The sequence below is a fragment of the Oryctolagus cuniculus genome, chromosome 8 (assembly GCF_051225735.1).
Source record: "Oryctolagus cuniculus isolate XC-2025 breed Fujian yellow rabbit chromosome 8, ASM5122573v1, whole genome shotgun sequence".
Lineage (NCBI taxonomy): Eukaryota > Metazoa > Chordata > Mammalia > Lagomorpha > Leporidae > Oryctolagus > Oryctolagus cuniculus.
In genome coordinates, this window is record NC_142874.1 from 107,960,549 (window position 1) to 108,248,906 (window position 288,358).

General features: G+C 43.2%; 4 protein-coding genes, 2 long non-coding RNA genes, 1 other non-coding gene and 1 pseudogene across 33 annotated transcripts; 4 read left to right on the plus strand and 4 right to left on the minus strand.

Annotated features, from left to right (window-relative positions):
- Positions 1-24,248: 24,248 nt before the first annotated feature.
- On the minus strand, positions 24,249-84,796 carry HELQ (helicase, POLQ like). 18 transcript variants are annotated; one of them, XR_011378352.2, is made up of 19 exons: positions 84,419-84,748; positions 82,448-83,144; positions 76,918-77,096; positions 76,215-76,415; positions 75,335-75,407; positions 70,688-70,785; positions 68,808-68,906; positions 66,125-66,270; positions 61,926-62,165; positions 58,451-58,592; positions 58,002-58,106; positions 49,604-49,826; positions 49,368-49,494; positions 47,157-47,314; positions 45,055-45,153; positions 41,214-41,387; positions 36,691-36,804; positions 35,818-35,952; positions 24,249-24,456 (listed from the first exon to the last, which is right to left on the minus strand). XR_011378352.2 is itself a non-coding variant. In XM_070047885.1 (19 exons), exons 3-19 carry the CDS (start codon positions 83,121-83,123, stop codon positions 24,349-24,351), a joined length of 2,970 nt encoding a protein of 989 aa, XP_069903986.1. In that variant the 5' UTR covers positions 83,124-83,144; positions 84,246-84,329; positions 84,419-84,476; the 3' UTR covers positions 24,249-24,348. The 18 variants fall into 18 exon arrangements, 13 of the variants coding, with proteins under 13 accessions (XP_069903986.1, XP_002717082.1, XP_017202914.1 ...); XM_070047885.1 differs by lacking the exon at positions 49,368-49,494 and adding an exon at positions 84,246-84,329 and having other exon boundaries at positions 84,419-84,476; XR_518667.5 differs by lacking the exon at positions 49,368-49,494 and having other exon boundaries at positions 41,214-41,323; positions 84,419-84,753.
- Positions 84,797-84,807: 11 nt separating this feature from the next.
- MRPS18C (mitochondrial ribosomal protein S18C) lies at positions 84,808-106,550 on the plus strand. 5 transcript variants are annotated; one of them, XM_089303119.1, is made up of 7 exons: positions 84,808-85,110; positions 86,154-86,209; positions 87,909-87,992; positions 88,999-89,056; positions 89,322-89,381; positions 89,443-89,514; positions 106,292-106,526. In XM_089303119.1, the coding sequence occupies exons 1-6, from the start codon at positions 84,840-84,842 to the stop codon at positions 89,502-89,504; spliced, it is 591 nt and encodes a 196-aa protein (XP_089159245.1). In that variant the 5' UTR covers positions 84,808-84,839; the 3' UTR covers positions 89,505-89,514; positions 106,292-106,526. The 5 variants fall into 5 exon arrangements, with proteins under 5 accessions (XP_089159245.1, XP_051675550.2, XP_089159244.1 ...); XM_089303118.1 differs by having other exon boundaries at positions 84,827-85,110; positions 89,465-89,514; positions 106,292-106,550; XM_089303117.1 differs by lacking the exon at positions 106,292-106,526 and adding an exon at positions 91,695-92,892 and having other exon boundaries at positions 84,827-85,110; positions 89,465-89,514.
- ABRAXAS1 (abraxas 1, BRCA1 A complex subunit) lies at positions 92,160-113,994 on the minus strand. 2 transcript variants are annotated; one of them, XM_089303116.1, is made up of 9 exons: positions 113,786-113,994; positions 111,185-111,275; positions 106,934-106,970; positions 101,700-101,766; positions 101,152-101,345; positions 98,416-98,535; positions 97,499-97,601; positions 93,208-93,322; positions 92,160-92,859 (listed from the first exon to the last, which is right to left on the minus strand). In XM_089303116.1, the coding sequence occupies exons 1-9, from the start codon at positions 113,870-113,872 to the stop codon at positions 92,426-92,428; spliced, it is 1,248 nt and encodes a 415-aa protein (XP_089159242.1). In that variant the 5' UTR covers positions 113,873-113,994; the 3' UTR covers positions 92,160-92,425. The 2 variants fall into 2 exon arrangements, with proteins under 2 accessions (XP_089159242.1, XP_002717084.1); XM_002717038.6 differs by having other exon boundaries at positions 97,499-97,583; positions 113,786-113,989.
- LOC127483176 (dynein light chain Tctex-type 3 pseudogene) lies at positions 103,435-104,040 on the minus strand (annotated as a pseudogene).
- On the plus strand, positions 113,437-221,520 carry GPAT3 (glycerol-3-phosphate acyltransferase 3). 4 transcript variants are annotated; one of them, XM_051819585.3, is made up of 13 exons: positions 113,437-113,611; positions 152,640-152,934; positions 162,107-162,173; positions 198,614-198,884; positions 203,443-203,517; positions 204,598-204,687; positions 205,703-205,796; positions 210,756-210,871; positions 212,288-212,343; positions 213,501-213,586; positions 214,469-214,597; positions 215,667-215,746; positions 220,322-221,520. In XM_051819585.3, the coding sequence occupies exons 1-13, from the start codon at positions 113,556-113,558 to the stop codon at positions 220,431-220,433; spliced, it is 1,527 nt and encodes a 508-aa protein (XP_051675545.1). In that variant the 5' UTR covers positions 113,437-113,555; the 3' UTR covers positions 220,434-221,520. The 4 variants fall into 4 exon arrangements, with proteins under 4 accessions (XP_051675545.1, XP_089159240.1, XP_002717017.4 ...); XM_089303114.1 differs by lacking the exon at positions 113,437-113,611 and adding an exon at positions 151,604-151,853; XM_002716971.6 differs by lacking the exon at positions 113,437-113,611 and adding an exon at positions 151,813-152,369.
- LOC127483346 (small nucleolar RNA SNORA27) lies at positions 156,694-156,822 on the plus strand. The gene has a single exon (XR_007909541.1). It is a non-coding gene; the product is annotated as a small nucleolar RNA SNORA27 (small nucleolar RNA).
- Positions 221,521-231,520: 10,000 nt separating the features above from the next.
- Positions 231,521-234,701, minus strand: LOC138843540 (uncharacterized). The gene is made up of 3 exons (XR_016212430.1): positions 234,565-234,701; positions 233,420-233,486; positions 231,521-231,657 (listed from the first exon to the last, which is right to left on the minus strand). It is a non-coding gene; the product is annotated as an uncharacterized LOC138843540 (long non-coding RNA).
- LOC138843539 (uncharacterized) lies at positions 234,456-238,706 on the plus strand. Of its 2 annotated transcripts, XR_016212428.1 has the most exons (4): positions 234,456-234,678; positions 235,203-235,263; positions 235,572-235,660; positions 238,573-238,706. It is a non-coding gene; the product is annotated as an uncharacterized LOC138843539 (long non-coding RNA). The 2 variants fall into 2 exon arrangements; XR_016212429.1 differs by lacking the exons at positions 234,456-234,678; positions 235,203-235,263 and adding an exon at positions 235,323-235,461.
- The last annotated feature ends 49,652 nt before the right edge of the window (positions 238,707-288,358 follow it).

Sequence of the window (288,358 nt, forward strand, 5' to 3'; positions counted from 1 at the left end):
GGTGTTATGTGATGCACAGAATATTTGGATTATTTGAATAATGTTAACTTTTAATCAATCTGCGCCTTAATAGTGGCTGGTTATCTGTAAATATCGAACAGATACAGACTGTATTTTTGTGTGGGTTTTTGTCCTTTTAGTGACTTTTTTAAAAAATGAGAGATGGAATTAACATTGAAAATGGGAATTTTTTCTAAACTAATCAATTGTTAAATGCAAAATAAATTTATATAACCCCTTTAAAAAAAAAAAAAAAAAGACATTTGTCTTCCAACTGCTAGTTCACTCTGCAAATGGCCAGGGCTGGAGCAGGCCGAAGCCTGGAGCCAGGAGCTTCATCCAAGTCTCCAATGTGAATGAGGAGTCCAAGCACTTGGGCCATCTTCCACTGCTTTCCCAGGCCATAGCAGAGAGCTGGATCAGAAGAGGAGCAGCCAGAACTCGAAGCAGTGCCCATATGTAGGCAGCCTTTGGACAAATCAAGGCCAATCTTGACTTATGAAATTCCTAGGATAAGAAAGTCACATACTCCCATCCTGAAGGAGGATGATAATCAAGAATGCTCTGTTAGGTACCTTTCTCTAAAGGGAGGAGAGAACTTCCACTTTGACTATGACCCTGTCTGAATAAGATCGAAGTCAGCAAACTCAAAAGGCTTCCATAGCCTTGGCAACTCATGACTAGAGCCTAGGGATTTTACTGACACCATAAAGAGTGTCAAATTGTTAAGTCAACAACAGGAGTCACTGTGTACTTACTCCTCATGTGAGATCTGTCCTTAATGTGTTGTCCAATGTGAAGTAATGCTATAACTAGTACTGAAAACAGTATTTTATACTTTGTGTTTATGTGTGGGTGCAAACTGATGAAATCTTTACTTAATATATACTAAATCGATCTTCTGTATATAAAGATAATTGAAAATTAATCTTGATGTGAATGGAATGGGAGAGGGAGTGGGAGATGGGAGGGGTGCGAGTGGGAGGGAAGTCATGGGGTGGGAGCCATTGTAATCCATAAACTGTACTTTGGAAATTTATATTTACTAAATAAAAGTTAAAAAAAAGAATGCTCTGTTAAAATTATCTGTGCTACCGGAGGAGGCCCCGATAAGTTGCTTATGTACATTGTTATCTTTTGTGCTTTCTTTGTGCTTCTTTGTTCTGCAGCTGGTTGTGTATAAATACCACCGAGACATTAGAATAATCGAGCCTTGATCAGCCTTGTTGTCTTGGCTCCATTCTCTGTGCCCTTGTCCCTCTTTTCATTCCCACTTCCTCCTTCAGGTTCCATTCCAGTGGTGCAGCAGGCCCGCACATAGCACTACAGGCGGAGGTTTAACCTATGCCCCAGTGCCAGCCCCAGCTTCATTTCCCTCATGTACTTATAAACCATGCTTATTCCTTTGCCTTCATTAATGTGGTCACCACGTATAATCTTCCTATTATCACTTATTTTTTCAAGTTTAGTTTGAGAGAGACTTCTACAAAGCCTTTTTTCTAATCTCTATCCTAAATGTTATCTCATTTTGTAATAATTCAGTTTATTAAATGCTTTGTATTAGACATTCTTCATAAGCTCTTTATGTCTGTTAACCCATTTCACCTTCACTTATTAAGCAAACACACGTAGTCTGGATCCATTGATTCAAAAGTTCGTATTAAGCATCTATAATGTGCAGATAGTGTGTGTGCCAAGTGTCAGGATGACTGACACAAAATCCTGGCCTCTCTGGAGCTCTGTTCTTAAAAAAAAAGAGAGGGAAATATATGGCAGAGGCCCATGAAGTAACCAGCCAAGCCCACTTAATTGTGTCGTTTTTGGTCTTTGTGATCTCAGCCAGATGAAGCATGGGAGATAACGCACAAGTAATGTGTGTGTTCCAGAAAACATGGCAATGCTGGAAAGGAAAGACAAAGTATTTTACAACAGGCATTCTTGAATGTTTGATGCATTTTTATTTTTATTTTCTATACATTATTGTATGTAACACATCTGTAGCTATATTATTATGACTTTCTTCTCAATCTTAATTATAAGATCTTTTTAAAAAAAGACTTATTTATTTATCTGAAAGTTGGAATTACAGAGAGAGAAGGAGAGGCAGAGAGAGGAGAGAGAGAGAGAGAGGTCTTTCATTTGCTGGTTCACTCCCCGATTGGCTGCAACAGCCAAAGCTGCACTGATCCAAAACCAGGAGCCAGGAGCTTCTTCCAGGTCTCCAATGTGGGTGCAGGGGCCCAAGGACTTGGGTCATCTTCTGCTTTCCCAGGCCATAGCAGAGATCTGGATAGGAAGTGGAGCAGTTGGGACTTGAACTGGTGTCCATATGAGTTGTTGGCACTGTAGGCAGAGGCTTTAACCTGCTACACCACAACACTGGCCCCAGAAGATCATTTTAAAAGAACAAATGCTGTTTGGGATGAGTTATGTTTAGCAAATACCAGATTGTGTTACCTTTGCACACACTTAGGCTTATTGCCAGCTATGTTTCCTTTATTTACTTAAAAATCATGCTTATTCCTTTGTTTTCATTGATACGGTCACCAGTTCTATCTTTCTTCATGTCATAATCAGTTTAAGGCAGGCTTCTAGGACGTCTTATCTAATGTTTAATTGTTACCTCATTTGGCAATAATTCAGTTTATTATTAAATACTTGGTATTAGACGTTTTTCTAAATTCTGTATCTGCTCACTCATTTAACCTTCCCTTGTATTAAGCAAACACACATAGTCTGCATCCATTCATTCAAAAACTGCACATTAAGCATCTATGAATGTGCAGAGTAGTGTGTGCCGAGTGCCAGGACGACTCGCACAAAGTGCAGGCCTGGCAGAGGCCCATGAAGTAACCAGTCAGGCCCATTTAACTGTGCCATTTTTTGGTCTTTGTGATCTCAGCCAGATGAAGCCTGGCTCTGACCCAGCTGTGTGCTTGCTGAGAGCAGAGGGCCAAGGCTTCTGTTCTTCACCCCTCAGTGCCGGCCCAAACAGTGCCAATATTGAGTGGAGGGTGCAGTCAGTGCAGCAACCCCATGCCCCAGAGAGGGGAGGTCACGTAACAGGTCCAGTGGCTGGACAAGAGCAGTCACAGGTGTGTTTTCCTAAGAAGAAAATGAATTATACTCACATGGAAGTGAGTGACGTAGAGCCTAAAGCCAGGGTTCCAGACAACGTCAGCTGTAGTGTACAGTGAACACTGGACAGATGAAAAGCTTCAAGTGAATTCTAGGACCGTTCCTGACCGCTAGCATCTGAAACATGGGTTAAGAATGAAAGCAGAAATAGAGCCTTAGGAGAAACAGAGATGAGCATTCTGGTCTTCTTTTGGGAAACATGATTGCAAATCTTTATGAGAGTGACTACGTCCTAGCTCTAAAGACAGATCATTGTGCCTCCACCCCTCCTCGACTTTGGGGGCTGATGTAATCCCATACAACTCTAGCTTTATAAAAAAAAAACAAAAGAGGAATGTTAGCAAAATGGCATAGTCTTATATGTGGCACCATCTTAGGCTCTGGCCCTTGTAACCACCTTGCACAGTAGGCCTTAGTCCTAAGTCCCATGGTCCAACCACCAGTGTCAGCTCCATCCCACACTAATGGGACTCCTACTTCTCTACCCAAACCCCAACAAAGGTGTAATAGGACCCATTTCCCAGACGTGTCCTCTTTTCCCTTCTTCACCCCTTCCCTCTGGTCTGTTGGGTTTGTCCATCAAGAAACCTTTCCCTTAAAAAAAAATGACTATTTCCAAAAACATTAAATATCCTTCTACTACAAGATGACAAGTAATAAAATAAATTCTCTTCTAAACTGGCCAGTAGCAACATTCTTACGTATTAAGTGATAACGCTTAAATGCCCATCATCTCTGTCTGTCTGGCAAGTAAAATGATCCTATCATCACTACTTTTGTGATAATTACAGTACTTCCTTGAAGAGTTGAGTCCAGAACTTACTGCTGTGGATGGCAGTACTCATCCATGTAGCAGGAGCTGCCCTCCACTCTATTGCCCGCAACTCCCTCTGGGGCAGCATTTCTACATCAGCTGGCCCTGCTTCCTTGCAAACAGCACAAACTGGCTACACAAAGGCCAACAAACCACTGTCATAAGGTTTCCCAGGACCCAGTCACGACTTTTTTTTTAACCCTTTAAAGATTAGGTAGCAATTAAAAATGTACATTTTAGAAGTCACTGATGAGCCCAGGTAGGGGCTTGATTGGTAAGGGTAGGCTGATAAAACTTTGGCCTATGGCTCAGGGGACTTGTTCCACTCTCCTTCTCTCCCATGGGTCTCCCCTTAGGAGGAAGACATTTAAACCAGAAGCTGAAGATTTGGGACTGGCTTCCACACATCGTTTAACTCAGAGAAGCCAAGATTCCTAGAGAGTGAACTCCAGTCAGGTCTGCACTCTGGCTCACTTCTGCTTACTACAGTTGGAGGAATGAAAACTTTACTGGAGCCCACTAAAGTCCAAAGTCCAGTCCAGAAGGGACTGAACCACACCTGACCCTCAGGGTGCTTGGGAACCCCTCTCCCAGTGCCAGCAAGCAGGAAAGTCAGCCTTCATGGCGATGCTTAAACAACATTGCCCAGGCTGGATGGTTTTCCCGCATCCAAACACCCATCAAGTGTCAACAGGAAGCATTTTTTTTCTCATGCATCAGATGGTTCTGTTCCCTGGGTCTCATGCTGCTGTTAGAGGGCCAGTGGCCAGCCAGGACTCTGAAGGCTGATCTCTAAAGCTTTCACATTTCCACTTCTGCAACATTCCAATGTTTGGCAAGTCTTACGGTTCAGGGAGTGCAGTTGTCCCCTCATCCTCCGGGGATTGGTTCCAGATCTCTGTCTGTGGGTACCAAATTCTGCAGACATCCATATCCCTTCCATAAAATGCTGTAGCATTGGCCTTTCATCTCCTCACATCCTCCATATAATTTAAGTCATCTCTAGATTACTGTATAGTATATAATACTATGAATTCTGTGTAAGTGCTTATTATACCGTAGGTTTAGTGAGTACCGACAAATAAAACAATTAATGTTCAGTACAGATGCAATTCTTGTTTTCAAATATCTTTAATTCTCTGTTGGTTGAACCTGGGAATGCAGGATATGCAGATACAGAGGCCAACTGTATACATCACTTATGGAGAGGTAGGGAAGGGCATGTGGATGTTTGATGAAAGTGATTTAATAGACCAGGGCTTGGCTAAGTTTCTGTAAATGGCCAGAAAATAAATAGTTCAGGCTCTGAAGCATGTGGGCTCCTGCGCCTGCTCAAGTCAGTCATCGCAGCCTGAGACAGACACAGCTAATATGTAAATGGAGGGACATGGCTGTGTTCCAGAACCAGAAACATTTGGCCTGGACTTGGCCCAAGAGGTGTATTTTGCCACCCTGTAATAGAGCACAGTTTGCTCTTGGTCCCAAGTATTCTAAAGCCTCCATGCTCAAAGTGTTTGATGTTATGATAATTCCAGCTCCCTTGTAAAACATCATCTTTGGCTGTTTCCATTCATGCTATTTCAAATGGGATGTTTCTCCCAATTTTATGTCCATTCCATAGTCTCTGAAGCACAACTGGCTGTTTCTTTAAGGCACTCTCTAGGAGAAATTTGAACTGAAAGCTAGGATACAAGGTTCTTTGGCTTATTATGCATGAAGAAAGTCTCGCAACAGTATAAAGCATCCATGCCTCTGTTCTTAATCACTTTTCCACTATATAACCATGCATGCTGAGCAAAAGTTTTTTTTTTTTTAAGATTAATTCTATTTATTTGAAAGACAGAGTTACACAGAGAGGTAGAGACAGAGAGAGAGAGGTCTCCCATTCGCTGGTTTACTCCCCAGATGGCCGCAATAGCTGGAGCTGCGCCGATCAGGAGCCAGGAGCCTTCTCCGGGTCTCCCACGTGGGTACAAGGGCTCAAAGTCTTGGGCCATCTTCTACTGCTTTCCCAGGCCATAGAAGAAAGCTGGACTGGAAGAGGAACAGCTGGGACTTGAACTGGTGCCCACATGGGATGTCAGCACTGCAGGCAGCGGCTTTACCTGCTATGCCACAGCACTGGCACCATGAGCAACGGTTTTTATTATAATACATTAAAGTTTCTTAAGTTTCTTAATGTCCTATATATTTTAAACTATATGTCCAAAACTCATTAGCATAACTATATATATCTCATAGTTTTTTTTTTTTACCTTTGTTTTCTATTTTTTAAATTAGCATGTACATTTTTTTTCTTAAATTTAGTACACATGAAAGATCCTACTAGGTTATCAAAACCTATTGCAATTCTTCCATTTCCCACCAGATGTCACTAATGCTGCAGTGTTCAAATGAAGATGAATTTCTTCAGCCTAAGACTCTAGTATTCCGCTTTTCTAATTGGAAGTTACATGGAGATTTCTCAGTCTTAAATATTAACACATCAGATCAAAAGCACTTAGCACCTCTTTTTTGCTAGGTGTGAATTATTTCTTTAACCTTATGCATTAGTGAAGAAGTAGAGTTGTGGGCTTCGTTAAGTATACCTGTTATGCTGTTGTTCAAAGTTCAGGTGATCTCTTCCTTCTGTCCCCAGCCAAGGAAGCTCACTCCATGACTCCCCAACAAGCACATGGAACAGAGTGTGTCCTTAGCCTTTGCCTCTCATCTTTTGTATCCTTTCATCAGTGGAATGTCCAGAGCAAAGCAGTTTCCCTTCATGGACTTTGCAAAACTTGACCGTGTCTCCTTGGGTGACTGTATTCACGCCTTCCTCAGAATCTCCGTCATCAGACAGCAGAACAGCAATCGGGGGAACTGGAAGATGGAGGATTCTCTGTATGTTTTCTAAAGAACTGTTCAGGTATGAATCTGCACAGCTGTGAAACAGTTTTCCAGCTACTCAGAAAAAGTGTTCATTAACCAGCCTCAGTTTAAAGAGTCTTTGAGGAATTAATTTTTGGTTTAGCTTTATTCATTTTTATTGAATTATAAAATTTATTTCAAGTCATTTTGTTCAATGTGACTATCATAAAAATTGATGTTGGAGTAATTTTAGAGTGGAAACTGTCCATTCTGTTTCAATTTTTATTATTTGCGTTTTCTAAAATCAGATCTTTAGAGATCTTTCCATTGAATGTGGTTATGTCTTTGAAACCAACAGTATTGTTATGATTTTAAAAATCCTATTTGGGCAAATTACTTAATCTCTATTAGAGTTGACACTTAAAAAAAAAAAAAGGAACTGACACTTCTATTCCGGTCTGGCAAAAAGCCTGTAGCCCAGCAATTAGACCATTTAAAAAAGTCTAAAGGGAAAACTGTCAGTGTTGACTCTTTGATAACCCAAGGTGCTTTATCTTATCATGTCGTCTATTATTTGATATGTGTTTATAGGAGAGAAACACAATAGCATTTAATTTATTTATACAAAGCCTATTTCATCTGTTTATCTACATCATTTTACTATGCAAGCTTGTTTGCACAAAGGGAATTATTTTAGGTAAAAATTTTTTAAAAATGTTTAAATTTATGTATCTGTTTGAAAGGCAGAGAGAGGGAGATGATATATGGATAGAAAGAGATCTCCCATCAGCTGATTTACTCTCCAAATGTCTGCAGCAGCCAGGGCTGGATCAGGCCAAAGGAGGAGCCAGGAACTCAGTGCAGGTTTCCACGTGGATAGCAGGGACCCAAGTACCTGAGCTAGCTTCTACTGTCTCCAGTAGCCTATTGAGCTGCGGCACCAGCCTCCTTCATGTTTTTTTAAAGATTTATTTTATTTCTTTGAAAGAAAGAGTTACAGAGAGAGGCAGAGGCAGAGAGAGATCCGCTGGTTCATTCCCCCAGATGGTGGCAACAACAGGAGTTTTGTCAATCTGAAGCCAGGAGCCTCCTCTGGGTCTCCCACGTGGGTGCAGGGGCCCAAGGACCTCGGCCATCCTCTACTGCTTTCCCAGGCCACAGCAGAGAGCTGGATTGGAAGAGGAGCAGCCAGGACTAGAACCGGCGCCCATATGGGGTGCCGGCACCACAGGCAAGGGCTTTAACCCACTGCACCACAGCGCCAGTGCCTCTCCTTCATGTTTCACTGAACACTGGGATCCTTCTGTTATTCCCTGGCAAGAGGACCTTCACTCACTGGCTGTCCCTTTATTGTAATATTTTAGATTCTTGGTTAAAGTTTATTTCTGGCTGGGAAAGATGAACTTGATCTGGCTGGCTGGGAATGAACAGTCCATAGCAGAGTGATGACAGTTACTGTTATCACAATAGTAAATGTGATCTATGAAGCTAACACAGGGCTGAGGGAGTAGGGTAGTGGTCACGACTCCATTCCTCATGTTCCGCAGAGAAGTCACCTCCACTTCCCTTTCCAGGAGAGGTCACACCTGGAGGAATCCGAGTCCAGGCCTGTTCTAGGCCAACCCTAGTCCTGCACTGAGGGGCTGACAGCACAGGACACTGGACACAGTGAAGACACAGGAAGGAATGACGTCTCCAGGGGCCACTGAGAAAGACGGTGACATTTGTGAGGCGTTTCCCAACGGCATCACCACCACCAATCACAGCAACACACATGGGAGCTCACACACACACATAAACGTGGATGCACAATTGTTGATGGGCAGTTTGTGCTCAGTGAATGCAGACTCACAGCTGTGCTCCCTGGCTCTAGTGCAATGGACTGGCCTTCCCTGGGGTGGGAGCCCAGCTCTGCTCTGGTCCTTGCTGGCTGCAGTACAGGCTTCATTAAATGCTGTGCCATGCTCTTTGGCTGACAGGAGCCATGTGCAATGAGATTGCACTGCTCACCTACTGCTGGAACCATCATTGTACTTCTGATCGCTTCAGGAGGAGAAGAGCAGGTTCTTTGTGACTACTGATCCCTTGGAGAGCTGATCAAAACAGAGATATGCATGAAGTTAGTTCTGAAGAACCTGAGGAAGCTCTATCCATTCCTATGAAAGACAGCCCAGGAAGCAGCTGCTGGTACAAGAACCCGGGCATCTGAGTAAGGGCCTCTTCCTGAGACTAAGCCACTTGTATGCAAGTGGGCTTGTCGGAATTGGGAATTCAAGTTCTGTGACTCTTGAATTTGTAAGGGGATTTAATTTGGGGGAACTTGAGAAATGGGAGGTCCATCATGTTGTTCCAAGGTGGAATATTTTTGTTGTTGTTATTGATGTAGTCAATTTCAGAGAGTCTGGTGAGCTATTTGGACAGCATACGTGGGCGTGATTAGTGTTAACAACTAGAATAGGGCAATGGTTTTCAGCTCAGCTTGCTGCATGGCGTCCTCGTCCTGTGTGACAGGGTTGCTAGAGTCTTGTGTGGGCTAAAAGCAAAATGCCCCTCAGCAGCCACAGAGGGACCCAGGCACCTGCAGGAGACACAGGGCTCAGGAAAGGGAGAAGACAGCAGTCCTGGGAGCGTGCAGACTGCCCTGTGGAAGGATCAGCATCCTGGCTCCCATGATTGCCAGTGGGGTTGAAGGGATATAATGTTTCTTCTGAACCTTCCTCCATGGTTTTCTGCATCTGCCTAGTCCCTGTCCTAACCCTCATGTGTATCTCTCTCTCTCTCTTTATAGATTTATTTATTAATTTGAAAGGCAGAGTTACAGAGAGGTAGAGAGAGAGAGAGATCTTCCATCTGCTGGTTCACTCCCCAGATGGCAGCAATGGTCAGAGTTGCATCGATCCATGGGTGCAGGGGCCAAGGACTTGGGCCATCTTCCACTGCTTTTCCAGGCCATAGTAGAGAGCTGTATTGGAAGTGGAGGAGCTGGGACTCAAACTGGTGCCCATATGGGATGCTGGCACTGCAGGCAGCAGCTTTACTGGCTATACCACAGCACCAGCCCCATCACGTGTATTTCTTAAAACTTTGAGTGTGTACTTTTGAAAACCTTGGGACAATGTGTTAAAATGTTTTAGTTGTTTTTCTGATTATGCTATGTAGGAGTGTGAGACTGTCACTGCAGGCTTCTCTCTCCTCCTTCCTTCTACTCCATCTCAAAAAACACAGAAACCTTGCTAAAATTTTTTGAGGCTTGAGCACAGTGCTGTCCACTCCTATTGTGGTCCATTCAGCATGCAGGGTTCATTCCCAGGATGGAGCAGAAAGATGAGGGCTGTCCAGCTATTCCACCTGTGACTCTATGGGCTCCTTAGTTCACTGAAGGAGAAGGAGCCACCCCATTTCTGTCCTAGCTCCAAGCCTCTAGGTCCTACTCAGCCTTACCTGAGAATTCTGGAACCTAAGTGATAATATATTCATTATAGCAAATCTCCTTCTGCTTCCCAGGCCTATTTTTCTAATTGATTTAAAGAGTGACAGCAGAGGGCTTAGGATAAAGTGGTATACACAAATTCTGGAGTCATGTGGTTACAAAACAAGTGGAAGCACTCAAGAAGAAAATGGTGGTTGGAGAAAACAAATGGGCTGTTACTAAAATTCCCTGGGCTCATAAACTGCTCAGGGCAGCTCATGAAAAAGGAGGCTTTTTAAGAAAAAGAGAGTTAGTTCAATACTCAGATGCTAAGATCACAGTTCTCACTTCACACAGAAGCTCCAGGGTTCTCTGGTCTCCATGCAGGTCAGTCTGTGTGTGCTGGGGCAGACCCTCCCCTGTCCACCAGTCTCTGATAGGCCAAGAGACAGCAGAGGGACTATGGGCTTTTGAATTGCTGGGTACATTCTGGATGTTTGAACTTGGGCAACTTATTCGGTGTTTCTGAATGTCCTGTCTAAAATGGGGACAACAGCCCTTAAAGGGTTGTGGTGAAGATGGAGATAATGCACATAATAAGCTAATCCTACAGCTGAGCCCTTCCTGACCCACACAGTGAGCTCAAGATGCCCATCAGCACTCCCTCAGTGGTCTAGACAGTGCTGCTTCGTGGTTCTGCTGGGAGATTCTCCTCTGGGACTCACTGGGCACCAGAAGAGTTGTAAAACTTTCCTTCTGGATCCAGGCCTTCCTCTCCACACCCTCCTCCTTTCATGGCTCTGAATGGTGGTATCTGGCTGCTCCTTGCTCCAGAGGACTCATCCTTTGGGATTCAGACTTCTTCATTCCTTCGCCTCATGGCTCTCCCCAGGTCCCAGTACAAGTCTCCAAGACCCTAGCCTTTAGCCCAAACCTCCCAGTTCCCCTGCAACCCCAGCCCCACTCACTCAGAAGGAGCCAGCTGGCAGATGTGAGGCACCTCTCAGGAGCCTTGGTATATGGTGATCATATGGGGGTATGGAGAGTGGGACGAAGTCCATCAAAAGACCTTATTTGCAATCTTTTATCCTGTCTGGCTTGCTCAGGATAAAACAAAGAGCCATCAGAAGGGTGGGATAGCTAAGCTACTTTACAAAGAACTGTGAGCTCAGTAGGAATCACAAGATTGGAAGCTTTCAAGGAGTGGGCAGATAGGCACTTTTGATCTCGCTGAAGACAACCCTTTGGGGGAAGCAAGCACTCTACACCCCAAATTTTCATTGGGATCACCCTGACTGCCTATTAATCCATCTGACTCCTCACATTCCCCCCCTCAAGAGGAATGGACCCTAACTTTGTTAGGGGAACTGGATGATAATTGCTCTGGCTGCTTCAGGCTGAAAAGGGGTGTCCTTGGGATTGACAGTCAAGACAGGGTTCCAGCAGGAGGTGGCTTCTCAGCAAGAGGTGGCTTCTCGAAGGGGACAGCAGTGACAGCTTGCAGAAACTGCTTCCATCTGAAGTTTCATGTGCATGGCCATCTAGAATTTTCCTGTTTCTTTTATTTATTTATTTAGTCATGTATTTGACAGAGTTACAGACAGTGTGAGAGACAGACAGAGAGAAAGGTCTTCCTTCCCTTGGTTCACTCCCCAAATGGCTGCAACAGCTGGCACTGCGCTGATCTGAAGCCAGGAGCCAGGTACTTCTTCCTGGTCTCCCATGCGGGTGCAGGGGCACAAGCACTTGGGCCATCCTCCACTGCTTTCCCAAGCCACAGCAGAGAGCTGGACTGGAAGAGGAGCAACCAGGACTAGAACCCAGTGCCCATACGGTATGCCAGCACCACAGGCGGGGGATCAACCTAGTGCACCATGGCGCCAGTCCCTAGAATTTTCCTGTTTCAAAATGAATCTAACAAGCAGTTTAAACTCACAGAGTCTAAAACAAAGGACATAGTCACTATTAGAGGACCTAAGAAAGGTGCTGTCTAAACCACAAGTTTTCTCATTTAGAGGCAAAGAGAAACTGACAGAAGGGGACCTAATAATAATCAAATGGGCTTTAAGGCCTGGCCAGGTATGAGGCCCAGGCCTATCTATCTCTTCACATGGGGTACTGGAAGAGACATCATAAGGGAGATTTTAGGGAAGGCACCCTATTGACTTCTATTACCTAACTGGCCTGGGAAGAGAGCTGGCTTGAAGAGAAGGTAGGTGGTGTTAGTAAAATGGCACAGTCTTAACTATGGCACGATTTATACCCTGACACCATCCTAGGCTCTAGCCCCTGCCGCCACTGCTGGAAGCCAGGTGGCCACATGGCCCAACCACCAGTGTCAGCTCCATCCCCATCCTAATGGGATTCGCTGCCCCTACTTCCCTGCCTGCCCTCAGTAGAGTTTTAAAAGGACCTGTTCTGAACATGTGGCTCTGTTTCTCTCCGTCTCCTGATCTCTCTTGGTCTCTTGATCTTTCTCTCTTGCTCGCTCTCTCACACTCTCCTCTCTCTTTTTCCGTCTTCACCCCTACCCTCCATTCTGTCAGGTTTCCCCCAATAAACCCTCTCCCTTACTCCAGTGTTTGCTGTGCTTTGTGGCAGCCTTACAGGTGGCATCTCTAAAAGGATATTTATAGTTCTGCCTGTGATGTTGCTGACCCTACTTGTCTCAAAATGTATTTAAAACTAATAATTGCTGTATCAGAAAGAAAGTCACACTCACATCTAAGATTCATCCAGTATTTCCATATCTAGACAATTTTCAAAGATGTTTGACATCTTTTCCTTGAATGGAAAGAGTAGGGCTGATCCAGGTTACATTTAGAGGACTTTTGGTACACAGATAAATTCTAAGACAATAAAGATTTTGGGTGTGGGTGTGGGTGTTTGGTTCAGTGGTTCAGATGCCAGAATCCCATATCAGAATCCCAGCTTGGCTCCTGATTTCAGCTTCCTGCTAATGTACACCTCAGGAGGCATCAGATGTTGGCTCAAGTACTTGGGTCCCTGATACCTATGTGGAGACCTGCACTGAGTTCCTGGCTCCTGTCTTTGGCCTGACCCAGCCCTTTCTGCTGCAGACACTTTAGGGAGTGAACCAGCTGATAGTAGAACTCTGCCTATCCACTTGTCACCCTCTCTCTGCCTTTCAAGCAGATAAAATAAATTAAGAAAAAAATTTTAAAGATATGACCAGAAGTAAGTCCCTTTGTGCAAATCTGCATAGCAAACTGTGCAGCTAAACACATTAAACAAACTTCATACATATAAATGAAATGCTATTGTGTTTCTCTCCTATAAAAAGGTATCAGCTGGTAGAGGGCAGAAATTGGCAATGTGGTTGTGGGGAGCAACCGGACTAGACTAAGTTACTCGAATTAGGACTTATTCTATGCATCTGCTCTCCCACAATATGGCGCTGGGAGAGAAGTAAACAGCTTCCGCACAGCTGCCTCCAGTTCAACCAATTAACTGTAGGACTTGCTCCTGATTGGAGAGCAGCGTACTCAGCCGAGTTGGGATTGGCGAAGGAGGACTATAAAGGAGGAGAGAGACGGCATGCACCAGGAACATCTATGGGGAACATCTAAGGGAACCCGTGCAGCCCCCGAGAGAGCCGGCCGGCGGTGTGCCGCTCCCCTGCGGAAGTGGGGAATGTGGCCAGGGGGAACTGCCCTTCCACGGAGGTGGAAGGGATAGTAGCCAACCCGGGAAGAACCAGCAGCAAACCCGGGGAGGGCCGAGCAGACGAAAGAACAGCGCAGGGTCCTGTGTCGTTCCTCCACGAAGAGGGGGAGCGACATAATGGTGCCGTGACTCGGATAGGAAACCTAGCTCGGATAGGAAACTTAGAACGGATAGCAAACTTAGGAGGGAAGAAACGGGAAGAACTGGGAAATTACCGGAGAGAGAGACTAGCAAACAGCCTAGGGAAAAGCCGGCCGAAAAGGGTGCCGGAAGAAGCTGTTGAAAGCCTAGGCATAGACTCGGATACGGACTACGGGGGGAAGCTGGGAGAAATCTTTAAGGTCGAAAGCGAAAGTGAAAGCTAGAACAAACAGACTCGGACGCGGACTGTGGGGAGAGGCCAGGAGAAATGAGGGAGGAATATCGTTGGAGGAAAGCTTGGGGAAACATACCGGGTAGAGAAAAATGTTAGGGAAATTGAAGCCGCGGGGGGCAGGCCAAGGCGGAGACGAAAGCCACTTTGGGGTTCTCAAGTTAGCCCGGGAATAGGGGGCGAAAAGTTGAAACCAGAAGCTGAGACGTAAGCCAGATTGGGATCCGTCTGATTAGCCCGGGGAGCAAAGGACGGGAAGCCAAATCGTGGGGCGGAGACGTACGCTGGGTTGAATTCGCCAGGCTAGCCCGGGGAACTTAGATTGAATCCTAGTGGCGGAGACGCAAGCTACGCTGTGTTACTCGCGGAAGCCGCCGCGTGCAGAGAGAGCACGGGGCGTGAATAGATAGGGAACGCTGGCGTAGGCCGTGGTTCAGACGCGAAAGGGTTAAGCGTGGAGACCGCGGAGCGCGCAAAGCCGAGCCGCGCAGAGCCGGGAGGCTGCGCAGATGAGAGAGGCGCGCGGGCTGAAGCGGCGCAGAGCCGGGAACCCGCCGGCGGGGCGAGGTGCCGGGAAGCTGCGGGGATAAGAGAAACAGAAGTTTGGAAGTGAAGTAAAAGAGAAATGGGAATGCTGGAAGATAGAAGTGAAATGGGAGAGGTAGGAATGCCCGGAGATAGAGAAATAGAGAAAAATAAGGCCTCCCCTCAACATGCCAATTAGAAGGCTTGGATTCGGTCTGCCCGATTAGTGAGGCGATGAGCACCTGGGCGGCTAGCCGCAGGTCACCGAAGACAGGCACGAATTAACATCAGTAAGGCTTCCCCACAATACAACAATATTAAGCTTGGATTCGGTCTGCCTGATTTAAGGCGGTAAGCGCCAGCAAAGCTCGACCAGAGTATGAGCTGCAGGTCACCGAAGATAGGCACGAACCAACACTAATAAGTCTCCCCCACAATAAGGCAATGAGAAGGCTTGGATTCGGTTTGCCTGATAGGACTTGTAAGAGCCTGTGGCAACTCTAGCAAGTAGAGCAGAGTGTGTACCGCGGGACACCGAAGACAGGCGCGTATCAACGCCAAAAATAAAAAGAAAGGGGGATCTGTGGGGAGCAACCGGACTAGACTAAGTTACTCGAATTAGGACTTATTCTATGCATCTGCTCTCCCACAATATGGCGCTGGGAGAGAAGTAAACAGCTTCCGCACAGCTGCCTCCAGTTCAACCAATTAACTGTAGGACTTGCTCCTGATTGGAGAGCAGCGTACTCAGCCGAGTTGGGATTGGCGAAGGAGGACTATAAAGGAGGAGAGAGACGGCATGCACCAGGAACATCTATGGGGAACATCTAAGGGAACCCGTGCAGCCCCCGAGAGAGCCGGCCGGCGGTGTGCCGCTCCCCTGCGGAAGTGGGGAATGTGGCCAGGGGGAACTGCCCTTCCACGGAGGTGGAAGGGATAGTAGCCAACCCGGGAAGAACCAGCAGCAAACCCGGGGAGGGCCGAGCAGACGAAAGAACAGCGCAGGGTCCTGTGTCGTTCCTCCACGAAGAGGGGGAGCGACAGTGGTAACATACAGCAACTTGGGTTATCAAAGGGTCAACTCAAACATTTTCCTCTCTAAGCTTTTTCTAATGATTTTATTTCTGGGCTATAAAGCTTTTCACTAGGTTGGAACATAACTGTCAACTCTAACAGAGATTAGCTAGCTCACCCAAGTAGGCTTTTTTTTTTTTTTTTTTTAAGATTTTATTTATTTGAGAGGTAGAGATACAGACAGACAGAGGAAGGGACAGACAGAAAGGTCTTCCATCCACTGATTCACTCCCAAAATGGCCAGAATGGCTGGAACTAAGCCAATCCAAAGCCAGGAGCCAGGAGGTTCTTTTGGATCTCCCATGCGGGTGCAGGGGCCCAAGCACTTAGGCCATCTTCCACTGCTTTCCCAGGCCATAGCAAAGACCTGGATCAGAAGAGGAGCAGCTGGGACACGAACTGGCGCCCATATGGGATGCTGGCATGGCAGGCAGAGGCTTATTTTACTACTCCACAGCACAGGCCCCAGAATAGGTCTTTTTAAATAAACATCCATGAATACTGTTGTCTTTGAAAGACACAACCATGTAGAATGGAAATATCTCTAAAGATCTTACTATAGAAAATCAAATAATAGAATTTGTAAGGGAGTGGACAGTTTCCATTCTATAGTAATTGCAACACAAATTTATTATATTCACATTGAATAAAATGAGTTTAAAGTTTTTTTTTTTTTTTTTGACAGGCAGAGTTAGACAGTGAGAGAGAGAGAGAGAGAGAGAGACAGAGAGAGACAGAGAGAAAGGTCTTCCTTTTTCCGTTGGTTCACCCCCCAAGTAACCGCTATGACCAGTGTGTTGTGGCTGGCGCGCTGCGCTGACCCGAAGCCAGGAGCCAGGTGCTTCCTCCTGGTCTCCCATGCAGGTACAGGGCCCAAGCACTTGGGCCATCCTCCACTGCCTTCCCGGGCCACAGCAGAGAGCTGGACTGGAAGAGGAGCAACAGGGACAGAATCCAGCACCCCAACAGGGACTAGAACCTGGAGTGCCGGCGCCGCAGGCGGAGGATTAGCTTATTGAGCCGTGACATGACTTTAAATATCAATTCAATTTATAATTCAATAAGAAATAAGAAATTATTACAAGATAAGCCAAAAATTAATTCCTCCAAGTCTCTCTAAACTGAGGTTGGTTAATGAACACTTTTTCTGAAATTACATTTTAAAAAAATAAAATTACATTTTACTACTATGCACAGATTCATACCTGATTTTTTTATCCTTTTTTTTTTTTTTTTTTTTTTTTGACAGGCAGAGTTAGACAGTGAGAGAGAGAGACAGAGAGAAAGGTCTTCCTTTGCCGTTGGTTCACCCTCCAGTGGCCGCTGCGGCTGGCGCGCTGCGGCCGGCGCACTACACTGATCCGAAGCCAGGAGCCAGGTGCTTCTCCTGGTCTCCCATGCGGGTGCAGGGCCCAAGCACTTGGGCCATCCTCCACTGCCTTCCTGGGCCACAGCAGAGAGCTGGCCTGGAAGAGGGGCAACCGGGACAGAATCCGGTGCCCCGATTGGGCTAGAACCTGGTGTGCTGGCGTGCAAGGCGGAGGATTAGCCTATTGAGCTGCGGCACCAGCCTTTGATTTTTTTTTTTTTTTTTTTGACAGGCAGAGTGGACAGTGAGAGAGAGAGAGAGAGAGAAAGGTCTTCCTTTGCCATTGGTTCACCCTCCAATGGCTGCCGCGGCTGGCGCGCTGCGGCCGGCGCACCACGCAGATCCGATGGCAGGAGCCAGGTACTTATCCTGGTCTCCCATGGGGTGCAGGGCCCAAGGACTCGGGCCATCCTCCACTGCACTCCCTGGCCACAGCAGAGAGCTGGGCTGGAAGAGGGGCAACCAGGACAGAATCCAGCACCCTGACTGGGACTAGAACCCTGTATACTGGCGCCGCTAGGCGGAGGATTAGCCTAGTGAGCCGCTGTGCCGGCCCTGATTTTTTTTTAAAGGTTTATTTATTTGAAACAGTTAGAGAGAGGCAGAGGCAGAGAGAGAGGTCTTCCATTTGCTGGTTCACTCCCTAAATGGCCACAACGGCCAGAGTTGGGCCAATCTGAAGCCAGGAACCAGAAGTTTGTTCCAGGTCTTCCACACAGGTACAGGGCCCAAGGACTTGGACTATCTTCTATTGCCTTCCTATGCAAGAGCAGAGAGCTGGATCAGAAGTGGAGCAGCTGGGACTTGAACTGGTGCCCATATGGGATCCTGGTGCATCAAGCAGCATTTTTACCTGCTATGTCACAGTGCTGGCCCCCTGATTTGTTCTTTAGAGAATATATAGAAAAGGTGAGGCCGGCACTGTGGTGTAGGGGGTAAAACTGCCACCTGCAGTGCCAGCATCCCATATGGGCGCAGGTTCAAGTCCTGGCTGCTCCACTTCTGATTCAGCTCTCTGGTATGGCCTGGGAAAGCAGTGGAAGATGACCCAAGTGCTTGGGCCCCTGCACCCGCGTGGAAGACCTGGAAGCGGCTCCTGGCTTTAGATAGGTGCAGCTCCAGTCATTGTGTCCAATTGGGGATTGAGCCAGTGTGGTGCAATGTGAAGGCCATGCCAAGGTGGCCACTGGCAATTGAGCATCAGTTACTCAGGAATGGTTTCAAAACCCACCTTGCAACGGAGCCTGCATGGCAACAGGCTATGATTTGTTAGGGCATAAACCACCCCTTGACAGATTGGCTGCCTCGGCTATATAAGCTGCTGTATACCAACTGAAATAAACGAGTCCGCGGGCTGCTTGCCCCTGGCCCGCTTTCACCCGGCTCCCAGTGTCTGTGTGGTGACTCTGCGCCTCTTGCCCGCACCGCGCTCCTCCTTGTGGGGAGCAGCCCGGACTGGACTGAGTTACTGGAATTAAGACTTATTCTATGCATCTGCTCTCCCACAATATGGCGCTGGGAGAGAAGTAAACAGCTTCCGCACAGCTGCCTCCAGTTCAACCAATAAACTGTAGGACTTGCTCCTGATTGGAGAGCAGCGTACTCGGCGTGTGGGCAGCCGAGTTGGGATTGGCGGAGGAGGACTATAAAGGAGGAGAGAGACGGCATGCACCAGGAACATCTATGGGGAACATCTAGCTGAAGGAACACCTGTGCAGCCCCCGAAGAGAGCCGGCCGGCGGTGTGCCGCTCCCCTGCGGAAGTGGGGAATGTGGCCAGGGGGAACTGCCCTTCCACGGAGGTGGAAGGGATAGTAGCCAACCCGGGAAGAACCAGCAACAAACCCGGGGAGGGCCGAGCAGACGAAAGAACAGCGCAGGGTCCTGTGTCGTTCCTCCACGAAGAGAGGGAGCGACACTCCTCTCAGAATGAATCCACAGCAACAAACCAGTGGATGGAAGACCTCTTTCTCTCTGCCTCTCCTTTTCTCTGCATAACTCCTTCAAATAAATAAATAAATAAATCTTAAAAAAAAAAAAAAAAAAGAGGTACTGGAGAGTCTTCCATCTTCAGATTCCTCCATGTATTGGTCTGTCATCTGAGGATGGAACATTTGAGGAAGATGTAAATATAATCATCCAGTGAGACAATGTCAAGTTTTGCAAAGCTCCTGAAGGGAAACCTTAGGCCCTCCACTGCTGAAACAATGTCTAATGCAAGAGGAAAAGGCGGAGAACATGCTCTACTCAGTGTGCTTGTTGAGGAGCCGTGGAGTGAGCGTCCTTGTCTGGGGACAGAAGGAAGAGACCATCTGAACTTGAAACAACAGCTTAACTGTTTTGCTTATGGACCCGCAGTTCAACTTCCTCACTAAAGCATGAGGTTAAAGTGAAGTAACTAACATAAAGGATCTGGAAAACGATAGATGCTAAGTGCTCCTGTTCTGATGTGCTAATATTTATGACCCAGAAATCCCTGTGTAACTTCTAATTAAATACACAGAATACTACAATCTTAAAATCTGAAGAGATCCACCTTGATTTGAACACTGCAGCATTAGTGACACCTGGTGGAAAATGGAGGAGTTACAATGGAGCATTACATAGCTATTCTGACCTTTCCAGTGTAGTACATTTAAGAAAACTTTGGGGCAGTGGCTTTACCTGCTACACCACAGCACCAGCCCCTCCATACCCTTCATCATTCTCTTACCCATTTCTTTCAAACTGGGCTATTTGAAATCCCCGGAACTTTCCTTGTTTTTTCCAAACCCCCCATTTCCTAAGTGCTTTGTTATTCCTAGTGCATGAAATTGTACCATATATTTCATGTATCAACTTCAAATGCTCAAATACTACCTCTTCTCTGAATGGACTGCAGGTTCATCTTCACCCCCACCCCACACAGAGTACCCACTATGCCTTATAACCGTTGTGGACCCCTCATATATACTCAAGTCATTTTTTCTGTTACTAATTTGTAATCTAGAGAGAACAGACCTTTTAAATCATCTTGTTTTTAAAATTTATTTATTTGAAAGGCAGAGTTACATAGAGGCAGAGGCAGAGAAAGAGGTCTTCTATCCATTGGTTCATTCCCCAGATGGCTGCATCAGCCGGAGTTGTGCTGATCTGAAGCCAGGAGCTTCTTCTGGGTCTCCCATGCGGGTACAGGGGCCCAAGGACTTGGACCATCTCTTACTGCTTTTCCAGGCTATAGCAGAGAGCTGGATTGGAAGTGGAGCATTCAGGATTCGATCCGGCGCCCATTTGGGATGCTGGCACTGCAGGCAATAGCTTTACCTACTATGCCACAGTGCTGGCCCCTTAAATCATCTTTGTTTGCCACACAACATCTACCACAGTTTGCTACATCAAGTAGAAACATCTGTGAAGAGTGAATCCTACCCTAAACAACAATTTGAAAATTTCAACTCAAATGTAGATGACCTTAGTATAAGAAAAAAACTGATAGCCAACAGGATTTGTGAGTACTGAACTGGTTTGGTTTAAATTCTATTTAGTTGTCTAAATGACTTCCATTGGAAGCTTGGCAAATAGATCCACAGTTTAAGTTTGTGTCTTAACATCTATTTATTTAAGTTTTACTTACTTACTTGGTTGAAAGAATGACAGAGCGAGAGAGGGAGAAACAGATCTATCTGCTGGTTCACTCCAAATGCCCACGGCAGCCACTTCCAGGCCAGGCCAAAGCCAGGAGCCACTGGGGTCTCCTACTTGGGTGGCAGGGACTCACGTACTTGAGCTAATGTCTGCTGCTTCCCAAACACATTAGTAGGGAGTTGGATCAGAAGTGGAGTAGTCAGCTGATATATAATGCAGACATCCTAAATGGTAGCTTATCCATCTGTGCCACAACTCCAGGCTCCAGTGTCTTAACATTTTAGACCGTTAGTATATTGCAATCAGTTACACACTACTTTCTGTGTGTCAGGCACTGGTGTAAGTGCTTTATGTGAGTAATTTAATAAAACAACCCTAGGAGACAGGAACTACTATCATTCCCATTTTATAGATGAATAAATGGAGACACAGAAAAGTTAAAGTAACTTGCCCAAGCCCACTTCTACTAGTTACTTGCAAAACAGAGATTCATACCCATATAGTCCCAGTTTAAAGGCCACGTACTTAGCTATTATATAATATTCTCAGCAGATTTGCCCATATTATTCCTCCCTAGATGTTCCCTTCACTTGGCCTTGATTTTTTTCCCCCTAGCATTCCATCCAATTACCCATGCCATTCTGACACACTATATCCAAGTCAGAGTCTGGCACCCTAATGACTCGGTGGAATCTTGGGGTTCACTGCTTGTGGTCCATTTGTTGCAGCTAAAGCAATTGTGAGAGAGCAGCTGGCTCCCCTGCTGGCACCTTTAGCCAGCCTGAGTTGTGCTCACAGTAGGCCATAGTCCAGTCTGCTTTTTTAACAGCTTAAAACCCGTTTTATTGATTTGTCCAAGTAAGGCAGGCTGATTTTTGCTAACAAGAGACCAATTTATCATCCCAGATTAATGTATTTTTTTAAGGATTTATTTATTAATTTGAAAGGCAGAGTCACGGAGAGGCAGAGGCAGAAAGAGGGAGAGAGAGGTCTTCCATCCACTAGTTCACGCCCCAGATGGCCACAATGGTGAGCTGCGCCAATCCGAAGCCAGGAGTTAGGAGCTTCCTTCAGGTCTGTCACACAGGTGCAGGGGCCCAAGAACTCGGGCCATCTTCTACTGCTTTCCCAGGCCATACCAGAGAGCTGGATTGGAAGTGGAGCTGTCAGAACTCGAACCTGTGCCCATATGGGCTTTAACCTGCTGCGCCACAGCGTCGGCCCCCAGATTAATGTATTAATTTAAGACTAGAGGTGGGAGGGGAGCAGAAGGGTACCTTAATAGGAACTAAAATGCCAGTATCCAGAATGATACACACATGCACACAAATACATATCTCCATCATTGTTTCTCTAGGTCAACCTGAGTCTGTATCAAGTGTAAGGATGGAAGATTAGCCGTAAGATATTAAAATGTAAAGAAATTGAAACAGTGTAAGACTAGAAAAGAACAGAAAAATAGGTCAGCAGGAACGGAGTACAGACCCAAAGACATTTAAGAACCTTAATAAACATGTTTTTTCAGTTCTGCGTAATAGAAACCCAAGTATATAGAGCTTAAACAAGAGAATATTTAGTGGCCACATTCTCAAAGCCTGAGCAGCAACCGAACTGCCATAGAGCAGCGAGAACTAGTGACTCTTCCCTCCCCCAGTATTTGCCGCCTCCTCTTTGGCAGGCAACTCAAGACTGACTTCCTGTTAGCTTCAAGATCAAAGCAAAATAGCACTCAGCTACCAACTGCAGTTAGAAACATCACTGAGAAGCGTTCTGATGGGTCCAGCCTGTGTCCATTTCTCACCCTTGGGGCCAGGGAATAAAATTGGTTGTGTTTTTTTCAGAAGACAGGAGAGGTGCTAGGCAGAGGAGAGGGTAGCTGGTACTGGCGATACTCAAGTCCCAGTGGAAAAGATGGATAACTCAGTGAATGCAATTGGAACAGATTCCATTTAGAAAAATACCAAGCTGAAGTTCTTTTTTTCTTTTTTTTTGACAGGCAGAGTGGATAGTGAGAGAGAGACAGAGAGAAAGGTCTTCCTTTTGCTGTTGGTTCACTTGCCAATGGCTGCCGCGGCTAGCGAGCTGCGGCCGGCGCACTGCGCTGATCCGAAGCCAGGAGCCAGGTGCTTCTCCTGGTCTCCCATGGGGTGCAGGGTCCAAGCACTTGGGCCATCCTCCACTGCCTTCCCGGGCCACAGCAGAGAGCGTGCCTGGAAGTGGGGCAACCGGACAGAATCCGGCGCCCCGACTGGGACTAGAACCCGGTGTGCCGGCGCCGCAGGCAGAGGATTAGCTTATTAAGCCACGGCGCTGGCCCCAAGCTGAATTTCTGCCAGCCTTCTTCCATTAAATTGAATTTTAGGTAAAGTCAAGGTTCAAATGTGGCATTTGTGATGCTGTCTGATTACATAAAGCATCAGAGAAGGAAGGTACCTGTAGCACCTTCATATCGGGCTTCAGAACGTTAAAATGTCCACAATTCCAATGTGGTATCAGGCTTTCCATTTTTCATTTTTGTCCAAGCTCTGAGCTCGCTTGCCCATCTCTAGGATGCCCAGCTTCAGCAAGGTCTTCCAGATGTCCAGCTTTGCTTTTTCCTTGTACTGTAAGCTTAAGCAAACACCACTCAAAGACTTTTCAGTCAAAGAACTCCCAATTTCTAATCCAATACAGTAAGCCTTTTCGGTTCTGGCCACAGTCTCAACAAATCTCTACACTGGTGTTTTTCAGGGAAAGGTGATGATAGCCACCCCCCTCCCCAAGGCTTGACGCTTCCATAGGTGAGAACATTCCTACACAAGTTCTCCACATAGCTTTGAATTCCATCCCAGTATAAGAAGTAGCACCCACCCTAGATACAAAAGCATTGTTATAGTTGGTTCTCTTTGACAGCTTCCAGTAACTTATTACATTGACAAAGACATATTTTTGGGGGCCACTGCTGTGGCGTAGCCAGTAAGGCTGCCTCCTGCAGTGCCAGCATCCCATGTGGGCGCTGGTTTGAGTCCCGGCTGCACCACATCTGATCCAGCTCTCTGCTATGGCCTGGGAAAGCAGCGGAAAATGGCCCAAGTTCTTGGGCCCCTGTACCCAAGTCGGAGACTGGAAGAAGCTCCTGGCTCCTGGCTTCAGATCAGCGCAGCTCCGGCTGTTTTGGCCAATTGGGGAGTAAATCAGCTCTCTTTCTGCCTCTGCCTCTCTGTAACTCTGCCTTTCAAATAAATAAATAAATCTATAAAAAAAATGTAGGCTGGAGTCACATTAAGAAAATTGGGTTTCATTCTGTAGTAGACACTATAGATTTCTGATCAGAGAGACAGTATGTAAGTATCAAAGATGAATTATTCCTGAAAAAGTTATTTCAATTATTCAAACACTAAGCACAGATATGATGTATAATTAAAATATATTTTTCTTTTATAAGTATAGAGAATCTTTAATAAAATATATGGAGAATAAATAATTCATTTTTGAAATCATCAGATAGCTTCATGCCTTTTCAATGGAGGCAGCCATGGTGCCAGGGAAATCAGGAGGCAACCTCAGTAACTCTTCTACTTCTTCCTGCAATGCCTCTGCTTTTTCTTGTAACAGCATCTACAATAAAAAATAATCAAGATATGAAGCCAAAATGTACATGGCTAAAGAACTGCCAACATTTTTACCACTGTCCATTAGAAAGTGAAATCCTTACACATTAGTAATCTAGACATTGAAACTAAAATAACAAGATGAAAAACAGCCACTGAAGAGCAACAATTATAGTAAATGCAGCTGATGCATTTAGTTAAAAACCATTTTAGCTGAGCACTGCACTTAGTCTACCAAAAAAAAAAAAAAAGAATGTTTTATTGAGGCCTCAGCCACTTGAAAATTAATTTTAATCTATAATATCTAAAACAATTTTGTAAAAAATTAGCTTCTGACAATGTTATACTTTACATATACATTTTATTATTCCTCAAAATTTAGCATGCTTTCAAATCCCATCAATATTTCTAAGAAAAGCATTACTCAAGCTCCCCAAGGTTAACAGGGTTAATTGCAAAAGCAACATAATGAGAAAAGGAAAGTATTTTTAAACATGGTACAGAAAACATGGGTAATAAATACTTGTTGAATAATGGTCTTCTCCCTTTCTACCAAAGATCAGAAATAAACTAACGGCATTTGTCGCAGCTGGTTTTGGTGTATAAAGTGGTAAAATATTTGCACTACTCTGCCACAAGATTTTAATAATAAACAGTTTAGTAAAATCACATGAAACAAAGTCAAAGTGGAAAATACTAAAACACTCCTCTCAATTTGATAAAGCATAGCATTACATAGCGCTACGTAGAAGTGATTAAAATGTAACTAGGTAAGCTTTCCAGTAGCTGAGGTAATGGTGACCACATAAAACAAATCTGCCAATACATCCTCTAAAAATGATGCAGATCAACAAGAAGTAAGTTTCCCCAAATCCATGGTCAGCATTACTAGAAAACAGAGAACATCATCTTCCTCAAATTATTCAAAGGTTTAAAACACCCACCAATCCACAGCAGAACTATTTCTTGAGCAGCCAATCCAAGCATTTGCAGAGCTCAACACTGAGTTGAGGAAAAACAAAAAACAAAAACTATAGGAACAAAATAAGGTGGAAGCAGGGGCTCTCAGATGAAATAAAACCACCTCTGGATAGAGAAAGGTACTCTAGGTGGCAGTCTTGGGAAAGCATTATTTTTGGGAAAAAGAATGGCTGAGAAGGAGAGGTACCCTCTGGAAGCTGAGCAGTGAGGGGAAAAGGACAAAATTTAGGATCCTATAGGACAAAAGGAAGTAAAAATTTCAAAGACACAACTCATCCTGAAACTACTGTCTCATTCTGAATCATCCATTAAAGACACCATACTTTGCTACTGTGACAGAACAGAATATTCCTGAAGTGGGATTCTCATAAACTATTCTAAATGCCAGTCTTGTCCAAGAAATGCAGAGCAGTTCCCACTCATACAAAGATACTATATGAAAAGGACAAAGAGATGAGAACCAGAGCTCTTTAGCTCATAAAAAATCCCTCTTTGGAAGTAACTCTGAAGTAGAAAACTGTAACACAACAATCTAAATTAAATATTCTCAAACAAAAATTTGGAAATATTGGCGACTGGGGAGGAGAGACCACACAATGAATAAGGAATTTAAAAACTAAGAACGGAAATGAACACAAAAATTGAGCTGAAGAAAGAAACAGAACAAAAAGACAAAAATTTCATGCTAGAAATAAAGTAATAACTATGACTAAATAACTAGGTTCCCAAAGAAGAATACATCTGAAGAAAAATGAAATTAAAAAGGTGACTTGATCAGCCCTTGCCTTGACTGTTGATGAACAACTTAATACGTTATCCCTCTTAGTATTTTTTTTTTGTTTGTTCTACTTAATACTTTTGGTTGAATACTGTAATCAATACACAGTTATTCTTAAGTGTTGAAACTTAACTGAAAAGTAATTGCTGTTAAATATAAGAGTGGGAATAAGAGAGGGAAGAGATGTACAATTCGGGATATGCTCAAGCTGACTTGCCCCAAACGGTAGAGTTAGAAACATACCAGGGGATTCCAATTCAATCCCATCAAGGTGGCATGTACCAATGCCATCTCACTAGTCCCAGTGTTCAATTTCAGTTCACAATTGATCATAATGATAGGACTAAGAGCCAAAGGGATCACATAAACAAGACAAGTGTCTTCAAATACTAACTGATAGAATAAAAAAGGGAGAGAATGATCCAACATGGGAAGCGAGATACACAGCAGACTCATAGAATGGCAGATGTCCTAAACAGCACTGTGGCCTCAGAATCAGCCCTTAAGGCATTCGGATCCGGCTGAAATGCCTATGAGAGTATTTCAGGCATGGAAAGCCAAGACACTCTGGCAAAAAAAACAAAAACAAAAACAAAAACAAAAAACAAACAACCACTAAATGAAAGATCTCTGCGAGTGAGATCCCAGTGGAAAGAACAGGTCATCAAAGAAGGAGGTACCTTTCTCTGAAGGGAGGAGAGAACTTCCAATTTGACTACGACCTTGTCTAAATATGATCAGAGTCGGTGAACTCAAAAGGCTTCCATAGCCTTGGCAACTCATGACAAGAGCCTAGGGTGATTGATTACTGATGCCATAAACAAGAGTGTCAATTTGTTAAGTCAACAACAGGAGTCACTGTGCACTTACTCCTCATGTAGGATCTCTGTCCTTAACGTGCTGTACATTGTGATTTAATGCTATAACTAGTACTCCAACAGTATTTTTCACTTTGTGTTTCTATGTGGGTGCAAACTGTTGAAATCTTTACTTAATATACGCTAAACTGATCTGTATATAAAGAGAATTGAAAATGAATCTTGATGTGAATGGAAGGGGAGAGGTAGCAGGAAAGGGGAGGGTTGAGGGTGGGAGGGAAGTTATGGGGGGGGGGAAGCCATTGTACTCCATAAGCTGTACTTTGGAAATTTATATTCATTAAATAAAAGTTAAAAAAAAAAGAAAAATGAAATTAAAAAATGTTTAAAAAAAAAAGGGTCAGCCAAAATCCCTTAAACTGGCTGATAAAAATAGCAGCTTAAGTGTTATAAAGACCAAATGGATAGGAATAAGGGGTAAAGTTACCATATAGTTAGGATCAAGTGATAAAGTGATCATATAAACAGGACTACATGTATGGAAACAATAATAGACAGAATTAAAAAAGCATGAAGGTTCCAACATAGGAAGCAATCCATACAGCAGACTCATAGAATGACACTTCAAGTCACACTCTGACCTCAGAACCAGCCCTTAAGGCACTCCAGTCTGGCTGGAAAGCCCATGGGGAGCATTTCAGGCATGGAAAGCCAAGACATTCCAGCAAAAAATGTCCTATATAAAGGACTCCTGTGGGTGAGACCCCAGTGGAAAGAAGGGGCCATCAAAGAAGGGTGTACTTTTCTCTGAAGGGAGGAGAGAACTTCTACTCTGCTTATGACCTTGTCAAGCCAGTGGATCCAAAAGGCTTCCACAGCCACGCAGATCATGTCAAGAGCCTTGGGTGATCACTGATGTCATACATAAGAGTGTTATTTGTTAAATAAACAATAAGAGGTCACAGTGCACTAACTTCCCATGCAGGATCTCTGTCCCTAAAGAGTTGTACCATGAAACTTAATAGTAAAACTTGTTCTCAAGAATCATTTCCTTTTAGTGTATTAAATGAAGGATATTACTATGTCTCATAGGTTATAATTATGTCTAAGACTTCACAAAAGATGTATCATCCTTGAGGTCTTTAAAGCCAATTAAATTTCTAAAAGGAAAGAACGGGGAGGAAGGAGGGAGGAAAAGAAAAATCACCTTCGAGAAGCAGTAACATAGAACAGCCCTGTAAAGACTGTTGAGGAACAGTTCTCTTAGTTGTTTTTTTTTTTTTTTTTTTTTTTTTTTTTTTTTTTTTAATTCCTCATTCTTTTTCTTTCTTGGCTAAAACAGGAGAGGGAGCAGGAAGGTGGGGAGCATGGGTGGGAGGGCAGGTATGGTGGGAAGAATTACTACGTTCATAATGTTGTATTTATGAGATACATACAAATTATAAAATAAAAAAAGGGGGCTGGTGCTGTAGCACAGTGGGTAAATGACCTGGCTGCTCCACTTCCGATCCAGCTCTCTGTTATGGCCTGGGAAAACAGTAGAAGATGGCCCAAGTCCTTGGGCCCCTGCACCCGTGTGGGAGACCCGTAAGAAGCTCCTGGCTTCTGGCTTTGGATCGGCACAGCTCCGGCCATTGTAGCCAATTAGGGATTGAACCATCAGATGGAAGACCTCTCTCTCTCTGCCTCTCCTCTTTCTGTGTAACTCTGACTTTCAAATAAATAAATATTTAAAAAACAATAAAAAGGAAAAAAAAGGTCAGAAAGATTGAAATAGATGGCCAAAGAAGATCCAACATAAATACAATTGGAGTTGTTAAAGAAGGAAATGAAATGGATTAGATCTCATAATTTAAAACTTCAACCCTGAAAAAACTCCAAGAAATAAAAAAGATGAGGCTGTATCCTAGTAAAACTATTTAAAGATATAAAAAATGGGTTAATACTTTACATATTAAAGAAAAAATTCACAGAGGAGGAGGAGAAATAAAATGGAATTTGAACAAAATCAGTGTTTCAGATGAACATCAATCTGAAACAGATTTTAAAAACTAACATTTCGGCCGGTGCCGCGGCTCACTAGGCTAATCCTCCGCCTTGCGGCGCCGGCACACCGGGTTCTAGTCCCAGTCGGGGCGCCGGATTCTGTCCTGGTTGCCCCTCTTCCAGGCCAGCTCTCTGCTGTGGCCAGGGAGTGCAGTGGAGGATGGCCCAAGTTTCTTGGGCCCTGCACCCCATGGGAGACCAGGAGAAGTACCTGGCTCCTGCCATCGGAAGACCTTTCTCTCTGTCTCTCTCTCTCACTGTCCACTCTGCCTGTCAAAAAATAAAAAAAAAAAATAAAAAAAAAATAAAAAAAACACTAACATTTCAACACACTATTTCAATTATAGATTGTTAGAATAAAGACAAAAAAAGATGTAAATAAATACTGAGCTCTAGTTAGTTTTTTTTTTTTTTTTTTTTTTTGAAGAATTACTTTATTTCTTTGAAAGAGTTACAGAGAGAAGTACAGCCAGAGAGAGAGGTCTTCCATTCTGCTGGTTCACTCCCCAAATGACCACAATGGCCAGAGCTGAGTTGAGTTGATCTGAAGCCAGGAGCTAGGAGCTTCTTCTGGATCTCCCACGTGGGTGCAGGAGCCCAAAGACTTGGGCCATCTTCTACCGCTTTCCAGGCCATAGCAGAGAGCTGGATCAGAAGAGGAGCAGCCAGGACTTGAACCGGCACCCATATGGGATGCCGGCGCTGCAGGCTGGGGCCTTAACCCCTGCGCTACAGCACCACCCCCGTTTTTTTTTTTTTTTTCTGTGGTAGTATAATTCAACAATTCTACAATTACTTTTAGGACTGAACAATATTAGATAAATTCATTAATGAAAATAGGAGCCAGATTTCTTACCAGTGGACAAAGGAACTAAAAATACAAAAAGGGAGAAGACTGTAACAAGTCCTGTAGTGTGGGATTCGTGTGGTAACTGAAGATGACTGGCACCTCTTTGAAACCTCCACTGAGATGGGATCTAACTCTCCGCCCACTGAATATGCGCTGGCCTTGGTGAGTCACTTTTTTTTTTTTTTTTTTTTTTCACGTCATCCATCAGTTTATTACCGAAATTCATTTCTACCCCGGTGATTCACTTGTAACAGGATGCAGTGGAAACGATGCTGCATGACTGGGCTCAGTCAAAAGGACACCTGTTGTATGGACACTCCTTAGATCTCAGTAACCATGCTTTAAGAAAGCCAAGCTACATGTAGATTATAAATAGATAAGCAAGAAACCACAATGTTTTAAAAGAAATTACATTAGATTGAATAGAGAAACAGAGATAGGTGTAAAACATAAGGAACCTTTGAACTTCTACAGACAGGAAGTAGGCTGAGAAATCTATCTAGTTCTAAACATGGACCACTGCTAATCAAAAAGAAACAATGACCCAGATGAGGGAACCCAAAGCCAGAAAGAATCATTTCCACTGGGAAGAACTGGGTCCTAATTAAGGAAGTGGCCACATTCACCTGGCTGCTTTTCAGAATTGCTGCAAGGTAGGTACCCTTTTCCCTCTTTTTGATCAGGAGTATACTGTCATTATTCTAGCTCTGGTTTCACCATTGTATGCAGTGTCTCTTTGGTTCACAGGCCTTCAGATTCCTTGTGAAATTATCTTTAAGGCAGATCACCCACACCTGGACTTGATACAGAAAACCTGACCTTGCAGTTGAATCTGATGTCACATGGAAAGTCTTTTTTTTTTTTTTTTTGACAGGCAGAGTGGACAGTGAGAGAGAGAGAGAGACAGAGAGAAAAGTCTTCCTTTGCCGTTGGTTCACCCTCCAATGGCCGCCGCGGCCTGCGCACTGCGGCCGGCGCACCGCGCTGATCCGACGGCAGGAGCCAGGAGCCGGGTGCTTTTCCTGGTCTCCCATGGGGTGCAGGGCCCAAGCACCTGGGCCATCCTCCACTGCACTCCCTGGCCACAGCAGAGAGCTGGCCTGGAAGAGGGGCAACCGGGACAGAATCCGGTGCCCCGACCGGGACTAGAACCCTGTGTGCCGGCACCGCTAGGCGGAGGATTAGCCTAGTGAGCCGCGGCGCCGGCCATGGAAAGTCTTTTAGGGTGACTATATTTTGAGTGTGGGAGAAATGTAAATAATCTGTGACCATAAGGCAAAATTAAAAAATGACCTCAAATTATTCAATAGCTCTTCCCATTTAGAGGTGAGGGTCTACTTTCCCTTCCTTTTAATCTGGGCCCTAATGACTTTGTAGTAACCAGTAGCATGCAGTAGAAGTGACACTGTATACCTCTGGGGTTAGAAGATTTCTGGAGTTTTCTACCTTGACTCTTGAAATGCTCACTTTCCCAGACACTCCCTCCAAAACCGAGTTTCCATGCCAGGCGAGGCACAAGCCACATGGAAAGGTCCTATGTGGTTGCTCCAGTTGAAAACTGTCGTTGGGAGTCAATACTCAACTGTCAGCCATGGATGGGAGTGAGCCACCCAGGCAAGCCATTGTATGACTATAGCCCCAGCCAACATCTGATTACTACTGCATGAGATCCTAACAGAGAAAACACTTAGCTGAACCCTTGCAGAAGTCCCAATTTACAAAAAATATGAACAAAACAAAATGGCCTTTGCCACTAAGTTTTGAAGTAAAACTTTGTTATGTAGCAATATGTACTAAGAAGAATTAGAATTGGAATGATCAGCTTAGGCTCATAGCCTTCAATAATTTACAAATAAACCTGGAAACATAAACAGACATATGGGGGCTCTGTCTGTCTAGAGAACCTAAAAGCAATGATAGCTTTCTGGCAATGGACATAGCTAGCACCTACAATTTGATTTCTAAATACCATTCTTCACTAAAAGAAATGATGGGTCTTTGGAAAATGGCTGATTCTGTGGCTAAGGGAAGGAAACAAGCTGATGGGCCCCTTTTGTTATGCTAGCATGCTAGTTACTAACCTTATTGCTTCTCAGCTCCAAATCCATCATTCCCTGTACTGCTGGAGATAGTAGAGCTATATCTTCTAACCATTTTCTCCTTTGCCAAGGATATAATACTAAGCTCTGTCAAAAAAGAACTCAGGAGGGTCTTGAGGAGGAAGGGTTTTCTCTACCTGTTTTTGGTGTGTGTCTTTTTCTTATTGTTCCTACAGTGCTTGGTTGCAGTGATGGACAGAGAGTGGCATTCATTCCAGTGAGTTTCAACAGGACCCCTGGGGACAGTTTCCTAGGGAGTTCCATGGGCATTTGAGAGGGCTTCCAAGCAAGTGCAACAGTACACTCCAGGCAGCTTCCTTGCAGCTTGGTCAGCACCTCAGGGGGATTTCCACTTGCCACAGCCACACCTGCTCCAATAAGTGTGAATACCATGGATTAGGTATGCTGTGTGGTGAGGGCAGACTCCTACATGGATTCCTTCTCATTTTCTTTAGAGTTCTGTTGACCCCTTAGAGGCCAACCCATGTTACCAGTTACTAATTCTTTCTTTTTTTCCCCAAGATTTATATATTTATTTATTTGAAAGGCAGAGTTAGAGAGAGAAAAGGAGAGTCAGAGAGAGATCTTCCACCTGCTGGTTCACTCCCCCAGTGGCTGCAATGGCCAGAGCTGGGCCAATCTGAAGCCAGGAGCCAGGAGCTTCTTTTGGGTCTCCCACATGAGTGCAGGGGTCCAAGTACTTGGGCCATCTTCTGCTGCTTTCTCAGGTGCATTAGCAGGGAGTTGGATCAGAAATGGAGCAGCTGGCACTTGAACTGGCACCCATGTACCATGCTGGCACTGCATGCGGCAGTTTAACCTGCTATCCCACAGAGCCGACCCCCATACTAATTCTATTAAACTTTCCTATTCAAGTTAATGCATGGCTTCTGACTTCTAATGACTGGACTTTGACAAATATAGCCACAAAATAAGAGAAGTTCAGCCAAGAATGATAAAAAAACGAGTCAAAAAAGACATGGGATACATCTTGCAGCAGCTCTCAGTAGCTAAATCTGAGGCCATTTAAGCACCAAAATAAGTAATGACAATAATGGATTATAAATTGTAAGTATGACCTCATAAGTCTGTCTATATATATAATTGAACAAATAAATGAGAGACAAGCTCTTCCTCATAAGAAAATGTCAACAAGTAAATGAAGAAGGAATAATGAGGCTAGAAAATCACCACTTCACAAACATCATGGAAATAATTGAGATAGGGGCTGGGTTTGTGGTATAGCAGGTAAAGCTACAGCCTGCAACACTGGCATCTCATATGGCCACTGGCTTCCCAGTTGCTCCACTTCCTATCCAGCTCCCTGCTAATGGCCTGGGAAAAGCAGCAGCAGATGACCCAAGTCCTTGGGGCCCTGCCACCCACACAGTAGAACTGGAAGAAGTTCGTGGCTCTGGGCTTTGGCCTGGCCCAGCACTGGCTGTTGCTGTCAACTGGAGAGTGCACCAGCAGATAGAAGATGTCTGTGGTGTCTCTCCCTCTCTGTAACTCTGACTTTCAAAATAAATAAACCCTTAAAAAAAGAAAGAAAGAATTGTTAGGCAAAAGTCACTGGTAAATAAAAAAATGTATATGGAAGTGTAATAAAGAACAGGATATGTGTGATAGTTTCAAGTATTCATTACTTACAGAGGGAAAAATAATAACTTCACAGTAAAGCAACTTGACAACACTTCCTTAACCAAATGATCAAAGTCATTATTAATGGGACAAAATGCCATCTTGTGCCTCTGGACATGATATACTAAGGACACATGTAATTTTTATGGCATTCCTGCCAAAAATTGCATAACTTCAATAAAATCCCAATGGGTTTCTTTATCTCCATTCTTGCTGTCTTATTTGTAATCTTTAGCCCATTGCTCTGCTCAAAATCCATTTTACTCTTTTAAGTTGGCTGGATAATGAATGAGATAGCAAGAGATGGAGCAGGTAACACAACCATGGTCCGTAACACAACCGCCCTGTACTGAGAAGGCTGGACAATAAGACAGAAGTGGGCTCCCTGGATATACCACTTATTCCCCACATCAACCAGAAACTGCTTAAGCTTGGGCTTATCTAATATTTGAAGCCACTTATTTTACTATGGTTATTATAGCTCTGTTTGTGACCTTAACAGTATAGGCTAACTCTATTGTCCTGGTTTCACCATGTACTGTTTCCTTAGGTAAGTTACTTAATTACTTTAAGTCTTACTTATGTATTTATTCAAGTATTTATTAAACACTTACTATAGGCTGAGTGCTAAGCTAGGTGCTCTACAAAAGTAATAACTGTAACTTCATCCCTACAAACTCCAAGAGCTCTTAATCTAAAGGGGCAGGTTCAGACTCGGTGGTTTCATCTGTAAACTGGGGATAACCCAAACACTGCCCACCTCATAGGGCTGTTGTAAAGATCAACTAAAGCAACGTGAGCACCATTCAAAAACGTAAGGTGGAAATTTATTTTTAAGCTATGTCTGTTCTACATATGACCAAAATGTAACAAGGAAGTTTAAAAGAAGCCAGGTATTTCAGATTTGGAACTGCAGATGAGATCAAGGAGGAAATAATCCCAAATTGCCATGTAAAGGCTTCCCCTACATGGAGCAAAAGGTCAGTGATAACCTGGATTGCACCCAGCAAAGGGTTACTACAACAGTGAGTGGCCGAAAGCCTCACTTTTTAACACACTGTGAAAGAAACAAAAGAAAAACCCTTGGGGGAATGAGAGCCATTTGCAGAAACAGGCCTCCCCAGTATCCACAGGGCATTGGGGCAGGACCCTCAAGGAGACCAAAACCCTCCATGCTCAAGTCTCTTATTTAAAATGGCACTGTATTTATTTATGACCTACACACATCCTTCCATATACTTTATATTTTATTTCTTTGAAAGGCAGAGGGAGGAAGGGAGAGCGGGAGCAAGGAAGGCAGGAAAAGAAATAAAGGCAACCACAGAAAGTGAACTCCTGTCCACTGGTTCACAGTACAGATGCCCATAACAGCCAAAAATGGGCTGCGCTGGGCTAGGCTGGAGTTGGGAACTCAATTTAGAACTCCCCAGAGAGGGGCAGGAACCCAATGCCTTGGGCCATCACTGCTGCCTCCCAGGGTCTGCATGAGTGGGAAGCTGGAGACAGGTATGGAACCTAGGGACTCCAATATGAGATGCAGGTATCTTAACCACCAGACTAAATGCCCATCCCATTCTCCTGAATATTTGTGATCCACAGTTGGTTGAATGCACAAATGTGGAGCCCGTGGATATGGAGTACTGACCGTAGGTGAAAAACTCCCATGTGGATGAAAGGGTATACTAGTTCTGATTCAATGGCAGACATTGTTAAGAGGGCGAAATTTAGCCTCATTATGTTAGGATGATTTTTGTAGCACCAAGAGCATCCAAACATAGAACGCCATTAATTTTTGAGTTTGTAAATTCCTTGCTGCTGAAGGTGTTCTGAAGTTGGAACAAGGGCGCTGAGGGGAAGAACTGCTGAGAAGGGGCTGTGGGGAGGCAGACAAAGCAGTGGCTTCCAGGGTTCTCTGTAGGTCAACAAACCCTCGTGGGTGTCTTTATTTTTTTAGGAGCCCTTGTTCTTCTTTTTAGGAAAAAAAAAAAAAAGAAACAGACATGCTCTTTTTAACCATAAATTCTGAGTATATACTTTGTCCATGAGAACAAATCTTCATGCAGTATTAAGTCTTTTTGTTCTGATACCTAGAGGCTAACAAGAGAATGCTACAAAACATTACAAGGGTTACAAAGTGATTTGCTCAGCTCCTTACCTTTGCTGAGGAAACAATCTGCTTGGCCTGGCGTCTTGATAAATGGTCAATTGTCCTTATTAGCACTTCCGGATCTGCATTAGCTAAGTGCGTTAGGCTTTTGTAACCTGCATTGTACAATTGTTTTGCTCGACCCTGGAAAGTATTAGAAAGAATTTATAATTAGGAAAACAAAATTAAGTGTTTTACTGAAGTGAAAAAATTTTGTGTGCAAAAAGACAGGAATAAAATAAGATAATAAAGTAAGAAGAGGTAACATATCAGAATCCTGTGGAATTTTAAAAGACGCATTTGGATGTTTCAATCTGGCTGCATGCAAAAGCAGAGTTGCAGACAGAGAGAGGGACAGAGTCAGAGGTCTTCCATCTGCTGGTTCACTCCCCAAATGGCTGCAATGGCTGGAGCTGGGCTAATCCAAAGCCAGGAGCCAGGAGCTTCATCTTGGTCTCCCACATGGGTTCAGGGGCCCAAGTTGCACTTGGACTATCTTCCACTGCTATCCCAGGCCATAAGCAGGGAGCTGGATCAAAGATGAGCAGCAGGGAGATGAACTGGCACTCATGTGGGATGCTGGCACCGTAGGTAGAGGCTTAGCCTGCTATGCCACAGTGCTGGCCCCAATGGTGACTATTTTTTTTTTTTTTTTTCATAACTAAGATTCTTCATTGAGTCTGTTTGCCAGTTTTCACAGTGGATTTTTGGGGAGGCCATGGCAGAAACTTATTTACAAAAAAAAAAAAAAAAAAAAAGACTCCATGACAATTGACACTAAAACTCTTGCTATCACTTGCCCTGCAATGAGACTTCACAAGAGTCACCTTGACTCTTCTGTGAGGTGAAAGAACCTAGAGTGGGACATGGGAAGACACTGACCTCCTGAACTCCGGTCACTTCCATGAGAGGAATCAGCTCGGCCTTTACACAGTACGTTAGCTTCTTGATAAGTTCCACCAACAGGGCTCGGTAAACCCAAAACTCCTCAAGTTCCTGCAGAATACAAGGAATATATACAATTTAAATTTTATAAGTTATTCCACAGTTGCAATTGTGTGGTAAGGGGCTCAGAGGAAAATTCCCTTATGTAAGTTCTGGAACATGGGTTAATTCAGAGATGAAGGAAGATGATTTCAAGCAAAATTGTTATGAGGAAACATTGTAGAGACCCTCAGGAATTTGATGAACTAGTTTTTAGGTGAGGAAAAGACTGAAAAATGAAAAATAAGTCAGCAAGAAGAGCTATAATCATTTAAGTCAAAGCAGAATGCATAATTTTTCTTTCTCAAGTGACTAAAAATAATTCCTATCTCTGGAATTTGTCCCAAAGATAAAATACTAAATATGGAAAGATTCAAAGGCAACATAATGTTCAATACAACATTATTTAAACCAATAAAAATGCCAGAAGCCATGAACTAATAACTTTCTTTTAAAAGATTTGTTTCTTTATTTGACACAGAGAGTGACTGGGCTAGGGGAGAATATGAATGATATTTCCCATCCTCTGGTCCATTCCCCAAATGGCCACAATGACCAAGGCTGGTTCAGGCCACAGCCAGAAGTCCAAAACTCCATCCAGGACTCCCACGTGGGTGGCAGAGGCCCATCTACTTGGGCCGTCACCTGCTGCTTTCCCAGGCACGTTATAGGGAGCTCGATTGGAAGCAGAGCAGCTGCAACTCGCACTGGTGCTCTGATACAGGATGCTGGAGTCACAGTGGGGATTTAACCTGCTGCCCCACAATGCTGGCCAGTGTGAGCCAAGAACTGTTAAAAACTGGATGGGTAGGCCGGCGCCATGGCTCACTAGGCTAATCCTCCGCCTGCGGCACCGGTACTCCGGGTTCTAGTCCCAATGGGGCACCGGTTCTGTCCTGGTTGCTCCTCTTCCAGGCAGCTCTCTGCTGTGGCCCGGGAAGGGCCTTGTGCAGTCCTTGGGCCCTACACCTGCATGGGAGACCAGGAAGAAGCACCTGGCTCCTGGCTTCAGATCGGCGCAGCACACTGGCTGTAGTGGCCATTTGAGGGGGTGAACCAACGCTAGGAAGACCTTTCTCTCTGTCTCTGTCTCACTGTCTAACTCTGCCTGTCAAAAAACAAACAAACAAACAAAACAAAAACAACAACAAAAAAACTGGGGGGTAAAAGGGAATTCACTATATTATTTGGTCTTTAAATAAGATTGGGAATTTCTTTTATATTAGTTTCTCTTTTTAACGTCCTATTCTAGCCTTTGAGTATTATTGTGAGAGTATGTGATCATGAATAGCATTAACTGGCCATTTTGTCACCACTAAGAAATTAGAGAGGGTTAGGATGGCATCCCACACTGGAGTGTCTGGGTTTAGATCCCATGTCCTGCTCTCGTTGCCAGCTTCCTGCTAAAGCAGATCCTGCAGCAGCAGACTACTCAAACTGTTGGCTCCCTACTACCCACACTGGAGGTCTGGATTGATTTCGTGGCTCTCTGCTTTGTCCTAGCCCAGCCCTGGCTGCTGGGGGCATTTTGAGAATGAACCAGTGAATGGGAGTGTGCTCCTCCCCTGCCCTCTCTCTCAAATCCATCCATCCATGCACACTTATTTTAAGACAGAAGAAAGAGGTCTGTAATAAAGATGACAGAGTAAAAGGAAGAAAGAAGACTTGGAGCAGAACTACTGAATTAACGAGCCTTGGAGCTGCCTTACTTCTAGCCTTCCTGTTACATAAGAGAACATTTTCCCTTATTACTTAAAATTTTTTTTTTTTTTAAATAGGTTGTGAAGTTCTTCCTCATGTTTTCTGGAAGAGATTGTGTTTATTTTTTTCTTTTCTTTTTAAGATTTATTTATTTATTTGAAAGGCAGAGCTTACAGAGAAGCAGGGGGAGGGGGGGAGAGAGAGGGAGAGAGGGAGAGAGAGATAGAGAGAGAGAAAGAGATCTTCCATCCACTGGATCACTCCCCAAATGGCCACAACAACTGGAGCTGTGCCGTTCCAAACTCAGGAGCCAGATGCTTCTTCTGGGTCTCCCACGCAGGTGCAAGTGCCCAAGCACTTAGGCCATCTTCTACTGCTTTCCCAGGCTATAGCAGAGAGCTTGGATTGGAAGTGGAGCAGCCAGGTCTCAAACCGGCACCCATATGAGATGCTGGTACTGCAGGCAGCAGATTTACCCGCTACAGCACAGTGCCAGCCACTTATTATTTAAACTTATATGGAGTTTTCTTTCACTTGTAGTTCAAAGCATTTAATCAATACAAATGGCATTCTATTTTATACCATTTATATAACCTTTTAAAAAGAAAAGAAAAACCACTTGTAAACATTAAAAGACATTAATGACAGCATAAGTTGATTAGATTTTTCTGAGGACCAGTCACTAAATTATGGTTTGTTTGAGATTCTACACATAGATTCTTTTACTTGAACAATTCCATTAGGCTCAAGTTCTCATAATCTTAAGTAAAACAAAAAGAAAGAATATCAAACAAAGTGTCTTTAAAGTATAAAGGACAAGAAACATAAAAAAATTAAGAAACTATATTTGAAAGGTTTCAGCATCTCCTTATAACCCATAACTTTGGCTTATTGCTTGGCTAACATATACTTAAATTATAAGCTAATGATTATTTATCTCTCTTCCTCCTTCCCTCCCTCCTTCTCTCTCTGTATTTCTGCTTTTCAAATAAATAAATATTGAAAAAAATCCAAAGTCAACTATTTTTGGACTATTTTTGGATTATTTACTCCCTTAATTAAGGCTTAAGATATGGGGCCAGCATTGTGGTACAGCGGGTAAAGCCACCACCTGCAGTGCTAGCATCCCTATGGGTGCTGGTTCGAGACACGACTGCTTCACTTCCAATCCACTCTCTGCTATGGCTATATATATATCTGTATGTATGTATGTATGTATATATATATATACATACAGACTACGGAGGTTCAGACATGAAAAGTTAAGTTCAGAAAACAGAATTCAGGTCTGCCGTTGTAAACTGGCAGATAAAACTGCTTCTTGTAATGCCGACATCCAATAGGGGCTCCGGTTCTTATCCTGGCTGCTCCAGTTCCAATGATCTCCCTTAATGGCCTGGGAAAAGCAGAAGATGATGACCCAAGTCTTTGGGCTCATGCCACCCACATGGGAGACTTAAGATAAAGCTCAAAGCTCCTGGCTTTGGCCTGGCCCAGCACTGGCTGCAGTGGTTACCTGGAGAGTGAAACAGTGGATGGAAGATATCTCTGTTTCTCCCTTTCTTTCTGTAACTCTTAAAAAAAAAAAAAAAAGGTTTATTTATTTATTTGAAGTCAGAGTTACACAGAGAGAGAAGGAGAGGCAATTGGACGCAACAGCCGGAGTTATGCTGATCTGGAGCCAGGAGCTTCCTCCAGGTCTTCCCATGTGGGTGTAGGGGCCCAAGGACTTTGGGCCATTTTCTACTGCTTTCCCAGGCCATGGCAGAAAGCTGGATCGTAAGTGGAGCAGCCAGGACTCGAACCAGCGCCCATATGGGATGCTGGCACTGCAGGCAGCAGCTTTACCCACTACCCCACAGTGCTGACCCTCTGTAACTCTTTCAAAACAAATCTTTAAAATAAACAAAAAAAAGAAAATAGAATTCATGGAAAAAGTTTTAAAAGATCTAAAATGGAAACAAATATGGAAATAATTATAATATCATTCAATAAAAAGAAACTTAAATTTGCAAATGTGGCTTACATTATAAATTCATCAAAAGTTATCTGGGTAGAAACGTCTGGTAAGCCTTATTGTGTTATTTAAGGAAATTTTGAAAGCTTCTTTTTATAAGTCTTGGACAAACAAATCCACCCATCACAAATACATATTGTAAAAATAGTTTTCTTCTTGAATTACTTTACAAAATAAGCATGTGATACAGACACCTTAAGTAACTAACTGCTTGACACTGGAGAAATTACTGAGGCAATCAAGAGAATACTTCTAAGTAGTCGCTAGGGGGCAGATGTGGCACAGCGGGTTAAGTCGTCACATGGTAGTTGCTGGATAAACTTGATGCCTTTGTCACTCAGGAGAAAGACATTCACACAGAACCTATGTCAGCCGAGAATGGTTATTTTTAACGGTTAATTCCAAAGTCTCCTAACTATTAATGGTGGCCCTGGGCACAGGGTTAGCCAGGCATTTTCTACTTGATCATTCTGTATTATAGCAGATTCAGTACTTTTTGCCTGTTTACCAGTGTATGCATATACTACTTTTGTAGGCAGATAAAAATAAAGGCATTTTTAAAATAAATTTTGAGTGCTTTGTCCTAAGAATAAATCAACAATGAGAAAGTACCAACATACAACTAACTGGTTTATGAGTTTGGTAACAAACAGCTAAAACAAGAAGATGCACAAAGCACAATGCATATATTTAATGGAATTACCTCACAGAAATGTAACACACAAGATGAGAATGAGGCAGCTCCGGAGAGAAGATTTTGTATGTATCCTCGAGGCATGTTAAATTTTTCAGACACACTCCAAACGTTGGTCTCTTTGAGCAGGGTATAAAGAACAAAAGACAAATACAGTCGGTTGACAATGTTCTTGTCCACCTTCTGGAAAGACAAATTTGTTTACATGTTGAATCTATTAAAAATGCATGTCATATTCAAACTGGACCAAAGGTAAGGTAAAGAAACTTCTGTTACAGGAAAGCAAGGATAGGATGACTCCATAGAAGCAAAACTAATGTCTAACACATGTATTTTAGATGAATTCAAAGTGAGTATCATTTTCCAATTATAAAAAAGAAAAAGAAAAAGACATGTAGAGGCAGCTGTTTGGCCTAGCAGTAAGATGCCCACATCCTGTACCTCAGTGTCTGATTCCCAGTTCCAACTCCTGATTTCAGCTACTTGCTAATGTGGACCCTCTGGGAAGCAGCAGAGATAGCGCAACCACCCAAGAGGGAGATTCTGACTGAGTTCTTGGCTCAGAGCTTTGGCCCAGCCCAGCCTGGGCTGCTGCAGGCATTTGGGGAGTGAACCGGTGGGTGAGAGCACTCTCTGAGTATCTCTGTTAAGAAAGAAAAGAACAGTAAAGGAAGGAAGGAAGAACATTTTTTTCCCAATTTAATTTCCTTCTACAGGGGCTGCAGTGGGTTGAAAGGTGATCCCCCCCACCCCCCAAAAAAAGATGTTTTCAAGTCCTGGTCCCAGGTACCTGTCATTGTGACCTTATTTGGGAACAGGATCTTTAGACATGTAACTAGTTGAGAATCTCTAAGTGAAATCATTCTGGATTTACAGCGGGCCCTAAATTCAATGACTGGTGTTTGTGTAAGAAGAGGTAAGGACACAGAGAGGAAGGTGACGTGAGGAGGAAGGCAGGGACTGGAGGGATGCATGTACAAGCTGAGGGAGGTGAAGGACTGCTGGCCAGCACCAGGGGCTAGAGGAGCACCGGGCATTTCCTTCTTCAGAGCCTCTCTCTCTCTCTCTCTTTTTTTTTTTTTTTAAATATTTATTTATTTGAAAGATAAGAGTTACAGAGAGGCAGAGGCAGAGAGAGAGAGGTCTTCCTTCTTTTTGGTTCACTCCCCAGATGGCTGCAACGGCAGGAGCTGGGCCAATCTGAAGTGAGGAGCCAGGAGCTTCTTCTGGGTTTCCCATGTGGGTGCAGGGGCCTAAGCACTTGGGCCATCTTCTACTGCTTTCCCAGGCCACAGCAGAGAGTGGGAATGGAAGTGGAGCAGCCAGGACTCGAACTAGCACCCATATGGGATGCCAATACTGCAGGCGGCAGTTTAACCTGCTACACCCCAGTGCCGGCCCCCAAGAGCCTCTTGAAGAATCAAGGTAGCTGCTATCTTGATTTCAGACTTCTTTTTCTTTTTTTATAGAAAGCCTTTATTTAATAAATATAAATTTCATAAGTACAACTTTTGGATTATAGCAGTTTCCCCCCCATACCCATCCTCCCACCCACAAACCATCCCACTTCCTACTCCCTCTCCCAACCCATTCTTCATTAAGATTCATTTTTAATTATCTTTATATACAGAAGATCAAATCTATACTAAGTAAAGATTTCAACAGTTTGCAACAGACACACAAAGTATAAAGCACTGCTGAAGACTAGTTTTACTGTTAATTCTCATAGCACACACATTAAGGACAGAGGTGCTACATGGGGAGCAAGTGCACAGTGACTCCCATTGTTGATTTAACAATTGACACTCTTATTTATGACTTCAGTAATCACCCAAGGCTCTTGTCATGAGCTGCCAAGGCTATGGAAGCCTCTTGAGTTCACAAACTCTGACCTTATTTAGACAAGGCCATTATCAAAGTGGAAGTTCTCTCCTCCCTTCAGAGAAAGGTACCTCCTTCTTTGATGGTCCCTTCTCTCCGCCGGGGTCTCACTCACAGAGATCTTTCATTTAGGTCATTTTTTGCCACAGTGTCTTCGCTTTCTATGCCTGAGACTCTCATGGGCTCTTCAGCCAGATCTGAGTGCCTTAAGGACTGATTCTGAGGCCAGAGTGCTGTTTAGGGCATTTGCCATTCTATGAGTCTGCTGTGTGGCCTGCTTCCCATGCTGGATTTTTCTCTCCTTTTTAATTCTATCAATTGTTATTAGCAGACACTGGTCTTATTTATGTGATCCCTTTGACACTTAATCCTATCTTTATGATCAGTTATGAACTTAAACTGATGACTTTAACTAGTAAGATGGCATGGGTACCTGCCAACTTAATGGGATTTGGAGTCCCATGGCAAGTTTTTAGCTTTACCCTTAGGGTTAAGTCTGAGGGAGCATGAAAATGTACTATTCTCATAAGATATTTCTTATGTATGTTTTTTGGTGAACAGTTCCAAATTAATATGATTTGGTTTCATTTTACAATTATCTTATTTTTTTTTTTTTAATTGCAGAACAACAGAGAGAGAAACAGACTGACAGAGGAGATCTTACATCTGCTGGTTCACTCCTCAAATGAACACAATGGCATAGGTTGGGCCAGGCTCAGACCAGAAGCCTGGGACTCCATCTAGGATTCTCACATGGTGACAGGGGCCCAATATGACCTGCTGTATTCCCAGGTAAATGAGCAGGGAGCTGGTTCAGAAACAGAGCAGCCAGGACTTGAACTGGCACTCCAATATAGAATGCCAGCATTGCAAGTGGTAGCTTAATCCACTGTGCCACAACATCAGCCCCTCATTTACATTTTAGAGCTTGATATAAAAGATTTGTTTTAAAATATATTTTTATTCAAAATTTTGAAAGCCTAAGTGACACAGCCTTTTTTTTTTTTTTAAAGGTTTTCCTTCCATTGGTCCATCCCCCTAAATGGCCACTACGGTCCAAGCTATGCTGATCCGAAGCCAGGAGCCAGGTGCCTCCTCCTGGTCTCCCACACAGATGCAGGGGCCCAAGCACTTGGGCCACCATCCACTGCCCTCCCATGCCACAGCAGAGAGCTGGACTGGAAGAGGAGCAGCCGGGACTAGAACCCAGCGCCCATATGGGATGCCAGCGCTGCAGGAGGAGGATCAACCAAGTGAGCCACAGCGCCAGCCCCAACACAGCCATTTTTGAAGTAAAAGATAATATCTAAAAAGTGTAGTAATGTGAATGCTTAGGTACTATATATTTTTAGTTTTATGATATAGCAATGCATGGGTCAGCTTTACCCTTCAATTCAAATGCAAGAAAATGTCATCTTCCAGTTCTCAAAATGAAATCAGTATTGCCTGTATATTATAAATTTAAAAGAAATAGTAGCCAAGATAATTATTTTCAATGAGTCCTGGATTGTCAAGGAAAATTAAAAATGACAAAAGTTATATAATAAAAGGGAAAATTAACTTGGAGAATCTGAAGGTTTGGTTACTAAAGAATTGTTTCCACTTCTTTCAAAGTTAGTGCATGCAATAGACATTTGCTTCATGCCCACTGAGTGAATGTTGAAACGCCAACATAAGCTATCACCCAAAAGAATATTAGTTTACCCACTTCTGCCTTCTGAAATGCTTTATATATGGTAAGTACTAGACTGGAAGATCTCTGAAGACAACAAACAACAACCAATACCCAACAACAAAAAATCATACACTTCTGTTGCTTAGAAGTATTTTAAATTGAAAAATATAAATGATATTGATTTAAAGAAAAAATTGTGGAAATGAGATGAAATCAATAAAGGAAATCATATAATGGTACTGAGTTTGTTGAATGAACTTAGTTCATTATTTAGGAATAAAAATGTTACAATACCTTTCTGATGGCTTGACCTGATGCCTTCTTCCCAATAAAGCTTTCAGAGACTCCAAGACGAGAAGCTACGCTTTGTTCTGCGGGACTGAGTTGGCTAAACTACATAGTAAATACATGGAAAAATCAAATTGTAACTTTTAAAAATCTGTTCTTTGAAAGAAATCTAGTATGATATCACCTTGTTATAATTGAGAGGGACATGAAAATGACATAAATGTGTTTATAATACTGCAAGTTTTGAAAAGGTATTATTACAATCTATATATTTTTTTTTTGACAGGCAGAGTTAGACAGTGAGAGAGACAGAGAGAAAGGTCTTCCTTCCATTGGTTCAACCCCCCAAATGGCTGCTATGGCCGGCATGCTGTGGCCGCCGCACCGCGCTGATCCAAAGCCAGGAGCCAGGTGCTTCCTCCTGGTCTCCCACGCGGGTGCAGGGCCCAAGCACTTGGGCCATCTTCCACTGCCTTCCCAGGCCACAGCAGAGAGCTGGACTGGAAGGAGAGCAACCGGGACAGAATCCGGTGCCCCAACCGGGACTAATTACTTAGAGATGGTCACTATGTGATTATGTTTAATACTGGAGGTGGCTGGGGGAAGGAAAAGTGGAAAAAACTTTGAAACTAGCCACATTATAAACTATTACTTAAGAACTTATTATAATGACTTCGTTGCAGGAAGTCAATTTCCTGTGATTAATGCTATATGCTGGGGTGAGTGTTTAGGTGAGTGCTTAAGATACCTATGTCTCATGTCAGAGTGCCTGGGACTGAGTCCAAGCTCTGGTTCTGGGTCCAGCTTACTGCTTATGCAGACCCTGGGATGCAGTGATGATGGCTCATGTCATTGAGTTCCTGCCATCCACATAGGAGACTTGGATTATGTTCCTAGGTCCTGGCATTGGTCTGGCCCAGCCCTGGCTATTGTGGACATTTAGGGAGTAAACCCATGGATGGGAGCACTCTCTGTATCTCTCTATCCTATCTTCTTTTTTCTGTCTCTATCTCTTTGACTCTCAAATTTTTTAAAGCTGTATACTATTTCTGCTTAATATATGTTCACACAGCTAGCCTGTTCACAGTACAATCATAATAGTTTGACATCTACCACGGGGTTTTGCAACACGTAGGGCCAGTTCCAACATGCTGCTGGTAATAAAATCAATATTCATTTGTAGGTATTAACATCATTGGGCTTGGCATATCATCATAGTTGGCTCTGATAGAGCTCTCATATAATTAAACTCTCAATCATCAGCAATGGCTTTCACTTTTTCCTAAACACTGTAGGCATTACAAAACACAGTGGTCACCAAATCATAACAGCAACCGTGTTTGGGAGAATGGGACTACAGGATCCTTTTTTTTTTTTTCCACCTTTATTTTTGTGATAATGAATATGCTTATATTTAACAGGGAAGTGATATTTAAACAAACCCAAAATACTGTTGCCAATGATTGGATAAAGAAAATGGGATACACACACACACACACACACACACGTGCACACGCACAGGAAAACTACTCAGCCATAAAAAAGGATGAAATCCTGTCTTTTGCAACAAAATGGATGCAACTGGTGATTATTAGGCTTAGTAAAATAAGCCAATCCAAAAAAGAGAAATGTGTTTTTTCTGATTTGTGGTAGTTAATATATACAGTTTAAAAAAAAGTAAGGTATTTGAGTGAAATTGACATCTTGAAATTGAATTATTGTTTATAGCCTTTGTTTATGCTCCTGAGGAAAAGTGGTCTACTTTCTACCTATTCAATTTTTTATTTAGTAGAGGATAAAGCTTATGATTATCAAGTAACTTGCAAGTATGCTATTCCAAAAATTTAGAAAAATAAAAAAGGAAGGAAGAGGGAGGGTGGGAGGGAAGGAGGGAGGAGGGTGGTAAGTATCATTATGTTCTTAAAACTATATATATGAAATACATGAAATTTGTAATCTTTATATAAATACATTTCTTTAAAAAACACTAAAAGACAAATGTCTGATTTCAAAAAAATTTCAACACAGAAAAAAGTGAATAATCATTTCACAAAAATCATACCATCACTAATAAACTAAGTAGCCTCAATCGAGAAGTCTGTTCTCACCTGCCTGAAGTATACCATCCAGTCTGGGTCATACTGGGGAACCAGGTCATAGGGAGTTGTTAGGTAGATGAGATGGAGAAAGCTTTCCAGCACAAGGCCTTCAAGACCTTTCTTCAAGTCTCTGTAGAGAATGTCACAATAAGCTAAATCTATAGTTCCTAAAAGAAAGACACAAAGATATCATCCATCATCATCTAATTACTAGAGGAGGAAAGAGATTATTTTAAGTAAAGTCTCATTTAGAAGTTACCCAAGGGGCTGGTGTTGTGGCACAGAGAGTTAAGCCACAGTCCAATATGTAGTATCCTATATGAGCACCAGTTCAAGTCCCAGCTGCTGCACTTCTGATCCAGCTCCCTGCTAACGGCCTGGGAAAGCAGTAGAAGGTGGCCCAAGTCCCTAGGGCCCTGCCATCCATGTGGAAGATTTGGATGATGTTCCTGGCACCTGGCTTTGACCTGGCCCAGACCTGGCTGTTGAATTCATACCAGGAGTAAACCAGAATATGGAAGCTCTCTCTCTCTGTTTGTCTCTCTCTCACTGTAATTCTGCCTCTCAAATAAAAAGATAAAGAAATCTTCTAAAAATAAAGATGATGCTGGTGTTGTGGTACAGTGGGTAAACCGCTGCCTGTGACAACAACAGCATCCCACACAGACACTTGTTCGTGTCTTGGCTGCTCCACTTCCAGTCCAGTTCCCTCTAGTGAGAAAACCTGCAGAAAATATCTCAAGTGTTTGAAACCTTGCCTCCCACATGGGAGACTCAGATGAAACTCCTGGATCCTGGCTTCAGCCTGGCTAAACCTTTGCTCTTGCAGTCACCTGGAGAGTGAAACAATGGATGGAAGATCTCTGTCTCTCCCTCTCTCTTGGTAATTTTGACTTTCAAATAAATAAATATTTAAAAAATAAAATAAAGAAGTTATCCAAATGCAGCAAGAAGTTTTCAAAATCTTCTATTATGCAATCTCCTATATAACTAGGAGACCATTCTGCTGTTATGAGGGCACTTTTCCATGAAAAAATTGGAATTGAAAGATAAATTTGTAATTTTTTGAACTCCATCTATAGTTTTTCCAACAATACACATTTCCACAAACTATTTGCAAACCCCTTATATGCATCAATATTTAATGAGGATTCACCTTCTGATCTAACTATGCTTTGGAAGCTAACCCAGAGAAACATTTCTATATGTATCTAAAAATATACAAATGGAGATGTTCATATAGCCTTGTTTATAACAGAAAAATCAGAAACAATGCAAATGGCCATCAATAGGGTAATTGTTAAATACATTATATTACATCCCTACCATTGGGGAGAAAAAGATTTTCATGATATTTTATAAATGAGAAAAACAAGTTGCAAAAACTATTGATACCATGGTCTCCTTAAAAAATAAACTATGTGCATATGTAACAACACACACACATAAACACACATTCATATGCATAAAGATATTTGGAAGGATATATATAAAAATTATATATTATACAAATTATATATAGATAGATAGATAGATAGATACACACACACATATATAAATTGTTAACCTTGGTAGCCCCTGAGAGGATGGAAATGGAACAAGAGTATGTGACTTCCCTTAACATGGTCCTGAGTTCTTAGGATTTTTTTTAGCAACAGATGTGTATTGTTTTTTATTGAGTAATGAAAATGTAACTGTCTGAGATATTATACTAAGCAAAAAGCTAACCTCCACAAATGACAGGAATGACTATTTTAAAAAACACCCTGTGTCTATGCATGTATTACGCATTGAAGTGAAATGCACAGAAAAGGTCTGAAAAGACAGACATCCAATTGCTATTCTTGGTATAACTTCAATATCTGTGTGGCTGCTGGGGAAGAGGCATGTAAACAAGGGATGGACATAGTTTTCTCTGTATACTTACGCAATATTATAATTATAATACAGAACACTTTTCAAGGTTTCAAAGTTGAATTGCTTTATCAGTTTGTAAGATTAAAGTTATTGATTTGAAATTACAAATCTAATTTAAAGAAAGTGAATAATTTAACTTCTACTATTTCTAATGCATTTCCTCAGCTTAATAATGAGATTTAGGTAAACATCCACCGCCCCTTTTTTTTGGTAAGGATTTTATTTATTTATTTGAGAAGTAGAGCTACAGACATTGCAAGGGAGAGACAGAGAGAAAGGTCTTCCATCTATTGGTTCACTCACCACATGGCCACAACAGCAGAAGCGGGGCCGATCCAAAGGCAGGAGCTTCTTCTGGGTCTCCTACATGGTCGCAGGGGCCCAAGCACTTGGGCCATCTCCTGCTGCTTTCCCAGGCCACAGCAGAGAGCTGGATCAGAAGAAGAGCAGCTGGGACTAGCACTGGCATCCATATGGGATGCCGGCACTGCAAGCAAAGCACTAACCTAATACACCACAGCGCCAGCCCCTAAACTCACCCTTAAAAGAAGCTCGTCCCAGTTTCGTAATGTGAAAATCACATCGGCACTCTTCATCAGAGTTATTAACAGTGTCTTTCTGTAGCAGTCCTTTCTCTGTCAGGTGTCTCAGTGACTCGACAGTTACTTCCCAGAGACTCTTTTCTTTCAATAAAATCTTTTGTTGAACACCAAAAAATGTACCATTCATAAAGTGATGAATGTCACCAAGATTTGTTGCAATCTGAAACAGTTAAGGAACTATTGGCGCACTTTCCTTAATTGAAGGCATCACTCTGCATATTAATCAAGATAACTCATTTCCAGAAGTTATTTAAACAAGAAATTAGTGTAAAATCTACATGGTTGTATACCTATATCAAGAGAATTCTATAGTAGCATTTTTAAAATTAAGAAAAGAAAAACCAATTTAAGGGAGGAGACAGTTGCCATACTCATGCTTTTCATGGGAACATGTACATACTTTTCAATCAAAAACCTCTGAGTTTTAAAATAATTTTTTTCTGACAGGCAGAGTTAGACAGTAAGAGAGAGAGACAGAGAGAAAGGTCTTCCTTCCGTTGGTTCACCCCCACAAATGGCCGCTACAGCTGGCATGCTGTGGCCAGCACGCTGCACCAATCCAAAGCCAGAAGCCAGGCACTTCCTCCTGGTCTCCCATGCGGGTGCAGGGCCCAAGTACCTGGGCCATCTTCCACTGCCTTCCCGGGCCACAGCAGAGAGCTGGACTGGAAGAGGAGCAACCGGGACAGAATCTGGCGCCCCAACCAGGACTAGAACCCAGGGTGCCAGTGCCACAGGCGGAGGATTACCCAAGTGAGCCGCAGTGCCAGCCTTTAAAATAATTTTTCACACTATCTCCAGAGCTGTGCTCTGTTCATTGCTCAACCAGTTTTCATGAATTCCCAGGAATCCTCTCTTTACCCCTTTCTACTCACTTGTGAAGGCATCTTTTTAGCTCCAAATATTGCAATGAAAATAAAAAAAGAACATGGAAAACACAACTGAAAGACTCCAAACAGGATCAGGCAATATTTTGCTTGAAATGTCATATAAAAATGAATAGCCATTTTCTATCTCTTTTTGTTTCTTTTTTTTCCTTCTCCTTTTCCTGTTCTTTCACTGCCTTGTCCTCTGCTCCCCTCCCTCCATTCATTATTTACAACTGACAGTGGCAATCATAAGTAGCACTCTCCATCTTGTGTTCAGATGTACAATTGATTCTGAATTATAAAATCTTTTATTAGCCAATTGCAATGAAGTCACGCTATACTAAAACATAGTCAATCAATAAATATATTTCTGTCATAATTCTAACGATGTTTCAATAGAAAGTATTTATTTCATATTAAGCCAGTATAAGGGCTAACAAAAAATATTTAGAGGTATAGATATTTGCAATTGCTTCTCCCTTTCAATAAAAATGATTCTCAATACAGCAATCAATTAAGCTAAACGTGTACTTTTAAGCTATCCAAGTACTCATTCTCAGTTAGCAGGTTATTAATGTACTCAGTTTCTATATTTTCCCTACCTGATTATAGTAGGGGCCAGATTTGGGGGAGAGGGCTTTATTTGATCTCTCTACCTAACATCATGTTATCTTCTGTATCTTCCTCATTGAAAAACTTCTGACACAGTCATTTAAATCCACCAGGCCAGCCTGTCTCTGGCCTCAGCAGCTTCTCAAAGTGGAGTTCTCCACTGATGTCCCAAACTGCAAGTGCATCCAAGCCCAACTTCAAAGTCACTTCCACTAATTCAAGTATTTGCTCACTGCTAACCACATGCCAAGCACTGCAGAAGGCACTGGGATTCAGAGATCAATGAAAGCAAAAATGGACTCTGCTTCCACAGGGCTTACATTCCAGGAAAGGAACATTAGCCATTAGTAACATATCAACAACAATCACTGACTGGCACTGCAAAGGGCAGGGAATGTGGTTCTACATAGCACCTAACAACAGGATGGACTCAGAGGCATAGGGGAAGCTTCCATGAGGAAGCAAATGGTTAAACTAAAACTGAAGGTTTAGTAAGGGTTAGCTAGACCAAGAGTGTGCTGAGAGTGAAGCTGGAGAGGAAAGATGGGGATGTTCCAGGTTTAAGGAGCACTGGGATATGGTGTCTGAGAAGTGAAAACAGTGTGGAGTAAGAGTGTAAGAGGGCTGGAGAAGGAGGAAGCTGGATAAAAAGGCACAGGCCTCCCCTCCCACAGCTAGCCATGAGAAGGAATTTGGGCTTAATCCTAGGAGCAATGGGAAACCACCGACAAAGTTTAAGTAGAAGAGAGTAATGTAGCCAGAGTCACATTTTGAGAACATCATTCTTTGTGAAGAATTATTCACAGGGCATGTGGGTAGGCAGGGCAAAGTGGCTGCAGAGACCATTAGGAGATTATGATCAAGTTCCAAGCAGGCCACACAACCCACTTCTCTTTCCCTCCACTCTTCATCTGTAAAATAGGAATTACATTCCTTAATTCAAAGGGGTACAAGGACAGATGAAAAAACATGCGGAACATGGATTGTGAAAAAGAAACAATAATTGGAGGTTCCCTGGATTGTCTGGCCCAACAACTGTCACATTCTCTTATTAATTCCAAAGTTTCCTTTCCTTCTGTCAAAGTGTGGATCCAGTGCTTCCAGGGAAGTTCACCTCTGCCCTCCTGCCCCTCACAGTGCCCAAGTCATGGATCTTGCCTTCTTCCCTCTCACCTGTGTCCCACCTGGCTGTGCCTACTCATAAGACTCGACATCTGCTCCCACTCCAAGGGTTGGAATAACTCTGGCTATTGATCCTGTCTAGAATGTCGGCCTCCTTCCACAACTCTAGTGCTGTTATGAACCCCACCCCACAATGCAGGAGGAGCCCTGGTGGCCTGACTTCCTCAGGACTGGAACCGGCAGCTTGAGTTCTGTCCCCTCTGGGCAGGCTTGGATGACAACTCCCTTCCTGTTCATCTCAACTGACTGCTGCCTGGACTTCTTGCTGCTGTGGAGCAGCAGGTTAATGCCGTGGCCTGAAGCGCCGGCATCCCATATGGGCGCTAGTTTGAGACCTGGCTGCTCCACTTCCAATCCAGCTTTCTGTTATGGCCTGGGAAAGCAGTAGAAGATGGCCCAAGTCCTGCACCCACGTGGGAGACCTGGAAGACGCTCCTGGCTCCTGGCTTCGGATCAGCACAGCTCCAGCCATTGTGGCCAATTGAGGAGTGAACCATTGGATGGAAGACCTCTCTCTCTGTCTCTGCCTCTTCTCTCTGTGTGTAACTCTTTCAAATAAATAAATAAAATCTTTAAAATAAAAAACAGAATTTGAATAAAACCATGCAGTTGAAACTGTTCTCCATGGCCAGACTGATAAAATCCTGCTTTTGTGGCCAAACTAGTTTCCCCTGTCTGCCAATTAACTCTGAGTGCTCTGGTCTCAAGTGAAGTCCCACTTCCTTCCTAATTCCATTGCCTTTCTGCTGGGTTCCTAACTTATGACATGTATATTTGTTAGATAAAAGTATTATGAATATATTCCCCCATCTGTGGATGGCTTTTTCTTCTTTTTTTTTTTTTTAAAGATTTATTTATTTGAGAGACAAAGTTACAGACAGTGAGAGGAAGAGACAGAGAGAAAGATTTTGCTTCCGTTGGTTCACTCTCCAAATGGCTGCAACGGCAGGAGCCGATCCGAAGCCAGGAGCCAGGAGCTTCTTCCTGGTCTCCCATGCGGGTGCAGGGGCCCAAGGATTTGGGCCATCTTCCACTGCCCTCCCGGGCCACAGCAGAGAGCTGCATTGGAGGAGGAGCAGCCGGGACTAGAACTGGCGCCCATATGGGATGCCGAGGCCACAGGCGGTGGATTAACCTACTGCGCCATGGCGCTGGCCCAAAGGAGGCTTTTTTTAAAAGATCTATTTATTTACTGATTTATTTAAAATGCATAATGAGAGGGAGAGGGAGAGGGAGAGGGAGGGGGAGAGAGAAGGGGAGGGAGAGAGAAAGAAATGGAGAGAGAAAAAGAGGGACAGGAGAGGGAGAGGAGAGAGAGGTTTTCATCTGCTGATTTACTTCCAAAATGGCCAGGACTGGGCCAGGTTGAAGCCAAGAGCCAAGAACTCCAATTGGGTCTCCCACATGGGTGGCAGGGGCCCAGGTACTTGAGCCATCATCTGATGCCTTCTTAGGCACATTAGCAGGAAGCGGGATCAGAAGCTGAACAGCTGAGACTAGAAGCAGTGCTCTGATATGGGATGCTGGCATTGCAAGTAGTACCTTAACTCACAATAACACAATGCCAACCTTTAAAGAGAAGTTTTAATTTTAATGAAGTCTATCTGATTTTTCCTTCATGGTTTAGGTTTTTAGTTTTCCTACTGAAAAAATTTTTGCCTAACCAAAAGTGAAAAAGAATTTCTCCTGGGGCAGGAATTTGGTGTAGCAGTTAATATGATGCTTTGGATGTGCAGATTCTTAGCCAGAGAGCTTGGGTTTGACTCTAGCTCCACTTCACATTTCAGCTTCTTACTAATGTACAACCAAGGAGTCAGCAAGTGATGGCTCAAGCACTTGAATCCCTGCCACCATGCGGGTGAACCAGATTGAGAGTCAGGCTTCTGGCTCTGGCTTGGCCCAGCCCCAGCTGTTGTAAGCATTTTCAGACTGATAATGGGTGGAAGATTCTGTCTGCCTTTCAAATTAATAAAAACAAATAGCTAATATTTTTTTTTAAAGTCTCCTATGTTTTGACTTAGAAATTTCATCTTGGGGGCTGGCACTGTGGCGTAAAGCCACTGCCTACAGTCCTGGCATCCTATATAGGCATTGGTTTGAGTCCCAGCTATTCTGTTTCTGATCCAGCTCTCTGGTAATGTGCCTGGGAAAGCAGCAGGAGACAGCCCAAGTGCTTGTGCCCCTGCACCCATGTGGGAGACCTGAAGAAGCTCCTGGCTCCTGGGTTTGCATCAGTGCAGTTCCAGCTGTTGCAACCATTTGGGGAGTTAACCAGTGGATGGAAGACATCTCTCTCTCTCTGCCTCTGCCTTTTCGTAAATCTGCCTTTCAAATAAAATAAATAAATATCTTTTTTAAAAAAAGGAAATTTTGTCTTGGATTCTTTAAAAAGTTTAGGTCTCTGATCCATTTTATTATTATTATTTTTTGTGCACTGTATGAATAGAGGTTAATTATTTTTATTCAGCGTATGGCTATCCAGTTGTTCCAGTACTATTTGTTGAAAAGATTATCCTTTCTCTATTGAAATACTTTGGCAACTTTATTGAAGATCGACTGACCACATACATGTGTGTCTATTTCTGGACTACGATCTATTGGTCTACACAGTTATCCTTGTACCAATGCCACATTGTCTAGATTACAGAAGCTTTACAGTAAATCTGAAAATCAAGGGGTATGAATCCTCTTTGTTATTCTTTTAGAAAATGTCTATACCTTTTGCTTTGTACTGATTTGCAGATTTATGTAGGAAGAAGTGACATCTTTCAAAACTGAATGTTCCAATTCATGAACATGGTATCTCTATCTATTTAGATGTTCTTTAATTTCTCTCAGCAGTGTTTTATTTCCTTTTTTTTTTTTTTTTTTTCCTGACAGATAGAGTTAGACAGTGAGAGAGAGACAGAAAGGTCTTCCTTCCACTGGTTCACCCCTCAAATGGCTGCTACGGCCGGTGCTGTGCTGATCCAAAGCCAGGAGCCAGGTGCTTCCTCCTGGTCTCCCACGCGGGTGCAGGCGCCCAAGAGGAGCAACTGGGACTAGAACCCGGTGCCCATATGGGATGCCGGTGCCGCAGGCAGAGGATTAACCTAGTGAGCCACAGTGCCAGGCCCTCTCAACAGTGTTTTATCATTTTTCAGTGTGTAGGTTTGACACATATTATGTTGAATTTATCCTTAAATATTTTCTGTATTTTTGTACATTGTCAATGGAATTATTCTTCCAATTGCTTGTAGTGAGCATATAAAAATATATGATTGAGATTTATATGTAGCCGTGTATCCTTTGACCCTGCTATCTACAATCTAGTAGTTTCAGAACATCTTTTTGAATTTTTCTTGAACCTTGCATCATCAGTTAGTAAGATAGCTTTACTTCCTGTTTTTTAATCTACATGCCTTCCTTTTTCTTCTTCCTTTATTGTACTGGTTATGGCCTGTGATAACATGTTGAATAGGCTGGTGAGAATGGATATCCTTTCTTTTCCTGATCTTAGGGGGAAAATATTTCGTCTTTCATCATTAATTATGATGGTACTTGTAAATTTTTAATAAATACCTTTTATCAGGTAAAAGAATTTCTGTTTGACTCCTTATTTGCTGAATTTTTATGACATATGGTTAAATTCTGTCAATATGGAGAACTGTGCTGACTGAATTTTGAATGGTCAACTGACTTTTCATTACAGGAATAAACCTTAATTGTTCATGGTACCTTGTTCTTATGTTGATGAATTATTAATTAAACAATTTTTTAAACCGACTTGAGAGGCAGAAGGGTAGGGGTGGGAGTGGAGAGAGAGTGCTCCCATCCATCATTTCACTCCCTAAATGTCCCCAGTAGCTGGGGCTGGGCCAGGGATAAAGCCAGGAGCCAGGAACTCAGTCCAGGTCTTCCATATGGATGGTATTGACTCAATCACTTGAGCCAATACAAGGGTATTTCATCTGTTATCCTAACTGCTAGGCCAAGTGCTTACCCTTGGATTACTAAAATTTTGGAAGCTTTTTTTTTTAATTAAAAATTATTTATTTTCACTTTATATGCAAGGCAGAGAGAGGCAGAGATCTTCCATCCACTGGTTTATTGCCAAATACCACAACAGCCAGGCTGGGCCAAGCTGGAGCAAGGAGGCTGGAACTCATTCTGAGTTTTTCATGTGTGTGGCAGGGACCCAAGTACTTGAGCCATCCTCTGCTGCCTCCCAAGGTGTGTACCAGCAGGAAGCCGGGTTGGAAGTGGAAGAGCAAGGACTTGAACCAATATGGGATAAAGGCATCCCAAGTGGCATCCTCCTTACCTGCTGTGCCAAACCTGTATCCCAATAGAGTTTTTATATCGATGTTCACCAATACCTTAGATTATTCAAGGATCTAGATACTCAAGTATCATCTCTATCTTTTAATGTCTCTAGGATGTTTACTGATGACCCTTTCATTCCTGATACTGGTAGTTTGTGTTCTCTCATTTTCTCTTGACCAATTCAATCACTGATCTTACTGATCTTATTAAAGTACCATCTTATGGACTCATTTTTTCTTTTGTTTGTTTACTTTTTATTTTATTGATTTTTGTTTTAATCTATATTTTAAGTTAGCATCCCTAATCTGAAGATTTAAAATATAAAATGCCCTAAAATCTGAAATTTTGAGCACTGGATTAAGGATGCTTATCCAGTAAAGTTTATACAAGTATTACAAAAAGAAACACACACACACACACACACACAAAATCATGGGCCAGCATGGTGGCATAGTAAGTTAAGCCTCTGCCTGTGACACTGGCATCCCATATGGGCACTGGTTCATGTTCTGGATGCTCCAATTCTAATCCAACTCCCTGCTAATGGCCTGAGAAAGCAGCGGAGGATGGCCCAAGTGCTTGGGTCCCTGCACCCTCGTAGGTAGGAGACCCGAAAGAAGCTCCTGGCTCCTGGCTTCGGACTGGCCCAGCTCCAGCTGTTGCAGCCATTTGGGGAGTGAACTAGCGGATAGAACACCTCTCTCTCTTTGTCTCTTCCTTCCTTTTTGTAACTCTGCCTATCAAGTAACAATTTAAAAAAGAAACTGAAATACTTTGGGTACCAAGCATTTCAGATAACTCATCCTGTATTTCCTTCCTTCTGCTTACTTTGAATTTAATTTATTATTTATTTATTTGAAGTTTCTTAAAGTAAAACTTACATCATTGAGTTAGGATCTCTCTTGTACACTAATAAGCACTTAAAGTTATAAATTTCCCTTTAAGCATTTCAGTAGGCCTGTCTTACTAGTTCTGATATACTGGTTTCTATCGCCCCCTCCCCATCCCTGCCACATAAAGTCTGTAGCAGTCTGCCAAATGTTTACAATATTCTAAAATGGTCACAGGACTACAAGTGTATCTTACTCCCAGTAGAGGCAGCGCGGAAAGTTGTACCATGTCAGGACCCACAGCTTAGCCTCTTCCTTGTGATGGATGCCAGTTATGATTTGCTGACTTTTCATATTTCTTACAGTTCAAAGGACTAACAATGCACACATAAATCAGATTCAGATCAATCATGTCACAAGTTGTTCTTTTCCACACTAAAAGTTAACTTTTTCTTTCTTATTTGATACTTTACATGGCTTTCCAATCAACATTATCTCAGGTAAGTATAGTTAAGACTAAAAAGTGTTATAAAATACCTTCAAGCCAATCAAAGACAGAAACAAAGACTGTATTCCCTTGGTGAATTCCTGAACAAGATGGCTGTAACAGTTTTCCGGTGGTCTGCTTATTAACTCAGATACCTACAAAAGTTAACAGTATACCTTGTATTATTATAAAAATAAATAGTGGTACATATAAAGATTTTACTTTACATCAATATTATCTGACCAAGGGGAGACAAAAAATAAAAAGGCAAAAGAATAAGAATTTAACAGGTATCCTCACAAAGAAAGAAGACAATTAGGGTAAATACTTGTTCATTGTCTGAAATATGTACAGATTGCTCTCATTCTTAATCATAAAGAGAAGGAAGGGTCACTTAAAGGAACACTGATAACTTTAAAAGATGATCTCATAAAAGGGCTAGACCAAAGATCAAAGAAAAAGAACACAAAACCCACCAACCAACCCAATTGCATATTACCTGTTGCTTGTCTTTTTCTTGCAAGATAAGGATACTCTCTCCAATAGTATCTATTCCAGCGCGGCCAGCTCTGCCAATCATCTGTTTATATTGATTTCTCTTTAAAAACTCCTTAGCAACATAGGGAGCTCTTAAAATAACTCTGTGGAATTGATGGAATTAATTCAGAGTGATACTTAATCGTTAGCAATAACACCTACTCTAAAATTCTTAATTTCATTATATCTATGTGCTATTAAATTTATGATATGCCAACTCAAAATGGCAGGTAACTACCATGTACCAAGAATCTATGATACACTAGGTTCTTTATGTACATTACTGTACCTCTTACAAAACTCTTAGCAATAACACAAGTATCTCTTTTAGTTTATTTATTTATATAAAAGTTCTTATGAGTTTCATCATCTTTTTAAAATATTTATTTATTTATTTGAAAGTCAGAGTTACACAGAGAGAGGAGAGGTGGGGGTGGGGGGTCTTCCATCCGCTGGTTCACTCCCCAATTGGCCACAACGGCCGGAGCTGAGCTGAGCTGAGGCCAGGAGCCAGGAGCTACTTCCAGGTCTCCCACAGGGGTGCAGGGGCCCAAGGACTTGGGCCATCTTCTACTGTTTTCCCAGGCCATAGCAGAGAGCTGGATTGGAAGTGGAGCAGCCGGGTCTCTGGCGCCCATATGGGATGTTGGCGCTCCAGGTCAGGGCATTAACCAGCTGTGCCACAGCACTGGCCTCTATTTATTTTTACAAAGGAGTTAACTGAAGCTCAAACAAGTTAAGTAGCTTACCCCAAACCACAAAATCAGTAATGGCAGGCACCAGGATTTGAACTCAAATCTGACTAGCTACAAAGTCTATCGGTTTACAGTAAGGGTCTCCAAAGGTTTTATTTTTGTACTCAAAAATGAAAAATCTGACCATGTATCAAGGTATGCATATTTATTTATGAATTTATATTATTTTGAACTATATAAAATTGCAAATTTCAACTCTTTTTGATCTACAAAAAGGATGATTTCAATCTTCCTCACATACATACAACTCTGTAGTCAGTTTTCCTATCCAAAGGCAAGAGAAACCCTCTGTCATCTACCTGTAGTAATCAACATACTCCTTTATTCATGAATCCCAAGTCAATCAAGATTACTAAACACTTGAAAAAAACTAACAAAATAAAAACAAGAACATATAGAATAAATGACTGACAGATAGTACAGGAAACCAAAGAGAACTTTTAAAAGTTTTAATTAGTATCTACAGAAAATTCCAGAGTGTTGCATCCATAATATGAAGGGAAGGTAGACTGTATCAAAGAAAAAGCAATAAGAGTTCTGAGAAATGAAAAAAAGTTAAAAACTCATTTAAAAATTAACTGGATAAATGAATAATGAATGAACATAGTAAACAGATACAGTTAAAATGGATTTTGTTATATGGAAGGAAAGTTGAAGAAATCACATAGTTCAAATAGAAAAGTATGAAAGATATATAGAAGAAACCTTAATATTAGAGGCCTCAACCATAACTGAAGCTATAATATAGAAAACAGAGACAATGGGAAGAAAGAAATAATTGATGAAATAACAGAAAAAATTACTGTAAGTTAAAGAAAGGCATAAAGTATTAAATGAAAGCATCCATCCATGGATAAAAAGTAGGTGAGTTGGGATTATGGAATTACACTTCCTGGGTTAAAACCTTATCTTTGAAACTCATTTGTTGGGTGTTGAGTAAGTTATTTAACCTTCCATGTCTCAGTTTTCCCTTCTGTAAAATGTGGGTAATAACACAAGAACTTCTTTATAAGGAACTCTGAGAACTGGAAAAATCTATGTATGTATAGCTACTTTTATATAGAGAGGAGGGAAAATGTAACAACCACAATCAGCATTACTACACACACGGCTGGCGCCGTGGTGCAGTAGGTTAATCCTCCACCTGTGGTGCTGGCATCCCATATAGGCACCAGTTCTAGTCTCGGCTGCCCCTCTCCAGTCCAGCTCTCTGCTATGGCCTGGGAAAGCAGTAGAAGATGGCCCAAGTCCTCGGGCCCCTGTACCCACGTGGGAGACCTGGAAGAAGCTCCTGGCTCCTGACTTCGGATTGGCGCAGTGCTGGCTGTTGTGGCCATTTGGGGAGTGAACCAATGGAAGGAAGACCTCTTTCTCGGTTTCTCCCTCTCACTGTCTTTAACTAACTCTCAAATAAAATAAATAAAATCTTAAAAAAAAAAAAAATGACAGATCAAGGCATCAGAACCAGTGAGGAAACAGAGATTATCCCACATCTAACAACTATGATCTCATTGAGATATCTACAACTTCATACCCAAAAGAAAATCCATATGTGAGGGGTCTTCAAAAGATCATAGAAAATGCATTTTCATTATGCATGTATTTCAAATTTTTTTTTTGCACCAAAATAAGCTTACTTTTTAATTTCATTCTCCCATGAACTTTTTGAAGTACCTTTGTATTTTTACCCTCATGGGGGATTTATAAAATTTAACCATTTAATAGAAAAACCCATAGTCACAAATTACAAACAGCAGAAATCAGTTGTTAAGGCCTATAACTTTTTTTTTTAAAGATTTATTTATTTATTTGAAAGTCAGAGTTACACAGAGAGGAGTAAGGGGGAGAGAGAGAGAGAGACAGAGAGAGAGAGAGAGAGAAAGAGAGAGAGACACAGAGAGGTCTTCCATCCAATGGTTCATTCCCCAATCTGCCGCCACAGCCGGAGCTGAGCTGATCTGAAGAAGCCAGGAGCCAGGAGCTTCTTCCAGGTTTCCCACGTGGGTGCAGGGGCCCAAGGACTTGGGCCATCTTCTACTGCTTTCCCAGGCCATAGCAGAGAGCTTGATCAGAAGTGGAGCAGCCAGGTCTTGAACTGGTGCCCATATGAGATGCTGGCACTTCAGGCAAGGGCGTTAAACCACTGTGCCACAGCACCAGCCCCTCCGCCCCCACCCCCCCCCTTTTTTTTTTAAAGATTGTAGGCCTATAACTTTGGTAACAAATGAAAAGGTAATGAAGATTTTCCCTAAAAAAAGATAATAGGGGCTGGCATTGTGACACAGTATGCTAAGCCTCTGCCTTCAGCACCGGCATCCCACATGGGCGTGGTTTGTGTTCTGCTGCTCCTCTTCCGATCCAGCTCTCTGCTTATGGCCTGGAAAGGCTGTGGAAGATGGCCCAAGTGCTTGGGCCTCTGCACCCATGTGTGACATCCAGGAGAAGCTCTTGGCTCCTGGCTTTGGAATGGCACAACTCTGGCCATTTTGGCCATGTGGGGAGTGAACCAGCAGATGGAAGATCGTTCTTTCTTTCTAACACCAAGAAATTTACTAATACTTTTCATTAAAGGAAATAAACCAAACAAAGTTTTCAGCAAATTCTGAAAAAAAGCTGATAAATTTTAATCCACTGCTGAGAGAGTAAAGTCTGAAGCCTGGCCTAGTGTTGTTTATCTCTTACCTTCGAGCTGGCAGGTTGACCCCTGCTGCTAGGGTAGATGTGCAGGTAAACAGACAGAGGACGCCTGAGGAATAGGCCTCCTCCAGAAGCCTCCGTTCCTCGCTGGTTAAACCACTGTGGTGGTAGGCCACTCCAAAAGGGATAGTGTGCTTTAAAACAGGACACAGTGTGCCACTGCTGATGCTCTTCAGGTTCTTAATCACCTCATCTTTTTCTTTCTCCCTGTGCTTCAGATATTCCCTAGGAAGAAGATCCATTGGAGATGTGAATCCCGGATCTGACAAAGTCCTGATTTTTCATCTTATTAGATCATGGAAACATTCTTCTTGGAAAAAAAAAAAAAAAGTACTACTTTAATTGATAAGGGTATACAAAATGTACTTAGAATTTTGATTCCAACTTCATTAACTATCAAGCAGTCTCTCATTCTTTTTGCAATTTACACAGAGCCCTGAGAAAACCTGATCAATGCTTAGAAAAAAACATAACTGTTCATATAAATATAATCCTCTGCATATTATTTCAGAAGGTTTGTAGACTTGTGAAGTTCATTCCTATTCTTCCTAAGAATCCATGCACCCTAGGTTTAGACCCTTGCTCTAGAGTCATTTGATTGTTTATTCTCTGCCACATAAAGTCTTACAGAAAATGGTCTGCTTTATTTTAAAGCATACATTTTCCTGTCTGAAAATGGTAACACATATTATTATATCATATTACATGCTAAAATGCTGTCTTATACTAGCACTATGGAAACCACAATAACACCTCACAATGTCTCCATCACTTAGCCGCTTCATGTCCGACTACTTTCAATTATCCTAAGAAAATGAGTTAATTACTGAGAATGCTTCAGTGATAATTTCATTAGGTTTTTATAATAGAAAATGTCACTATAAAGGCAGACCACCAATTACCAGATAAGGAATTCCTTCATTTTATCTCAAATCTCTGTATCTTTGTGCCATTCAATAAATTCAATTGTATTTTTTATTATTATTTATTTTTTTGACAGGCAGAGTGGACAGTGAGAGAGAGAGACAGAGAGAAAGGTCTTCCTTTGCCATTGGTTCACCCTCCAATGGCCGCTGCGGTCGGTGCACTGCGGCCAGTGCACCGCGCTGATCCAATGGCAGGAGCCAGGTGCTTATCCTGGTCTCCCATGGGGTGCAGGGCCCAAGTACTTGGGCCATCCTCCACTGCACTCCCTGGCCACAGCAGAGAGCTGGCCTGGAAGAGGGGCAACCGGGACAGAATCCAGCACCCCGACCCGGCCTAGAACCCGGTGTGCCGGCGCCACAAGGTGGAGGATTAGCCTAGTGAGCTGCGGCGCCGGCCAAATTCAATTGTATTTACTTTGTTAAAATTGTATTTATCATTTTTACTTGAGAGAGAGAGAGAGAAAGAGAGAGGAGCAGAGATCTTTCATCTGCTGTTCACTCCCCAAATGCCTGCAACAGCCAGGCTGGGGCTGGGCTGGGGCAGGCCAAAGCCAGAAGCAAGGGACTGAATCCAGGTTTCCCACATGGGCAGTGAGAACTTGAGCCATCACCTGCTTTCTCCCTGGATGCATATTAGCAGGAAGCTGGAATTGGAAGAGGAGTTTGGATTTGAACCAGGCACACCAATACACTAGGTAGGCATTCCAAGTGGTATAATGTGCCAAATGGCTACCCCTATTTTATTTTTTCAAATTTCATTTATTTATTTGACCAGCAGAGAGATAGATTTAAAGACAGAGACAAAGTCAGACAGAAAGAGCTTCCATCTGGCATCCCCCAAATGCCTACAAAGGCTGGGACTGGGTAGAGCTGAAGTCCAGAGCCAAAAATTCAATCAAGGTGTCCCACAGGGACCCAGCTACCTGGCCATCACCACTGCCTCTTAGATACTGCATTTGCAAAAAGCTAATGTCAGGAGCAGGGGCCAGGTTTCCTGCAACGCAGGCACCCATGCTGATATGGGATGCAGGCATCTTAACTGCTAGGCCAAATGCAGGACTGGGACAGGAGGTAAAGGATGACTAAATTAGAATCCCAGTTAACAGTCTGTGAAGAGTGATATAGTACTAGTTAAGGGGCCAAAAAGATGCCTGGAAACATGCTAAAATCTCACATGGGACAAACAGGTGCAGAAAACAAGAAACCATACTTAAAGTCACTTTATACTTATCTCTGAGTATGACAAAGCCAATACTAAACACATAAAATTCCAAATCAATACATTTCGTAATTAGGAGATTAAACTCAAATGTCCACATAACTTAAGTGTAAAGGTTACTAAGAAAACAAAAGTAGGGAGCAGTTTTGTGGTGCAGCAGGTGAAGCCACTGCTTGCAATGCCGGCATCCTACATGGGAAGGCCAGTTCGAGTCCCAGCTACTTCACTTCTGATACAACTTCCTGCTAACATACCTGAGAAGGCAGTGGAAGACAGCCTAAGTACTTGGGCCCCTGCCACCAACGTGGGAAACCCAGATGGAGTTCTAGATTCCTGGCTTCGACCTGGCCCAGACCCAGCAATTGTGTCCATTTGGGGAGTGAACCCATGGATGGCAGGTCTCTATCTGTCTCCCTGTGTGTCACTGTGCCTTGCAAAACAACCAGTATTTAATTAAAAAGTGATTACAGTGATTAGTCCTTGGACTATCTGAGCCAGTGGTTCTTGACCTTGGCTGTAACTTGGACTTGCCTTGGGAGGATTACAAAATGAGGTTTGAGTTTTACTCCCAGAAATTCTGATTTGATTAAGATGTAGGCTGGACACTGAGATTTCTAAAAGCCTCTGAGTTGATTCTGTGCAGTTAAGGTTTCAAATCACTGATTTAAGCCATTACATTAGCATTCTTACATGCGACTTGAGAATTTTCTTCTGGAGAGGCTGGCACAGTGGTGTAGCGGGTAAAGCCGCCGCCTACAGCACTAGCATCCCATATGGGATCCAGTTTAAGTCCTGGATGCTCCACTTCTGAGCCAGCTCTCTGCTATTGCCTGGGAAAGCAGTGGAAGACAGCCCAAGTGCCTGGGCCCTGCATTCACGTGGGAGACCCAGAAGAAGTACCTGGCTCCTAGTTTCAGATCAGCCCAGGTCTGGCTGTTGTGGCCATTTGGGGAGTGAACCAGAGAATGGAAGACTTCTCTCTCTGCTTCTGCCTCTCTGTAATTCTGCCTTTCAAATAAATAAATAAATTAATTAATTAAAAAAAAAGAATTTCCTTCTGGTCTTTGTCACATATGAATTTTCTTTTAGAAGATCTATTTATTTACTTGAAAGTCAGAGTTACACAGAGAGAGGAGAGGCAGAGAGAGAGAGAGGTCTTCCATCTGGTGGTTCACTCCCAGTTGGCCGCAACAGCCAGAGCTGCACCAATACAAAGCCAGGGCCAGGAGCTAGGAGCCTCTTCTGGGTCTCCCATGCGGTGCAGGGGCCCAAGGACTTGGGTCATCTTCCATTGCTTTTCCAGGCCATAGCCGAGAGCTGGATAAGAACTGGAGCAGCCATGACTCGAACCGGTGCCCATATGGGATGCCGGCACTGTAGGCGGTGGCCTTACCCACTACACATATGAATTTAAAGAATACTTTAAACTGATATAAAAAATTTTACATGTTTATAGGGTATTGTGATATTTCCATACATGCATATATTGTACAATGTTCAAGTCACAGTAAACACATATTTACCATTTTTTTAAGGTGAAAACACTCAAAATTCTTTCATCTAGTTTATACACACACACACACAGGGAAAGGGGTAGAGGTGGGCAACATGGAGAGAGAGAGAAAGAAAACGTCTCTTATCTACAGACAGCCTACAAAGCAACAAAGCCCCAGAACCCCAGAACCAACTAGAACTTAGTGCCTTCTGGTTAACCTTTCCCCATCTCCCCCTCCCTTCTTCTCACCCCAGATTCTGGTCACCACCATTCTACTCTCAACTTCTATGAGATAATTTCTTAAAATATTACATATGAATGAAATCATGCAGTAGTTTGTGTCTTTCAGTGCCCAGCTATTTCACCACGTGTGAATTTCATGGTTAAACATTCTTTTTTCAAGGTCAAGTGCTTTAGAATTCAATACAACCACTTAATATCAGATCTGTAATAAGTAATCAGTACTGTTTCAGTGAAAAGAATGCAAAACCTGAGGTTCAAGATAAAAGTTAAACAGGACAAAATTTTTAAAAGATTAACATACTTGCTTAAGAATTTGCATATCATTTCTGCTACGTTTTCACAATTCTTCTTAGTAGGACAAAAAACTAAGCAGGAATAACTGGGAATAACTTCTGTCACTAATGCTACCAAATGATCAGGATCCATCTTTTTCAGAGTATCAGAGTACTGCAAAACAGTAAGAAATAGGAACAAGGCAGTTAGTAACCACGAAAGCCTGCCAACTTTTTGCCAGTGTGATTAGAATCAAATCATCCATAATTCTGAACTATCATTTAATAAATCTGATCATTAAAAAAAGACAAAACTTACATTAAACATCAAAATGTTAAATCTCACTTTTCTCCTAGGTTATTAAGGTTTTGTTAGGTATATTTAGTTTAAAAAACAAATGAAAGAAAATTAAAGAAGTGAAAATAGTGTTATTAATAACATCACTACATGCCCATCTCCAGCAAAGCAGAACAAAAAAGCACGCCGAGAAAAACACAGATTGGGCCTTATAACGGTTAAAGGATTGCATAAATAAGATATACTTTCTACTATTACTGATAATTTTCAAAAACATAGGTTTAACCATGGTAAAGGACATTTCTCAGAAGTAAAAAATATTTAGCACTGAATTATGAAAATTTTTCCAACTCAAAGCAAGCACAAGGAAATCAAGATAAAAAAATAATTTTAAGGTCTGGCACTGTGGCATAGCAGGTTAAAGCCCTGGCATCCCATATGGACGCTGGTTTAGTCCCGGCTGCTCCTCTTCTGATCCAGCTCTCTGCTATGGCCTGAGAAAGCAGTGGAGGATGGCCCAAGTCCTTGGGCCTCTGCACCCACGTGGGAGACTGGGAAGAAGCTCCAAGCTCCTGGCTCCTGGCTTCGGATTGGTGTGGCTCCGGCCATTGCGGCCAGCTGGGAGTGAACCAATGGATGGAAGACCTCTCTCTCTGTCTCTACCTCTCTGTAACTCTTTCAAACAAATAAAATAAATCTTTAAAAAATTTTTTTAAATCTTCTTGCTTCCTTTAACTTTATTGAAAACAGATATAGGTTTAAGGTAACATATCTTTATAAAATTCTAGAATTACCACAAAATCAATTTTTCTCTCTTTTAAAAAATTATATATTATTATAGGCAAAGAGAGACAGATACAAAGAGATTTTCTATTTTGCTTGTTCACTCCCCAGAAACCCACAACAGCTGGGGCTGAGCCAGGTTGAAGCCAGGAACTGAGAACTCAATCCAGGTCTCCCAAGTGGTTGGCAGGGACCCAATTATTTGAGCCATCACCTGCTGCCTCCCAGGGTATGCATTAACAGGAAGCTAGAATCAGGAGTGAAGCTTTTTCTTTGAAACCAGGCACTCCAATTTGGAACGCGAATACTCAAGCAGCATCTTAACCATGAAACCGAATGCCTGCTCTCTTCTCGTTAAAAAACAAACAAACAAACAAACAAACAAAAACTTATATGAGAAGCAGAGAGAGACACACAGAGAGGGGGACACAGAAAGAGCTCCTAGCAACTGGTTCATTCCCCAAATAGCTGGGACTGGACTGGGCTAAAGCTGGGAACTAGAAACTCCATCCACTCATGTGGGCGGCAGGGACCCAACTACTCAAGTCATTATTACTGCTTCCCAGGGTCTATATTAGCATTAGCAGGAAGCTGGAGTCACAGCTGGGTATCAAACTGAGGTACCTCTGGTATGGGATATAGGTATCTTTTTTTTTTTCTTTAAGATTTAGTTATTTATTTGAAAGACAGAGTTACAGAAAGAAAGATCCTTCATCTGCTAATTCACTTCCCAAATGCCCACAGTGGCTAGGGCTGGGTCAAACTGAAGCCAGGATCCAGGAGCTTCATCTAGGTCTCCCATGTGGATGCAGGGTTCCAAACACGTGGGCCATTCTGTGCTACTTTCTCAGGAGCATTAACAGGGAGCTGGATTGGAAATGGAGCAGCCAGAACTCCAACTGGCACCCATGTGGGATGCCAGTGTTGTGGGATAACTTAACTTGCCCCAGGATGTGGGCATCTTAACCACTAGGCCAAAAGCCATGTCTCCCCTTTCTTTCATTTAGAATGTAAAACATTAACATTTCACATAGACATTAACAGTTTATACACCATGAACTACACGGCCCACAAATGTTACTGCTGAATGAACAAACATTGGATTGTTTCCAAATGTTCTCGGTTCACAGAGCATCAAGGCCAAAAGAAATACCTAAGTTTTTAAAATTGGTAGTTAGGTCCAAAAAAGTAAACAAATATGAACTTCCTCCCAGCTTATTAGTCATTTGAATAATAACATACATCAATTGAGTGAAAAAAATATTTTTATCTCATCCTTAAATAACACAGCAGCTCACTAACGGCATATGTGCACAAGCGGGTCCTGTCTTTCAACCTTTGGGATACGATTGGACCCAATCACCCTTTTCCATCCCAGAATGATTTTTCACAGGATATTTGATTATAGTGACTGCAAAAACTTCAATTTCACAATGATATGATGTCACAGAAAGGAATGTGAAATTGCAAACTCACTACCTTGAACTAAGTTGTTTTTATGATGTCCAACAGATGTCAAGCATTAGCTGTTTCTCTTAAATATTTGAACTATTCCGTGGTACACATGTGAATCTTCCATGGCCCTCCAGGACACCTTGGCACAAAGTCTGGGTTAAGATGATCAACATTACCTTATAATTCAGGACACGTGAAAAAGTCATGCCATTCTCAGCCTTGCTGTCAACCTCATATATTCTATCATTTAGTTTTAGATATTCTTTCAGTTCAACCTTGAATTAAAGGACATTTGCAATTAATATCACATAGGAATTGCTCTTTCTATAGTTTCAAAGACAATAAAATATACTGTAAAAAGTGACAGAAAAACAAAGATTTTACCTTATCTGACATGTAAAACATGCTTCAACTTAAAGGTTATTGATTTACTATTTTTCTTTGTTTTTTTCTCCTTTTTCCCTTCAAATCAAAATAGAGATTAATATCCTTAAAATTTACTCATACAATTTATATTTAATTAATTTGAAAGGCAGAGAGAAACAGAGATCTTCTATCCACTCATTTACTCCCCAAATGCCAGCAATAGCTGGAACTGGTCCAGGCCAAAGTCAGGAGCCTGGAGGTAAATCTGGGTCTCCCCAGTGGGTGGCAGAGACCCAAGTATTTGAGCCATCATTGTTGCCTCCCCAGGGTGCACATTAACAGGAAACTAGAGTTAGACACAGAGCCAGAACTCAAACTCAGGCACTCAAATTGGGCATATAGGTATCCCAAAAAGCATCTTAATTGGTTTGCCAAATGCCCACTCTCAATACTTTTGAATTGAGAAGTCACATATGCTAAAGGCAACCAAATACTTCTGAAAGAAAACTTGGTTATTCTCAAAAATTATTCTCCACAGTTAGTTTGTGTATATTATAAGCTACTTTCAAATAACTATATATTACTATGGTTTACTTTCTTCAAGCATTTTGTGACTGCTGTTACTGAACAGCTTATATTTAAACCCAATGCAGGTGTTTGGCCTGGTGGTTAAGATGCCAGTTAGGACACCTGCATCCCATATCAGAGCACCAGGTGTGATACCCAGCTCCAGTTCCTGATTCCAGCTTCCTGGAGATACTGGGAGGCAGTAATGATGGCTCAAGTGATGGGGATTCTACCACCCACATGGGAGACTCTAATTCAGTTCCTAGTTTCCATTTTGGGCTACCTGGACATTGCAGATGGGAGTGTGAATTTGCTCTCTCTGATTCTCAAATATTTTTAAAAATAAAGTTCAATCCACGTGAAGTCTAACTTCCTTAAAAATTATTACAACTATGAAAGCATATGAACTTGAAAATATTTTAACTTTTAAAATAAATTTTTAATATGCCAATAACTCAAAACATGTCTAAATTTTAGCCAAATGAAAAAATTTACTTTGGAGAATAAGAAATGCAAAAGTAGAATAGGTATGGAAAAATCCACTCAATCAATGTTCACTGAGGACTCAGAGCACTGTTCCTAGTGCTCTGACATATTAGTGATTCCAAGCAAGATTCCACAGTGTTGACATTCTCTATACACAAACTGTAATGTATGCCTCTTCATTACTCTATAGAATTTTTCAAAATACGCTTATTAATGTTTGTATAAATTTTTGCTTATTTGAAAGGCAAAATGAGAGAGAGAGAGGGACAGACACACACACACACACACACGGATCTTCCATCCACATGTTCACTCACCAAATGCCCACCACAGTTGGGACTGGGTCAGGCCAAAACTAAGAGCCAGGAAATCCATCCAAGTCTCCAAAGTGGATGGCAGGAACTTAAGTACCTGAGCTGTCACATGCTGCCTCCCAGGTGCATTAGCAGGAAGTTAGATCAGAAGCCCAAGTAGCCAGAATTCAATCCCAGGTACTCCAATATGGGGTGTGGGCATCCCAAGCAGCAGCTTAGCCCACTGTATCACAACACCCATACCTATTACTTTTACTTCTAACTAATGAATACACAACATGAACATACAACAAAATAATACAGTGCAAACCTTAGGTACATACTGGTCTAAATTGACTGGTATAATATTCTGCTTGAAGAAACTCTTGTAGGTCTTCAACATTGCTTAGTGTTGCACTCATACCAATAATTTGAGTTGTCTCTGAAAAAAAAAAAAAAGGCAATCCCAAAGTATTAAGGAAAATGTGTTAGGAAATCATAAAATAATTTTAGCAAACTTTTGTTGTCTGAATCCTTCCCAAGTGATTTTGGAAAAGGGAGCAGGGAAAAGAAGTAAATATGAAAAATACAAATATATTGCCAAAGTATTAGCCTGGCAATCAAAGAATGAGATCTTTCAGGTATCCTGAAAGTACCTAGTTACCTAGCTAGAATTTTACACAATCTCAAACTTGTAATACATAGGATATCTTACTTCTAAAAAGAAATGAGTATAAATAGGCTATGCTATCTACTTGGATCATCTTTATGAGGAGTTAGTGTTCCATTGGCATTGTGTAGGTGTAGAATACAGGGTGTAGGACACAGGGCTAAATGAGGAAGAGTCCTTTATTGAATCTTGCTATCAGGCTGTAAACTTCCTGGGCAGTACAAATGTCTACTTGTAGACTTAGCTATTGAGTCAAACACCAAAGAACCTTTCTTAGGATAACGTTTCTTCATTGCTGCTGCCTTGTCCTGGAATGCTCATTCAGAATGTTATCTGAAAGGATTCAAATATGGATCAAGTGTTATGCTGATTAGGATGTCTGGGTTCTATATTGAAGCATCTGGGCTCAACTTTTGGCTCAGGTTCCTGATTCCAGCTTCCAACTGATTCAGAACCTGAGTGGCAGCAGTATAAGTGTTCTTGCCAGCCATGTGAGATCTGGATTGAGCTTCTGGCTCCTGGCTTCAGTTCCCTGGCCACTGTGGGAATTTGGGGAGTAAATCAGCAGTTGGGAGCTCTCTCAAATATATGACACAAATAATAATAATGAAAAAAGGAAGGCTACAATGAATTTTTGGATTTATGCAGAAAACAAAGGGAAGTTGTCAAAGGATGGTAAATAGTAAAATAAACAAACTGGATTTGCATTTGGGAAAGATCATACTACCTGCCCTAGAGAAGATGGGTTTGGTGGAACAGAGAGTAATGGTCAAGACCAAAGGCAGATGGAAGAGCTTGGTGATCTCTGTGGCCATCTAGGTAAGAAAGGATGAAGTACCCAAGTAAAGACTTCGTAGTAAAGAAAGACAGGAGGAAGAGAATTTTAAATATATTTATGAAATAAACCAGACAGAATGTGGTTGCTGATGGATAGTACAAGCAAAATTCAATTCTGGTGTGGCTGGCTGGCTGGAGAGTAGTGGCTGGGAATTCAGACTGAAGAATGGGTTTAAAGAAAATTAGTTATGTGTAGATCAACCTCTAGTTAGGCTTGGCTGTATATAGGACATTCAAGTGTCAGTGTCCAGGTGGCAGATGGTATCACTCAGAAGAGAGCTTAGAGCTACAAATCAAGGTTGAGAAGTACAAATTGGGAGCCATCAGCACACATGATTACTTGTCCTAAGTATGGGTGAGAATTAGCTGGAACTGTAAGAAACAAGGGAAGAGCTTACAGTGAATCTCTGCTAACACAAATGTGCTAACACAAATTCAGAAGGGTTGCAGCAGAATAACAAGCAGCAGAAACTAAAAGAGATTCATTTTATTTAAATACCTGTTAAATGTAGTGTTAGAAAAGCAATAAGAATACAAGAGCAAACATATGTCCAATATGCAGGTATTATGGTAGACGCTTTACAAAAATTAACTCCTGGGAGCTGGCATTTTGGCATAGCAGGTTAAGCCATGCCTGTGATGCCTGCATGCCATTTGAGCACTGGTTTGAGACTGGCTACTCCACTTCCGTTACAGCTCCCTGCTAGTGGCCAGGGAAAAGCAGTGGAAGATAGCTCAAGTGCTTGGGCCCCTGTCATGCACATGGGAGACACCTGGAGGAAGTACTTGGCTCTTGGCTTCGGCCTGGCATAGCCCTGGCTGTTGTGGTAATTCAGTAAATGAACCAGGATAGTTCAGCAAATGGACCAGGGGATGGAAGATCTCTTTCTCTCTGTCTCTCTCTCTAATTCTGCCTTTCAAACAAATAAAACTAAGTCTTCAAAAAAAAAAAAAAAATTAACTTCTGCCTCCTTTGCAGCAATTCAGTGGGGAAGGTTCTATTTGTCACTCGTATATGATGAATGATGAATAAGGAAATAGAGGCACAGTTTACAACTTGCCTAAGATCATGTGTCCGATAAAGAGAAGCCCCAAGATTTGAATCTAGCTCTATAACTTTTCCTTAGTCATTACGATACACTGTCAATGCTAAGCTATGATCCCTCACACATAGTAGGAAAGCCAAGAGAATACTGTTCCAGCACCCAAAGAACAGAACAATGATAAGCCATCAAACATCAAAAAAAAAAAAAAAAGGACAAAGACAGGATGGACACGTAACCATCATTCTACTCTCTTCCTCTGCTTTTAGCTCCATTAGGGCTAAGCACTGTGGTACAGCTGGTTAAGTTATGACCTGCAACACTGGCATCCCAAATGTGAGTATCGGTTTGAATTCTAATTCAGCTCCCTGCTAGTGCTCCAGGCAGCAAATTCATGTCCTAAGCATTTGGGTCCCCACCGTCCATTGGGAAAGTTTCCAGGATGGAGTTCCTTGCTGCTGACCTCAGACTGGCCCAGCCTAGGTGTTGCAGGCATTTGGGGGAGTAAACCCAATGGGTGGAAGCTCTCTCTCTGTTTGCCATTGAAATAAATAACAAATCTTTAAAAAATTTTTTCATTACATTTATCATCACCTCTCTTATGTGTCTAATTATTTGTTCACTTTAACTAAAATATAGGCTTAATAAATAAAGACAGAGACTTTCACTCACTGTTGTATATCTAGCACTTAAAAGAGTGCCAGGCACACAGTAGGCTCAATAAATATTTTCTGAATGAATAGAACGTTATAATCTGCCTAAATACCATGGTACAGTCAAAATTTTAAAAATAATTCTTATTAAGATTGATCTTTATAGTTAATTTTTTAAAAAGATTTTTTATTTGAAAGACAGAGTTACAGAGAGTTACAGCCAGAGAGAGTGAGTTCTTCCATTACTGGTTCACTCCCCAAATGACTGCCAACGGCCACAGCTGAACTGATCTGTAGCCAGGAGCCAGAAGCCTCTTCTAGGTCTCTCACAGGGGCCCAAGGACTTAGGCCATCTTCTACTGCTTTCCCAGGCTATAGCAGAGAGCTGGATTAGAATAGTGGAGATCGCTTCTCGGCCTTTTGGCTAAGATCAAGTGTAGAATAGTGGAGAAGCCGGGACTCAAACTGGCACCCATATGGGATGTGGGGCCTTTAACCTGCTGTGCCAAAGCACAGGCCCCTAATAGCCAATTTTTATAAAAATAAGCCAAGGATTACAAGACCATATCAATCAATAATAGACATGACATTTAAAACAAATATTTCATGTATATTAAAAGACTATTTGATGTTGCAAAATTGCTCCTGAAGTGACTACTTAAATCCACTGCTTATTGGGAGGATGACTGTAATGATTAGAATAGTAATAAAGCAGCAGCAACAGCAGCAGCAAGCCCTTCCTGAATGCTGTGTGGTAAATGCATGGGTTAGAGGCCAGCATTGTGGCAGAGTGGGTGTAGCCGCTGCCTAAGACTTGGGTATCCCATATGGGTGCTGGTCTTAGTCCTGGCTGCTCCACCTCCGATCAAGCTCCCTGCCAATGTGCCTGGGAGAGCAGTGGAGGATGGTCCAAGTGCTTGGGGCCCTGCAGCCCTGTGAGAGACCTAGATGAAGTTCCTGGCTTTAGCCTGGCCCAGCCCAAGCAGTTGCAGCCATTTGGGGAGTGAACCAGCAGATGGAAGATCTCCCTCTCTCTGTGCCTTTCAAATGAATAAGCTAAATCTTAATTAAAAAAAAATATAAATAAATGCACTTGTTGACTCATAGTCCTCACAATAGTCCGATCAGGTTGGAATCACTGTTATCCCAGTTTTATGGAAACAGAGAAGGTGAGTGAGGTGACAAGGCACAAATAGCTACTAAATGGAGAATAACGAGTGAGGACTTCCTCAAATATTAATTTCATTTATTTTCATAATTCATTTATTCATTCTACTACTACTAAATACACTTATTGGCTTATCTTAGAAATTACAGAACTACAGCAGAGGGTGCTGGCACTGTGGTGCAGCGGGTTAAAGTCCCAGTCTGCAGTGCCAGCATCCCATATGGGCACCGGTTCAAGTCCCAACTGTTCCTCTTCAGATTCAGCTCTTTGCTATGGCCTGGGAAAGCAGTAGAAGCAGCAGAAGTCGGCCCAAGTTCTTGGGCCCCCGCACCCACCTGAGGGACCCAGAAGAAACTCCTGGCTCCTGACTTCTGATCGGCTCAGCTCCAGCCATTGTGGCCATTTGGGGAGTGAACCAGTGGATGGAAGACCTCTCTCTCTGCCTCTTTTTGTAATTCTTTCAAATAAATAAAAATAAATCTTAAAAAAAAAAAAAACCTAAGGCAAGAAGTTTCAGTATCTTGCTGTATATTACATAATCTATCTAGAGATAGAATTAAGTATTTTATAGATATCTTGCCTAGAAATCAACTAATGATCTCATTAAAAAAAGTACTTACTGCTAGTGTAGAGGATTTTTGCTAGGGTCATTTCCAGTATAGCCCCACGGCTTCCTTCACCAATCATGTGCAGCTTTGAGATTAAAAAAAAAAAGGCAGAGAAATAAATCTTCATATAATGCCTACCTACCTAAAACACACATATAAATTGAATGTTTGTAATGTTTCAACATTTTAAATATGTAACTATTAACATATACACATTATTCTATGGTATTTTCAGTTAATTAGTTTGGAGGGTGATGCCATGACACATCTGAGATTCATAAGTACTATTATAAAACTTTTTAGGGGTCAGTGCTGTGGCATAGTGGGTAAAGCCACCGCCTGCAGTGCCAGCATCTCATATGGGCACCGGTTCGAGTCCTGGCTGCTCCACTTCCGATCCAGCTCTCTGCTATGGCCTGGGAAAGCAGAAGATGGCCCAAGTCCTTGGGCCCCTGCACCCACATGGGAGACCCAGAAGAAGTTCCTGGCTCCTGGCTTCGGATTGGCACATCTCTGGCTGTTGTGGCCATTTGGGGAGAGAACCAGTGGGTGGAAGATCTCTCTCTCTCTCTCTGCTTCTCCTTCTCTCTCTGTGTAACTCTTTCAAATAAATAAACAAATCTTTAAAGAAAAAAAGTTACGCTCAGTATGGCATAAGAAATGACTTTAAAAAAAACTTTTTAAACACACACACTTTCACATTTCAAGAAACACTTGGCAGAAGACCAAATTTAGGACCATCAGGCATGGGATGCCTTCCCCTGTGTTATCTGTATATTAAAACAAAATACTTTTTTGTATAGAGGTACTAAGCAGTCCCACATCATAATCAGAAGTATACAGAATGCTTGCATAATAAAAATACTGATAAATACCAAAAGTAGTAACCAACCTCATCGACAACCACCAGACCCAGACTGCTAATCCTCCCTGTTTCAATCAGGGAGTTCACCAGGCTATGCCCCTTCTCGATAGTGGCAACATACAGTGATTTCTTTTCCCGTCTTTTTATTGGAGGAAATCTTCCTTTGCTTCCAGCATATTCTTCAACAAAGAAACCAAGTTCTATACCAAAGCTTGACAGGCCTGTTATCTAGAATATTAGTTAAAATAAAAATCACAGATGAATAAGGACTCTAATCATTAAGGCTCATACGGATTTACAAAAGAGCTCAAGTGGTGTTTAATACCAATCAATGGGGACAAGGTCACAGACTAGGAAAAGCTGTAAAACTAATGTGCAGATGCAACTTTTAAACTGCATAATAAATACAGAAGTGAGTTACAGCTGTCTCCTCTGATATCAAAAAGTGGAATAATAACTCACTTATTCTGAAAACTGGTTACTTTTTGCTTGAAAAATCAGGCTACACAGAAATGAAACATTTAATATGGACTTTAATCCACCAGTTTAAGAAAAATAAAACTTTCTAACATAGATAATTAGCATTTGAAGAGACTTTAGGTAAGTACTGTACATTCCTTTTGTGGATCCTAATTTTCCATCAAGAGGTACTTCTCAGTCAACAAATTATGTTTATAGATCTTAATGTTAAAATAATATTAACAAGTAACATTTGTTTTAAACAACGCACCTTTTCTTGGACAATTGCCACGTAAGGAAGGATCATTAAAACATCGTTCCGCCGGCAAAGCAGTTCTTGTAGCATTAAAATCTCAGCCACCAGGGTTTTCCCACCACTTGTTGGCAAGGAGTATATTAAATTTTTTCTCTCTTGCACAGAATTCAGTGTTAAGCAAGTATGCTGCCATTCTGTGGAATTTAAAAAAAAGGCATTATTTTCTTCTTCCACATGCTCAACCTCGAGTTTTCCAAGATCACATCCTTTCCCATGCAGCAGTCTTCTCGTAGGGTAAACATAATTATCACCTCTGCTGAATGTCAAGAGTCCCAAATGTGCACAAGCCTAGCCAGCAGGGCAGCCAAGCAGAGTAGTTACTCGGCAGCTACAGATTAGGTCTAAGAGTGCAGCAGAGCAGGAGCAGCCTGGTGGACAAAGGATATCACCTGGAATATCACAAGCAAAAGGACGAGGACCTCGAAGATCTCTCTGTTACGTTCTGCAAAGTTTCCCTTCCTCATTCCCCTAATTGCCCAGGGAGGCTAGGGGAATCCATCATTTTGCTACAGCAGGTTAAGTCCCTGCTTGCAATAAATCTCCCATATTCATCTCATTAGAGTGCAGGGTTGAGTTAGGCTACTTTGCTTCTAATCCAGCTTCCTGCCAATGCACCTGGGAAGGCACTAGAAGATGGCCCAAGTAGCTGGACCTCTGCTATCCATGTGGGAAACCCAGATGGAGTTCCTGGCTCCTGATTTCAGCCTGGCCCAGACATGGCTGCTATGACCAATTAGGGAGTGAACCAGTGAATAAGACTCCCCTTCTCTGTCTCTCCTTGTCACTCTGTATTTAAAATAAGTCAGAGAAAAGAAGGAGGAGAGGGAGAAAAATACCTATAAGGTTTTATACAAACCAGAACCTTCAAAGAGTTCTTATGGGGATATGAACTTTAAATAGCCCAATACCACTTCAACTAGTACGTCTTTTTAAACTATAAAAAGACCAGGATTATCTGGTGGCAAAGCTGGAGCTCCTACAACTTAGCAAGGTGGGATTCATGAAAACAGACCAGTCTCAGGACAAGGTGTGAAAACTAGTATGGCTATTCCGTGGGATACTTCAACAATGTGGATCGCTAAGAGTCTGCAGAATATGCACCGGTGTTTGTTTCTGGAAAAAGGGCAAAAGATATGACATTTCACAGCAGGAAGAAATCCAAATGTCAAAAAAAAAAAAAAAAGAAAGAAAGAAAGAAAAGAAAAGATGCTAAACTGTCATCTACTGGGTTGGCAAAAAAATTAACTACTAAAAACCAATCAAGGGCCATCGCAGCAGCACAGTGGGTTAATCCTCCACCTGCAGTGCCAGTTCTAGTCCCGGCTGTTCCTCTTCTGATCCAGCTCTCTGCTATGGCCTGAGAAAGCAGAGGATGGCTTGAGCACTTGGGCCCTTTAACACACATGGGAGAACTGGGAGGAAGCTCCTAGCAACTAGCTTCGCCTAGGCTCAGCTCCAGGCGTTGCGGCCATATGCGGAGTGAACCACTGAATGGAAGACCTTCCTCTGCCTCTCCCTCTGTGAATCTACCTCTCAAATAAATAAAAATAAAATCTTTAAAAAAAAGAAAAGCAAAGTCCGTACATGTAAAATCTAGAGCTGACTAGAGAGGGAAAAAAATTGGTATTCTTCCCCAGAACATAAACTACTACACTCTTCTTAGAAAGAAATCCAGCAGTATAAAAAAATAAAATTGTACCCTACCTTTGATCCAGCTAAAGTATTACTTCTAGGACTCTACACCTAGAGAAATATAAAGGATTATGTGCTGGATGTTTATCGCAGCATTATTAGCAGATAGCAGAGTGACATGGGGAATAGGGGTAAGGGTAGGATGAATTACCATACAATTACAGAATCTAATTTTCTGCAACTTACAAATGCTGGAGATAGACTGATCTATAGAAGTCTAATATATTAAGTAAAAAAAAAAAAAAAAACAAGCATCACAAATGTGTGTTGGATAGTATGAACCCTGTTATGTACAAATATTAGAAACTTTTTCCACAGATGAGAAAGTAAGGCTGAAAATGCCAAAGCTGTGACAGGGCCAGAAGTCACAAGGAGGCTGATGTCCCCAGCAGCTGAGAACATACCAGCATGTACCAGGCACAGTGTTAGCTACATAAGAAGATGAATTAGAGTCCTGGCTTCAGGTGTTCATTCTGGCTGGAAATGCAGATTAAACAAAGAACAATGTGAAAAAAGAAAAGCAGATAGGAAAAAGGTCACATCTACTTCAAGCGCAATAAACATCATTAGCAATTAAACCATGAACCTCACGACTCAGAATTTATTCAACTCTCACTTTTGATTCCTGTAGTCCCACTTCTTAAACCTGATTGTCTTTTCTGAGATAAGAACCTGTATTTGCATAGTTCATAAGATTCTACAAAGAGTTCCAGAAATACACTTAAAATGACAGGTTGATCTTCCAGCGTGGCAGTAACTGTTTTTTTTTTTTTTTTTTTTTTTTTGACAGGCAGAGTGGACAGTGAGAGAGTGAGAGGAGGAGGAAGGTCTTCCTTTGCCATTGGTTCACCCTCCAATGACTGCTGCAGCTGGCGCACCGCGCTGATCCGAAGCCAGGAGCCAGGTCTCCCATGGGGTGCAGGGCCCAAGGACTTGGGCCATCCTCCACTGCCTTCCCGGGCCATAGCAGAGAGCCGGCCTGGAAGAGGGGCAACCAGGACAGAATCCAGCGCCCCAACCGGGACTAGAACCCAGGGTGCCGGCGCCACAGGCAGAGGATTAGCCTATTGAGTCGTGGCGCCAGCCAGTAACTGTCTCTTGTTTGTCTAAGACACACACTTGGCTGTGGGTGTTTATAGCTAAGAAGCCTGTGTCCCCCTGAGTTTGACTCCAGCCCCTGGCTCCTGACTCCAACTTCCTGTTAATGCAGACTCTGGGAAGCAGCAGGAATGGCTCAGGTAACTGGGTCTGTTATCTACATGGGAGATTGAGGCTGAGTTCCTGGCTTCAGGGATGCAGCCTCACCCAGGTGTCGAGGGTCTCTGGGGAGTGAACCAGTGGGTAGGAGACCTCTCTCTTTCTGAGAGACATATTTGAAATACAAGGGTACTTCAGAGAGTTCATGAAAAATGGATTTAAAAGACAAATTTAGTTTGGTGCAAAAATTTTTGAAATCTATGCATTTTTTCCATAATATTCCACAAACTTTTGAAGTACTCTCCTATAAAAAAGGACCCAGGATTTTTGAAAAACATTATGATTGCTACTACTAATATCTCCTGGCACTTAAATCTTTCCAGTTTTAGTGTACATGCTGCCAAAGCAAGCACTGCATTTACATCTTAACTGTAGCTGTCTTTAAGGATGTTTGGTTTTTTTAAAAATTTTTTTAAAGATTTATTTACTTGAAAGTCAGAGTTACACAGAGAGATGAGAGGCAGAGACAGAGAAGGGTCTTCCACCCGTTGGTTCACTCCCCAATTGGCTGCAACAGCCGGAGCTGCGCCGATCCGAAGCCAGGAGCCAGGAGCTTCTTCTGGGTCTCCCCCATGGGTGCAGCGGCCCAAGGATTTGGGCCATGTTCTACTGCTTTCACAGGCCATAGAAGAGAGCCTGATTGGAAGAGGAGTAGCCGGGACTAGAACCAGCGCTCATATGGGATGCAAGCACTTCAGGCCAGGGTGTTACCCCCCTCCCCCGCCTTTTTTTTAAACTTAAAAGGCAGAGACAGAAACAATCCAGTGGTTGACTCCCTAAATGCCTACAACAGCAAGGGCTGAACCAGATTGAAGCCAGAAACCAGGAACTCAATCCAGATCTCCCATGTGGGTAGCAGGGACCCAAGTATTTGGGCCACTACTTGCTACTTCCCAGGGTGTATATTAGCAAGAAACTGGAAAGTGGAGCTGGGACTTGAAACCTGACACTGAGATACTGGATATGGGTGTCTCAAGTGGCAACTTAACTGCTGTGTCAAATATCCACCCCAAAGATATTTAATCAGTGGTATTACTGACTTCACTTAAGACATGAGTGTTCAAAGGAATTTCAACATCTTGGTAGAGAAGACTGAGCCAATCACAGAAACACTAGTTAAGAAAAGTGTGGAACTCCTAGACAATCAGAAAAAACCAAGAGTGGAGAGTCAAGATGTTAAGAAGGGGCCAGCGTTGTGGTGTAGCAGGTAAAGCCACAGCCTGCATTGCCAGCATCCCATATGGGAACTGGTTCAAGTCCCAGCTGCTCCACTTCCGATCTAGCTCTCTGCTTGTGGCCTGGGAAAGTAGAGGATGGCCCAAATGTTTGGGCCCCCGCACCTACATTGCAGACCTGGAAGAAGCTCCTGGCTCCTGATTGGCCCAGCTCTGGCCATTTGGGGACTGTACAAGTGAATGGAAGACCCTTCTATCTCTCCTTTTGTCTATAACTCATAAATCTTAAAAAAATAGAGACAGAGAAAGGAGTTTCAAGAAGGGTGTAGTCAATAGCATCAAGAAACCAACTTAGAAATCTGGCAGGGAAAGAACTAAAAAGTCTCATTTAGATGCCCTGGTCATTACTTCCTAAGAGCACAGAACCCAGAACTGGAGCACACTGGAGAATCATTTGAGGGGCTGCTGCCTGTAGTGCCAGCATCCCATATGAGCTCCGGTTCTAGTCCCGGCTGCTCCACTACTGTTCCAGCTCTCTGCTATGGCCTGGGAAGGCAGTGGAAGACGGCCCAAGTGCTTGGGCCCTTGCACCCACCTGGGAAGACCTGGAAGAAGCTCCTGGCAACTGGCTTTGTATTGGCACAGCTCCACCTGTTGCAGCCAACAGGGGAGAGAACCAGTGGATGGAAGACCTCTCTCTCTCTCCTCTGTGTAACTCTTTCAAATAAATAAATAAATCTTAAAAAAAAAAAAAAAAAGAAGAAGAAGAATCATTTGAGGAGGAGAAAGAGAGCCAGCAAGGATAACTGATTTGAGAATTAACTGTGGAGGCTGGGGGAGACAGGGAGAGGTTCAACACTAGCAGGACAGGGATGGATGGCTGAGAGACAACTGTTCTTCTGACTTGTTCTTTTTTTTTTTTTTTTTTTTTTAAGACTTATTTTATGTGCTTGAAAGAGTTACAGAGAGAGGTAGAGCTAGAGAGAGAGAAGTATTCCATCTACTGGTCACTCCCCAAATGGCCGCAAAGGCCAGAACTGAGCTGATCCAAAGCCAGGAGCCAGGAGCTTCTTTCCCCGTCTCCCACGTGGGTATGGAGGCTTAAGGACTTGGGCCATCTTCTACTGCTTTCCTAGGCCATTGCATAGTTGGATCGGAAGTGGAGCAGCCAGGTCTCAAACTGGTGTCCATATGGGATGCTGGTGCTGCAGGCCAGGGCTTTAACTGGCTCAGCCACAGTGCCGACCCCCTGACTTGTTTTCAAGCCAAGAAAAATGACCATGAAAGTCTTTGTTTCCATTGATTTGTGCTAATACTACGGTAATGATGGGAAATGTTTTTGTTCCAGCAAAAAATATTACCATATAATTTTTCAATTCCTTTGACTCGAACATAAAGGTCTCGAACTTTGCTGGGCAATGAATAGAAAGGACCAAGGTCATCTGACGATGACTCAATTGTTTTCTTGGCAACATTAATTTCTTCAGATAGGAGAGTCTCTTTCAGCTGCTTACTCCTGGAAAATACTGGTGTTTGGGCCTTGGCATTTCCAGTCATGGCACTTTTGAGATGATCCTTAACACTTTTTCTCCTATTTGTATCTGAACTCGTTCTGACTTTAGGAGAGAAGTCATTGTCTTGCTGGGGTTGCTCTATGTGATTAAGGGACAATTCTTCATCTCCAGTCTTGTGAGAGAATGAGTTCTGCTCCTTTTCTTCAATAGACGGATTACCCAAATCATTTGATGAGTTCTGCAAATTTTCAAAGTATAAAACCTGTGAGGAAGGCAGATCAGGTCCATGTTCAACAGGGACATCTTCAGGTCCACTCTGGTTCTTTGCGTGCTCATCAGTTTTTGATTCAGGAAACACAGTGGGAATGCTGAGTTTGTTTTCATCACTTTCTGAACAAAGACCTGCAGTGGCCAAGTCTGTAGCGTGTTTCCTATGTTCAGGAAGCTGCATATACTTTTGTTCCAGGTCATCAACTTGAGCTAAAAAGGAGTTCTCGGCAAAGCTGTCATAGTCACCAAACATGTCCTCTTCACTATCATAATGCTGCAAAGACAACAAAAATACTTATAGGCAAATCCAGTTACATTAAGCCATCTTCCATAGCTTTCCCAGGCACATTAGCAGGAAACTGGATGGGAAGTGGAACAGCTGGGACTTGAACCAGCACTCGGATATGGGATGCCAGCATTGCAGACGATGGCTTAAGCCAGTGTGCCACAGCGCCAGCCTCTGGAACAGATATTGCTGTCATTATTTTACAGATGAACAGTGGAGGCCCAATATATGATGATTAGATTAAGAATTAGAGGATTCTAATTCTTAAGCCTCTGCTGAATCTTTAAACCATAGCAAGACAAGTAGACATCTATTGGGATGACAGCGTAGAAGATTCTGATAGCCACAACACTCCTCCCCCATCCCCCAGACTCTAATCTCCCAGAGGCTGGCCTGTAGCAAAAAGAAAAAAAAAAAAAAAGAAAGAAAGAAAGAAAGAAAAAAGGAACCTCTGGCCTGTGAGATGTAAAAGCCCCCCCTAAAAATCTGATTTGGCCCTGCCAAGGCAACTGCAGGCAGGACTCTAAATTCAATAAATCTATATCAGGCTAATTTTTTAAATAGATAATTTTGTACGGCCCATCAGCGATGTTATAAATATCTAAATGGCCCTTGGCAGAGAAAAAAGCTCCCCCCCCCACCCCCAACCCCCCCTCCCGCTTACAGAAACTCGAGGAAGATCCTATTCCTAGGAATTTGGAATTGAGACTGATTCTGCACACTTGACTTGGAATGGTCCACCAAACAGAAGACATGTAAATATAGAGGCAACAATATAGTGAAGTGACGATGAAGAATACCGAATGTGGAATCAAAACTGTAATTTTTCACCTTCTCAAGGCTCGATTACTATTGTAAAAGCTGGATAAAGTGAGGCTATAATGACTCTTCCAGAAATACGTTAGTACAGCAGGAGCAGCAGTAATTTCGAAGTCTGATTTTACATCTTTGTCTTGTCACTTGCTGCGTGTACAGCTTGTATGGGGTCTGTTTCTTATCTATACAGAAATGAGAGTAACATGGCGGCATCTGTTTCAGTGCCAATTAACAGCGGTAACAGAGACGAAAGAAGCAAACGAAAGCTATTACCTAACTGGTCAACTGTCTGCACCTGGGAAGGAAACGGCCACCATCTCTCAGATTCGGGTTCCAAGTTCGTGGCGATTTGGTCTCCTAGTGAACATGCAAAACACGAGAACTCTGGGTTTCCATCACCGCCCCCAAAGCGGTTAATGGGGGAGTTTCAGAGTGGGTGCCCGTACCTCGATCGGTTGCACCCCCACGGTTTTCCGCCTCCGGCACTCGGCCACCATCTCTTCCTCCTCCTCCTCATCGTCCGACTTGAGCTCCGCCGCGGTAGGGGCGGCAAAAATGCTAGGACGGGTCCTTTTGCGGACAGACACCCGCCGGCGGATGCGGGAACCACCTTCATCCATGACAGGGACCGAACACCCTGCCACTTCGTCGTCCCTAAAGATTCAACCGCCAAACTCAATTGAAGAGTTTGAGGCAGAGGTAGCTACAGCGGGGAACTGCCCTCCTGCCTCCATCCAACGCTGATAAAACACCCCAAATTAACGCCCAGAGCCCTCAGGCCGGAAGCAGGGGCACAAGCGGAGGTGCCCATCCTCTCCTCATCCAATCAGAACGGTCGTCCCAAGCGACGCAGTGCGAGGCGAAAACATGCTGCGCATGCGCATTAGAGACCCCCCCTCCCCGCGCGCCACTGCCTTGTCCTCTGCGTTCTTCCGCGGAACCTTTGAATGGACTTCTCGGGCCGACCGGGGAAGAGCACCGGAAGGGACCTATCGGGACGCTTTGGAGAAAGGAAGGGAAGGGGAGGAACGGGGAGCTATGGCAGCTATGGTTGCAGTCTACAGTGGTCTGGTTAGGAAGACATTGACTCGTGTGGGAACGGCTGCCGTCTGCCTCACAGAACCCGGAACTCACGCCGGTAAAGTCTCCATCCCCTAGTCTCCGTTGTAGCTTTGCAGCCACCTTCTGGGCCCTGATGGCCGGCGGAGTCCACAGAAGGACGCTGGTTTTAAGGCTATTACGTTTCTCCAGGATGGGTGGGAATCTGTGATGGCTCATGGCTGGTATTTTATTAGCGTTGAAGGGGACGTGAGGTGTCCACTCCTTGAAAATGTTTAGTAAAAGGAAAGCAATGCAGTGATACTTAGTGGCAGGGACTTCCTTAAGCTCTCCAAATGGACTTGGTGAGGGAAGAGACATTTCCAGTCGTTTGACTGCAAATCCCAGATGTCTTAACTCCGAGATCAAAGTTATGCCTCAGGCCCTGGAATCTCTCATTGCAGCAGTTTTATGTTTTCTGTGCTTTTCTAGCAACAGTTACTCTGAGTAGTTTACTCATTTTTTAAAAGAATTTATTTGACAGACCTTAGAAAGGTCTTCCTTCCGCTGGTTCACCCCCCAAATGGCCTCTACGGCCAGAGCTACTCCGATCCAAAGCCAGGAGTCAGGCGCTTCCTCCTGGTCTCCCACAGGGGTGCAGGCGCCGAAGCACTTGGGCCATCCTCCACTGCCCTCCTGGGCCACAGCAGAGAGCTGGACTAGAACCTGGTGCCCATTTGGGATGCTGGTGCCACAGGCGGAGGATTAACCAAGTGAGCCAGGGCGCCGGCCCCTACTGTTTTGTGTGTGTTTTTTTTTTTTTTTTTTTTTTGGTATGACAATGCCTTTCTTTTCTGTCTGCCTTAAACTCTGTAACCATGGAGTGGAAAAACATGTTAGGAAGAGAGCAGGTGAGAGGTTTTGTGGGTGGGAAAATATGTGCCCTTTCCCCAAAGCCCTGGAACATACTCTTTTTATCATAGTCTGCCCCCACTCTAAATTAAAGATTGTGAACCAGTCTTGTGAGTATAATAAATGTAAAACATTATGTTTCTGGGTTCTTCTCGCCTCCTTGAAAACAAGCCTTTCTGTAGCTGTTCAGCTAACAATAAGAATTGGTTTGTTATTTCTGTTTAATTGCAGTGCTGTGGAGAAGAAGTTGTTCTCAATATAAACAATTAACCAGCAATGAGGACCTGGTAAGACTTATTAGTAAGTCTTTTGCAAATAATGACCTAATTCGCGTACTTTAGTTATTTGAATGAAATTCATCTGTAGTACAGTACAATTAAGATAATACCTAAGTTTGGAAATTAAAACTCATTGATTGTAGTCACTTACATGACTTTTGAAGTATGAGAATTCATAAATAGCAATAAGAAAAGCTTGTCTAAAAGCATATTTTTCATGCAAGATCTTAAAATGTAAGGATATGTGATTTGGGAACTTAATAGAGGAGTTTCAATAATTAGGATAACTATAATCAAACAAAGGAGTTGTAAAAGGTTAGCTGTAGGTTGTCTCTCATTTTGAATTCACATTTTTCCTACTTTTATCTCATTCATCATTTTGGACGTTGGCCGGGGGGAGACTGTCGTAATAAATGAGGGATCAAAATTAGTTTGACACCCAGGACACTATATGCAGTTTCCTCTAACCTGTAAGTATATTTTTATGGGCTTAAGTATTAGCATAAGGATTTGGGCTGCATATATTTCAAAGATAATTTGACAATAATCAGACCAAAGCACTTAACATGGTGATGAGGATTATGGTCAGTCATCATTATGTGAGCTCAACATGAATTGGATTCAAAATGTTGAATTGGAAAAAAACAAGAAGTCATTTAGTATGAACGTCCATCTTGGTCCTCTAATTCACACCATACTTCAAAAAATAAAGTAAATATACTCCTTTTGTAGGTCATAAATCCCAGTGAAAGGTTAAAGAAAGCTGTTGATTCTCTTCATGGAGGGCATGAAGTTCTGTTTATTTGGAATTTTGTATGCAATTATAAGGGATCATGGACTTCAAAGCTATTTGTAAATTAAGAACTTCTACTGGGGCGGGCATTTGGCAAAGTAGTGAAGACACCACTTGGGATGCTCACATCCCATCAAATGCCTGGGTCATGTCCCTGCTCTACTTCCAATCCTAGCTGCCTGCTAGTGCACATCTTGGGTAACACAGGTAGGTGAGAGCTCGAGTACGTAGGACCCTCGTACCCACTAGAGACCTGAATTGAGTTCCAGGTTTCAAGTTTCAGTCTGGCCTGGCCTGGCTGTAGCATGGATCTGGGAAGTGAACTAGCAAATGGAAGCTCGCTCTCTGCCTTTCATGATGAACCTTCATACTATAGACAACCATACTGATAGTAAGAGGTGGGCAGTATGACAAACATGAGGGACAGTAGTGAAGACAGAAGCACTGAAACTAACTTATTTAGCAGTCAGGTGCCATAAAATTGAAGTCAGCGCCTTGAATCTCAGAAAGCTATGGGACATTATCTGTTAAGAGAAAAATAGTGACAAAACATCTGATAAATATGGGGATGAATGAACTATACATATTATCCTAACAAAATTATCAGTTTCTCTTGACTTAAATTAAGAACATATAATAAATTACAATTTTTTAATCATTTACAATCTGGGCAAAAAAATCTTCAGACTTGGGATTTTTCTCCCACAAACCTTTTTATTCTACTTGCAGACTTGACTGTGTTGCAGAATCCTCCATGAGCTAATTCCTTCTCAGCCAAACTCAAAATAGTTTCAAAATACATGTAACAGTAAGAAAAGTATTATGCACCTGTGATTGAAATTATAGCAAGCCTAAGATTTAATTTTTTCAAATTCAAAATGAACTGTTTATCAGACTTTTCTTCCTTTATCCTAGCCTGTTCCAATGGAAAATCCTTATAAGGAGCCTCTTAAGAAATGTATCTTGTGTGGGAAACGTGTAGATTACAAGAATGTACAGGTGAGATCTGGTTTTACTTCTAATACTTGATTTTAGGATTTTGTTCCTTTATTAGTCCTGCTTCAAAGAAATCAAGTCAGGGGTAGGTATTTAGCAATTAAGATGTTTGTATCCCATAGCTTCCTGCTAATGTAGACCCTTGGGAGCAGCTATGACTTCTCAGTTGGGTTCCAGGCTCCCATCTTTAGCCCTAACCCCAGCCGTCGCAGGCATTTGTCAAGTGAACTGGCAGATGGGAGCTGTCTCAAATATAAGGTGTTTCATAGCAGTTTTTGTATAAAGGAAACTGTTAAATGACTTAATTCCAAATCTGATTATCACTATATATTAGGGATCTGTTTTATTCAATTAAGAGCATCTGACTCTTCCCTCACTTACTGTTGTTTCAGCTCAGTATTTTCACTGCTCCGAACATGGCAACAGTAGCTCACTATGGCAGTGATTCTCAATTGGTGATTACTTTCGGAAAAGGCTCCTCTGGTGAAGTTGCTCTCTACTTTACCATCAGTGTCACTGCCACAAATATGTTATCTCTTGTCTAGCACTCAGCAAATCACAGATGGCAAATTTGAGGGATTATGCAAAGTGCCAAGTGCACAGCACCTAGGTGCTAAAGTAGAATTTAAGACCTAAATTATAGCAAATGGCCTGATGTACCTCTTAAAGATCTCAATGTAGTGTTAATTTCAGACTTATGTGATCCTATGATAGAGAAATGTTTTAGTGACTTGTTAAAAGCAGCAGTTATTTTAAAAGGTATCTGTGGAAATCAAAAAAACAATTTAAGCAGTGACTAGTTTTTGGCACACTGTAGATACATGTTATCCAGTTATTTAGTTATTTGCAAAAATGGCTTGTTAATAGGATAGTTTATGTCATGTTTTATGAAATTTGTCTGGAATGTACTCTTAACATAACTTGAAGGTCACGGATAAGGGCTTTAAAACTTTACATTCAGGGTTGAGGAACAAATGTATTAATATAGATTTTTATGTCTCAAAAACAGCTTTTGTCCCAGTTTGTTTCTCCATTTACTGGATGCATTTATGGAAGGCACATAACAGGTATTTTAATTTTTTATCATAGCAACTTAATTGTAAAGCATTTTATCAACCTACTTGTATCACCAAAGAAAAATGACATATCTTTAAATCATGCCATCAATCGCTTTTAAACCAGAAACTACAAAGATTGGATTTGGAAACTTAGAAAGTCTCTTATAATGAAAAGGTTATTTTGTGTGTTTTGTGCTTAGAATTAACTACAGGTTGACAACATATGTAAAACTTGGGCATATAAATAAGAAACTTAAAAGACTTTATTTTATAGGTCTTTGTGGGAAGAAACAGAAAGAAATCACAAAAGCAATTAAGAGAGCTCAATTAATGGGTAAGAGCATCTGAACAACTGAATGGACTAAATTAAAATTTTTGCTCATTCTTTTGTAAAGAACTTGAATTATCTCTTTACAGGGTTTATGCCGGTTACATACAAGGATCCTGCCTATCTTAAAGACCCTAAAGTATGTAACATAAAGTATCGGGAGTAAGCTTTGTAAGGTTACCACCAATAAACTTTTTTTAGTAAGTGTTTGTATGATGCCAATATTGACTCAAACTAATCCTTGGATAGAAGAGTTTCAAGAGTGAGATCAGGAGTGAAGTTAATTCTCCACACTAGTCAATTTTCAGTGAACAGATGGCTTATTTAAAATGTTAAGTTCATTACACTGTACATACTTTGAATAAAACTGGTACAGTATGATTGTCACTTAAAAATATCTGGTCCCCAACAGATCATATAATAATGTACCAAATATTGGAATTGTAAATACATGGGAGGAATAGCTGTAGTAGAATTCTGTTAAGCCTAGATTCAGACTTAACAAATGGGAATGATTTTTGTGTAATGTTTGAATCCCATGTGACTCAGGGTGGCACTGACATTGCTGAGAATGACTTTTTAACTAAACATACCTGGTTCACACAGTGGATCTTCTTTTAGAGAAATACATTGGGATGAAGGACAGAACATTCCTGAATGAATCTTCAAACTGGTAGTGTCTTATATACTAAGATGGTTCATACGTAGCTATTATCAACTCACTCCAGTGATACAGATAAGATTCAGACAACCCTGGTTTGCCTGCTCCGGCCATGTGCAGTACCAAACCTATGTCACTAGCAAAAGCCAACTCCAGCAGTACAAATTTGTGATTTGCATAAATAACCACTGGTATTATGTGGCTTCATAAACAGCCCACCATGGTAATTAGTGCATGTTAACAGATGAAAGATAAAAATTTTTGTTACTAGTTGTAATTTTCTATATCAAATAATTGCTCTAGGAAGTAATGGATAAGCAAGGGTAAAAGTGTGTTCAGCATTTCATCCAGTGAATGAAACATACTTACGGCTTCATGTGATATATAAACATAAGAAAGTGTGTCAAAGACATATAGGTACACACACACACAGCTGCACATACAACAAAAACTCTTAGCTAACTTCTACTTAACCAACTCATTAAACTGGGGCACTGTGCATTCCCTAAAAATTTGAAGTCCATAACTCTCCTACTTGTTGCATTCTGCATCACCAAGGCTCAGCTGTTCAGCTCCCAGGACTATGCCAGTTTTTTATTGTATTTGATGAACCATGAATATAAAAAGCTATTGTTGCCATGAAAACTAAATAAATGCTTTGAAAAAACTTGATGATGGTAACTAGCTTTAAAAAAAAAAAAAGTTGCCAAATTAGATGTTGTCAGGACAAATTAGTAAGGCCATAGGGGTTCTCCCACCTAGTTATATTTTGTACTCTGGTTGCTTTGCAAGTTTCTGTAATTCCTCACTGAGAGTTATAAAAGTTAAGTAATAAGAATGATCTGCATAGGCAACTCCAGTCACTGGATTACATGCAGAAAACTTCCTAACCCTATACCAACTGGTTGGAAAATTAATGCACATTTCTACTTTGTTAGACTGAAAGCTTTGTGATGGATATTTGTATGTATGTATACACACATACAAATCATTTCTAAATCCTACTTTTAACTGGCCTTTTTAGTTACTTGACCACTGCTAATACCAGACACATTGGATTATCAGGTTTGTACTGTATTAAATTTGGAATCATTCAATTTTGGGTAAAGGACTGTATACCAGCAAGAAATTACTATATTTGCTGCATTATAGTTGTACCATAATTAGGGCCATCAGACTTAGCAAATGAAAATACAGCACATCCAATTACATTTGAAGTTCAGATAAACAATTTTTTAGTATAACCTCCAAATACTGCATGATGTCCATTTATTCTGACCATAATGTGTGTGTGTGTTTTTTTTTTTTTGACAGGCAGAGTTAGTGAGAGAGAGAGGGAGGCAGAGAAAGGTCTTCCTTTTCCGTTGGTTCATCCCCCAAATGGCTGCTATGGCCGGTGCGCTGCGGCCGGCGCACTGTGTGGATCCGAAGCCAGGAGCTAGGTGCTTTCTCCTGGTCTCCCATGTGGGTGCAGGGCCCAAGGACTTGGGCCATCAAAACTGCATTCTGGGGCCACAGCAGAGAGCTGGACTGGAAGAGGAGCAACCGGGACCAGAACCTGGGGTGCTGGCGCCACAGGAGGAGATTAGCCTAGTGAGCCATGGCGCTGGCTCCGTAATGTGCTGCTTTTTTTAATTCCTTTTTTATTTTTTTGACAGGTAGAGTGGACAGTGAGAGTGAGAGAGACAGGGATAAAGGTCTTCCTTTACCGTTGGTTCATCCTCCAATGGCCGCTGCGGCCGGTGCACCACACTGATCCCAAGCCAGGAGCCAGATGCTTCTCCTGGTCTTCCATGCGGCTGCAGGGCCCAAGCACTTGGGCCATCCTCCACTGCTCTCCCGGGCCACAGCAGAGAGCTGGACTGGAAGAGGGGCAACCGGAACAGAATCCAGCGCCCCGACCAGGACTAGAACCTGGGGTGCCAGTGCCGCAGGTGGAGGATTAGCCTATTGAGCCGCAGCGCCCGCCCGTAATGTGCTTTTGATCAACACTTAAGGAACAGGAATTATAATGGCCAAGATAAAAATAAATTTTCATATAAAGACGCTCCACACTGTGAAGATAGGCTAGTCTCTTCTAATTCCAATGAATACTGTACACATTTAAAAGAATACATCATCTATTTAAATAGTGAAAGTTTTTATTTCAAAATAAAAGCATCTGATGTTTAAAAAGTGCTTTATAAAATAAATGCAATAGAACTTCTCTAGGTATTACTGCACACCAGTGAACATAGTAAAAACAAACTACCTATGTATTTCTGCAAATGTCTGAATATAGTAGAAACAAACTTATCTGTATTACTGAAGGTAGCAGAATATAGTATAAATAGAAACACTTGGCTTGACCTTTCAATCAAATCGAAAATCTCATTTTGGACTCAATGGATCAAAATGTAGGTGATTGTGGATATGCAATAGAATCCTTCATTTTCTCAATCTCTTCATCTGTTTCTGGGCTGCTCATTGCAGATGCTTTAGCTTGGTTGCTACTATCAGCATCTGTTTTAAATAGTTTGTTTTCTCTCTCTAACAGCCGTAATTTCTTCAGTTGCCATCCATCATCTGCGTCTAAAGCTTTACGCTTACTCATTTGTGGTGTACTGACTGGACTAGTGTCAGGGATGTCAGTGCATTCTACCATTAAGGTCAAGTTGTCTACCATATTGAGATCGTGGTTGGTACTACAGCTACTTTTAGAAACATGTCTGCTTTTCAAAGAGATAACACATGAATGAAGAAATTCACAATCTGGAAAAAAGGTCCGTAAAGCTTGACAGAGAAAAATGTTCTCCTGAGGGTCTTTTGGGATATTCTTCTCTCCTAAATAAAACAAAATAAATGTTCAACATAATACTCATTCCTCAAAGCTTTTATAATTAGGTAATTGTTAAAATGATCTGAACAATCACATCAAATTATCTAAAGTGAGAATGTCATACATTATTCTAAATTCTAATTATATGCCACAGAAAGTTACTTTTTTAATATCAACAATACAGCAGAGCTATATAGTAGCATGTTCATTGTTCAGTGGGATGTAAGACTATTAATAAAATGACTACTTCTAATTCCAAGATGGACAAATTCATCACAGCCTATCTGGACTGTCCATAATTCAAACCATTGAGAAAAGTATAGACAGCAGTGATGTGTTAACTTTTTACTTACCTACTGCTTGAATCTGTGCCTGTTTCCTTTTTTTAATTTCTCGTTTTAATCTGTTTACATCCTCCAGTAGTTTCTCTACAGCTCGCTCACTCTCTTCTACTTTTTCGCATATACTCTGCAAAACAGTGATTTAAGGGTATAGATAAAATTCCAAGTTCTGTATAAACAGTACCTATACTCACAAATAATATACAATCCTTGGTGGCATATAATGTCAAATACTATTTGCCTTTTATATAAATTTTGTTATTTTCCAGAATGCTATTCAGATATATCAACTTATTTATACATAGCTAGCTATACTATACCAATATTAACTTGATAATGCACAGAAATAAACTGAAATATTTAATTCACCTATTTAATTGAAAGAGAGACCAGTATCCTCCGTCTACTGCTTCACTCCCCAAATGCCTGCAATAGCTGGGACTGATCCAGGCTGAAGCCAGGAGCCTGGAACTCCAATTGGGTCCTCTTATGGGTAGCAGGGACCCAGTTACTCAAACAATCACCTGCTTCCTCACAGGGCATGCATTAGCAGGGAGCTGGAATGAGAAGCAGAACCAGATAGCTTGCATAGTGGTTAGGTGCTAGCATCCCATATCAGGGTGCTAGTTCAAATCTTGGCTGCTCTGCTCCTGATCCAGCTTCCTTCTAATGTACCTGGGAAGACAGAGGTTGATGGCCCAACAAGAAGTTCCTGGCTCTTGGCTTTGTCCTGGCCCAGACTTGGTCATTACAGGCATTTGGGATGTGAACTAGAAGACAGAAGAGAGCTGACTCTCCTTTGAAATAAATAATTTAAAAAAGAGGAAAAAAAAGCAGACCTTAACCAAGGCACTCAAATAAGCGATGTAGGTGTCCCAGCTGGCATCTAAACCACACCAAATGTCTGTCCCTTTAACTCACTTTGAAACAAAAAGAAGCCCTAAGATGCATGGTTACTGTACTCATTTGACGTTAAAAAAGCTGACAAAATATGAAACAGATTGTATTTTACTGTTGTGAAAGTATTTTAAGATTTTAATTTCTACAAGAAAAACTACTTTTGAAAAGCAAACTACGGGCCGGTATTGTGCCGTAGCGGGTAAAGCCACCACCTGCAGTGCCGGCATCCCATATGGGTGCAGGTTCAAGTCCTGGCTGTTCCACTTCTGATCCAGCTCTCTGCTATGGCCTGGAAAGTAGTAGAGGATGGCCCAAGTCCTTGGGCCCCTGCACCCATGTGGGAGACCTGGAAGAAGCTCCTGGCTCCTGGCTTTGGATCGGCGCAGCTCCAGCCATTGTGGCCATTTGGGGAGTGAACCAGTGGATGGAAGACCTCTCTCTCTGCCTCTCCTTCTCTCACTATGTAACTCTGACTTGGGAAGGGAGGGAGAGAATAAAAGCTGTGGCCTGAAGTGCCAGCATCCCACGTGGGCGCCAGTTCAAGTCTCGGCTGCTCCACTTCCAATCTAGCTCTCTGGGAAAGCCGTATAAGATTGTCCAAGTCCTTGGGCCCCTGTACCCATGTGGGAGACCTGGAAGAAGCTCCTGGCTCCTGGCTCCTGGCTCCTGGCTTCGGATAGGCGCAGCTCCGGCAGTTACAGTCAATTGGGGAGTGAACCAGCAGATGGAAGACCTCTCCCTCCCTCCATCCCTGCCTCCCTCACTCCCTCCCTCTCTCTTGGCCTCTCCTTCTCTAACTCTGCCTTTCAAATAAATAAATTAAAAAAAAAAAAAGTATGAGTAATCCCATTTTGGGAATATCTTATTATAGTGAAAAAATTATTTAAGATGCTCCTTAGTATGAATATAGTATTAAGTTGGACATAACTAATTTCCAATTATTGGGTACTGGTTAAGTTGTTAGAGCCAGTTTTACTGGATACGTTTTAGAATGTCCAGTGGCTACTGAAATATGCAAGATACGGAACCAACCTGAGTTTCTGTCAATGGATGAACACTTTTTGGATAAAGAAAATACAATATATACACACAGGGGAATACTATTCAGTTTTAAAGACTGAAATCCTACCATCTGCAATACTATTGATAAAGCTGGAAGATATGTTAAGCAAAAAAAGAAAAGAAAAACAGAGAATGACATATTACCACTCATGTGAAATCTTTTTTTTTTTTAAATATTAATTTGAAAGTCTGAGCTACGGACAGAAAAGGAGGGGGAGATAGAAATAGATCCTCTATCTGCTGGTTCACTCCCCCAGATAGCCACACCAGCCAGGCCTAAGACAGGCTGAAGCCAAGAGTCAGGAGCTTCATCCAGGTCTCTCATGAGGATGGCAGAGGCCCAAGCACTTGGGCCATCTTCTACTGCATTTCCCAGGCCATTTGGAGGGAACTAGAATGGAAGTGGGGCAGCCAGGACACAAACCAGTGCCATATGAGATGATGGTGTTGCAGGAGGCTGCTTTACCTGCTAAGCCATAACATAGGCCCCACTCCTGAAATATTTTTTAAAAAATTGATCTCACAGAAATACAATGTAGAAAACTGGTTATCAGAGACTAAGGTGGTTTCAGGAGAGAGATGTTGATCAAAGGATATATAATTACAGAAAAAGAGGAATAAGTTCAGGAGATTATTGTACAGCATGGTAACTACAGTTAATGCCAATGTAATCTTCAAAAATGCAAGGAGTGGATATGAAGTGTTTCCACCACAAACAGGGTAACTACGTGAGGTAACAGATGTGTTAATCAGCCTCATTTAACCCTTCCTATATATATATATATATACACATATATTCATATATGAGACATATATATATATACACATCCCATCTTGTACACAATACATGCAATTTTTCTGTGGATTTCAGATTTTTAAAAAATGTTGCCATTAAAAATAAAGAATATGTGGCAACATGAAAAATGTTTAATGAAGGCCGGCGCCGCGGCTCAGGCTAATCCTCCACCTAGCGGTGCAGGTATACCGGGTTCTAGTCCCGGTCGGGGCGCCGGATTCTTTCCCAGTTGCCCCTCTTCCAGGCCAGCTCTCTGCTGTGGCCCGGGAAGGCAGTGGAGGATGGCCCAAGTGCTTGGGCCCTGCACCCCATGGGAGACCAGGAGAAGCACCTGGCTCCTGGCTTCAGATCAGCGCGGTGTGCCGGCCGCAGCGCGCCAGCCGTGGCGGCCATTGGAGGGTGAACCAACGACAAAAGGAAGACCTTTCTCTGTCTCTCTCACTATCCACTCTGCCTGTCAAAAAAAAAAATGTTTAATAAAAAAATCACAACAAATTTATGTTGTCATGACAGTCAACTATGTCAAAGTAGGTCTACAACTAGGGGAAAACTACAGACTAAGATGAAGTCAAAATAGTTATGTGAGAACAGTCAGATTTTGGGATCACCACCATGTGGCTCAGCAGCTTAATCCACTGCCGGCAACACCAGCATTCCCCAACACAGTGCTAGTTTAAATCTTGGCTGCGTTTTGGGGTCCCTGCCACCCATGTGAGAGACTGGGATGGAGTTCCTGGCTCTGGCTTTGGCCTGGCCCAGACCTGGCTGTTGAAGCCATCTGAGAAGTAAAACAGCAGATGGAAGATCTCTCTCCCTCCCCCTTCACTGTTGCTTTGCCTTTCAAATAATTAGTTCATTTTTTTTTTTAATGATGAGAATCTGGGTATTTCTATTTTCTAAAATTCCTGTATTGTTTGCATTTGAAAAAATACTGTGTAATACAGAAGTGTGTAAGATGTATTGACCTCCTCCCCGCCCCCCGCCGCTTAGCATACTCTATTAATGAGTACAGTAGCTGGCCCTGAGACTCCTCAGATTTCCGACTAGACGAAGTACAGTTGACTAACAGCCCCAATTTTGTCATGACCATGCTGCTTCTTTGGTCATGTTCCCTAGGCTGCTCCTAGCCAACGACCAAGCACAGTGTGTGGATCAGTGCAAGTCCATGCTCACAGTACAACTCTGGATCAACTTTGCTCAAGCAAAGATTCCCCATCAGCCTAGCTGAACTTTCTTAGAATGGCACTGCAGTCTCAGGCTCTTCCTAACTGTCCTATTCCAATCTCCACTCTCAGGCTAATATTGCAGTGTTAAAGCTCTTTGCCTGTTCTTACTCTCTCTTCTTTATCCTTCACAAGTCTCTTAAAGCTCTTGCATTTCAATCCCATCTTGGTGTCTACTCAGGATCTCAAATGACACAGTGAGGCACAATGTTCACTCTTTATTCTGTGAAAGGATTCTATTTCCCTGCCTATAAAAATATACATATAAAATCTAATGAAGATGTCAGGTTAGGAATCGGAGAAACATTTTATGTTAACTTACCTTTAGTTCATCTTGCAATGAAGCATACATTTCGTTTATCTTATGTACCTCCTTTAAAGATCCATCATCTTTAAAAAATTCAGATCTGTAAAGCATTAGGTTCCTTAGGTAAATATACAGAACTCATTTTAGTAACAAGGCAGAAAACATTATTTATAGTCAAAGAGCAATGGAAAATTCTTTTCACTGAATTTATAGACACCATAATTTTGTCTTCCTACTTGTATTTAGCAAAACCAACCAGAAAATCTACTTCATCTGTCTTGAGAGTAGCCAAACATTTTAACTTTCTGAATACCATTGCTAGGTCATGAAAAAGGGAAAAAAAAAAAGATTAAGTAAAAACAGATAAAAACTCAAGGGAAGGAAAAAAGGTTTGTTTTGGCAATGGGGATAGGAGTCAATGTGAAAAATATTTTACTGAATTTAACTCACCCCTGATTGAAAGAGGCACCAACATTTATGATACATTAGGAAAAAGTGTGGTTTATAAGCACTCCAATTTTAGAGGTAAACATGAAAATTTTATCTTAAAAATCAATGAAATATTGTATTCAATTCCTACACTGCTTAAGCACTGTGGGGACATAAAAAGAATTAAAACCCAAATCCTTATCCACATCAAGTTTATGCTTTATTAGATACCCTTATTTCTGACATTAGTTAATGGCTACAGAAAAGTTTACCTAACTAGCCTACAGTATAAGAGAATCTTGGTTACTACCTGATTTTTTTTCCTTTAATGCCCAGTCTAAATTTCATGCCTTTATTCTGAACTGCTACATTAGAAAATTCTAAGTTTAAGGCTAACTACTTTAAATTAGAGCAAATAGGCTAAAATTTGCAGATTTTTGGTATCAATTAGACATGTACTAGAAGCATGGAGAAGACACTGGAAAGCAGTTAAGGGATCTTACCTGTGTGTTTTTACTGCTCTGCCAAAACCAGTGGACATGCAGGAACCCGATACAGTTTTATAACCCAGTTGTTCAGACATGCCCAGATTGGCAACCACTAAAGGTACCCTATGAAAAAGTCTGACAAAATAAAGTTTTAAAATATAACTTAGATAAAGAAAAGATCAACTTATTACAGTGACTACTATTCCCCTACAAGAATAACCAAAAAACAAAACTAATGAAACCATCCCTCATTTATTACCTAAGACAGAATTTACTGACCTGAAGTAACTAGTGCAATGTGCTTAGTATAACTGTGCAAAAATATATTTTGGAGTTGGCACTATGGTACAGTGGGTTATAGCCATGGCCTGCCCATATGGGTGCCAGTTTGAGTCCTGGCTGCTCCATTACGATAAAGCTCCCTGCTAATGTGCCTGGGAAAGCAGCAAAGGATGGCCCAAGTCCTTGGGCCCCTGCACCCACATGGGAAACCCAGAAGAAGCTCCTGGCTCCTGGCTTTGGATCAGCTCAGTGGCCAATTGGGGAGTGAACTAGCAGATGGAAGACCTCTCCTTCTCTGTCTCTACCTGTCTGTAACTCTTTCAAATAAATAAAATCAATCTTTAAAAAATGTATATTAACTGAGTAAGTACTTGCAAAAATAAGGCATTTTACATTAAGCATCCATAATCTACAACCCAAAATCTGAAACTTTCTGAGTACCAACATGACTCCACAAACGGAAAACTTCACACGTGACCGCATGTGATGGGTTATGGTCAAAACACAAGTACACTAAAAATACTTTATAAAATTACCTTCAGGCTATGTGTGGAAGGTATATATGAAACAATGAATTTTGTGCTTAGACTTGGATCCTATCCTCAAGATGCTGCATTATATATACAGTCAAATATTTCCAAGTCCCCATCTGTAATTCAAAATGCTCCTGGTCCCAAGCATTTTGGAAAGGAATTCTCAACTTGTATTAATGTTGAGATTCATGCTATTATCCATGAACAGTGAAATATTAATTGGCACTCATACGTTTAACTCTTATATTCAATGAAAAATACAGTTTATATAATCTAAGGAGAATCTCATTTTGGTGGAACATCAAGAACCATCTTGATGATTTGCAGAGGTTACAGAAAAGCTGCTCAACTACCTAGGCTTAAGTTCTATATTATAGCCATATCAATCTGTATCTAATGTCCTAAACAGCACGCTGGCCTCAGAATCAGCCCTTAAGGCATTCGGATCCAGCTGAAAAGCCCATGAGAGTATTTCAGGCATGGAAAGCCAAGACACTCTGGCAAAAAACAAACAAACAAACAAACAAAAATGACCTAAATGAAAAATCTCTGTGAGTGAGATCCCAGTGGAAAGAACAGGTCATCAAAGAAGGAGGTACCTTTCTCTGAAGGGAGGAGGGAACTTCCACTTTGACTATGACCTTGTCTAAATAGGATCAGAGTCGGCGAACTCAAAAGGCCTCCATAGCCTTGGAAACTCATGACAAGAGCATAGGCTGATTACTGACGCCATAAACAAGAGTGTCAATTTGTTAAGTCAACAACAGGAGTCACTGTGCACTTACTCCTCATGTAGGATCTCTGTCCTAAATGTGCTGTACATTGTGATTTAATGCTATAACTAGTACTCAGACAGTATTTTTCACTTTGTGTTTCTGTATGGGTGCAAATTGTTGAAAGCTTTACTTAATATATGCTAAATTGATCTTCTGTATATAAAGATAATTGAAAATGAATCTTGATGTGAATGGAAGGGGAGAGGGAGAGGGGACGGTTGCAGGTGGGAGGGAAGTTATGAGGGGGAAAAGCCATTGTAATCTACAAGCTGTACTTTGGAAATTTATATTCATTAAATAAAAGTTAAAAAAAAAATCTGTATCTAAAACAAACATTTCCCCCTTAAAAAGCAAATAACAGCAAATCTTCAGTACCAGAATATATTTTCCAATTTATAATTTTATTTAAAGATTTATAGGGCCGGCACTGCAGCTCACTAGGCTAATCCTCTGCCTGCAGCGCTGGCACCCCGGGTTCTAGTCCCGGTTGGGGCACCGGTTCTGTCCAGGATGCTCCTTTTTCAGTCCAGCTCTCTGCTGTGGCTCGGGAAGGCAGTGGAGGATGGCCCAAGTGCTTGGGTCCTGCACCTGCATGGGACACCAGGAGGAAGCTCCTGGCTCCTGGCTTCGGATCGGTGTAGCACGCCGGCTGTGGTGGCCACTTGGGGGGTGAACCAATGGAAAAAGGAAGACCTTTCTCTCTGTCTCTCTCTCTCACTACCTAACTCTGCATGTCAAAAAAAAAAAAAAAAAAAGGATTTATTTATTTATTTGAATTTATTTGAAAGGCAGAGCAACAGAGATCTTTCAATCAGTGGTTCACTCCCCAAATAGCTCCAACAGCCAGGGCTAGACCAGGCCAAAGCCAGGAGCCTGGGTTCCCACTTGGGTGGCAGAGACCGGAGTTCTAGGGTCATCCTCCACCACCTTCTCAGGCACATTAGCTGGAAGTTGGATTGGAAGCAGAGCAGCCAGGACTCAATAGAGGATGCCAGTGTCACAAGTGATACCTTAACCAGCTGCATCATAACGTTGTAATAGGTCATAGAACCATTTATAATAGATGGCAAGATCTACTTTGGAAGCTTATTGTGATGATCTAATGCAATAGTGGATGGAGATACTTGGTAAGCTGCAAGAAGTACTATATAAATACTTACCCTTTTTGAGGTTTATATAGTGCATGTTCCAGGCGATGAGTAGAGCAGCTCTCTGTTATTATACTTGGTGTTATTAACAGAAAAACAAGTTCAGGATTTGAGAGATGCTCTTGTAAGTTTTTGTGAAGCACTCTCTCTCTAAATGTCATAACCTGATCTGAATGACGACGGAATTTGTACCAACCTACCACATTCTGAAAGAAAATACAGGAAAAAATATCAAATTTAAATAGTTATAACTATTATTATTTAACTTATAATTAAGCAATAAAACTGATTAAAACAGCTTTCTTAATATTAAGATAGGTTTTGGGACTGTATAAACAAAGAACACACAGTCATACACTTTACTTTTTCAAAGTACATAAACTTATAGTTCAGTTATTTTTATTTCATTTGTCTTCTCCCAATCTTAACATTGTCAAAATTTAAATTAAAAAATACCAATGCATTGATTCATTTAAAGTTCTATCAAAATACTATATGTTTTTAGAAGCCAAAAGTAACAGGTAGAATAGCAGCAAAGAGAAGGTAAACTAGAGAAATACCTTTTTGACACTTGGTAGTATTTTCTTTAGTGCTTGCTCATTTATTTCACCTGAAGAATTATAAAAGCTGTAAGAGCCAAAATTAAAGAGATTTCAAATAGACTATAAATATGAATGATTTTATTAGCATCTCTGTTTAAAGTACAGGAAGATAATCTTTATTATATTTTCACCAATAACAGAGCAGGTATCAAGTCCACAAAATATGATTTCAATATTTAAAAAAAAAATAGGTTTCAACAGCAATAATCAAAAACAAGCCTTAAGTGAACAGGTATTTTGGTCACTATTATAATTTTCAAGGGCACAAAAGCCAGCAACATTAAATAATATGAGGGTAATGACTGAGAATTTTTCATGAGCTTTTTTTAAAGAACACAGATCACTGCATTAAACCCTATCCTTATATTTTCTGATTCTTCACTGAACAATTATTGTTATTCAGCAAAATATCAAACTTGCACATCGTATTCCTAAAAGAATACTACCTTAATATTGTCAACACTAATCGTAAGCTTTCCTTCTTTCCCCCAAATTCAATGAATCATGGTTCCATTCTGTATATGTGTTTGTGTCAGTGATAATATACAAAATTGATTGTTTTCAAGGCTAAATAGCAGATTGACTTCACATTTGGTGGTCAGCTGTGTAGCCTAATTTTTCCTTTTATTTTAAGAAATTTAACTATATTCCATAAGCCTTGAGATATTAGATAACCTGCTAAAGATTGTATACTTATAATTTATACTTCATTCGGTCGAACCCTACATATGTATTTAGATTTACAGATGATTGCAATTAAAGCAATAAAGTTTACTACTTGTATATTTAAGACTACTAATAAGAACTTTAACTAATAGTTGAATATTTTATACACTTCAACTTGCTATAAGCAACTCTTAAAATTATTTCTGTAATTTTGTCATCAGTAAGTGCATTTAATTTTGCTTACTTCTACATGGATAACCAGATTCACTGTTTACCTCTCCTATAAAACAACTTTTATTTCCCCTAAACACAGGTGGTAGTTTTCCAACTTAATAGTTGCCAAAAGGAGTTAGCATTTGAACAGCACTTGATAATTGTAATGCCTATCAGAGAAACAGGCTCATAACAGGCATTCAGCGTATTTTTGTTTTGCATTGAATGAATGAATTACAAGGCAACTGTTGGAGTCATATACTGTTCATCATACCGGTAACTAATTTTGCTTAACTAGGAAATTTGAGTCATCATATTTAATTTATCCTTAATCTGATTTAATTTGAAATAATAAAAAAGTTGCTTTACCAATTCTCAGAAAAAGTAAGCAGGTTAATTATAGTTAGTACTGTAAAATTAGTTGATAGAAATAAAAGCAAAATTGCTTCTCACTAAATACATAAGTATGACTAAGGGGCAAGAAATAAAAAAGTAAGGGGTGTTAACAAATTGATATTATTTTCTCCACATTTATCTTTGTAGCTTTTTTGTTCATACATTTATCCCTGTTAAGTTCTCTAAATGAAAGAGAATTTCATTATCTGAATGGATTCTTCCATTTCCTTAGGTACATAGTGATGTTAGTGAAAAGCTGGTATAAATGTAAGATTAGATGTTTAAGTCATGCTATAGTTCTGCATTTAGTTTTTACTAACATTTAATTTTCCCTATCTAATTGACACTGCATGGAATACGATATAATCTGCCAACATACTATGAGATTGCTTGCTTATAATATTCAGTTTTTGTTGATAGCTGAAACTTATTGCATACTTGTCACCTAGCATATTTGTAAGTAAGTATTATGCATTTCAGAAAGGATACACTGATAAATTCTTAAGTTAATGGTTTTTTAGCCCAACATTGTTAGTCAGTTACAGGACAACTGCAATGGCAAAAACGTTGACAATGCAGTTCATGGTTCGATTCTCCCATCTTACAGTACAGGTTCCATCAGATGTACTATCCCAAAACCATGAACTGGCGGTATGAAAGCCATATGCACTCCTCTGGATCACTGCACCGGTCACAATGTATTTATAAGCTTTTACCAATTTAACCAAGTATGTTAAGAATTCTTCCACTATGCCTGCAGTCCATTGATTGATGTTGTTCTGATTACAGTCCTCACCTCCTAACACTCCATCTACACACTCTTTGACAATATTGTGGGCTTCATCAGCATTGAAGCCAACCTCGTCACAATGGCAGTGGTATTCCTCCATGGTGGTGCTGACTCTTCCAGGGGTCGGGGCCTTATTAGCATCTTAAACTTTTAATTTATTTAAGGCGGAATTACAGAAAGGGAGAGATGGAGAGAGAGATCTTCCATCCACTGATTCACTCCCCAAATGGCTATAACTGACAAGACTATTCCAGGCAAAGCCAGGAGCTCAGAGCTTCTTTCAGGTCTCCCATTTGGTGCAAGGACCCAAACACTTGGGCCATCTGCTGCTTTCCCAGGCACCTTAGCAGGCAACTGTATTGGAAGTGGAACAGCTGGGTCTTGAACCAGGATGCCTATGGGATGCCAGCGTTGCAGGGGGAGGCTTTACCCACTATGCCACAGCGCTGGCCCCTTTTAATTCTAATGTAACTACCCAACCACTGTTCACACCTAACTGCCTATCAGGTGAAGTCCTAAAATAAACAGTATAGGAAATTTTCATTTATTTATTTATTTATTTATTTATTTATTTTTTGACAGGCAGAGTGGACAGTGAGAGAGAGAGACAGAGAGAAAGGTCTTCCTTTTTTGCCGTTGGTTCACCCTCCAATGGCCGCCGCGGCTGGCGCGCTGCGGCCAGCGCACTGCGCTGATCCGATGGCAGGAGCCAGGATCCAGGTGCTTTTCCTGGTCTCCCATGGGGTGCAGGGCCCAAGCACCTGGGCCATCCTCCACTGCACTCCCTGGCCACAGCAGAGGGCTGGCCTGGAAGAGGGGCAACCGGGACAGAATCCGGCGCCCCGACCGGGACTAGAACCCGGTGTGCCGGTGCCGCAAGGTGGAGGATTAGCCTATTGAGCCACGGCGCCGGCAAGGAAATTTTCAAATTAACAGACTTAAAATTGAAGAAACATAAAGTCCATAAGCATTAAAAAGGAAAAGGAAAAGGAATGCAGAAATTACAAGAAATAGGGGCTGGTACTTGTGGTATAGTAGGTTAAACCTCAGCCTGCAGTGCTGGTATCCCATATGGGTGCCAGTTCCAGTCCTGGCTGCTCCACTTCTGATCTAGCTCCCTGCAGATGGCCTGGGAAAGCAATGCAAGGTGGCCTAAGTCCCTGGGCTCCTACACCCAAGTGGGAGACCTAGAAGAAGTTACTGGCTCCCAGTTTCAGTCTGGCCCAACTTCAGCCATTGTGGCTATTTGGGTATTGAACCAGTAGATGGAAGATCTCTCTTTCTCTCTAGCTCTCGCTCTCTCGGTAAATCTGCCTCTCAAATAAATAAGTTTGTATATCATTTTTTAAACCTAAAACAACAAACTATTCATTTAATGTGGGTATACTGGAAAATAAGATCATACAGTTGGTTCACAATTCATTCAGTTTATTTGTTAAAATATTCAGACATAATATGAGTAACAAAGCACAGTTTATTCATTTCTTATTCCAAAAGCCATGGGCTTTAGTAGGTGGTTGGTTTGAGGGAGGGGGCAGAGAAGTGAATACATTTTGGTTTAGTTCAGAGGTCTTTGTTCTGTTGTTGGAAAGTCCAAGATAATTTTAAAAGACTCAACTGTTTGACTCCAGCTTTCTTTCCCTTCATATAACAGAGGTTGCAAAAATTTTTTTCCTTTTAGCACTGAAATAAACTGTCTTCGATTTAGAAATGTTATGCAAAACACTATAAATAACAGTCATTATAGTTGGGCTTTTATTGGTAGTTCTATGCTGAACACTGAAAATATCTCGATACACAACTAAAAAGCATATCCTAATATGCAATTTGTTTCTTCTCTTTAACTTGTAAGACAAAAACAGTGTTCTACCAACCAAAGGTGGCTATGTTGGAACATAGCCTTCTATTTTACCTATTTATCAACTCTGTATATAAGAGTTTATTCCTGCATTTCTCTAGTAAGGTCCATTTCTGAGCTCCTCAAACTGGGGCATAGGGCAATAAACCAGGGTGTATAATAAACTACATGGTAACAGTGTGGGGAACACTGGTTTCATGTCTAGTTTCTAAGGAAAGGATGAGGGGCTGGCATTTTTATACAGAAACAGATTTAAGAATTCATGTTAAACTGCATAGTCTTTTTAAAAAGTGATTTAAAGTTCTAAATTTCAATAGGCTGTTTCCCAAGTACTTCTTGTAGACTCTTAGGGTAAGCAATGGTTGTATTTCAGTGAAAAGTTTGAGAAGCAATCTAACTGGTAAAGAGTTAGCAAATTTTCCTATAAAGAGTCTCATGGTAAATATTTTAAGCTTTGCAAGCACATCTGGCTTCTACTGCATATTCTTCCTCTTTTTTTATGAAACAACACTATAATTAAAAATTAGGGCCAGTATTATGATAAAGCAAGTGAAGCTACCACTTGCAACACTGGCATCCTAGATCAGAGTGCTGGTTTGAGTCCTGTCTGTTCTGTTTCCTATCTAGCTTCCTGCTAATGTGCCTGAGAAGGCAGCAGAAGATGGTCTCAGAGGTTTTGACCCTGTCACACATGAGGGAGACTGGGATGGAGTTCCTGGCTCCTGGCTTCAGCATGGCCCAGAACTGCTGTTATTTAGGGAATAAACCAGTGGATGGAAGATATCTCTGCCAACCCACCTCTCCCTCTCTACCTTTCAAATAAGTAAAAAACAATCTTAATTAAAAAAAAAAAAAGGCAAAAGCTATACTATGTTAAGGCCACATGCATTTGCTTTGTGAAAATTTAATTATTTGTGCACATCTCTATGTATGTTATACCTCAATGAGTAGTTTAAAAAAATGTACTAGAGTTAGCAATGACGTGATGGGTGAGAAGGAAAAACAATCGTCAAGGTAAACTGGCACCTGAGAGAGGCAGTGGAGTCTGGCCATAAGCAGGCAATGTAACACAAACAAAGAACTATAGACACACTTGATAATATCATGTGAGAGACTTTTCAGGTATTTAAAAATACTCCTTCCATTTTAATCAGAAACTGTATGTATAATTGGTAACTAGGACACTTAGTTTTAAAAACTATTTCACTTGTAGAGGTTAACTTTCACAGTGTATCATTTATTTTTTTTTCTAACTAATACTCTACTCACCCAAAAAGCTGATAGCATGGAATGTATTTCTGAATGTCTAGGAAAAAAAAAGGATTTTGAGTTATTACCAATGATTCCATAATTATTTGAAAAACATATATAAAGCATTTACTTAATTACAGAAAGGATTTTACCACTGATTTTCCATCTACTCACAACAAACCTGAGACATAGATGCTATCATTCTGTTTTCAGTGAAAGGTTATGCTCAAAATTTACCTGATAAAAACATGTTAAAGGTTTTTTTTTTCCCCCAAGTATTTGTTTCATAAAAACTTGGTCAGAGGTTGGCGCTGTGTCATAGCAGGTAAAGCCGCCACCTACAGTGCTGGAATCCCATATTGGATGCTCTACTTACAATCCAGCTCTCTGCTATAGCCTGGGAAAGCAGTAGAAGATGGCCCAAGTCCTTGGGTCCCTACCCCAAATGGGAGACCCCAAAGAAGCTCCTGGCTCCTGGCTTTGGTTCAGCCCAGCTCCGGCCATTGCAGCCATCTGAGGAGTGAACCAGCAGATAAAAGACCTCTCTCTCTCCCTCTGCCTCTCTGTAGCACTGCCTTTCAAATAAATAAATCTTTCTTAAAAAAAAAAAAAAGTTTGGTACTAATTATAGCCTAAAGAAAACGAACCCAGGCTGGCATTGTGGCATGGTGGGTTAAGACGTTGTCTGTGATGCTGGCATCCCACATGGGTGTTGGTTCGAGTCTTGGCTGCTCTACTTCCCATCCAGTTGTCTGTTAATAGCCTGGGAAAGGCAGTGGAAGATGGCCCAAGTGTCTGGACCCCGTGGGAGACTAGGATGAAGCTCCTGGCTTCCATCTTGCATGGCTGTAACAGCCGTCTGGGGAGTGGGCCAGGAGATGGAATGTCTCTCTCTCTCTCTCTTTCAAATAAATAAATAAATCTTTAAAAAGAAAGAAAGAAACCAAACCTCAATGTCTTTTTTTTTTTTTTTTTTTTTTTTTTTTTTTTGGACACGCAGAGTGGACAGTGAGAGAGAGAGAGACAGAGAGAAAGGTCTTCCTTTGCCGTTGGTTCACCCTCCAATGGCCACCGCGGCTGGCGAGCTGTGGCCGGCGCACTGCGCTGATCCGAAGCCAGGAGCCAGGTGCTTCTCCTGGTCTGGGTCCAAGCACTTGGGCCATCCTCCACTGCATTCCTGGGCCACAGCAGAGAGCTGGCCTGGAAGAGGGGCAACTGGGACAGAATCCGGCACCCCGACTGGGACTAGACCCAGTGTGCCGGCGCCACAAGGCAGAGGATTAGCCTATTGAGCCGCAGAACCGGCCCCAATGTCTTTCAAGAGGTGGAGTTTTATTCTCCAATCTTAACAGTATTTCAGCCAGGTAAGAAAAATGATCATTCTCAGTATATATTTTGCTAGCAAAGTTATCTGTCACTCTTAGATTTTAAATCCATGTCTGAAAAAAAGCAGTACACAGAAACACTTAATAATTGATCAACAGTGAAATATACTCTAGTGTACAGATAAGGAAAATATAAAAATGATGAAAATCTCATTAACCAAAGCAATGAATTTGTCAATCTTGGATTTTATTTGTTAGCTATCTGTGTTAAAGTAATATAACATTTTAAAATAATTTTACAAAATACCCTAACCTTAACTAGCATAATGTGGTTATTAATTAAATGCCTCAAAATATGTTAGCTGCTTTGGGCAGCATGTTAACTCCAATTAGGATAAAAAAAATGCATTAAACATTTGCTTTTAAAGCTCAAGTGTCTAAACAGAAAAGACGACAAAGATTGAATAATATCTAGTGTTGGTGTAAGTATAGGAATGCACATGCTTCTATTTGCAAATACCATGGAGGAGGCCAAAATACTTTAACTTCTCCAAAGGACAATCAGCTAGATTACCTCTAGGAATCTTTCAGATACATATAATCAAACATACAAAGATCCATGTTCTAAAATGTTCACTGTAACACAGTTTGCGTTACCAAAAAGAGTCATTCATGTTGGTTTAAAAAGTTATGGTGGGGGGCCGGCGCTGTGGCATAGTAGGCTAGGCCTCCACCTGTGGCAATGGCATCCCACATGGATGTCGCAGCTGCTCCTCTTCCGATCCAGCTCCCTGCAAATGCACCTGGGAAAGAAGTAGAAGTTGGTCCAAGTGCTTGGGCCCTTGCACCTACATGGAAAACTGAAGGAAGCTCCTAGCTCCTGGCTTCATATTGGCCCAAGTCCAGCCACTGTGGATATTTGGGGAGTGAACCAAAAGAAGACCTTTCTCTCTGTCTCTCCCTCTCTCTGCAACTCTATACCTCTCAAATAAAAAAATAAAATCTTAAAAACAAAAGTTATGGTGGATCCAGTATTATGGCTCAGGGATTAAGCTGCAGCTTGCCACATGAGTATCCTGTATCAGAGTGCCAATTCAAGTCCCAGCTTCTCCACTTCCAATCAAGCTTCCTAATAATGCGTCTGGGAAACCAGTGGAAGATGGCCCAAGTACTTGAGCTCCTGCTATTCTTGTGAGACCAGAATAGAGTTCCTGCTCCCAGCTTCAGCCTGGCCCAAACCTGGCTGTTGTGGGTATATGGGGAATGAATCAGCAGATGGAAGCTCTCTCCCTATCGCTCTGCCTTTCAAATAACTTTAAAATAAACTTTTTTTAAAATGGTTTTGAGTAGAAACGGTTTTATCTTTCTGGAAAGCAATTTGTTAATGCAAATCAAAACCTTAAAAATGTCCAGACCCTGTGACAATAGTAAAATTACATAGTAATATTATATCTAGGAATCTATAATAAAGAAAGCCAAAAGATGTATGCACAGGATATTTGCTTTAGTATAATTTACAGCAAAGAACCGGCCCCCCTCTTGGCTGCTTCAGCAGGAGGTTTCAGACTTAAATAAATCTTGGTTTTCTCTCAAAAAAAACCTGGAAGTAGCTGATTATAATTTAAATGACTATTTAAAGACTGTAAGAGCAGAATACACAGCAGTTACCAAAAATATTATATTGATGATACTGTAGGGAATTATTTACTTGAGAATATGATCAAGACATAACATGTCAGGATACTAAACTTTTTGTGGAGCACACTACCGGTTTGGTTTTAAAAAAGACATGTGCCTAAAATAAAATATATTAGGGGGCCAGTGCTGTAGCGATGAAGTGCCGGCATCTCATATGGGCACTGGTTTGCGTCCTGGCTGCTCCACTTCCGATCCAGCTCTCTGCTATGGCCTAGGAAAGGAGTGCAAGACGGCCCAAGTGCTTGGGATCCTGCACCCAAGTGGGAGACCTGGAAGAAGCTCCTGGCTCCTGGCTTTGGATTGGCACAGCTCCGGCCGTTGCAGTCATCTGGGGAGTAAACCAGATGAAAAGACCTCTCTCTGTCTCTGCCTCTCTGTAACTCTTTCAAATAAATAAATAAATCTTGAAAAAAAATATGCATATATATATACACACATAATAAGGTAGTCAGAAAATTCCCTGTTATTTTTTTTTAATTTGTAAAACTTTTATTTTTTTATTTATTTGAGAGGCAGAGAGGGACAGAGTAAGTGCTCCCATCTACTGGCTCACTCCCCAAAGGCCCAAAATAGACAGGGCTTTGCTGGCAATTCAATCCAGGCATTCCATGTGGGTGGAAGCAACCAAATTACTTAAACCAGTATGCCTGCTTGCCATCTGCATTACCAGGAAGCTGGAGTCAGAAGCTGTAGCCAGGAACTGAACACAAGTACTCCAATATGAGATACAGGTATCTTAATTGCTAAGACCAAACAACTGTCCCGCTAGGTATTTTAAAAACTCCCTCCATCCCCTCTTTTGTTTTGGAAGAACAGCTGCCACTGGCTGTAAGTGCTTCACAACTTACTTCTCAAAAGCTCACCATCTAGTCTTTCCCCCACTGAATTTCAGAAATCACAAAAGGTTTTTAGTAATCTAACCAGTGTTTTTTCAGTTCTCAACCCCAGATTTTTCTGTGGCAACTTAACATTTCTGTGTACACTACTTGTATTTTTCCTTGGTCTTCCTTTTGCTGGCCCATCTTCCTGCCACCTACACAGCAGGAATGGTTTGTTTTTTTGCTTTAGGCCAACTGATGATCACAATTTTAATTGGAAAAGAAGTACAGTATATTTAAATTCTGCTCTTAAAAAGCATGTGTATATATAAAGCACATTACATATTACATATATTTAAAACTAATTTAAATTGAACTCTTTTAGTACAGAGCATCAAAAATAGAAGACACAGAAGTAAATGACTCACCAATTGTATAAACAACCTCCACATCATCCATTTGGGAATCAGTAATGCTATTTTTGGCTTCACCTTTCACTTCCCCAATGAGAAAACCTTCCTATGAAGATAAGAATAGAAAGCATAAAAGTTATGGAATAAACCATCACTTCTCTGGCTTTTGGCTGAGATTAAGTGTAGAATATGGAATAAACCAACAGAATTACTGTTTAGTCACCAAGTGATATTTTCTGAATATTTTACAATGTATGAGAGCACTACAAGAAGTTCATGGAAAACATCTATGCAAAAATTTCAAAATTTCTTTTGCAGGACCTGTGTTGTGGCACAGTGGGTTAAGCACTGTGGCACTGGCATATCTTATGGGCACAGGTTCCTGTCCCAGCTGCTTCACCTCCAAACCAGCTCCCTGCTAATGCGCCTAGGAAAGCTGTAAAAAGTGACTCAAGTGCTTGGGCCACTGCCACCCACACGGGAAGCCCAGATGGAGTTCCTGGCTTCTGGCTTCAGCCTTGCAGAACCCTGGCCGTTGTGGCCTTTGGGAAGTGAACCGGCAGACTGAAGATCTCTGTCTCTCCCTCTGCCTTTCAGATAAATATATAAACCTTTAAATAGGTAGGTAGGTAGATAGATATAATAATGCAACAAAAGACACGTCTTAATTTTACACTTCAATGAACTTTTATAAGCCCCACTATATTCAAGTGTGTGTGTGTGTGTGTGTACACAAAGACCTGAGGTGCTTTCTGTTTACTTGGAGAACACAAATAGTTATAACAGACTGTGCATACTACCGTAGTTTTAGGCAGGGGAAGGAGACTGAAATGGCCTCAAATGATTGGAGAAGGCACCGTGGAGGTGACAAAAATGGATCTGACTTTAAAGTGCTGGGCAGTATTTGTTCAGGCAGCACTTGTAGTACTTGGCAGACCTTAAAGCCTAAGATACTCTTTAAAGCCATGAAATAAGCACATAATTGAGGAGCAAGTAGAGCAGCTGGCACTGGAACAGAAAGCCCCTCTCTTTGAAGGAGACAGACAGGACAGAGCCAATTACAGAACATCCAGGGTCTGGGCTGAACCATACCTGCTTCTGGAAGTCTGGACGTTTCTCAGCTATATGACACAATGATTGGTATTTCCAAATTTAAATTGGTGTAAAATATGAAACATTGGGCAAAGATGAAACAATGAAGAGTCGGGATTCAATTTCAGAATCTGCTTTTTTAACGTGCTGCTATGTGCTCCAAATCTTGTAAAAACCCAGGCCACAATAGAGGTTATTTCTTTGCATTCTAGAAAATTCAATGATTCCTGTAGGTAAGCTTAACAGTATGCTTGGCAATGAAGATTTTATCTGCTTTATAATTATTAACTAATGCCTTGCTGGAATCAAATGGGGAGGAAGAACCCAGAACTAGAGTCCAGTGTTGATTGTGATGCTTCCCAGGTCAGAAACTGGGGAAGGAAGCAGGGTATGTGCAAGTGCAGCCATTCAGAAAACAACCATTTTAAAGACTTCCACCAAAAGATCTGAGAAACCAACCCTAAGGTAAGGAACTTTCCAAAGGCTAATCCTTTAAGCTACAGAGGGTGTAAGGACTGGTTGTATTTACACTAAAGACTGACGGAAATAATTTCCACAACTACACACGTATTTTACACTACATCTGCCTTTCACTAGGTGCTAATTTGAAATTGTATACATAAAACATACTAAGGCCAACTTTTATTAGGATTGTTATTGTTATTATTAGCTCATTATTTTAAAGTGAAGGGCACAACATCTTGCATAAATGACTGTTCAAATGGTATTGTGCAGACTATCATACAGTGGGGAGGAAAGGGAACTTGAGGTGCGTGTAATTTCCTTCAAGTTTTACTAAGCACTTACTACGTGACGCTTCCGAAATTCAGTTTTACATAGTGTGTGTTTCCATTTCATGAAGTTTTAGAAAGCAGGCGCTGAATTTTTAAAAACTAGTCCACTTCTGATCGTCACCCAGAGATTCTGAACCTAGACCAGAACGTAAACACCTAACTTTTCAGGGATAAACTGAAAAGTAGCAAAGCAGGAACTAGCCGGGGCCTCACACTTTCAACAGCTCGGACAGCAACACGAACAGCATGAGAGAGGCGATACACCCAACTAAGCCCTTTCCTCCGCTAAGGACCGGCGAAGACGAGCGGCGGGGGCGGCGTGGAGCCCCCTCCCACGGTCCACCGGCGCGCACGGCGGAGGAGCCCGGCTGTGCGCACGCAGGCGCGGCCCTCAGGGCGGCGAGAGGTCGGCGGCCACCGCCCGCAGGCGCGGGACGACGCGCCGGGACTCTTGCTCCTTTCCCGCCCGAGTTGGACCAGAAAAAAAAAAGGGGGCGGTGATGAAGGAGCGGCTCGGGCGTGTGGAGCACTCGGGTCGGGGAACGGAAGCGAACAGGTCAGAAGGGGAACGCCAATGTCGGAGAAGACTTGGTGAGCGGGAGGCACCGCAAGGACCGCGACGGGAGGACGGCGGCGCGGCGGCGTCGGGGGAGCCGGCGGGCGGGGTAGGGCCGCGCGCGGGGCTCTCCCTCGGCGACGCCGACGCGAGCCTCCCGGCCACTCGGCTCACCGTGTCCGAGTCCGTGCTGAGGTGCTGGAAGGTCAGCGCTCCGAGCACAAAGCCCGAGAGCACCGCCTGCGTGCTCTCGCCCTCCATGCTGCCGCCTCCGCCGCGGCTCAGCACGGGAGCGCGGGCGCCTGACGCGCGCGGCCCGGATCCTGACGGCGACGCGACGCGCCAGCTGGGCGGGGCCAGCGAGAAGGCGGGACCTGCGTCGGCTCCCGGGCCGCGGACGCGGGGCGCGAGCGCCCCCTGTAGGGCAGCCCGCGCCAGGCGGCGGTGGGCGAGCTCGGGCCTCGCTGGACGCGCGGGGAGCTGCGGCTTACCGGACGCTGTGTGGGCGCCGCTGCGGAGGGCCACGGGCCTGGACGGGGGTTCGTGGCCGGTTGCTGCTGAGCGGCTCGTGGCGTCAGTGCAGAACTATCAGAATAAACGCTGTTGACATGGTCATTTACGAACAGTAGTTACCAGGATAAGAGCTGCTACTGACGCTGCACAACGGTTATGCCGCTTGCTGGTTTTCAGGGTAGACACTTTTAGGATATTGTTTCTTGCAGAAGTATCCTGTCATATCCAGGCCTGCCTGTGTGTGTGGGTGTGAGTGTGTGAGTGTGCAGTATGTTTGGGTTTCTTGTTTGCTTGCCTTTGGAAGATTAAGGATAATGTAATTTAAAGCGTACAAGAATTCCTAATGTGCTGATAGTTTAATGATAGGCATGATCGTGTTGTGCTGGGTCATTTCAGATATGATAAGATGGGCAGGAAAACCAGGACAGTGTATTTTCAACAAACGTGCACACACAGAGATAAATAAAGCAGTGTTTTCTATTTAACTGGACGTCTCATATGTAAGAACATGAATTGATTTAGTATTGCCCATTTCTGGTTTTGTTGTGCAGCAGCCATGTTTGGATGGTTGACACACTGAAAATACATGAATATATAAGTAATGATTATGTATTTGTTCCCTAAAGATTTGTCTCATTTCAGCAAATCACTGTTACCATAAAATAATGTCGCAAAATTAGTGTTTTATGGGTTTTAGTGATCTAAAGGATTAAAAAAATTAATTGTATTCCAAAGATGTGACATAAACCCTGATGTATATGATCAAATGATTTTTGGCAAAAGTGCCAAGACCATTTAATCAGTAAAGAACAGTCTTTGCAACAGTGGACAAAAGAATGAAGCTGGTCCCTTACCTTACATCATAAATATTAGGTCAAAATTTACCAATGGAAACTATTAAACCCTTAGAAAAAGGAGAAATTTTTTGTGACATTGGATTTGGCAAAGAATAATTAATTTATTGGATATGATACCAAAAGCACAAATAAAAAAGAAAAAGATAAATAACCCTTTGTTAAAATTTTAAACTTGTGTACGCTATCAACAGAATGAAAAGGCAACCCACAGATGGCAGAAAATATTTGCAAATCACATATCTAGTAAGGGATTAATGTGCAGATAATATGTAAAGAATCCTTCTGACTAAACAACAACAACAAAAAACAAACTACCCAATTAAAAATTGGACAAAAGACTTGAATAGGCATTTCTCCAAAGAAGATACACAGTATAGACAACATCATTTATAATTAGGGAAATGCGAACCAAAACCATGGTGAGATATCACTTTCAGGATCCAGCTTAACGTAACTCTGGCTATATTGGTCATGACCAACCACAGTCTTGTCTGCTAAGTGACACTCACAATCTGTAGGATTAATAACCATTTCCTGCTGGTCACTGATGCCTGGAATGTATCTTTTTAAAAAATTACGTGTTTAGGAGGTAGAGAAAACAGCGAGACCTTCCAACTGTTGGTTCACTTCTCAAATGGTCTGTAGCAGCTGGGGCTGAGCCAAGCTGAAGGCAGGAACTCAAAACTCAGTCTGGGTCTTCCACATGTGTAACGGGGACCCACATACTTGAGGTATCATGTGCTGCTTCCCAGGGTGAGTATTATCAGGAAGTTAGATAGGAAGTAGAGCCAGGACTCAAACCTAGGCATTCCAATATAGAAGCAGAGCTCACAAGTGATGGCTTAAACACTGCACCAAATTCCTGCTCCCTAGAATGTCCCTTAACTGAGAAAGTGACTCTGTTTATATTATCATGGAAACCTCTTCCTACTGCCTTGGATAATGGGATTCCTACATCTGGACGGATGTGAAAGGATGATAGCTACCATCACAGAAAGACATAGGAAATGTCTTGGAGCCAATGTTGTGGCATAGTGGGTAAAGCCGCTGCCTGCCATGGGTGCCAGTTTGTGTCCCAGCTGCTCCACTTCCAATTCATCTCCCTGCTAATGGTCTGGGAAAAGCCGCAGAAGATGGCCCAAATACTTGGGCCCCTGCCATCCTCTTGGGAGACCCGGATGAAGCTCTTGGCTCCCAGCTTTGGCCTGGCCCAGACCTGGCTGTTTCAGCCACTTGGGGAATGAACCAGCATATGGAAGACCTCTCTCTCTTGCTCTTTATCTCTGTAACTCTTTCAAATAAATAAATAAATTTAAAAAAATACATCTCATAGGTAAAATATACACATAAATGTAAAAGAGAAAAGAATTGTAGCAGTCAGCTTTTCATCACTATAATGAAATAGCTGAGGCAGGCTAATTTTATAAAGAAAAGCCTTATTTTGGTAACAGTTTTGGAAGCTGACAGTCCAAATTTCACTCACAGGCTTGTTTGAGGGACAGCAGGAACATGTGTGGGTTGAAGAATTCACATCTCAAGAACGAGCTGGAAGGAGACTCTGGCTTTTATGACAACTTGCTTCTGTAAGAACTCATCCCAGGAGACCATATTCCCTCCCAAGGACAGTGCTCCTAGTGACCCAGGGAACTCTCACTAGATCCCACCTCTTAAAGTTTCTATCGGTTCCTACAGAGGAACACTGAGGACCACGCAAACAACACATGAGTCCTTGGGAAACAGAACACATCCAACTTTGGTAAGAAAGACACTTTATCATTACAGGAAACTAACAAACCAGAGATAATAAGAGATGGAATGGATCAAACAAACCAGTCAGAAAACTTAACAAAATTGTAGGATTAAATTCTAACCTATCAATAATAACCTTGAATATAAATGGATTAAATACTCCAATCACAAGATATAGACTGGGAGGCCAATGTTGAGGTGAAGTGGGTTAAGCTGCTGGCTAGAATGCTGGCATCCCATCTCAGAGCAACGGTTTGAGTCCTGGCTGCTCTGCTTCAGATCCAGCTCCCTGTTAATGTTCCTGGGAAAGCAGTGGAAGATGGCCCAAGTACTTGGGTCCCTGCAACCCACATGAGAGACCCAGATGAAGTTCCAGACTCCTGGCTTTGGCCTGGCCCAGCCCCAGCCATTGCACCCATTTGGAGAGTCAACCAGCAAATGGAAAACCAATCTCTCTCACTCACTCACTCGCTCGGTCTCTATAGCTTTCAAATAAATAAAATAAATCTTTAAAAAAGAATACTAAAAATATATATAGACAAGCCAAATGGATTAAAAAGCACAACAAAAGGAGAAAACTACAGACTAATATCCCTGATGAATACAAATGCAAATATTTTCAACAAAATTCAGGAAACCAAATCCAACAGCAAATCAAAAAGATTTTTGGAGAAGGGGTGGTGTTTAGTCTAAAGATGAAGATGCTGGTTGAGACACTCATATCCCACATTGGAGTATCTTGGTTTCATATCCAGCTCCAACTCCTGACCCCAGATTTCTGCTAATGCAGACCTTGGGTGATGACTCAAGTCATTGGGTCCTGCCACTCATGTGGGAGACCTGAACCGTGTTCCTGGTTCCTGACTTTAGCTTGGCCCACTCTTGTCCACTGTTGGCATTTGAAGGGTGAATCAACAGATGGGAGCTCTCTGTCCGTCTACCTGTTTTTCTTTCTGCCTCTTTTTAGAAAATTTTGAGGGTCTGGCATTGTGGCACAGTGGGTTAAGCTGCATGGCATCCCATAAGAGCACCGGTTCAAGTCCCAGCTGTCCCACTTCTGATTCAGCTCCCTGCTAATGTGACTGGGAAAGCAGCAGAAGTAGTCCAAGAATTTTGGCCCCTGCCACCCACATGGAGATCCAGATGGAGTTTCAGGCTCTTGGCCTTGGCCTGGCCCATCCCCTGACATTGTGGCCATTTGGGAAGTGAACCAGCAGATGGAAGCGCTCTCTCTCGCTCGCTCTCTCTCTTTCTGTTTTGTCTTTTTCTGCAACTCTTCCTTTCAAATAAATAAAATAAATCTTTTTTAAAAACCTCTGATATAACTGTTTTTAAAATTATACACACAAAGATGAATTTACCTGACATTCCAGGGATACTTTAAGACTTTCCACTGTGATGATACTGAAATGTGTTGTTACTCGCTATCTGCTAAATTCTTAAGGTCTAAGGCCACTGAGACTGCACTTCTACCTAGTGACCCCCAGGGGGCAGTGTGATAGCAGCTGTGAAAGAAATGCTTTTGATAGAGATTATGTAAAAATAGTTAAGAGGATTTAATCTCCTACAAAGTATCAAAAATAGTCTACTTGGAAAAATCCAATATGATTGATTGACATTGACTATAAATAGTGTAGCTTATCTTGGGTAAGAATCATTGGCTTTAAAAGTACAGCCTTGCACGTCCACAAAGATAGAAAGTATAGAACTGGCAAAGGAGATAAAATAACTGCAGAAATAGCAATGCCAACTAATGAATTAAGAATCCCTGGGCTGGCATTGTGGCATAGCAGATAAAGCCAACGCCTGTGAAGCTGGCATCCCATATGGGCACCAGTTCGAGACCCAGCTGCTCCACTTCCAATCCAGCTCCCTGCTAATGTGCCTGGGAGAGTTGCAGAAGAAGGCTCAAGTACTTGGACCTCTGAACACATGTGGGAGATCCTGAAGAAGCTCCTGACTCCTAGCTTCGATTTGGCCTAATCTTGGCTGTTGTGGCCATTTGGGGAGTGAACCAGTGGATGAAAGATTCTTTGTCTCTGTCTCTGTCTTTTCCTCTCTGTGTGTAACTCTTTCAAATAAATAAATAAATCTTTAAAAAAAAAATTCCAGCAAGGGAGCAGGCATTTAGCTGCTGGAGTGCCTGGGTTCAATTCCCAGCTCTGGCTCAATACCCAGCTTCCCACCAAAGCAAACCTTGGGAGGCACCTATGATGGCTGGAGTGATTGGGTCCCTGCTATGCACTTAAGAGAGCAGGGGTCCAGTCCTGGCCAGCGTAGGCATTTGGGGAGTGAACCAGCAAGTGGGAGCTCTCTGCCTGTCCCTTCTGTGTCTCAACCTCTCAAATACAATAAATAAGTAAATAAAGTCTGTCCTTTTTTTAAAAAAAAAAAAAAAGGCCGGCGTCGCGGCTCACTAGGCTAATCCTCCACCTTGCGACGCCAGCACACCAGGTTCTAGTCCCGGTCGGGGCGCCGGAGTCTGTCCCGGTTGCCCCTCTTCCAGGCCAGCTCTCTGCTGTGGCCAGGGAAGGCAGTGGAGGATGGCCCAAGTGCTTGGGCCCTGCACCCCATGGGAGACCAGGAGAAGTACCTGGCTCCTGCCACTGGATCAGCACGGTGTCCCGGCCGCAGCGCGCCGGCCGTGGCGGCCATTGGAGGGTGAACCAATGGCAAAGGAAGACCTTTCTCTGTCTCTCTCACTGTCCACTCTGCCTGTCAAAAAAAAAAAAAAAAAGAATAATTGCAGGCTAGGTTAAGGAGTGAATTTGGATTCCAATTGAGATAAGTTCCAAGAACAAGGGAAAAGTTTCATCAGTGTTAGTTTGATCGAGAATTCCAAGAGGCATTACCTTGATGTGAGTGTGTATGAACAACTCTAGCTATAAGGTGGTGTTTGATATAAAATTAATTTTTAAACAAAAATTATTTTATTTATCTGAAAGGCAGAGTTAGAGAGTGAGAGACTATCTGCTGATTCACTCCCCAAGTAGCCACAAAGGCTAGGCTGGGCCAGTCCAAAACCAAGAGCCAGGAACTGCATCTGGGTTTCCCATGTAGGTGCAGAGCCCCAAGGACTCAGATCATCATCTGCTGCTTTTCCAGCCACATTAACAGGGAGCTGGATTGGAAGTGGAAGAGCCAAGACTCAAACCAGTGCTCATATGGGATACCAGCATTGCAAGGCTGTGGCTTAACCTGCCTCAACGCTGGCCACTAAATGTACCTTTAAACATGTGTGTAGCTGATTTCTTCTTCTTCCTCTTCCTCATCTTCTTCTTCTTTTTCTTCTTCTTTCTCTCTCTCTCTCTCTCTCTCTCTCAAGAGTCATTTTATTTATTTGAAAGGCAGGGGTACAGAGAGAAAGGGAGAGACAGAGAGAGAGAGAGAGGTCTTCCATCCACTGGCTCACTCCCCAAATGGCCATAGCAGCCCGGGCTGGGCCAAGATGACGTCAGGAGCCAGAACTTCTTCCAGGCCCTCCATGTGGGTGCAGGGGCCCAAACACTTGGGCCACCTTCCACTGCTTTGCCAGGTACATTAGCAGGGAGCACCCAGGACTCAAACAGGCACCCATATGGGAGGTCAGTGCTGTGGGCAGTGGCTCAGCCCCCAGCGTAGGTGCTTTCTTAACTCAGCAGGCAGCAAGTGAATCTCATTAATATTCACATGCATGAGGTTTTCCCTCATACATATGAGACCTTCATCAGTGAGCATAAATACCTTTCATAGTGGCCATAATTGATGGGACCTGACATGGACTAACCTGCCTGAAACCTCCCCCAGGTCATATTTGAATTCAGCAACTCCCAAAGCTCAGTCCATTTCTTTCCAATTTTGTTGTGTCACACCTAATTTTATTCTAAGCAGCGGTCACTCAACTAGAGATTAAAACTTCTTCTGTGTGAAGTACAAGTGGGATTTAATTTTTATACCTATTTAAATCATTGGTGTCATCATTCAGAATGAGTTATCTTTTTGTAAAGATACTCCCTTCATTCATGTTGAATGAACAATTTTGTTTCTAAATCCCTGCTGGTGTAGATGTAGGATAATGTCCTGGGAGTAGAATTTCCTTGTCAGAGTGTGAACATTTTTAATCATAAACTCTTTTTAAGTGTTGCAGTAAAATAACATGAAATTAAAACACATGGAGTGGGCATTGTGATACAGAAGGTTAATCTACCACTTGGGATACCCACATCCCATATGGAAATGCCAGTTTGAGACCTAGCTATTTTGTTTCTGATTCAACTTCCTGCTAATGCACACCTTGGAGGATAATGGGTGATGGCTCAAGTGATGGGGCCTCTGCCACTCAAATAAGAGATGTGTATGGAACTCAGATCCCTGTTTTGGGCCTGGCCCATCCCTGGCCACTGAAAGCATTTGAGGATTTGGGGAGTGAACCAAATGGAAGATTCTCTCTGTCTTCCAAATAATAAAATAGAGAAATATTCTAAAAGATAAATTTATTTGATGTAAAAAGTGTTTGAAACTATTGCATGGTTTTTTATAATGTGAACTTTCTGCACAGTTTTTGAAGATGGCATGAACTTTTGGTGCAAATACAACATAGGATGCCCACATTCCATATCAGAGTACCTGAGTTCAAGTCACCACTCCACTTCTGATTTCGGCTTCCTGCTAATGCACACCCTGGGAGGCAGTAGGTGATGGCTCAAGTACTTGAGTTCCTGCCACCCATGAAAGATATTTACCTGCTCCTGGCTCCAGCCTAACCCAGCCACACTTATTGAGGGCATTTGGGGAGTGAACCAGTATATAGAAGATCTCTCTTTTTGTCAGTCTCTCTCTCTCTCTTTCAAATAAATAAAATTTAAAAAAATTTTTTAAAAGCACAACTTTTTGAAGACCCCTTATGTGTTAAACAATTGAACATCATATCAGAAATTTATAATGGGCGCATTTTTTCATTGTAAGATTTTAGAATTTTATTTATTTATTACAGAAGAATACAGACAGGGAGAGAGAGAGAGAGCTTTCATCCACTGATTCCTTCCCCAAATCCCCAAATGTCTGCAACAGCCAAAGTTGGGCCAGCTGATGCCAACAACCTGGAATTCAGTCTGGGCCTCCCACATGGATGGCAAGGGGCTCAAGTAATCGTCAGCTGCTATCATCTAGGGTACGCATTAGCAGGAAGCTATAATAACAAGTAAAGCTGAGGGACCAGTGTTGTGGTATAGCGGGTAAAGCCACTGTCTACAGTGCCCACATCCCATATGGGTGCAGTTTCGAGACCAAGCTGCTCCACTTCCAATCCAGCTCCCTGCTATGGACTGGGAAAGCAGTAGAAGATGGCCCAAGTCCTTGGGTCCCTGCACCACATGGGAGACCCAGAAGAAGCTCCTGTCTCCTGGCTTCAAATCAGCCTTGCTCTACCCATTGCAGCCATTTGGAGAGTGAACCAGCAGATGGAAGACCTGTCTGTCACTCTCTGCCTCTGCTTCTAGGTAACTCTGCTTTTCAAATAAGTAAATAAATCTTTAAAAATTTCAATAAATCTATAGTAGGCTAATTAAAAAAAAAAAGTAAAACTGAGACTTGAACCCTTGCATTCTGGCATGGAAGGCAGGAGTCCCAAATGGGGTCTTAACTGCTGTGCCACATGTCTGCCCCTGCAGGATTCTAACAAACAAAATTAATCTTCATTTTTCATATAACTTTTGTTGAATTTTCTCATACTGTTGAGAAAGGAAATTTATGGTCTCTGTGTCACCTTGTTTACTTTGTGCTAGGAGTAGATTTCATAGGCATTAGCCCATTTGCAAGCACCAAATAACACAAAAATTGAAGGGAATCTTGAAGATCATTTGGCCTATTCTCATTTTCCTGATGTAAGAACTGAAGCCCAGGGCTGGTGCTGTGGCGCAGAGGGTTAAAGCCCTGGCCTGAAGCATCGGCATCCCATATGGGCACCAGTTCTAGTCCCGGCTGCTCCTCTTCCGATCCAGCTCTCTGCTATGGCCTGGGAAAGCAGCGGAGGATGGTCCAAGTCCTTGGGTGCCTGCACCTGCATTGGAGACCCTGAAAAAGCTCCTGGCTCCTGGCTTCAGATCGGCACAGCTCCGGCTGTTGCGGCCATCTGTGGAGTGAACCAGCGGATGGAAAACCTCTCTCTGTGTTTACGTCTCTCTGTAACTCTTTCAAATAAATAAAATAATCTTTTTAAAAAAAGGAAAAAAATAAAGAACTGAAGCCCAGAGGAATTAATTAAACCATCCTAATTTATAAATGCTCACTCAAAGCAGAGCAGAACTCCAGGTTACTGACTCCCAGTCATACGCCTCTTCCACTAAACCAAAAAGAATAAAGAGGTGATTGAGAGGAAAGAAACAGCCTTGTGTGTAAGGTCATTAGGCTTTGGGAAATCTTTTGAAATGCTAGAAGGGCTGCACAGAACACACATTTCCCAAGGAGGTTGAGACCTCAAGAGCAATCCCTGAGTGGCCCAAGCAGGTATGAATTTCTCAGGCTTTGTAAGAAATTTTACTCTATTACGTTACTTCCAAAATCATTTTAATTCTTCATTTACAGATGGTTTTTTAAAAAGAATTATTTTATTTATTTGAAAGACAGTTAGAGAGAGAGGTAGAGCCAGAGAGAGAAGTCTTCCATTCTGTCGTTCACTCTTCAAATGACCTCAACAGCCAGAGCTGAGCTATCCGAAGCCAGGAGCTTCTTCCAGATCTCCCACGTGGGTCCAGGGGCCCAAGCACTTGGGCCATCTTCTGCTGCTTTCCCAGGCCATATCAGAGAGCTGGATCAAAAGAGAAACAGCCGAGACTTGAACTGTCGCCCATATGGGATGCCAGCGCCGCAGACTGGGCCTTTAACCCACCACGCCACAATGCTGTCCCACTACAGATGATCTTTGGCTTCTGACTTAATTAGTTCTTGATGATTTGCTATGATTTGGATATGGTATGTGTTCCCCAAATGGTCATGTGCTGGCAGTGTGTCCTCAGTGTTAAAATGTTGACAGGTGATAGAACCTTTGAAGGGTGGGGTCTGGGATGGGCGTTGGTGCAGCAGTTAAGTCACACCTTGGAATGCCAGCATCCCATATAGGAGGGCCTGATTCAGGTCCTGACTATTCCATTCTGGATCCAGCTTCCTGCTAATGCATACCCTGATAGGCAGCAGATGACGGCTCAAGTACTTGGGTTCCTGCCAGCCAAATGGAAGACCTGGATGGAGGTCCTGGCTCCTGGCTTCAGCCTGGTTCAGCCCTGGCTGTTGTAGGCATTTGTGGGGAATAAAACCAGCAAATGGAAGACCTCTGTTTGTCTTTGTCTCTTTGCTTTTCAAATAAATAAAAATTGTTTTTTAAAAGTATAGTGGAGGGCTGGTGCTGTGGCATAGTGGGTTAACACCCTGTCCTGAAGCACTGGCATCCCATATAGGCGCCGGTTCAAGACCCGGCTGCTCCACTTCTGATCCAGCTCTCTGCTATGGCCTGGGAAAACAGTAGAAGATGACCCAAGTCCTTGGGCCCCTGCACTCGCATGGGAGAAACTCCTGGCTCCTGGTTCAGATCAGCACAGCTTTGGCCGTTGCGGCCAGTTGGGGAGTGAACCAGCGGATGGAAGACCTCTCTCTCTTTCTGCCTCCTCTCTCTCCGTGTAACTCTGACTTGCAAATAAATAAATAAATCTTTTTTAAAAAAAGTATAGTGGAGTTTTACTTTTTTAAAAAAAAGATTTATTCATCTGTTTGAAAGGCAGAGTTACAGAGAGGCAAAGGCTGAGGAGATATCTTTCATCCACTGGTTTACTTCACAGATGGATGCAATGGCCGAAACGACCAGAGCTGTGCAGATCTATGCCAGGAGCCAGGAGTGTCTTCTGGGTCTCCCACTTGGGCCATCGTTTGCTGCTTTCCCAGGCCATAGCAGAGAGCTGGATTGAAGTGGAGCAGCTGGGACTTAAACCAGAAACTTATGGGATGCTGGCAGAGCAAGCAGTGACTTTACCCTCTACACCACAGTGCCGGACCCAGGTTGCACTTTTAAACACACAGGAATATTTCCTTTTTGTGTGTGTGTGTTCCATATATTCCTGTTAAAAAATTTAAGACACATATGTTGATTGCAGCAGGTTAAGCCACCATGTATAATGTTGACATCCCATATCAGAGTGCCAGTTTGAGTCTTGGCTACTTTGCTTCCTATCCAGCTCCTTACTAATGTGCCTGGGAAAGCAGCAGATGATGGCCCAAGTACTTGGGCCCCTGACACCCACAAGGGAGACAGGGATGGAGTTCCTAGTTCCTGGCTTCTACCTGGCCTAGGTCCAATCATTACAGCCATTTGGGGAGTGACCCAGTGGATGGAAGATCTCTGAAGGGGTGTGTGTGGGGGGGGTGGTTGTCTTCCTCTCTCTCCCTCTATATATAACTGCTTTCAGATAAATAAATCATTTTAAAAATTTCAATTATGTGTAAATATCACTCTACTTCTGCAAATAGTTTGACCCATTACATTTACTTTTTCTGTGTAATTATGTTTTTCTCTACAAATACATTCATTAAGAAGAGAACATGTCAAGAAATAAAAATAATTCCATCAGAAACTTTAATTCATTAATTTTCTTGTATGATGCCTAACAAGTAATATTCCTACTTCAGGTCTTGGCATGATTTACAGAATAAGAGATTATGTTAAATCATCTCTGTCTTTTAATATGCTTAATGTTCTGTTTTAAAAAAGAAAATCTTTGAATGACAGCCTGAAACTTAATCATATCACAAATGTGGCTTATTCTGCTACTATGCAAAAGTAAAATGAAAAGAATTTTTTAAAGATTTGTTTATTTTATTTGAAAGGCTGAACAACACAGAGAGAGGAAGAGACAAAGAGGAGAGAGAAAGAGGGAGAGATCTTCTAACCACTGGTTCACTCCCAAAATGGCCATCATGGTTGGGCTGGGGCAGGCTGAAGCCAGGAGCCAGGAATTCCATTCTGATCTCCCACATGAGTGGCAGGGGCCTAAGCCCTTGGGCTATCTTCTGTCACTTTCCCAGGCACATTAGCAGGGACTGGAACTGGCTTGATACGTAATGCTGGCTTTACAGGCAGAAGCTTAACCTGCTGTGTCACAATACTGACACTGTCCCCCCCCCCCCAGGAGGGGGTAAGAAAAAAACTTCTTTAAATTAGCTTAAACCTTTGTGATTTTTTTTAAAGAAAAAATTCGTATTTCTATGTGCAATAGACAATTTTACAGAAACTTTTAAGGTAAGAGCCCACTGTCTTCTGGTATACTGATAGATTTTTCTGTAGCGCTCAGATATGTTTAAGCAGATGGAAGGAGGGCCTGAGGCTTAGGTTACAAAAATTGGAAAATTCTATGTTAAATGACTGACTTATCTAGTGGCAGAGCCTGAGGGAGAACTCTGGTACCTTAATTTCTGGTCCGTTCCCATGGTGTTGCGCTTTCTCATTGTAGGTAAAAAATGCAGCTACATAGTTACTTATGTTACTTATGTTACACACAGTTACTTATGTGCTTGTACTCATACACAGTGGTCCCCAACGTGGTTTAAAGTGATAGATAATCCTGTGTATTTCTAGATTTCTGGTTAAGTGTAGAACAAACAAGAATGTAAAATGATACGTATGAGAGTAGTTGAACATTTATGTAACACCTGTTGATCTTAACCCTCGGGCCCATGATGCTTTTCTGGGACATGTGGCCTCCAAAAGGGAAGGAGGGAGGGTGGAGAGGGGCTCGTGGCCCGACCACAGACACAGTCTTACAAACACAGAAAGCAGAGGGTCACATGAAACTTTCTGGGCAATGTCATTTTATGGAACTTTCTCCGACTAGATCCTGGCCAATATCTCAGAAGCCTAAGTCCCACCCCACCGCTGTGTGTTGGTCAAACTGCCCACTCTCAGAATCAAAGCCTCATGACAGAAGTCAAGACAGAGGGATGTTTTCCTTTTCTCATTCTAATAAAACACCTACCACCCTTTTCTTACTCTTTTTACAAAAAGATTTATGTTTTTTTTTTCTTTCTGTATGTTACAGAGAAGGAGAGCCAGAGCAGAGAGAGAGAGAGAGAGAGAGAGAGAGAGAGAGATCTTCCATCTGCTGGTTCATTCCCCAAATGGCTGCAACAGCCAGGGTTGAGCCAGGCCAAAGCCAGGAGCCACGAACTCCATCCATCTGGGTCTTCCATGTGGTTGCAGGGACCCAAGTACTTGAGCCATCTTCTGCTGCTCTATCAGGTGCATTAGCAGGGAACTGGATAAGAGCTAGAGTACCCAGGACTCAAACCAGCACTCCATATGGGATGCCACATCACAGGCAGTGGCTTAACCCACTACACCACAGTGGTTAGGCTGCTGCTTGAGATGCCAGCATCCCATATCAGAGTGCTGGTTCTGGTCCAGGCTGTTCTACTTCTGATCCAGCCTCCTACTAATGCACCTGGGAAAATAACTGAAGATGCCCCAAATACTTGGGCCCCTGCTACCCTTGTGGGAGACCTGGATGGAGTTCCATGCACCTGGCTTTGGCCTGGCCCAGCTCTGGCCTTTGTGACTGGGCAGTGAAATAGCAGATGGAAGATCTCTTTCTCCCTGTCTCTCCTCTCTGTTATTCTGCCTTTCAAATAAATAAAATAAATCTTTAAAAACATAAATAAATAAAAAGAAGGAAAGGAAGAAAATGAATAAATTAATAAGACAAAAGGATGCACACATCCCACATCCCACATCCCACCTGGGTTTAACTCCTGGCTCTGACTTCTGACTTTAACTTCCTGCTAATATAGGTCCTGGGAGACAGCAGTGATGGAACAGGAACTGGGTTCCTGCCATCCACATGAACTATCTGGATTAAGTTCCCAGCTCCCAGTTTCAACTTCGGCCCAGCCTGGCTGTTGTGGACATTTGGGCAGCAAACAATTAAGTGGATGGGAGATCTCTAACTCTCTGTCACTGTTTCTCTGCCTTGCAAATAGATAAATAAAATTTAAAATAAAGAATCATTTCTTAACTTGAAAAAAAAGAATTGAAGAATTGCTTGCAGGAGATCCAGAGCTTTTGTGTCAGAGCCACAGGAAGCACCTAGAGTCTTCACATCTGGGTAGAAAGAGCAGTAAGGAGGAATGGAACAGCACTCAGCACAGCCTTGGCTATGCTGAGCTGTTGATAGCTTCTGGCTTTAAGACTGAATAATCCAAAATACATTCCAATAGTGCAAAAGGGTATGGAAGGGGACAAGCACATTCATTTCAGATTATTTTGTATTGTTGGCCTCCTTCTTCACCATGTCCTGCACCACTTTGTAAACTCCCAGGATTTGTCATCATGTCTGGTGTATACATGGTATGTTTCCATACTTGCTTGTAGAATGAATGGACTTTTGCTTTAGGAAATTACTAACAGTCATTATAGAGTGTGGAGTAAGACATATCTGGATCATCAACATCTGCAAATAAGAATGTCCTTTTTCTGAAACATGAGGTGGTAATATTTTTTCTTTTTTAATATTTATTTATTTGAAAGGTTGAGTGATGGAGAGAGAGAGAGAGAGAGAGAGAGAGAGATTTTCCATTCTCTGATTTACTCCCCAAATGCCTGCAACAGACAGGCTTGAGCCAGGCTACATCCAGGAACTCCAGCTCAGTCTCCCACACAGGTGGTAGGACTCAAGTAATTGAGCCATCACCTGCAGCCTCTTGAAGTGTTCCTTAGCAGGAAGCTGAACCGGAAGCAGAGACAGGACTCCATCCCAGGCACACAATAAAAGATATAGGCTTCCCAAATAGAGGTTTAACTTGTGCCACAACACCCCCCTCAAGAACATACTTAGAGAATAAAGCAATGTTTACTTCCTTGCTCATCATTTTCCCCTCTGTTACTTATTCTGATATAAGAGGATGAGTGAAACTGTGCAGAAGGAGGGATTTGTAGGGTGTGAGTCAGCTTTTCATTACCATAATGAAGTACACGTGGCAAGCTATTGATGAAGAAAACAGGTTTATTTAGCTCACAGTGGTTGGATTCCTGCCACCCACAACTGGGGCCCAGAAGGAGTTCCTGGTTCCTGGCTTCTGCCTGACCCAGCTCTGGCCGTTGTAGCCATTTGGGAAGTGAACCATGGGACAGCAGATGTCTCTCTCTCCCTCTCTATCTCTCTCTTTCTCTGTCTCTCCGCCTTTCAGTGAAATAAGCAAACAAAAACACATCCCCATCGTAGCACAGGGATAAACATAGAAAATAAAAGTAGAAAATGGGCAAATTTATCGCTGAAGAAATGTGAGGAATTCCCATGGAGGTGGCTCCAGTAGATTTTCCAGAGCAATGACTAGCATATGACAAATACAAGCGGGGTGTGCGACCTGGCAGGCAGAGAGTCCGGGGTGCAGGTGGGGTCAGGGAAAAGGGAGAACTAGAGAGACTGACGTGGATGACGTGCATGTAACTTGGCCAGGAGAGGCAGTGGACAGAGGTCACTCAAACTTAAGCCACACAGCAGTGGTCCTGCTCCAGGCTTCTCCAGGCCTAAAGCCCATGACACTGCACAGGTCAATTGCTCTCATTTCCTCTGGCTGTGAGTTTGGCCTTCCTTCCCTTTGACACAGTAAAGAAAGGAGGGTCTATTTCTGGTCACTAGAAAAATCCACACAGCACCATACGTGGCACCCAGAATTTGGAACTCAGTGTCCTGTGAATTTTATTAAGGTTACATCAAATTCATGGCTGTGGAGCTACCCAAGTGTGACCAAATCACATTTTTGATTTTGAAAGCAAGGGCCACTGCAGCTGTGTCCAACGGAGGTGACCCCACCGGGGGAGGGCTGGGCTCCCAGTTCCGTTCTTCTGTCTCAGCCTCGCTAGCTGCACAGGAATCCTGCAGGAGGAGCTTGCTTCATCAAGGTGACTCATTCCTGGACACTCTTCAGAACTCCTGCAAGACACTTATATACGCTTCATGGCTCTGGTTTTAGGAATGCTTGGGGGTCAGGGTCACAGTATTTTCCAGGCAGCAGAGGAGTCACAAGGGAAATGTCACCCAGCGGCACTTTTGTAAAGGCAGATCAACAGGAAAAGCCCAGAGGCTGGGGCTTCAGACACCAGTCAGCAGACTGATGTCCATTCATTGCACACATACATGTAAGTGAATCACCTGTGTTTCAAGGTCTTTAAATATAGTCTCATAGGCTAAGGTTTTCCTGGTTCCAAAGAACACTTCTTCTGGCCTCATGGTTGTCAGATTCAGAACCTTGTTAGTATCCTTCTAGGGTGCTCAAATAGGAGAATTCTTCTCTTTTGGAGGTCTATTTATATGCCCTAAGAAATATTGAATTGGAACAGTAGGAGACTACTGCTTACTGTCAGCCAAGTTATATACACTAGTGCGATCATACACAGCTAGCAGTGGTTGCTCATGAAGCATGTGTTACTTGTAGGCCAGAAGCTGGCACTGTGGCATAGCAAGTAAAGCCACCGCCTGCAGTGCCAGCATCCCACATGAGCACTGGTTCAAGTCCTGGCTGCTCCACTTCTGATCCAGTTCTCTGCAATGACCTGGGAAAGTGATAGAAGATGGCTCAAGTCCTTGGGCCCCTGTACCCTTTGGGGGACCCGAAAGAAGCTCCTACCTCCTGGCTTCAGATTGGCTCAGCTCTGGCTGTTACAGTCATTTGGGGAGTGAACCAGCAGATGGAAGACCTCTCTCTCTCTCTCTCTCTCTCTCTCTCTCTCTCTTTGTAGCTCTGACTTGCAAATAATAGGCCACCCTATGAAGGAAAACTAAGCCAGAAGATCAGACTTCAGGTCTTTTGGGAGCTCATCTATGTCCCCCTGGGGGTTCCAGGGCTCCGTTTTGAGAAGCACAGGGGAGGTGATTATCTTCACCTGATTATTTCCTCCTTGCCGAGGATGAGTCACCAATTTTCTTTTCATTTATGTTGAGCTCTTGCCCAAAATGTTGCTAGTTTTCTTTTGGTGAGAATAGAAGGGATTTACCTGTAAGTCAATCAAAACGTTTTTGTTAACATGAAAATAAGAATAGTGGAACTAACTGAAGCATAGGCGTCTTTGGAGAGTTGGTGTCCTTCACAACATTACCTGTTTCAAGGTTTGCTCAGCTAAACTCTGGTTTGATGAGGAGAATGTTTTTCTTTCAGGACTCCAGGTAAGAGGTGCTAGGAGAGGACCAATGAAGAGTAATGGTTGACACATTCTAAATAATAAGGTTGTGTTATAACAGTCATCATGGTAGCTGAAAATATTTCATTTTTAACAGAGGCCAGAGTACATTGAAGCTACTAATTAATTAGTCAGCAAGTTGTTTTCTTTTTAATTGTTGCCATCAGCTAGTTGCATTCTGCTCAGAGTGCAGAGATGAACTTTAACCTAGCATATTACAGGGTGGTGATAGCAATCCACTAATTAAATACAACCCTCATGAGACAGGATTTTAGTTTATGAACTTGCAGAATAGAAAGCTCCATGACTAACTCTGAGATAAATTTGACTGTTCTCTTTAACTGTCATTCACTTATTTTTATTCTTCTTTAGAGGAGGAAGGATATGCCTCTAAGTAACAGTTAAAATACAAGTTTTCAGTAATGATCACCTGCCCAAATTCATAAGGGGACTTCAAACACATGGTGGAGAAGTGGAATTCAAAGATAAAAATTAGAAAGATAAACTTAGTTTCTTCAACCTAAGCTCCATCAATTTCAAGATATCTTTGGGAGTGATGATACCAGATATTTGGTCCAGCAATAAAAATATTCAGGACCCTCAGAATTTAACCATGTGAATGTAGTCTTTTTTACATTGTTGACTGAGAACAATGAGTGTCCTCTAAATGTTTTTAAGATTAGGAAACAAAAAGAAGAACCCAAATCAGGACTGTAAAGTGGATTCCTAATGGTTTCCCACTGAAATTCTCAAAAGATTGCCCTAGTTTGATGAGAGCTATGAGCAGGAGCATGGTCGTGATGTTGAAGGACTCTCTGACGAAGCTTTCCCAGGCATTTGTCTGCTAAAGCTCTGGCTGGCTTTCTCAATACACCCTCCTGATAAGAGTGGCCCTCCAGAAATTCAGCATGCAAAATGCTGTGAGCATCCCCAAAACTTCTGTCAGGATCCTTGCTACTGTCCATTTTTTTTTTTTTTTTGACAGGCAGAGTGGACAGTGAGAGAGACAGAGAGAAAGGTCTTCCTTTGCTGTTGGTTCACCCTCCAATGGCCGCCACGGCTGGCGCGCTGCGGCCGGCACACCGCGCTGATCCGAAGCCAGGAGCCAGGTACTTATCCTGGTCTCCCATGGGGTGCAGGGCCCAAGCACTTGGGTCATCCTCCACTGCACTCCCTGGCCACAGCAGAGAGCTGGCCTGGAAGAGGGGCAACCGGGACAGACTCCGGCGCCCCGACTGGGACTAGAACCTGGTGTGCTGGTGATGCAAGGCGGAGGATTAGCCTAGTGAGCCGCGGCGCCGGCCGCTCCTGTCCACTTTTGCTTTGACTGAGGCACTTCCAAATTTTGTAGCCGTTGCTTTGGTGGCGCTTTGTCTTCAGGATCCTACTGGCAAAGCCACCTTTCATCTGATGCTACAGATTTTCCAAGAAATGCTTCAAGATTATGATCCCACCTTTCAAAAAGTTTCTACTGAAAGCTCTGCTCTTGTCTGTAGCTGATCTGAGTGCAACAGTTTTGTCATTCATTAAAAGAAAGTTTTCTCCACTTTAATTTTTGGGTAGGAATTGTGTATACTGAACCAATTGAGATGTCTGTGGTATTGGCTGCCGCTTATGCTATTAAGTAGGGCCCTCCTCAATTAGAGCATGAATGACCAAGATTAATTTTTACCTGGCAATTGGTGGATTTTTTGCTGCTGCAGTCTTCATTATCAGCATTATCTCATCTTATCCTTTCTTCAAGTGAGTTATCCATTTGTAAGCTGCTGAGTTCTTTGGGGGCGTTGTTCCCATAAACTTTTCATCATACATCAGTGACTTTACTATCTTTCCATTCAAGTTTCATCACCAATTTGACATTTGTTCATGCTTCAATTTTAGCAGATTGCATATTGCTCTGATAGCAGCTCTTTTCAAACTGATGTCCTTTTTAGTGTCTCAAATTATATCCTGTGCAAATATCATATTACTCAGCTTTTCACTACCACAACGAAAACTAACTTTATAAAGAGAAAAGTCTTTGGCTCATGGTTCTAGAGGTTCAAGCCCAAGAATGGGTGACCCCGTTTGTAGGCCTCTATCTGGCGAGGCTACAAGATGGCAGTGGCAGAGCGTGTGCAAAGGGAAAGAGCACATGGTGAGCCAGGAAGCAGAGCATGGATGGGCCCTCTTGGCATTTGTAACCAGCCGTCTCATGAGAATTACCTTTCAAGTACGTGCCCCAATGACCAAAGGACTTCTCAGTAGGTCCACCTCCTGGACTCTGTAATTGGATTGTTTCTATCCTTTTAGTAGCATCAACTTCTGACTTTAACAGCCTGTATGAGTTCAAGAGCTATATCCTGGGGGCTGGCACTGTAGCATAGTGGGCCCAGCCTCTACCTGCAGTGCTGGCATCCCATATGGGCGCTGGTTCAAGTCTCAGCTGTTCTTCTTCTGATCCAGCTTTCTTCTTATGGCCTGGGAAAGCAGTGGAGGATGGCCCAAGTCCTTGGGCCCCTGCACCTGAGTGGGAGACCTAGGAGAAGCTCCTGGTTCCTGGCTTCAGCTCAGCTCAGCTTTGGTCCTTAGAGCCAATTTGGGAAGTGAACCAGTGGATGAAAGATCTCTCTCTCTCTCTCTCTCTCTCTCTCTTTCACCCTCTGTCTATAATTCTACCTCTCAAATAAATAAATAAAATCTAAAAAACAAACAAACAAACTATGTGCCTTAAAAAAATCCATATCCTGTTCAAATTGTAGCATTCTGCCCCAGGCCCCTTCAAACTCATGTCCTTCTCACATACAACAAAAATCATTCCATCCCTAATAGTTTCGAAGGCTTAACTCAGTGCAGCATTAATTCAAAAGTCCAAAGTCTCATCTGAGACCCCAGGCAAACTCCTCTAGCTGTGAGTCTGTAAAAAAAAGTCCAAGTTACATACTTCCAAGACAATGATGGGACAGGCAGAGGGTACACATTTCCACCTCCAAAGAGAGGACCACCCAAGAGGAAAGGATTAATTTCACTAAAGCAAGATTGAAAATCAGCAGGCGAACTTTAAATTCTAAAGCTCCATGTCTGTTTTCTAGGGCATACGTTTTTGGGGGTCTGGGCTCCCAAGGGATTTGCTGATCGCAACCTAGACTGTTTCTCACAGGTTAGAGTCTCATCTCCTCTGCTCCAGTATATGTTGCCCTGGTGAGGACTCTGTAGCACCTCCAATTCCACATTTCTTCTTGGCATTGCTGTAGAGGAGGCTGTCTACAGTGGTTCTATCCTTGAGAAAGGTCTCTGTTGTGCAAAACAGAGTAGAAGTCTCCATGCCTTCGCGACTTGTTGGTCTCTGATCACCTGACTGATCTCTGAGGCTGCCAGCTGATGTCTGTGGCTTGCCCAGGGTTTCCTGCTGCACTGCTTGTCACTGGTACCCCTATCTTTCTGAGGTGGAATCTCCACTCCCACAGCTTAGACATTGCCCCATCAGGAGCTCTACAAAGGCATTCCAGCCCTGTGGCTCAACTCTTCCTGCTTTCCCAGGTTTTCCTTTGAGTTTCTGCAGAAGCTGCCATGATCTCATAATTCTTGCATCCTGCATGTTTACAAAACTGGCATCACTTGGATGCTGATGCTAGCGTTAGTCACTAGCAAGAGCAAGGTCCAACTTGAACCATGGTTGCAGTCACCAAGTGCTTCACTGACTGGATGCAAGGAAACAAAGCCCTAGGTGGTTTTGAGCAAGCTCTCAAAAGGTGCTCTGGAGTTTCATAACACAATCTCTGCTGGGCCTGGAATGTGAGGAGCAGCCTCAGAGATCTCTGAATTGTCTTTAGTGATCTTTCCCCCTTTGTCTTGCTTGCTAGCACATGCTCCTTTTATTTGCACTAATCTCCTTAAAGCAAGTGGTTTCTTCATTTCACTTTACTTCCCAAAGTAAGCCTCTTCTTCCTTCTCTTGCCAGGCTGCAAATGTTCCTAATCTTTCTGCTGTGCTCATTTTTGCTACCAGTTCTTAGGGTAAAATCCACTAATAGCACCCAGTAACACCCATGTAGTCTGAATGCTTTGCTACCTTGAAATCTCTATCATCTTCAAGTTCAGCCTTTTAGAAAGACTCAGGACACAGGCACAATAAAGCCATGTTCTTGCCACAATGTGACAAGAGTGGCCTTTAGTCCAATTCCCAGTAGAACTCTCATTTCCATCTTGATCTCATCAGCAAGACCTCTACTATCCACATTTTTGTCAGCCTGTTGGTCTATTGTGTCCTAATGAGATCGTCCGTAACACTCTACTTACAGTGTACTATGCTTTCTATAGCCTACTTCTCCAAACTCTTCCAACCTTTTCCTGTACAGAAGTGCCAAAGACTCCTCTACAACTACAGGTATAATTGCAAGAACTGCTCCACTCCTGGTATCAATTTTCTGTTTCACTCAGTTTTCCATTACTATAGCAAAATACCTGAGAAAACTAACTTTATAAAGTGAAAGGTTTATTTTGGCTCATAGTCCTAGAGCAGGGGCTGGAAGGCTTTTTTCTGCCGAGGACCTTTAGATATTTATAATTTGTGGGCCACGCAAAATTATGCTATAGATTTACTGAGTTTCGAGTCCCAACTGCAGTTACCATGGCAGGACCAGACCAAATGATTTTACAGGCGTTATGTGGCCTGAGGCCCGGAATCCCTACCCCATCCTAGAGGTTCAAGTCCAAGACCAGGTGGTTCCATTGGTGAGCCTCTATTTGGCTAGGCTGGAAGATGGCAAGGGTGGAACATGTGTGGAGGAAGCATCACATTGCAAGCCAACCCTCTCATGAGAGTTACCTTCCATGAGCATGCCTCCAGTGACTTAAGGACTTCCAGTAGGCCCACCTCCTAGGCATCCTAATTGGATTAACTTATGACTTGGGGATTTCGCATGAGTTTGGAACTATACATTATTCAAACTATAGATGACATGTTATGATAAGTAAATATAAGCTTATTTTGGTGCAAAAAGTTTTTTGAAATAGTTTTTCTCCCCTAGTGTACCTTCTCCAGGAATATTCTGAAGGCACCTCATCTAGTGCAAAGCTGCATCTTTTTAAAACTTTGTGAGTTTAAAAAAAAAATTTCCTGGCCGGCGTCGCGGCTCACTAGGCTAATCTGCCACCTAGCGGCGCCGGCACACCGGGTTCTAGTCCTGGTCAGGGCGCTGGATTCTGTCCCGGTTGCCCCTCTTCCAGGCCAGCTCTCTGCTGTGGCCAGGGAGTGCAGTGGAGGATGGCCCAGGTGCTTGGGCCCTGCACCCCATGGGAGACCAGGATAAGTACCTGGCTCCTGCCACCGGATCAGCGCGGTGCGCCGGTTGCAGCGCGCCAGCCATGGCGGCCATTGGAGGGTGAACCAACGGCAAAAGGAAGACCTTTCTCTTTGTCTCTCTCTCACTGTCCACTCTGTCAAAAAAAAAAAAAAAAAAAAAAAAAATTCCTGGGAACTGAGAATACTTTAAGGATGGAAGACAGAAAAATCAATCTCTATGACATCTTCCCAGTTGTGAATGTATCTTGGCAAATAATTATACTGTCAGAAATTTATAAATGATGCCAAAATCACCAAATCATCAAGACATTTTGTGTGTGTGCTCCTGCACTTGTGTGTGTGTGTGATGTTATTGCAATGCTTTTACTCCAGAGGTGACGCCTTTAACCAGCCAGGTAGGAACAGAAACCAAGATATTGTTGGTATCATACAAAAAATTCTAATATATAGTCTATTTAAAATGTTATCAAAGATCTGAGTGGTCATTATAATATTGTAATGATTCTTCCAAAATGGGAAGAATATTTTGGGGAGATTGGTAGTGTCAAAGAGGAAACATAATTTTCCTCATAAGTTCATAGTTGCGGCAAAGTCATCTTTGATTTCTGCTGCTATAACAGAGTGAGACAGATTTATGTAATTTATAATGAGTAGAATTTTTGTTATCTCATGTTTCTTGAGGCTAAGAAGTCTAGGATTGAGAGGACACAGCAGGTGAGGGCCTGTCTGTTATAATATCGCAGAAGACATCACATGGGTGAAAAAGAAAGGGAAAGAGGCTAAAGTCATTCTTACATCAGGAACCTACACTGTGATTACTAACCCATTCTCTCTTTTTTTCAATTTTACTGAAGGTACACAAGTTTAATGTATTTCATATATACAGATTTAGGAACATAGTGATACTTCCCACCTTACCTCCCTCCTGCCCATGTTCCAATCCTTTTTTCTCCTCCCTCTCCCATCCCCACTCTTAATTTTTACAGGGAACTACTTTCAGCTTACTTGATGATCATAAGGTTAACCTTATACTAAGTAAAAGAGTTCAACAAATAGTATGAAGGGGAAAAAAAGCACTGTTCCTCAACAGAAGAGACAAGGACTATAAACAATCATCGGATCTCAAAATGTTCATTTCACTCCAACACATTATATTTTAGGTACGCTATTAGTTACCCTTGATCAGGGAAAACATATTATATCTGTCTTTTTTGGACTGGCTTATTTCACTAAGTATAATGGTTTCCAGTTGCATCCATTTTGTTGCAAAAGATGGGATTTCATTTTATTTTTTACAGATAAGTAGTACTCCATAGTGTATTTATATCATAATTTCTTTATCTAGTCTTCAGTTGATGGACATCTAGGTTGGTTGATTCCATATCTTAGCAATTGTGAATTGAGCTGCAGTGAACGAGGGGGTACAGATAACTCTTTCAAATACTGATTTCTTTTGGTTTGGGTAAATTCCCAGGAATGGGATGGCTGAATCATAAGGTAGTTCTATATTCAGATTTCTGAGATATTGCCATACTGTCTTCCACAGTGGCTGGACCAGTTTACATTCTCGCCAATAGTGGATTAGGGTACCTTTTCCCTCACATTCTGTCCAGCATTTGTTGTTTGTTGATTTCTGTATATAACACATTCTGTTGATAACAGCATGGATTCATCCTTGGGGGAAGAGCCTTGAATTATGTCCTAAAGTTTCCACCTCTCCACACTATTGCACAGAGGATTGAATTTCCAGCACATGAATTTTGGAGAACACATCCAAATCACAGAACCCTTGTAAGGCAGGTTAATAAGGGAAAAGCAGCAAATTTATTAATACATACAGTGTACCTCATGTGGGAGAAAACTTAATGAAAGGTAACTCAAAAGATAACTCAAAAGGAAACCCAAAAACACTGCCTTAGAATTTTAGCATACATAGCATCTTTGACAAAGAACAATAAATCTTAGAGAACTAGCAAGACAGAGGAAAGCACTTTAGGCTTCTGGAGATGCGAAATTGTGGGAAGAATCTAATGGAGTAAGGTTTGTTTGTGATTTCCTCTGGTGCCATATCTGGTCTGATAAGAGTTATCTTCTTGTCTTGGTACATTGGAGGCATCTTTCTCAAAGGAATTTTTATGGCTTATTACAGATAGAAAAGGGCAGCTTTGATGGTTCTTCCTGGAATTGCTGTTTACTGGGTGCCTTTAGCTCAAAATAATCAGGAGTTGACATGTTATGGACTGGCATGTTCTAGCTTCCTTGAGTAAGGCATATAAAGGATATTATTGGGGATAAAGCAACTAAAAGTTCTTGAAGAAGAAGACTTTCCCTGAGTGAGAAGTTTCTTTTTTCTTTTTAAAAATGTATTTGAAAGGCAGAGTTATAGAAAGAAGGGTGGGGAGAGAGAGCACCATCATCTGCTGCTTCATGGGTGCAGTTAGCAGGGTGCTAAATCTGAAGTGGAGGACCTGAATGAGCACTCCAGTGTGGGATGTGAGTATCCCAAGCTGTGGCTTAACCTGCTTTACCCTAACACCCTCCCCAGAGTGATCAGTTTCTTAGTGGAAACATTTTTAAAAGTTTTGTTTATTTATCAATTTGAAGTGTAGAGTAGCCAGACAGAGAGGGAGAGAGAGAGTGAGAGAGCTTCCTTCTGCTGATTCACTACCCAAATGCCTGCATCAGCCATGGGTGGGCTTGCCCAAAGCCAGGCAGCTAGAACTGCATCTGGGTTGCCCACAAGGGTGGAAGGAATCCAGGTAATTCTGCCGTCATCTGCTGCATCACAGGTACATTTGCAGGAAGCTGGATTGGAAGTGGAATAGCTGGGGCTCAAACCAGCACTCCAGAATGAGATGCAGGAATCATAAATGGCGGCTTGACTCACTGCACCACAATGCCCACCTCTTAATGGAAACTTTTACGAACATTTTTACTATCTTCCAATTTTATTCACTTTTGTTGTCATCTTCCTCACCTTCCCAGAGGGGCAATGCTCTATGGTGGGGATTTTATCTTAGTATTATCCTGGGGCATAAGTTACTTGGTCATCAAACTTCTCCAATCTTTTTTGTTTTTTATGAAAGAAGGAAAGAAAAAATAAGAAAAACAGAGAAGGAAGGAGGGAGGGAGAGTGAGGAGGAGGAGGAGGGGGCGGAGGGGGAAGGGAGGAGGGAAAAGAGACAAGCTTACTTCTTCATGGAACTCAGCTGTTAGGATTACTGACAATATGAAGCTTTAGCATGGGGTAATGTAAGTCCCAATTAACCAGGTTCTGTTTAACTAGAACAAGCTGAAGTTTATCAACATTCAAATATCTACTGAAAGAGATTGGGCAGTTGATGAAAATGAAGAAGTGGATGGGGTTATGAAAATTTTTGATAAGTAATTATGCACAAAGCGTTTGTTATTTTCCTCTTCAGTCTCCTATGCTATAAGAAACACATGAATGCCACTGTGATGATGAGAGGCCAGGGTAAAATAGCACACAGTGAGAGGTTATATCCTAATGGAGTGTAAGCTGAGGGTTGCCTTGGTCTAGAACACCACCCCAAAATAAGACTGCAGGAAGCCAGAATATGATACCTTAAAATAGATTTCTGTGGCATATTTTGAGCTAGAGAGAAACTGCAGGCAAAATAGTAACTGAAAAGCTGTCCTGTTGTGAATTTACCTCCACTCTAAAGGAAATCTACATTAGTAACAGTATCTGTATATGAGCTGCTCCCAAATACCCTTCATTGCCTAAGAGACTCTTCATCTGCAGGAGACAACCTCTGTTCACTCTACATTTCATCCTCTCACCCTCTCTTGCCTCCTCCATCCCTCGGGAGACCCCCAGAAGCCTTGTCTGTAGTATAGGATGCTATTTATGTCAACTTAATTAGTAATCTAGCCAAAGAACCTAGAAGACTACAAAGAAGCTAGTTTTCCTTCTTCTAAACCTGATTTTAAGTAAATCTAGAAAATTTGATTTTAGTTTTGATATGTGGGCAGTGAATTCAAATTTTCTAAAAATGTTGCTTGGACATTTATAAAGGCCAAATGGCCTGTTGCTGTCTGGCTTATGACAGCTGTTGAGGAGAGCCTGGACTTTCTGGTTGGAAGTCTCTCCTTTCTTGGGTATACATTTCTCCAAGCTGCATCCCTTCCTCTTTGAGACATTTTATTCTGTTCAACAAGTGTGCTTCATTGTATGCATAACAGTTTGTCCTGGGATGAAAATTCTCACCACTAGTTCTCACTATGAGGAAACTTTATATAGTAAGTTTGGAAATCAAGCCTATGTCAGTGGTTCCAGTAAACTTGTAGATTAGATTCTATGGGGCCACATCCTAAATTTAGAAGTTACACTCTAAGTCTACCCATAAAGAAAAAGTTGGATGTGTCGATCATTCTCAGTTTCCTAGCAACTCTGTCATGGGGGCCATGAGATGTCATCTCACCATGTCAGTTTCCATCCAGTGTTGGCATAGATTCATTGCATCTCAGTCTAAGCACAGATGAAGTATTTGCCTGGACTTGGGGGCTGAGTGGTTTGAAAATACTTAAAAAAAAAAAAAAAAAAAAAAAAAGATGGGGCCAGCACTGTGGTGTAGCTGGTAAAGCTGCTGCCGCCTGCAGTGCTGGCATCCCATATGGACACTGGTTCATGTCCCAGCTGTTCCACTTCTGATCCAGCTCTCTGCTATGGCCTGGGAAAGTAGTAGAAGATGGCCCAAGTGCTTGGGCCCCTGAACCCACATGGGTCTGAGACCCAGAGGAAGCTCCTGGCTCCTGGCTTCGAATCGGCGCAGCTCCTGCCGTTGTGACCATCTGGGGAGTAAACCAGCATATGGAGGACCTTTCCCTCTCACTGCCTCTGCCTCTCTGTAACTCTTTCAAATAAATAAATTTATTTGAAAGGCAGAGTTAAAGAGGCAGAGGCAGAGAGAAAGAAGGCTCTCTTCCAGGAGCCAGATCTTCTTTCGGATCTCCCACGTGGGTGCAGTTTTTGCCCAAGGACTTGGGCCATCTTCTACTATTTTCCCAGGCCATAGCATAGAGTTAGATCAGAAGTGGAGCAGCGGGGACTCGAACTGGCACCCATATGGGATGCTGACACTGTGGGCGGCGGCTTTATCAGCTACACCAAGGCACCGGTCCCTCCTCCAAATATTTTCAATCCAGGGTTGGTAGAATCCACAGAAGTGGCTATACTTTTTTTTATACTTGTAAAAGTATAGTCTGGGGACTCCCAAAAATCCTCACACTCATTCAGGGGGTCTATAGGCCCAAAACTATTTTTTATAATACTAAGATATTATTTTTCTTTTTAAAAAATTTTTGTTCTCTTACATATGTGATTGATAATCTTTTTGATGGGTCAACCTGGCCAGGATACAATCCCCCGTTATTCAAACACTAACCTGGTGTTGCTGGAAATTTATTTTGTAGATATGATTAAATTCTATAATCAATTGACTAAGTAAAAGGAAGATCACCCCAGATAATCTGGACAGGCCTGATTTAATCAGTCCAAAAGCCTTAAAAGCCAAGTTGGGGGCAGGTGTTGTAGTCCACCAGATTAAGCCAATACTTGGGATACCTACATCTCACATCTGAATGCCATTTGAAGTCCTAACTACTCCACTACCTATCCTGCAAATGCTCCTGGAAAGGCAGTGGATGAAGGCCTCAGTACTTGGGTCATTGCCATCCAAGTGAGAGACCTGCATGGAGATCTAGGTTTCTGACTTTGTCCAGCTTAGCTGTCACTATTGTAGGCATTTGGGGAATGAACCAGAAGATGAAGGACTTTTTTCTCTTCTTGTCTCTCCCTATGTCACTTTGACTTTCAAATAGATGAAAATAAGTAAGTAAACATTACCAAAAAAAGCATTTGGTAGTTGTGAAATCAACATTCTTTTAATATATAACATGCAATAATTCCAATCCCAATAGCTTCCAAGTCTTAACTCAACCAGGCATTAATTTGTAAGCTGAAAGTCCAGTGCTTCTTCAGAGACTCAAAGCAAGCTTTTCTGGCTGTGAGCCCCTGTAAAAATCAAACTCAAATTATATTAGTCCAAGAACAATGGCAGGACAGGCACAGAATATAGATTCCCATCCCAAAAGGAAGAAACAGCAGTAACTGGGCCAAAGCAGGACAGAGACCTAGCAGAGCAAAGATTAAATTCTTTAAGATTTATTTATGTATTTGAAAGTCAGAGTTTCCTTTGAGATTTAGTTGAAGTTATGGTATCTTTTTTATTTTATTTAAAAAAAAAATTTATTACTTTATTTGAAAGAGTTACAGAGAGAGGTAGAGCCAGAGAGAGAGAGAGAGAGGTCTTCTATCTGCTGGTTCACTCCCCAAATGACCACAACGGCCAGAGCTGAGCTGATCCGAAGCCAGGAGCCAGGAGCTTCCTCTGGGTCTTCCCATGTGGGTGCAGGGGCCCAAGGACTTGGGTCATCTTCTACTGTTTTCCCAGGCCATAGCAGAGAGCTGGATCAGAAGTGGAGCAGCCGGGTCTTGAACCGGCACCCATATGGGATGCCGGCGCTTCAGGCCAGGGCATTAACCCACTGTGCCACAGTGCCGGCCCCAGTTCTTACAGGTTTAAGTCTCATCTCTGCAGCTCAGCCAGGCATCACTCTAGAGACAGTGGCTTTGCCCCAGTGACAGATCTCTGCCTGGGCCTCCAGGTTTTCCCGGAGGTCTCCATGCCTCTGTGGTTTTGTTGGTCTCTACCCACATAGTGCTTTTCCGAGGCTGCACACTGATATCAGTGGCCTTCCCAGGTGAGCATTCCCTCTACGTCTCTGGAATCCCTTCTTTGGCTCCACTCCTACAGCTCCTCTAGGCATCACCCCACAGGCAGGGACTCCAACCTTGCAGCAGACTTTTGCCTAACTTTCCAGGCTTTCCTCTGAAATCTCAGTGCGTGCACACTGCCATGGCCCCATAACTCTTGCACCCCGAGGCCCTGAAACACCAGCATGATGTGGACACCAGCCAAGGTGTGTTGCAAGCTGCACCTGGGACCACTTGAACCAGGGCCACAGCCCCTGAGTGAACACAGGGAAACAAATCCTAATGACTGTGCATGAGGGAGGCACCTGCATTCCATAATACTGTTTTGTCCTTCCGGGCCTCTAGGCCGTGATGAGCCTGTCTGAAACACCTTCAGTGTATTTCCTCATCGTTTGCCTGATAAGCACATATCTCCCTTTTACCTGCACTCATCTCTTTAGCAAGTGGTTTGTCCACTGCACTCTCCTGTCCTGAACCTGCTTTTTCTAGTCCTGGCTCCACTTTCAATTCTAGCTTCCTGCTAATGTGTACCTCTGGAGGCAGCAGATGACAGCTCAAATACTTGGCTCTCTGCCACCCACATGGGAGATCTGGACCAGACTCCTGGTTTTGGCCTGGCTCAATTGGGCTGTTGCAAACATTTGGGGAGTGAACCAGTGCATGGAAGATGTATGTCTGTATGTCTCCCTTTCAAATAAATAAAAGTTACAAAATAAAGATGTAAATAAAATGTTGAATTTCCAAAAAGTTAGACTGATATTATTTAACTGTATGTTTAAAGTTAATTTCCATTAATAAAGCGTCTCTTCTTTGTGTTAAAATCTACCTTCTGCTTTCTTTGAAAGAATGAATTTATATCATTTATCAAGGCTATTTCAGGTTTTTTGTTGCTTGCTTTTGTTTTTGCAGCCTAAAATAAAAATGTCAAATATGATTTTATTTCTCATAATGTCTTAATTTTGTACTTTTAGGTTAGAACAGACTTAGATTGAATTAAGTGTTGTTCAGTTTACCATATGATTGAAGAAAAGGGTACCAACCTTGGAAGAAACACCACATCTAATAAGCAAGCCAAAGACAAAATCTTAAATAATGTAGTGCTTTAAAAAAATGTAAAAAGTTAAATTTCATTTTCTTTAGGCTAAAGCTAGAGAGAAGACCCCAAGCCTCTTTGATTTAATCTGATTCTTATTACTTAAGGTTTCAGCATATCATTTACTCATGCCTTTGTTTACTATGTATTAAAATGGATAGTACTGTTACTTAGTAAGTGAAATCTTACCAAATGTTTCAATCTCATTAAAAGCTCAAAAATCTGGGTCAAAAATACTGGATACTACTGTTATGGGATGATGAACGTGATCTTGATTCTTGTCATATGTTAAAGAATTTCCACACAGACAGGGACAGTTAGCAAAGCGAGATTTATTAGAGAAGCCTCCAGCTGCAGCAGGCAGGAAGGGTCTCCAAGGGAGGAGCTGCCTAGAAAGCCTGGGGGTACTGACTCTTTTATATACAGAAGTTAACCAATCAGGGGAGGAGCAGACTAACAATTAACAACCAATCAGACATCTAGAATAACAACCAGAGGGCTGAGATAGCAACCAATCACAGGCAGGGATAAAAACCCATCAGAGGGCTGGAATTTGTAGTCAGGGATAGCCTGTTCTTTTGATAAAACTAAGTGTTGGTAAAGATAACCCTCTGGGAAGAAGCACTTTGCCCACTCTTAAAGGGACTCTGTCCCTTTTTTCATTCTGACAGAGACCTAATCTGCCCATTAGCCTAACTCCTCACACTGTTTCTGAATTGACAGTACTGCTTGGAGACCCAAAATGTTACTCTTATGCCTTAGTGAAACCAAGAGCTTATGGAAATCAGGTAATCAATGCAGTTTTAGCTTAGATTCATCTAACAGTGGAATGCATGAGTCTTTGATCCCAACCTGTGGTTATTTCCCCTGTTCTGGAATGCAAAATTGGAATAGACATTTGCAGCAATTAGTAGGGTCATCATGTTGAATACCTAACCAGTGGACTGAGGCATTTGAATGACAGATAGGAGGGAAGCTGTGTGAGTGCATGTGTGTATGAGGGAAGCATTATGATGTGGTCGCAGACCCAGAGAAAAAGAAACCCTGCATAAACCAGGGAAAAATTTTGAGGAAGATTTTGTTGGAATTCACTGGAAGTTGATGTAAATTGTGGCATCTGAAGGACTCCAGGGGATGTCACTCCCAAAACATGGCATCTTGGTGGCAGTTTACTTGGAAAACAGCAAATACTAAAAGAGGCTTTTCTCCAACATTTCCTTTAAAAATTTTAAAAAATCTTTTTTAAATGATTTATTTGTTTGAGAGGCAAAATAGCGCAGAAGGAGAGACAGAGAGAAGGGTCAATTTTCCATATGCTGGTTTGTTTCCCAAATAGCTGCAATAGCCAGGTCTGGGCCAGGCCAAAGCCAGGAACCAGGAACTCCATCTGGTCTCCCACTTGGGTGGCAGGGGCCCAAGCTCCTGAGCCACCTTCTGCTGCTTTCCCAGGACCATTATCTGGGAGCTGTATTAGAAGCAGAGCAGCCAGGACTCAAGGGCATTCCAGTATATGGGGTGCTAACTGGCAAGCAGCAGCTTAACCTGCACACCACAGCGCCAGCCCTTCCAACATTGCTTTTTTTACCTAAAGACCAGATCTGCAAAAGGCAATAAAACTACTTTTTATCCTCTCTCCCACCCTGTTGTTTCATAAACCAAGGAGTATTACCGAAGAGACTGAAAGTCAAATCTCATACCCAGAGTCCAGATGAACTTTGTCCCCATCCACTGTCTCTTGTTGGAGAGCAGAGAATACCCCCTAAAAGGTGGTAATTCTTTTGGCATGTTAAGCATTTGACCTAAAGGAGAAGCTTGTATTGCTTCTGCCTACCCGAGCACCAGGAGAACCTTTCTGAATTCTCTTAAGTGCATGAAGACTAAGACTGCAAAAGGGAATAACACAACTGCCTTTCTTCTGCACGATGAAGTCTGATTATCTATCTCAGAGAAAAAAAAAAAAAAAAAAGCCTGAGGAATGCAAACACACCTGGATGGACCTTCCTGTTCCTTGGGCTCATTCAAATTCCAAAGAGAACCTCTTTGCAAGCTGTCTCTGTGTGTGGGGTCATTCACTCCCCCTTGGCTTCCTGCCCTCTGGAAAAAGAGTTGTGAGATGCTGAACGATACCACACCAGGTGGTGTCACCAGGTAATCATGCCCTTTCCTTGTTTTCCTCAGTTTTATTCCAGCGAAGCTTCACAGGTAAAGGGAAAACTTGCCTTTGCCTTCATGCTGTTCTTTGGGCCTATTCACCTTCCCTAAAATACCTTACTCTTCCCCTAAAATTGTTTGTTACCCCTCCCTCTGGGGAGGGACTCCAAAATTGGATCCTTTTTGTATGTTCAGTGTCACGGAGGCAGTAAGGAAGTTGACACTGCATACCAAGAGCACAGCTTTATTCAGCGACGGAAGAATGGAAAAGCAGGATCCTGGCTGGCTAATGGACTTGTCTGACTGCTGGCAGCTGAGGAGTCAGAGGACGAACGCACTAGTAGGTGGCAGGAATATTAAGGTTTCCCCCCACCACGCCTTCTAACCCCCAGGAAAACGGTAGTGTAAATCTGAAGAATCACAGAGCCCCTTTTTGTCCTTTTATGTCTTTTTGCTGGTTGCCAGGATGCACATCAGCTGTCATGGTGGGAGTGGTTTTCTGGATGGAAATTGGATTATATGAAGCTGCAGGTCTGCTTGAGGTCACATTATCAGCTATTTTGATGTCACTGATTCAAACCAGCTGGCTTGCTTAGGGACGTCTGCTATAAGCCATCAGTTCTCAAAGAGAATTTTGTTTTGTTTTTAATTAGCTTTTAAAGATTTATTTAAGCCGGCGCCCCAGCTCACTAGGCTAATCCTCCTACTTGCGGCGCTGGCACACCGGGTTCTAGTCCTGGTCGGGGCGCCAGATTCTGTTCCGGTTGCTCCTCTTCCAGGCCAGCTCTTTGCTGTGGCCCGGGAAGGCAGTGGAGGATGGCCCAAGTACTTTGGGCCCTGCACCCCATGGGAGACCAGGATAAGTACCTGGCTCCTGCTATCAGATCAGCGCTATGCGCGCTGGCCGTGGTGGCCATTGGAGGGTGAACCAACGGCAAAGGAAGACCTTTCTCTCTGTCTTTCTCTCTCACTGTCCACTCTGCCTGTCAAAAAAAAAAAAAAAAAAAGAAATGCTTTTACCTCAAGGTCCAGAAGTGGCTTCTTCACTTGCTGTCTAGCCTTATAAGAACTTGTCCCAGGACTTGGTCCTTTATTCTGGCTACCATCTGTAATGATGGCTCAATAAGCCTTTTTATCTCACAGATCTCTTGGTCTTAAAAGTTTTGGTTTAATATCTTATACCCTAAATGCTGTTCATATTGGCCACAATTACTGTCAGAGCAGGGGCTTCAAGAATATGCCAACAACAAATGAACTCTCTGTAGAGGCCAGCCCTTCAGAATCAATCATTGTTTAAAAAGACCCATTTATTTATTTATTTATTTGAAAGGCAGAGCAATAGAGAGAGAGAGATATCTTCCATCTGCTGGTTCACTCCTCAAACGCCTACAACATTAGGTTTAGACCAGTCCCAAGCAAGGAGCCAGGTTTCCAACTACATGGGTGGCAGGAGCCCAAGTACTTAGGCCGTCATCTGCTGCCTTCCCAGGTGCGTGGAATCGGAGCAGCCAGAACTCTAACTGGCACTCAACTATGGGATGCAGGTCTCATCAGCAGTGGCTTAATGCATTGCTTCACAATGCTGACCCCAGAATCAATTATTTTTACCGTGGTTCTCAGAGACTTATCTGGAATCCTTCCCCCCTCCTGGCCTTTTGTTATCAGTTAAACATAAAACTCCCCTACTATTTAAAAAATTTTGTCTTCCCTTTCTCCCATTCTTTTAAAATTTTTATATATTTATTTTTATTTGTTTGGCAGAGACAGAGATCTTCCATCTGCTCCTGGTTTACTCCCCAGTTGCTTGCAACAACTGGGGTAGGCCAGGTGTTATATATTAATGTTAGCCATTGCAAAACACACCAAACACCGGAGTAAGAGAAAGGGTTTATTGGGGAATACCCAACAGACCGGAGTGAAGGGGCGGCGAAGGAAAAAGAGAGAAAGAGAGTATAAGAAAGAAACAGAGAGGAGGGAGAAGAGAGACGAGAGGAGGCGAGAAGCCAAGAGAGCGCAGGAGAGAAGGATCAAGAGAGCATGTGGTCAGGAACAGGCCCTTTTAAAGCTTTGCCTGAGGGTGGGCAGGGAAGCAAGAGCAGCAAATCCCATTAGGATGGGGGTGGAGCCTGACTCAGGTAGCTAGGCCATGTGGCCACCTGGCTAAAACTGCACCAGTTTCCTAACACCAGGCCAATGTGGAAAACTCAAGCTGGGTCTCCCATGTGGTGTCAGGAACCCAAGTACTTGAGCCAACACCTGCTTCTTCCCAGGGTGGGAATTAGCAGGAAGCCTGAATTAAAAACAGAGCTAGAAATCTAATGCAGCTCTCCAATATGGGATGTGGGCATCCCAGGCAGTGTCTTAACCACTGCACCAAATGGTCCCTAAAACTCATGTCTTTGTGCATGCCCTAAGATGGGTAGGGAACATCTGACTTAGGAGCCATGCAAGGCCTGCCAAATTATTTGGTTTGACCTTGCCAAGGCAACTAAAGATGGGACTCAAAATTCAACAAATCCATAGCAGGCTAATCTTTAAGTTGGTAATTTTGTATGACCTGCAAATGATGTTATAAATATCCAAATAGCCCTTGGCAGAAAAAAGGTTCCCCACCCCTGCTAAGCGTTTGCTACTCCAAGTGTCATCTATAGACCAACAGCACCAGCATCACCTGGGTGCTTCTTAGAAATTTAGAATTCAAGCCCTATCTCTGCCTTTCTGACTCAATCTACATTTTAGCAAGAACTCCTGGGATTCCCACCCACATTTAAGTTTTAGAAGCTGTGGACTAGACATTAATCCCATACCTTCAGTCTCCTTTACAATTTCCTTTGACCTCGAGAGCTAAGGCTCTGCAAATCCACATCCAATCGGTTAAGAGCAGACTAGTGAAGAACTAGTTAGGTTTCACAGTGAGTTCTGTCAAAGACTGTTATTTTAGGATGGGAAGGGACATTAGGAATTATGGAAGCATAAAGAGACCATGTGATTTGCCACTCAAATCAAGACATTTCATAAAGGAATGGTAACACTATTAAAGGATATGCCACAGGGCCTGCCTGAACTGTGGTATAGTGGGTTAAGTTGCCTCCTGCGATGCTAGATCCCATTTGAGTGCCGGTTTGAGTCCCACCTGCTCTACTGTGCATGCGACTCCATGTTAACGTGCCTGGGAAAAGCAGCAGAAGATGACCCAAGTGCTTGGGCCCCTGCCAACCATGTGAGAGACCCAGATGGAGTTCCAGGTTCCTGGCTGCAGCATGGCCCAGTCATAGCCATTGTGGCCATTTGGGGAGTGCGCCAGCACTCTCTTTCCCTCTGTCTGAACTCTGGCTTTTCAAACAAAACAAAACAAAGTTATGTCAGGACAGCAGAGAAAACAAAACAGAAAACAGGATCCTGGACAATTTCATTACTGGGCACAATTGATAAAGTTGAAATCCATAATCTCTCAATCCTACTAACACCCTCTCCAGGTGGCTGGTATTGCCCTGATTTCACAGCTGCAGGCAAGTAGAGTGGGTTGAATTGCAGCCTCTTCAAAGGTAAGTCCAAGTCCCAGCACCCATATCTGTGAAAGTGACCTTATTTGGAATAAGGATGTTTGGAGATGAAGTATCATTAAATGAAGGAGCTGATAACACCATCTTGGATTAGGGTGGGCCCTAAATCCAAGCAAATGTGTGTCTTTGTAACAAGAGAAAGAGGCCACAGGGAGTCTGAAGAAGAGGTTGGAGTGATGTCTACCATCTAAGGGACTCTGGGAGCCACCGGTGGCTGGAGGAGGCCAGGAAAGATTCTCCCGGTAGCCTTTAAGGGGAGCATCACCCTGCAGACAGAGACCTTGACTTCAGACCCTAGCCTCCAGAACTGAGAACAAATTTCCACTGCTTAATTAAAAGCACTACAATGGTGATTTAAGGCAGCCCTAGGAAGGAAATGCAGTCAGTGAGGGGAGTTGGGACTGCAGGAAGGGAGGATCAGACTGGCTTCACGTCTTCAAGGTGTAGTGGAGTGACAGAAAGGGAGACAAGGAGGGGGACAGGCCAGGAGCTTGTCCTTCAGGTGTCACTGCAAAAGTGAGCCCTTGTGTCCCTTGGGATCTTACCTTGGCTCTCCTGTGTTTTTAGGTGGAAAGCAGAACTTTTGAGCCAGGCTGCCTTTAGATCTCTGCATGGAGCTTTACAAAGCAGTTCCAGAAAGCAACCCCCAAGCCAAAACTAGTTCACGGAGTTTGGCTGTGAGCAGTAAACATCACCAGATAGGCAGGCGCAGCAGGTGAAGTAGTGGCTTGGAAACTCCAGTCATTGTTGGAATGCCAGCGGGAGTCCCAGTTCCTCAGCTTCTGATCCAGCTTCCTGCTGGTGCACCCTAGGAGGAAGCAGATGATGGCTCAAGTGCTTAGGCCCCTGCCACCCACATGGGAGCCCTCAAGCTGGGGTTCTGGGCTCCTGGTTTCAGCCTCGACCAGCTCTGGCTGTTGCGGGAATTTGAGGAGTGAATCAGTAGATGCAAGATTCTTTCCAGCTGAAGATAATAACTTAAACATTTTTTTTACAGATTTATTTATTTGAAAGAGAGAGAGGTCTTCCATCCACTGATTCACTCCCCAATTGGCCAGAACAGCCAACCTGAAGCCAGGAGCGTCTTCCGGGTCTCCCACGTGGGTGCAGGGGCCCAAGGATTTGGGCCATCTTCTACTGCTTTCCCAGGCCATAGCAGAGAGCTGGATTGGAAGTGGAGCAGCCGGGACTAGAACCAGCGCGCACATGAGATGCCGGTGCTTCAGGCCAAGACGTTAGCCTGCTGTGCCATAGCGCCGGCCCCCAATAACTTAAAATTTAATAAAATCACTGGCAGTTGTGTGCACTCAGGGCTAGAATGTGCTTGAGCACAAGACTTTCGCCTGAACTTTTGCCTGAATGTGTAAAAATCTTTGAGATTTTGTGCTAAACACTCATTTTTAGCAAGGACTTTGGGCCACTTCCCGCAGTCGTTTTCCTTGTTTTGGTAACTGGCAGCCCATACAGACCTTTAATTTTGGGAAACCAAGTTTGACCCTTATGCATTGCTGAGTGGATTCTGACCCCTTCAGTGCTTGTGTGTGGTGGAGGGGATGTGGTATGTGACACCCACCTGGCAGCAGGTGCAGAGGACAAACATTTTCGTTCTTTGCAAAGGGAGGGGGGCTTTTCGTTTCCTCAGCTCCCCACTTCCTGCACACCCTGGGCAGGGATCCTTTTCTCTGCAGTATTTGCTGCTAGCACCGCTTCAGTTCAGTTTGCCGGCCCTCCCTGTTTTTCCAGATTGAAAACAACCCGGAAAGATCTCTGTCGGAGATTTTTGGCCCGATGCAGAGATCGAGGTCTGATTCGGCGGCGATCTGGAAACCCTGGGAGGCCCGAGTTTCTCACTGACTCCCGTTCTCAACAGCCCTTCTCGGGCTCATTCTCAACAGCAGCTGAACCGCAGTGGAGCAAACAGCTTCAGGGAATTGACCTTCAGCGCCCTTCTTGGGAAGGGAGGGGCGGGGGATTGGAGAGGCACCCGATACCCCCGAGCCCCGCAGCGTGGCGGAGGCGGGCTCCTGCCTGGGCCTCCGTGCGGTTAGTGCGCAGACTGCGGGGGATGGAAGGGAGCAGCCGAGGGGTCTGTCAGGCAGATGGCGGCCGAGCGGATTAAGAGTCTGGTGGAGGGAGCTTGCTACTCTCTGGAGAAGCAAGATTCAGCCCCACAGCTTCGGAGGGGAGGCAGGCGTGAGAGCCTCTGATGCGACATAAACGGCTGCTCGTCCGCCTTTCCCTCGTCTGCCCTTTCAGTCGTTTTTATACACCCGCGCAAACAAGATCGTCCAAGTGGTTGATTCCGGGGGCGAAGGAAAGCGGATGGAAAAGCCCCAGAAAGAAAGCAGACGTGCTGGGGAAGGCGTGGCGCGGGGGAAGGAGGGAGGCCGTCCTGCGGGATGCGGCTCTGGACCTGGGAGCTCCCCGTTGGGTGGCGGAGGAGGTGGGGCGAGGGCAGCGCGTTGAAAAGCCGGAACGCAGCCAGCCACCCGCACAGCCCGCAGCCCGGAGGCGGCGGAGCTGGGCGCCCGCAGGGATCCTCGCTCCGGGAGCGCCCGCGTGAGTCACCCGCTGAGCTGTCGCAATCGTCACCCAGAGGAAACCAGGCACGGGGCGGGGCGCGTCCCTGGTGCGCTGGCGCGCTCTGCCCGCGCCGCGGTGTCCCTGGGCTCCCGCCTGCTCGGGTCCTCTGGCCGGCGGGCTCCAGCCCTAACCCCGGGCCGTAGCGCAAGAAGAGTTAACTGGCGCGGCCAGGAGCGCCTGAGGAGGAAGGAAGGAAATTGCTGCGATCCTGAAAGTTTTTTACTTCCTCTCTTCTTTGTCCCGCAGAGGTGAGTGCCGAGAGGCTGCGGCGGCTGCGGCACTGACTTTCCGGGGGCTGGGCTTGCGCTCCGCTCCCGCAGCCCTCCCTGGCCTGCCCGGGGACCGCGCAACGTCGCGCTCGGACCTCCACCGCGGATCTCTCGAGCGCGTGCGGCGAGCCATGGACGGCGCAGACCTGGCCGGGAAGATCCTGTCCACCTGGCTGACGCTGGTGCTCGGCCTCATCCTGTTACCTTCGGCCTTTGGCGTGTCCCTGGGCATCTCTGAGATCTACATGAAGATCCTGGTGAAAACTTTAGAGGTGAGGGCCCGGGGGGATGCGCCCCGCAACTCTGAGGGCTTACGGCCAGGACCCGTGTTCGCGCGGGCAGAGCCCAGTTGACGCGAGGGGTCCAGCGGCCAAGGTCGGTGGTCGGGGAACCCGTGTGCTTCGGCTTCGCTCCCGCACTAGCGCAGCCAGCTCCACAGCTTCTCCCGAAGAACCCGAGGGAAACGGGCTGAGATCACTGGACCACCCTACTGTTTCCTCCCCGTTTTATTATTCCTGTTTTATCGATTAGAATAACAATGCGACCGCCTTGGTACTGGCACCGTCTGTATCCCACGTGCCCTGCAGCTGTCACTCCCCTGGTTTTTACAACCTCAGGTTTCAGAGGTCCTTTCGTGTACTAAGGCATCCTGTCCGGGGAGGCATCCTGTTCTACTGTGCACCGAAGATAAGAACCCAATTGCTGGATGGCAGAAAGACATCTGATTTTATTTTAGTGGAGTCATGGAAATTTTATCTGACCGATGGCATTTGAAATGCCATTGAGAGGGTGTATTCTTTGACCTCAGCTCTGTCTATTCTGTTATTTCCAATAACAGAAGTGGGCGTAGGAAGGAGCAACCACAGCTTACCCTGACACAGGGCTTTTTGTTTGTTTGTTTGAATTAAGTTTCCAAAAGCTCTGTAAGGTTGGGAGGGCCTTTTACAGATAAGGACTCAAATAAGTTCAGTGTTTGGATTTGTTTAAATGAAGGGTTTGGTACAGGAGTGTGAACTGAGAATCTCCCGTAGGTGATACTGGTTTTCTTAGATGAGGTACCAGAATCCCAGCTGTCTGTGTGTGACCTTAGGGAAGTCACCCACTTCTTGTGCCTCATTATGCTCAGCTATAAGATCGGGGTCCATGATACCCCTAGAAAAGAGCCTGCCTATGTTAGGTGCTGTATGAGCCCATTTCAAAAAGTTCACAGAAAAACAAAATTAAAGGTAAGGGTTTTTTTGGTACAAAATAATTATTAACATCTGTGCCTAGTTTTCTCATAATGTGCATTTCCATGAACTTTTTGAAGGTCCATTGGGTGTCTCCTGCTATTAAAGGAAAAATATGATTCCAGCATCTTTGTTACTCTTTCAAGGTACCTGCTCTTCCTCAGCTTGTGGGCAGCTCCCAGATGTTTATGTGTTCATCTCTTTTATTGTTTTTAAAGATTATTTATTTGAGAGGCAGAGTTACAGAGAGGGAGAGACGGAGAGGTCTTCCACCTGCTGGTTCACTCTGATCTGAAGCCAGAAGCCAGGAACTTCTTCCAGGACTCCCATGACGGTGCAGGGGCCCAAGCACTTGGGCCATCTTCCACTGTTTTCCCAGGCCATAAGCAGAGAGCTGGATGGGAAGAGGAGAAGCCAGGATAAGAACAGGTGCCCACATGGGATGCTGGCACTGCAGGTGGAGGCTTAGCCAACTACATATGCCACAGTGCTGGCCCCAGCCAGATGTTCGTCTCTAACCCTGCACTAACCTTTGACACAGCTTCTCCCAGCTTATCTCCTTGTCCAACTTGTCTCTGTGGCTAGTGTTCCCTCCTTCTCAGAACTCTAAGATGACTGAACTGTTTTTCCACCCAGCAGCCAATGTCCACATGAGGCTGGAGGGAAGCTGCATCACATATGTTGACTTCCAGGTGCTCACTCCTGTCTGTCCCATTTTGGTATTTCGAGGTTTCCTTAAAAGAGCTGTGGAATTCGAATAGGGAGTCACTTCGTGAGTCAGCTCTGCTTTGTTGGTCATGACTACCTGGAGCTTCTGTGTTTGGGAGCAGCTGGGCTCATCAGGAAAGGGGGTTGGGGTCCCAGAGTGATTGTTGCTTTAGGTGCAGGGGAGGGAAATAGCAACCCAGTATTTTCCATCCTTCCACTAGGAGTGTTAGATGTTTAAAAGACGTTTCTGTTAGGCTGGTGTTAGTGCAGTGGTTGCTTTTCCCAACTATAGGTGTCATTCCCTTAAAAACTTGTACCCATTATTTGGTTGTAGAATATCTTTAGATCTGGACAAGTGCTCTGCTCTCTTGTAGATGCCATTCAACACCCGGCCCTTTAGTGACTCATTATTCCTTTTCTAAGTTCTCAAATTGATTTGGTTCTTTTCTTTACATACTGGTCCCAAGAATATCCTTTGGGCTAGTTGACCAGAGCTGGATATTTCTCTAGTTTCTTTGGTGATTTACGTACTATTTTAAGGGATCATGTAGTTTTATGCATTATGGATTCACTTTTACAAGCTTTCTTGTCAGTGGGAGGCTTTTTCATGACCATACACTCAAATTTGTAAGTTGAAATATGTGTAGGCTACCTTCTGAGTAGTTGACTGTGGTACTTGTTACTTGTCAAGTAACTCATCAAACCGAACAGTCTTCTTTGATTCCTTCTTAGTTCATCAGTTCAGACAATATTTGTTTATTGAACACCCACTGCATGCCTTCTTCTGTACTTCATGTATGCCTAAGTTCCTAATATGGCAAGCTACTTGATAACAAGGCTTGAATACTTGGCTTAGAATACGTTTAGTGAGTCTCTAAACTAGGGACCTTCAAGAGGTATAGAATAATTTGTTATGCATATGTATGTCAGTAATGTAACTTTATATTGCGAAAATTATTTTAGGAATATAAACTATGAAAAAAAAACTTTTGGCTGAAGAGATATTTAGAGGACAGTGAGGGTATGTGTTGGAATCTCGGGGTGGGTATGTGAAGTTTTTATGTTTTTCCAACAGGAGCATGGATTAAACATTGGAAACTACTGCTCTCAACCATGAAAATTAATTGTAAGCTTAATGATTAGGATCAGAGAGGGAAAAGATTCCTATTTGGCATAAGGTTCAGGTTTAGAGAGAAATAAAAATGGAAGGAGAACGTACTATTGATGCAGAAGAAACAAGTCAGGGAATGGCATGTAAGATATAAGTCATCCAATTTAACCAGAAAATACAGGCACTGGACACTTAGTGTTTGTGAACTGATTTTCTCTCCACTTTTGTGGAATAAAATGGGAGCATGAAAAGATTACTACAAATCTCTAGCCTTCTGATCTTGGGCAGGTCACTTAACGTTGCAACGTTAGTTTCTCCATGTGCATATAAGAGTATGCCACATGGCTTATTGTGCAGGTTAAGGGAGGAAAGAGGGTTGAAAGCACTTGGTACATAGTAAGTACTTAAGTCTTAGTGGAGTCTGAACTGGAGCACTCTTTATTGTTTGTTTTATTTATTTTCTGCTCTCATGAGGCTAAGATTTAACCTCTCATCATGTCTTTATTTTATTTATTTATTTTTTTTTGACAGGCAGAGTGGACAGTGAGAGAGAGAGAGAGATAGGTCTTCCTTTTTGCCGTTGGTTCACCCTCCAATGGCTGCCGCGGCCGGCGCGCTGCGGCCAGCACACCGCACTGATCCGATGGCAGGAGCCAGGTACTTCTGGTCTCCCATGGGGTGCAGGGCCCAAGCACTTGGGCCATCCTCCACTGCACTCCCTGGCCACAGCAGAGAGCTGGCCTGGAAGAGGGGCAACCGGGACAGAATCCGGTGCCCCGACCGGGACTAGAACCCGGTGTGCCAGCGCCGCAAGGCGGAGGATTAGCCTAGTGAGCCGTGGTGCCGGCTTCATCATGTCTTTAATGGGTCAGTACACCTACTCAGGCCAAGTCTTCTTGCTTTTTGATTTAATTATTATTCTTTTCCTTTACTGTCTCTTCTTTCCACCAATTAGTTTTACATCTTTTAAAAAAGGCATGTCATACCCCATTCTCACTTTGCCAATTGGACTTTTATGTCTTTATTGGTCATTTAAGTGGGGCAAAGGAACTATCCTGTTAAAGCTCAGGCAAATTGAATGTTTGTCTTGTAACCTGTCAGAGGAAACAAATGAAAAAAAAAGGCATGTTGGTAATTCTCATATGGTTATGACATCTGTATAAGAAATACCTCTAGGATTGGGAATAATAATAAATGCGCTAGAAGTCAATGGCTCATTATGTTGTGGGCTCGGTTAGGACTAAATTCCTGTATTCCTACTCTAGGCTCTTGCCTCTTAATTAGAAAAATGTTCTAAGTAGAGGTATAAACACAATGTATAGTGAAAGTTTATTCAAAAGGTGAGGAACACACACACACACACACACACACACACACGAGCATTGTTCAGGGATAGTGGGCCAGGAAGGGAAAAGAGAAATTTCCATATCCTGCTTGCTCTGGATCCACGTGGAGAGGGAGAGCGAGCCTCCCCTTTTCCCTTTACCAGGCTTCTTATGAGCTTAGAAAGGGGAATGGTTACATGGTACTGGCCGCAGGTCCCAGGTAAGGGGAGGTATATCCTAGGGAAAGAGTCATTTGATTGACAAGTAGGTAGATAGGATTACATGGGGTGGGGGTATGTGGCTTCCGGCTCCTGGACCTAATCTAGCTACCTGCCTTATCCCATATAATTTACAATGGAAGATAATAATACAGAATAATAGAGCTACCAAAAGGACACAATAGGCATTTATCTTAATTCCACAACAAATCTGTAAGACAAGGGTCTGTTATTACTTCCATTGACAAACTGGGGAGTGAGGAGTCAGAGAGGACATTTGGGGAGTGGCACACAGCTGTCAGTGGGAGAATTGGGGTTTTATTGTGAATCAGGAGTCCAAGTTCTTTTTTTTTTTTTTAACTAATTTTTTCTTGAAAGGCATAGGGAGAGAGAGAAAGGTATCTTTTATCCCCCAGATGCCTACAACAGCCAGAACTGAGCCAGGCTGATGCCAGGAGACTGAAAGTCATTCTGGATCTCCCACATGGTGGCAGGGACCCAAGTCCTTGAGCCATCATCACTTGCTGCTTCCCATGGTGTGCATTAGCAGGAAGCCATAATTGGAAGTGGAGTCAAGACTTGAACCCAGGCACCCTGATACAAAATATGGGCCTACCCAACGGTGTGTCTTAAACCGCTGTGCCAAATACCTGCCCCAAGCCTGAGTTCTTAATCTGCCAGGATAACAGCCTCTAAAAGAAACTTTTATTTTGCTACAGATGGTGGCCAGCTGCTACTTAATTAAACATAATGACTTTAGAATTTGTATACAATTTTGTGCATTTTTAGCTCCTTTCCCTTTATTTAGTTAATCTTTAATCTTTGGTCATTTCTTTTTAGTGTAAAATTGGATGTTGTAATTGTCTAGGTGACCCTGTCACAATTTTGCAAGCTTCTGATCTAAGCTTCAAAGATGAGACTCGAGACCATTTCTGCTTGGAGAATTTTAGACAACCTGGTGAACTTTGGATGCTCCTAGAGGCTGTGAAAATTAAGTGGAGAAAACCTGACTGATGAGTGCCTATGGACTTTCCTTGGAGGGCAGGGAGAGCAGGGCAGAGGGACAGTGGGGATTGTTAGAAGCCGCTTTGGTGATCGGAGCCCTCTTGCCTTGAGACAGATGTGTTCTGCGATTGCTCTGGAAGAGATCTTCTGCCTTTGTGTTTACAGCTGACTTGACAGTGTAAGAGCTATTTATTGGGAGATGGACTGAGGAGCTGGAAAAATGTGATCATTTTGGTACCTCCATAGAGTGAGGGGTGTGGGGAGGGAGGAGGAAGCCACTGTTTTTCTGCTTTCTGGTGCACTGTGTGATGGGTACCACTGGATTCCCTCCTTTAATCTTCATGACCACCCTGGTGTTTGTCCCTGCTGTAGAGATGATGAAATGGATGCTCAGACAGGTTCAGGTCAGAGTGAATTCCAGCCAGGTCTGCAGTTGCAGCATCCATCTCCTCTGGCTGCAGAGCACAGGTGCCATCTCATTTTCCCTGCACAGTAAACCTAATTCCCTTTGGCATCAAATGGCTGCTTCTCCAGCCTTGAAATGTGCTTATCTTGTGTGTCATAACTGCATTTTGTAGGGCAAACTTGGGAGCTACCGTTTGGGTTGAGGTTATGCGTTGGTGAAACCTGGCTAGTGGCAGAACATGGAGCTCTTTGTCACATATCTCGCTATTTGAGGAGTGTCACTGTCATCTGCTCTGGCTGCCACAATAAAATACCTCAGACTGGGGGGCCTGAACAGCAGACATTCATTTTTTCTTCATTTTGAAGGCTAGAAGTCCAAGGTCAAGGTGTCGGTAGGTTTACTTTCATTCAGAGGCCTCTCCCCTGGGCTTGTATGGGTGCTTCCCTCTCACTGTCTACCTTGCTTTTCTGTACACACACCCTGGTGTCTCTGTCCACATTTTCTCTCCCAGAAACACCGGTCAGATAGGAGTAGGGCCCTCTGTAATGGCTTCCTCATAATTTAATTGCCTTTAAAAGATCCTGTCTCCAAATAGGGTTTTTCAAAAAGTTCTTAGAAAATGAGATTTAAAAACAAGTTTATTTTCATGCAAAAAAATTTGAAGTCTAGGCATAGTTTTTGCCATAATATTCATTTCCATAGAAACTTTCAAAGCCCTCTTGTGTTGTCACATTCTGAGATATTGATAGATCCACCTTCAACATGAATTTTTGAGGGCGCAGAATCTAGCCCATAACAGCCAGAAAATACCAGTATTTTCCGTCATATAAACATAGAATACATGTTCTAGTGTAAGGAAACTACCGTTTGTATAAAACATAAAGTCACTTGCCCACAATAAGAAAAGTGAGTTCCAAGATGAATGATTGTTTACAAAATCTTATTTTAATCCCATCTTTCATTTCCTTAGAAGTGATAATTGATGCCAAAGCTTTAAGTGAAAAACTATAGAAATAGCCTTCACCTCAAATGAGAAAAGACGGCAGGTCCTAGTCCAGAGTTTGAGAACTCCTTCATGAAATCAGTATGAATCTAGAATGACCCAACCAGACTAGGACTGAGGTTTTTTTTTTTTTTTAAGATTTGTTTATTTGTTTGAAAGGCAGAGGGACAGAGAGATGAGAGAGAGAGAGATTTTCCATCCCCTGGTTATCTCCCCAAATGCCCCCCAATAGCCAGAACTGGGCCTGGATGAAGCCAGGAATCAGGAACTCCGTTTGAGTCTCCCACTTGGGAGGTAGCAGGAGCCCAAGCACTGGAGCCACCATTTGCTGCTTTCCCAGGTGCATTAGCAGGAAGCTGAATTGGAAGTGGAGCAACCAGGAATGGAACTGGTGCTCTGATATGGGATGCTGGTCCCTGGGCTGAGTTTTGTTAACATTGGTGATTTGCCACTTGAAGCTGGGAGATTTGGCTTGTCTTTGCTGGGTGCACTCCTGGTGCTCATGGTATGCTCCTGCTTGGTTCTTGGGGTGGTGGTGCAGGGGTCTGATGTTGTTAATTCATGCCCTTACTCCCTGATCTTCAAGTGTGTTTTAGTTATTTATTCTCTTATCAATTACTTTCTCATTTATTTGAAAATTGTTGAGGCTGGTGTCGTGGTGCAGCAGGTTAAGTCCATCACTTGCAACCTTGGCATCCCATATGGGTGCCAGTTTGTGTTCTGGTTGCCCCACTTCCCATCCAGCTGTCTGTTAATGTGCCTGGGAAAGCAGTGGAAAATGGCCCATGATTTGGGCCCCTGCACCCATGTGGGAGACCCATATGGAGTTCCAGACTCCTGGATTCAGCTAGCTATTGTGACCATTTGAGGAACGAACCAGCAAATAGAAGATCTCTTTGTTTCTCTGCCTCTGTCTCTCTTTCTCTCTAACTTTGCCTTTCAAATAAATAAATCTTTTTTAAAATTTTTATAAGCTCTCAGGTTAACAAACCTTTCTGAACCTAGCAAAAATGGAAGTTTTTGCCTTGATATGTTGTTAGTGCTTATTTCTGTTTATAATCATTGTAGTGCTTTTTACCTCTTCTTTTGTTCTGTCTCGCTCAAATCCGTCCTTTTAGACATTGTTAGCTTCTGAAATTTTCATCCTCTAGATTTGATTTTAATTGCTTCTTTTCTAACCAAAAGAAATACACCAACTCATAATTTTTTAAAGATTTATTTATTTACTTGAAAGAGTTACACAGAGAGAGAAGAGGCAGAGAGAGAGAGAGAGAGAGGGAGGTTTTCCATCCGCTGGTTTACTCCCCAGTTGGCCACAACAGCTGGAGCTTTGCTGATCTGAAGCCGGGAGCCAGGAGCTTCTTCCCAGTCTCCCACATGGATTCAGGGGCCCAAGGACTTGGGCCACCTTCTACTGCTTTCTCAGGCCACAACAGAGAGCCAGATCAGAAGTGGAGCAGCCACGGCTTGAACCAACACCTATATGGGATGCCGGCACTATAGGCAGTGGCCTCATCTGGTAGCCACAGCGCCGGCCCCTTCATGATTCTTTAGAATGCTGAGTTGCAAAAGTTCACTTGTGGTTTTTGAACTATGATGTTAAAGGTAAATAATTTTGGGAATGCATAAAAAGACATTTAAAAAATTATAAAAATCACATTTGGTATATTTCTTTATACTGTGTGTACATTCAAAGCAAACTGAGAGGTTTTCTTCCACTTCTTAGAATCTCTCAAATCCTCTTAATCATAACATTTTTCTCTGTACCTGAGTAGGTAAGTACGAGTTGCACACAATTTTCTTTAATTTGTGATTTCCTGATTCCTTTCTGGCTCTTAAGTTTGTGCTGCCTCTCAAGCTTCCTTCCTTCTTTCCTTCTTTCTTTCCTTCCTTCCTTCCTTCCTTCCTTCCTTCCTTCCCTCCTTCCCTCCTTCCTTCCCTCCTTCCTTCCCTCCCTCCCTCCCTCCTTTCCTTCCTTCTTTCCTTTCTTCTTTCCTTCTTTCCTTCTTTCCTCCCTGCCTCCCTTCCTTCCTTCCTTCCTTCCTTCCTTTCTTCCTTCCAAAAAAATGTATTTTTACTTCCTTAGATATAAACACAGGTATAGAGGAGAGCTTCCATCCATTGGTCCACTCTCCAAATGGTTGGGTTTTGCTAGTCTGAAACCAGGAGCCAGGAACTCCATCTGGGTCTCCCACATGGGTGGCAGAGACCCAAGTACTTGGGCCATCTTCTGCTACTTTCCTAGGTACATTAGCAGGGAGCTGGATCAGAAGCAGAGCAGCTGGGATTTGATACTGCATTGTAAGCCACATCTTAACCCACTGTGCCACAATGCTGGCCTCAGGGCTTTATTTTTAATTTCAGTGGTGTATAAGAATGGTTTATATATTTTCCATTGTGTCTGACCAGTTTAAATTAATACTGCTTGTTTTTGAACAGTGGGCCACGATACGCATTGAAAAAGGAACCCCAAAGGAGTCAGTTCTTAAAAATTCAGCCTCTGTTGGTAAGTCTTCCTTTTCATTTTTATTGTTAAAAATAATCAAACTGGGTAGGTGTGTATCTACCCAACTTGAACTTCAAAGATGCACAGAACAGAGTGTTACAGACTTTAGAGCATTGAAAATTCTCCCCTTCATGTAGAATGGCAACTGTTTGAGTTTGGTTGACTTTTCAGTCTAAAGGTAATAATTTATGTTGGATCTTCGATGTGTTCATTCAGACATTTTCCTTCCTAAGAGCTTGTGCTTGAAGATGACTGCCTATGGTTCTAAAGATGTTGTGAATGGCCAAAAAAAAAAAAAAAAAAAAAGTAAAAAAAGTGGACTGGTTGGACCACTTAGGAGTTAGCATTTGTTATTGAGGTTTCAGTAGCTCCTTATTCTAACGTCTACTGCAGTCTTCAAAGTATGTTCCTCAAAATGTGCTTTCTTGCTGAAGGCTCATTCATCATATATGAGCTGTGGTTTCCAGTAAAATAAGCTTGGGAATGAACACATATTTTACCTTCCTTTTAGAGAATACTATTTCATGGTAATAAAGATTCAGATAAGTCTTGCAATAAAGAAACACAGTTAATTTTATTTAATGTAGTATTTCCTAAACTTATTTGCCCATAATATCTTTTTCCCCTGTGTGATATCTGTTAGACGTGAGACCACAGTCTGCTGGAAGTGAGCTAACAAATTGGCCTAAACCACTCCAGGCCTCTTCTGTGTGCTTTCTATTTATTTGTCTGAATAAACCTTTTCATTTTTGGGTAAGATTTTAAAAATTTTTTTCAAAATTTATTCATTTTTGAAAGACACACAGACATATGAGGGAGAAAGAGAGAAACGAGCAAAGAGACAGAGACAGATACAGAGAGATGGAGATGTAGAATCTTCCATCTGCTGGTTCAATCCCCAAATGCCCACAGCAGCTGGGGCTGGGCCAGACTGAAGCCAGGAACATGGAACTCTATCTGGATCTCTCATATAGGTTGCAGAGGCCCAAGTACTTGAGACATCATCTGCTGCCTTGGAGGGTGTGCCTTATCAGGAATCTGAAATCAGAATCAGAGCCAGGACTTGAACCCAGACCCTCTGAGAATGGGATACAGGTGTCCTGAGTAATGATTAACTTACACCAAATGCCTGTCCCACTAGAAATTTTAGTAATTAAAACACTGGGTTTGTAGGGGAGTAGAATTCTGTGGAAGTGATACCTATGCAATAAAGAAGGAATAGATTACTAGATTTAATTGGGGCCGGCGCCGTGGCGCAGTAGATTAATCTTCCACCTGCAGCGCCGGCATCCCTTATGGGCACTGGTTCTAGTCCTGGCTGCCTTTCTTCCCATCCAGCTCTCTGGTATGGCCTGAGAAAGCAGTAGAAGATAGCCCAAGTCCTTGGGCCCCTGCACCTGTGTGGGAGACTGGGAGGAAGCTCCTGGCTCTTGGCTTCAGATCGGCGCAGCTCCGGCCGTTGTGGCCATCTGGGGAGTGGGCCAATGGACGGAAGATCTTTCTCTCTGTCCTTCCCTCTCACTGTCTGTATCTCTACCTCCCAAATAAATAAATCTTAAGAAAAAAAATTACTAGATTTAATTAAAAGCTAAGTCTATGTGTTTTTCAAAAATAATATGGAAGCACTTTTGTGCTCCTGAGTTAGAAATGGCCAAACTGTCAGAGGCAGGCTGTATTGTCTGGACGCCTGTCTAAAAGGAATTGTGGAAGCTGTATGTTGTAGTGAGTGTGGAAATAAAGTATTCATCTGGAAACACTGAGCATTGCTGTGTACTGACCGAGGCAGCCAGTAGACTTCTGTGCTGCATATGCAAATGGACCCAAGGACTATCGCCAGGGTTGGGTTATTTCTACAGGGCTTAGTCCTCTTTATTTTGCCAGATACCTTCCCTCAGGTATAGCAGATCTACTAATTTTTTATTTTTCTGGGTATATTTTTTAAAAGTATGTCCTTATGGCTTAGGGAGAGAACAAACTTGTTTGCCATTTTTTGATGTCCAGGTAAGACTGGGCTGTCATTGATCTTGAATGAAATTCCATGGGCCTTATAGACTGGAGTCCTGGACCATGAATCTTCAAAGGCACAGGGTAGGCTTCACTTTGGTAGATTAAAGTGATTAAAAAAAATCACTAGGCTGTGGGGCCGGTGCTGTGGCATAGTGGGTAAAGCTGCCGCCTGTAGTGCCAGCAGCCCATATAGGCGCCGGTTCCATACAGCTCTCTGCTGTGGCCTGGGAAGGCAGTAGAAGATGGCCCAAGTCCTTGGGTCCCTCTTTGTGTGGGAGACCCAGAAGAAGCTCATCTTTTTTTTTTTTTTTTTAAAAAAAAGCACTAGACTGGGCTGGTGTCATGGAGTAGCACGTAAAGTTGCCACCTGAAATGCCTGTATCCCATAAAGGTGCTGGTTCGAGTTCAGCTGCCCCACTTAAGATTTTGCTCCCTAATGCACCTGAGAAGGGCAGCAGACGATGGCCCAAGTGTTTGGGCCCCTGCCACCCGTGTAGGAGATGGGATGAAGCTCCTGGCTCCTGGTTTAGCCTGACCCAGCCCTGGTCTTTACAACCTTCTGGGTAGTGAACCAGTGGATGAAAAATCTGTCTGTCTCTCTCTTTGACTTTCAAATAAATAAATCTTAAAAAAAAATCACTAGATGAGGGTGTCCAATAGCATGGGTTTAGTTTTTGTTTTTTTTTTTTCTTAGTTTGTACACAAATGAAAACCTTACAAATTCTTTCACCTGTTGGATTATTATTTTTTATCATGTCTTTTCTATTTTTCATCTTTGTGGATGGTTCTTCCAAGAACAAGTGGAGGTGAACAGGAAGAGAACATACAAATTGCAGTGGTTTTTCTAAGGCTGTTGCCTATAAAATATATCACGTTTCATTCAGGGTGGCTGCCCTTTTTTTCAGCCTATGAAATTGGGAATCGACTCTCACTGTTAGTGAGTGTCTGTGATATCCGAGGCTGACATGGAATCCAAAGATGGTGCAGATGGGGTTCCTGTGGGGAGGCAGGCTGCAGCAGGCCACTGGGATCGATGCTGAAAGAGCTGCATGTGCCAAGGACGATGTGAGCTCTCATTTAGGCTCTGTTAATCCCACCGCTCTGCATGGCCTGCACAGCACCTTCTGTACCGACTGCTCGAGTAACCAGGACTTAACTGTGTCCGTGAGCATCTGAGATTTGTAGTTTAGTGATTTCTAACTGTTGGTTCATCCTGGTATTTGGAGTCATCAGAGAAGTAGTGTCATAATCTTAGACAGACTGAGAGGATGATGAAACACATGGAGCACTTGTGTGCCTGGCTGGTGCAATCTTCCGTCTTTGGAGCATCATGTCTGTGTACTGCTGCCAATGGTAGCACAAGTCAAGGTTGAGCCAATCAAAGGTTAGGCGGAGGTTGCAGGCAGGCCCTAGGGCCCCGGGAGTGTGGGTGTGATATTGAGATGTTTCTGAATGATATTGTCTTGATGATAATTTTGGGAAACTCAGAGGGACAGATTAGCTAAACAGAGAAAATAGTTATGTTTGTTTTCTGCACAAAAAAATTCCTTCTACTGCTCTTTTACTTAATGAAACATATTTTTTGAAATGTATTTAAAGGCATCCTCCCCAGTTAAATCCCTCTTGTATTATATTTCTCTGCTTTTACTGAATAACCCAAATTAAAAGCTAAACCTAGGGAAATAACCTTTGTGTTTAAATAAATCTCTTGATTTTAGCCGTATTTTCTTCTGTCTTTTATTAAAAACTAATTTACTGAGCTTGAGATATGATTATGAGTAAGATCTCTTTAAAATCCTCTGGTATTAGATTGGGTGTTTAGCCTATTGATTGAGATACACAAACCCCACTTTGCAGTTCCGGGGTTCAAATCCCCACTCCAGCTCCTGTCTCCAGTTTCTTGCCAATGCAGACCCTGGGAGGCAGTGGTGGTGGCTCAAGTAGTTGGGTTTCCACCACCACATAGGAGTCCTGGATTGAGTTCCTGGCTCCTGGCTGTGGCCCCAGCCTAGTCACAGCTGTTGTGAATATGTGGTGAATAACCCAGTGGATAACAGCTCTCTCTGTGTTTATGTCTATGCCTTTTTCTCTTCCCCCACCTCCGTATCAAAAAAAAAAAAAAAAAAAGATCCCCATTATCGCATGTTCCTCTTCTATTTTAAGAGATTTTCCTCATCATAATATACAGATGAAGATAAATCATCTTTCTCTCTCCAATTAATTGTGCTACAGTGAGAATTTAACATCAGAGGAGTGTGTAGAGTAGCCCTTTTACGCTGTTTTTGGCCCTCTGAGAAAGATTTGCCAGAAGCACTACATAAGAATGTTAACACCATAGAGGTGAACAGTAATGGCTCACTTACTGCTTTTTCTCAGTAGTGCTTTCACTGTTCCAGATGAGGACAACTGCATCCCCAGGATCCCAGAGCTCTCGAGGTCTGCCTGAAGTTTTAACATTTATTATTTTAGCCTGGGGTAAATAGCAGAAGGGATCATTTGAGTTTCAAGAGCCAAATGCTTTGGGCATTGGCTGGTTTCCAGGAGTTGGTTAAGCTCAAATCAGTTGATAATTTTGATTGAAATTATAATAAATATAATTAATTATGTAATTATAGTGAGTCAAGATGAATTCCACGGTAATTGCCCTGTGGTACTAGGACATTGTGAATGATCAGCAGTCAGATGTCAACAGGCATGAATAAAGGCCTGCAGTTGATGTGGGGGTGAGTCAGAAACAACTAGAATGTACACAGGCTGGGCCTTAGTCATTTTGGCTTTGTTCCCTGGAGGGTGTGGTTGGCCCAGCTCGGCCCCATTGCCAATAGGAAGTGTCTGCAGCCTTGCCAGAAGACACCACAATGAAGACTTGGGGCCATGTGGCCTGCTGTTTGTTTAGTGCTCTGTAGCCGGTAACTCATGCCCCTTAGACCCTAGCCCTGTACCAGCCCAAATACTCAACACTCAGCGACTTCTGTTCCACCTAATCAGAAAATTCACACTGTTCAACATTGCCTTCTCCTCCTCCTCTTTTTTTTTTTTTTTTTTTTTAAGATTTATATATTTATTAGAAAGGCAGAGTTAGAGAGAGGAAGAGACAGGGAGAGAAGGAGAGAGAGAAAGAAAGAGAGATCTTCCATTCACTGATTCACTCCCCTAATGGCTACAACAGCTGGGGTTGAGCTAGACGGAAGCCAGGAGCCTGGAACTTCACCTGGTTCTCCCATGTGGGTAGGAAGGGCCCAGGCACTTAGGCCATCTTTCGCTGCTTTCCTTTCCCAGGATAATTTTACTTTTGGACTTCTGCAAGGTATTTGACTTCATTGGTAGGCTGCATTCAAAAATGTGTTTCATTTCTTTTTTTGCATTGCTGTAATTGGAAGTGGCAAAGTTCTTGTGAGGAGGCATCCATTGGTTCACTCCCCAAACACCAGCGGACAGGAGCAGATGATTATGAGAAAATTCACTAGCATCCTCTCCGCTTTTATCCACCTCTTATGATAGCTCTGTGGAAGGCACAGTCTCTTCTTCTTCTCCTCCCCCCCCCCCCTTTTTTTTTTTTTTTGCCAGTTTTTAGCTGTGTCTGTGTCTTTATTTGCCTTACTTCATTAAAAATGTGGTTGTTTTAAGATCCTATAAATAAAGTGAACACCCATTAACGTGGGATATAGGTCACCCCACTTAGCAAGGCATGTTTTTTCGAAAGCTGTTACTTTTTTTTTTTTTAGATTTATTTATTTATATGAAAGGCAGAGAGGCAGAGGCAGAGAGAGAGAGAGAGAGAGGTCTTCCATCTGCTGGTTCACTCCTCAAATGATTGCAGTGGGTGGTGCTGAGCCGATCCAAAGCCAGGAACCAGGAGCTTCCTCTGGGTTTCCCATGTGGGTGCAGGGACCCAAGGAATTGGGCCATCTTCCATTGCTTTTCCAGGCCATAGCAGAGAGCTGGATCAAAAGTGGAACAGCTAGGACTCAAACTGGCACCCATGTGGGATGCCAGCGTTGCAGGTGGTGTCTTTACCCTCTACACCACACCGCCGGCCCCATCAAAAGCAGTTACTTCTTACAGGAATCTTAATGCTCACACAGTAGTTAGAAGAATGTCAGATATAGGGTGTGTATAATCTAAATAAGACAGATTGCTTAAGAATTTACATAATATAAAAATATACATATAGAAAGTTAGCCTTGTGGACAGATGCATGCAGTGGGAAGAGTTGGTGGCAGGAGCTCCTTCAGGGATCCATCCTGGGCCCAGATACAGTAATATTGCTTCTCTGCTGGAACAACCTACACCAACAAATGCAGATATCCCATACACATCTCAGCACACAAGGTGGGTGGTGACCTGCTACATGTGAGCCAGCTGTGACACTTCTGTGATACTCCCAAGAAAACAGTAAATAGTGGACCCCATACAGGTAGTAGGAACACTGATCATTTATTCTAGATTGGGCTTTGAAGATGTTTAACTCTTGACATTAATATGTGTAAATAGCATGTTTCCTTTTGCTATTGTTTCCTCCACAGTGGATACGCACTTAAAGACAGAACTCTGATGGTTGTTCCAACCTATCTGAACTACTCTTAAAAGTGTGAGAGCCTTTTCTCATTATACGTTTAACAAAAAAAAAAAAACAAAAAACAACAAAACAAATTGTAGGTCACATACATACATACAGCTTTAAGCCAAAAGTAGGGAGAGCGTACATTTGAATTTTAATGCCTTTAGTTTTATTATTCTGTAGTTTCAACCACTGTCTTAAGCAATTATATTGCCTTTTTTTTTTTTTTAATTTATCAAGGCAGTCATGAGTTTGAATTCTTAGAGAAAAATCAGAATCAGTGCCACTGTGTTTCTCTGGGGCCTTTTAAGAAACTGAACCAAAATTAAAAATCATTCGAGTGCCCATTGAGCAGTGTTTTCCTGGGTGTAACTCCAGAGAACCAACCAGAACTTCCTGACACTGCAGAAGCACGGGTTTTTGATACATTGCTGTGAGGAACCGGGAGTCTCCAGTGGCAGCTCATGAATCTCTGTTGACCCTGCTTTGTGCCCACTCTTAGGGTAAATGTGGCTTTAGGGAGTTGTGCTTGACAACTAATGCTTGCAAGATTCCCTGAAAGAGATTTCTCTAGTTGAAAGAAACTCTTCTAATGAAAAAGGTGGCAGGTTCTGCAGACCTAAAGAGAAGACTCAATATTTCCAAAGGCCTTTAAGGTACTACTAGAATTGCAGGTACATGTTGCGGAGAAAAGAGCATCAAAATAACTTGAAGCTTTATTTTATTGGCAACTTAGAATGCAAGGTATTTCATTTTTAAACCCCTATAATCTGAAAACAAGATAGCCTAGGTTAAATAATAGTTTTCCAAAGCTGACTGTATTCCTTTGGAGCTGTTTTTTTCTGCTTGAAATACAAAAACAACTTCCTAAAACTCCTAGGCAGGAACAGTACCATTTAGATGATCTATGATTAGATGAACTCATCAATCTCCATTGGTAACATCCCTTTTTTGCCTTGGTAAGGATTTAAAAATTTCTAGAATAGATGCAGTGTTTTAGTCTTACACTGACAAGCTCATTCCAACGCCTCCTGGGAGGTGTACACAATGATACAGGAAACCTTCTGCTTTTCCAGGCCATAGCAGAGAGCTGGGCCATCTCATACACCTCTGAGATGGGCATGGAGACGTTCGCCATGCTGTGTGCGCCCTTCACCAGGAAGAGGGCAGCTTGATTGGCATTGGGCTGTAGGCACTTCCTAATAATTCTGATGAGTCCTCTCATGTTCCCGTGATCCGGTACAGAGATTTGGTTTTATCCAGCACAGGAAGCTGCTTCTCACCCGTGTATCATTGTTATCCCTGGGACTTTGGTAGGATGCTGCTCCTGGATAAGCTGGCCGTCTTCTACTCTTTATTCAAAGGTTCGATGCCATTTGAAGGTCTTCTCCAACGGCATGGCGGGGGAGCCTGGGCAGCAGTCACGGCGGCCAGGGTGGGTGGAGGGTCTGGTGGCTCCTGGCAAAGGTTCTTTTGTTTACTTTTTTGTTCGAAAGCCATCAGTTTAGACTCATCAGTTTATTTCTGTGAAATGTAATAAGTGAAATCTTAGTTCAGCCACTTTTTAGGGAGGTGGTAGTTTGGCAAATACCTAGCAAAGTAGAAGACCCAAAAAATTATACCCCAAGTCCCCCAGTTCCACTCCTGCTGAGATATTCCACCTACCCAGACTCAGCCTGTATGTGTTAAGTGACTTGTTGCAAGTGTAGACAGCTAGTAAAAACAACCTAGCCACCTCCAGGAAGAAATGAACATATAAGGATTTTTTCTGCTGTTCAGCAGTCAAAATGAATGAACTGGATTTACACGGACAAAACAGATATTTTGCACCAAAACAGACTTATTTTTAAATTTCATTTTTTCCTGAACTTTTTAATGTACTCTCTTATGCCACAGGAGAGTGATTGTCTCCTTAGAGGGATGACATGGGCTTTCATTGTGTCTATAATTTGTTTACTTTAAAGATATCTGACCAGCTCTCTGCTGTGGCCAGGGAGTGCAGTGGAGGATGGCCCAAGTGCTTGGGCCCTGCACCCCAAGGGAGACCAGGAGAAGTACCTGGCTCCTGCCATCGGATCGGCGCGGTGTGCTGGTTGCAGCGCGCCGGCCGCGGCGGCCATTGGAGGGTGAACCAACGGTAAAAGGAAGACCTTTCTCTCTGTCTCTCTCTCTCTCTCTCTCACTGTCCACTCCTGCCTGTCAAAAAAAAAAAGTAAAGATATCTGAAGCAAATGTGGCACTGTGTATCTTTTTTCTTTGTAAGCTTCTTCTTCTTTTTTTTTTAATTAAACATGCAATTTAAAATATTCAGCCGATGGACCAGCATTGTGGCATAGCACATAAAGCCACTGCCTGTGATACTGGCATCCCATATGGACTCTGGTTCATGTCCTGGCTACTCCAGTTCCAATCCAGCTCCCTGCTATTGGCCTGAGTAAAGCAGCAGAGGAGGGCCCAAATGCTTGAGCCTCTGCCACCCACATAGGAAACCCAGATGAAGCTCTTGGCTCCTGGCTTTGGCCTGGCCCAGTTCTGGCTATTGTGGGCATCTGGGGCGTGAGCGAGCAGATGGAGGATCTCTCTCTCTCTCTTTCTCCCTCCCTCCCTCTGTATCTCCCCCCCTTCTCTTTCTCTGTAACTCTTTCAAATAAATAAAATCTTAAAAATATATAAAAAGAACCCAGCCAAGGAAAATATCAGCAGTTATTTAGCTAGAATTGTCTGACAATGAGCTGGTTTTACAAGAAGGGAAAATAACACCAGACTGAGGGGGAGTATTTTGGTGGTTACCTGTTCCAAAACATCTTTCTTAGCCTGACAAGTGCCTGGGGCTTAAACCTATGGAAGAAAGGAGGTGTTGATGGATACTATACATCCTAGAGCTGGGTTTCTCATTCTCAGTATCCTGATCAGCTTAAGCTGGATAATTCATTGTCTTGTGTATTGTAAGATGTGTAGCAGCTTCCCTGGCCTCCACTTGTAGCATACCTCCTTTGTGACAACCAACAGTGTATGCAGCCGTTGACAGTGTTCCTGTGGGCAAACTGCTCTCCCTTTTCCTCACCCCTCTGTCACCCAGCTGTGAGCCATAGCTCTTAGAGGATCATGCATTAATCTACTGGTTCTCTCTATCATTAGCATGGTTGGTTTTCATTTTCTAGCAAGACTTGATCTCTACAGTTTTTGGTGGCTGGTTTGGGGAAGGATGGAAAGATGAGGTAAGGCGCAGGTGAACAGCGGGGTTAGCAGAGAACACGGATGATAGAAGTTGAGGCACGTTTCTTAAGGAAAGCTGGAGGCAAACGAGCTGCACCTCCTCAACCAATGAGAGTGTACTGTGTGTTTTAGAAGGAGCTTTACTTCAAAGTGGATTTGTGATTCTGTGCTTATTAGGGACTCATTTGTGTGGTCCCACCCAAATCTTATGTGCTGAAATTCCAACCCTGAAGGCGATGGTATTGGAAGGTAGGTTTTTTGAGATGTAATGAGTCTTGAAGGTGTAGTCCCAATGGTTGGGGTTAGTGCCTTGATAAATAGAACTCCAGAGAGTTCTGCTGTCCATCTGCAGCCTGGAAGAGGGCTCTCAGCAGAACCCGACCATGTTCTGATGTCAGCTTCCAGAGCTGTGAGAGAGAAATCGCAACTGTGTCCAAGCCACCTGGTCTGCGGTACTTGGTTCAAGCAGCATGAATTGGAGCAGGCGCTGTGACATAGTAGGTTAAGTCTCTGCCTGCAGTGCTGGCATCCCATATAGGCTCCTCTTCTGATCCAGCTCTCTGCTTATGGCCTGGGAAGGCAGTAGAAGATGGCCCAAGTCCTTGGGGCCCGGCACCCATGTGGGAGACTGGAAGAAGCTCCAGGCTCCTGGCTTCAGATCGGCACAGCTGCTGCTGTTGGGCCATTTAGAGAGTGAACCCGTGGATGGAAAACTTCTCTCTCTGTTTCTCTGTCTTTGCCTCTGTCTGTAACTCTGCCTCATAAATAAATAAATAAATAAACAAATCTATCTTTTAAAAAAGCAGCATGAATTGACCCAGACACTGCTCTAAACCCTTGGAAGTGACTTAGCATTATACTCTGACCAGTGATGAGTAAGCATGATGAAGTGGTTCTGGCAGAAAGGGAGGTGAAAGGTCAGGTCCAATTAGTGGTGTTACAACTGCATTGTGAAGATAGAGTGGGAATGGAGCAAACTGAGCTCTAAATCACAGAAAGGAAAGTTTCTATCCTAAGACACCAGGTGGGAAGGTCATAAAACTTACTCTGTGGTATTTTTTTAGGTTGGTTTTCTTTTCATATAGCAGAAACACAGTGGATGGCATGCTCCGTGCCCTACCCCTCTATCTTCAGTGAAATTAGGTTTTTAATGAATATAAGGAAGTGTAAAATCTTATATCCCCAGCACTGACTGCTGGAGATATGGTTGGTGTTTAACTCCCTTACTCCCGAACCCCTCCAGTTTGGAAGAGGTACTTGCAATTCAGAGTTTAGGGGAGATTTGAAAAAGAGAACAGAGACTCAGAGATAACAGGGTCACGTGGTGGTCCTTGATGGTCTACTCAAGAGTGCATTTGGAGAACTCCTTGTTAGTGTTGGGAGGTGCAGCCGTCTCACCAGTGTGTAGGGAACTGAGAAGCCTGGTTGGTTTCAGGAGTGTTCCTCCAGCCAGCATCCCCATCCTGTACATCCTGCTGGCTGCTCTGTCTCCTGGACAAAGTCCCAGCCAAAACCCCAAACTTCTCTGGTTTGTTTCTGTCTTATAGGCAGGAACCTATTAATAAATAATCACCATAATCTGTTAAAATTGATCCCGCAGTGCAGAATTATTCATATGAGGGAGACTTTGTTAATCCTCATTTTACTGGTCAGGAAACTGAGTGAGGAGGTTCGAATAAGTTGATTCCAGTCACACACTAGTCAAAGGCAATCTGGAATCAGAACTTTACCTGTCCTGGTTAAAATCTGTTACACCGTGCCCTGCACTGTAACCATGACTTCCTTGCCAGCTCTTCTGGTCAGTACATTCAAATTCTCCCATTCGTGGTTGAAGTGGTCTTCCACGGCTGGGAACTCCTCTGCTGAGTGGTGGCTTTGTCACTGTGGCATAATAAGAGATGCAGGTTCCATCTCGGCCCTCCTTTCTTTCTTGGCACACAACTCACCTGGAATCTCTGACGTGGTGAGTGTCTTTGCTTGCCAGTGTGATGACTGGTGGCTGGGACACATGGATAGACTTGGGATAGAGGCCTCAGAGTCAGCCAGTGAGTAGAAGGCTGAACTTTTGGCCCTGCTTCACCTGGGGAGAGGGGATAAAGGTTGAGCTGATCACCAGTAGTCAATGTTTCAATCAATTGCACCCGGATAATGGAGCCTCCATAAAACCCCAAAGGGCAGGGTTCAGAGAGCTTCCACGTTGCTGAACGCATGCACGTATGTTAGGGAGATGCACCCCAGCTCCATGGGGATAGAGGCACCTGCCCTTGGTGCCTTTCTGAGCCTCATTCTCCAGATCTCACTGCTTGTTTGTGTCCCTTAAAATATCCTTGGTAATAATTGCCATTAGTAAGTAAAAATGTTTCCCTGAGTTCTGTGAGCCTGTCTTGTATGGTTGAACCTGAGGAAGGTGTTGTGGAAACTTTCCATTTGTAGCTGGTTGGTCAGAACAACCAGAGCTGAACTTGAGATTGACACCTGAAGTCAGCCAGTCTTGTGGAACTGAGTCCCTGAGTGTGGGATCTGATGCTAACCCCAGGTTGACAGTGTCAGAATTGATTTGGATTATGGAACACCCAGCTTGTGCTGGGGAACTGGTCACTGTGGGAAGAAAGTCCACATCTGGGGGCACAGCTGTGTTCCCTGTGGTGCTGACAGCATAGGAGAGGAAAACTTTGGATTTTTTTTTGTGTGTATGCAGTCTCTTACCAGGAAACTTATATCAGTTCAACCTCAAATCATTAACATCTGAAAAATTTTTTAAGGATTTACTTATCTATTTATTAAAATCACATAGTGATCTTCCATCTGGTGGTTCATTCCCCAGATGGCTGCAACAGCCAGATCTCAGCCTGACCAAAGCCAGGAGCCAGGAACTCCATCTCTCCCACAAGGGTGGCAGGGCCTCATGTTTCCCTACTTTCCCAGGCACATTAGCAGGAAGCTGGATCTAAAGCAGAGCATCCAGGACTCGAATCAGCAATCCTATATGGGATGCCAGTGTTGTAACTGGTTGCTTAACCTGATGCCCCATACTGCCCCCCCTCTTTAAAGATTTATTTATTTATTTGAAAGATAGAGTTACAGAGAGAGAGAGAGAGAGAGAGAGAGAGAGAGAGAGGTCTGCCATCCACTGGTTCACTCCCCAGAAGGCCGAAACGGCAGGAGCTGCGCTGATCCGCAGCCAGGAACCTGGAGCTTCTATCAGTCTCCCTTGTGGGTGCAGGGCCCCAAGGACTTGGGCCATCTTCTGCTTTCCTAAGCCATAACAAAGAGCTGGATCAGAAGAGGAGCAGCCAGGACTCGAACCAGTGACCATATGGGATGCTGGTACTGCAGGCAGGAGCCTTACCTGCTACACCACAGAGCTGGCACTGGCCCCTTTTTACTTAGTCTTGATAACTGGGAGATGCTAGTGGAAAGTTACTCAGAATAAACTAAGAAGAGGGGGCAGGTGATTTTATTTCACATAGGCCAACCATATATAAATGGGACTATAGAAGATGTCTTTGTTTTGGTAAAGCTTTTGATTCTATGCTAATCTCAAATGACAGGGTCAGCAAATCCATTGTGCCTGTTCCCCTCCCATCCCTTTGTCAGGCATCACTAATGGAACCCCTTTAATGTCCAAGATTTGGCCTTAGGACTTCCCCTTCAAACAGGGCAGCTATTTATAACCACCTAATTTGGTGCTGGGCCTCCTGATGAAGCCTTTGTACCAGGGCAGATCTGGAGAATAGACGGGGACTCACACACTGTGCATCAGAGAATCACTTTCTGAAAGGAGGGAAGCTGTTGAATAATTAGATTTTGACAAGGATTTGGTTTCGTTGTTTGAGATTGTGTTGCAAGTGCAATGTAGTGGATTGAATGCTCTTAAGTTAGAATTTTGAACAACATGGGTCACAGGAATAGAATGTGAAGTAAGCTTGATGGTTTTGATGAGTGAGCCATCGGGGAAAGGGATGACATTCAAGGTTGTTTCCCCAAAGATGATGCTCCAAAGTGGAGTAGAAAAACCAGGCTTGGTTACATGATAGAAAAAGGCTTATATGCTAAATTGATCTTCTGTATATAAAGATAATTGAAAATTAATCTTGATGTGAATGGAAGGGGAGAGGGAGTGGGAGAGGGGAGTGTTGTGGGTGGGAGGGAAGTTATGGTAGGGGGGAAGCTATTGTAATCCATAGCTGTACTTTGGAAATTTATGTTCATTAAATAAAATAAAATATAAATATAATTTAAAAAATCCAAAAAAAAAAAAAAAAGGAAAAAGCTTGTCACTGGCCGGCGTCGCGGCTCAATAGGCTAATCCTCCGTCTGCGGCACCAGCACCCCAGGTTCTAGTCCCAGTTGGGGCACCGGATTCTGTCCCGGTTGCTCCTCTTCCAGTCCAGCTCTCTGCTGTGGCCCGGGAAGGCAGTGGAGGATGGCTCAAGTGCTTGGGCCCTGCACCCGCATGGGAGACCAGGAGAAGCACCTGGCTCCTGGCTTTGGATCAGCATAGTGCGCAGGCCACAACGCGCCGGCTGCAGCGGCCATTGTCGGGTGATCCAACGGCAAAGGAAGACCTTTCTGTCTCTTTCTCTCTCTCTCTCACTGTCCACATGTTAGATAACCGGGCAGTGTAAAGCAAGATGAAACACAGAACCTAGACGATGTGGCAATGCCTAGCAGAACCAGTGTGTTCATCTCAACCACAATGCTTACTGAGGGTTTTCAGCATGTTTAGGTTTTGTGCAGAACCGCGAGATGTTGCTCATGCTTTTAAGTAGCTCCTAGTGTGCTTGGGATACCATCGATACCCATGGGGCAATGACAGTCAGCAAGTGTTCATGTTATTGACTTCAATTAATATAATTAATTTGAGGAAGAAAGTTATTTCTTGAATCCTTTCTTTTATTTGAAAAGGGGGGAGAGAGAGAGAGAGAGAGATTTGTTCCATCCACTGGTTCACTCCCCAGATGTCCACAACAACTGGGGCTGGGCTAGGCTGAAGCCAGGAGCCAGGAAGTTACTCCAGGTCTTCCATGTGGTTGGCAGAAACCCAAATACTTGAGATATCAGTGCTGCCTCCCAGGGTACAGGAAGCTGGATCTGAAGCAGAGTTGGACCCTGAAGTAGATGGTTAGAGTCCTGACTGCTCTGCTGCTGACCCAGCTTCCTGCTGATGCACCTGGGAAGCAGCAGATGATGACTGAAGTACCTGAGTTCCTGGCACCCATGTGGGAGCCCTGGATGGAGTTCCTTGGCTTTGGCTTTGGCCTGACCCAGTGCTGGAGCTTGTGGGCTTTTAGGGAATGAACCAATGGATAAAAGTCCTCTATCTTTCTCTTTCTTTCTCTGTCACTGAAATTCCAAAATTCCAAAATTCCAAATGGAATGTGGGCATCCAGGTGGTGTCTTTTTTTTTTTTTTTTTTTTGACAGATAAGTTATATAGTGAGAGAGAGAGAAAAGTCTTCCCTCCATTGGTTCACCCCCCAAATGGCCACCACAGCTGGCCTGCGCCGATCTGAAGCCAGGAGCCAGGTGCTTCCTCCTGGTTTCCCATGCGGGTGCAGGGGCCCAAGCACCTGGGCCATCCTCCACTGCACTCCCGGGCCACAGCAGAGAGCTGGACCAAAGAGGGGCAACCAGGACCAGAACCCAGCGCCCATGTGGGATGCCAGTGCCACAGGTGGAGGATTAACCAAGTGAACCACAGGGCCGGCCCCCCAGGTGGTGTCTTAGCTGCTGCATCAAATACCCACCAGAGGAACAAAATTCTTAAATGCAGCATGAAAGGGGGTTATTTTAGATGAAGGACCTCCAAGAGTGTTTCTGTGGGTGTGTTGGTGTTGATCTGGCTATATGGAGATGGATGGGGATTAACAAAGGGGGAAGACTTTATGCCCTGGGGGAGCGCAGGAAAGCTGAATCAGCATGGGAGCGTACTTACTTAAAAATGGAACAGAACAGAAACAAGATTGTCCAAGAGGGTAAGAATAGATTATGGAGGCCCTTAAAGCAGCAGTTTAGATCTGATGTAAAGGCATAGCCAGGCTCAGGTTTACTGTTTGCATTCAGGGTGGTGAAGAGGGGATTGGGAAGCCTGTAAAAATGGTTCATAGAGTTAGTCATGTAGTTATTAGTAAATGAGATCTGTGGAAGGCTGATTGTTGAATTTAGAAAGAATCTGAGGGTTGACTCATCAAAGTTGGTTAACTATTAGAAGGAGAAATAAAACCGCTTATCCTCATATCCATCAAATGTGGAACAAAAAGATTGGCTTAAATTGAAATACAATAATGATATTCTATAAAAGAAAAAAACCCCAGGGTTGGTGTTGTGATGCAGTGGGTTAAGCTGTGTGTAACACCGGCACCCCAAATTGGAGTACCGGTTAGAGTCCTGACTGCTCTGCTGCTGATCCAGCTACCTGCTGATGCACCTGGGAAGCAGCAGATGATGACTCGAGTACCTGAGTTCCTGGCACCCGCGTGGGAGCCCTGGATGGAGTTCCTTGGCTTCTGGCTTTGGCCTACCCAGTGCTAGAGCTTGTGGGCTTTTAAGGAGTATACCCGTGGATGGAAGTTTCTCTGTCTCTGTTGCTCCCACTCTCGCTCTTTTTTGTCACTGTGCCTTTCAAATAAATAAATCTTAAAAGAAAAAACTCCCTTGTTACAAAACAAAAGATTGTTAGGAACCTAGAGCAAGCTAGTGGGTACATTATTCAGAGATATTTTACAAAAAGGAGACACAATTGAGAATTTGGGGAGAGATAAGAATTATATATGATAAAGCTTTTTTTTAAGCTGTTTTTATTTTTTCAATAGTACCTTGCTGGGTTGGTTGGTAATATAGTCTCTATAAAAATTCTAAGTCTCAGGCCGGCGCCGTGGCTCAATAGGCTAATCCTCCACCTTGCGGCGCCGGCACACCGGGTTCTAGTCCCGGTCGGGGCGCCGGATTCTGTCCCGGTTGCCCCTCTTCCAGGCCAGCTCTCTGCTATGGCCAGGGAGTGCAGTGGAGGATGGCCCAGGTGCTTGGGCCCTGCACCCCATGGGAGACCAGGAAAAGCACCTGGATCCTGGCTCCTGCCATCGGATCAGCGCGGTGCGCCGGCTGCAGCGGCGGCCATTGGAGGGTAAACCAACGGCAAAAGGAAGACCTTTCTCTCTCTGTCTCTCCTCTCACTGTCCACTCTGCCTGTCAAAAAAAAAAAAAAAAAAAAAAAAAAAAAAAAAAAAAAAAAAAAAAAAAAAAAAATTCTAAGTCTCTACTTTTTAGTAGCATCAGAAGTCTCTGCTGTGGCCATTTGCTTTGTAGACAGAGCAGGAGAGCTGTTTATCTCATCAGTTCCTTAATTCTGCCTGCAGACAGCAACTGCCTTTCAGTTCTCTCCCTTGCCTTTCCCCCTCCATCCCCCAAGGCTCTTGGGACTTCATAAAGTTCCCAAACAAACAAGAAGGTGAGGCAGAACAGGTGCTGAAGCCTGCTTGGTACCCAGAGGGCCGGGGAGAGTGATGGTTCTGGTGCTGTGTTTGGGAGAAGAGGCTCTTGGGGAAAGGAGAGAGCACGCTGGACTTGTGCTTAAACAGATCTTTTTCTTGGGTTGGGGAGGGAAGGAGCCAGTGATGTCTGCATGTTCTGGGGGTGGGCCAAACCCCGACGCAAGGACCTTCCCATGGCAACCTTAGGACAGTGTGAGCAGAGCTCTGCTCAGTACCTGTTCCACTCCCTTTTCTAGGCCAGGTGCCAGGATTTCCTGCTTTTCTTCCCCAAAGCTCTGCTTTCCCCAAAGATTGGAATGGCTAGAGAAGAACTTTGATTTCTGGGATACTCAGTTTCCTGAAGGTTCCCAGAGGAACTTGTGGGCCCCTATGTCTCCTGTGGTTTTGGGGGGACAATTGGAAAGCCCGAGCAGGAGGAAAGAATGAGGCATGGTCTGGTTTTCATCCTTGTGGGTCTCGGAATGGCTTGGTCTTATCTCCCAGCTTTGGTGTGGAGTGCTGGGCAGCCTGTATCTGCCTATTGCAGCTGGGAAATGGAAGTGGACAAATTTTGTAGGTGAGATATATTGGCCCATTTCCATGTAAATACATGGAAAAAAGCACTGCATGCAGAGGATAGCAACTTGGAGGAACATGGGCTGAAGGCCTCTATAAAAAGTTAACATGTGCCAGCGCCGCGACTCACTAGGCTAATCCTCCACCTAGCGGCGCCGGCACACTGGGTTCTAGTCCTGGTCGGGGCACCGGATTCTGTCCTGGTTGCCCCTCTTCCAGGCCAGCTCTCTGCTGTGGCCAGGGAGTGCAGTGGAGGATGGCCCAAGTGCTTGGGCCCTGCACCCCATGGGAGACCAGGAGAAGCACCTGGCTCCTGCTATCAGATCAGCGCGGTGTGCTGGCCGCAGCATGCCAGCCGTGGCGGCCATTGGAGGGTGAACCAACGACAAAAGGAAGACCTTTCTCTCTCTCTCTCTCTCTCTCTCTCACTGTCCACTCTGCCTGTCAAAAAAAAAAAAAAAAAAAAAGTTAACGTTTTAGAGACAGTGCATATACCAAGCAGATGACACCCAGATTATCAGAGAAAGCAGCACTCTGTGTCTGCACCGTGATGGTGGCCGTGCAGTGGTTTCTGGTGTCCCTTTACAAGCAGTGCCATTCTCTTGGGTTAAGAATGTGAAAATTGATAATGAATTCCAGAGATCACCCCTTTAGAAAAAATAAAAGGGGTAGGCATTTGGCTTAGTGGTTAAGATGTTGATTAAGAGGCCTGTATCCCACATTGGAGTACCTGGGTTAGGTTCCCATCTTTGGCTCTCAGTTCCAGCTTCCTGCTAATATGCACCTGGGAGGCAGCAGTAATGGCTCAAGTCTCCCTGCAACTCATGTGGGAGACTTCGGTTGAGTTCCTGACTCATCCCACTCGTGGCCCTTGTGGGTGTTTGGGAAGTAAATTAAGGGATAAGAGCTCTCTCTGTTTGTCTGACTCGCTCTCTCTGCCTCTCAAATGAATTTAGAACATAAAATAAAACGAGAGACTAAGGCTGGACTGGACATGGAGTATAGGCTTTGGCCATGTATAATTAATATCATTCACCTGCATGGTAGAATATGTAAAGTCAAGTCTTTGCAAACGGTAAGTGCATGTTCCTTTCTCCCAAGCTTAATGTGTTTTTTGTTTATTAGGTTGTTATCTGTTAGTGTGTCATTCATATCCCTTCCTGTTCCTGCCTCTGCAATGACGTTGGCATAAATCTGCTCAAACAAGTTCACATCCTCATGTTCATTGACATACTTGTGTAAATCCGTGAGTGTTCTTGCCCAAGTTCAGGCCAATCCCCATGATCTCTTCAGAAACAGACATCAAGAGTGTGATTCCAGACTCCCAGCGTGCGACAGTGTTCAGTCTCTTACGTCAGTGGTAGTCCATACAGTGAATATGTGTCCAGGCTTGCTAACCTATAGGGCAGTGTGTATATCAGGGCTTGTACACAAGGAGAGACCAGCGTTTTGCCATCAATGCAGCTTTTAAAAAAAGAAAAAAATTCTATTGATTTTTCTCTTTTTACTTTTTGGGGTTAAGTACAAAAAACAAAGCAAAGCAAACAGACAAAAACAGGGAAGCATTGCCTGGCCACTCCACCCTTACCCACACAGGACAGGCTACTCATTGTGTTCTTCAGTCTAAGCCTGATTTAATCTGAGAAATCGAGAAAGGTTTTGCAGGTTAAGACAATCCCTGCATTGTAATTTATGGAGTTGGTGGTTCATGAGCTCAAGGAAACAAGAAAGGACGAAATGGAGCTCTGCCAGTGTGAAAAACTTAGCATGATTTTACGAAAAGAGGCCTCAGGTGGAAGAAAACATGAGCAGGGCCGATGTGGTGGTGCAGCAGGTTAAGCCACTGTCTGTGATGCTGGCATTCCATGGGTACCAGTTTGTGTCTTGGTTGCTCCACTTCTGATCAAGCTTCCTACTAATGCACCTGGGAAAGCAGTGCAAGATGGCCTAAGTACCTCGGCCCCTGCACTCATGTGGGAGACTTGGATGAAGTTCCTGGCTCCTGGCTTTAGCCCAGCCCAGCCCTGGCTGTTGTGGCCATTTGGTGAGTGAACCAGAAGATGGAAGATCGATCTCTCTCTCTGTCTCTCTCCCTCTGTCTCTCTCCCTCTCTCTCCTTGTCTCTGTCATTTTGCCTTTCAAATAAATAAGTAAATATTAAAAAGCAAGCAAGAAAATATAAGCAAAGGCAGGAGGAGGGTAGGAGAGCATAGGAAAGACCAGATGCCCAATAACTGAGTAGTCGGTTGGAGCTGGGATGAGTGAAGGTGAGTTTGGAGGTAGAAAGAGGTGAGGTTGGACAGTCAGATCCTAAAAGGCTTTGAATGAATGTCAGGCTAAGACACTAATTCCTTAGATGAAATGATCCCAAAATTTCGAGAGGACAAATCTGGAAGTTTTGTGGCAGGAGAATTCAACAGGAAGAAGGTAGAGGAAGTGGTAAAAGGAAGGGTGTGGACAGGAAGCTGTTGTAGAACTCAGTGAGGCTTAAACCCCTGCAGTGGGCTTGACGGGGTGCATGCCTTGGGGGGGCAAGTCAGGACTGCAGATGCACATTTGTAAGTTATTTGTGGCTGGTGGCATTTAAAATGAACTCACAGACTAGATCATAGAAAAGAAGCAGGAAGAGATAAATGAACTAGACAGGGATCAACCAGAAAGATATTTAAGAGCAGAGCAGAAGGAGAGAGTTCTAGCTGTGTTTTCTTTCTTTCCTCATTGTTTGGTTCACTGGTACGCTTTGAGGCTGTATTTTTCTTCCAAGAGTAATAGAAGTTGTCTATCAACTCTTTGTCAGAAATAGAAACCTTGAATATCTTATCTCTAAAGCATGATTTGTGTGACTGCATAGACATGAGGATGAGGTGGGGGATTCTTTTTTTTTTTTTTTGAAGATTTATTTATTTGAAAGGTAGAGTTGGGAGAGAGAAAGAAAGAAACCATCTGCTGGTTTACTCCCCAAATGGCCCCAACGGCTGGAGCTGGGGTGGTCTGAAGCCAGGAGCCAGGAGCTTCTTCCTGGTCTCCCCTATGTAGGTGCCTGGGCCTAACGACTTGGACCATCTTCCACAGCATTTTCAGATGCATTAGCATGGAGCTGGATTGGAAATAGAGCTGCTGGAACTTGAACTGGTGCCCATTTGGGACGGTAGCACTGCAGGCAGCGGCTTTACCCACTACCCCACAGTGCCAGCCCCTAAGTGGCGTAGTCTAAGTTACTTCTAAAGCTAAGACAGAATTTAACTTTTTAAATTTTTGCATAAGTAATGAATGTCCATGGTTCAGAAATCATAATAATTTAAAAACTTAGTGTTTTGATGAAGTACCTCCCACCCTTACTGAAGACCTCTGCTATGTGTTAGTTTCTTAGGTCTCTCTCATGCTGGTACAAACATGTGGTTGTAATACCAGTGTTTATTATTTTTTTTGCCTAGGTAACATCAAACATGATGTACAATAAACACTGAATCTTGTGTTTTACACTTAGACCCTGTAAACCTTTCCACTTTATTGCTTAGTGGTTTCTTTTTTTAGAAAATAGCCACAAGGAATTTCATTATATGAACACAAATGGTTCTTTTAACCTGTAGATGCACACCTTTTGGTGTTAATGCTACAACAGATATTTCTAGAACAGGAATTCCTACAAATAGGATTGCTCTGTGCAAGAGCATTTGTTATTTTGATTGATATTGTCAGTTGCCCCTCCGAAGGGTCATCCACCACAAGGAATGGGTGCAGGGGCTTGTCTCCCCACAGCTTTCTCAAGGGTACATATCTATGTCACACTTTGCACTGGTGCCCATCTGATAGGTTGTCTTAATTTGTCTTTCTGTTGTGAAGAGTGTGATTTTGCACACAGTTTTATGTTTATGGCCAGTGTATTTCCTTTTCTGGGAACTGTCATGTCTTCTGAGCGTTTTCCTAGCAGGCTGCTCTGTTGATTTTTCCTGTACTACAATGATTAGCTTTGCTCTGTACTGAGACATGAATCTTTCTTTTATTTATTCCCTTTGTTTAGCATCCTTTTTACTGTGTAGATATTTTTCATTTTTATGTAGTCCAATTTATCAGTATTTTATTTTTATAGCTTTTGGATTTCGAGTCTTTTGGTAGATAACATTCTCTTTCTGACAAGTTTTAGGGGAATTCTCCAGTTTTCTTTGATTGCTCCTGGGATTTTATTTTAAAAACTAAGTGCGTATTTGTTAATTTTCGTCTATGTGAAAGGCAGAGTCACACACACGCATACACACAGAGAAAATGAGAGAAACAGAGAGAGAGAGGTAGAAAGATTGTCTTCATCTGCCGGTGTACTCCCTGAATGCCTGCAACAGTCACCGCGCTGATCCGAAGCCAGGAGCCAGGTGCTTCTCCTGGTCTTCCATGGGGTGCAGGGCCCAAGCACTTGGGCCATCCTCCACTGCACTCCCGGTCCACAGCAGAGAGCTGGCCTGGAAGAGGTGCAACCGGGACAGAACCCGGTGCCCCGACCGGGACTGGAACCCCTGGGGCCGGTGCTGCAGGCGGAGGATTAACCTATTGAGCCACGGCGCCAGCCAGTTTTATTTTTTATATTTGGATCTTTGATGTGTGTGTTCTGGTATGTTTGTTCAGATAGCTATCCAGTTGTCTCGACACTTTTTTTAAAAATTAGATTTACTTATTTGAAAGGCAGAGTGACAGAAAGAAAAGATAGAGACAGAGAGAAACCTTCAATCTACTGGTTCATTCCCCTTATAGTCGCAACAGCCAGTTCTGGGCCAAGCTGAAGCTGGGAACCAGGAACTCCTTCCCTGCCTCCCACGTGGGTAGCAGGGACCCAAACACTTGGGCCATTTTCCACTGCCTTCCCAGGAACATTAGGGAGTGGTGTCAGAAGCAGAGTAGCGAGGACTCAAACTGGCACTCTGATATGGGTTGCTTGCACCATAAGCGACCACTTACTTAACTTGCTGCACCACAATGCTGGCTCCTTATTTTTCTTATATGCTAGTTTCATATTATCTTAATTATTAGCATTTTAATAGATTGCTTTAATGCCTATTAGGAATAGTTGTTCTTGCTGCCTTTCCTGTTGTTGTTTGCTTATTTTTCTGTGTGCTCTTGAGATTCCACTTCCTACGATCCAAGAAAACGCAGCTCTTTTTATTGGAGTTGTTTGTAAATTGACTGAGGAGGTTTGACATTGTGTTGAGTTGTACTCTCCAAAGAGAGTTGCCTTTCCATTTGTTGACATTTTCTTTTGTGTCTTTGGAGTTGTCTTCAGGTGGATTTTGTACATACCCTCTTAATGTTTACTTTTTGATTGCTATTATAAACAGGGTATATGGTATTAGTAAGGTAGAAGGATATAAAGTTAATAAGAAGTCTCAAACTGTATGTGGTTTCTCTGGAGATTTCCTTTTTTTTTTTTTTAAAGATACACAATTATTTTATCATCATAGTTTTGCCACTTTTACTCACCTTTGGTTTGTATCTTGTTTCTTTTAAATTTTATGCTTCATTTTTTTGGCCTTCCCATTGGGATGGGCTTTGTTGCTCTCAGTGTCTTCCCAGTAGGGATCATGTTGCCTTTGATGTATTTTCCATCTCACATTAGGTACTTGTTGCTTCTGGTTTTGTTATTTTACTTTATTATTTTTTAAAGATTTATTTATTTATTTATTTGAAATGCAGAGTGACACACAGAGCCGAGATCTTTCTTCTGCTGGTTCATTTCTCAAATGGTTGCAACAGCCAGGGCTGTACCAGGCTGAAACCAGGAGCCTAGAACTCTATCTGGGTCTCCCACATGGGTGCAGGGCTATCTCCTGCTGATGCCAACGTTGCAGGCAGCTGCTTAACCGCCTGTACCACAGTGCTAGCCCCTGGCTTTATTATTTTCAATCAAGGAAGAATGTCGACTTTTTCATGCTTTGTGAAAGCAACTCGATTGGTGAGTATGTGTTTTTCCCCTTAGGCCTATTAAGATGCATTACTTTAATAGCTTCTTAAATATTTGAGCCATCTTTTCATTTATTGAATAAACATTTAAACATTGCCGGGATGTCTCCACGGTGCCAGAAACCGTCTGCCAAAATCAGAGCCAGGAGATTTGCAGTTGATGTTTATATTTGAGATCAGTGTGTTACCTGTCCATCTTCTTTCCTTTCCCCCTTCCTTCTCAGCTTAAAGGTTTGGTAGAATTATCTGGGGTGGGGGTGGGGGAGTCTAGGTCTGGTGCTTGTTGCTTGGTCCGTGGTGGGTATGGTGGTTTTTTTTTTTTTGTTCTCCACAATGTTATTTCGTCTGTGCAAATAGCTTTCTGTAGAGTGCTCATCACTTGGTGTTAGTAAAGTTTTGTTGTTTTTAGTAGAAAGCTATCCATTTTCCCAGATATTTATTGAATTAATTTACATAGGGCTTTGTGTAGAGTTGTTATGATTTTTATTATTTTTATTTATGTTTTTTCCTTTATAAAATTTAAAAAAATATTTGAAAGGAAGAGTTACACACACACACAGAGAGAGAGAGAGAGAGAGAGAGATCTTCTATCCACTGGTTTACTCCCCGAGAGTCCATAAACAGCAAGGGCTGCCCAGGAGCTTTATCTGGGTCTCCCTTGTGGGTGTAGGGACTCAAACACTTGGGCCAACTACCCCTGCTTTTCCCAGGCCATTAAGCAGGAAGCTAGATCAGAACTGGAGCAGTTGAGACACAAACTGGTGCCCAAATGGGATGCCGGTGTCTGAGGCGGTGGCTTTACCTGCTGCATCACAATGCCAGACCCTCCTTTATAATTTTTTATTTTGCATTATATGTGGGCTTTAGTCCCTGCTCCTGGTTTATTTTTCTTAACTAGATTTAGTGGGTGTCTGGAAGTGTTCAAAGTAAACTTTACCCTGTTACATGTAAAAAAAAGTTGATTACAGCTCTTAAATGTGCTAAGTGATGTGACATGGGGAAGTATGGATAGTTTCATAACTTCAATGCTTTCTTAGAAAACAGGCAATCATGATTGAGTCATCACGATTGAGTGGTGCTTAGGAAAGCCATGAGAAGTGCACTGAGTTTGAGCGTGTTTCCTGTATGTGAGAGGTCATGACAGTTGTACTGATTCCACCCCCCTCTTTTCTCCTTATGGGACTATGATATGGCATGTCACAATCCTCTTCTGAATCAGTACTGATGCTACAAGAGACCTGTGGAAATCTGAATTACCTAACCAGCAGCAACCTCTCTAACTGGAACCTTGCTAATGCAACTGTCAAATAAGTCTTAATAATAGGTGAAGTTAAGCAGAGACATATTGATGTGGTCTGTGACTGAAGATTCTAACGCTTAGGATAATAAGCTGCTTCTCTCATCTTAAATATTTCTCTTTCTCTCTCTCTCTTTTTTTTTAAAGATTTGTTTGTTTATTTGAAATGCAAAGTTACAGAGAGGGAGAAATCAAAGATTTTCTATCACTGGTTCACTCCCCCAAATGGCCACAATGGCTGGAGCTGATTGGAAGCCAGCAGCTAGGAGCTTTTGCCAGCTCTCCCATGTGGGTGCAGGGGCCCAGGGACTTGGGCCATCTTCTATTGCTTCCCCAGGCCATAAGCAGAGCGCTGGATCAGAAGTGGAGCAGCCAGGACTCTAACTGGCACCAGTATGGGATGCCAGCACTGCAGGCGGCAGCTTTACCCACTACACCACAGTGCCAGCCTCAAATATTTCTCTTTCTAAACCATCTTAATTCGAGTATGTGCTACGTATGCTACCAAAGCAAGCACAAAATCATCTCAACTTGTGAGGTGTTGAATGGTTTAACATACATCTTTTTTGTCAACAAAATGATCATGTGATTCAGAGGTAGGAACAAATTTTGCCAGCCTTTGGCTGGGGCAAAGGGCAATACTGTTGCCTGCTTTAATAAGCAATGTGAGGTGAGCACCACAAAATTAGATGTAGAAGCTGCTTGGAAGGGCCTGTGCAGGAATGGACCCTGACACTTAGCCTCATTAGCTTCATGATCAATCTTTGGCTTGGGACCTTGAGGTCAAACCTGGAGTTGTCATGGCTGAAAATACGGCTGGGTTACTGAGAGAGAGCGAGAGAGAGAGAGCGAGAGAGACTGTTTTTTGTGCCAACAATAATACAATAAACTAGGGGTGATTACGCTTTGTAAACTTTGTTTCATCTGGAAGAAATGACAAATGCTGCTTCTGCCTTGAAGTGGACTGAGGAAGTAAGACTACTGTGGGGACATCTGTGCACTGACATTTTACAGAGCTGTGAATTGGACAGAGCCGCTTCCTCAGACAACAGAGACCTGGCTGAACTATAGAACAGAGGGCTGGTTTCGTGGACCTAGGGTTGTTTTTTTTTTTTGGTGGGGGCAGCTGCTTATTGGAAGGTATCACCAAGAGGAAATCAGATGTGTTCTAGGCTGGAAATATGGCTTCCTTAGTAAGAAAAATAAAGGGAGACCGAGAAGGATGATCAAATGTAGGTGGATTCATGACAAATGTATGACCAGGTTATGTTCATTGGTGCGGGGGGAGGGGGACAGCGGCGGCATATAAGTATCCTGTATCAGTGAATTTCCTTTTCTCCCCTCAAAGATAGAAGCAATACTAGGAAGACTTACTGCTTAGGGCTTTCTGTTGAACAAAGAAGAGCTGGGGATGACATGGAGTTAATGAGCTTACATAATTGGGGTTCGTCAAGAGGGCAAGTGTTGGACACATTGACATGGAACTTGGGATTTTAAGCTATGAGGAAGTATTTGGTTTTGGAGTCACAGACTTCGTTGCAAACCCGGGTTCTGTTCCTTATTCTCTGTGGCCCTGGGCAAGCTACTCAATTCTTCTGAGCCTTAGTTTCCTCATGTTGTAACATGGGGCTGATACATAATACCTTCCAAGATTATGAAGATTTAGCAAACAGCTTGGCACCAGAAAGCATTCAGTAATGTCAGTTACCCCCTCGTTTAGGAAGAAAAATTTTAAAATCATAGTGGAAGGGGTAGATATGATTGCCAGAGCCACTAATTGAGATTCTAGCTGTTTATTTTTTGAAAGACAGAGGGAGAAAGAGAGAGAGGGAGAGCCAGAGAGCTAGCAAGCTAGCTTGCTTCCACCTGCTGGTTTACTTCCCTAGTGTCTGTAACGGTTCAGGTTGAGCCTGGCTGAAGCCTGGAGCTGGGAACTCAATCCAGATTTCCCACAGGGCTCTGGCAGGGACTCAAGTGACTTGAGCCATCACCTGCTGTCTTCTAAGGTGCACATGAGCAGGAAGCTGGATTCAGGAATAGAGCCAAGACTTGAACTCCTGCTCTCCAGTATGGGATGCAGGCATCACAGGCGGCATCTTAGCCACTGTGCCGAATGCTTGTCCCCTGCTGGATGAGTTTTTACATATTCTGGTAGTTACCATCAAGGTGAAGAACATATGCACATATTAAAATGTGCTCCAGTTGTTGCCCAGAATGTCTTTTATCCCTTGGTCATGTACTTCTATTCTGATTTCTGTCATTGTCATTTAGTTCTTCCTATTTTTGTGACTTTTTGTCCCCCAAATCATGTCATATTGATTAGTGAGCTCTTACCATGTTGCATGAATCAGCATTTTTTTAAGTAATCACTGTGAGGTATTCCTTTATACAAACCCCAGTAATTTGTCCATTACCATTTTGTCTGGCGTTTGCGCTATTTACAGTTTCTAGCCTGTAATCAAGCTGCTGTGAGCACGGTTGTACAGATATTCTTGTGACTATCTGGATTGTAGGGTAAGCAAGCCTGTGTTTGACTTGATTAGAAATTGCTAACTGCTGTTCCCAAGTAGTTGTCCACTCTCTGCAGAAATGGCGGAGTTTCACTGGTTCCATGGGTTCTCCAGCACTTGGTATTTTTGGCCTTTAAAATTTTGGCTATTGGGACCGGCACTGTGGCGTAGTTGGTAAAGCTGCCACCTGCAGTGCTGGCATCCCATATGGTGTGAGTTCGAGTCCTGGCTACTCTGCTTCCAATCCAGCTCTCTGCTTTGGGCTGGGAAAGCAGTAGAAGATGGCCCAAGTCCTTGGGCCCCTGCACCTGCGTGGGAGACCTGGAGGAAGCTCTTGGTTCCTGGCTTCAGACTGACGCAGCTCCTGTTGTTGCTACCATCTGGGAAGTGAACCAGCAGATCTCTCTCTGTCTCTACCTCTCTGTAACTCTGCCTTTGAAATAAATAAATAAATCTTAAAAAAAAATTAAGTTTTTAGGGAAAGGGGAAGGTGTTGATAATCAGAAGCACAAAGGAGTTGCTATGAAATAAGCATCGCCAAATTGCTGATGTCCTGGGAACTTTGGACGTGTATATCTAGAGCTTAGGCTGGTGCTGGTATGGGCTGAATGATTGTGAAAGGTGGCAGAAGGTGGGCTAGAAACCTGTGCAGTTAGTTGACTGTGCAGTTGGTGCAGTATTTAACATGTTAATATACGTGGCTATAAGTGGTGATTAATAACTAGAAGACCTGGGTGGAGATCGGTGGTATGTTTCAGGGATCCATCCTGAGTAGGAGAGAGATCTTTCTAGCCTTTAACTACATCCAAGTGATGGCTTGAGCGTGGGCCATTCCTTTTTCTTGGTATTGCGTATTTCTCTTCTTTAATCCAGTGCACTGGTCCATCTCCTTTCACCACTCGGTTGGTCATTGTAACTGCTTCACCTGGGGCTCTTCCATCAGGCCAACAACAGTTGTGGGCCAGGCTGCAAGTTTGGGTTGCTAGGGAGGGATGTAGGCTTGGTTTCCTTGCCAAGGCTGTGAGCCCCTAGAGGAACTTCTCATACCAGGAAAAGGAAGCATGAGCAGTAGCTGGAACTGGGGTAGGGAAACTCCTCCTTGCGCAAATGCTCAGTAATTGGAGGAGGAATTAGAAGTGTAGCATTCACAGACGAGAGTAACATCAGAAAGGTACAACTTCATGCATTTTCCAAAGTGAACTTCCTTGTCCAGCCCTCATCAAGATCAAGAAATAGAACTTCACTGGGGTCCCTGATACACCCTCTGAGTCACTATGGGATCAGGGACTGTATTTCTGACAATGCCAAACAAGGTTTAATTTAAAATTTTCCCACAGAAACATGGTTAGGTGAGTTGTTCTATTCCATTTTTACTTATTACTATATAGTTGCCTTTTTTTAACTTATTTTTATTTATTTATTTTTAAAAATACTTATTTACTTGAGAGGTAGAGTTGCAGACAGAAAGGGAGAGACAGAGAGAGGTCCTCCATCCGCTAATTCACTGCCCAAATGGTCACAACGGCCAGAGCTTTTGCCAGTCTGAAGCCAGGAGCCTGGAGTCTAACCTGGAGCCCTCCACATGGATACAGAGGCCCAAGAATCCAGACCATCTTCTGCTGCTTTCCCAGGCAATAGCAGAGACTGGATCGGAAGAGGAGCAGCTGGGACTTGAACTGACACCCATATGGAATGCTAGCACTGCAGATTGAGGCCTAGCCCACTATACCACAGCTCTGGCCTCTCTTTTTTTTTAATTTTTAAAATATTTCTTTATTTGAAAGGCAGAGTTCACTCCCTAAATGGACACAATGGCCAGGTCCGGTTCAGGCTGAAGCCAGAAGCCCAGAACTCTAATGTAGGTCTCCCATGTGGGTGCAGGGGCCCAAGCACATCTTCTGCCACTTTCCCAGGCACATTAACAGGGAGCTAGGTCTGAAGCAGAGCAACCTGGACTTTAACAGGTACTCAGATATGGGATGCTGGTGTTGCAAGTGGCAGCTTAGCCTGCTGCACCATGACACCTGCTCCATATATATTTTTGAGTTGGTTAAGTTTATGATTGAGTAGAGTTCTTGGTAAAATTGACTTGTTCAGACAGGGTTTCCATGAGACAGTATATTCTGAACACTGAGCTTCTGACTTTTGGAGAATAGACATTGGTAGGTTAAGGGTCCTCTGTATATATAAGCTACTAAAGTTTTTTGGGCTTATAATAGACTTTGATTTCCCTCCTTCCCTCCCTCCCTTTCTTCCTTCCTTCCTCTCCCCGCCCCCAACCTTTCTTGGTCTTCTTGGTCTCTCTCTCCCCCTCACCTTTTTTTGCTTGAGGAGCAGAGACAGAGTTCTGAACTGCTGGTTCACCCTCTAATTGCCTGTGATGGTTGGGACTGGGCCAGAGTTGGAGCCAGACGTAGGAACTCAATCCAGGTCTCCCATGTGGGTGCAGGGCCCAAGCCCTAGGGCCATCCTCTACTGCTTTCCCAGGCCATAGCAGAGAGCTGGATCGGAAGAGGAGCCTCTGGAACATGAACCAGTGCACATACGGGATGCCAGGGCTGCAGGTGGAGGCTTAGCCTACTACGCCACAGCACCAGCCCTACCTACAATTAGTGGACATTAAAACTGTGATTTATAAATGGACAGTTACTCCAAGAGTTCACTTAACTAACTTAGAGTTAATTATGTTTGAGATGGTTTTAACTTCTGTCTCCATTTCCACAGACCTTTCCTTTCTGGTATTATTTATGTGCAAGGCACAGGGGCACAGGGCAGCTTGTGCAATTAATGTCTTGCATTAGATGGAAAGATAATTTTAATTTTATTTTCATCCGAGCACAGACCGTGTTGGCTTGGCCAAAGCATTTGCCGGAAGGACAAAGTTCAAATGTTTATGACTTTACTCTTTTTCAACTTACTTGTGAAATAAAAAGAAAAATCTGCCCCCCTACCCCTAGTATCAGGGATTTATCAGTTAAAAACTGGGTTGCTTTGATGGATCATTAATTTATTAAAATACCTGGGTTGTCTTATTGACATTAAAACTGAAACAAGCATTGTTATCTGTTCTGGTTAATCTGGTATGTGTTTATATCTGTATTCTGAGATGATCTAGTCTGTTCAAGAACATTTTTTTTTTTTGGTGCCAAAAGAAATATTTTTCTTTTCTAATCTGTAATTTGAAGCTTGATCTGTGGTGAGTGTTCCTTATATTTTGATGAATTGAATATTTTTTCCAGCTAGCAATTCTGACGCTCAGTCCTTAGTACACCTCAGGGAGGAAGTCATAGTATGGTCTCAGCAGTGTTTCTTTGGATACCTAAATTCTATAGTCCTACCCCTTGTCACATGTTGTGTATCTAATAGTGGAGAACCTGTAGGTAGTGGCTGCTCTGGAGTACAGATGTTTATCTTAGGAACAGCTGAGTTCTGCATAACATATGTACTCACCACCTAGTTTACCAAAGAAAAATTATGGAAGCAATGCATTCCCCTGAGTATCCTTCCGGATCCCATTACTCTGCCACCCCTTGGAACTACTGTACTGATTTAGATACTTATTTTTATGCACGTTTTTCCTACTTCTCCTACACAGATATGTCTCCAGTATATACTATTTTTTGTATTGCATTAGTCAAACTCTATATAAAACATATTTGTCTTTCACATATTATTCTTTGTTCATTCTGATGTTTGAGAATTATCTAGGTTCTAGTTAATTTCTTTTAACCTTGGATAGTTAGAGTGTGTGTGTGTGTGTGTGTCTCCATTTGTCTGGTCTCTGTTTAATGGATCTTCCACTGTTTCCACTATTTTCCTATCACAGATAATGTGGCTAAGTATTCCTATACTACATATAATGTATTTTTTTAAAGATGTATTTGTTTATTTGAAAGGCAGAGTTACAGAGAGAGGGAAGGAGAGACAGAGAGATCTTCCATCTGCTGGTTTCCCAAATGGTCACCATAACCAGCTGGGCCAGGCTGGAGCCAGGAGCCAGGAGCCTGGAGCCTTATCCTGTTCTCCCACATGAGTACAGGTGCCCAGGGACTTGGGCCATCTTCCACTGCTTTCCCAGGTGCATTATTAGGAAGGATCTGGATCGGAAGTAGAGTAGCCAGGACTCCAACTGATGCTCATATGGGATGCCGGTACTGTAGTCAGTATCTTTAACTCACTGTGCCACAGCGCTGACCCCTATGTACAATGTATTAACATATTTACTTGTGTACAGTTTTTTTTTTTTTTTTTTTTGACAGGCAGAGTGGACAGTGAGAGAGAGAGACAGAGAAAAAGGTCTTCCTTTTCCTTTGGTTCACCCCCCAATGGCCGCTGTGGCCGGCGCACTGCGGCCGGCGCACCGCGCTGATCCGAAGCCAGGAGCCAGGTGCTTCTCCTGGTCTCTCATGGGGTGCAGGGCCCAAGGTCTTGGGACATCTTCCACTGCCTTCTCAGGCCATAGCAGAGAGCTGGACTGGAAGAGGAGTGACCGGGACAGAACTGGTGCCCCGACCAGGACTAGAACCCAGTGTGCCGGCGCCGCAGGCAGAGGATTAGCCTAGTGAGCCGCGGCGCCGGCCCTTGTGTACAATTTTTATGAATTTCTCTAGAAGATAATGAAAAAGCTTTTCTTTAAGTTGGAATGTTAAGTAATCATTGTGGAAGAAATGAAGGAATGAGAAATATCATTTTAAAAGATTCATAGTGCCAGTCCATTGAGGCAATCATCAGTAGGTGTGAGACCATCTGAATATCCAAAGTTGTAAATCCTAAATACTTAATGGGAGTATATATTTATTTATATAGTCTCAGATATCTTGCATTTATAGAAACCTGTTGCTTACAAATTTTTACTAATCATAAAGAGAAAAATGGTGGCCTTACATTGGGAGACTTGGAGGTACCACCTTAAATCGAGTGATTAAAGTTAACAGACCTCTGATCATGGGTTTTGCTGATAGCCTGTGCCTCCTGACCTGAGGCAGTTAGAGAAGGATACAGCATTATGTTTGTAGTACTAATCTCCAAAGTGTGAACCTGCATCCAAAAGAAACTCAAAGAAAAGATACTCCACAGAGTAAATGGCATGTGCTTTTTATTTATTTTATTTTTTTTTTATTTTTATTTTTTTGACAGGCAGAGTGGACAGTGAGAGAGAGAGAGAAAGGTCTTCCTTTTCCATTGGTTCACCCCCCAATGGCTGCTGTGGCCAGCGCACCGCGCTGATCCGAAGCCAGGAGCCAGGTGCTTCTCCTGGTCTCCCATGCAGGTGCAGGGCCCAAGGACTTTGGGCTATCTTCCACTGCACTCCCGGGCCACAGCAGAGAGCTGGACTGGAAGAGGAGCGACCGGGACAGAATCCGGCGCCTCGACCGGGACTAGAACCTGAGGTACCGGCGCCGCAGGCGCAGGATTAGCTTAGTGACCCGCGGCGCCGGCCGGCATGTGCTTTTTAAAGGTCAACATTTGAGCAACCTTACCATATTTAAGGAGACAAAAAAAAAAAAAAAAAAAAAAAAAAAAAAAAAAAAAAAAGACTTGATAAGTGAATGTAAGATGTGATCCTGAATTGAATGTGGGCCAGAAAAAAATTTCTGTGAAGAATATTATGGGCACAGTTGTCAAAATTAGAGTGAGGATTGTAGATTAGACATTTGTATTGTGTTCATGTCAACCTCTCTGATGTTGACAGTTGTACTGTGATCAAGTAAGGGAATCACTGTGTCTTAAGGAAATGATATGCTGACATATCTGGGATCTGGACCTTGTATCTGTGATGCATTTTGAGTGGTTCAGAAAATGTATCTTTTAAAATTTAAGATATAGAACAATAAAACAGTGTGGCAGAAGGTAGGCAATTAATAAATCTGGGTGAAACCATCTATTTTTTGCAGCTTTCCTGTAGTAGATTTGAAGTTTTTTTTTTGTTTGTTTTTGTTTTTTTGTTTTTTTTTTGTTTTTTTTTTTTTTTTAAAGGTCTTCCTGAGTTATACTTAGGAGTAGAATTGCTGGGCCTTGGGCTCTGAGTCTTTGAATTTACCAGACAGTGCCAAATTGTTTTCCAATATATGGCTCTACTGATTGTATTCCCATTGTTCTACATCTTCACCAATAGTTAATATATCAGGTTTAAAATTCTTATTAATCTTATGGGTAGCAGGTAGTATCTAAAGTGGTTTTAGTTTGCATTTCTCTTATTGGTGGCAGGTTGAACATCTTTTTGAATGTTTAGTCATTAAGATTTACTCTTATGAACTGCTTGCTATATTCTTGGCTATTTTTTTTTTTTTACTGACTTCTCTTTCTTACTTGCTTGTATATCTTAATATATTTTGAAAATTAATCATTTGTCAATTAGATGTATTGCAGTTACCCACATGTTTTTGAAAGATGCTTGACCAAAATATAAAATTGAGTATGTTTTATGTGAGTTACACAGAGTTAACTAGGCCAGAGGGCAGAGAAAATATTGCACATCAAGTGTGTAAGGGCCCGGGGACAGCTGCTTGCTGTTTATAGATCTCTTCTCTCTTGGCTCAGCCAAATAATATGAGGCAATTTGAACTTGCCTTCTTTACCCTGGCCCTTCTGAAAGGTTATTTTTACAACAGCTGTTCACTGTCTCTAGTGCATTTCATTCAGAGATTTATGGAATAGTTTGTTCTTCCTTGCCTTCTAGACTTAAAATTCTCCTTACTTGTATTGCTACATAATGAAACTCTTGCACTGCTAATTATACTTGGTTTGAGTAACCTGCTCTGAGTGCTACTACTGTGCCTATAGGGCAAGGGGGTAATTCAGTGGGTACAATATCTTGGGTCATCCACTAATACTAATTAAACTCTACAGAGTGAAGAATTAACCCACTTAGATTTGACTATCAAGTAAGATAACCTAATGATCATTCAACAAAAGAGAGTTCAAAGAAATCTCAAACCCAAAAATCACAGGATATTAGCCCTGTAAGGAAACCAAATGTTCCTAGTCTTTCAGGTCATAGAAGGACTCTGATCCTGGCACTGTGACTGTCCCCAGCAGAATTCACTTCCCATTCTAGGCCGTCTTTCCATTCTCCTCCAGTGACTCGTGCTGGTATTCCTAAACAAAACCCCAAAACTGAAAGATTGCAGCTCTTTCTGTTGATGCTCATGACCAGTTCTCCGGGGCATAGAAGATTCAGTACTCTCTGCTTTCCTCATTGATTTCCAAGTAGCTTGGAAAATGAGGAAATCAAAGGGGAACTTTTTTCAGAGAATTTCACATTTTAATCTTTACCATCGAGAGAGAATATTTTTCTTTGTAGCTTTATGTAGGCAGTACGTTCCTTTGTGAATTTGCGCAACCCAGAGGAAGCGATGGATGGGTAGTCATCACTGTGTATGTGTAGTTACTCTTTACTCTTTGAAGACCTTGTCACTTGTTATTCCTATTTAGTAGTTAGAACTAAGTGGTAGTAGTCACTTTTCAATTTATAAAAATTTCACTGCTTTTAAAAAAATCTTTGAGTCTTTTTAATGGAAAATAGATATCTGCATAGAAAGAAAACTAATCCTGTTGCTGAGGGATAACCACTTACTGTTTTCTAATTGATGTTTTTCATATGTATGTATATTTCATAGTTAACCTACAATTTCAAAGTCTTTTTTAATTTGATGTTAGAGTATTATTAATGGATGCATTAGCTCTCATTGCCTGGATCAGTTAAAATGAAGAATGCTGCAGTGAACACCCTAGCCTGCATTTCTGATTATTTTTCTGGGATTGGAATTATTGATCATCAATGAATCTATTTGTAGTCTTTTCATGCCAAACTGATTTTGACAAGTTGCTTCTAATTCCATACTCAGATAAACTGCATATGAATGATCACCCATATCATTTCCATCATTGAACTCTTATCATTAACCAAAAATGTTGTCAATTTGATAATGTAAAATCTAATCAGCTAATGCACATTTCTTTGATTACTAGTGAGAGAGTTTTGATATATTTATTAAGTATATTGCTTCTATGAATTTAGCTTATGAACTTTGCCTACTTTTTTGATAGGACTTTGGGTTTGGATTTGTTTCATTAAATAATTTTTGTGTATTAAAAACATTTGTGGGCTGGTGCCGCGCGGCTCACTAGGCTAATCCTCCGCCTTGCGGCGCCGGCACACTGGGTTCTAGTCCCGGTCAGGGCGCCGGATTCTGTCCCGGTTGCCCCTCTTCCAGGCCAGCTCTCTGCTGTGGCCAGGGAGTGCAGTGGAGGATGGCCCAAGTACTTGGGCCCTGCACCCACATGGGAGACCAGGATAAGTACCTGGCTCCTGCCATCGGATCAGCGTGGTACGCCGGCCACAGCACGCCGCCCGCAGCGGCAATTGGAGGGTGAACCAACGGAAAAGGAAGACTTTCTCTCTGTCTCTCTCTCTCTCACTGTCCACTCTGCCTGTCAAAAAAAAAAAAAAAAAATGTGGTTCATATCCTCCATTTGCTTGCTTTTTGACTGGTTTTGATTAAGGGAGGACAGAAGTCTATTTTTATACAGTCGAGCTATAAGTGGGGAGCATTTGTTTTATAAGTTCTTTGGCTACTGCTATGTAGGAAGGGAATCCAAACGACAGAGGTACCAAGATCCAGAAGTCCTCCATAATTCATTAGAATCATTGAGTGGAGGCCATTTTGTACAGACTCAGTGATTTCACCTCTTTCCCCTCCACAATTGCTTGTCTCTTGTTTCTGAATTCTGCTTGGAAACACCTATTACATTTATTTCCTTGTTTTTTATGTTCTACACAGTTAAAGTTGCTCTGTTGGTCCATTGTTGCTCTGTCCTATAGCATTTTCTCATGTCCTGATCCTTTCTTTTAAGGTATTATCCAAAGAGATGAGTCACCCATGGAGAAAGGGCTCTCTGGTCTGCGAGGAAGGGACTTTGAGCTCTCTGATGTGTTTTATTTCTCCAAGAAGGGGTTGGAAGCCATTGTGGAAGATGAAGTGACCCAGAGGTTCTCCTCAGAGGAGCTAGTGTCATGGAATCTCCTCACAAGAACCAACATAAATTTCCAGTACATCAGCCTGCGACTCACTATGGTGTGGGTGCTGGGTGTCTTAGTACGCTATTGTGTCCTACTGCCTCTGAGGTAAGGCACCTGCCTGATAATGTCATGTTGTAATTGGTTCAGCTTCCTTCTTAAATCATGTTTGTAATGCCCGCACAAGAGTGTTGTGGTACTAATTCTACCCCCTTCCAGCTAGGAAACACCACCACCTCTGCAGGAATATTTGAGCTATCCATTCTCCTTTCATGTTTTTTTTTTGGCCCAAGTGATTAGATACATTTAGAATCTGTATCTCCCAATTCACTTTACAATTACAGTAATAGATAATTTGAAAATGGATCAAAAAGGGAAGTTAGGAAAAAAGGAGAGATGTCTTACAGTATTGAGCTCATTAGAGGGTCAGCCCAACTCCAACAGCTGACCAGAAGCCATAGCTTCTCTTTGCGGGTCTGCAGCAGGTCATGGCTTCACAGGAGAGAAACTATGCCTGAGAGTAGTTGCTGCATGGAGAGGACCATTCAGAAGCGCCAGTTTGTTTCATTAAGACACTCACTTCTGTTAAATGTTCTCCATCTGGATCCTCTTGTGCCTCTGAGCTTGAGTGCTGCCCATACAGAGGCCACCTCAAGCCCAGTTTACTGGGAGCGCAGTGCACAACCTGAGTGCATGACACGGGGCAGAGGGATGAAGCTGCAGGTGGTCAAGACCTGTAAATTTAGCCTGGGGTGGCAGGGAATAGGCATGTGTGCCAGCCTCAACAGTGCCATGATCCTCTGGCTTTATTTTCCTGGCCGTGACCCTGGCATCCTCAACAGAGCTTTCCAGGCAGTTGCTACCAGTCAGCTAAAATTGGCACTTGGATTGAAACTGGTTAACATCCCTAGGGTGCCCAGTGCTTGCCTCATTCAGATGAATGACAAGTGAAAGCATTGCTTAAGTATAGGCAAATGCAGATCTCCAAAAAGTTCTTTCTCTTTTCTTATGCTCATATTGCCAGTGTTTTGACATTAAGGCAGCTATGTGTTTTGGGAATAATTTCAGCTGTGATGCCAAAGTGAAATTCAAGGTTTCATATCCACTTTTGCTTGAACCTTAGGCCAGTGCTCCCAAAGTAAGGTTCACGCACCCTGGAGATTTATGAGATTATCTATTGCTGTGTAGGAAGGAAGGATTAGGGCTTTTATTAAAAACTTCTGTTTACAATTACACCTTCTGTTTAATCTGTTTTTATTCTTAAAAAGAATGGATGGGGCTGGCATTGTGGCCTAACTGGTAAAGCCACCGAACCAGTATCCCGTATGGGCGCTGGTTCGAGTCTCAGCTGCTCCATTTCCAATCCAGCTCCCTGCTAATGCACCAGGGAAAGCAGCAGAAGATGTTCCAAGTGTCTGGGACCCTGCTGTCACGTGGGATCTATTTTATTTATTTGAAAGGCAGAGTTACTGAGAGAGACACAAAGAAAGATCTTCCATCTTCTGGTTCACTCTCCAAATGGCCAGAATGGCTGGGGCTGAGCCAGACTGAAGCCAGGAGTTAGGAGCTTCTTCCAGATCTCCCACGTACAGTGATGTAAGTACTTGGGCCATCTTCTGCTGCTTTCCCAGGCACATTAGCAGGGAGCTGATTGAAAGCAGAGTAGTCAGGACTTGAAGTTGCACCCACATGGAATACCTGCTGCATTACAGGTGGCAATCCCACCCTCTACACCACAACAGTGGCCCCTGTAAATGATTTGTTAAAAGAAATAATTGTTACAAAGTGAGAAATCTAAAAATGAGGCCATGTTAAAATTGATTGTGGTGATGGTTATATAACTCAATGAGTATGCTAGAAACTGCTGATTGTACACTTTCGATGGGTGAATTGTATGGTACGTAAATTGTATTTCAATAAAGCCTTTAAAAAGCAGATTGTAGTTGAAATGTCATATCTAAAGATATCTGAATTTAAACCTATGAAAATTCTTACATTGGCTTATTTAAACTGGTAAGCAGAATTTTCTGGCTTGTTAATGTAGTAAATTAAAAGTTTCAATGATTTTGAACACAGCTGTTAAACATGAGAAGCTGAAATGCCTTCTGATTTAACGGGCAAAAACAGGATTCTTATTAGGGCAAGTTGGAAAAGCATTCTGTAAAAACTTTTCCATAATTTATGTATGGGATTCAACAATGATTTAGTTATAACAGTGACTAAAATGTGGCATCTAAATATTCTAACTTTCAAATTGCTGTGTCAAAAGATATTAATTCAAGACTCAATAAGACTTAAACTTTAAGGCATTTATAGGGAAGCATATTTGACAAATTTTGCTCTCAAGATGTTACTAATTATATAATATGGTTATATAGTTATATAGGTGAAGAATATAATATGTAATTATATCTGGTATAAACTATTTGAGTGGGGGTACAAATTTGCAGTGTTAATGTATAAAATTTTTAAATGTCATTTTAAAAATATTTACAAAACATTTTTGCAGTCTTTATGTTAGCAGAATTTTTAAAGATGTATTTATATATTTGGAAGGCAGAGTTAGAAAGAGAAAGACACGGAGAGAGATATATAGAGAGAGATCTTCCATCCACTGTTTCACTCACTAAATGGCTGCAGTAGACAGGGCGGAGCCAGGCTGAATCCAGGAGCCAGCAACTCCATCTGGGTCTTCTACGTGGGTGGTGGGACTCCAACCTTGACGCCATCCCCCACTGACTCTCCAGGCACAGTAGCAGGAAGCTGGATCAGAAGCACAACAGCCAAGGCTCAAACTGGCCCTCCAATGTGGGATGCAGGTGTTGTAAGTGGCATCTCAACCCACTGCACCACAAAGCCAGCCCCTGAAGATGCTTTATTATGTGTATGAAACTAGTGTAGTGGTCTTTCTTATATAGCTAGCATAGTACTCTATAAAATAACTAGTATAGAATGGCTAGTAACTAATATAGTATGTCATTCTTAAACTCTTATACATAATAGGGACACTTGCTCAGATATGTTACTCTTGGGGTATTTCCTTAATTAGGTTGAGACCACTGCCCTAAGTTTTTCTATATTAAATAATTCTAAACTGCTATATTAAATGTTAATGATAATACAACTTTGCTGAAAGACAAAATGAACATACTGGCTAGGAGTGTGGATTCTGGAGCCAGATTGCCCGGGCCCAAATCCTGCCTCTGCAGCTTGTGGGCTATGTAGCCTGGCATAAGTTCTTTAACCTTGCAGTACCTCAGTTTCTTCATTTGTAGAGTGAAGAAGATGATGTTGTTGCCTCCTGGAGTTCGGGAATGGCTAAATGTATTAAATATAAGAACTTAGCATGTTGCCTGGCACATCTGTGGCATTAGCTGCTGTTTTACCATTGCCTGCTGTAGAATCTGAGGTTGAGTAAGATGAGCTATTTTGTGCTACATATGTCTGTTCAGCAGGTTCAGCAGGTAAAGATAGATGCAAGTCAGGAGAAAACCAGCTTAACCTGGAAAGTGTTACTGTGCCTGACCTTGGCCTCAGGCAGCGGCCATAGCTTCTCCAAATCTGCAGGGCTCTTTTGATAGTGGAGTTGGCTATGGAATAACCTCATGAATTCAGAAAAAGATGCTGTAGCTCTTCAGAGAACTAGAAGACCCAGAAAGGCTTCTGATTCCCTGTGGGAGGCTGATGTGAGAGACTAAGGCTTCTGCTATCTCTGTTAGAAAAAAGGATTTAAAAGTCATTAGTAGTAAAAATTGATTAAAGTGTTGATTTTTTCTTCCTTTTTAATTAAATCCCATTTATTTTGAAAGATTTTAAATGTCATCCTTTTCTTTCTGAGTAATTTGAATTCTAGTTACATTTCTAGAAATGACTATTTTGCTTTTGAAATGATTGGAGTGTATATTGAAAGTACTTTTTAGAAAGAAGAAAATCTCTGTGGAGATTAGGGGTTTTTGTCACACTTGTTGCTAACTTATGAGTTAATTTGAACCATGCAAAGAGACAAGAGTTAGATTTATTGAAAGATTCCCACATGGAGATAAATTTTGGTGCTTTTATTATGAAAGAGGTTTTAAATGTATTCTCTTAACCAGCCCTTTTATGACTTTATAGGTCAAACTTGACAGCTTTGTGAATGAATTTCCAGGTTTCTCCATGCATATATATATTGCTTACACATGTTTGTTTTTATTTTGTAAATGATACCATACTGTATAATCTGAAATTTTCTTAGCTTTTTGTTCTTGTATATTTTATAAGAACAGCTATTTTTCATTTTTTTAAAGATTTTATTTATTTATTTGAAAGGCCGAGTCGCAGAGAGAGAGAGATCTTCCATTCACTGGAAGTACTTGGGCCATCTTCTGCTGCTTTCCCAGGCACAACAGCTGGGAGCTGGATCAGAAGTGGGCTTGAAATTGCACCTAGATGAGATGCTGACGTTGCAGGCAGCTGCTTTACCCGGGGTGCTACAATGCCAGTCTGGCTTTTCCCTCTTAAAATGTATTGTGGGGCATTCTTCCACATCTGATTCTATAGATTTATTCAATCATTCTCCATAATGTGGATGTCTTATAACTTACTCACAGGTGCATTATTTGTGAACTTTTAGGTTATTTCCCTACTACTTGACACACTTTTGTGTTACCTTTTCTTTTCCTTTTAGGGTTACCTTGGCTTTTATTGGGATCAGTTTGCTGGTCATTGGAACTACGTTGGTTGGGCAGCTGCCAGACAGCAGGTGAAATCTTCTCTACAGGCAACCAAGGATAAGACTGCCCTTTCTCTTTTCCTCCCTTCCTCCCTTCCTCCCTTCCTCCCTTCCTCCCTTCCTCCCTTCCTCCCTTCCTCCCTTCCTCCCTTCCTCCCTTCCTCCCTTCCTCCCTTCCTCCCTCTTCCTCCCTCTTCCTCTCTTCCTCTCTTCCTCTCTTCCTCTCTTCCTCTCTTTCTCTCTTTCTCTCTTTCTCTCTTTCTTTCTCTCTCTCTCTCTCTCTCTCTTTCTCTCTCTCTTTTTTAATTTTACTTGAAAGGTATAGCTACAGACTGAGAGCGAGACAGAGAGAAAGGTCTTCCATCCACTGGTTCACTCCTCAGATGGCCACAGTTGCTAGAGGAGAGCCGAGCTGATCTGAAGCGAGGAGCCAGGAGCTTCCTCCAGGTCTCTTGCATGGGTGCAGGGGCCCAAGCACCTGGGCCATCTTCCACTGCTTTCCCAACCCATAGCAGAGAGCTGGATCGGAAGTAGAGCAGCCAGGATATGAACCGGCACCATATGGGGTGCCAGCACTGCAGGCAAAGGCTTAGCCTCTTCACCATAGCACTGGCCTCAGAACTGCCCTTTTTCCTAGCTGTGTCCACAGAGAATATTTGTTTGATTCCTATGTATTGCATTAGTTTATGTTCTGAGCCCACGTGCCAGAATTCTTATTTTTTTTTCAGTCTTTATTTGATTTCTCGTTATATCTCATATAAATTTAAAGAAGTTATTTTTTTCAAAAGATTAATGAAGAGAAGAAAGAAAATGGACTGAGGAGCCCACAGGGGAAGAAAATCGTTTAAGTTGGCAGGCTCATAAGGCCGAAACCAAAGCAACTTTGATCCGTCTTGGGAATTTATTGTGGTATTCTAGTAGGTTGGGGACTGTTCAGTTCTCTGGGTGAACTTTTACCATCTAAAACTAAATGAACTGATGAAACTCTTAAGAATGGAGCTGCGCTTGTTCAGTAGAATAGAATCCAGAAAGAGCACGTTGAAGCTTTTATTGTATCATTTCTCAGGAGCACCGAGAACCGTACAATAAAGTGTTTTCTTTTCCCTTCAGCCTCAAAAACTGGCTGAGTGAACTGGTGCATCTGACTTGCTGCCGGATCTGTGTGCGATCCCTTTCTGGTACCATTCATTATCATAACAAGTGAGTGTCTGCTGGCCTTGTGGCCACCGTTATCCCCGTAAATCCATGGGTGGGAGCAGGCGGCATCAGACTCCTCTGTGTTCATCTCTAGTTCTTTGAGTGTCCCAGACTTAACAGTTGGTAGACCGCCTAAAAAGTGGTCCGTCTGCAGTGGGAAGGGAAGTGTTGTAGTGCTCTGTGTGCGGGCCTGGTGCTGGGCTTCTCGTGCGTCATTCCTGTGGTCCCATTTTACAGGTGGAGAGGTGCAAGCTCTGGGATTGGTTGCTTCGGGAGTGAGTGAGTGGGAGGGGCAGGTTTTGACTTTTAGAGTGATGTGGTGGAAAGACTTGGAGTCTAGTCTCAATCCTGCCACTTGCAAAATTCTACAACCGAGTCCTAAAACAAAGGATGAAGTCGTGCTTTCCTCACCCCTGATAACAGAGGAGAAAGGCTTCTGAGGAAAATTGTTGGCTAAGTGGAAGAGATTTTTTGAAAAGTACTTTCTGTTTTATTTGAAAGGCAGAGAGACAGAGACAGACACAGAGAGATTGTCCGCCTGCTGGGTCACTGCCTGCACGCCCACCCACAAGAGCACAAGTGGGTGGCAAGGACACAAGTACTTGAGCCATCACCCCCTGCCTCCCAGGGTATGCATTAGGGGGAAGCTGGAGAAGAAGTGAAGCGGGGGCTTGAACGAAGGACTCCAGAGTGGGGCACGGGTGTCCCAAGTGGCCTCTTCAACTGCTGCCCCGAAAGTGGCTTCATTGCCTTTGGGTGCAGGGGCCCAAGGACTTGGGCCATCCTCCACTGCTTTCCCAGGCCACAGCATAGAACTGGATCAGAAGTAAAGCAGCTGGGACTTGAACCGGCGCCCGTATGGGATGTCAGCACTGCAGGCAGCGGTTTTACCTGCTACACCACAGCGCTGGCCCTAATAAATGATATTTTTAAAAAGTAAAATGAGTCTCTACATGTTGTCCTGCCAAATAGTGGCCACTGTTTCAGGTTTAATGTTTCCTGTTGTTTGTATTTACAGGCAGTACAGACCCCAGAAGGGTGGCATTTGTGTTGCGAACCACACCTCCCCAATAGATGTTTTGATCTTGACGACAGATGGATGTTATGCCATGGTAAGATCCTTCAGTAGCTGTGTGTTCTGTGATTGCTCAAGCTATTTTGGCACAAACTAGGAAGTTGGTTTTACTTCAGCTATTTGGGTTTTACTATTGTAGCTATATGTTATTTATTTGCATCAAGGAAATATAGTGTAAGAAAAGTAAATGGTTATTATATTTAAGATAGTAGGAAATTTGCTTACTGAGATACAGACACCCTTGCAGTTCGTTTGATTGTGAAGTTGATTGTGTTTTTCTTCAAAAATCAACACACTTTGCAACATTGAGGTCTTCCTCCTTAGAGTGGTACAGTTCCCCTAACCAGCCAATTAGTTCTCCCCTCCTTCAGGAACTTAAATACAATTAGTTTATCTGGCTTTTCAGTGAGGATCTAGCAAGAAAGGCAAATATTTATACCATGTTGTCTTTCTCAATCTCTGTCTATAATCACACAAGAAAAGAAAACAGAACCCAACCACAAACCACGAAGCCCACAGTAAAGCTAAGCACTTGAGACCATCATGTCCCAAGGATGAACAGGAACCACATTCTGGCATTTCTCAAATCTGGGTTTTCTGTTACCCTTAAAAATGTGTCAGGATTTCCTGCATCTCCTTCACGGATCAGGTAAAGTCTGCAGGATAACTGACTGGACGGGGTTCATATTCCTATGGTGGTGACTTGGGCTTCAGAGAGCAGATGAGTTTTATTTATTTACCAGCGCCAGGGATAGGTCTGGGGTGCTTTTCTGGGATGGCGTTAGAATGGAGCCACTGTTGAGTATGTGCTGTGGATTGGAGAATGGGAGTACTGATAATTTTGTGTTTAACGGTCCAACCTTTGTGAAAGTTCCTGTTTATTGCCATATATTTTAATCTGTCCAAAATATAAGTTCAGGTATATAATTCTTGGACATCTGCCTTTTAGCACATTATCAAATTTCTCTGAATAATAGGATTTTTTCTGAATCTAAGAAAACTTTTACCACTTTATGAAAACACTTAATCTTTTTAAGATTGGGTATCAGTTGTGTATTTTTATGTTTAGTTATGTATTTTATGTTATGTTTAGAAAAAACAACATAGATGTGTATCATACAAACAACAATTGTGAATATAATTTTAAAGTGTTGATGGATCCCTTAAAGAGCATCCAAGGACTTGCTTGTTAAAAAATGTCAATAGGCCCGCTGCACACTTCTGCAGATATGTAATAATCCTTTTATTTAGGTAGACAAACAGTTTCATTTACATTATATTTGACTTTTTTCATAATCCAAAGAAGCTAGGGCTATTTTGGATAAGATTTTATTATAGATTAAAAAGTAGAGACTCGAGCAATTAACCTGCCTGTCCCTGTCTGTTTTGTGTTGCTCTAACAATACCACAGACGTAATTTATAGCAACCAGCAATTTATTGGCTCATATTCCTGGAGGCTCGGGACTCTAACATCAAGGCCTGGCATCTGATGAGGGTCGTCTTGCTGTACATCATCATGGCAAGTGGAAGGTCAAAGGAACAAGAGCATTAGAGAGCAGTTCCCACCTCCCAACACTGTCACATTGGAGACGAAGATTCTAGTACATGAATTCTGGCTGCCATATCCAGCCCATAGCACTGCTTAATTGTGATCTTGTGTTTCTGGGGCCATACGTGCATTCTGTGTCCTGGTCAACAAAGAGTTGAAACCCATTTATGATGGAGGGCCTCAGAGGTTTGTTGTCATTGTCCGTGCTTTTTGATAACATAGAACTGCACCATCAATATTAGCCACAGTTTGGAAAAGCACGGTAACTGCAAGCTGTTTAATGAGTTAAGCAGTAAAGGTCTAAAGTTTGTACTTAAATTGACGTGGTGCTGGTGAGAAGTGGGAGGAAACTATACAGACTTCCTCTAGAGGTTGTAACTGGATTATTCCTCTGAAGAACATTAAAGATCTCTTTTTTCAATGACTTTTTTTAAAAAAGAAGAATTTATTTTTAATTAGCAACTAAAAATTGTGTATATATGCAACATGATATTTTGACAGCTATACACATTATGGAATGACTAAAGGAATATCATACCAATTACCTCACTCAGTGACTTTTCTGCAGTCTTCTTTTTCCTCCTAGACAGAGATCTCTACTATTTTTAAAATTAAGAAATAGTTTCAAGCCTTACAAAAGAGTTGTAATAATAATAATATCACTTAGGATTCCATTTACCCTTTATTCACATTTATCTCGGTAACATTTTGCCTCATTTACATTATCATTTGTATTCTGATATACTGGCTCTCTGTCCACAAAAAAGTGTACATATTTTCATTTTTAGTGTATATGACACTTATTTCTAGTATTTATGTTGGAAATCTGAATCTATACAAATATATCCACTTCATAAGGTTCTTTCTTGCTCTCACCCAACATTATTAACGTATTTACTCATTCTTTTCTAAAAAGTTTTATAATGTATTTATTTCCATTTTATTTGAAAGACATAGAGACACGGAGAGTGGGTTGCATACAGAGAAAGATTTCCATGTTTTGGTTCACTCTCTCAGTGTCCACAACAGCCAGGGCTGGGCCAGGCTGAAGCCAGGAGCCTAGAAATCAATCTGGGTTTCCCACATAGGTGGCAGGGACCCAAGTACTTTTTGGAGCCATCATCTGCTGCCTGTACATTATCAGGAAGCTGGAATCAGAAGCAGAGTTGGGACTTAAACCATATACTCCCATTAAGGGATGTGGGTGTCCCAAATGTGTCTTAGCTGCTGCGCCAAAGGTCAATCATAATAGGTTAAGCCTCCTCCTACAGTGCTGGCATCCCATGTGGGCACTGGTTCAAGACCCAGCTGCTCTACTTATGATCTAGCACTCTACTATGGCCTGGGAAAACAGTAGAAGTTCTTGGGCCCCTGAACCCATGTGGGAGACCTGGAGAAAGCTCCTGGTTTCAGATTGGCCTAGCTCCAGCCATTGCAGCCATTTGGGGAGTGAACCATTGAATAGGAAACCTCTCTCTCTCTCTGCCTCTCCTCTCTATGGAACTCTGTCTTTCAAAGAAATAAATAAATCTTTAAAAAAAAAAAAGTCAGCCTCTCCTTTTCTTTTCCTTTCTTTTCTTCTCCTTTCCTTTCCTTTCTTTCCTTTCTTTCTTTCCTTTCTTTCTCAGGCAGAGTTAGTGAGAGAGACAGAGAGAGAAAGGTCTTCCTTCCATTGGTTCACCCCCCAAATGGCCTCTACGGCTGGCGCACTGCGCCGATCTGAAGCTAGGAGCCAGGTGCTTCTTCCTGGTCTCCCATGCAGGCGCAGGACCCAAGCACTTGGGACATCCTCCACTGCCTTCCCGGGCCACAGCAGAGAGCTGGACTGGAGGAGGAACAACCGGGACTAGAACCCAGGGTGCCGGCACCACAGGCGGAGGATTAGTCTAGTGAGCCGTGGCACCAGCCCCAGCCTCTATTTTCTGAATCATGAAATGCAAGAGTACCACAAGTTTGTGGAGAAATGGAATGAAGGGTAAGTTTATTTTGGTGCAAAAGACTTTTGAAAACCATGCATGATTTTTTCATAATACGCATTTTCCAAGAATTTTTGAAGACCTTTTGTACATCTAAAATTGCTTCAGAATTGCTTCACCTGTAGTTCTACAACCGAAGCAAAGCAAATCAAGCCAGAAAACCACTCATAGGGAATAGGGTTCAAGATGTTTTGTAGTTCTTATTATCCAACCCTAATGGAAGATTTGTCATCAAATCATGTTTCTTTTTTTTTTTTCTTTAAAGTTCCTTGAATTTGCTCCAATTTTCAAGATTGTTCTTTTATTCATTTGAAATATGGTCAGATTTGTTTGTTTCAGTTTGCTTTCAGTTTATTATTATGTCCTTATTGTTAACATTTTATTATTTTTTTAATGTGTAGAGTATTCAGATGTCAAAGTAAAATGAAAAAGGTATACTCACCTAAGTGTCACTTCTTCCATGTTCATTCCACCCCATTCCTTTCTGTTCTTGTAGGTTTCCAACTTGATGGGTTTTGGGTATCCTTTTAGTATCTCTTATAGAGAGAAATAAATATGTATATGTTATTTCCCCTTTCATTGTACACAGAGTCTGTCATACCATACTTGTTGTTTGCCTTTTCATTTATCTTTGTCTCCTGGAAATCACTCCTTATCAGTCATAGAGATCAACCCTGCCCTTCCCCCAATTGTATGGTACTCCATTATAAGTATGTGCTGTTGTTTATTCATTTACTTTCCTATATTTGGACATTTGGATAGTTTTCAGTCTTTCACAGTAATAATGCTTCATTAATATCCTTGTGCATATGTGTTTTGATTTTGTTGGAGGTATATCTTCAGGGTGAATTCCTTGAAGAAGAATTATTTATTTCAAAAGATTTATTTATTTATTTGAAAGTCAGTGTTACAGATAGAGAGAGAGAGGGAGAGACAGAAAGACAGAGCCTCCATCCGCTGGTTCACTCCCCAAATGGCTGCAATGGCCAGGGCTGGGCCAAGCCGAAGCCAGGAGCCAGGAGTTTCTTTCGGGTCTCCCACATGATTGCAGGGCCCAAGCGCTTGGACCATCTTCTACTGCTTTTCCAGGCACATTAGCAGGGAGCTGAATTAGAAGTGGAACAGCCGGGACTAGAACCAGTGCCCATAGGGGATGCCAGCACTGCAGATAGAGGCTTAACCTAAGCCACAGTACCAGCCCGGAAGAGGAATTATTGATATGATATATACATGTATTTGTTGTTTTGACAGATGTTCCCCAGTTTCCTTTCTGTGCTGTTGTAAACTTCTCTTTTTTTCCTTCCAAGCAATGTGTAAGAGTGTTTCAAGTTCTTTAATCAGACTAAGAACTTCAGTAGGCAGAAGGCAACCAGCCTTGTCTCTGAGTCGGGGCCAGGAATTTATCGGTACCTTTGAAAGAAGCTTTCCTTGAGCAGCTTTGCCTTTAAATTCTTCTCATGGTCCTTCTAGGTTGGCCAGGTTCATGGTGGATTGATGGGAATTATTCAGAGAGCTATGGTGAAGGCTTGTCCCCACGTCTGGTTTGAACGCTCGGAAATGAAGGACCGACATCTGGTTACTAAGAGGTAAGCGGGGAGTTTCCTGCATATTTATTAGGGTAGCATAAAAGCCTACAAATCTGGACTTCCCTTCCAAAGAGGGTAGAGCAGGAGTACAAGTCAAAATTAAGACATACAGTGCTCTTTGTAGTTGGATTCCTCTGGCGAATCACTTGTCTCAGCAAGATTTTTAAATATGTAGTGGCATAGTCAAAGTGGAATAGGTGTTGGGATTGGAAGGCTCATCCATCTGTATTGCTTTTTTTTCTTCTGTAGGTCAGTTGCTGAAGTTTTAAAGTTAAAAATTACTACCTTTGACAGTTAAATAATTGATAGCTGTTTGCAGAATAGATGATTGATTGTTCGCTACTATTATCACTTGATCCGGCCTAGACTAGCTGTCGACCCTAATGGAATGGGAGAAGGAACCTCTGGGGTTTGGTGTAGAAATGAGTTATCAGCGACCTTTGTTGGGAAGCAGATTTTTGCCTGGGACTTTAAGTGAAGGTGCTCTGGTCATTGCTCCTGTGAACACGAGAGTGGCTCATGCTCTTAGCAAAAATTGTTTGAAAGAGAAAGTGATAGATACCTCATCTGCTGGTTAGCTCCTCAAATATCTGCAATGGCTAGGGCTGGGCCAGTGCCTGTGGCTGGGAACATAATCCAAGTCTTCCAAATGGGTCATAGGAACCGATTACTTAAGCCATCATCACTGCTTCCCAGGGTCTGCATTAGCAGGAAGCTAGAGTCAGGAGCCAGAGCTGAGAAGCAAACCCAGGTACCCCCATGTGGGATGTGGGCATCTTAGCCACTAGGTAAGTGCTTGTCGCTGGCCCATGCTCTTTGGAAAGTATCTTTTGAAATTTGCTTCAGGTTGGAAAAAAGATTCCCCATCTTTAGATTACTTAGCAACTCTGGCAGCTGGGATCTCTCTAACTCAGATGCTTCTGATGAGCAGGGTTGGGAATACAGGGCCAGCTGCAGGGAGAACAGGGCCGAGGTCTACAGGAACATCAGTCATGCTCACCATTCTCTGGGCTGTGTATTTCATAGGAAAGTGCAGCATGGCTCCTTTAAGAAGTCATCTTCTTAAAGACCACAATGCAGACAGACCCAGCAATCCGTAGTCCCATTCTTCAGATGAGGAATGAGAAGGACATGGAGAAGGGTACAAAGCTCCTGAAACACGGACTCCAAAGCTCTTGTCATATGACCAACTGATACGCTTTCTAGGGAGTAGACAGCAGCATTGAAAATCACTCACCATGAAAGTATCGAAAAGGAAATAATACAGATCTCTGTATATATTTGGAAAGAGAATATCTTGCATTTATTTCCTTGCTGCTTTACAATCATGTTTGTGCTGGTAGGGTGGAAAGGACCTCATAATGACTCAAGCCTCTGTCTTTCTAAAGGTGAAATTTTGATTATTTTTATTCACAGATTAAAAGAACATATTGCGGACAAGAAAAAATTACCCATATTAATCTTTCCTGAAGGTAAGAACAGGGATTGCCTACTAAGCTGTGGTTGATGAAAAATAAAATTGTCCTAGGATTGGGATTCTTAGTCCTGACCAATCTCTGCTGTCTTTGCGGAATGGATTTCCTTCTTTCCTTTGAGATTTAGTTCAAGTTATGGAACCTTTTTTATTTAATATTTTTTTATTTTAATTTTATTAAATAATTTTATTTATTTTATTCTTATTAAATTTATTTATTTGAAAGACAGAGTTACAGAGAGAGAGAGGTCTTCCATCCACTGGTTCACTCCCCAAATGACCACAACGTCCAGAGCTGTGCCAGTCTGAAGCCAGGAACCAGGAGCTTCTTCTGGGTCTCCCAAGAGGGTGTAGGGGCCCAAGCACTTGGGCCGTCTTCTACTGTTTCCCAGGCCATAGCTGAGAGCTGGGTCAGAAGTGGAGCACCTGGGTCTGAACCGGCGTCCATATTTGGCTGCTGGCACTGCAGGCTGGGGCTTTAACCCACTGCACCATACTGTTGGCCCCACCTTTTTGATTTTAGAAGTCAATTCTTGGTAGTGATCTAAGAAATTGTGCATGAGTTTTTAAAGATCTTACTTTATTAATTCAAGAGGGAGGGAGGGAGGGAGAGAGAAAAAAAAAAAAAAGAAAGAGTTAGAGCTCCCATCTGTTGATTCACTCTTCAAAAATCTGCGATCACCTCTGGGTGTGGCCAAAACCAGGGACCAGGAGCTCAATGAAGGTCTCCCACGTGGGTGGCAGGGGCCCATCTTGGGCCATCACCTGCTGCCTGCCAGAATGCACATTAGCAGGAAGCTGGAATTGGGAGCAGAACCCAGGCACACTGATATGGAATTTGGGCAGCCCAACGAGCTTCTTAACCACTAGACCAAATACCACTAAGGGCTGTATTTTAAAAATATTGAAATTGTAACCTGTGAAGAAGTTGTACCTGTATAGTGTTTAATAATAAAGCAAAATTTTGTTATTAACACTGCTTAGAACTGTCAAGTGAGTACTTAAGCAGGATTTGATTTGTGAACCAGTAGTAAAATGCATGTAATTTTCATATTTTAAATTGTTTTGTATCAAAATCATTCCTTTTAAAATGTCCTTTAAAAAAAATTGACTGCCCTTAAAAATATCCACTCACCTACTTCCATCCCACTACAGGAACCTGCATCAATAATACTTCAGTGATGATGTTTAAAAAGGGAAGCTTTGAAATTGGAGGAACCATCCACCCAGTTGCCATAAAGGTAAACAGCAGTAGCAGCAGCAGCAACAAAGGCACTGGCTTGGTACCTTTCCTCTGATACAGATTTTAGGTTTGAAACTGTAAGGGTGAGAAACACTTGTATCCGCTTGACTCAGATTCAGTGATTGCTATATCCTGCTCCATCTGCTTTCTTCTGTCTCTATTTATCTGTGCATGGATATGCACTGAGGGACTGTGTGCATTGTACTGAACATGAAGGATATGGCAGAAACAAAACAGATACTGTCCCTACTGTCATCCACTTTCCAGGTAGTGGGGACAGATACTGAATAGTCCTGTACCAACCCTCTTATTACGGTGCTCTGGGGTCCTAGTTAGAAAAACAGTTGGCTCTGGTTGGAGGAGTTACCTTGCCTCAGTTACCTTTTTTGATCAATTCTGTCAGGTGAACTAACTTTCTCTCTCTCTCACAAAGATTAATTAATTTATTTGAGAGGCTGAGTTACAGGGAAGAAGGGAGAGACAGAGAGACAGATCTTCGGTCCACTGGATCACTCCACAAATGGGAGCAACAGCCAGGGCTGGGCTAGGCTGAAGCCAGGAGCCCGGGACTCTGTCTGGGTCTTGCATGTGGGTGGCAAGGGGGGCTCAAGTACTTGAACCATCTTCTGCTACTTTCTCAGGTACATTATCAGGGAGCTGGATCTAAAGTGGAGCAGCTGGGACTTGAACTTGTGCCCATGTGGGATGCTGGCATTGCAGGTGGTAGCTCAACCTGCTGTGCCACAATGCTGGTCCCAGTAACTTTTTTTGAGGTCTGATGGAAGTATTTGTGTCCAACCACCATAGCAGCACTGACATGGGTAAGAGAAACAATGACTTAGTTTCTAACTGGATTGTATTTTCTTTTCTTTGTTCTCAGTATAACCCTCAGTTTGGAGATGCATTTTGGAATAGCAGTAAATACAATATGGTGAGCTACCTGCTTCGAATGATGACCAGCTGGGCCATCGTCTGCGACGTGTGGTACATGCCTCCCATGACCAGAGAGGTATTCCTTAGATAAAAGCTGCTCTTTGCTTTATCTAATCAAATAACGGCTAGAAAACCCTTTTTTGTGAAAAAGAAAAAAGAAAAGAAAAATTTATTTGTTTTGAAAGAGTTACAGAGCGAGAGGGAGAGACAGAAATCTTCCATCTACTGGTTCATTCCCTAGATGGCAACACCTGCCAGCATCGGGCCAAGCTGAATCCAGGAGCCGGGAGTTTCATCCGGGTCTCCCACGTGGGTGGCAGGCCCAAACACTTGAGCTATCTTCTGCTGCTTTTCCCAGGCCATTAGCAAGGAGCTGGATCAGAAGTGGAGCAGCAGAGACACATATGGGATGCCACTGTTGCAGGTGACGGCTTTGCCTGCTATGCCCCAGCTCCAGCCCTGGCTAGAAAACGTTTATCTGAAAACTAGGTGGCTCCTTTAGTACATCATGCCTTTCTGCTTTTTCAGCAGGTAAGTCACTTTTTAAGAACGTAACTAAGCAGTCTTCAAATCAGGCCATTTTGTGTTCAGATTCTTTTCCATAATAGCTTCATAATTGCTATAGGCTTATAGAACCTGCAGACAGTGTAGAATCATTGAGTAAAACTGATAAAGAGTTGGGGCCAGCACGGTGGTGTAGCAGATAAAGACCTCGCCTGTGATGCTGGCATCCTGTATGGGCACCAGTTTGAGTCCCAGCTACTCCGCTCCTGATCCAGCTCTCTGTTAATGGCCTGGGAAAGCAATGCACGCATGTAGGAGACCCAGAAGCAGCTTCTGGCCCAGTCAACTGGGGAATAAATCAACAGATGGAATCTCTCTCTTTCTGTCTGTCTCTCCCTGTCTCTCTGTAATTATGACTTTCAAATAAATAAATTAATCTTAAAAAAACTAATACATAATGAATATGTACACATGATAAATACAGCAGTGAGTTTGCCTGATAGAACAGATATTTGCTATGATTGAGCTAAATGTGAATTTATATCTTCAGACAAACATGAATGATGACAAGTGAATCTTAAGTTATTATTTATACACTGTACACCCAGGATGAACTTGTAATTCTTGTTGTTTTTGATTAGGAAGGAGAAGATGCAGTTCAGTTTGCGAATAGGGTGAAGTCTGCTATTGCTGTACAAGGAGGGCTGACTGAACTACCCTGGTAAGAGATTTTTCAGAAGTACTATCACTTGTTTTTTTTTAATGAAAAATTCCCCACCATTAACAATGTCATCTGTTATGCTATGCATTTAGCTGAATGTGACAATGTTTTATAGGAAACAGCAGTGGCTTAAATAAGAAAGAAATTCTGTCTCACTCAAGCATTGACAGTTCAGGCTGGTATAGGTGCTGTTTTGCTGTGCTGCCCTCAGTATGTATATCTACTTTATGGTCCTAAATGGCTCCTCCAGCTCTACCTAGTGTGTACAGCAAATGACTAGCAGAAGAAAATGAAAAAACTATCTGCCCAGTTCTATAAGAACACGTGCCACTTGAACTCATGTCCATGGGCTAAAACTGTGTTGTGTGAATAACAGTTCAGTGGAGGAGGCTGGCACCGTAGTCCTTGCTCCTGGTGGCTGTGTGCCTAGCTAAACTTTAGGGCTGTATTATTGAAGAAGAAATGGAGAATAGTTTTGATGGTAGGGTAGGACCAGAAGGCAACCAAGGCTCATTTGTATTTAACTCTAGCTGTAAATATTTTAAAGAAAAAGGAGTAAAAATTGAAGATTTCAGTTATGAGTAATATGGTTTTGGTGTTTGTTTCCTCCTCTTACACACAGCTGCCTTTCTGTGTGCTCACCTGTATGCCTTGTACATGCATGGACAGGTGGCAAGGACACTGACCCCATTGTACCGGCCCCACTTCAGGACCTCCTCCCACCCTAACTGTACATGTCCAAGTACCTGGGAGCCAGGGCTTCCACCCAGACATTCTGAGGGGATGCACACATTCCGTCTGTAACAGGGACAGTTACTTGCACATGTGTTAAGATGGGAGATCAAGTTCTTAAACACAGACAGTGTAGCACCAAGCTGTTATAAAACAGTTTTTTGTTTGTTTTTTTTTTTCCCCCCCAAATCCTATAAGCTCACTAAGATCCCTGTTGTCTTTTTCAGTGTGTTTTTTTTTTTTTTTTTTTTTTTTTTTAAAAAAAAAAACTTCACCTGGAAAGTTCATTGAGACCATCGTAGCAATGTTCCAGGAGCAGAATTTAGCTAAGTCAGGCTGGGTGCCCTTGACACCAGTGGGATGGCCCGGGGCTGTTCAGGGAGTGAGCTGTTTGGTTCCTGTATTCCTTTAGGCAGTGGTGGGCCACATCACTAAAATCGTTTACACATTCCTTGAAAACAACAAATTTCACCCAGGAAAGCCTGTTTCTGGCATTCGTTAACACTAATTAGAAGCTATTAATTTCTACAGTGAAAACTGTTTCTGAAATTCATTATGCTAACTAACAAAGCCTGGGAAGTTGAGAGCCCCCCCCCAAAAGGCTTCTAAAGCCTTGTAGTGGCACCCCTGGAGGGTGGCCTTCTGATTGGGCACTGGCTGACTGTGTGGGAGGTCAGGGGTACTGTGTGAGTTCTTGACTTAGGACATCTGTCTAGCCCTAACGTATACAATAAGACTAACATTGGTAAGCTGGGATACATTAAATCAAATGACAAGCCACATAACATCCTAAAATTACAAGCTTCCCTTAGCCTGCAAATGTCCTATTGATTCATTTTCCTACATGTAACTGGTTTCCTCTACCTGGTTAATTTTTTTTAAAGATTTTATTTATTTATTTGAGAGAGACAGTTGCGGATAGAGAGAGAGACAGAAAGAAAAGTTTTCTATTCACTGGTTCATCCCCAAATGGCCACAATGGCCAGAGCTAGGTCAGGTTGAAGGCAGGAACCTGGAACTCCATCTGGGCCTCCCAGATGGGTAACAGTGGCTCAAGCACTTGGAACATCTGCTGCTGCTTTTGCAGGTGCGTTATCAGGGAGCTGGATTGGAAGTGGAGCGGCTGAGACTCAAACCCTCACTCATATGGAGTGTCAGTGTCACAGGCAGCAGCTTAACCTGCTGTACCACAGCCCTAGCTCCTTAGTTTCCTTCTTTTTTTTTTTTTTTTTTAAAGGAAAATCATCCCACTACTTTTCTAGATATATGCGTCATCTACCTGTTGGACATGAATTAGCATGGCTGGAAAGATTTTTTTTTTAAAAATGATGAATTAATTGTTTGATCGTAAAGTGGCTCTTAGATATAAGTTCCTTAAGATCTGCTGCTAGTGCAAAGGGGTGTTGGGTAAAATGTTGACATCTGTGGAGGTGGCAAGGCACAGTTGGGGTGTTTAGACCAGCAAGAGGTTTGCTGAGTGCTTGGGAAGAATTGTACACAACTGGTGTCAAGATGCTCAAAGACAAAAGCAAAACGAAAGCTTCTAGCTTACGGTGTTCGCCTGCTCTTGACCTGGACTCAGGAAATGAGAAAGGCCTTTCTTGTCTCGCCCTCCCTTCCTTCCTTAGTTCTCAGTGTTCAGGATTCATGTCTGCGCAATCCATAGCTTGAAGTATCTCATTTGGACAAAAGAGGCTGGTGTGGATAATTCCTGGGACCTGATAACAATTTGTGATCTTGTTTCATGAACTCTTCCCACAGCTGAGTCCCTGGATAATTTGTATCTACAGTCTTTTTTTTTTTTTTAAAGGTTTATGTATTTATTTATTTGAAAGGCAGTGTGTGTGTGTGTGTGTGTGTGTGTGTGTGTGAGAGAGAGAGAGAGAGAGAGAGAGAGAGAGAGAGAGAGAGAGAAAATCACCCATCCTCCACTGGTTCACTCTCCAAATGACCACAGTGGCCAGAGCTATGCCAATACAAAGCCAGGAGCCAGGAGCTGCTCCTTCTGGGGGCCTCCCACGTGGGTGCAGGGGACCAAGCACTTGGGCCATCTTTTACTGCTTTCCCAGGTGCATTAGCAGGGAACTGGATTGGAAGTAGAGCAGCCAGGACTTGAATGGTGTCCATATGGGATGCCAACACTGCTTTACCCACTATGCCACAGTTTTAGCCTCAGTCTTTTTTTTCCTTTTCTTTTTATTTCTTCTACTGAGGGTTGTGCTGGGTCTGACTGTGTAGAAACAGAACACTGTGTTGATCTCAGGCAGGCATCTGTATTGAGGTCAGGTTCTGTCCTTATGGCACTGAGTTCACTGGCTAACCTGTGATCATTCATCATCATCAGAAAGGACTTGGTAAACATTCACGCTGAACTGGGTTAAAATTAAACAGTCACAGTATAAGGTAAGCGTTCTCCTAGGAGTTATAATCTAAGGAGGGAGATAGTGGCCCCTGCTAGTTCAGTCTCCTCCCGGCTCCTCCTGTTGCTTTGTTTGTGTCATCCAAAGAAGGAAAGGCACGTGGAGTCCTTGTAACGCAGGCGGGTCTGTGTTTTCACCACCCCTGAGAGTTCAAAGATTGATGTGCTCTGAATGGAGGAATGCTGCTTACAAAGGCACTGACTTCTGGTTCAATGCAATTTATGATTTTGCTGTTTGCTTTATTCTGTTTTGGGATCTAAATACTTGAAATTTGTGCTTTGAACTAACACACGCCATGTTAGGGTTTGATTTGAATAATGATTAACCCGTTCATCTTTAGGAAATTCACCCACACATTTAAAGGCCCTCCATTTTTTTTTTTTTTTTTAAAGATTTATGTACTAGGGGCAGAGGCAGAGAGAGAGAGGTCTGTCTTCCATCTGCTGGTTCATGCCCTAGATGGCTGCAACAGCCGGAGCTGCACTGTTGAGAAGCCAGGAACCAGGAGCTTCTTCCGGGTTTCCCGCAAGGGTGCAGGGGCCCAAGGACTTGGGCCATCTTCTGCTGCTTTCCCAGGCCATAGCAGAGAGCTGGATCGGAAATGGAGCAGCCAGGACTCAAACTGGCACCCATATGGGATGCTGACACTGCAGGAGGCAGCTTTATCTGCTACACCACAATGCCGGCCCCCATGTGAGTTTTAGTTAAGACAGAGGTAGATGAACAAACAAAATGGGGGCCTGCACTATGGCATAGCCCGTAATGCCGCCACCTGCAGTGCTGGCATCCCATATGGGCACCAGTTCGAGTCCCGGCTGCTGTACTTTCAACCTGGCTTTCTACTATTGCCTGGAAGAACAGTGGAAGATGGCCCAAGTCCTTGGGCCCCTATACCAACATGGGAGATGCAGAAGAAGCTCCTAGTTCCTGGCTTTGCATCGGCATAGTTCTGGCTGTTGCAGCCAATTGGGGAGTGAACCAGCAGATGGAAGACCTCTCTCTGCCTCTCCTTCTCTCTCTGTGTAATTCTGCCTTCAAATAAATAAATAAATCTTTAAAACAAACAAACAAAAATGGTGCTTTGTTTTCCTAGAGGAAAAAACACAAGAAAACAGTCCTAGTTTTAATAATCCAAGTTTAAATACAAGTATCAAAGACAGTTTCTAAAAAGAAACGGAATAGAGATGTTATTCCTTATGTTAACCAAGCATTAGAGAGATTATTCCTTCCTCACAGTAACACACACTGGATGGGTGGTAGAATGAGACTGAAATCTGTCTTCCTGCTTCCAAACCCAGTGTTATTTGGCACACTGTTGACCAGCTGTGGAAGCATCATGGCACTGTGCAGTATGTGTTAATAAGGAACCCTTAGGCATCTGTGCTGGGGAGGACGTCTTATACCTTGGCCTTTCTCTTCCCAGGGATGGAGGTCTGAAGAGAGGAAAGGTGAAGGACACCTTTAAGGAAGAACAGCAGAAGAATTACAGCAAGATGATCGTGGGCAACGGGTCTCTCAACTCAGAGTCGGACTGATGACCCCTTGTAGAAAATCCTGGCTTCCCAGAGAACTTTCTTTAGAAATGGAATGGGTTTTGGGGGGCAGGGTATTTTGTTTTGTTTTGCTGTTTTTAAAAAGTTGTCAATCTTTTCTACAGGATGATTGTTTCTACCTCTTTATGCCAGAGGCAGAACCTACAGGTGCCCTTTTGGCTTTCAATGTTGTTATAGCAATAGCCCCATGAACTAACTGTTAGGTAGTTTACAGAGTTAAAGTTTTGTCTTTTGTAAAATGATTGAATCATCATTGATTGAACAAAATATTTATGCAGGAAAAAGTGCTTTTGAAGCGTGTTTGGTACTTGTTGATATGATAATCTCGAAAAATACTCCAAACTCTGTTTTCATAATTAGCATCTGCCCTGCCTTCGGACTCCTCAACGGTAGGTTGATGCACACAGCCATAGCAGGTTACTTTTGTGTTCTGTTCTACCTAGCGTGAGTTTGGGAATGTCACCTGACCTGAAAGTGAAAAGAAAATGTAACATTTCTTACTTCTGTATTGGAAGAGAAATACTATTTAGTTAGCTTCACCAAAGAAAAGTGAGTCAAATATGCCTATGCATTTACATGTAGGCAACTCCCAAATCAATACTTTTTTAGTTAGCAACTGGTAATAAAAACCTTAGATAGTTTTCCTCATCCGTGCCCAAATCTAAAGTCTCTGTTCCCGTGTCATCTATGGATTGGTTTTTGTTTGTTTTAAAATTTTTTTTTTTTTTTTGTAATAACACATTTTCAAGTAGAAGGAATCAGTAAGTGTTGCTGGTATGGATGAGTGAATGCATGTGGAGTCACCCCTCACCTGCACCCCTCTGTGGTTAATTCCTGAACTTTCCTAGTCTCTTAAGCAGAAAAATGAGTGGTATGATTACCTTTTAGAAACTGAGCCTTAAAATTTTTACAGGGGGGAAGTGAGTGCCCCCCTGACTCAGAGTAAGCAACGTGTGATAGCAAAGGTATGCCTTCATAAATGCTCAAGAGTGTTCTCTCTCTTCTGGTAACCATGTTCAGAATGTGAAACCGTCGTTCCAGGATTATAAATAAATTTTATATTTTTAAATGTGTGTTGCATTATTTCCTCCAGCCCTTTACTCTCTTCTGGTTTTGAGTAAGTTAAATGCTTTCTTTCTACAAACAAGGGCTGCCTGTTTTTATTTCAGTGACACAGTTAAATTTTACTGGACTGGAACACTCGGGCAACTAGAACATCAACCACTTTTCTCATCTCTCTCTTAGCTTAGTCGTTTAGACTCTGGCCCGTGGACTCCACCTTGGACCGGGTCACAGACTTCAGTTGCTTTACAGGTGAACTCAGGCAGTTGTATCTCATCGACTCCCTGGGTAGGCCGGGTCTAGCACTGTCAGTACATACTCTTCTTACCTGGATAGAGGAGTTTCTCCAAAGGACGATTTGCAGCCAGGTTTCCCTTCTGGTCAGGGCACCACCTTTCCGTTCTTCCTACCTCCTTTCCCTTTGCTGTGAGTCTGTCCCTCCCCAAAATGTGCAACTCCAAATATTGATATGTGGAGGTGACTCTTTTTTTTTTCTCAGAAAGAATTTCTTTCTACTTTGTGTATTCAGTGCTACTTGAATTAATCTATTTTATTAGCTTAGTTCTCAGGAAAGCTGATAGAACTATTTTGTCTGTACACCAACAAAGCATATCTTTACAAGAGTACAATGAGAACAATACTGTAACGTATTCACTTGAGAATCTAATGCTGTCTCAAAACCTTTTTCTGTAGGTCTTTGATTCATTCAACTCATTTTCACATTGCTTGAGGAATTGCTGTATTACTGAAAACATGTTTCTGGAAAGCTAGTGTATGCACAGGTTTAGTATAGGGTGAATTGAACTTTTTTTTTTTAAATACATTTGCCTCCCTAATTTTTATTATTATCGTTTTTAAAGAGTACACGATTCTTAAGCAAATTTATTTATTTTCATTTTGTTGAAAGGTAGACACATACGACTCACTAATTCACTCCCCAGATGCCCACAACAACCATGGCTGGGCCAGGCTGAAGCCAGAAGCTTAATCCAAGTCTCCTATCTGGGTGATGGGGACCCGGGTAATCAAATCATCATATGCTGCCTCCTGAGGTGCATGTTAGCAGGAAGCAGGTTTGGAAGCAGAAAGATGAGACTCGAGTGAGGCCTCTGATGTGGGATGTGGGTGGGACAAGCAGTGTCTTAACTGCTTCAATAATTGCCCACATCCTCTAATATTATTATTTGACAGGCAGAGTGGACAGTGAGAGAGAGAGAAAGGTCTTCCTTTTCCGTTGGTTCACCCCCCACAATGGCCGCTGCGGCCGGTGCACCGCGCTGATCCGAAGCCAGGAGTCAGGTGCTTCTGGTCTCCCATGCGGGTGCAGGGCCCAAGCACTTGGGCCATCCTCCACTGCCTTCCCGGGCCACAGCAGAGAGCTGGCCTGGAAGAGGAGCAACCGGGACAGAATCCGGCGCCCCAACCAGGACTAGAACCCGGTGTGCTGGCACCGTAGGTGGAGGATTAGCCTATTGAGCCACGGCGTCAGCCCCTCTAATATTTTATACCCACTTTAGGAGAAATTATGTTCAGAGTGTAGTGTACAAGAGTTCCTGTAATTATAATGAGAGATCAAGGGTAGAAGGGATTTGGCAGGAAAATCCCATCAGATGGTAACTTTTATCGAACCCTTGCAGCCTCGAAGTTTTCCTGTAGGTTCAGACTTCCCAGCCAATTCAGCTTCGCCTTGCTGATTTGCACCATCCTCTCAGTGCATATGTTGCACTTCGGGTGTTCCGTTGGTATCTTGACACTTGGCAGGGGTTGTTGGGATTGCAGATGACATGTTGTGGTCAGGAGGTCTACCTCTTGGCCAAAGCTGCTGTCGGTCTTGATTTCTGAAAGGTGATTTTTACTGACCTACCCTGCCTTGTGATAGGACAGAGGAGGCTGTAATGGGAGCCAGGGCAAAGCTGGGATTCGGGACTGGTGCTGTAAGTTGGGACCCCTAAAGATCTTGACAAAAGCTGTGTGCTTAGTTTTGCTCTTTAACATGTGTTCTTCATGAGTTGATGCTAGTATTTGAGGTTACTTTTTTGGATAATGGTGAAGGTGATGGGGTAAAGAACCATGAGACATTCCCTAATTGTGGCTCTAACCACAACTGAGGCTGTGTCGTCTTTGATAATTGTCTATTTATTGTGACATGGTAGAAATACAAGTGTGTATGTGAAAGTATGTAGGTATACTTCCAGGGAGGAGATAAAAGCACTGCATTTGCGTTACCTAGGCCAATAAGCAGAACTTGAGTACATCCCAGAAGAAGGAAGTCAACGGTTTCTTAATCCGGTTACTGTTGACAGACAGTAGAGCCATTTCTAACCTTGTTGTACACGTGTTTGTGTCTCTCCTGTTACACATGCGGAGGAGTTCTCTAAGCTTACATGTGGTCAGAATTAGGACTGCTGTGCAGTAGGGGATGAGCATATTTAGTTTTAGTGTGAAAACTGTCAAACTGCTCCTGAAATGTCTGTGCCATTTTACACAGCCCATCAGCAGTGCGTGACAGCAACACTTGTACTTATTGTAATAACTTTGGATGTATTTTTGTTATCTCATGCTTTGTTTCTTTCAATGTTTCATACTTTCAGTGTTCACTTTTTTTGGTTTATTAATTCATTTGCTCTGTAAATTGGAGACTAATGGCCTCTAATTAATCCACTTTAATGGAAATTAACCTTTCCCACTCGGGATCCCTTTCCTTTGGTGAGAGTGCTGGTGTCAGATCCCTGGTTTTGCCTTTCTGGAAGCACATTTACTTTATACTCATTCTTAAGAAGTTGTTGCTGGGTGTAGAAGTTAACATTCACATCAACAGTGTGTTTTCTCTAAGCACATCATTCCATGGCTGCTCTTGAGAAGTCAGCCACTAGCCTTGTCATTGTGTTTTTGAATATTTGAAATATCTGAATGTTGAAACTAATATTTCTTTGAGTGTATTTAAGATCATTTCTTTGTTATTTTGCCCTTTCACTATGATGTGTGTAGTTGTATATTTCTTGTTATCTGTCTTCTTGAGGCTTGACTTTTCTTTGTGGATTGGTACTTTTCATCAGTTCTGGAAAGTTCACAGAAAATCCTTTATTTGGTATCTTTGCCATATCTCCGTGCACTCTCTTTTTAGAAGGATGGTTAAGCTAATGTTCATTTTTTTAAAAATGTTTTCCATTTTTTGCCTATCTATACTTCTTTTGGGATAGTTTTTTTTTTTTTTAATTTAACTGATTTATTTTAAAGGGAGAGTGAGAGAGAGAGAATGTAAGACAGAAAGAGGGTACTTCCATCCACTGGTTCACTTTCCACATGGTTGCAATTACCAGGGCTAGGCCAGGCCAAAGCCAGGAGCCATGAATTCCATCTGCGTCTCCCTTGTGGTGGCAGGAACTCAAGTACTTAAGCCATCTTCCTCAGTAGGGAGCTGGAGCAGCTGGAACTGAAACTATTGTTCTCTTATGGGATGCCACCATTGTTTTAACCCACCCATTATACCACAGTGCCAGCCCCTGGACAGTCTTAATTGTACCACTTAACTGATTCTTTTTCCAGTTCCATTGAAGTCTACTGTTATATCCCCTCATTGAGTTTCTAATTTCTAAGTTTTTATAATAGGACTTCTGTGAGTTGTATCTGGTGTTTTTCAAATATTCTTACTCTTGTAAGTTTTGAAATACCTTATGCTTATTGGTTACATATTTTTCCTAACAGTTCAAAGACATTACATTTGGAGGGCTAGAGTCTATTTTTTTATGCTGCTCTAGTTCATGGAGTCTTATTTCTTTGTAAATGCAGAAAGGGTGATCATGCCCTTTTTTGGATTATATTCTATATACACAGAATATATATATATATATATATATATATATATATATATAGAGAGAGAGAGAGAGAGAGAGAGAGAGAGAAAGAATAATATATTCTATATTGTCCTGGAAGACAGCCACACTCATTTGTTTATATGCATATGGTTGATGCTTTTGCATTTCAGTGCAAGTGGCAAAGCTGTGTCATTGTTGCAGTGACTAAATGGCCCACAAGCCTACGAATTCATTATCTGACCCTTCCTCCTAAATAGATTGCTACCCCAGCTCTAAACTCAGTTTCTGCTTGAGGTTTACTGAGCCATGTAGATGGTGAGAATTTATTTAGCCTGTAGACCCCAAAGAGGGGGCTGTGGCTTGGTTTTGAATTCTCTGAATAATGTTTTTGAGATTCACCCATCTTGTGTTTATAAGTAGCTCATTCCTTTTAATTGCCAAGTGGTTTTAATTCCTTTGGGGAAAATTATTTTTCCCTTTCACTTTGCAGGTATCCTGGAGCACAAGCAATTTATCTTGCTCACATCCGGAAGTCAAGGGATGGGCAATTTTTGTACTGTATTCCTTCACGGAGGATGTGGCCCTATCAGATCCCACCTTCAACAAAGAGTGTCTTAAGTTTGGCTCAGAGGCTCAGAAGGCTCCAAGTACCAATGCTAGAGTTTACTGGGTTCAGGCAATGCTGGAGGTTCAGCCACCTGCTGTCTTCTCTGCTGTGGTCTCCTAACTTCCCTGCTAGTTTATAGAAGTATTCAAAATGATTTTCTTTTGCCATACAGAAGGAGGGTAGTACTCTTTGCTGGAAATAAAAGTTTTAGAATGAGACAACTCTAAATTAAAAACAAAAGTTACTCTGAGTGTTTTAGCCTGTTAAGGTCATTATTTTAATATAAAGAGCAAAAACTGCTTTAGAGTCATTACTGTTCATTTGCAAATTAAATATTTTGCCAAAAGATTTTCATAAAATGAAGTGATTTGCAAGAAGAAGCAGACTGACATGGGGAAAGCGAGAAGGCTTTTAGCATCAGTAGAAAATACCAGAGACCCAAAAGCAGGAAGGCACATGAAGGAAGTAGCATTCTTGCCTCATGGGTGGTTGCCAAGTTTTGTGTCTGCCCGTGTTACATTGCAGCCTGCGCTGAAGCTGCAAGGCCCTTGATGGTCCGTTACGCGGGTCATAAATCCCTTTGATGGGCGCCTCCTGCTGAGTAAGAAATATATAGCGAGTCTGGCTGCCTGCTGGCTTGGCTCTGAGCCTGGAAAAGGCAGAAAGAGGAGAGAATGTGCACTCTCCGTCTTGCTGATCTGAAATATTTCACATTCCCTTGAATTCCATGCTATGATTAGGAAGTGAATACATGGAAGAGTGAAACTGAAGAGTCAGTCTTACTCCAACGTAAAATAGGATGTGCATTTCTTTCAAAAATATTTTTTTTGAGAAACTGAAAGGTGTACCCTATGACCTAAGGTAAACCTTTGATGATTACAAAAGTCGATTAAGAATCACAGGTTAGGGTTTGGCAAGTTTTCTTTTTTGAGCAAATTCTCGAGTCGCTGTTTCTCTAGCTTTATAAAGCAGAATATCTACATTTGGGGCTTACTATGCATCTATCACTACTCTGGGCCTGGTGGCATAGCCATGACCAGGAAAAACAAAGCTGTTGGGCTTTTGAAAATCCACTGAAATAGATGGAAAATAACACAAACCCAGAAATATATTTAGATGAAACCACCAGAAGGGACTCAGAGTGGCTTTTAATTTTTTTTGTATTAGATTGAGATATTAAATGGCCAAGCATTCTTTCTAAAGAGTTTGCAAAAAAACTGTTCCCCCTTAGAGCTAAAGTTGTAGTACTGATGGATCAAAGGTAGACCAGGAGTAGGGAGTGATTTGCACTGTGCACTTGACAATGCCCTTGTGCTGAATCACCTGCAGCTTTGACCTTGGTAAGCCTGTTTATTATAGCTACCATCTCTTGCCGCAGGCAGCCCTGACATGTGGTTGTGGCTAAATCAGGCACAAGTGAGCTCTGCCAAACTTCTTAACTGGAAGGAATTTCCAGTACTGGTTGTAGGACAGGTTTTCAGATTGTTCATGCAGAATAAGAATTTTGTTCAGAATGGGCAAACAAGTGACTTAGGAAATCTTGTTCTATCTAGTAGGTTCTGCAGAATTTTGGTTAACCAATGGAGTGACAGATGAGATACCATAGCTCTAGTCTCTATATCCCTTGGCCTGATACCTCCCTTTGCAAGATGCTTCTATTTAAGTTACCCTGTTTAGACATTTATGCTCATGTTATACAATACATACCACCACTGAGGTTCTGTTAGTCCCGAGCCTCCATGTTGCCCAGGTCAGAAACCTGCCTTTGAGATCTGGAATCGAAGTGGAGCTGACCATGAACCATAAGAAGTAGTGAGGTCTTTTTTCAGTTCAGGAACAAAGTCCTTTGGGAGTCTGAAGACTTGGTTATTGCAGGGCTGGGCAGCTGTGGGAAAGGGAGGACTTGAGCAGATCTTGGGAGATAAGTGGTCTCTAATGAAGTTAGGAAAATGTGGATGAGTTGAGCACACACTGCCCTCCCTCCCAGCCCCCAGACCAAAAACTCAAGTGTGTGAAGGTTGTTTATAATCACGGGTCTTTTTTCCTCTGGCATATTCTCTGTTCTTATTTTTGGAGTCATTCTTTTAAAAAATGATTTATCTCTGAGAGAAAGAGAGAGAGTCAGTCCACTTACTGCCTCACTCCCCAAATGCTTATACCCTCTAGCCTGGACCAGGCTGAAGCCAGAAGCCAGGAACTCAATATGGGTCTCCCACGTGGGTGGGGGTATTTGAGCCTTCACCTTCTGCCTTGAAGGGTGTTCATTAGGAAGCTGGAATTGGGGGCAGAGCTGGGACTTGAACCCCAGCACTCTGACATGTGGTGTGGCCATCTCATGTGGTATCTTCACTGCTGCTCCGAATGACTGCCTCTTTTGGAGCCATTTATTCTTTCTCTACCATTGCAGGCCCTCATCATTTCTCACCTGGGCTCAGTAAGACCCTTTTGACTGATATCTCTGCCTCTGCTCTTGTTCCCCAAATAGTCTATTTGGTAACAGTAGCTGTTGTGATCAGTTTACATCACTAATCGAATCACAGCATTCCCACTTGCAGAATTCTCCAGTGGCTTCGCATTGCATTGAGGGTAAAGATTAAATTCCATAGTCTAATATCCAAAGTCATCCTACAGTGTGACGGCTGGTCGCCCCTTCAGCCTGGTTTCTGTCATGCCTTCCCTAGCTCAGTCTCCTTCCATTCTGGCCTTTGATGAAACCATGAGCGTAGTCCTGCCTCAGGGCCTTGACACCTGCTGCTTTTCCCAGGAATAATCTTCTCTCAGGTATTTGTGAAACTCCTTTCCTGTTCCATTTGCACAAGTTTTATCTTCTCAGAGGTCTTCCCTGGCCATCCTGCTTAAGATAGCAGCCCCCTATGGCTCCCTGTGTCCACATCCTGCTTCTTTTCCATGGTGCTTACTTCCACATTTATTATTATTATCATTTTACACATTCCTCACTCCACAATAAGCTTCATCAATACGTGCTAAAGCATGGGAGAATTTGGGATCATTCGCCAGCTCTTGTGTGATGGTAACAGTTTGAATAATTCCAGGTCAGATTTTTTTTAGTAATTCCCTTAATTTGGATGTTTCTAGTGTTTTCTCACGAGCAGATCCAGGTTATGCATCTTTGGTGGAGTCTTATCCAATTGGGAAGCATCTGCTTTTCACAGAGGGTGTTCGGCTCAGAGCTGGTGAAGGTGGGGTCTTCGTTTGCTAGGCTGCCCTCACGGAAGACCATGGACTAAGTGGCTTAAACCACAGAGATTTCTTACAGTCTGGAATCGAGGTGTCCACAGAGTGACTCTCTTCTATAAGACAAGTTATTTATTTTTATTTTATTTAAAAGAGAAAGACAGGGAGGGAGAGAGGGAGAGAGGGGGAGAGGGAGAGAGAGAGAGAGAGAGAGAGAGAGAGAGAGAGAAAGAAACAGATCTGTTGGCTGGTTTACTCCCCAAATGTTTGCAACAGTCAGGACTGGACCAGGCTGAAGTCAGGAACCATCCAGGTCTCCCACATGGGTGGCGGGGACCCAATCACTTGTGATATCACCTGTGGCCTCCCAGGGCACACACAGGAAATTGGATTGAAACAAAACAGGGACTTGAACCGGGCATTCTGCCGTGGGATGCGGGAGTCCTGAGTGGCATCTTACCCACCACTGCAAATGCCCACTCAGGGTTGCTGTCTTCTGAGGCCTCTCTTCCCGGCCCGCGGATGCTGCCTTCTCCCTGTGTCCTCATGCACTCAGTGCATTTTCTGTGTGCTAAGCTCTTCATTCATAAAACACCAGCCATTTGGGATGAGGATCTACCTACCCCTATGGCCTTGTTTTACCTTGATCACCTTAAGAGCTCTAGCTCCACTTCCAGTGACGTCTGAGGTACTGGGGATTAGGACTTCAGCATAGGAATTTGGGGGGGCACAATAACAGGTGGTATCTGCTAGGGCTTTCCACTGCAAACTTACTCTTCTCTCCATCTTGGTTACTCAGTCTTTTGGAGGAAGATACTTGAAAACTATGTAAATGTATCATTCCATATCAAACTTTCAATTCATTCATTTATTGATAACAGTATGGAGTCATGCTTTCATGTCTCAGATCATATTCAGATATAATAAACAGATAATATTTCTTACCATCATTTTACTTATTTTGAGGTCAAATTAGTTCTGTGGGGTCCTCTACAGAGTGCCGTCCATGTCCTTTTGACATCCCATCATTTTAGGCCCTTCCTTTTAGGCTCAATGTGTTCCAGCGCCCAAATTTATCATTTCTGCAGGGAGCACTGGCTCTTTCAGTGGAGAATGACTTTGGGAAGTCAAGAGTTGACTTTGAGATGTGTGCATTGCTTTTGGGGTATTGCCCCATCCTGACGATATCCGTGGAAATGCTGAGGAGCATATGTGCACAGATAGACATAACTCTCTCTTTTACACGTAAATTTATTTTTGCCTGTCATCTATCATTTATCATCATCCTCTTTCATCCATCTATCATCTTTTTTTAAAGATTTATTTGTTTATTTGAAAGGCAGAGTTTTACACACACACACATAAACACACACACACACACAGAGGTCTTCCATCTGCTGGTTCACTGTGCCTATCCGAAGCCAGGAGCCAGGAGCTTCTTCCGGGTCTCCCATGCGGGTGTAGGGGCCCAAGGACTTGGCTCCATCTTCTACTGCTTTCCCAAGCCACAGCAGTGAGCTGGATTGGAAATGAAGCAGCTGGGACTCGAACCAGTGCCCATATGGGATGCTGGCACTGCAGGTGGTGGTTTTACCTGCTACACTACAGCGCTGGCCCCTCCATCTATCATCTTAAAATCCATAAATTCCCTCCAATACGCCCACTCCCAGTGCAATGATAGAGTTCATTTCAGTTTCCTCCTTTTCTATATTTGTGAGTTCCTTCTCAGACAGTGATGAACCTGGTTCTCTGTCTTTGACATATTGACTCATTTGTAACAAGCATCACTGCTCTTGCCATCCTCCCTCTGGACACCCCCATGCCCCCTGAATGCCTTTTTCACCCTGTATAGGAGGAGCTGCTCCCTCACCTGGCCCCCTTCACCCTTCTAAGTTTCACTCCCCAGGCCAGGCTGTCCACTTCAAATAAGGACGCCCTCCTTGCCCCGGGTAGGCGCCACCCCCTTGCCCCACCTGGGCTCCTTCCTCCATGCATACTCTCCTCACTGTGCACAGATCTGGTGCTGGCTCTGGTCCACCACAGCCAACTGCCCTTGTGGAGGCTGCATTGTTCTGCCCATGTTTGGCTTTAGGATGAACCTCTTCCAAGAAGGGGAAGAAAAACAGCAGTGGGAGAACAATGGCTGTTTTTTGTTTGGGTTCTTGATTCATGGTTGCAGAGTGTATAATTTTTTCAAACTTTACTTTCTGTTGTAAACATTTCCTTAAATTACACATGGACAAATATACACATTAAAGACGTAGTCCCTGAATAGCCAGGTCATTCTCCTGGGTGACTTTTCATTTGACATTAATCAGTAAAGAATGTAAAAATATTTTAGGCCTTGGCTTTTGGGTTTCATTATGAAAACTGAGATCTGATACTACCATAAGACAAAGCTGCCCCACTTTGTCCCAGGGATGTACTCTGCCCATCCACATCTTTCCTTTGGTGGCCGTATTGTGGTTGGCACGTGTCCCCCAGGCTGGTGAGAGGGCTTCTTCTGGCATGAGGGTGAGTACATGACCTAGGAGAAGCAAGCAAAATCTTTTAAAAAAAATGCAATAGGCAAATAGATAGGTTCTTATTTCTTGAGGTTACAGAAGGTTAAGAACTGTCAGATACAGAGATCCTGGGGCTCATCTTTGCTGCCGTAAAGGAAGAACCTCCTGAGAACAGAGCCATCCCCAAGGAGAGCACAGAGAAAAGGTTCATCCCAGCCGTATTGCCCGACAACCTCCTCTCACTGGTGCCCCAAATCACAAAGCCCTGGGACTTCCCAGGTACAGTAGTCAATCCAATCCTCCCTCCTCATGATGCTAAAGTGAGCTGGGTGTGCAATGAGAGTGAATTGAGTTGGTAGCTACAGTAGGTTGCAAATGAAACAGCCCTAAACAATGGCTTTGTAAATATGTATCCATGATATATACACATGTGTACATTTATACATGTATGTGCATGCATGTGTACCCTCACATATTCTTTTTACCCCAAGTAAAATCATCTGTAGAAAGCCAAAGTACAATACTAGGAATCTGGGATTCATTTGGTCTCCCATTGCGTGTGTCAATGGATGATACTCCAGAGCACTAATGGACTCCAGGGCTCTGCAAGGCAAAGATTAAAGCGCAAGCTTAGAGCAAGGCATGCATAATGGATGGGATTTCCTCCCTTCATGGTAGGACCTTTTATTAAAGGTTTACCTTGCAAATATCCACAACAAATGTTGTTGAACTTTAAGGATTTAAATGTCTCTTTCGGGGCGGGGGAGGAGAGAGAGAGAGAGAGACTGTTCATCTACTGATTCACTTCCTAAATGGCTGAAGTGGCCAGAGCTGGGCCAGGACAAAGCCAGGAGCCCAGAGCTCCACCCAGGTCTCCCACAAGAGTAGGAGGAGCCCAAGTACTTGAATCATCTTCCACTGCCTTCCCAAGAGCATTGGCAGGAAGCTGGATCAGAAGTGAAGCAGCTAGGACATTAGCAGTTGCTCCAGTATGGGATGCCAGCATTGCAAGTGGTGGCTTAACCCACTGTCACAACACCAGGCCAGAGGAAGACTCTCTGGAAGTTCTCCCCAACCTTTATAAATGACAGAAAAACAGACCCTGACTGTCCGTCACTGCTCACCGATAGCTGATTCTACCTCCAGTAGCCTGTGGCAAATCCCCACATTCCACACCAAGTACACATATTCATCTCGTGCTTCAGAGAGGTGATTTTTGGGCATGGAACAAACCATTCCCACATCGGAACATAAGGAGAAAAACTAAACTCTTAACAGAAACTCACAGGGAACTTGAGGTTCCACACTGCTGCAGCCCCGCTGGTAGGGGTTAGAAGGCAAATAGTGGAGCAGTGCATGTCTGCAAGCACTTCTCTGTCATCAGGAGGGTGTGCACCTTCACCTAAAAGCTACTCCCAGAATCCTAGGCCCTGTGGTAGCCATGCAGCCGCCAAGAAGACTGTCACCGGTTTCTCATGGTCACCTGGGCAAGGGAATCTGTCTGCATCGGAGAGCAGCATTTGGTTGTTTCTCTGACCTTGTTTTCCCCTGATCCTCTTCCCTATCTAGAGTGGGGCTCCTTCAGCTCATGTCTGGCTCCGGCTGCCCAGGCTCAGTTTGCTGCGCTTTGCTATTTGAAACACCATGTGGAGGTGGTTTTAGAGCAGTCACGTATCGGCACCATGAGTCACTCAGCTAACAAGGGCATAATGATCAGTGAGGTGAGGTCCAAATTAGAATTTTCACTTAAGTGTAGATTTTCAAACTGGGTTTGTGAATTCTTACCAGATTTGCTTTGGAACAGGAAACATTTACTTCCCAGTACTGATCTCATTTCCTTCAAAAGCAGCCCCTACAAATAATTGGTTACATCATTAGTAGAAAATTCAGTTCACAGACAAAAGGCGAAGTCTTAGGCTAAAAGTTCAGCTCCTCTTGAAAATGTAAATAATGTCATTAAAAAAAATTTTTTTTTTGACAGGCAGAGTGGTCAGTGAGAGAGAGAGACAGAGAGAAAGGTCTTCCTTCCGTTGTTTCACGCCCCAAATGACCACTACGGCTGGCGCACTGCGCTGATCTGAAGCCAGGAGCCAGGTGCTTCCTCCTGGTCTCCCATGCGGGTGCAGGGCCCAAGGACCTGGGCCATCCTCCACTGCACTCCCGGGCTACAGCAGAGAGCTGGACTGGAAGAGGGGCAACCGGGACAGAACTGGTGCCCCGACTGGGACTAGAACCCAAGGTGCCGGTGCTGCAGGCGGAGGATTAGCCTATTGAGCCACGGCGCCAGTCAATAATGTCATTTTAACATTTTTTCTTTTTTTAAAAAAAGATACTAAATATTGTTTTCAAAGATTTATCTATTTATTTTGAAAGAGTTACAGAGAGAAAGGCAGAGAGGTCTTCCATCTGCTGGTTCTCTCCCCAGAAGGCCACAGTGGCCAGCACCAGACCAGGTCAAAGCCAGGAGCTTTGTCTGAGTGTCTCTAATGGGTATTAGGAGCTCAAACACTTGGAGCGTCTTCTGCTGCTTTTCCCAGGCCATTAGTAGGGTGCTGAATTAGAAGTGGAGCAGCTGATACTTGAACTAGTGCCCATACGGGATGCTGGTATTGCAGGCAGCTTAATCTGCTATGCCACGGTATCAGCCAGACCCAACAGTTTTTCTTTATAATGAGAAATTGCAAAGCACTGCCCATGGCCACACTTGAAAATGTCTGCCCCTCTCTGTACTTTCTAGTAAATTCCGACCCAGGAGATTTTGTTCTGGCTGTGGTGCACAACACTGCCCTTCGCAGTTACTCACTTGTTCTATATATAGCCCGTCTTTCAGAGTCGATGCTTTAACGGCATTCACTTATTCATTCAGTGGCCTCCAGAACAGAACCTTTCCTGACAACAACAGCCCCATTAGGGGCTGGAACAGGACTTACCTGTCCATCTTGGGCGGCCTCAGGTTGGCTGCTAGCGTGGCCTTGGGGCAGGAGCTAAGTTGGCCTGCAGATCATTCCCTCGTGAGTAGGGGGGCCAGGTCAAGGCAGTAACTGGTGAGTCAAGCTTTTCTTACAATTTATTTACTCATTTGAAAAGCACCATTACAGAGGAGGTGGGGAGGCAGGGAGGAGAGGTCTTCCATCCACTGGTTCACTCCCCAAATGGCTGCAATGACCAGGGCTGGGCTAGGCGAAAGCCAGGAGCCGGGAGTTTCACTCCAGTCTCCCATGTGGATGGCAGGGGCCCAAACACTTGGGGCATCCTCCACTGCTTTTCCCAGGTCGTTAGCAGGGAGCTGGATCGCAAGTGGAACAGCTGGACTCCAACTGATGCCCGTATGGGATGCTGGCACTGCTGGCGGTGGTTTAACCCACTGTGCCACCATGGCTCTGTGAGTCAGGCTTTTGAGCCCTGGCTCCCAAGGGTGGCTGCTGCTGCCCCTCACGAGAGCTGGGCACAGAAGACTTGCATGTGTGTGTCCATATTGACATATCTGAGATGGCCAGGGAGAGTGGCTGGCATTTCAAGAATTCTGAATTCAAATAAGGGACTGTGGTTCTCTTTGTGTCTCCTTCAGTGTTGAGCTTTCTGCTATTTCCTGGGAGAGAAAGGAACTTCACCTGTTGCTGCCTGATCAGGTGGGTCTGTTTAAGCCCCAGCATTGTGCATTTGGTCAACAGCCAGGTGTGCCTCTCCTGTCCTTTTAGTTGCAAAATTAGGTGCAAATGTGTGTGGTCCTTCTGTGTGCTAGGAGCTCCAACCCTGTGTGGTAGGACTGCGATCCTAATTTTCAAACCAGGAAAAGTGAGGTCCACGAACTGAAGTTACTTTCCCTTGTGAGAGATGGTGCCACAACTGGGGGTACCCATTTATTTCTCTTATAAATGTTTTCTTGCTGTGGTTTTCAAATTTGCTGCTGTTCCTTGTCATTTGTCTTCCTTCACAGAGTTCCAACGGCCTCTCCTACTTCTGGGATACGGCATCTCCTTAGGTTCTCCTGTCCCACCGACTCTCCATCAATGTGGCTGGCCACAGGTGAGTCTTTTTTGGAGCCTCTCCTCTCTACACGTGGTTGGAGTCTTCCTTTATAATCTCTCTCATTTATTCTCCATCATCCACGTTCAGACGTTTCATCTCTTGCTGGATTGTACTAATCTTGGAATTAATATTCTCTAAGTCTTCACCTGCTGTTAGATTCTGCTTCCTAAATCTCCCCCTTCATCGTGTCATTTTTCCCTTCCTTTAGGCATACCTGTATGCCTGGTGTTTCTAAACATCCTACGGCAGAGACTGTTTATTGTTCCCAATTCATTCTCTTCCTTCTTAGTAACAGAACCTCACTTTTATTCAAGGTAGCAGCACACTCCGGTGCGAAACTCTATTTCCCAGGCTTTGTAGCACCCAGGAATAGCCGTCAGACTAAGTTCTTATCAATAGGTCCTGAATCTAAGTCTAATATTGACTCATGGGAAATAGCTAGAAAGAGTCGTTCGTTATTGAGGTGGATGAGTGGCACGATGGTTAAGATATTGGGTAGGATATCTGTATCCTGTATCCAGGAGTGCCTGGGTTTGACTTCTGACTCTGCTTCCAATTCCAGCTTCCTGCTACCACACGTCCTGGGTGCAGGTGATGGCTCAGGCTGTTGGGTTCCTGAAACCCACTGGGAGACCTGGATTGAGCTCCAGTCTCCTGGCCTTGGCCTGGCTCATCCTGGGGAGTGAGCTAGTGCATGGGAGATCTCTGTCTTTCTGCCTCTCTGCCTTTCAAATAAATAAAAATAAATGAAAAAAATTATTTTTTCTTCCAAGCTTCCTGGTTTAGGGAAATTATGGCTGGATCTCCAGTAGCCAGCATGGACTTTGAGGACAGGGGTCACACTCTGGGAGAGGCAGACCAGAGGTCTGGGAGTTTGGATCCTCAGTGACTGTGGATCTGTCTCAGCAGCTCTGGCTTTGATGTCATTTGAGTCATCATTTTGTATAGATGTTATATGAAGCTGAACATAACCCCAACTTACACACATGCTCCATGAAAGAGGAAGCATTGAGATGGTCCTTGGGGGAACGGTAGATTGAGATAGGCAGGAAGAATAGAGAAACTTCCCAGGCAAAAGGGTAGAATAATAACAAATGCCCATTAAACTTACATTGTACTTTGTGGCTTTTAGAGAGTATTCACATCCACTATTTCAGTTGTTTCTCATAATAACTGGGCATAGCATATAAAAACGTACCCCATTTTACAGATGAGATTATAGAGTCAAAGATGAACAAATGATTAAATGGAAGGAACATTGGATTTGTAGTAAAAAAATTCTAGGTTTGAGTCTTTTTGTGGTGGTGGACAAGCTTTAAGGTGGCTCCCATGACTCATTTGGTTTGTGCAACCCTCTCTTCTCAGGGGTAGGAAGAACTGAGACTGACTGACTTCTGACCCATAGAATATAGCAAGGGGGCTAGGGTGCTGCTCCAAGGGGGAAAGCAGATCCTGTCCTAGTTGAGTCTCCAGATGAGACCTCAGCCCAGACAAGTGCATATTACCTTAGGATCTGGAATCTGCAGTAGTCTGCTGTGCAGAAATAGAGAACACCCGTATCTACTAGTGTAGCTTTGAGGGAATGACATACCCACCCAGTGGGGCAGAGGTGGCTAAGGGTCTGTCATCAAGTTCTGCTTCCTCTTCCACAGAATAGCACTGTCATTGGGAAGCAGCTGCCTAGACAGGGCCTGCTTCTGGGTGGAACCCGTGACTGGTTCTCTCCAATGAGATATGAGTAGGAGTCATTTGGGTCACTTCCAACATGAGGTTGCTAAGAGGTATGTGTTCTTCCTCCACTGACTCTTTGCTCGCCTAACAGCTAGAGGTGGAAGACTCCAACATGGTAGGGCCTGGGGGAACCACAAGACATGAGGGGCCTGCACTCCTCAGTGACTTCATGGAAGAAAGCTACTTACTGACCAGGAACACCTGCATTACACCGTTCCATGAGTGAGAAATAAAGCCTTATTGGGTTAAGCCACTGACTTTTTGGGGTTTGTTTATTGTAGCAACTATTCCTTAATATAGTATAAATTTTCTTGTCTATAAAATGTGATGAAGTTGTGACTGAATGAAATTATTTATTTATTGTAAACTATTTTTACAAAAAAGATCTATCCATCTATTTGTTAGAAAGAGAGAGAGAGGGGCTGAGATTTTTCCATCTACTGGTTCACTCCCCAAATGGCCACAAAAGCCAGGTCTACATCAGACTAAAGCCAGGACCCTTGGAACTCTATGCTGGCCCCAACATGGGAGGCAGGGGCCCAGGTATTTGGGTCATCATCTAGTGCCTTCCCAGGTGCATTAGCAGGGAGCTGGATCGGAAGCAGTGAGGCTGAGACTTGAACTGGCACTGGGATATGGGATGCCAACCCGGCAAATTGTGGCTTAGCCTGCTGTGCCACAATGCTGGCCCCTGTAAACTATTACCCTGACATGAGTATGAGGTGTCAATCGTAGCTTCACCAAGCCTCCTGTGATGTAACTAGGGAAGGAATTATTTCTTCACCTTGTAGGTGATGAAACTAAACAGCAGTTGTGTGGTTTGTTGGAGGTCACTCTGTGAATGAGTGACCAGGCCAGGACTAGCGCTTTGGATCTCCTGCCACAACATCTTTCAGGGCATCTTGCCCAGGGGCCAGGGTGTGGGAGGAGTGCAGAGGCAGGGATCTGTCTTACAGATCCTGTAACCATGAACAGGTGAGTACAGTGATGTCAAGGTTGTCCCCGTGGAGTTGAAACAAACATCTCTGTCTGCAGGGACTGTGTTTGTCTCTACATGGAAGAGAAATACAGTTCCACCTTACATATGTTTTACTTACATTAAGATTGATGTGTATTTATTTTGAGGTGGTTGCTGAAATACTTTCCTCGTGTGTAATGGAATTTTCTCCTCTTGGCAGTGCTGAAGGCAGTTCATTTAGCTGCAGATGTCATCAGTGAGACTTCCCACATGCTTCCATGGAACATTTGTCTTCTCCAGATGGCCCGTGGAAAGCCCAGTTGTTCTTCCAAATAAATTTATAGTTATGACAAATGTGCTATCTCTAGACTGCATGAGTGTTCTTTCTTGGAAAAAGAAATGGTTTCCTACTCTTCAAAAGGAGATAGATTTTTTCAATGGAAAGTAGGCATAAACTGTTCTGTGGCAGAAATTCTGTGGGATCTGAGTTTAAAGAAACTGATAAGTTATGTGTTACTTTTCTCCCCCCGTCCACCCATAAAATCTGTGTGGTTCAAGTTTCCCCCAGAAAGGAAGCCCAAGTGTGAAAGTTCCTCAGAAGGGAGTGCACGTGTTTCTGCCCTCTGGCTTTGCAGAGCTTTCTCCAATGTTGTCTTACTTCATTAAATAACCAGGACATCTCTTTCTCAATATTTAATAGCAAGAAAGACTTTTTGAACCACATCTGTGAGTTAAGAAGCATGCCAACAAGAGGAATGGCCATGGGGCCACCGATTCACTTAAAAGCTGAGACATGAGCAGCGATGTGCACAGCTCTGTGGTTCCTTCCTCCTGCCATCATCCCCCTCCCACTGAGAACCGCCACTGTGCCTCCCCGTCTTCGATTTCCATGAACAGATTAGAATTGTTTAGAAACAGATTCGAGAGCCTCTGGGGGAGAATAGGTAATGTGACTTAACCTCATGTTGAGAACTTTCAAGTCTATCATTGTGGAATCTATGGAATTCCTAACAGCCCTCCATGCTAACCAGGGATTGTATTTTATCCTTTTTCAGATGGAAAGGGAGGCTGACACTGGACTCAGAACTAATATAGAGCAGAGTTGAGACTAGAACCAGAAACTCAGACCTTATTTCCTGTGATCCCTGCACTAAATGGCATTGCCATTGAGTGAGTAGCTGTCAATTCAAAGGAAAAATCCTTGTTCCAATCAGGATAGAACTGAACCTACAGGCGACAGTAGCAGACGAATAGTTTGCATTGTTAGCAGGCTCAGCAACTCAAGGCCACCTTACTTTTCTTTGTTTTCCTAGCCCTTGCCTGGGTATTTGACACATAATAGATCCATGTCATAAGCCTGGTTCTGGCACTTAACAGCATGGGATTGAAAACTGGCCTTCCTTTTAGTAGCTGTATGACACTGGGCAGTAAATTAGTTTCTGGAAGTCCCACTTTGTCCTTTGGATTGAGCCTGGTAATGCCAAGTCTGGAGTGTGCTGGGAGGGTGTGCTGAGATGATGGCTATGTAGTAACAGGCAAAGTGCTAGGCATAGAGCAAGCACCACCTAGGGTTGGAGACCACAGTAGGTTTGATCTATGCTATGATTTGAATGTGTCCCCTTGATTCAAGTGTGGGAAGTTTAATCCCCAATGCAACAGTGTTGGGAGGAGGGGCCTAATAAGAGGTGATTAGGTCACAAAGACTCTGCCCTCATGCTAGGATTCATGTCATGACCACAGGAGAGGTCAGTTATCTCAAAGGTGGACTTGTTAGAAAAGTGAGCTGGGTCCTGTCTTCTGCCTTCTGCCATGGAATGAGGCAGCACAAAGGTCCTTACCAAATGATGGCGCCTCGACACTGGGCTTCCCAGCCTCCAGAACCGTGAGCTGAACACACTTCCATTATCTATAAATTCCACAGTCTGTGACATTCTGTTATTGCAACACCTAATGGACTAAGAGAACCCATGTAGGGCCTAGAGGGGTTGGGATGACCCCAGTTGGGACAGGACTAGATCTGGAACTTCCTAGTACAGAAGATGTGCTAGAGGTGATTGGACACAGGGCTGGTATGGACGCTGGCCTCTCTGTGTTAGCCTTGTTTCCAACCGGAATAGGACCAGACTCTGAACTGCTCCATGTACATAACACTGGTTATCAGAACACAGAGTCTATCTTGAGAAATGATCGCACCTGTTTTATAGTAACTCTCTGTACCCAGGAAATTGACTTGTAATTATTTTTGAAAAGATTCTATTTATTTACTTGAGAGGCAGAGTTATAGACAGAGAAGTCTTTCATCTGCTGGTTCACTCCCCAAATGACCGCAATGGCCAGAGCTGGGCTGATCTGAAGCCAGGAGCCAGGAGCCTCTTCTGGGTCTCCCACATGGGTGCAGTGGCCCAAGGACTTGGGCTATTTTCTACTGCCTTCCTAGGCCAGAGCAGAGAGCTGGATCAGAAGAGGAGCAACCAGGACATCAACCTGCTCCCATATGGGATGCTGGCATTGCAGGTAGAGGCTTAGCCCACTAGGCCACAGCACTGGCCCCATGACTTGTAATTTTGATAGTCTCACTTGTGCATGTGTATTCATTCAATAATTAGTGAATGCCTACATAAAAATATATTGAGCTCCAGTTATTGTTAAAAGTGGTAATTACATAATGGAATACTCTTTTTAAAAAAGTAATTTATTTATTTATTTGAAAGTCAGAGTTGCAGAGAGAGAAGAAGAGAGATCTTTCATCTACTGATTCACTCCCTAGAGGGCCTCAAAGGCCAGGGCTTGCCTAGGCTGAAGCCAGGAGCCAGGAGTTTCATCTAGGTCTCCCATATGGGTGCAAGGGTCCAAGTACTTGAGCCACCTTCCGGTGCTTTCCCAGGCACATTAGCAGAGAGCTGGATCAGAAGTGGAGCAGCTGGGATTTGAACCAGTGCCCATGTGGAATGATAGTGTCTCAGGAAGTGGCTTTACCCACTAAGCCACAATGCTGGCCTCCACAGTTACTCTTTCATTGAGGTAAAAAACCATAGAGGGGGCTGGCACTGTGGTGTAGCAGGTAAAGCTGCCACCTGCAGTGCCGGCATCCTATATGGGTGTGGGTTCGAGTCCTGAATGCTCCACTTCCTATCCAGCTCTCTGCTATGGCCTGGGAAAGCAGTAGAAGATGGCCCAAACGCTTGGGCCTCTGTACCCACATGGGAGACCCAGGAAGAAGCTCCTGGCTCCTGGCTCCTGGCTTTGGATCAGCTCAGCTCCTGTAATTTGTTGCCATTTGGGGAGTGAACCAGTGGATGGAAGACCTCTCTCTCTGTCTCTCCCTCCCTCTGTGACTCTACCTCTAACAAATAAATCTTTCTTTCTTTTTTCTTTTTCTTTCTTTCTTTCTTTCTTTCTTTCTTTCTTTCTTTCTTTCTTTCTTTCTTTCTTTCTTTTTTTTTTTTTTTAAAGAAAGAGAGACATAAGTCAAAGATAGACTCTGTTGGGGATGTAGAGTGTTTTGCTGTTGACTTTACAGGCAGTAGGTTGTAACTGAAGTCTGAAGGCAAACCTGGAGGCAACTTCTAGGGCCAGTTGGTGGACGCTAAACCTGGGTTAAAGGCAGGAACATAAACTTGCAGCTTTATGTTGTGAACTGAGAAAACAACTTAAAAATAACATAAAGTTGTGTTTGGCCATGACGAAAGAATAGCCAGTCAGGCTAATTTCACGGGTGCCTAGCGAGGGTTAGGCTCAAGGGTTTGCTGATCTCAGCAGTCAAAAGAACTTTGAGACGACTAACTTTCCCGAACACATTGCCGCTTGATCTGCTCATTTCTGGCACATTTGTTCAGAGTTTCGGTGATTTGACCATTCACTGAAGACCATCATGTGCAGGATGCTCTAGGAGGCATATTGTAACTACTATAGTGCATATAGAATCATCTCGAATGGAAGGATTTTCAACTAACAGGAGTTAGGTGAAGCCCAAGACGTTAGAATTTAGCTATTCCCTTGAATGATTGGTTGAGAAGCCTTTGGAAGCATGCGTTTGGCGCCATCTTGTGGTCAGAACTATGAATTCATTGAGTAGAACTCACCGACTTGCCCAAAAAGATTCTGTTTACAAAGGTAAGGGGCTTTGGGGTCTGTTGGGACCTTAAACGGTCTCCACACAGAGCCCGTGTCGCAAAGGGAGGTTATATTACCCTGTTACAGCAAAGCCCTGGTATATCGGTCAGGTGTCTTTCACCTTTGGGTCACAGGATCCTATTTCAAGTCATATTAAGCAGGCATAGGTCATCACGAACTGGAGGGATGGGCCTTGGGGGCTGGATTGAAGACTTATTGTCTCTAGGATCTTTCCCTCTGTTTTTTTAAAACTTTCTCTCAACTCAGAGAATATTATTGCCACAAATCCAGATCTCAAATAATTTTCTGCATAGTGACTTAGTGACAGGTAGAATCTCAAGGAAGAATTCTCGAGTTTATTGATCATTCCCTGTGGTTGGGGTGGAGAAAGGGGTAGAATGTGTTCCATTAGAAAGGGGCTCGGGATGATCCTGGGAAAATGAGCCAAGAACAGGCATAACACACTTCATTCACAAGTTATAACACACTTCATTCACAAGTTATAACACACTTCATTCACAAGTTGAACACCAGGACACATGTGTGCCTTTCTCCTGGTGCACGCAGCTCCAATATTGTAACTTTTCTGGGCCACAACACAACATCACCATCACGTTCTCCCTTAAGAGGAAACAGTCACTCAAAGATATGCTGAATTGATGTGTTCAACACCAATTACTGAATTTCTGGGATATGTGTGTTCTGCTTAGGTCTGGACAGAGTGTCTACTCTTGGTCTAGGAATCTATTTCCACAAAGGAAAAAAGTTGACCACAGAGACAGTTTGCTTGAATTGAATTCGTTTTAGGTTTAGTTAACATATTTGAATATTTCCAAAAGAGAAAAAGCATGTAAGAGTCTTTTCCCCTAAGCTATTTTAATTGTACATGGGGGGGTACAGTGTGATAATTTGATGCATGTATTCAATGGGAGATGATCAGATCAGATTAGCTAGCAATTTCCATTTTTATAAACATTTCTGTAATAGTCTCAGTGAGTCAAACACTTCAATGACATTCAGTAATTTAATTCGCTTTTCAAACACATGTATGTGGGCATCTTGACATCTGTCAGTTTATTGTTTTGGGTGCTACGAATATGTCCCTGGCTTATCTGAACCTATACACACAAACAGATATCAACAAAACTAAGTGGTTAGGGTTGTCACTGATGCAGTGTGAAATGGGTGTAGGTTCTATTTATTGTGTTTTTACAGAATTATATAGGTTTCATAAGTGATATTTATGCAACATTGAAACTGAAGACAATGTCATTGATACAGAGAATAGGGATACATAGAACCTCAAAGAGTTAGAGGTACTACTAGGATTCATTTCAGATTGGAAAATGCTGGGTGATTGTTTGTCTGAAAGGATGGAGACCTTTTCTTCCTCTCTCTCATTTTTCTGGCCTTTTTGTTCCAGGCCAAGTTTGCTTGGGTGTTTGAGGGCTAATTCATAACAAAGAATATTTGAATCAACTTGCATCACTCGCTAACTGGCTTCAGAGCTCACTGTCCTATCAGCATTTTTAAATTAAAGCAACTTGAATGCCTTAACCAAGACATATTAACTTGGTGATTAGAAGGATTGGTGGGGCTCAAGAGCATGGGTTTTGGTGGAATACTAAGCGTGGTTTGAGACCTGGCCACACCTTTATCAGCAGTGTGACCCTCAGCAAGTATCTTTGCCTTCCTGTGTCTCAGTTTTTCATCTAAGCAGTGGGGCTAATATTAACACTCACTTCATTAGGTTATCCCAAGGGCTAAATAAACATGCAAGGTATTAGCATATAGAAGGAGTTCAACAAATGTCCAAAGAAAAATCATAAGAGAACAAAGTGCTATTTAGAGGTAGATGTTACTTGGCTAAAATTCATTTATTAATGCCATGGAGACTTTTGCTTTAGTAATCATTGTTCACATAATTGATTACTATGGTCTTATTTTGGGTTGCTTGGAAAGAGAATTTAGAGTGAGTAAATGAAATTAAAAACATTTTAAAAATTCATTTACTTTCCTTGTATTTGAAAGGCAAAAAGGAGACATAGAGAGAGGGGGGGGAGAGAGAGAGAAAGAGAGAAAGAAATTTTGCATTCATTGCATCACTCCTCAAATACCCGCAACAGCTAGGACTGGGCCATGCTGAAACCAGGGACCTGGAACTCAGCCTAAGTCTCCTATGTGGGTGTCAGGGACTCAAGTGCTTCAGGCACCACTGCTGCCTCCCAGGGTGCACATTAGCAGGAAGCTGGATGGGAAGTGGAAGAGCCTGGACTTGAATCAGACACTCTGATATGGGATGAGAGCCTCTCAAGTAGCGACATCCCCTGTGCCAAACACCCACCCCTGAAACCTGTATTTATTATATTGCACAGTGATGTGGCCTAGTAGCTACTCTCAAAACGTTGTCCTGGGTTGAAGTGGTGGGAGGGTGGGGCACTTCTTCCCACCATGCAGGTTTTCTTTTATGTGAAGGGAGCGCCTTCTACTGAAACACCTTTGGCCAATTTATGCCCTTTCTTCCTTACTGGAGGAAGAGTCACTACTCCGACTGGTTAGTGTGGAAGAAATCACTGTGACCGTGGACCCCAATCCAGAGGAGGTAGTGACTCAAAAGACCATTTAATGGTCTGGTTGAGTACAGTGGAATGCACTTGCTTGAAGAGATGAGGCACACTCCTCAGTATTAACAATGTTTTGTCCAATCTTCCATCTGCCTTATACTTTGGTCTTATTTCTCAATTACCCCACAACATTTGTGGGTGTCAGCAACAAGACAGATGTCATTTATAAAGCCAGCCTTGTCAACATATTAATTGTGTACATCCTATGGGAAACTTCCTAAGAGCCTGAATACATTTCAGAATGATCTTGTATGGAGTAAAGAGGCTGAGGTCTTCACCCTTCACTGGTAGAGGGTTGTGTTGGGATGTGGCTAACATAAGTGCTCAAGTGCTTGCTGTAGGAAAGCATGAGTGTGGCTGGAACCATCTGCTGAAGGCACCTGTGACTTACAGCTGGTGGCGGGGTACCTACAGTGCCTGCTGTGAGGCTGCCTTTGACTCTCCACTGACTGCCTCACTTGCTCTTGCTGTATGGGTCCAGAGCCCTGTACCTCACCCTTTATGAAACACAGGGTGCTGCGTAGTTGTCTGTCCTGTTTCCCAGGCTCCAAGCTCTATGTAGACAGGGACTGGGTATAGGTGGCTCTCCATGGTGCCTCCAAGCCCCAGTGAGCAGTGGAATGAATGCTGTGACGGAGAATAACTAGTGAGAAAACAACCATACAATCATCATGAAGGCCACTTGTAGTGTTGTGTAAGGAAATGCATTTATGGCACATACGATAGTTCTGCTGAACCATTTAAGACAAAGATACAGAACGCTTGGTTTGGGTCCAGCTGATGCTGGTGTCCGACTTGAAGGAAACTGTTGTCTTTGATAACTTTACAGTTCCAGAAAAAAGGTGATCAGATATTTTCCTATTTTAACAACAATTTTGAGGGAGAAGTAGTTTCTACAAAGGCGTATACACTGAGAATTTTATTGTACTTGAAGTCTTTCTAATCTGTGAAGTTACTGGTCAAAGGTCTCTCAGATTCTAGGACTGAGGATATGACTCTGTAATGTGGCAATGATGCCAGTAGGTGGTGCTGTTTCATGCAGCATTAGAGACTGGGTTTGGACTCAATACTATTCTCATGATGAATTAATTGTTGAATGATTGACAGGATTTTTAGTATCAGACAAGCAATAGGGAGAAAAAAATTAAGCCATCCCAGTTCATAAGCAAAAATGTCGGAGGGAGATAACAGCCTTCACAACTATCGATAACTGTATGGAGGAGAAGAAACACACACAAAATGATGACAACTTCTAAGCTGACTCAGGCCCAGGGATGACCTAAACACTTCCAGTTTTGAAAGACTGTTCTGGAGGCCAGCGTTGTGGTGTAGCAGGTAAAGCCACTGCCTGCAGTGCCGGCATCCCAAATGGGCGCTGGTTCGAGTCCTGGATGCTCCACTTCCGATCCAGCTCTCTGCTATGGCCTGGGAAAGCAGTAGAAGATGGCTCAAGTCCTTGGTCCCCGTACCCATGTGGGAGACCCAGAAGTGGCTCCTGGCTTCGGACTGGCGCGGCTCCGGCCATTGCGGCCATCTGGGAGTGAACCAGTGGATGGAAGACCTCTTTCTCTCTCTTTCTCTCTATGCCTCTGCCCCTCTGTAACTCTGCCTTTCAAATACATAAATAAATCTCTAAAAAAAAAAAAAAAGGAAAAGAAAGACTGTTCTGATTGTACACAAATGCTAACGAAAAGTTGGATATAATGATGGATAGTTTTTGCAACAGAGTCAATAGTTGCTTGAATATATATTTTTAAGATGATCTGGGAAGTACTGGCCTTAGCTTTGTGAATTACCACATATGAAATACAATTATGCTCACAAATTATCGTATTTAAAAACAGCTCACAGAGTAATTCTCAATACTCTGATATTTATAACTTGACAAATGGCTGAGCTGTCTTAATATTTCAGTCGAATCTAATAAACACATGCTGGGGGCCCACTAGGTGCCAGGCAGTCTGCCAAGCAAAGGGAATCCACAAATTAGTAAAACAGAACCCTCCCTCCTATGCTAGCCTTTAGCTCCGTGTTAGGTCAGGCCTTTTGGAGACCCGATTCTGCTCATCACAGCCAAGACACTGGGTCTAAGGATAGTGGTGCAGGAGAGGGGTCAATGCCCCAAGGTCCTCTCTTTTGGTGGATCTCTGCTTCTCTAATATGGACTCAGGAGCGAGAACTGCCAACACCTACATTATGTCTCCTTGCACCACACCCTTCAACACCCTTTGTGTCAGGTGTTTATCCAAGTCTAGCCTTGCTGGTTCAAGTCCTGGCTACTCAGCTTCTGATCCAGCTTCCTACTAATGCATCTGGGAAGGAAGGCAGCAGATAATGGCCCAAGTACTTGGGTCTCTGCCACCTGTGTAGGAGACTGGATGGAGTTCCTGGCTCTAGACTTTCGTCTGTTTTATCCCTGGCTGTTGCAGCCATTTGGGGGGTGAACCAATGGATGAAAGCACTCTCTCTTTCAAATCAATAAATATATAAATAATCCTTTTAAAAAATCACCACTCATCATCCCTGAATTTTACAATTTTTTTTAAGATTCCTGCAGAAGGGTTAAATAAACAAGGACATTGCCAAGTCACATTCTAGGACCAGCCTAGAATATTCTAGCCTCTTAGGAGAAGTCTCCAAATCCATATTAACAGGATTGCTTCCAGCTTTACCCTTTCCTCTCCATCAAGGAACATTCGAGATGGTGGAAGTTTCCACATATGGCAGAAGAGGAATGTACAATATCCTACCAAAAGAGTCAAATGTTTTTGAAAAAATAAGTGAGCAGTGAATATTTTAAGGGTTACAGAGCAGAGATGTCTGTGGAAACAGAGTCCTGGCTTGGATGGCCATTTAACCATGTGAGTACAGACCTGTGTGATTTTGAGCAATTTGCTTAACTACACTAAATCTTGGTTTTCCTATTTTAAAACAGGAATGATACGTCCCAGCTGTTAAGTGTGTTGCCTAGCTTGAGATGGGATAACATATGGGAAAGCCCCTGTGATAATTCCTGGTAGGTTAGGCGCTCTAGAAACTGTCATGGTGGTCTCGTTCTTCTATGGGGAAGGTACTGTACTGATGGTCGCCAGATCACATTGGGATGTTTAGTATCAATATTATGTCATCCACGTAGACCATCATCTCCTCGCTGCTCCCTACTAACGCCCTTCAGCTTGATGGCATCGTCAATAGGCTAGTTCATGATGAGGTCAACGAGCAGCCTCACAAGGCTGAGTGAGAAAGCGTGCTCGGGCAATCCAGAGCAGAAGGGGCCTTTTGTGTTTCTCCCATGTTTTCTTCCGCGTGATGCGCCCAAAAGCTGGCATTCTGGAAGGAACCGATTAAATGACACATTCCGTTGGCACATCCCAGAGCCTGCTCCTCACTTCGTGGGCGATTCTCAGCCTGCTGGCTCACGTGAAGTGAGGAACAGTACCTCTTCACACGCCATGCACAATATGGGAGCATGACTGCTTTTGTTGCTGATGAAAATATTATGGCCTTGGTTCCCTGTAATCAATTTACTGCTTTATGGACCCAAAGTCCTCCAGAGAATTTAATAAATTCACATAATGTTTCTAAGTGCTGCATTGTGCATTTGGAGCACTGATTTAGCTGACAAATGTGAAAAATTCGTGTAGCTAGACAACTCCCTAGCGATTAGACATGTGTGGGAGCTAAAACAGAGCATGTTGCTCCGGAGAAGGTCAGCATTACCATACGGCCCGGAGCCTTCTCCCCTCACTGGCTTTGTGCCCCACCCCCTACCTGTGATGGATAATACCACTGGACCAGACATTTGGGGGATTTACCCACTTCCACGCTTTGCTTTCTTGATACCTTGAAGCTTCCGGTCTGGGCGGAAGGAAGAGCAGCAGGGATAAAGGTTGGAGCCGAGGACGTGAATAGACCTTTGGGTTTTTGATAATGAAATGGCTACTGAGGTGTCAGAGGATTATACAGGGGCATTTTATGGGAGAGTATCACGAAGTTTCTTATTTAAAACTGCTTCCCTGAAAGTTATAGGGAATCTTCCTACACATCTCTCTCTCCCGTTCTAATTTCCTTTCAAACATAAACAAATTTACAAGAAATAATAAATGTCAAACAACTTTTATTATTCAAAATAATCTTTACTAATGTACATACAAGCATACAGCGTGGTTATCATCCATCAGTCTAGTACTTTGTCTTCACAATACCATTTTGTATTCCATTTTTCCTCTTTAATGTTATTTCAGAGAAACAACAATAATGTTATTTTATGTCCACCAAGATGGGCTGCAGAGCTGTAGTTTCACATAGGATTTCAGTATTGAATTTCTGAAACATATGTTTAAATTCAAGGTGCCATATTGTTTCAGAGACTGCTATTCAGAATCACTGCAGATTTTACTGTCGCTTTTAGCTTGAATTTTGATTTTCAGCATAAGTAAAGATTTAGGATTTTGCTTGAGTTCTCAAATTAGAAGAAATTAGCAACAGGTGTCCTGGGCCTGGAACTTTTGTAACAGCTGGTGTGGAAAATAAATCAACACCTGTCCTGCCTCCCATTTCTGCTTCAGTGTCTGCTCTGCAGGCTCTCAGCCCCGACCGACTGTTGGCTCTCCTCGGATGGACCCAGAAGGATTGGAGCTGCCTCCTTGGCTCTGGATCTGGGTGGCACAGACACCCAGCTGTTTTGTTGATTAGGAAGGAACACTGCTTCGTGTGTTTGGATGCTGTCAGCAATGTTGTTTGACAGTAAACTTTCTACCACTCATAAAACAGCTGACAAGTTAGGGAAACAAAATGTGGTCAAGTACTTTGGTACTTACTTGAGATACAAGTGTTGCTAATTTGATATCTGGGATCATGATTATCAGCAATGTGGCAGAAGTTTAGATAAGTCATAAATATTTCCTCTAAAGAATATTTATTACAGGGGGGAGAGAGAGAGAGAGAGAGCGAGAGAGCGAGCTCTGCTGTTCCACTTTGCAAATGCCTGCAATAGCAGGGACTGGGCCAGGCCAAATTCAGGAGGCAGGAACTTGATCCAGGTCTCCTCTGTGAGCAGCAGTGAGTCTTCACTGTTGCCCCCAAGGGTGTGTATTAGTAGGAAGCTGGAATCAAGAGTGGAGCCAGGTATTGAACCCAGGCTCTCATATAGGATGCAGGTGTCTCCAATGGTGCGTTAACCTCTAGGTCAAACACCCACCTCTGAATAGCATTTTGAAAACCTCTTTATGAGTTTCTCTTCACTTGTTCTTGTGAATCCACTGTGGAGTGGTAGCATAAAAACAAATGACTTAAGCTCCAAAGCTGCCTAGTGACTGAGGAAGGATAAGAACCCAGAGTTTCTGATCCTAATTTTTGAGTATGTAGATTCTGTTTTTGTCTAAGAAAGTTAAGAAGCCTTATGTTAGAGTAGCTGTAGTTTTGGCCTATGTTTTTATCTAATTTTTTGAAGATTTATTTATATTTATGCAAAAGGCAAAGTTACAGAGAGGGAGAGACAGAGATCTTCCATCAGCTGCCTCATTCCCCAGATGGCCACAAAAGCCAGGGTTGGACCAGGAGCCAGGAACTCCATCTGGGTCACCTCCGACATGGGTGGCAGGAGGAGCCCAAGCATTTGTGCATCTTCTGCTGCTTTCCTATGCACATTATCAGGGTGCTGGATTAGAAGTGGAGCAGCCAGGATTTGAACTCCACTCAGTATGCAGGTGTTCCAAGCTGCAGCTTAACCAGCTATGCCACAACACTGGCCCTTATTTTTATCTATTGAATGGAAAAATAATAATAAAAAAAGAGATCCACCCCTTTGGCAGGTATTGTAACTACTTTGGGTGCACCTGCTGTGTTTTAGTGAACTCTGATGTGGATGATAGTGCAATGCAATGATGCTACCCACAGAATAATTAACTGTGAAGTTCCATAGCCCCCAGAATTTCACAGTGGATGGTGAAAAAAGAGTTAGGGGTTTTGTGACGTCTGTTCCCTTCAAGAGGAGGAGACTTGCTAATGACTACTTCCTAGGGACTCAGCTTTCCCCAAGGGTGTGGCACCCTGAAACAAATCTGAATGGGAAAGGGTGCAACTGAGATCCTGTGCCTGGCACACAAGACTGCGTTATTACCCAAATGAGAAACCAAGGAGGCCTTGGTCTGAGGCTGTGATCCTTATTTCTGCCACTACATTGTTGCCGCCACTCTCGGTAAGTACGTCTGCACACTTGTCAGGTCAAATTTGCTGTCGACTGGAGCCCAAGAAGCGCCTATCTCCATATGTACGCCCTTTTTTCATTTTCTAAAATGAACATCATAAAAAAGACAGAAACGTGACCTCCAAAGGCAGGATACAGACTCCAAATATCGCACAGCAGCTTCGTCTTTTTATTAGATTTTCTGTGTTTTTTTCCCTCCCCTCATTGCTGGATAAAATCCATACAAATGAAATACTGGCTCACTCAGTAAATAATAATGAAAAGGTAAATTCATTTTACAGAGAAGCCAGTACATGTAAGACATCATCTTGAATGACTGTGATTTTCTTGAGCTGATCACCAGGCTATTAGAGTCTCTCAAAAATAATATCTGGCTTTTAGGCTCTCCGCTGGTGCCTGTGACCTCTCTTTAACCCTTTAGCTCTTAAGAAAAATTGATTTTTGTAAACATGTGTGCAGCATACTGCTGAAGTCACACAGGTACGATTCAGTTCATGTTCACTGGTGTTATAGAGGTGAAGCCCACTTCATCTGATCCCTCCTTTTGTATCTTTCAATAGTTATCATGAAACTTGAACTTTTAAATTTCTTAGAAAGATTTATTGTATGTCTTTGAAAGGCGGGGTGACAGAGAGGGAGGGAGAGACAGAGAAAGAGATATACACAGACACAAGCACACACAGAGATCGGGAGAGAGAGAGAGAGAGAGAGAGACAGAGAGAGAGGCCTTCCATCCCCTGGTTTACTCCTTGCATTGGCTGAGGATGGGCCAGGTTGAAGCCAGGAGTCTGGATATGGATCCTGGTCTCCCACATGGGTTGCAGGGACCCAAGTACTTAGGCCATCTTCCACTGCTTTCCCGGGTGCAATAACAGGGAGCAGCTGAGACTTGGACCAGTGCTCTGATATGGGATGCTGGCATCACAAGCAGTGACTGAACCCACTGTGCCACAACATCGGCCCCTGAAGTTCTTAAGGAATGAAAAAGGAATGTCTTTAGGGCTAAATTCTTGCTTTCTTTTAAAGTTTATTTTGTAGCTGATAGTAGCTCGAAATCTGTCATGTTAGATTACATTTATGCTTTTTGCAAAAGGCCAAATGTGTATGTATGACATTTTGTATTTTCCTGGGGTTTGAGGTAAATCTTTAAGTAGGTATATGTGAGCTGGAGAGGACCAACCTCCTGGTTTGCCCCAAAGGGGGCATTTTCAGTGGCCAAATAGACAGTCCCTGGCAAGCCAGGTTGAGTTTGCCTTGGCTGGGCTTGTGTATGAGCTCAGGCTAAAACTGAATCTCACAACATTTTTTTTGAGCATTTACCATATCTGAAGGGTCTGCACATACAGAAGATTAGCAAAGCAATTATCTTGTTCTTTCTCTCCCCCCCACCTTTTCTTTTCTTTTCTTTTTTTTTTTTGACAGGCAGAGTGGACAGTGAGAGAGACAGACAGAAAGGTCTTCCTTTGCTGTTGGTTCACCCTCCAATGGCTGCCGTGGCCGGCGCGCTGCGGCCAGCGCACCGCGCTGATCCAATGGCAGGGGCTAGGTACTTCTCCTGTTCTCCCATGGGGTGCAGGGCCCAAGCACTTGGGCCATCCTCCACTGCACTCCCTGGCCACAGCAGAGAGCTGGCCTGGAAGGGGGGCAACTGGGACAGAATCCGGCGCCCTGACCGGGACTAGAACCCGGTGTGCCAGCGCCACAAGGCGGAGGATTAGCCTAGTGAGCCGCGGTGCTGGCCATCTCTCCCCCTTTTTAAAAAGTTGTATTTATTTATTTGAAAGGCAGAGAGAGAGAGAGAGAGAGAGAGAGAATATCTTCCATGCACTAGTTTACCTCCTAGATGGCTGCAATGGCTGGGGCTGAGCCAGGCAGAAGCCAGGAGCCAGAAGCTTCTTTTGGGTCTCTTGGGCCATCTTCTGCTGCTTTCCCAGGCACATTAGCAGGGAGCCAAATTGGAAGTGGAGCAGCTGGGACTCAAACCAGTGTCCATGTGGGAGGTCAGCACCTTTACCTGCTAAGCTACAGCACTGACCCCATGTATCTTGCTCTCAAAGGCCTTCTACCTAGAAGTGATGAATCAAGTCCCCAGAGAACTTCAGGTCAAGGTGGCATAAGCCAATTACTGCTAAAGGAACAGGGCTTAAACATCCTTTTTCTAATTCAAAATAAAACAGTTGAAGTTCTGTATCGCCATGCAATTAGCTTGGCATTGATTGTGCATCTAAAAATGTAAAAATAAGGGGCCAGCATTGTGGTGTAGCAGGTAATGTTGCCACCTATTGTGGGGAGCAACTCAGACTAGACTGTTACTGGAATTAAGACTTATTCTATGCATCTGCTTTCCCACAATATGGCGCTGAGAAGGGAGTAACAACTTCTACGCAGCTGCCTCTCGCCAACTTGAGTGATGACCTGCAGGAGCTGATCCTGCTCCTGATTGGAGGAGAGCAGCGTGCTCGGCGTGTGGGTAGCAGAGTTGGGATTGGTGGAAGAGGACTATGAAGGAGGAGAGAGACAACATGCACCAGGAACATCTATCTGAAGGAACACCTGAGCAGTCCCCGAGAGAGCCGGCCGGTGGTATGCCGCTCCCCCGCGGAAGTGGGGAAAGTGGCAGGGGGAACTGCCCTTCCACGGAGGTGGAAGGGACAGTAGCCAACCCGGGAAGAACCAGCAGCAAACCTGGGAAGGGCCGAGCAGACAAAAGAACAGCGCAGGGTCCTGTGTCGTTCCTCCACGAAGACGGGGAGCGACATAATGGTGCTGTGACTCGGATAGGAAACCTAGGCAGGGTTTAGTGTCGTTCCTCCATGAAGAGGGGGAGCGACATAATGGTGCCGTGACTCGGATAGGAAACCTAGGAGGCATAATGGTGCCGTGACTCGGATATGAAGCCTAGGCAGGGTCCTGTGTCATTCCACCACGAAGAGGGGGAGCGACATAATGGTGCCGTGACTCGGATAGGAAACTTAGGAGGGAAGAAACGGGAAGAAGTGGGAAAATACCGGAGAGAGAGACTAGCAAAGAGCCTAGGGAAAAGCCGGACGGAAAAGGTGCCGGAAGAAGCTATCGAAAGCCTAGGCATAGACTCAGATATGGACTGTGGGAAAGAAGTTAGGATTGGATGTTAGGGTTGAAAGTGAAAGTGAAACCTAGAAGAAACTTAGACTCAAATACGGATTGTGGGGAGAAGCCAGGAGAAATGAGAGGGGAATATTGTTGGAAGAAAAGTTAGGAAACATACCGGGTAGAGAAAAATATATTAGGGAGGATGAAGCCGCGGGGGCAGGCTGAGGCAGAGACGTAAGCTATGTTGGGATTCGTCGAGTCAGCCTGGGGAACAAGGGGCGAAAATCTGGAACCAGAGGCGGAGACGTGGGCCAGGTTGGAATCCGTCAGATTAGCCCAGGGAGCAAAAGACGGGAAGCCAAACCGTAAGGCGGAAACGTAGGCTAGGTTGAATTCGCCAGGTTAGCCCGAGGAACTTAGACTGAATACTGGTGGTGGAAACATGAGCTAGGCTGTGTGATTCGCGGAAGCTGCCGCGCGCAGAGAGAGCGCGTGGGGCACAAGTGAGGAGAGCGCACGGGGCGCGAATAGATAGGGAATGTGGGGCTAGCGCGAAGGCCGTGGTGCGGGCGCGAAGGGGCGCGGAGACCACGGAGTGCGCGCGAAGCCGGGAAACTGTGCAGAGCCGGGAAGCCGCCGCAGGGCGGGCGCCGGGAAGCCGCGGGGATAAGAGAAACAGAAGTTTAGAAGTAAAATGAGAGAAATAGGAATGCTGGTAGATAGAAGTAAAATAGGAGAAATAGGAATGCCCGGAGATAGAGAAATAGAGAAAAATAAGGCCTCCCCACAACATGGCAATGAGAGAGCTTGGATTTGGTCTGCCTGATTCGGAAGACGATAAGCACCTGCTGGCGGCTAGCAGCTTACCCGCTGCAGGTCACCGAAGACAGGCATATTATCAACACCAATAAGTCTCCCCACAAGACGGCAATGAGAGGGCTTGGATTTGGTTTGCCTGATTGATAGGGCTTGTAAGCACCTGCAGGCAGTTCTAGCAGAGCAGAGCATGCGCTGCAGGGCACCGAACACAGGCATGCATCAGCGCCTAAAAACCTCCTCACAACATGGTGAAGAGAGGACCCGGATTCGGTTTGCCTGACTGGTAGGGCTTGTAAGCACCTGTGGGCAACTCTAGCAAGCAGAGCAGAGTGTGTGCCGCGGGGCACCGAAGACAGGCACGTATCAACGCCAAAAAATAAAAAGAAAGGGGGATCTGTGGGGAGCAACTCGGACTAGACTGTTACTGGAATTAAGACTTATTTTATGCATCTGCTTTCCCACAATATGGCGCTGAGAAGGGAGTAACAACTTCTACGCAGCTGCCTCTCGCCAACTTGAGTGATGACCTGCAGGAGCTGATCCTGCTCCTGATTGGAGGAGAGCAGCGTGCTCGGCGTGTGGGTAGCAGAGTTGGGATTGGTGGAAGAGGACTATGAAGGAGGAGAGAGACAACATGTACCAGGAACATCTATCTGAAGGAACACCTGAGCAGTCCCCGAGAGAGCCGGCTGGTGGTATGCCGCTCCCCCGCGGAAGTGGGGAAAGTGGCAGGGGGAACCGCCCTTCCACGGAGGTGGAAGGGACGGTAGCCAACCCGGGAAGAACCAGCAGCAAACCTGGGAAGGGCCAAGCAGACAAAAGAACAGCGCAGGGTCCTGTGTTGTTCCTCCACGAAGACGGGGAGCGACACCTATGATGCTGGCATTCCCTTGAGCACTGGTTCAAGTCCCAGCTGCTCCACTTCTAATCCAGCCTGGGAAAGCAGCAGAAGATGGCCTAAGTGTCTGGGTCCCTGCACCCACATGGAAGACCCAGATGAAACTCCTGACTCCTGGCTTCAGCCTAACTCAACCCTGGCTATTGTGGCCATCTGGGGAATGAACCAGTGGATGCCAGATCTCTCTCTTTGTCTCTCCTTCTCTCTCTGTAACTCTGGCTTTTAAAATAAATATTAAAAAATAAAGAAGGTAAGAATATGATGGGGGGTCTTAAAAAAGTTAATAGAAAATGCACTTTATGAAAAGACTATGCATGGATTTAAAATTTTTTTGGATTAAAATTTTTTTTTTTTTTTGGTACTCGCCAACCTTGCCTGGGGACCTGCCAGACGGTGGATGTTGGTCAGGTGGTTGCTCATTTTCTTTTTCTTTCTTTTTTTCATTTTTTAAGATTTATTTATTTATTTGAAAGGCAGAGTTACAGAGAGGCAGAGAGAGGTCTTCCATCTGCTGGTTCACTCTCCAGATGGCCGCAATGGCCGGACCCGAAGCCAGGTCTCCCACGCTGGGTCATCTTCTACTGCTTTCCCAGGCAGAGAACTGGATCGGAAGTGGAGCAGCTGGGACTTGAACTGGTGCCCATATGGGATGCCGGCACTGCAGTCGACAGCTTTACCCGTTAGGCCACAGCACCAGCCCCTCCCTGCCCGTCTTCTGACATAGTTTCACCTCCTCCTCCAGGAAGTGGATCTCCAAGAAGTCGCGGTATGAGTGGGCAGACAAGGAATGAAGATCCAAGATGGCCTGGTTCAGGTTCTTCTCCAGGGCCAAGGCGGCTTCCGCGGAGTCTAGAGTTTTGCCCTTCCGATCTTGAGATGGTTTCTGCACATTGTTCTGGTATAGCACTGGATTTGTATCTTCATGATCCGCGCTGTGGCCTCTCGCTTCTCCTCAGCCAACTTGCGGAGGAAGCGGCTGGCCCACCCCTTCCATAGGCACAGAGTGGTGATGGAAACAGAAGCCCAGAGAGAGGTAGGCATAGGAGGCCTGCAGATGCAAGTTGACTAGCTGGTTGACAGCAGCCTCCGTCTCACTGGAATAATTCTGAGGAATCTGGGAGGTCGTGGATGGTCAGTGGTCAGGAGATGACCACAGAACCGGTGTGGGCTGGTCCCAGAAGCGGAGGTGGTGGCCGAGAGGTTCAAATTGGAGAGGAGATTGGAAGGCGGTTACAGCCTGTGAGAGTCCCTGGGCCTGTCCTGTTCAAACACTGTTGAAGCAAGACACTGGTTGGCGGGTCTCCTGATACGTGCTTCGAAAACCAGCCTTTTATGGATATGTGCTGTAATTATGAGACTCATTTTCTAGCTGATGCAGAGACTTAAAGCATAAAGTATCCATTTTATAAATCTTAAAATTTAATCTATGTTAAAAGTGGCTGATCCAAGATTTCTTCAGAAGTAATAAACTTTTTAAAAAAAATAATTAATTTTTATTTATTTAAAAGTCAGATCCAGAGAGACAGAGACAGGTGTATGGACAGAGCAGGTCTTCTCTCTGTTGGTTCACTCCTTAAATGCCCTGAATAGCTGGGGCTGGGCCAGACCAAAGCTGGGAGTTGAGAACTCAATCCAGTTCTCCCACGTGGGTGGCAGGAACCCAAATACTAGAGCCATCACCTGTTGCCTCCCAGGATGTGCGTTAGCAGGCAGCTGGAGCTGGAACTCACATCCATCCACTCTGATGTGGGATGTATGCATTCTAAGCGTCATTTTGACTGCAGAGCCAAATGAACATCTTCAACTTTCTTTCTGGATGAGGGTGTGAACTTCCTCAAGATATAGTTTATCCCCGCATATACAGTGCCGACTGTGCTCTTGGACTGAGAACCAGGCCTGCTCGCTGCACTCGGGACCAGAAGTGTGGATTAGCCATCAGCACAGCATGGGCGTGTGACCAAAAATGGGAACTGCCAAAATGTGAGCCCTTTGTCAAGCAAATCCACACCATCCAGTCAGTTTCACTTTTCCCTTCTGCAGCAGCTTCACACCAGGTGAGTCATCCAGGAGTCAGGGATTAACTCTCCTTAAGTGCCTTGGTGGGGAGGAGGGCAAAGGAGCCCACATGGCTAAAGCTGGCTTATGCTCAGGAAAGAGAGAGATGCGTGTGAAGCACCGGTCCCGTGCAATAAACCACTTTATGTAGTGTCTCCCTATGGGGGAGCTGGAAAGTGTAGTTGAGGCAGAATAAACATGCAGGATTCACCCTCACATGACTGAATTCTGCTGCCAAGACTCTTCTTTTGGTTTCAGAGGAAACTGGGGATTATTCAGCCTTTTTAAAATGGCAACTTTGAATTGGGCTGAATTTGAATTGCTTAGAAGGCAAATAAATGTTTGTGCTCACCTCTGACAAGTGAAGAACATTAAGCAGTTAATGGCAAATCATGTGGAGTGGGCAAGCCATGTGAGCATCAGCTGTGTCTGTGGCTGGGTTTAAGCAGGCCTGGCTAAGGTTGATTTATATAAGGTGTTAGGGAGCATCATGGGAGAATATTCACCCTAAGTGATGTAGGAACCAGGCTTCATGAGCCCAATCCCAAAACAAAGCTGAGATAAATTATTGGAAGCCCTGTTATCTTGGTTCTCTTCCAACCCTGTAAGCCTATGGAGAATGTCAAGAAAGGAGTAGATACCTGTAAGGGAGGGGCTGAAGCTATGGGGCACAGCAGAGATCTTACTACTGAGTAAGTGCGGGATCTGGGTAGATGGCTACCGAATACGGTGGAGTTGGGACTGGTGGCATTGAACAGGATGGTTTTTGCGTGTAGCAAACTGGGGGCTTCCATATGCAGAGTGGTTATTGTACGTTGTATTCCTTATAAACCTGAGATAAACATGTGAGTTTATTAGAGCATGCCGTTGGGATTACCTCCTGTAGGGGTGGGAGGATTGGGCAGAAGAAGCTGGGCTGTGATGTGCCAGACCCCATGGGGAGCTTTGCAGCAGGGACAGCTCTTTGGGGTCGTTCCAGTCAGGCCTCAGAGGCCAGCTTTGTGTGGTCCTGCATCAACCATTCATCGAGCGCAGGTTGACTCTGGGAAGCATGTGAGAACTTGGTTGAGTTTGTTGTCTTCAGCCAGCTGAGGGCAGTTCCAAAGGGCTGAGGGCTGTTGGAGGGCAGCATGTGCAGCAGCTGTGGGGTTAAATCCACCAGTCCTGAAGCTGGGACTTGGGTAGCACAGCACAGTCCACTATAAGTAGACTTAGTTTTTGAGAGACTGATGGAACGAACTTAAGTACTTACGATTTGTAGAGTAGAAATCAGTGTGGACTATCAAAGCAAACAAACTATAGTGACCCACACATTTGGGAATCAGGGTCTGACTGGGTCTAAGCTGATTATCTTCTGTTTCAGCAAGTGTGAGTGTGCCGTAGATCCGTGTTCAATCTCCTAGCCATACCTCCTGAGCTACCCTCTGGTAGTAGATGTGGTGCCGTTCCTGCAAGGCACTCAAGAAATTACTCTCTGAAGGATTGAATAAATGTGTTGGAAGGACGATTATTTTTGGAGCTAAACTGATGGGCAGTGTACGTATTCTCTCTAAATAATCTTAATTATTTTTATCCATAGAAAGGAAATGATGTCTTGGGCTTAAGTGAAGTTTGGAAATAATTGTTGTCCTATCCTACATTGTTGCATAGCATTAGTTCACAACAAATAGGAGCTATTATTGTTCTTTTTTTAATTTTATTTAATGAACATAAATTTCCAAAGTACAGCTTATGGATTACAATGGCTTCCCCCCTCCCATAACTTCCCTCCCACCCACAACACTCCCCTCTCACACTCCCTCTCCCCTTCCATTCACATCAAGATTAATTTTCTATTATCTTTATATACAGAAGATCAATTTAGCATATATTAAGTAAAGATTTCAACAGTTTGCACCCACACAGAAACACAAAGTGTAAAATACTATTTGAGTACTAGTTATAGCATTAATTAAACACCTAAGAGTAATTGTGTATTAATTACAGAGTTCAACCAATAGTTTTAAGTATAAAATAAAAAATACTAAAAGGGTAAAGTATTAAGCTCTTTTTTTCTTTTTTGTTTGTTATATAGTTATTTTTTTGATTTAATAAATGAATTTACAAAGTGCAACTTTTGTATTGTTGTGGCTCCCCCCACAACCTCCCTCTCTCCCATGGCCCTCCCCTCTCCCACTCCCTCTCCCATTCTGCCCTTCATCGAGTTTCATTTTTAATTACCTTCATATACTGAAGATCAACTTAGTATATACTAAGCAAGGATTTCAACAGGCTGCACTCACACAACCGTACAAGGTATAGGGTATTGTTCGACTAGTAGTGTTGTTTTTAAGTTTCATAGTAAAACACATTAAGGACAGAGATCCTACGTGGGGAGCATGTACCCAGTAACTCCCGTTGTTGATTTAACAATTGGCACTCTTATTTATGATGTCAGCAATCACCCGAGACTCTTGCTATGAGCTGTCTAGGCTATGGAAGCCCCTTGAGTTCACAGACTCTGAACTTGTTTAGTCAAGGCCATATCACAGTGGAGGTTCCTTCCTCCCTTCAGAGAAAGGCGCCTCTCTCCTTGATGGCCTGTTCCTTCTGCTGGCGTCTTGTTCACCAGGATCTTTCATTTAGATTGTTTTTTTGCCACCGTGCCATGGCTTTCCATGCCTATGAGACTCTCATGGACCTTTTAGCCAGATCCGAATGTCCCAAGGGTTGATTCTGAGGCAGGAGTGCTGCCATTCTATGAGTCTGCTGTGTGTCCTGTTTCCCCCGCAGGATCATTCTCTCCCTTTTAATTCTATGCTTCATTATTTGCTTACACTGGTCTTATTTGTGAAATCTCATCGACACATACCCTTTTTTTTATTTTTTATTTTTATTTATTTATTTATTTATTTTTGACAGGCAGAGTGGACAGTGAGAGAGACAGAGAGAAAGGTCTTCCTTTGCCGTTGGTTCACCCTCCAATGGCCGCCGCGGCCGGCACACTGCGGCCAGCGCACCGCGCTGATCTGATGGCAGGAGCCAGGTACTTCTCCTGGTCTCCCATGGGGTGCAGGGCCCAAACACTTGGGCCATCCTCCACTGTACTCCCTGGCCACAGCAGAGAGCTGGCCTGGAAGAGGGGCAACCGGGACAGAATCCGGCGCCCCGACCGGGACTAGTACCCCGTGTGCTGGCGCCGCAAGGCGGAGAATTAGCCTAGTGAGCCACGGCACCTGCACCCTATCTTTTTGATTGGTTATGTATTTATACTTATCACTTTACCAAGTGCGCTGGCATTGGTACCTGACTCCTTGGTAAGACTGAGTTGAAATCCCCTGGCAGATTTCTAGTTCCACCATTGGAAGTAAGTCCGAGTGAGCATGTGCCAACCTATATATCTCCTCCCTCTCCTATTCCCACTCCTATGTTTAACAGAGATCACTTTTCTGTTAATTTTAAACGCCTAAGAATGATTGTGCATTGATTACAGAGTTCAACCAGTGGTCTTATGTAGAACAAACAGAGCAACACAACAACAAAAATACTAAAAGGAATAAAATAGTAAGTTGTTCCTCAACAGTCTAGACAAGGGCTGATCATGTCATTGTCTCTCATAGTGTCCATTTCACTTCGATGGGTATCATTTTAGATGCTTCTTTAGTTGCCATCGATCAGGGAGAACATATGATATTTGTCCCTTTTGGACTGGCTTATTTCACTCAGCATGCTGTTTTCCAGGTTCCTCCATTTTGTTGTAAATGCCCGGTATTATTGTTCTTATTGTAGTGATTTTTGCACTACATGATAGAAGATGGTATTTGGTTTGAAAATTGGAATGCACTAAATACTTCATTCTTCTGTTAACTTTGGAAGGCTTGACTGTCTTTAGTGTTCTGTCTTAGAAAATATCAAAACGTAGGTTTCCATGTTTTTGAGGGTACAATTATTAGCAGAATAATTTGTCCTAAAGTAAAAATGGAATTTCCTGCTTCCGTTCTGCCCCACCTTTTCAATATTTTCAAGGCACGTCTTGTTTTTTATTACCCTTGCATTAAAAGATCTACTCCAAGGAGCTTGCCATGACCCAGGAAATGGGAGCTGACTAAAAATGGAGGAGAGAGGACAAGGAGACATAAAAGGAATTTTATGTTCTTTTTAAGGAGTCATTAAAGTAGTAAAAACCTTAAAATACCACACAGGGTCTTGTTTAGATGAGACTCAGGGAAGGGTTTCTGTAGACAGAAAAAGCAGAGGCTGATTTTGACAGTTAACTCTTGGGTGGGGTTGTGGTTAGCGGCCTTGTCAGTTCAATTTACCTGTAGAGAAACTGCTTCAGCTATTCTATGCAGAAGATTTACCACAGGGAGTGAGTGTGGAGGGATCGCAGGAGCAGATCCCATTGGGGTCCCCAACAGCCTTGACCATGACAATGCAAACTGACCTGGCAAAGAAGTTGTGACCTTGGTACAGCCAGGAAGTCAGAGCCCTGGGGGTATGGGGTTGGGTGTGTCTCAGGACCCCTGGTTGGTTTCAGGGTCTGCTTTCTTTAGCTGTGAATCTGGGATTGGGAAACCACTGCCTCTGTTGCTGGTTCAGAAACACACCCCAGGCCAAAATCTAGGGCTTGGGATCATTACATTAAGTGAAAGAAACCAGACTCAGAAAGACAAATGTCACGTGTTTTCTTATTTGTGACAGTTAATATAGAGTAAAAAATTGTGTGGGTATCATCTCATTTGGTATATAGTTATAAATATTGCCTCATTGAATCATCCCATGTAAATGACAATAAATCCTCCTTTCTCCGTGTTGTAATCATTGTCATGAATCCCTCACTTTGTGACTTTAATATCCTGTTTTCAAGAAAAAATTTAAAAAGAGTCTAGGGATCAGGAAGCTGACTCCAATATTGTGGGGTCCAGAGCCATGGTTGCCTGCTCAACCTGCATCAGCAAGATGAATGTCTCTCTCCCAACTTAATGCAGGTTTGAATTCAAGTCTTGCCCAGGTGCATCTTCAAATGAGTCAGGGAGATAGTTTTTTTTTTTTTTCCTAGCTTCTGCAGTGCAGGAAGGCATGGAGGTGGCAGTGGATGCAGGACAAGTCCATCTTCTACTTCTATGGCAGCAGGTTACCCAGGAGAAAATTGGGAGAATGGAGAGACTGTAGGTTTTCACTCCAGCTTTTTGTATGTCCATGGAAAAACTGGCAAATAAAGTGTGTGTAAGCATAAACCATACATACAACTTGGTCCAATGACTAGTGTCTGTTAACCATAACACAGAACCTGACTTATATGGAATTTCACAAAATCCAGCACTTTGCTAACACCAGGCACACTTACAGAGAAAAGCCAATTTTTAAAAATTTATTTGGAGTAGTTCGAGAGAGGGAGACACATATGCATGCACAGATACCTTCCATCTGCTGATTCACTCTCTAGATGACCACAATGGCCAGTGTTGCTCAGGCTGAAGCCAGAAGCCAGAAACTTCTTCCAGGTTTACCATGTGAGTTGCAGGGGCCCATACTCTTCTATCTTCTGTTGCCTTTCCCAGGCCATTAGCAGGGAGCTTGATTGAAAGTGGAACAGCCGGGACATGAACTGGTGCCTATTTGGGATGCCAGTGCTGCAGGTGACAGCTTTATCTACTACGGCACAACATTGGCCCCAAGAGAAAAAAGGCAATTTAACTTAAGTGTTGGAATATTATTGGAAAATGCAGTCCTTGTCCTTTACAGTTATAAAACCCATGCCATTAACACCTCATTAAGAAAGAAATGAGAACTCAAATTCTCAAACAGAAGTGTGTTTAATAGTGATGAATTCAATGGAGTTGTTTGTTTTGCAATACACTTGGAATATGATCACTTCTCCTGTGACTGTGATCAAATAAGTATCCAAATTGCTTCCTTGACTCTGGCTGCTGTTGGATGCTTGGATTGTGATCAACTTCTTAAACAAGAGCACAAGATTCAGCCATGTTCAAGGTATAATTCAATAGCCTGAAAACTCTGGGGGGGGGGGTCAGAGACCACACCTTTCTTTTCTTTCTTTTAAAAGATTTTATTTATCTGAAAGGTAGGATTAGAAGGGGAGGGAGAGGGAGAGGGAGAGGGGTCTTCCATCTGCTGATTCACTCCCCAGATGGCCACAATAGCTGGATGGAACTTGGCTGGTCTGAAGCTAGGAGCCAGGAGCTTCTTACAGATCTTCCACATAGGTGCAGGGGACCAAGTTCTTGGGCATCCTCCACTGCTTTTCCAGGAGCATTAGCAGGAAGCTGGATCAGAAGTGGACCAGCTGAGACTCAGACCAGTGCCCATATGGGATGCTGGTGTTGCAGGTGGCAGCTGTATCAGTTATGTCACAATGTCAGCCCCCAAGACCTCACCTTTCAACCATGCCCTTCTCCCATTGCTGTTAGTGCTGCTTCTCCAGCGCCATGGACATAGTGTGCAACAAATACTTGTTGAGTGTGGGGAGCAACCCGGACTAGACTAAGTTACTGGAATTAAGACTTATTCTATGCATCTGCTCTCCCACAATATGGCGCTGGGAGAGGAGAAAACAGCTTCTACGCAGCTGCCTCTTGCCAACTTGAGTGATGACCTGCAGGAGCTGATCCTGCTCCTGATTGGAGGAGAGCAGCTTACTCGGCGTGTGGGCAGCCGAGTTGGGATTGGCGGAAGAGGACTATAAAGGAGGAGAGAGACAACATGCACCAGGAACATCTAGGGGAACATCTATCTGAAGGAACACCTGTGCAGCCCCCGAGAGAGCCGGCCGGCGGTGTGCCGCTCCCCTGCGGAAGTGGGGAAAGTGGCCAGGGGGAACTGCCCTTCCACGGAGGTGGAAGGGACAGTAGCCAACCCGGGAAGAACCAGCAGCAAACCGGGGAGGGCCGAGCAGACAAAAGAACAGCGCAGGGTCCTGTGTCGTTCCTCCACGAAGAGGGGGAGCGACATTGAGCATTTAAAAACGAGTAACGTTGCATAAATAAATGCTAAGAGCACATCTTTATTTTTAAAGAAGATTTGTTTATTTGAAAGGTAGAGTGACAGGAAGACTGATTTTCCACTTGTTGGTTCACTCCTCAAATGGCAGCATTAGTCAGGGCTGCACCAGACCAAAGCCAGGAGGCTGGAACTCCATCTGAGTCTTCCCCTGTGGTGGCAGGATCACAAGTGCTTGGGACATCTGCTGCTGCCTTCTCAGGTGCATTAGCAGGGACCTGGATTGGAAACAGAGCATCTTCTCCCACTCACTTCTTTTCTCTAGTCTTCTTTAAGTCCATCACCCTTCTCAAGCTTTCCTGGATTTCACCACTCAGCCTAGAATGGACTGTTTTCTCAGAATTTCCACTCCTGCTGACTCCTGATCAGTGCAGTGTGGGGAGCAACTGAGACTAGACTAAATTACTGGAACTGCTAGGACTAATTCTATGCATCTTATCTTCCACAATATGGTGCTGAGCGAAAGCAAACAACTTCTACACAGCTGCCTCACCAGTTTGACTGATAAGCTGCAGGAGCTGATCCTGCTCCTGATTGGAGGAGAGCAGCGTGCTTTGCGTGTGGGCAGCAGAGTTGGGATTGGTGGAAGAGGACTATAAAGGAAGAGAGAGACAATATGCACCGGGGAACATCTGAGGAACATCTAAGCAGCCCCTGAGAGAGCCAGCCGGTGGTGTGCCGCTCCTCCACGGAAGCGGGGAAAGCAGCGGGGGTGCCGCCCCTCCGCGGAGGCGGGGGGGGGGGGGGGGCTGGTAGCAAACCCGGGAAGGGCCAGGCAAAGAGAACAGCGCAGGGTCCGGTGTCGTTCCTCCGCGAGAGGGGGAGTGACAGTGCAGTCCTTTTTGACCTCTGCAAAGAGCAGTAGGCAAAGTTTTCTTCTGCAAATGATACATTACTAAGTATTTTTCCCATCAAACTTACAGTGAATGACGCAGAAGAATATTTACTGATAGGACTTTCTAGAGTGCCTTATAGTTATACAGTCAAAGACATATGTTCCAAGCAATCTGTTCTCACTTTGGCATATAATTTGTGAGCCTGAAGCAACATGTTAAGTTACTAGATCAAAAGACCAAGGATTATTATCACTTAATCAAATTATTTTTGAATACTTGTTGTATGTCAGGAACTGTTTCAGTTGTTGGAAACACAGCACACTGAATACAGTGTAGATAGAATCCTTGCCCTCATATATCTTACGTCCCAGTAGGGAGACATAGTACACGGATGCATACATGTGTAGTAAATATAATGTCGGTTTTGGTCATTGGAATGTAGAAAAATAAATCTGGGCAAGGCAATAAGGGTTGAAATTCAAGCACATAATGAAGTGGGCAGAGTGTTCCAGCTAATGCGATGGTGCTGAAGTGAGCCTGGCAGGAAGGAGAGTGTTATGGGGCAGACACCAGAATCCTTGTGAGGCCATGATAAGGAGTTTGGATCTTATTTTGGGAGTGATGGGAAGCCAGATCAATGAGAGCAAGGGATCAACATGACTTTTTTTTTTTTTTTGACAGCCAGATTTAGAGAGGCAGAGAGAAAGGTCTTTCTTCCCTTGGTTCACCCTTCAAATGGCCGTCGCAGCTGGCGCGCTGTGTTGATCTGAAGTCAGGAGCCAGGTGCTTCCTTCTGGTCTCCCATGTGGGTGCAGGGTCCAAGGACTTGGGCCATCTTCCACTGCCTTCCCGGGCCACAGCAGAGAGCTGGACTGGAAGAGGAGCAACCGGGACAGAACCGGCGCCCCAACCGGGACTAGAACCCGGGGTGCCGGTGCCACAGGCAGAGGATTAGCCTAGTGAGCCATGGCACCGGCCAACATGACTTGACTTTTAACAGATGGTTTTGCTACTGCACAGAGAATGGCCAGAAGGAGGGGGTAACGGTGGGAACGTGTCAATGACTGGGGGCCATTGCAGTTATTTGGGGGTAGTTTGGAGTTGAGAGCTGGCAGTGCAGGCAGGTGTTGAAGTGGTTACAGCTCTCCATTGAATAAAATGAGTTTTTACTAAGAAAGTGACCCCTAGTTTTCATACCTACTGTGCCATGGATATCATAGGAAGCAATGGACCCAGGTGATGAGTAGAGGAATTTAGTTTAAGAGCAGAAAACAGAGGGGCAAGAACAAACTCTATATTGGTAGATGAAGGTGATGTGGACTGTTTTACTCTGAGATCTATTTGAAAAAGAAAGTGTTAAAGGAAGAAAATTCTCCAAATACATATAACCATATACATTAACCCTTCAGTATTGAAAATCATTCCAGCAACACTGTGACATTTTTTTTGGTAACAGACTTTATTTTTTAGAGTACTCTTAGGTTCACAACAAAAGTGAGAGGAAGGCACAGAGATTTCCTATATGTCCTGAGCATCCACGCCTGTACAGTCTTCCCTGTAACCAGCCTCTCCCAACAAAATGGTCTATTTTTTTTAACCTCTGATGAACCCAGATTGGCACATCATTATCACCCAAAGGGAATAACTGACACTAGAGTTCACTCTGGCTGTTGTAATGATGGTTTCTTAATAAAATTTCTGCTCACCTGGGCTCTTTCCTTTCAACTCCTTTTCAACTAATTACTTAAACATGAGATTAGATTTCTTAAAGTGCGTTATCATAACTTTTTCAAGGGCAGAAGCGAATAGGTTCATATGTATGTCTAAAAAAGTTGGGAAGCCAGAAAAAATACAGTTGATTTTTCAAAGAATTACTTGATATTCTGAAAAAAGCTTCTGGAGAAAGTTGCAGCTTCAAGGACAAATACCTGTAGAAAGACTCACAGAACTAAGTTCAGAATTGCTAAAGCAGGAAATGAGATGCAACTTCCAAAGGTGAAAGAGAACTTTTTTTTTTACTCCATCAGAAGCAAGAGAAGACTAGAGCAGAGTGTGGTCCTTTAATTAGATAGGGGTGAAAGAGACTCACTGATGACTTCAAAATGCCATCGGGCATTCCATGTCTTTTTTAAAAATCATTTCTGCATGAACAAATGAATGAGGTTCTAGATATAGGTAATGCATACTTCAAGGTAATGGAAAGGGAAAGGAAGACTTGGAGGGAGATAATTTAAATAAGTGAGATCTGTATCCAAATGTGCAGGCTCTCATGATTTGCATCCAAGGGTACTAAAAGAATTGGCTGAAGTATTGTGAACCATAAATTGAATGTGAGTCAGCAATTTGTAATGCTATTATTTAAAAAGGGAAACATGATTGAGAGATGTATTAACAGGAGAATGACATGAAAAGGGCAAGGATACATTCCCTATTACTTGGCATTGGTCAACCATTATTTAGAATATAATTACCCATTTTGGTTGCTATGTATTAAAAGATGAATAGGTTCAAGGAAGGAACCACAAAATGATGAATGGGACAAAGAATAAGAGACAGGGTCCCAAGGCTGGAGTAAAAACTGAACTTCTCTGTTCTTTCATCATTTTGGTTAAGAATACCAGCTTCCAGATTGCAACTGACTTGGAACCCTGAGGATTTGCATCTTAGGTGAATGAGCTCTCTGTGAACTCTCGGAATCCACATCTTCAGGGTAAGGCTGTTTTGTTTAGATAAGAAGGATGGTGTGAAAGCCATTCTAGTCAATTGTTTTTCATAATTTCCAGAGAGGAGCATGAAAGAGTTGGTATATGTTGGTATTAAGAGAGACCAAAGCTGGCGCCATGGCTCACTAGGCTAATCCTCCGCCTTGCGGCACCGGCACAGTAGGTTCTAGTCCCGGTTGAGGCGCCGGATTCTGTCCCGGTTGCCCCTCTTCCAGGCCAGCTCTCTGCTGTGGCCAGGGAGGATGGCCCAAGTGCTTGGGCCCTGCACCCCATGGGAGACCAGGAGAAGCACCTGGTTCCTGGCTTCGGATCAGCACAATGCGCCGGCTGCAGCACGCCGGCCGCGGCAGCCATTGGAGGGTGAACCAACGGCAAAGGAAGACCTTTCTCCCTGTTTCTGTCTCTCTCTGTTCACTCTGCCTGTCAAAAAAAAAAAAAAAAAAAAAAAAGACCAAAAAAGAAGTAAATGAACAATAATTCAGTACTGAGATTGAGGGCTGGTTTTCTCACAGATCCTTAGAATAACAACCCGGGTCCCCTAAGGTGTAGACTGACCTTGCTGTGGAACCATTCGTCTTGACTCAGTCAAGAGCAACACTCACATGAGAGTTGATAATAAATGGGTGTCCATTCCAAAGGGAATTCTGATCTGATGCCAAAATTGCTAAATTAGGAAGATTTGTTCTTATTTTTCTCAGTTTCCCTTTAATTACCTCTCTTCTGTGGTCCAGATGCCTTAGTTTGGGGCTTTCCTAGTTCACTTCAGTACGGGTGACTATCCCTTTTTCTTTTTTTTTTTTTCTTTTCTTTTTTTTTTTTTAATTTTTTGACAGGCAGAGTGGACAGTGAGAGAGAGAGAGACAGAGAGAAAGGTCTTCCTTTTGCCGTTGGTTCACCCTCCAATGGCCGCCGCGGCCGGCGCGCTGCGGCCGGCGCACCGCGCTGATCCTGGCAGGAGCCAGGAGCCAGGTGCTTTTCCTGGTCTCCCATGGGGTGCAGGGCCCAAGCACCTGGGCCATCCTCCACTGCACTCCCTGGCCACAGCAGAGAGCTGGCCTGGAAGAGGGGCAACCGGGACAGAATCCGGTGCCCCAACCGGGACTAGAACCCGGTGTGCCGGCGCCGCAAGGCGGAGGATTAGCCTAGTGAGCCGTGGCGCCGGCCGTGACTATCCCTTTTTCAAAATGTCTGGGACCAGAAGTTTATAGACTTTGGATTTTATACATAATGAAATCTTTGGGGGTGGGATCCACGTCTAAATAAGAAATATATTTGGGTTTCATATACACTTCACGCATCCTGAAGAACACCTCCATTTTGACTGTGGCTCATCACTTGAGGACAGGTATGGCATTTTCCACTAATGGTGTCTTGTCAGCCCTCAAAGTTTTGGAACATGGAACATTTCAAATTTCAGAGTAGGGCTGCTCAACTTAGGTGTTTGTTTGTTTTTTGTCCCAGGACTTAGTTCTCTGGTATAACCTTTGTGTCTTGGACTTTTCTTCTGCATACTTGTCAAAACTTATCATTTGGGGCAGCAGTTTAAGCCACTGCTTGTGATGCCAGCATCCCATGTGAATGCTGGTTCAAGTCCTGGCTGCTCTGCTTCTGATCCAGCTCCCTGCTGATGCACCTGGGAAAGTGGCAAAAGATTGCCTAAGTGCTTGGGCTCCTGGTACCCATGTGGGAGACCTGGATGGAGCTCCTGGCTTTGGCCTGGCCCAGCTGGTCATTGTGGTTATTTGGGGAGTGAACCAGTGGATGGAAGATTCTCTCTGTTGCTCTGACTCTCTAATAAATAAATTAAAAAAAAAAACACTTAACGTTCCTCTGTCTCATTACTAAGCATACTTGACATGGCTTCCCATGATGGCAATTCATTATTTCTGATAAACACATCCTTGGGGGTAAATGGTGGTTTTTAAGCAGCTCTTCCTTAATGAGAGGCACTTTGGGACAAATGGTATGAGGGAGAACATTTGGATGGTACATGAACGTGGTCTTACATAACACTGAATCGCATAGGTCAGAAATTATTCCCTTTCAATTTCCCAAGTCCGATTCAGTCAAGGAGAAACTTTCATGCTGGTGCTGATGTGTCTTTAATTCTTTAAAACTGCTAATCTCCCCTTTTATTTAAAGCAAATGTAGATTTCAGGTTGAAAGCCTTGTTGGCTAGAATTACCTCTTAGCCTTTTTTTTTTTTTTTTTTTTTTTTTTTTTTGACAGGCAGAGTGGGCAGAGAGAGAGACAGACAGAAAGGTCTTCCTTTTGCCGTTGGTTCACCCTCCATGGCTGCCGCGGCCGGCGCACCGCGCTGATCCGATGGCAGGAGCCAGGTGCTTCTCCTGGTCTCCCATGGGGTGCAGGGCCCAAGGACTTGGGCCATCCTCCACTGCACTCCTGGGCCACAGCAGAGAGCTGGCCTGGAAGGGGGGCAACCGGGACAGAATCGGGCGCCCCGACCAGGACTAGAACCCGGTGTGCCGGCGCCGCAAGGCGGAGGATTAGTCTAGTGAGCCACGGCGCCGGCCCCTCTTAGCCTTTTTAAAATTAAAATATATTCATTAGAAAAGAGTAACTAGGGGCTGGCATTGTGGTACAGCAGTAAAACTGCATCCTGTGATGCCGGCATCCCAGCACTGATTCATGTCCCAGCCCTTCCACTTCAGATATAGTTCCCTGTTAATACACCTGGGAAAGCAGCAGCAGATGACACAAGTGCTGGGGCTCCTGCCACCCACCTGGGAGACCGAGATGGAGTTCCAGGCTCCTGGCTTTGGCCTAGCTCAACCCAGGTTGTTGTAGCCATTTTGGGAGTGAACCAGCAGATGGAAGGTTTTGCTCTTTATGTTGCTGTGTCTTCCTCTGTCTCTAATTTTGCCTTTCAAATAAATAAATACTTTAAAAAAATAGCTGTTTAAATAAAGGCAAATGTGTTGATTATATTATCTAGAATTTAAATTTCTTTTTTTTCCTTAAAGATTTATTTATTTATTTGAAAGGCAGAGTGACAGAGAGGCATAGGCATAGAGAGAGAGAGAGGGAGAGAGAGGGAGAGAGTGTGTGTGTGTGTGAGTGAGTCTTCCATCTGCTGGTTTACTCCTAAGATGGCCATAACAGCTGGAGCTATGCCGATCTGAAGCCAGGAGCTTCTTCTGGATCTCACACACGGGTGCAGTGGCCCAAGGACTTGAGCCATCTTCTACTGCTTTTCCAGGCCATAGCAGAGAGCTGGATTGGAAGTGGAGCAGCTGGGACTTGAATTGGCGCCTATGTGGGATACTGGTGCTACAGGGCAGGGCTTTAACCTGCTGCACCACAGTGCGGGTACCTCTTTCTTTATTTTCATTGCATTTATTTATACAGTTTCCCTTTATTTGTACCAATGATGTTGATTCCTAGGACAATGATAATTTGCTTTTTAAAAGAAATTTATTGGGGCCGGTGCTGTGGCATAGTAGGCTAAACTTCCACCTGCAGTGCTGGCATCCCATATGGGTGCCAGTTCGAGTTCTAGCTGCTCCACTTCCAATCCAGCTCCCTGCTAATGCACCTGGAAAGCAGTGGAGGATGGCCCAAGTACTTGGACCCTACCCCTGCACCCATGTGGGAGACCTGGAAGAAGCTTCTGGCCATTTGGGGAGTGAACCAGTGGATGGAAGATATTCTCTCTCTTTGTTTCCCTTTCCCCCTTTCTCTCACTCTCCCCCCCCCATCTCTCTCCCTCTCTCCCCTTCTTTATTGCTGGCTTTCAAAAAATAAATATAAATGAAGAAATTTATTAAGTAAAAAATTGATTTAAAGAGAAGAACATTACTCTATTTCACATTTCCTCATATTTTAACCTCTTTGGAATTATGATCTGTCACACTGATGTAATCATACAATACCCATGAACAATGTCAGGGAGCATGCTTAAAGTGGTGTGTGACTTTCAGTTGACATGTATGGTAAAATCAAGAGGAGTCAACATCAGAACATTTTAGGTTCCATGAGATATGATAAATAAATAGTGTAACAGGTAATACTCTGAAATGTGACAAAAATGAGGATGTGGTGGATAAATATCTGAAATTGGAAAAGTAGTAGCTTAGTGACCTACTCATTTCATCTGGTACCTTCACATTTTAGTTTTTTAAATAAGTTTAATTTTTTAAAGTTTTAAAAATTTATTTGAAACGCAGAGTGACACAGAGTGACAGAGAGAGAAAGAAAGAGAGAGACACATTTCATCTACTGGTTCACTCCCCAAATGGCTGCAATGACTGAGGCTAAACCAGCACCTGGAACTCCATGTGGGTCTCCCACATGGGTGGCAGAAGTCCAAGAACTTGGGCCATCTTATGCTGCCTTCCCAGGCTCATTAGCAGGAAGCTGGATTGGAAGTGGAACAGCTGGAACTGACTTAACCTGTTGCGACTTGTTGGGGAGATAGGAAGGCTGCTGGGGCTCTCCTGAGCCTCAACATCTTAACTCCAAAGAGGTGGATGTTGAAGAATCCTGGAGGCAGGTACTTTATTTTGCATATCTTCAATTTTCTTTTCATATCAGTCCTGTGTCATTCCTGAGGCTTGCCTGGTCCTATGTATTATCTTTGCTCAGAAATTTCTGGGCGTCACATAGTGAAGCTGCAAGCTTATGAAGGAAACCAACTTACAAAGGCAAAATGTTGTCACGCTGGAATATAGGTCATTACCCCTGAACACCAGATATGTAGCCTTAGACTCACCCTAGCACCTTGATGGCCCAGCAAGATGCTTTCTTCTTGGGATCCTCCAAAGGCCTATATTTAAAAGGAGTAAAGGAGAATGCATACCCTTGACTTCTCACTTGGTGGTTGCAGGTATAGTACTGTGCGCCAGAGCAGCTAGGGGCCACTAGCAGCCTGCAGTTGGCTTCCCAGCCTCCTCGGCTGCTCTGGAGGTAATTGTCATGCATTTGTATGGTACACCATTTGCATACTCTAACGAGATGCGCTATAATTGGCCTTCATTGATTTTGTTTTCATTGAGCTAAAATAGAGTCAGAGCTTCTTAGCCTAGAAGAACTGATTGATTTGTGGTAGAATTCAGGACTATTCAGTTGAAGAAATAATTAATTATGTTCTTATTTAGTAATCATCAGGGTTCGGCCTGTTTCTTAGCAGGAGAGTATGCTCAGCAGAGTTGGACTTTGCCAATGCAGGGATGCTTCAAAGTAGGTACTTTAGCCAGGCAAGTGGATACCACATGTAAACTTATTTTTTTTTTTTAACTTTGTGCAGATTTGAGACAACCGATCTTTATGTTTACATAGGGAACAAAAGCCATACATTTATCATTCTGTTCTCCATCTTCCTCCTACATGAATATGCTGTCTCTCCATCCATCTATCCATCCAGTCATCCATCCATTTTTTTATGTGTCTATGCATGCTTGAATCCACCTACCTACCTTTCAATATTTTGGAAATTCACGAATTAACTCAGTTTGAATGAATATTTCCATCTTTTGTCTTCCACTTCTTAGGTCTGGGAGTTGGTCCAGGTTGGTCCCAACAGTAGAGAAATAGACAAAGGAATTTCAGCCTGGCTTGATTACCTTGAAGTTTAGAACACTTAAACCAGGGTGTTCAATAGGGCATCCTGTATAGATAAGGTAGTTTGGAATTTTGAACTGATTATGAATGAAAATCTTTCTAAGTGGTTTAGTTTCATGTCAGTCTTTCCCTTTAAATTTTTTGAAATTGTTGTCTACAATTTTTGGATATAGTTACTATTAGAATGACTTCTATTATTGAGGTCTCCTATCTTTTAAGGAACCTGGTATAGCTCTATATCAATAACCACATGCTGTTTCTATTTGATAGACATTTATTGAGTAACTCAATGTGTAAGATAATATGCTAAGTGTTTTAAGAGATAAAAATATGTAAAACAATGCTATTCTGAAGCATCTAAATAGAAGTATTTGCCAAAAATTCACTTATAAGTCAGTTATTTGGAGCTATGTTGACATTATGAATAGCCCACAAAAAACCTATTGATGTATTAGATTGAACCATATGAAATTGACAGTGTTTCTGCCTTACAAAAAAGGAGATGTTTTATGGCTCAACCTCATATACTTTTTTCACCCCAAAGAAACCTTTTATTTAATGAGTACAAATTTCATAAGTACAACTTGAGGAATATAGTGGTTCTTCCCTCCATACCCACCCTCCCATCCTACCTTCTCCCTCTCTCATCCCATTCTTCATTAAGATTCATTTTTAATTAAAGATTTCAACAATTTGCATCCACCCCCACACACAAAATATAAAGAACTTTTTGAGAACAAGTTTTGCAGTTAATTCTTGTAGTACAACGCATTAAGGACAGAAGTCTTGCATGGGGATTAAGTGCACAGTGATTTCTGTTGTTAATTTAACAATTAACGCTCTTATGTATGATGTCAGTGATCACCCAAGGCTCTTGATATGAGCTGCCAAGGCTATGGAAGCCTTTTGAGTCCACAATCTCCATCAGTATTTAGACAAGGCCATAAGCAAAGTGGAAGTTCTCTCCTCCCTTCAGAGAATAGTAGTTCCTCGTTCTTTGATGGCCCCTTCTTTCCACCAGGATCTCACTCACAGAGATCTTTCATTTAGATAATTTTTTTGCCACAGTGCCTTGGCTTTCCATGCCTGAAATGCTCTCATGGGCTTTTCTGCCAGACCAGAATGCCTTAAGAGCTGATTCTGAGGTCAGAGTGCTGTTTATAGCATTTGTCATTCTATGAGTCTGATGTGTGGACTGCTTCCATTCAACTTCATACACTTTTAAAACAATGTTGTTTACTAAAGTGCAAAACCAAGACTGACTAATGCCCATGAACTGTAATGATTATGTGGGTAGAAGGTCTAGAAAAGAATCAAGAGAGCCCTTCCTGGATGTTCTTATTGTTTGGGAGAGTTGAAATTGGGGTTTGCCTTATTGCTTGTTTAGGTCAAGAATTCCAGTAAGGCTGGTGTAGTAGTGGGAACATAAAGGAAAACAGGGAAGAGGCAAGGAAAGTGGTTCAGTGAGCAGGGCTGGGATCCCCTGCAGGTGTAACTGGCAACGATGCCCCATGATTGGGCTGTCAGTGCCAGCATCTCTTGTCCCAGAACTGTGCTGTGCTCACTCATTCACACTGGCAGAATGGATACCCATGCCCTGTTTTATATGTTCCCCAAAGCTGGTGAGAGGATCTCTGCTGAAGCAGCCATGGAAAAATCAAATCCAATGAGACTCATGTTGATGCAGCCCACAATAATGCAAATATGAAAAGAATATGAATGGTATTCATCTTCTACTCAGTTCTGGTTGAGAAAAGGAGTGGGCCAAAGTTCTCTGGATGTAGGTGAAGCTGGAGAGAGGGTGATAGGCCAGGTAGGGCAAGCCAGATGAGCCTGCATTTTCAACATTCTCCTTGAAGCAATCCCTCCCAATGGGACTGATAATGATGGTTACTAATGAATCTAGAAATTCCTAGAATTGCTGCCACTCTCTGCCAGATATCATTGAAATTAACGCTACGTAAACCATTGTCGCTATTGACACCAAGCCCGGGACAGAACAAATTTGTGTTGTTAGAATGTCAGAACTTCCCAGATGAATAGCTGTGTGGGTTTGCTTCAGCCAGTATGTCAATTTCTTTATCACACCAGCCTGCATTTTTGGTGATTAGTTTTTGGACCAAACAATCATGTTATGGGTCATTTTATGCCAGGCTTATCTGCAGAAAGACTAGAAATGACCGATGAAAGTAGAAGAGGGTCCCACAGTGCTCCTCATTTCCACCTTTCATTTATTGCACAGGTTCATGTGCAGTGGCTCAAACCATTCTTGTCTTGACCCCAGTTGCTTGTTTAAAGCTTTCCAGGCTTTGCAGAACAGGAAGTCACACTAAGAGAAGGGTGGAAGTGACATAGAGTGCAGCAAACATGGGAGCCGACACTGAGTTTTCAGATATATGCAAAAAATTGCAGGTTCAGTTATACCTCAGAGAAAAATGCAAACAAACTCTCTTAAGTGTATTGTCTGCCCAAACAGGACAAGGTAGTGATTTGAGGGAGTTGTGTGGAAAGGAGCAGGATGGGGCATGAGACCTGTGACTCCAGTGTTGGACCCTGGGTAAGGAGGGGAGCCTCTGGTTTAGGTTTTCCTTTTCTCCTCCTTCCTGATGCATGAGTCTGTAGTTGACTCTGAGATGATGAAGTGAAGAGAATTCAGGCTGGAAATGGGTCTGAGTTTGTTCCCTATATGTAGCCCTGTAAACATTTGCAACTTTTCTCTGAGGATGACTTGTGTTCGTTCATTACTCTGCATCTCTTGGTAGACAAAAATCTTAGTCTTCAGTTTTTGACTGTAGGTTCTCTTTTGGTAGGTAACTAATTGTTTTCAGAGAGTGAGACAATATCTCCTGTATTTTTTCCCAACAGTTTTGGTAACTGGAGCTCCTTACATCTACTCCCCACTAGCCTCTCTGGGTTATGGTGAAGATCCCAGAAGACAATCATGAGCCTGATGGCTACTTCTGAGTTCTTTCTTTAATTTGGAATCAATCTTGTTTAAAATGTTAATGATTATTAGGCCAAATTCTTCTACAGGCCTTTCAGGTGAAATGTAGTCTGTTCACAAGATGGCTTTGATTATGAAAGTCAAGGACATGCAGAGGAGAGACGAGTGTAGGCTTCATTCTGTATGAAGGGTCATATTTACTGTGAAGCTATGTTTCCCCCACAACCCCCCAGGTAGATCGACTTTCCTTCTTCTTGACCTTCCTCCCCACTGAGCCCTGCATGCTTTTTTCTCTTGGATGCCTGAACACATTATTATTGTCTTCCAGTTCTGTCTCCCCTGCACCATCCTGTAAGCCCTTTAAGAGTAGTGGCGGTGTCTTATTTGCATCTGTTAGATCTGTAAAAAATCCTTATAAATAGTAACTGCTTAAAGAATGCTTTTTGAATGACTTAATGAATTGTGGTGCTATTAGAGAGATATTAAAATAATTCACTTATTTTTAATAAATGATGCAAGCTCATTATAAAGGTCCAACCAAACAGAAAAATACAGAATAAAAGAGATAGATATAGGCTGTGTTGTGATGCTGCGTGCTAAGTCACTGCCTGCAACACTGGCATCCCATATCACGTACCAGCTGAAGTCTGGCTGATCTTCGTCTGATCCAGTACCTTGCTAATTTGCTTGGGAAGGTAGTAGAGGATGGTCCAAATGCTTGATCCCTTGCTACCTGCATGTGAGACCTGGTTAGGCCCAGCTCTGGCCATTTGGGTAGTGAACCAGTGGATGGAAGATCTTTCTCCTTCCCCCCCCCTTCGTAATTGCCTTTCAAGTAAATAAATACACTTTTTTTTTCTAAAAAAGAAGTAGATATCATAAATTCCACCATTTAGAAATAATTATTGCAAAAACTGGTGATGACCACAATTCTAAATGTAAGGAAAAATGAATTGTTGACTTTGTTCTAATAATGTCTAGATTAGGTAGGAGTAAATAAAGTCAGAGGCTTAGTACAGACTTAAGAATAGTATTTAGGCCTAATACTATATAAAATCTCATAATTTTTGTAACAGGATCAATTGCTGAGAAAATCAAGTTCATGCACTAAAAGTAAAGATAATGCATTTCTTTTAAATATTGGAATTTTCATATGTTTATAGTAATTCTGTACTGACAACCATGAGTTTGAGTTTATCTAGATATAAATTTCCTGTTTTCAAAGGGCTAAGATTAAAAAAATGAGTACATGTTAAAAAATAGCTTAGTCACTTTCCATGGAAGTAAAAATGTAAGTGGATAGTTACTCAGATGGTAATTTTGTCTGTGTTGTTCACTCATTCATTTTGTCAACTCAACTCATAGTGGATATCTTTGATATTACAAGCATTATGTAGGTGGTATACTTGCAGATTTTTACTTCTTAAAATACTTTTTTCTTCCATTTTAAGATCTTTAAGAAGCCGATACAATTTTGTGGAGTAGTTTGTTAAGAAGGGAGATTGTAAGGATTGAGGTGATTAGATATCCTGGGCTGACAGGAATAAGATCAGGTAAATCATTTTGCCCCAAGAGGTTAACTCTGATTCCTTATATCTGTGGATGTGCATCAGACCACACAGTTTTTGTGCTCTTTAGTTTTGGTCCAGTTTGACCTAAGATTTCATTGGAGGTTCTCCTTACATTCTATCTTAGTGATTTTTTTCCCTTGACATTTTGATGAATATTTGTTGGAATCTTAGAACCCCATCTATGGCCGGCGCTGCAGCTCACTAGGCTAATCCTCTGCCTTGTGGCGCCAGCACACTGGGTTCTAGTCCCGGTCGGGGCACCGGATTCTGTCCCAGTTGCCCCTCTTCCAGGCCAGCTCTCTGCTGTGGCCAGGGAGTGCAGTGGAGGATGGCCCAAGTGCTTGGGCCCTGCACCCTATGGGAGACCAGGAGAAGCACCTGGCTCCTGCCATCAGATCAGCGCGGTGCGCAGGCTGTAGTGCGCTGGCCGTGGCGGCCATTGGACAGTGAACCAATGGAAAAGGAAGATTTTTCTCTCTCTCTCACTCATTGTCCACTCTGCCTGTCCAAAAAAAAAAAAAAAAAAAAAAAAAAAAAAAAAAAAAAAGGCCAACACCCCATCTACCCCACAGGATGAGATGTGGTATAGCACCAAGGGAGTCTTGGTCAGGAATCAGAAGGTCTGGCTCTTTAAGGGCAGTTTCGTTTACCATTTCTAAGTCTTGGTCACATGTCAGACACAGAATTCATCAGTTTTGCATATACCACATTTTAAAGATATTCACGATGACTTGTAAGCTGTGTCCTATCATATGCATTTTACTGGTGCAGTAAGTGATGGATAAGTGTATCTCTGGCTTTGGAGTTAGTTTTAGCTGTGTGACTATGTCATGTCCATCCATTCTCTCAGGTTCCTTAATTAGACATTATTGTTTTATAGGATTTGGGGACTATTAGATGAATTAAGTATGTGAAATGCATAGAGTGGTATCTGACCTATAGTAAGCACTAAGTAAACACAAGATAATTTTGTGATCAAACTATCTTTGTCTACTTCTATGACATTGGGCAAATTATTAGTATATCTGGATATACAACATCATATTGAAAAATTGTATGGTATTGTTGGAAGGCTGAAAAGGCACATTCAGTGTCAAATTATAGTGATATGTAAATATTAGCATTAGTATTAAATTATTGATTATATAGAATATCCTTACTATTAATCTGAGTTCCAGTTTTTCTTGGAAATTCTATCATAATATACTGACAAAAGAGACAAGTGCTGAAGGATCACTCAATTGTTTCTGCCTTAAATTGTACAAGCTTCTTTTTGCTAAGCTCTAAAAAAGGCAATTCCAATATTATCTGCTGGCCTCTAACATGTTATAAATTCTGATTAGGGAGTGGGAAAGATTTTATGAATAGGTAAGAGAACTATTTTATTTTTTTGTAGCAGATTCAGTAGTTCCTTGAGATGTGTTATAACAACAACCTATGTGTGACAGTGAGGGTGTTTTTCATATAACTTCTACTTCCTTTGTAACAATCTCTCTCTTTAAGATTTATTTTTTATTTGAAAGATAGTTACAGAGAGAGGTAGAGACAGAGAGAGAGGTCTTCCATCCGTTGGTTCACTCCCCAGATGGCCGCAACGGCCGGAGCTGTGTCCATCTGAAGCCAGGAGCTTCTTCTGGGTCTCCCACATGGATTCAGGGGCCCAAGGACTTGGGCCATCTTCTACTGGTTTCCCAGGCCAGAGCAGAGAGCTGGATCGGAAGAAGAGCAGCTGGGACTAGAACTGGCACCTATAAGGGATGCTGGTGTTTCAGGCCAGGGCGTTAACCTGCTGTGCCACAGCGCCAGCCCCTGTAACAATCTCTTGAGCCATGTAGAGCAGCAGTTGTCACCTCCATTTCACAGATAAGAAAACTGGGGCTCATAAAGTTTAACTAACTGCCTAAGGTTTCACTGGGAAATTCATATTAGAAATGTTCTGTGGCGCAGTAGGCTAAGTCTATGCCTGTGGCACTGGCGTCCCATATGGGTGCTGGTTCATGTCCCTGCTCCTTCCTCCTCCTCCTCCTTTTTATTTTTATTTTTTAAAAAATATTTATTTTATTTAAAAGCCAGAGATACAGAGATAGGTAGAGATAGAGAGGAGAGTTCTTCCGTGTGCTGGTTCACTCCCCAAATGGCTGCAGTGGCTGAAACTAAGCTGACCTGAAACTAGGAGCCAGAAGCTTCTTACAGGTTTTCCACACAGATACAGGGGCCCAGCGGCTGCTCCTCTTCCAATCCAGCACTCTGCTATGGCCTGGGAAAGCAGTGGAAAATGGCCCAAGTGCTTGGGCCCCTGCACCCACGTGGGAGACCTGGAAGAAGCTCCTGGTTTTGAAATGGCCCACCTTTACCTATTGAGGCCATCTGGGGAGTGAACCAGCAGAAGGAAGAAGACCTTTCTCGCTGTCTCTGTAATGCCACCTCTCAAATAAATAAATAAAATCTTTTAAAAAATGTTCTGGGGGCAGGCATGTGGCCAAGTCCTTAAGATACTTGGGATGCCAGCATCCTACCCTGGAGTGCTTGTGTTCCAGCCTTGATTCCAGTTTCCTGCCAATGCATACCCTGGGAGGCAACTATGGGAGTTCAAAGAGTTGATATTTGACCCCACGAGAGGCACTGGGGTGGAGTTTCTGTCTCTAGGCCTCAACCTGGCCCAGCTGTGGCTATTGTGGATATTTGGGGTATGGAACAGCAGACAGTAACTCTGTCTCTCTGCCTCTCAAATAAAAAATACTGCTCTTCCATCTCATAAACCATAACACCACAATGTATCATTGCTTCAGATAAGAATGTTGATTTCTCTGCATCCACTTGGGAGACCCGGATGCAGTTCCTGGCTCCTAACTTTGGCCAGGCCACACTCCAAATATTGCGGTCATTTGGAAGTAAATCAGCAGATGGAAAAATTAGTAGCTCGCTTGCTCGCGCGTGCGCGCGCTCTCTCTCTCTCTCTCGAATTCTGCCTTTCAAAAAATAAATACATTGATTGATCTTGAAGAAAAAACAATTGAAAAAAAAAAGAATGTTGATTTCTGGGCTTTGTTTTGATTATCTCATACAAGTATGATATTTTTAACATAGTTTTAAACTTAATTCTTTATAACTTTTTCTTTAAAAATTTATTTTATTTATTTGAAAGACAGAGTTACAGAGAGAGGAAGACAGAGAGAGGTCTTCCATCTGCTGGTTCACTCTCCAGTTGGCTGCAATGGCTGGAGCTGCGCTGATCTGGAGCCAGGAGCCAGGAGCTTCCTCCGAGTCTCCCACATAGGTGCATGGACCCAAGGACTTGGGCCATCTTCCACTGCTATTCCAGACCATAACAGAGAGCTGGATAGGAAGAGGAGCAGCCGGGACTAGAACCGGTGCCCATATGGGATGCTGGTGCTTCAGGCCAGGGTGTTAACCCACTGTGCCACAGCGCCGGCCCCAATTCTTTATAACTTTGTATGAATAATAATACCTCCATTCTACCCATGAGAAACTGAGACCCAGACTTGCAATGCTGTGATGACTCTCCAATGCTAGCTATATGTACTTAGTGGAGAATCATGGGTTCAGCACATAGTTCCCAAGACAGCCCTTGCTTTAGAAAGCAGCTTAAAGTTTGAGGTTCCCCATGCTACATGTACTTTTGGCTAACTGGTTACAAATTAAAGGGTTCCTGTGACCCGTTTGGGCTGTAGAATTCACTAGAAAAGGACAGTGCTACACTTGCAGTTATAGTTTTGTTATAAAGAATATATATATAGGGTAAGTTCTGGAAGGATTTTGAACCCGGAGTTTCTGAGTTTCCATTTTCTTTGCATGTGGGTTCAGGACAAATCATGCTTCCAGAATATTGATGTGTTTACCAACCAGAAAACTTACCCATGCTTCAGAAACCAGAGTCTTTTTGAAAAAATTTATTCATTTATTTGAAAGGCAGAGCAACAAAGAGAAAGCGGGAGAGAGAGAGAGAGAGAGAGAAAGAGAAAGAGAAAGAGAAAGAGAAAGAGAGAAAGAATCAATCTCCCTTTGATTCGCTTTCCACATCCCCACAATATCTAGGTCTGGGCCAGGCTGAAGCCAGGAGACAGGAACTCCAGCCAGGTTTCCCCACAAGTGGCAAGTGCCTAAGTATTTGGACCGTCTTCCACTGCCAGAGGTAACTTAGCAGGGAGCTAGATTGAAAGCAGAGCGGTCATTGGAACCAGCACTCATATAGGATGCTGGCATTTCAAGCTGTGGCTTGACTCATTGTTTCACAATGCTGGTCTCTAGGTATAGAGTTTTTATTGGAGTTGCACTGATTGAGAACAACCATCTGGTGAATAATTCAATTTCCAACCACTTTGCCTTGCCTGGAGGTTAGGCTGTTATCTCCTGGTTCAAAGCCCCAGTCCTCTTTGTCATATGGTTGGTTTTTCTAGCATGATCAACTCTTACCCTGAGCCATCTCCTTAGGTCAAACTCAGGTGGGATCCAAAGACTCAACGTGTATAAAGACGACACTCCTAACTGGGGGAAATTCCAAGAGTTTAGGGGCTTTCTCTGATGGCTCTGGGACACATTTTTTCTAATAGTACTTTAAACATCGCAAGAATCAGTAAGCTTTGATTAAATGAGGGCACGAAGGAATGAATGAGGAAGTGAAAAATATCTGATGGGTTGTCCGAGGGCTTGGAACCAGGCTTCCTAAGGTCTGTTCCAGAGTAATGGGCTTGGGAACCTCTGAAAGGTACACCCATGAAATAGCCTGGATCTGCCAAATCCACAAACTTGCAGGGGTGATGCTTGCTAGTGTCGCTCCCCTTCTTCGTGGAGGAACGACACAGGACCCTGCGCTGTTCTTTTGTCTGCTCGGCCCTCCCCGGGTTTGCTGCTGGTTCTTCCCGGGTTGGCTACCATCCCTTCCACCTCCGTGGAAGGGCGGTTCCCCCTGCCACTTTCCCCACTTCTGCGGGGGAGCGGCACACCACCGGCCGGCTCTCTCGGGGGCTGCACAGGTGTTCCTTCAGATGTTCCTGGTGCATGTTGTCTCTCCTCCTTTATAGTCCTCTTCCACCAATCCCAACTCTGCTACCCACACGCCGAGTATGCTGCTCTCCTCCAATCAGGAGTAAGTCCTACAGTTTATTGGTTGAACTGGAGGCAGCTGTGTAGAAGTTGTTACTCCCTTCTCAGCGCCATATTGTGGGAGAGCAGATGCACAGAATAAGTCTTAATTCCAGTAACTTAGTCTAGTCTGAGTTGCTCCCCACAGCTAGGTTCCAGGTCATAGCTGGGCGTGTTAGGGGTGATGGGGACGATGCTTCTTCAGGGTGTGCCTTGCATATGCCACACCACACTGCAGGACATTCACTTACTCTACAAAGATTTAGTGAGTGCCTAGTGTATCCTGGGTACTGTTCAAAGTGCTGGGGAAATAGTGATGAACAAGGCAAAATAAAAACTGCTGCCTTTTTGGGGCCTTCATCCTCGTCGGGTAGAGACAGACAGGAAATCAACACATGAAGATCTGCTAGTCAGGTGATGATAAATGCTTCAGAGAAAAATAAATTGAATGCCCGGAACCTGCCGCTGGCCTTCTGCAGGCCGGGCTAGGGCGGCCTGGACAAGTGTGCAGCTCTGGGGCAGAGTGTGTAATTTGTTGTTGCTGCTGTGTGCCCTCTGGGTTAGAGAAAAATCTGTCCCTGAATGTTTAGCGAGTCTGCTTGGCCTTTTGATTCTGCAGTGATTAAATGCCAGGCTATTGGGAATTAGTTTTATTCTAATTCAAGGTTAAATGTAGTAAAGACCTCCCTCTTCTCCATCTATCAAAATTCAGCTATGGATCTTTTAAGGGTGTCAGCCCCTCTTTGAAGCCTCCTCTGACCTCTGCCCACCCCAGCTGCATTTAATCCCTTCTTTCTCTGCTCTCACAGCACTTAGCTTTATAGCTCTGTTGCATCATGTTTCCTTCTGGAATTACTCGCTGTGGGCTGTGTTTGCCCAATGAAATTTGTAATTTTCTTGGAAGAAGCAAGGTTCTTTTTGACTCCATTCTTACTGCATTTATCTGCTCTCTCCATCCCAAGGAACTTGAGAATACAGTAGCTGTTCAGTTAATTATTGATTGGGAGAAAGATACCTGATGCCATGCTATGAGTACTGATACCTGATTTGCATTGTATAAGTTTCTTATGTAATTTCCACTGACTTCCCAGATGAATGGAGTTTTCACTAACTTCCCTAGGACATTAGTTGTGACTATGTAAGACATGAATGAAATAACCTGTAGTGGGAATGACAAAAATAAAAATATCCTTATTTTTTTTTGTTGTAAAGGAATGTGTACTTTAGAAAACTGAGAAAATGTATGTGTACATAAAGAAAATAGAAATCACATTCTTTTATTGATTCAAAACAAATCTGTTGAGCTATTACTACTCTAGACACAGGCAAAGCCTCAACAAGTTGACAGTGAACAATATACGCAAGTCCCACTCTCATTGAAGACAGAAATTAAACATATTGATAACTTGCACAGCTATTTCATGATTTCTATAATTCTTACACATGAAAGTGGTTAATAGTAACACTTTAGCGTATATTTTCCAATATATTTCTAAAAGCAAGATATTCATAACATTTAAAAAATGAGATAATACTATAATTCTTCCTAATTTACCTTTTAACCATATTATGAATATTTCTTTAGGCTTTTTAATGTTAGTCTACAACTTCATTTCAAATAACTAATAAAACTTTGTTTTAGCAATACTCCCCACTTCCAAGCCATGATATATTGATTTTTTTTTTTGCTGGAATTGGAATTTTTTTGCTCAAAACGCCTGTAAGCATTAAAGCTTTTTATGGGTAGGGATGGATAAATTACCTCCCTGTCTTGTCCAAAGACTGCCAGTTTATACTTCTAAAAGCCATGTATGAGAGGACTAGTATCAGGGATTTTTTTTTTTCATTTAACAAGGAATTAACCTGGCCAGTGCATATTTTTGCTGAGTGTGTGATCATTTCTTACGCATTAATCTCTAATGAGATCTGCTCCAGCACAGATAATGAACGAAATAATCTGCAATCAGAATTAGGCCAGAGACAACGTTTTGCCAAGGTGGATGTCAAGACTATTGCATGGTTTCAGCCCTTAAACCATAAAGCGAGGAAATGACTAACAGGCCTGTTCTTTATGTTAATTGATTCTTCATTTTGGCCACAGACTTGCCATCACTTGAAGAAAGGGCATTTCAGAAAAAATCCTGTCCCCAGAATGTCAGTTACACAAGGAGAGAGGTAGGGCAAGTGGTTCCAGTGTCACTAATGAGCCTGCAAAGGAGAGGCAGGCCACGCACACCAGAGAGGAATTGTAAAGAGCAGCCGGTCTGCCCAGGAAAGGTTTCCTATAGGCAGTGAAGCCAGGTGCTGTGGCTGGAGCAGCCCTCACAGCAAACCGAGGTCTCCGTCCTCTGTGGAGGACAATGAGAGCTGCTGGGGAGGGCTCTTGCCCCTCAGTGACAGTGTGACACTTGGCTTATAGAGGGCTAGAAGATTGCTACTTAATATTTGTGGTCCAGGCCCAAAAGAGATTCTGTTCTTCTCCTTAAAGCAGTTTTTTTTTTTTTTTTTGTATTTTATATATCAAGCAGGAAACAGGCTTGTGAATTTTGTACAATGGAAGATCAGGTGGGAAATGGAGGTAGAAAGCCTGTTAGTAGACTTGTGTTCTGATCTTGATTCTATTGCCACCTGCTCGTGTGACCTTGAGCAAGTCCCTTAACAGCTCGTGGCTTCAGCTGCCCCCGTTTTAAAGTGAGAGAGTCAAACACAACAGCTTTATTGTTTCTTCTGGCTTTAAAGATTCTCTGATACTCTTGTCACCAAAATCAAAGTTGGCATACTTTCAGCAGGGGCTTCTCTGTTCCTTCTGCTCAGAGGGAAAAACATGTTAATGTAACAACAGTGCTTAGGCTATGATGTCTCCTATGAGCTTCTCTTTTGAGTCTCATCAGAAAGAAAATTTAGGGATTTGTAGCATAATTTGCTACCCACAAGTGGCCTTTAATTCTTTGTAGTTCTGTCTATCTTTGTAGTTACCCTCCAGGCATGAGTTCACATTCGTAATGACAATGGAGGAAGAGCCCTTTCCATTCCACGGTGCTTTCCCCCCCCCTCCATTCTTCTGTTAATTTCCTTAACTCCCTATCTTACCTCATCAAATGATGAACACTTTGCAATTTACTGAAACAGTTGTTCCATAGGAGAGCAGCATGCCCCAGTGGCTCTCGGGGTTGTAGTGCCTTCACCAACCCCAGAGGAGAAGCCTGCTTGTGTGCAGATGCTGAGAAACACGAATTAGAAAGAGGCATGATAAGGTGGCTGGGCTTCAAAGAGGACATTTGTAGATTCTATCTGGAACACATTTTATTAAAATTGCAACAAACTTTCTAAAATCAGATGTATGGCTCATTAAGGGAACATTACCTTACAATTATGATTAATTAGATTAAACTTATGAAAGTGTGTTATTTGTTCAAATCAAAAGGGTGGGGGAAGATGATGGATGATGAAAGAGTGTGATAAATGAAGAAAGCAGCTGAACTAAATTGAATGTGTATTCATCCGTTTTCACTTCATAACTAATGATAAATTGAGCATGTCACATTTAACAATACATGTCTGGGCTTAACCACACGGCTTCAGCTCCTGTTCGCTAATGCCTTGTGAGAGTTGGTTGAGACCAAAAATTGGAATTTCGGTTCCTGGACTTTTGCCTGCCCATCTCTTACCTCAGAAAACACAATGGATACTTATTAATGGAAGTGCAATAATTTATGGAATTGTTAACCATATAATAAAAATTACACTTCCTTAGGGTCATGCTTGCGGTATTTAAAAGTAGAAGATTTATCTTACTTTCTCCAAAATGGATATCTTCACCCATTTGTAGGCCTAGTCAGGTGGTAGAAGTGGAAAGCACTCAGAATTTAAGAAATATCATTCTTTTCTTGCCCTCTGTTATGTGTAGCCATGTTTATCTTGGCGATTGATGGGAAGAAACACCCCTTAGACCCCCCAAAAAAGGCTCATTAGAGAGCCTGAGAAGTTTGAAAGTGAGGGGTAAACGTCTGAGAATTTACATCAGTTTCCTGAAATTTAAATTTTTCCACTATTTTAAATCACATTGTGGTCTCTTAAGAACCAACTGAGATTTACAAACTGCTGTTGGGGTCAGGGAGAAAGTGTGTGGAAAATATGAAATCAGGCAAATTTACCAGAGTTAGAAATGGCTTATGAAAACAGTCCATTTTTTTTTTGTAGAAAAGTTTGAGAGTCCTGGTATGAAGATCGGACATGGACATTATTACTCTGCTCTAGTTCTCATTCGTACCGGTTTAGACAGTGTGGAGCGAGTGTGGTTATGAAAAGCTGACACAACCTTTCCTTCACGCCCCTTCTCTGAGTTTCCTGACAGGATTTTGGTAAGATTCATTTTGGGTTGTGGTAAAGGGTTCTAGTCAGTTTTGATTTTATCTAAACCTCATCTATAAGCCCTTCCTCACAATCTGTTCAATCACTTCT

Bases quoted from the DNA above. Each gene is read 5' to 3' on its own strand.
- HELQ (XM_002717036.6), bottom strand. From the start codon at position 84,592: ATGGATGAAGGTGGTTCCCGCATCCGCCGGCGGGTGTCTGTCCGCAAA. The intron at 70,786-75,334 runs GTAAGTACTTTT...TTTTTTTTTCAG, and splicing joins AAAAATCCTCTACACTAGCA to AGACAACTCAAATTATTGGT. The intron at 68,907-70,687 runs GTATGTACCTAA...CTTTAATTCAAG, and splicing joins ATACCAGTCAATTTAGACCA to GTTGAACTGAAAGAATATCT.
- MRPS18C (XM_089303117.1), top strand. From the start codon at position 84,840: ATGCTGCGCATGCGCATTAGAGACCCCCCCTCCCCGCGCGCCACTGCC. The intron at 86,210-87,908 runs GTAAGACTTATT...CCTTTATCCTAG, and splicing joins TAACCAGCAATGAGGACCTG to CCTGTTCCAATGGAAAATCC. The intron at 89,382-89,464 runs GTAAGAGCATCT...ATCTCTTTACAG, and splicing joins TAAGAGAGCTCAATTAATGG to GGTTTATGCCGGTTACATAC.
- ABRAXAS1 (XM_089303116.1), bottom strand. From the start codon at position 113,872: ATGGAGGGCGAGAGCACGCAGGCGGTGCTCTCGGGCTTTGTGCTCGGA. The intron at 106,971-111,184 runs GTGAGTCATTTA...TTTTTTTCCTAG, and splicing joins GGAGGTTGTTTATACAATTG to ACATTCAGAAATACATTCCA. The intron at 97,602-98,415 runs GTAAGATCCCTT...TATTTACCTAAG, and splicing joins AGAGCAGTAAAAACACACAG to GAACCTAATGCTTTACAGAT.
- GPAT3 (XM_002716971.6), top strand. From the start codon at position 152,017: ATGCGACATAAACGGCTGCTCGTCCGCCTTTCCCTCGTCTGCCCTTTC. The intron at 205,797-210,755 runs GTAAGATCCTTC...TGGTCCTTCTAG, and splicing joins CAGATGGATGTTATGCCATG to GTTGGCCAGGTTCATGGTGG. The intron at 214,598-215,666 runs GTATTCCTTAGA...GTTTTTGATTAG, and splicing joins TGCCTCCCATGACCAGAGAG to GAAGGAGAAGATGCAGTTCA.